Raw genomic sequence first — 288,358 nt, 5'->3', positions numbered from 1 at the left:
GGGAAGTTGAGGGCAACTGGGCCTGCAGAGAAGGGCAGTTGGGGGGGACCCAGGCCTGCAGGGGAGAGCAGTTGTGGGGGACCAGGCCTTCAGGGGAGAGCAGTTGGGGGTGACCAGTCCTGTAGGGGAGGGCAGTTGGGGGTGACCAGGCCTGCAGGGGAGGGCAGTTAGGGGCAATCAGGCTGGCAGGGGAGCAGTTAGGCATTAATCAGGTTGGCAGGGGAGTGGTTAGGGGGTGATCAGGCTGGCAGGCAGAAGCAGTTAGGAGCAATCAGGAAGGCAGGCAGGCGAGCAGTTGGGAGCCAACAGTACTGGATTGTGAGAGGGATGTCCAACTGCCTATTTAGGCCCGATCCTCCCAGTAAGATTGGGCCTAAACGGGCAGTTGGACATCCCTCGAGGGGTCCCAGATTGGAGAGGGTGCAGGCTGGGCTGAGGGACACACACCCCCATGCACAAATTTCGTGCACTGGGCCTCTAGTATATATATATAAGCCCAAGTGACTGTTACAACTGCTCAACCAGTCAGTATGACACACACTGACCACCAATCAGGGGGCAGACGCTCAATGCATGAACTGCACCCTGGTGGTCAGTGCGCTCCCACAGCAGGAGCGCTGCTCAGCCAGAAGCCGGGCTCACAGCTAGAGAGCACAGCTGTGGTGGTGGGAGCCTCTCCCACTGCCACAGCAGAGCTATCAAGCGGTGGTGGCCAGCACAGCAGGCCATCACAGGCTCCTCCTTGGCTGCCTGCTGTTTCACACACTGCTATATCCCTCAGGGAATGTTGGACTAAACAGGCAGTCCAACATCCCCTGAGGGGTTCCTGATTGCAAGAGAGTACAGGCCAGGCTGAGGGACCCCACCAGTGCACAAATCTGTGCAGTGGGCCTCTGGTGCTCGTTATAATTCTTTATTGAGTGCCTGTCATGTAATAGGCTCATGCTCTGCTCACTCCTTTTATCTAATTTACTCTTCACAGAAAAGTTGTGTAACAAGGATGATCATATTCATTTTACAGATGAGGGAACAGAAACTCAACAACACAGTAAAACCTCAACATAATCAGACTAATTCGGGTGATGGGGTGCCCATTAAAGGTGAAAGTCCGTTATATAGTAGTTTTCTGAATTTATATGTTAAAAAACTGCCAAATTAGTTAGTTTAGCTGTTTTTAATTATGTAGACATGTTTGTGTAATTAAAATTAAATATGTATGAAAAGCTTAATTTCACAGAAAAGTTTTCTATGTATATTACAGTAATTTTTAAATTTATACTAAGTCTAATAATTGCATTCATTCACCAGTAACCTCAAGTAAACAAATGCATGTGGGAACATATGCCAATATGCTTGCTGCAGAAGGTCACACCACCGGACAATTGAACCAATCACCAAGTGCAACTACCAAGTGCGATGTGGTGTGATCATGTGCTAATCATTCGCCAAATATTGTTTGAGTGGTGACTCTTGGATTTAAATATGTAGCTATAGTTATAGATATGTAATTTTTTTATTCTTTAAAGTATTACAAATAGTAGTACATATGTCTCCTTTTTTTCCCCCATTGACCTTCTCCTGGCCTCCCCTATCCTCTGGCACATGCCCTCACCCCACCCGCCCAGTGTCTTGCATCCATTGGTTATGCTTATATGCATGCATACAAGTCCTTAGGTTGATCTCTTACCTCCCCAGCCTTCCTGATGTAATTTGACAGTCTGTTCAATGCTTCTCTGTCTCTGTATCTATCTTTTTGTTCATCAGGTTATAATGTTCTTTATTATCTATAAATGAGTGAGATCAAGTGGTATTTTCCTCTCACTAACTGGCTTATTTCACTTAGCATAATGCTCTCCAGTTCCACCCATGCTGCTGCAAATGGTAAGAATTCCTTCTTTTTTATGGCAGCGTAGTATTCCATTGTGTAGATGTACCATAGTTTTCTAATCCACTCATCTGCTGATGGGCATTTAGGCTGTTTCCAAATCTTAGCTATTGTAAATTATGCTGCTATGAACATAGAGGTGCATATATCCTTTCTGATTGGTGTTTCTGTTTTCTTAGGATATATTCCTAGAAGGGGCATTACTAGGTCAAATGGCAGTTCTATTTTTAAATTTTTGAGGAAACGTCATACTGTTTTCCACAGTGGCTGCACCAGTCTGCATTCCCACCAACAGTGAAGGTGGATTCCTTTATCTCCGCATCCTCTCCAGCACTTGTCGTTTGTTGATTTGTTGATGTTAGCCGTTCTGACAGGTGTGAGGTGGTACCTCATTGTTGTTTTGATTTGCATCTCTCAGATGATTAGTGACTTTGAGCATGTTTTCATATGTCTCTGGGCTTTCTGTATGTCATCTTTTGAAAAGTTTCTATTTAGGTCATTGACTAATTTTTTTTTTTCATTGACTAATTTTTGATTGGATTATTTATCTTCCTTTTGTTAAGTTGTGTGAGTTCTCTGTAAATGTTGGAGATTAAACCCTTATCGGAGATAACATTGGCAAATATGTTCTCCCATGCAGTGGGCTTTCTTGTTGTTTTGTTGATGGTTTCTTTTGCTGTGCAGAAGCTTTTTATTGTGATGTAGTCCTATTTGTTTATTTTCTTTTTAGTCTCCATTGCCCTAGGAGCTGTGTCAGTAAAGATATTGCTACAACGTATGTCTGCTATTTTGCTGCCTATGGAGTTTTGTAGGATTTTTTATGGTTTCCTGTCCTTTAGCCATTTTGAGTTTGTTTTTGTGTATGGTGTAAGTTGGTGATCCAGTTTCATTTTTTTGCATGTATCTGACCAAATTTCCCAACACCATTTATTGAAGAGACTGTCTTGACTCCATTGTATGCTCTTGCCTCCTTTGTCAAATATTAATTGAGCATAATGGCTTAGGTCGGAAAATCATAAAAATCTTAGAAGACTTCATAGGCAGCAAAATCTCAGATATCTCTCCTAATAGTATGTTTATGGATACATCTCCTAGGGCAGTGGTCGGCTAACTAGTTAGTCAAAAGAGCCAAATATCAACAGTACAACGATTGAAATTTCTTTTGAGAGCCAAATTTTTTAAACTTAAACTTCTTCTAATGCCACTTCTTCAAAATAGACTCACCCAGGCCGTGGTATTTTGTAGAAGAGCCACACTCAAGGATCCAAAGAGCCGCATGTGGCTCGCGAGCCGCAGTTTGCCGACCACGGTCCTAGGGGAAAGAAAACTAAGGAGAAAATAAACAAATGGGACTACATAAAAATCAAAAGCTTCTGCACAACAAAGAGAAAACATCAACAAAATATCAAGGGCCCTAGCTGGTTTGGCTCAGTGGATGGAGTGCCGGCCTGCAGACTAAAGGGTTCCAGGTTTGATTCTGGTCAAGGACACATGCCTGGGTTGTGCATTCGATCCCCAGTGTGGGGCGTGCAGGAGGCAGAAAATCAATGATTCTCTCTTATCATTGATGTTTCTATCTCTCTACCGTTTTCCCTTCCTCTTTGAAATCAATAAAAATATTAAAAATATATAGGAGCTCACTGCATGGGAGGACATATTTGCCAATGACACATCTGATAAGGGGTTAATCTCCAAAATTTATAGGGAACTCATACAACTTAACAAAAGGAAGATAAACAATCTAATTTAAAAATGGGCAAAGGACCTACATAGACACTTCTCCAAAGTGGACATACAGAAGGCCAAGAGGCATATGAAAAAATGCTCAAAGTCACTCATCATCAGAAATAGGCAAATAAAAATGACAATGAGGCTCCATTAACAAATCAACAAATTACAAGTGCTGGTGAGGATGTGGAGAACAGGGAACCCTCATGCACTGCTGGTGGGAATGCAGACTGGTGCAGCCTCTGTAGAATACAGTATAGAGTTTTTTCAACAAATTCACTCTGGAAAAAAATATTAAAAAAATAAAATGCAAATTTGAAGGTGGTTTCCAGTAATTTTATGAAAAAATTAAAAGTTAAAAGACTTAGAAAAGAACATAGTCTTTAGGAAAAAAAACTGTAATGTAGTATTAAAAACATACTATATCTAAGAAACATATTATATTACTATATACCAAGAATAATTATTCTTCTTGTTATTTTTTTTATTCAAATCATCTCTATAAAAAGTTTTAAAAATTTTTTTACTTCAATTTATAGGGACATGCTACTTTTATTTTTGGAAGCCATTTTAGTTTTGATAGTTTTTACCTTATAATAATAATCCTATATAATAAAAGCCTAATATGCTAAGTGTCAGTCATTCGGTAGGCCGTTCAATCAATCAAAGCTTAATATGCTAGTGATATGCTAAGGTCGCTCAACCGCTCGCTGTGATGTGCACTGACCACCAGGGGGCAGATGCTCTGACCAGTAGGTTAGCTTGCTGCTGGAGTTTGGCCAATTGGAACTGAGCATGATGGGCCAGACATGCCCTGGAGCCCTCCTGCGGTTCCTTCCCAGCTGGCCAACCTCCTGGGTCCCTCCACGGTCCCAATTGTGCACCAGTCGGGTCCCTCGTCCTGGCCTGCACCCTCTTGCAATCCAGGACCTCTCAGGGGGTGTCAGAAAGCTGGTTTTGGCCAAAACTTGTTTGGCTCAGTGGATAGAGCAGCCTGCGGACTGAAGGGTCCCAGGTTCGATTCCGGTCAAGGGCATGTACCTTTGTTGTGGCATATCGCCAGTGGGGGGTGTGCAGGAGGCAGCTGATTGATGTTTCTCCCTCATCGATGTTTCTAACTCTCTATCCCTCTCCCTTCCTCTCTGTAAAAAATCAATAAAATATATATATAAAAAAAAAAGAAAGCTGGTTTTGGCCCAATCCTGCAGGACAAGCTGAGGGACCCCACTGGTGCATGAATTCATGCACCAGGCCTCTAGTAATATAATAAAACTAATTTATCATTTAAAAAAAAGTCCAGTGGGATGGGTGGGGTTACAATTGTTAACATTTGACCAACCACAGCAATGAACAGAGACAAAATATTGCCTTTGCCTGCCAGAGAAGGTCCAAAAAGGAACTTACATCAGCACTCAAGACAGCCTTGTTCAGCCATCTGGAGACAGTCATTTTGGGCCTCTTGTAAAAACCTGCTCAGTACAATGCTTAGGAGCTGAAGGCTTCCATGAAGGGGCTAGGACGGTATTGATGAGAACTCTCTCATTGAGATCATCTGCCCAAGGAACAACCAGGAGCGGCAGGAAATTAACAGAGTCTACAAGGAAATGTACAAGACTGAGATGGAGAAAGGCATTATTTCTTTTTTTTCTTTTTTTTTTTTTTAAATATATTTTATTGATTTTTACAGAGAGGAAGGGAGAGGGATAGAGAGCTAGAAACATCAATGAGAGAGAAACATCGATCAGCTGCCTCCTGCACACCTCCCACTGGGGATGTGCCCGCAACCAAGGTACATGCCCTTGACCGGAATCGAACCCGGGACCCTTCAGTCCGCAGGCCGATGCTCTATCCACTGAGCCAAACCGGTTTCGGCGGCATTATTTCTGACACATCTGGTGACTTCCACAAGCTGATGATTGCCCTCACAATGGGTAGAAGAGCAGAAGATGGCACTGTCATTGATTATGAACTGATTTACCAAGATGCCTGGGATCTCTATGATGCTGGAGTGAAGAGGAAAGTAACTGATGCTCCCAAGTGGATCAGCATCATGACCCAGGAGATCGTGTGCCACCTCCAGAAAGTATTTGACAGGTACAAGTGTTACAGCCCATATGACATTTTACAGATTTCCAAAACGGTGGCACATTAAGTGGAAGCTGCACTGACACTCTCCCAGGACCAAACTGGAATTACAACTAAAATACAGAAAAAACACCCTGAAAAATCAACTGAAGACTAGCTGGAGAGAATCCTGATAACCAAGGAAAGAAAGTGGAGACCACATAGAGACTGATAGAACTCTCACCCTACCCTGTGGTCAGTAGCCTGAGACTAATCAAGTCTGGGGTCAATGGGACTGCAGGCAGAGGCAGGTCTCTGGAGGCTTTGAATGTTTGCCTGACCTAATCCCAGCTTAGGCTAGGAAAAGCAGACGCTAGTGCACATCTTGGTCCTTCCCAAAGGCACCCAGCCCCAGCAGAGGGTGCCACAACCTGTGGATTGCTGATAGCTTCAAGCAGGGTACTCAGCGCCAGTCACAAACAGCATCTAACACTGTCCTGCACTAGAGATTGGGAGGTATGGCAGATCTACCTAATACACAGACACAAACCCAAACAGAAAGCCAAAATGGGGAGACAAAAAACCAAGTCCCAAATGAATGAACAAGAGAATTCTCCATAAGAAGAGCTAAATGAAATGGAAATAAGAAATTTATCAGACATAGAGTTCAGAATAATGATGATAAAGATGCTCAATAGCATGAGAAAAGATATAGTAACTATGAAGAATGACATAGCACTAATAAAGAACACATTGGAAAAAATACACACCAGATTAGTAGAAGCTGAGGATCAAATCAGTGAATTAGAAGACAGGATTGAAAAAAATCACTCTATCAGAGAACCAAAAAAACAAACAAAACACAATTTAAAAACAGGAGGAGAGCTTAAGGGAGCTATGGGACAACATGAAACATAACAGTATTTGCACAATAGGTGTGCCAGAAGGGGAAGAAATTGGGCAATGCATGGAGAACATGTTTGAAGAAATAATGGCAGAAAAATTTCTCTAACCTGTTGAAGGAAAAAGTCACAAAAGTTCAGGATGCACAGAGAGTCTCAAGCATGAAGAACCCAAACAGGCCCATGCCCAGACAACATCATAATAACAATGCCCAAAATTAAAGACAAAGAAAATCTAAAAAGACAGCAAGAGAAAAGCAGTTAGTTACCTACAAGGGGGCTCCCACAAGACTTTCAGCAGATTTCTCATCAGAAACTCTACAGGCCAGAAGGGAATGGCATGAAGTATTCAAGATAGTGAAAAGCAAGATTCTGTAACCAGGATTACTATATCCAGCGAGGCTATCATTCAAAATAGATGGTGAAATAAAGGGCTTCCCAGACCCCCCCCCCAAAAAAAAATGCTAAAGGAGTCTGATAAACACTAAATCAGCACAGCAGGAAATGCTAAAGAGACTGCTATAATGAGAAGAAGAAATAGACAGAAAAAAAATCGTAGACATAAAGAATTAAAATGGCAGTAAGTAAATACCTATCCTGTCTAATAAACAAGTAATATGCAAATTGACCGTACCTCTGCTACACCCACAAGCCATGCCCACCAGCCAATCAGGAGCGAATATGCAAATAAACCCAACCAAGATGGCTACGGCTACAGAGAGCAGGAGGGAAGCTTGGGTTTCCCTGGCAATGGAGGAAGCAAAGCTTTCCACCTGCCCTTGCCGGCCTAGGCCTCCACTCAAGGCTACAAAGTTTCAATGATAGAAGATACATAAATCCAAACCGAAATGGCAGCAGCCTCAGAGCTGGAAAGAGCAGGAGGCAAGGGTTGCCCGCGGCGATGGAGGAAGCCAAGCTTCTGCAGCCCTGGCCGGCTCAGGCCTCTGCTTAAGGCTTCAAAGTTTCAATTATAGAAGATACATAAATCTCAACAGAAATGGCTGCCACCTTGGAGCAAGCAGAAGGCTTGGCTCCGCTCCAGGCTACAAAGTTTCAATTGTAGAAGATAAATAAACCCCAGATACCAGGGCCTCTGCTTGGGTCGCCAGGGGGCGTGGCCGGCCTGCAAACCACCACAGGCCCCTCGCCCAGGCCTCCCCATGCCCCAAGGGAACCCCCAACCTGATCCGGGACACCCTTCAGGGCAAACCAGCTGGCCCCCACCCATGCACCAGGCCTCTATCCTATCTAATAAAAGAGTAATATGCAGATTGACCATCACTCCAACACACAAGATGGCTGCCCCCATGTGGTCAAAGATCCTGCCCCCATGTGGACACAAGATGGCCACCACAAGATGGCCAGCAGGGGAGGGCAGTTGGGCGGGACCAGGCCTGCAAGGGAGGGCAGTTGGGGGCGATCAAGCCTGCAGTGGAGGTCAGTTAGGGGTGACCAAGCCAGCAGAGGAGGGAACTTGGGAGCGACCAGGCCTGCAGGGAAAGGCAGTTGGGAGGGACCCAGGCCTGCAGGGGAGAGCAGTTGGGAGGGACCAGGCCTGCAGGGGAGGGCAGTTAGGGGTGACCAGGCCTGCAGGGGAGGGCAGTTAGGGGTGACCAGGCTGGCAGTGGCAGGGGAGCAGTTAGGCATCGATCAGGCTGGCAGGGGAGTGGTTAGGGGGTGATCAGGCTGTCAGGCAGAAGCAGTTGGGGGCAATCAGGAAGGCAGGCAGGCGAGCAGTTGGGAGCCAGCAGTCCTGGATTGTGATAGGGATGTCCCACTGCCCGTTTAGGGAATCGGGCTTAAACGGGCAGTCAGACATCCCTCGAGGGGTCCCAGATTGGAGAAGGTGCAGGCTGGGCTGAGGGACACCCCCCCTTCCGTGCACGAATTTTGTGCACTGGGCCTCTAGTCAATAATAACCTTAGATGTAAATGGATTAAATGTTCCAATCAAAAGACATAGGATAGCTGAATGGATACAAAATCATGAACCAATTATTGCTGTCTACAAGAGACTCACCTCGCAACAAAAAACTCACACAGAATGAGAGTGAAGAAATGGAAAATAAATTTTCCATGCAATTGAAAAAGAAAAAAAAGATGGGGTAGAAATAGACAAAAAATTAACAAGGAAACAGAGACTCTAAATGACATCATGGATCATATGGATTTAATTGATATTTATAGAACATTTCACCCCAAAGCTGAAGAATATACAATCTTCTCGAGGGTACTTAGGTCATTCTCAAACATAGACCACATGTTAGGACGCAAAACAAGTATCTACAAGTTGAAGAAGATTGAAATCATATCAACCATATTCTCAGATCACAATAGAATGAAATTAGAAATCAACTATAGTAAAATCACTCAAAAACATTAGAATGCATAAAGGATAAATAGGATGTTATTAAACAACTAGAGGCCCATTGCACAAATTTGTGCATGGGTGGGGTCCAGATTGGGGCTGGGCCTGTCAGGAGGAGGAGTTGGTAGAGGTTGGCAGGCTGGCCTACCCCTGATCAGGGCCCAATCAGAGTCGGGCTGACTGGGGTAAGGAACCGCGGGCAATTGGATGGCAGACCCCGGCCCTCATTGGGGTTGGGGAGCTGATTGGGGGCGGAGCTGGCCATGGGGAGGGACTATGGGTGGTGGGCTGGTGGGGCCATGGGTGGTTGGCCAGTCAGCCCTGCCCCTGATTGGGTTGGGGGGGTCAATCTGGGGTGGGGCAGGGGAGAGCAGTTAGGGGATCAGGCCAGTAAGGGGTGTACAGGAGGCGGCTGATTGATGTTTCCCTCTCATCAATGTTTCTAACTCTCTATCCCTCTCCCTTCCTCTCTGTAAAAAAAACAATAAAATATATTTTTTAAAAATAAATAAATATATTGCATAAAAATAAACACACAACAACCCAAAATCTATGGGACACAGCAAAGGCAGTCTTGAGAAGGAAGTTCATAGCACTACAGGCCTCCCTAAAAAACAAACAAACAAACAAAACAAAACAAAAAACAATAAAAATTAATACAATTAATAATAACCTATTTAACACTACAACTTAAAGAATTAGAAAGAGAACAACAAGAAAAGCACAGAGTAAGTAGAAAGAAGGAAATAATAAAGATGAAAGCAGAAATAAATGACAGAGGTTAAAAAAACAATACCAAAAAAATCAATGAAACCAAGAGGTGGTTCTTTGAAAAGATAAACAAGATTGATGAACCATTAGCCAGACTCATCAAGAAACAAAGAGAGAAGACCCAAATAAATAAAATCAGAAATGAAAGTGGTGAAGTAACAACTGATACCACACAAATAACAACTGATACCAAAGGATTGTAGGAAAATACTATATTCCAACTGGTTGAACAACCTGGATGAAGTGGTCAAATTCCTTGTAAAATACAATCCTTCAAAACTGAATCTGGAAGAACCAGAAAACCTGAAAAGGCCAATAACAACTGATGAAATAGAAGCAGTAATCAAAAAATGCCCAGCAAATAAAAGCCTGGGTCTGGATGGCTTCACAGAGGGATTTTACCAGACCTTTAAAGAAGAACTAACACTTCTTTAAAATTCAAGAGGAACAAACACTTCCAAGCTCTTTTTTTTTTATGAAACCAGCATTATCCTAATTCCAAAACCAGATAAAGACACTACAAAGAAAGAGAATTACAGGCCAATATCCCCGATGAACATAGATGCTAAAATCCTCAACAAAATATTAGCAAATGGGATCCAGCAATATATAAAAAGACCATATACCACAACCCAGTAAGATTTATTCCAGGGATGCAAGGCTGGTACAATACTCACAAATCAATATATGTGATACATCATATGAACAAATTGAAAGACAAAAATGACATGATCATATCAATAGATGCAGAAAAAGCATTCAACATAATCCAACACCCAGTTTATAAAAAATATCAGCAAAGGGGGAATAAAGGGATCATATCTCAACATGATAAAGGCCATATGTGACAAACCTACAGCCAACATCATACTCAATGGGCAAAAACTAAAACGATTTCCTCTAAGAACAGGAACAACACTAGGATGTCCACTTTCACTACTCTTATTCAAAACAGTACTGGAAGTCCTAGTTACAGCAATTAGAAAAGAAGAAGAGCCAAAACCGGTTTGGCTCAGTGGATAGAGCGTCAGCCTGCGGACTGCAGGGTCCCGGGTTCGATTCTGGTCAAGGGCACGTAACTTGGTTGCGGGCACATCCCCAGTGGGAGTGTGCAAGAGGCAGCTGATCGATGTTTCTCTCTCATCGATGTTTCTAACTCTCTATCCCTCTTCCTTCCTCTCTGTAAAAAATCAATAAAATATATTTTAAAAAAAAGAAAAAGAAAAGAAAAGAAGAAGAAATAAAAGGCATCTAAATTGGAAAGGAGGTAGTAAAACTCTCATTATTTGCATATGACATGATAGCTATAATAATAAAAGCATAATATGCTAATTAGACTGGACAGCCGAAATACCTTTCAGACGTCATTCCGGATATCCTTCTGGACAAAGCTGGGTGGCGGGGGCCAAGGCAGAGGTGGTTAGGGTTGATCAGGCAGGCAGATGAGCAGTTAGAAGTGATCAGGCAGGCAGAATGATTAGGGGCAAGCAGGTTGGCAGGTAAACAGTTAGAGGTGATCAGGCAGGCAGGGGAGTGGTTAGGGTGATCAGGCAGGCAGGCAGAGGCAGTTAGGGGCAATCAGGCAGGCAGGTAAGCAGTTAGGGGTGATCAGGCAGGCAGGCAGTGGTTAGGGGTAATCAGGCAGGCAGGCGAGCAGTTAGGGGTGATGAGGCAGGCAGGCAAGTAGTTAGGGGTGATGAGGCAGGCAGGCAGGCCAGCAGTTAGAAGCCAGCAGTCCAGATTTCAAGAGGGATGTCTGACTGCCAGTGCAGGATCAGGCCTAAAGTGGCAGTCAGACATCCCCTGAGGGGTCCCATATTGCAAAAGCGTGCAGGCCAGGCTGAGGGACCCACCCCCCCGCCCCATGTACAAATTTCATGCATTGGGCCTCTAGTTGTACATATGAAATACTAAAGACTCCATAAAAAAAAACTACTAGATTTAATAAAGGAATTTGGCAAAGTAGCAGGATACAAAATTAATACCCAGAAATCGATGGCATTTTTATATACCAAAAATGAGTTGTCAGAAAGAGAAACTAAACAAACAATCCCACTTACTATTGCACCAAAAATTTAAAATACTTAGTAATAAATTTAACCAAGGAGGTAAAAGACTTATACTCAGAAAACTACAGGATGTTGAAAAAAGAAATAGAGGAAGCTTTAAACAAGTGGAAGTATATACTGTGTTCATGGATTGGTAGAATTGACATCATTTAAATGTCCATACTACCCAAAGCAATCTACAGATTCAATGCAATCTCTACTAAAATATCAATGGCATAATTCACAGACCTAGAACAAACTCTCAAAAATGTATATGGAACCTAAACAGACTCTAATTAGTCACAGAATTCTTGAGAAAGAAGAACAAAGTTGGAGGGATCACAATACCAGATATAAAGTTATACTAGAAAGCCACTGTAATCAAAACAGCCTGGTACTGGCACAAAAACAGGAATGGAGATTAAGGGAACAGAACAGAGACCTCAGAAATTGACCCAAGCCTTTACGCTCAATTAATATTTGACAAAGGTGGTAAGAGCATACAATGGAGTCAAGACAGTCTCTTCAATAAATGTTGTTGGTAAAATTGGACTAATACATGCAAAAAACCAATGAAACTAGACTACCAACTTATACCATACACAAGAATAAACTCAAAATGGATAAAAGACCTAAATGTAAGTTGAGAAACCATAAAAATCTTAGAAGAAACCAGAGGCAGCAAAATCTCAGACATCTCTCATAGCAATGTTTACAGGTACATATCCTAGAGCTGTGGTCAGCAAACTGAAGCTCATGAGCCACATGAGGCTCTTTGGCCCCTTGAGTGTGGCTCTTCCACAAAATACCAAGGCCTGGGCAAGTCTATTTTGAAGAAGTGGCATTAGAAGAAGTTTAAGTTTAAAAAATTTGGCTCTCAAAAGAAATTTCAATCGTTGTACTGTTGATATTTGGCTCTGTTGACTAATGAGTTTGCTGACCACTGACCTAGAGCAATGGAAACTAAGGAAAAAATAAACAAATGGGACTACATCAAAATAAAAAGCCTCTGCACAGCAAAAGAAACCACCAAAAAAAAAATGAGAAGGGAGCCCACTGTATGGGAGGACATATTTGCCAATGATGCATCTGATAAAGGTTTAATATCCAAAATATATAAGGAACTCATAAAACTTAACAAAAGGAAGACAAACTACCCAATTTAAAAAATGGGTAAAGGACCTAAATAGACACATTTTGAAAGTGGACATACGGAAGGCCAAGAGACATATGAAAACACTAGAGGCTCGGTGCATGAAATTTGTTCACGGGTGCGGGGGGGTGGGGGTCCCTCAGCCTGGCCTGCACCCTCTCCAATCCAGGACTGATGGTTCCTAACCGCTCACCTGCCTGCCGGCCTGATCCCCCAACTGCTCTCCCCTGCCAGCCTGATTGTCTTAACTGCTCTCCCCTACTGGCCTGATCCTCCAACTGCTCTCCCCTGCTGGCCTGATTGCCCTAACCACCTCTGCCTCAGCCCCACCACCATGGCTTTATCCGGAAGGATGTCTAGAAGATGTCCATTCTAATTAGCATATTACCCTTTTATTAGTATAGATGCTCAAAGTCACTAATGATCTGAGAGATTCAAATCAAAACGACAATGAGGTACCATCTCACACCTATCAGAATGGCTATCATCAACAAATTGACAAATGACAAGTGCTGGCAAGGATGTGGAGAAAAAGGAATCTTCTAACACTGCTGGTGGGAATGCAGATTAGTACAACCACTGTGGAGAACAGTATGGCGTTTCCTCAAAAAAAATGGAACTCCCATTTGACTCAGTCATCCCACTTCTAGGAATAGATTCCCAGAAATCAAAAACACTGATCAGAAAGGATATATACACCCCTATGTTCATAGTAGCACAATTTACAATAGCTAACATTTGGATACAGCCTAAGTGCTCTTCAGCAGATGAGTGAATTAAAAAATGGTGGTACATCCACACAATGGAATACTACGCTGCTGTAAAAAAGAAGGAATTCTTACCATTTGCAACAACATGGATGGACCTAAAGAGCATTATGATAAGCAAAATAAGCCAGTCAGAGGAAGATAAATACCACATGATCTCACTCATTTGTGGAATATAATGAACAACCTAAACTGATGAACAAAAATAGAGACAGAAAAAAATTTTTTAGAATATAATAGAAGTAATTCTGTTATATGCAGATTTTTAATATTTCCTACAACTTTTGTGGTATTATACTATGTTAGTACAGTTTTGGTAATATTATTATATTTAAAATCTTTTTTCTTGAAATACTAGAGGCCTTGTGCACTAAATTTGTGCACGGGGGCGGGTGTCCTTTAGCCCAGCCTGCACCCTCTCCAATCTGGGACCCCTCGAGGGATGTCCAACTGCCCGTTTAAGCCCGATCCTGTCGGGATCAGGCCTAAACGGGCAGTCGCACATCCCTCTCACAATCCAGGACTGCTGGCTCCCAACTGCTCGCCTGCCTGCCTTCCTGATTGCCCCTAACCGCTTCTGCCTGCCAGCCTGATCACCCCCTAACCACTCCCCTGCCAGCCTGATTGATGCCTAACTGCTCCCCTGCCAGCCTGATTGCCCCTAACTGCCCTCCCCTGCAGGCCTGGTCTCCCCCAACTGCTCTCCCCTGCAGGCCTGGGTCCCCCCGAACTGCCCTCCCCTGCAGGCCTGGTCACCTCCAACTGCTCTCCCCTGCAGGCTTGATCGCCCCAACTGCCCTCCCTTGCAGGCCTGGTCCCTCCCAACTGCCCTCCCTTGCTGGCCATCTTGTGGTGGCCATCTTGTGTCCACGTGGGGGCAGGATCTTTGACCACATGGGGGCAGCCATCTTGTGTGTTGGAGTGATGGTCAATCTGCATATTACTCTTTTATTAGATAGGATAGAGGCCTGGTGCATGGGTGGGGACCAGCTGGTTTGCCCTGAAGGGTGTCCCGGATCAGGTTGGGGGTTCCCTTGGGGTGTGGGGAGGCCTGGGCGAGGGGCCTGTGGTGGTTTGCAGGCCAGCCATGCCCCCCAGCGACCCAAGCAGAGGCCCTGGTATCTGGGGTTTATTTATCTTCTACAATTGAAACTTTGTAGCCTGGAGCGGAGCCAAGCCTTCTGCTTGCTCTGTGGCGGCAGCCATTTCTGTTGGGATTTATGTATCTTCTATAATTGAAACTTTGTAGCCTTAAGCAGAGGCCTGGGCGGGCCAGGGTGTGTGGAAAGCTTGGCTTCCTCCATCACCGGGGGCAACCCTAGCCTCCTGCTCTTTCCAGCTCCATGGCTGCCGCCATTTCTGTTTGGGTTTATGTATCTTCTATCATTGAAACTTTGTAGCCTTGAGTGGAGGCCTAGGCCGGCAAGGGCAGGTGGAAAGCTTGGCTTCCTCCATTGCCGGGAAACCCAAGCCTCCCTCCTGCTCTCTGTGGCTGTAGCCATCTTGGTTGGGTTTAGTTGCATATTCGCTCCTGATTGGCTGGTGGGCGTGGCTGGTGGGCATGGCTGGTGGGTGTAGCGGAGTGATGGTTAATTTGCATATTACTCTTTTATTAGATAGGATTAATGTTTATTGCATGTAATATTATATTTAAAATTATTTTTCTTGAAATGTTAATATTTATTGCATGTAACATTATTATATTTAAATCATTTTTCTTAAAATATTAATGCTTATTGCATGTAAATGCCTAATTATTTGGTATCTACAATCTGGTAATAGATTTATTTTGTATATTGTAAATAAAAAAATAAATAATAAAATAAAAACGTAGAAACCAATTGATTACTTCACCCAAGGGGGCAGGGGTGGGGATGACAATGAGTTATCACCTCATACCTGTCAACTTTCTACAGCTACACCTGTCAGAATGGCTACGATCAACAAATCAACATATGACAAGTGCTGGGGAGGATGTGGAGAAAAGGGAATCCTACTACACTGCTGGTGGGAATGCAGACTAGTGCCGCCATTACAGAAAACAGTATGGAGTTCCCTCAAAAAATTAAATATGGAACTGCAATTTGACCCAGTGATCCCACTTCGAGGAATATATCCTAAGAAACCCGAAACACCAATCAGAAAGAATGTATTCATCCCTATGTTCATAGGAGCACAATTTACAATAGCTAAGATCTGGAAACAGCCCAAGTGCCCATCAGTAGATGAGCAGATAAAAAGGCTATGGTACATTTACATCATGGAATACTACACAGTAGTAAAAAAGAAGGATCTCTTACCCTTTGAGACAGCGTGGAAGAATCTAGTGAAAAAATAAAGTGATGTACAAAATAGATCCAGAGACACAGAAGGATGGAACAACCTTTGGAATCTCAGAGGGAAGGCGGAGGTGGTTGGGTGGCTGAGAAGAGATTAACCAAAGAACTTGTATGCATAAATGCATAACCCATGGACACAGACAATAGGTTGGTGAACACAGCGGGCAGGAGATGGGGGCAGGCTAGAAGGGGTCAATGGAGGAAAAAAGTGGACATATCTTAAGATTTTCAACAATAAATATTTAATTAAAAAATAAATAAAAAACACATCTTCCTCTTACGTGTGGTGCCAGGTGGGTACTGGAAATATCGAGGGGTATACTTTCTAAACTATATAATTGTCTAACCACTATACTTTATACCTAAAACTAATACAAAATAATATTGAAGGTGAACTTTAATTGTAAAATAAATAAAATAAAATCCACATTCTCCTGATTAAAGCTATGGGGACGACTTGAATTTTATTCAGAATTTCCCCTGTGCTTTTACACAATGCTGAAATGTTTTAAAAACAATTTGTATTTTATTTCTCTTCTTTCATCTTGTGAGTTTATTGACTTCACTGCTCTTCATTCATAAAATAATTCTTACCTGCTTAAGCGATTGATTGATTGATTGATTGATTGATTGATTTAAAAGAGAAATATGATCAGTGGAAAGGCCCCGGTCTGATGTCTGAGGTTCTGGTCTCGGCTCAGCTGCTAATGAACTGTAAAACCATAAGCAAGTTACTCCCTTTGGCCTCAATTTTCTACAGCTATAAAGTGAGAGAGTTAGTAAAAGATATTTATTTGTCTTTCCTAGTTTAGGAATTCTATGTGTCATACTGCATAATTCCTGACTCCTATTAGCTTGGCCTTCACCTCCACATTAGGCTAGCAACTCTGGTGTAGAAGTGACTAGAGACTAAATGCTAGTCTTTAGTTTAATATGTGAATGCATTCATTAGCCAAAGTCAATTTACGGAGCAGAAGTAATTGGATTCTTAATTTTTAATACCTCAGAAAGTTTAATTAAGATCTTAATCTCATTTAGATCTCTTCATTTTACACAGTAATGAATTAGCAGTGAGCTATTTTCATGTGGTGAAATTCAATCAATCTAAATCAGATATTTCATTTTAGGACAACATTTCAAACTCCTTTTCCATGTAAGCATTTTTCAGCAGCCCTAGAAGTATGGACACCCAAGTCCTCTCTTCCCTTTTTCTCCCCAACCTCTTGGTTATGATATAGGAAATGTAGATATTCTCAAAGTCATAAATAAGTTGTCTACCTAAATCACCCATCCCTGGATTATTACCAGCTGACCTGGAGTCTACAGTGACAATTTTCCTGATGCTCATAATGACACTGGAAAAATGACTTCTCTTCTCAGTTGCTGTTTCTTACTTACCAGCCCATTAAAAAACACTTTGTTGTTGTGACTATTGTGACATACGCTCCACTGAGCTCTATGGCTTTAATTTCGTCTCCTTGCCCCCCAATCAGTCCCAAATAGCTCTACTGAATTAGCCCTCAACCAAACTCTTTGATTGCATTGTTATTTCACTCTTTAAACTCTAATGATTTTTCTTTTAAAAATGTTTATTGAATTTATTAGGGTTACATTGACTAATAAAGTTATATAAGTTTCAGGTGTACAATTCTATAATATGTCATCTCTGTATTGCATTGTGTGTTCATCACCCAAAGTCAAGTCTCCTGTCACCATTTATCTCCCCTTTACCAAATCTACTTTCCCCGACGCCCCTTTCCCTCTGGTGATCACCATACTGTTGTCTGTGTCTATGAGGTTTTTTTGTTTTGTTTTGTGTTGTTTTGTTTTTGCTTAATCTCTTGACCTTTTCCACCCAACCTTTCAAGCCCCCTCCCTTGTAAAACTCTAATGATTTTTCATATAAACATTAACTGCCACTCCAAAGTTACTGTGTTTGTGGTCATCTCGTGAGTACATCTCATTGAGCCCAAATGAAGAAATTCCTATGCCATTTACTCCAGATTACCCATATAATTGTTGCTAAAATCTATTCTTGAGGGATACTGGAAAAAAGTAATTGGTTGTGCCTAATGTGCCTGGGCGCCAGGACAGATACCACAAATTCCTTCATTGTTATTGTTATCACGTTAATTGTTAACTGCTAATTATCCTGAACCCATCTAAGTATGTGTCTATCATTTTACTTTTTATCCAATCCCAGAGGTTTCCCTGCTTTGGTTTCTCCCGCCTTCCTAGCCTATCACCAATGGATTTCAAGTAACCCACCTCCGTCTCCTCCTTTGATTGCAATGTGTAAAAATAGATGAGAAACTGCCATTCTGGAGCATTATCCCAATCCATTGAGATACTGCTTCCTGGAAATTGTCGACAGTTGGGCTCAAATAAACTCACAAAAATTCTTTACAGGTTTGAATGTTTTTATGTTAACACAACAGAAAAGGAAATATCACAGTGCTGGGCACAAAGTTAGCACTGTATAAGGTAAGTCATTACTGCTGTTGATGCTGTTATTAATTCCATTGTCCGTCATGGTCCAAAGTTTGAATTACAGTTACTTTTTAGGGTGTCAATTGTCTCTATTTCTGTACTAGAATGTGAGCTCCATGCATTAGGGATTTCTGACTGTTTGGTTAACTGAGAGCTGCAGCTCTGAAACAGTGCCTGGCACAAAGTAAATGCTCAATAAATATCTGTTGAACAAACGAAAAAAACAACAACTTGGTTATGCAATTGCTGATCTAGGGTTTAAATGCTGCCTGCACTGCTTCTCTGCAATCTTGGTTAATGCATTCGATTCCTGTAAATGGGAATAATACCTACCTTAGAGAATGTCCCAAAAGCACACACAAAGCACTCAGCATCCTGTCGGTAGTGGCTATGATGACCCACCATGATGATGACCCTAATTATTTGTAGACCAGCAAGAACAGAACATCCCGAGCTCCTGACCGCAGCCTCCAAACTGCAACCCTTCCAGCTCTCCTGTGCCCTCGGCTAATATCTGCTTTTTCCTGGGGTGGGATTGGGCCCTCTTTTGCGCTTGAGAACAGAGCATTCCTCCTTCAAATGGCTGGAGTATTTTTATTATACACATGACCTGCACTTTATCTTATTTTTAAAATGTATTGTTGTAATAAGATATATAGAACATAAGATTTACCATTTAACTATATTCAGTGTCCAGTTCAGTGGCATTGAGTACATTGACATTGTTGTGCAGCCATCACCACTATTCATCCTCAGATATTTTTCATCTTCCCAAACTGAAGCTCTATGCACATTAAATAATAACTCCCCATCCCCCCTCCCCTCAGCCCCTGGCAGCCACCAGCTTTCTATTTCTATGAATTTCACTATCCCAGGTATATCATATAAGTGGAATCATATAATGTGTCATTTCATGACTGGCTTACTTTACTCATCATATCCTCAAGGTTCATTTATAATGTAGCATGTGTCAGAACTTCCTTCCTTCTTAAGGCTTATTAATATTCCATTGACGTATGTAACACATTTTGTTTATTCATTCATTTGTTGATAGACATTTGGATTGTTTCCACCTTTTGCGTATTGTGACTTGATCATATTTTTACATTCTGCAGCAATTTATACCTTTATTTGCAGACATATTAAGTTTCATCATACTAATATACTGAATACCAGGAAAAGAATTATGAAAGAATTTTTATTTTATTTTTGGCCATTTACTCATTTTTTAGCAGCCACAAAAACTGAGGTTTCTAATTCTGTGCTGTGATAAGTAGACAATGTAAGCCATTTACCTTTTTTCTGTTTCCTTTTCCTAAAGAGAAAAATAGTATTTTTCTAAAATATGATGATGTCAATTTAATCTTTTTTTATAAATGATAAGGAAAGCAGACAAAAGGATAACATAAGAATTGGATACTTAGCTTTAAAAGTATGAGAAAAGGCAATAAATGGTGTGCCTTTTCCCTTCCCAAGTTCTGAACCATTTATGAGACAGACCATTAAAAAGTGTGGCACATAGCCACGAGAATATTATTTTTATTATGAATGAAGCTGATTTTGGAGAATGCAGCTAATCTCTATGTGTGGGCAGATGGCTCTCCTAATTCTGCATCCCAGAATTAGGCAGATCTACCCAGCCATTCACAGACAGTACTGGCCTGAGATAGCTCTTTTGCAGGAAGTTAACAATTTCAGCTGACGTGTCCCAATGAAATAAATGCTGTCTTTTATACCCGCACCCATATCTCTCCCTTGGCACTTGTCACAGTGTATAGCAATGGAATTTTTAGCTTTCTCTTTTCCATGAGCATGTTTTATTCTTCCTGTCTTCTACTCACTCAACTGGTTTTGAGTACCAATTTGTGGCTCAGCAATGAACTATGTCTCAAGCACAGAGGTAATAGAAGCTGAACCCTTACCCCAAAGGAGATCAGGGTAGAGAAATATCATAAAGGAAAGAGAATGCTTTTAGACAATAAGACAGGAGGAACTACTTAACAAATCAGGGACTGAAGGCTTTTCTGGAGAAGTGACATTTAAGATGACATCTCAAGACCAGTGTCTTACCAGGGAATGCCTCCCCAGTGCATTTATACTCTGGTGTCTAGTTGAGACCTAGCACACGGTAGAGCTCAGGAAATGCTTAACAAATTAATGAATGAGTGATAGATGTGAAAACACTTTACATGCTATATTAGTATCAGTTTGTTGCTATGGAAATATCTAGTTTTTTAAAATATATATATTTTTATTGATTTCAGAGAGGAAGGGAGAGGGAGAGAAACACCAGTGATGAGAGAATCATTGATTGGCTGCTTCCTGCACACCCCACACTGGGGATTGAGCCCGCAACCCGGCCATGTGCTCTTGACCAGGAATCGAATTGAGACCTCCTGGTTCACAGGTCAATGCTCAACCACTGAGCCACACCAGCTGGGTGGGAATATCTACTTTTATTCTGTTTCTTTGGGACACCCAAAGAGATAATCAAGGCAGACCGCAGAGCAAAACATTCATTAAGAGCATCTGTTCATTTGGACAGAGTCGGGCTCTTCTCTGTAGGAGTGAGCTTAAGCTGTCAGGCATAGGACAAGCACAGAGCCATCAGAGGGCAAACCTTCCTGTCCCAACATCTCCCTGTCCCCATTTCTCCTGCAAAAGCAAGAGTCTACTACAGAGTGATGAAAATAGTGATGAAATGACTGTTTGGATATAAGAGGATGAGGAAAGTGCATCATAAAAATTAATTATTCTGTTTCAAGGTAATTATAATTAGATCTGAAACTGTAAAAGAAGCCAGCTGTCATTCCCAAATAAATGTTGAGTCATGAAAAAATTTGTGTGTCTTTCCTGACATTGGGGCTGGAAAGGAAACTAACATTATTTTTGCAGAATATAATACATGTCAGCCACTATAATACACATTGTCTCATTCAATTCTAACACCGACCTATACATCCTGTGAGATGGGAATTGTAATTATCATTTACATAGGAGGAAACAGGCTGAGAGATTAACTCGTGTTCTTACAAGCACAGTTCTTAGTGACATGGGGATTTGAATGGAAGTTTCTGATTCCAAAGCAGAGAAGAAGACAGAAGACAGGAGAGAAAAGAATAGGAAGAGCACTGTAGAATAGTCAACAGTTAAGGAGCTGGTAAGGAAAAAAAAGAAAAGAAAAAATCATCACTCTTTGCTTCATTGCCCTCTGAACTGTTCAATAAATAGTAGAGCATGCAAAACTAACAATTTCAGACCGGCTGTTGCGTTCCATTTTAAAAGGAAGACAGAAACGTTACATTTGTCAGAATTAAAATGGGTAAAGGTGAACCACTATTGGATATACAAAAGGCTCCCTCTGAGGGGTACTCTATTTTCTAACATTCTGTACTACATTTAAAAGGAGCACCCATATTCCACTGTTCATAAAGATGCTGAGATCTTGGAAAACATTAGTGCTTCCTTTTTTTTTATATATAGCTAACAGGATTTTTTTCTTTTTCTTTTTTTAACCTCACCCGAGGATATGTTTTTATTGATTTTGAGAGAGAGAGAGAGAGAGAGAGAGAGAGAGAGAGAGAGAGAGAGAGAGACATCGATCAGTTGCCTCCCGTTCACACCCAGAATAGAGACATAGGGTAGGTTTCCTGGCAGGGAACTGAACCCGAAACCACTTGGTGTATGGGACGACACTCCATCCAAGTGAGACACCTGGCCAGGGAAGGATTTCCTTAAGAGGCTCTAAATCACAAGCATATTACAGCTGTGTGCTTTTCCTAGTACTTCTCCCCTCTGCCACCATCACTAATATTCAAGTTCAAGGAGAAGTTAAGAGGCACAGAATATCATTCTGCGTTCAGAAATTGCATAGTCATTGAATTAATATATTTTAGAAAGCAGGTTTTCTTCAGCCCCTTAACTGTTAGCCTATTGGTTCATAGGTTGATACTCAACCACTGAGCCACACCAGCTGGGCTGCATGCATTCTTTTGCAATTTATTTTTCACTCAACCTTTTTTCTGAAATTTATCTATGCTGATATGTATAGTTCTATATTAATCACACATGAATAAACCACAATTTACCAGTTCTCAGGTAATGGGTATTTTCCCCTGATTTTTACTGCTTTGAACATTTTTGTACATGCCTCCCAGAACATAATTGCAAGGGTTTCTTTGGGTATATGTTCTAGGAGCAGAACTGATTGTTCATAAGGTTATGTAATTTATATATATGTGTATATATGTTTATACACATATATGTCATATATACACAATTCTATATGTTTGTATTTATATATAAACATTAAAATATATAATTAAATGTTTCATATAAAATTGTTATATATCCATATATTTATCTCTTTATAAAAATATTATCTACACTAATAAAAGAGAAAGATGCAAATTGACCATACCTCCGTGATGCACACCACCCAATCAGGAATGAGTATGCAAATTAACCCAACAAAGATGGCATGTTAATTTGCATACACAGGCACCAAGTAGTTGGGGTCCTGGGGATGGGCACCAAGCCTGCAGCCTCCCGGGGCCATCACCGCCCCCAGGAGGCGAGGGCGGCTGCCCCAAGCCAAGCCCGTGGCCTCCTGGGACCATTACCAGTCCCAGGAGGTGAGCACAGGCCTCGGCCCAACACAGGCCTGGAGTAAAATGTTGACAGCAAGTCCTTTCAGTATAATTGGGGCATTAGAGGCCCACAGAATGATCATTTTCTTTTCTATGACACACATAACTCTGACACACTACTTACAATTAAATAAGTTCCATATACTTTGACATTTTACAGCCCTGGAAAGTTACATATAATGATCAGCAAAGTGAGAAGATGCAAAGAATTTTTATGCTTTTATTTTTTATTTATTTATTTTTTTAAATTTTTTTCTTTATTGATTTCAGAGAGGAAGGGAGAGAAAGAGAGAGAGAAACATCAATGATGAGAGAGAATCATTGATCAGCTGCCTCCTGTATGCACCAACTGGGGATCAAGCTTGCAACCCGGGCATGTGCCCTTGGCCGGAATCGAACCCGGGACCCTTCAGTCCGCGGGCCGATGCTCTATCCACTGAGCCAAACCAGCTAGGGAAGAATTTTTATGCTTTTAAAGATGTAACTAATTTCTGTCTAGAAGACAAACCCATTCAAAAAGTGATGGTTTTGTTGTCCTATAGGACATTAGCCAGATTGTATCTAATTTAGCAGTTTTACTTCAGGCTTTCATCTTTGGCAATCTCATCTGAACAGCATTATCATCCTGCCAGTCCCTTCACTGGGTTAAACAGAACTTTTGCATCTGCTATTATGTATTTGAATAAGAATTATGTATTTAACACGTGCAAAATTTTGTTTTGACACAATAAAACAGAAGTTCATTTGATTCTTCCCTGGAACACAGAAAAGCACAAACTTGAATCATTGGTGTGGCTTAGGCTAATTTTCCAAATATTGTTAATAAAATTCATGTAGGGATCTTCACAGAGCCAAGAATTCTCTTTCAGGCCTACATATTCAGTATCTCCAAGGAGGAGGCCTGTTATTCTGTGTTTTCTTTTGTTTTGTTTTGTTAATACTCACCAGAGGATATTTTTTTCACTGCTTTTTAGAGAGAGTGGACCGAAGGGAGAGGGAGAGGGAGAGGGAGAGGGCCCACCCTTGCCAGCAGTCCCGGCTCTGCATGTGAGCTGCACAGGAAACACCTTTTCTGACCGCTCATTGGCTAAGCTCCCTGTACACTACCCGCAGTGTTCTTGGTAACTTGGGTAATAAGAATCCAAGTAGGTGATCCAGGGTTTTTCCACCTCATTCCTGGAGGAAAAAATGAAGGTCCGCTGCTGGAGGGGCTAAGAAATGTCATATCCTGCCCTAGCCAGTTTGGCTCAGTGGATAGAGCCTCGGCCTGCTGACCACAGGGTCCAGGTTCAATTCTGGTCAAGGGCATGTACCTAGGTTATAGGTTCCTCCCTGGCCGGGACCCAGGTCAGGGCTCATGCAGGAGGCAACCAATCGAAGTGTCCCTCTCACATTGCTGTTTCTCTCTGTCTTTCCCTCTCTCTTCCATGCTCTCTAAAATATCAATGGAAAAATATCCTCAGGTAAGGATAAAAACAAGAAAGGAAGAAAGAAAGAAAAGAAAGAAAGGAAGAAATGTCATATCCTATGAAAGAGACATCTTGAAAATGCCTAAAGAAAGATGTCATTTTTTCATGGTGAAGGGACTGGAGTCCGTGTTGATGAAAACACCTTGGCGGCTGTGGTGGCCAGCAGTGGCAGCAGCAGCGGGATGATGGGGGCAGTGCCTTCCCCTGATCAGCCAGATTGCCTCCTACAGAGTAAGGCCTACTAACGGCTTAGGACCGCAGGGAGCAAGCCTAAGCCGTCAGTAGGACATCCCCTGAGGGCTCCTGGACTGTGAGAGGGGGCAGGGCGGGCTGAGGAAAGCCCCCCCGCCAGTGCATGAATTTCATGAACCGGGCCTCTAGTAAATCTATAATTATTTAAATACAAAAGTGGTTGACATTTTACATTCCCACCAATATCAATGTATAAGTGATATTGCCTAACTTTTAATTTTTCTCCTATCTAAAGAGTACACAAATGTTACCCAAATATGTTCTTAATTTGCATTTCCCTCCCAGTCTTTTATACACTGAGTGGCCAGATTATTATGATCTCTGAACACATAATAATCTGGCCACTCAGTGTGTATATATATTAGAGGCCTGGTGCATGAATTCATGCATGGGTGGGGTCTGGCCAGCCTGGCCAGGGGGAGGGGACATGGGCGGTTGGCCTGCCTGCCTGCTGGTTGAATTCCTGGTTGAGGGGACAATTTGCAAATTAGCCTTTTATTATATAGGATATACACTGAGTGGCCAGATTATTATGCATTCAGAGATCATAATAATCTGGCCACTCAGTGTATATTCATTAGCCATTTATACTTTTTCTTCTATGAAATGCCTATTTATGTCATTTTCCCATATTATTTTGGATTGTTTATTTCTACTTGGTTTTTAGGAGTTTTTTTGTTTAAATATATTTTTTATTGATTTTTTTACAGAGAGGAAGGGAGAGGGAGAGAGAGTTAGAAACATCGATGAGAGAGAAAGATCAATCAGCTGCCTCCTGCACACCCCCCACTGGGGATGTGCCCGCAACCAAGGTACATGCCCTTGACCGGAATCGAACCTGGGATCCTTGAGTCCGCAGGCCAACGCTCTATCCACTGAGCCAAACCGGTCAGGGTGGTTTTTAGGAGTTTTATATGTATTCTATATATTCATTTTTTAGAGATTATATGGGATGGGAAGCATTTATTTTCTCTATGACGTTTGTCTTTTCACTCTTGATGCTGTCTTTTTTAAAATAAAAGTTCTACTTTTAAAAGTTTTAACATAGTCAAGTTTATTAACCTCTTTCTTAGAGATTGTGCTTTTGCTCTCTTAAATTCTTGTCTACATCAGAGCCATATTCTTCTGTATTTTTATCTGAAATTTTATCTTTCTTATTTAATTTTTAAATCCAACTGAATTGTATTTTTTGTACAGTATGACGCAGACAATCCACTTTTTTCCTTCATATTAATAATCCATTGGGCTAACACTATGCTTTGAATATTTATTCTTTTCTCATTGATTTGCAATGCGAAATTTGTCAGGTTTCCATAAACTAATGTATCTATTTCTATGTTCTCAGTTCTGTTCCATCAGTCTATTTAACTATCCTTGTGTACAAAATCCTGCCATCTAATTATTATTATTATTATTATTATTATTATTATTATTAAATCTTTATTCAGATTATTACAGTTGTTCCTCTTTTTCCCCCATAGCTCCCCTCCTCCCAGTTTCCACTCTACCCCATGCCCTTACCCCCCCCAACCATCCTCATCCATAGGTGTAAGATTTTTGTCCAGTCTCTTCCTACACTCCCACACTCCCTTCCCCCCTGAAAATTGTCAGTCCACTCCCTTTCTATGCCCCTGATCCTATTATATTCACCAGTTTATTCTGTTCTTCAGATTTTTTATTCACTTGATTTTTTTAGATTCACTTGTTGATAGATATGTATTTGTTGTCACTTTGCTGTTCATAATTTTTATCTTTACCTTTTTCTTCTTCTTCCTCTTCTTCTTAAAGAATACCCTTTAGCATTTCATACAATACTGGTTTGGTGGTGATGAACTCCTTTAGCTTTTTCTTATCTGTGAAGCTCTTTCTGACATTCAATTCTAAATGATAGCTTTGCTGGGTAGAGTAATCTTGGTTGTAGGTTCTTGCTATTCATCACTGTGAATATTTCTTGCCACTCCCTTCTGGCCTGCATAGTTTCTGTTGAGAAATCAGCTGACAGTCATATGGGTACTCCCTTGTAGGTAACTAACTGTTTTTCTCTTACTGCTTTTAAGATTCTCTCTTTGTCTTTTGCCCTTGGCTTAGTTATGATGTGTCTTGGTGTGGTCCTCTTTGGATTCCTTTTGTTTGGGGTTCTCTGTGCTTCCTGGACTTCTAAGTCTATTTCTTTCACCAGGTAGGGGAAGTTTTCAGTCATTATTTCTTCAAATAGGTTTTCAATATCTTGCTCTCTCTCTTCTTCTGGCACCCACATAATTCGGATGTTGGTATGCTTGAAGTTGTCCCAGAGGATCCTTACACTATCTTCATATTTTTGGATTAGTTTTTCTTTTTGCTTTTCTGGTTGGGTGTTTTTTGCTTCTTCGTATTTCAAATCTTTATTCTTGGGGTCCTCTAGTCTGCTGTTGCATCTCTGTATATTATTCTTTACTTTAGTCAGTGTATGCTTAATTTCTGATTGGTCCTTTTTCATATCCTTTTCATATCCTTGAGGGTCTCACTAAATTTCTCAGAGGTTTCTAGAAGATTCTTGAGTAACGTTATAACCATGGTTTTGAACTCTATATCCAGTAGTTTGCTTTCCTCCATTTCTTTCATTTGTTACTTGTTTCTTTGTCTTGTATTTTGGCTGCTTCCCTGTGCTGATAGAGTGGCCTTGTGTGCTAGGTGTACTCTAGGGCCCAGTGGCTCAGCATCCCCAATCACCTGAGGTGGACACTCTTGGTGCACCCCTTTGTGAGCTGTGTGCACAGTCTTGGCATATTTAAGCCTTGATTTCTGTTGGTATCACTGGGAGTAATTGATCTCCAGGCCAATTGGCTATGAGGACGAGCTGTGTCTACAATGAGAGAACTGCTGTGCTGGAGACACCCTTATGGGGCAGGACTTGCTTCAGTGGGGCTTTGGTGCTCACTGAGTCTTCCCCTTGAGTGTGTCGCCTATGGATGTGAAGAGTTGTAATCTGGTATGATCTCACACTTACCACTGGGTACACTGGCTCTTGGATCTCCAAGGAGGTGCAAAGTCAGCCACTGCCTGAGACCACCCAGCAGGAGCTACAGAGAGATCTGCAGATTTCTCCTCTTTGTTTGGGGTTTGGAAGTGCCCAGATGAGGCCCAGCTGTGAAACAATGCAAGCTGCTATCCAGCCTTAGGCCGTCTTTTGGAAGCTTTGGAGCTCTCTGACCCAGCTGCAGTTTGTTACGTTTTAGGTTGCAAAAGGACAGGCCATTAATATGCAAAAGCCTCTGCTCACAGCTTGGGTGGGTTGTAAATTGGGTGGGGCGGGGTCTCAGGGAATCACCAGGGCAGAGCAAACAGCAATGGCTGCCAGTCAGCCCTGCCCTGGAGAGGTCCCTGGGTCTCTGTGTCCCACAGCACCGTGCAGGAACAATGATCACTGCAAGCACCTTTGTGAGAAAGCTGCCCCTGCATTCTGGCCCAATGCCAGACAGTCCAGTTTCTCCCCATATAAGTCTGGGTCCCCAGAGTCTCACCTGGAACTGGAGTTGAGCGCAATTGGGAGCTTGTATCTCCCTCCCGATTGGAAAAAACAACAGCGTAAGCAGTTGCCAACCCATTTCGTGCAGGCCTTTGTACCTCTACACTTCTGCACCTCCGCACATCCTACCAGTCTCAATGCACTTTTTTCTTTCCTTCTAGTTGTAGAACTACCACTCAACCAGTTTTCCCGTGGTTCTGGATGATATTTGTTTTTTCTTTTAGTTGGAATTTTGATGTGGTTGTGAGAGGCAGCAAGTACAAGTGTTTACCTATGCTGCCATCTTGGTTGTTCTTCCTGCTGTCTAATTATTATAGCTTTATAATAAGTCTTAATAGTTTACAAGGTAAGGCAACTTCTTTACTTCACCTTGTCTTCTTTTTCAAGAGTATTTTTGGCTCTTCTTGGTTTTTTTCTTGCTTTCCTCTATGATTTTAGTATAAATGTGTGAAGTTCCATGAAAAATCCTGCTCACATTTTTTAATGAAATTGCATTAAAGCTGCAGATAAATTTGGAAATAATATCTTTATGATATTGAATTCTCTTATCCATTGACTTTTTTCCATATTCTTGTTTTATTTATTTTTTTATTATGTTTTTATTGATTTTCAGAGAGGAAGGGAGAGGGGGGAGAGAGAGAGAGAGAGAGAGAGAGAGAGAAATATTGATGTGAGAGAGTAACATCAATCTGCTGCCTCCTTCTGGGGATTGAACCTGCAACCTGGACATGTGACCCAAGTGGGAATCAAAACTTTGACTTCTTGGTGCATTGGACAATGCTTAACTATGACTGAGCCACACTGGTAAGGGCTCTATATTCTTTTTTAAAAAATTATTGAATTTATTAGGGTGACATTGGTTAATACAATTTTACAGATTTCAAGTGTACAATTCTATAATATATCATCTGTATATTATATTGTGTGTTCATCACCCAAGGTCAAGTCTCCTTCCATCACCATTTATACCTCCCCTCATCTTCCTTATCCATGAACTTCTTATTCATCTACTTACTTAAATATTTTTATTATGTTCTATGTTTCATTGAATTTTAAAATGTTTTCTTCATAAAATTCTTACACATCTTATATCAAGATTTTATTCATTTATAGTTTTGATGCTACTATGAATGGTATCCTATAAATTATATTTTATCTCTTTGTTGCCAGTAAATAGAAATGCAATTACAAATGTGATAAATTCTTCTATTAATTTTTGAAATGTATAGATTCTTTTGTTTTCAACATAGACTCTTGAATAATGACAGTTTCTTTCTATATTAGTTATCTATTGGTACAATCAAGGTGTCAGCTAGGCTGCAGTCCTTTTTAGAGCTTAGTGTCCTCTTCCAAGATCACATGGTTGTTAGTAGAAGTCACTTATTTGAGGCAGAACTGGGTTCCTCATTTGTTTCTGTCAGCTGGCGGTTGCTCTGAGTTCCCAGTAGCCCCCACAGTTCCTTGCCATGTGGCCCATTCACAAGCCTTCTCACAACATGGCAGTTTACTTCTTCAAAGCCAGAATACTCATCTACACTTACATAACACAATCTATACTAATAAAAGGGTAATATGCTAATTAGACCAGACATCTTCTGGACATCCTTCTGGACAAAGCCATGGTGGCAGGGGCCAAGGCAGAGGCAGTTAGGGGTGATCAAGCTGACAGGGAAGGGCAGTTAGGGGGTGATCAGGCCAGCAGGGGAGGGCAGTTAGGGGCAATCAGGCTGGCAGGGGAGCAGTTAGGGGCAATCAGGTCAGCAGGGAAGCAGTTAGGAGGTGATCAGGCCGGCAGGCAGAGGCGGTTAGGGGTGATCAGGCAGGCAGGCGAGCGGTTAGGAGCCAGCGGTACCAGATTCTGAGAGGGATGACCAATTGCTGGTTTAGGCCTGATCCCCCAAGGGTCCTGGATTGGAGAGGGTGCAGGCTGGGCTGAGGGACCCTCTAGTATAGTCATAAGACTGAGTAATTCTATCACTTTTGCCCAGAACCAAACCCACTGAGGGAGTGACTACAACCCATCTTTTCCATATTCTATTTGCTAGAATCAAGTCTCAGGCTCTGCCCACATTCAAACAGAGAGTGTGATCCGTTGGAGATTACCTAGAGTAATTTTCAACATCAATAGCTTCTTTACTTATTTTTCTTGCTATACTGCACAGGGTAGACTCACAGTATAATGTTGAAAATAAATAGTCTTATCATTTTAAAGAAAATGGGTTAATAATTCACCATAAATATGTTTGCTGTAGTTTTTTGTAAATGCCATTTATTAGGTTAAATAAGTTCTACTCCAATTTTTCTAGTATTTTTTTAAATTAAAAATGACTTGAATTTTATCATCCTATTTCTGCATCCTTTGAGGTGGTATTTCCCCTCTCTGTTGTTACACTATCCTTACACTCCTGAAATAAACTCAATTATGTATTTTTTTTCTATTTATGGCTGGATTTAGCTTGCTATTTTGTTTTGGGTTTTTCAAATGTGTCCTCCTGATTGAAACTAAGCTTTGTTATTCTAGTTTCTTGAAATTGAGTTGGAGTTTGTTCTCACTTTTTCTATGCTTTGGAAATTCTATATAATTAAAGCCCAGTGACCAAACAGTGGAACAACCAGAACAACTGGTTGGCCAGTCGCTATGATGTGCACTGACCACCAGGGGGAAGATGCTCAAAGCAGGAGCTGCCCCCTGGTGGTCAGTGTGCTACCACAGTGGGAGAGCCGCTTGGCTGACTGGGGTGAGCAGCTGCTCCCACTGTGAACCCCGGGCCAATGGGCAGGAACCCAGGCTGCAATCGTCACCTCCTCGCCCCAGGCTCCTCCTCCTCGTTCCCTCCCTCCTCTTCCAGACGCCCGCAGGCCACGTAGCACTGCCACTGGGCTCGCAGAGCTGACCCCAGAGGCTGGGAGGAGGGTTCGTAGGCGCTGCGCAACTGAGGCCTACTCCACCACCTCTTAGTGCTATTGTCCCTGGACCTGGCCCCGACTGGTTCCCCTGGAGAGGTGAGTGCTCTGGATCCACGGAAGGTGCCAGACCAGGGAGCAGCCGCCCAGAGGGCAGGTCCACAGCTGGTCGGCTGCTGGGATGAGTGGCGCTCCCATAGGGGGCTGATCCCCGGAGGCCACACCCCCGCACCAACGCCTGAATCCTGTGCACCAGGCCTCTAGTATTTCTATAAAATTATAACTATTTGCTTTCTGAATGTTTAGAACTCTTCTGAGAAATGGTCTGGGCTTGTTGCTTTCTTTCTGAGAAGATTCTTAAAATAGAAATTCACTTCAACAACTATTAAATTATTGTCTTTCTTTTTTTCAATGATTTCAATAACATAGTTTTGAATAATTTGCTCATTTCATAAATTTTCAAATTTGTAGGCATGAAGTTTTTCATAATAGCCTCTTTAAAAACATTTTTAGTCTTTGTGCTATCTACACTTATCACCGTCTTTATTACTAAGGTTTTTCCTCCACTTAAAAAAACAACAGAGATTTGAATTTATTAGCCATTTAGAGAACCAGTGTTTAACTTTGTGGATCCTCTGTACTATATTATTTTTATTAATGTAATTAATTTTAGCTTACTTCTTTCTTTGTATTTCCTTAGACTTATTCTCATTCTTTTTCTAATATCTTAAGATAGTTAGCTTACCTAATTAAATATCAACCTTTCTTCTTTTTTAACATGTTATTTTCCTAATTACTACTTTAGTTGTATCGTATGTTTTGGTTCATAGTGTCCAGTTTTGATTTTTTTTATGAGTAGGAAGTATTTCTTATTTCTGAACGTATCAGGTCTTTCTAGTTAGCTTTCAGTTATTAGTCTCTAACTTTATTGCAGTGTAATCAGGAAGCATGTTCTGTTAAAATTTGTTCAGATTTATGCTTCTTGGCCACCTTTGTGATAAATTTTTATAAATGCATATGCTTGGAAAGAATATATTTAAAACTATTTGGGTAAAATGATCTAAAAATATCTTTTTGGAGAACCAAGATGGCAGCATAGGTTAATGCCTGTACTCACCACCTCCCACAACCACATCAAAATTACAAATAAAATACAGAAAAACCATCATTCAGAACCACCTGAAATTAACTGGTGGGAAGGAAATCCTACAACTAGAGAAATGAAGAAGAAAGCACATTGTGACTGATAGGAGGGGAAAAGGAGTGGAATAGGCTGGTCTGACACCCATGTGTGGTGTTTTTTATTTTATTATTATTTTTACTCTTTACTGTTGAGAATATTACAGTTGTCCCTCTTTTTTTCCCCTATTGCCCTCCTCCACCCAGTTTCCACCCTGCCCCAGGCTTTCACCACCCTATTGTTATGTCCATAGGTAATACATATCCTATATAATAAAAGGCTAATATGCAAATTGACTGAACAGAGGAATGACCAGTCGCTATGACATGCACTGACCACCAGGGAGCAGGCGCTCAACACAGGAGCTTCCCCTGGTGGTCAGTGCAGTGGCGGTGGCGGGAGCCTCTCCCAACTCCGCAGCAGTGCTAAGGATGTCCGACTGATGGCTTAGGCGGGAAGCAGGCCTAAGCTGTCAGTTGGACATACCTCGAGGTCTCCCGGACTGTGAAAGGGCGCAGGCCCGGCTGAGGGACCACCCCCCCCAACCCTGAGTGCACAAATTTCATGCACCAGGCCTCTAGTATGCAGACAATAACTTTGTTTAATCTCTCCCCCAACCCTTTCCTCTGAGAATCCTCAGTCTGTTCCATTTCCATGCCTCTGACTATTTTATTCACCAGTTTATTCTGTTCATTAGATTTCTTGTTTATTTATTTTGATTTTTAGATTAAATTGTTGATAGATATGTATTTATTGCCATTTTATTGTTCACATTTTTTATCTTTTTCTTCTTCTTCTTCCTCTTCTTAAAGAATACCCGTCAACATTTCATGTAATACTGGTTTGGTGGTGATGAACTTCTTTAGCTTTTTCTTGTCTGTGAAGCTCTTTATCTGACCTTGAATTCTAAATGATAGCTTTGCTGGGTAGAGTAATCTTGGTTGTAGGTCCTGGCTATTCATCACTTTGAGTATTTCTTGCCACTCCCTTTGGCTGGCATAATTTCTGTTGAGAAACCAGCTGACAGTCGAATGGGTAACTAACTGCTTTTCTCTTGCTGCTTTTAAGATTCTCTCTTTGTCTTTAACCCTTTGCATTTTAATTATGATGTGTCTTGGTTTGGCCTCTTTGGGTTTCGCTTGTTAGGACTCTCTGTGCTTCCTGGACTTGTAAGTCTATTTCTTTCACCAGGTGGGGGAAGTTTTCTGTCATTATTTCTTCAAATAGGTTTTCAATATCTTGCTCTCTCTCTTCTCCTTCTGGCACCCACATAATGCAAATGTTGGTATGTTTGCAATTGTTCCTGAAGCTCCTTACATTATCTTCATATTTTTGAATTCTCTTTCTTATTCTGATTGGGTGTGTTTTTTTGGTGTGTGTGTGGTTTTTTTGCTTCCTCATCTTCCAAATCATTGATTTGATTCTGCATACCACTCTACCAACTCCAGGAGATATAGCAACTCTACCCAAGACATAGAAACAAGCACAGGAAAGTAGCCAAAATGTGGAGACAAAGAAACATTTCACAAATGAAAGAAATGGATGAAAGCAAACTACTGGATACAGAGTTCAAAACCACAGTTATAAGGTTACTCAAGAATCTTCATGGAACTTAGTAAGACCTTCAAGGATCTTAGTGAGAATGACAAACACATGGAAAAGGTCCAGTCAGAAATTAAGCATACACTGACTGACACAAAGAATAATATACAGGGATTCAACAGTAGATTAGAGGATTCCCAGAATCAAATATATAGTTTGAAATATGAAGAAGGAAAAAACACACAATCAGAAGAGCAAAAGAAAAAAAATCCAAAAATTTGAAGATAGTGTAAGGAGCTTCTGGCACAACTTCAAGCATACCAATATTTGCATTAGGAGGGTGCCAGAAGAAGAGAGAGAGCAAGATATTAAAAACCTATCAAACCTTCCGAATGAACTTCTGGAATGACCAGTGGGTGGGGGGCAGGGCTGTGAGGGCCAAGCCCCTTGCATGAATTTTGTGCACTGGGCCTCTAGTATGAAGATAAAGAGCTTCATAGATAAGAAAAAGCTAAAGGGGTTCATCACCACCAAAGCAGTATTACATGAAACATTTAAAGGTATTCTTGAAGAAGATGATTAAGAAGAAAAAGAAAAAGAAAAAGAAAAAGAAAGAAGAGGAAGAAGAAAAAAAGATAAACAATAAAATGGCAATAAATACATATCTATCGATAATTTAATCCTATCTAATAAAAGAGTAATATGCAAATTAACCATCACCCCGCTATACCCACAATCCACGCCCACTAGCCAATCAGGAGCAAGTATGCAAATTAACCCCAACCAAGATGGCTGCCACCACTGAGAGAGCAGGAGGGAGGCTTGGGTTTCCCTGGTGATGGAGGAAGTCAAGCTTTCCGAACACCCTGGCCGGCCCAGGCCTCTGCTTAAGGCTACAAAGTTTCAATTATAGAAGATACATAAACCCCAACAGAAATGGCTGCCTCCACGGAGGGAGCAGAAGGCTTGGCTCTGCTCCAGGCTACAAAGTTTCAATTGTAGAAGATAAATAAACCCCAGATACCAGGGCCTCCGCTTGGGTCGCCAGGGGGCGTGGCCGGCCTGCAAACCACCACAGGCCCCTCGCCCAGGCCGCCCCACGCCCCAAGGGAACCCCCACCCTGATCCGGGACACCCTTCAGGGCAAACCAGCTGCCCCCCACCCATGCACCAGGCCTCTATCCTATCTAATAAAAAAGTAATATGCAGATTGACCATCACTCCAACACACAAGATGGCTGCCCCCATGTGGTCAAAGATCCTGCTCCCATGTGGACACAGATGGCCACCACAAGATGGCCTGCAAGGGAGGGCAGTTGTGGGCGATCAGGCCTGCAAGGGAGGGCAGTTGGGGGTAATCAGGCCAGCAGGGAGGGCAGTTGGGGGTGACCAGGACAGCAGAGGAGGGAAGTTGGGGGCAAACAGGCTGGCAGGGGAGCAGTTAGACATCAATCAGGCTGGCAGGGGAGTGGTTAGGGGTGATCAGGCTGGCAGGCAGAAGCAGTTAGGGGCAATCAGGAAGGCAGGCAGGCGAGCAGTTGGGAGCCAGCAGTCCTGGATTGTGAGAGGGATGTCCGACTTCCCGTTTAGACCCGATTCCAGTGGGATCAGGTCTAAACGGGCAGTTGGACATCCCTCGAGGGGTCCCAGATTGGAGAGGGTGCAGGCTGGGCTGAGGGACACCCCCCTCCCCCGTGCAAGAATTTCGTGCACCGGGCCTCAAGTCTAAAATAAAAATAAATGAACAATAAATCTAATGAACAAAATAAACTGATGAATAAATTAGAATCAGAGGCATGGAAACATGGAACAGACTGATGAATCTCAGAGGGAAGCAGCGAGAGGGGTGTGATAAAAGATTAACCAAAGATCTTATATACATATATAAATTACTTATGAACACAGACAATCGGGTGGTGAAGGCCTGAAGCAGGGGGAGAATTGGGTGGAGGGGGTCAATGGTAGAAAAAGGGGGGATATCTGTAATACTCTCAACAATGAAGATCAAAAGAACAGAAGTAAAATATTAACAATGTCTTTTTATTAGGGCAATTGTTAATTAGGTATGTCAAAGCTTCTGATCTGTTTGCTTAACTCATCAATTATGTTAAAATATCTCACCATAATGGTAAATCTATTTCTTTTTTTTTTTTTTAAAGAACAAGTCAGAGACCAGCTGGCGTGGCTCAATGGTTGAGCATTGACCTATGAACCAGGAGGTCACAGTTCGATTTCCGGTCAGGCAGGTCAGGGCACATGCCCAGGTTGCACGCTTGATACTCAGTAGGGGGTGTACAGGAGGCAGCCAATCAATGATTCTCTCTCATCATTGATGTTTCTATCTCTCTCTCCCTCTCCCTTTCTCTCTGAAATAAATAAAAATATATTTTTTAAAAAATAAAAAGTCAGATCTTTTTATTTTTAACATGTTTTTATTTATTTCAGAGAGGAAGGGAGTGGGAGAGGGAGAGATAGAAACATCAATGATGAGAATCATTGATTGGCTGCCTCCTGAACACCCTGCACTGGGGATGGAGGGCAACATGGGCATGTGCCCTGACAGGAATCAAACTGTGACCACCTGGTTCATAGGTTGATACTCAACCACTAAGCCAAGGCAACCAGGCTGTCTAATTCTTTATATTTATGTCACTTTTTGCCTTATATATTTTGAGTTCAAGTTATTCAATGCATACCAGTTCATATATGTATGTATGTATATATATGCTATATATATGAAATTCTTACCCAAGGATATTTTTCCCATTGATTTTCAGACAGAGTAGAAGGGAAGGAGGAGGGAGAAGGAGTGAGAAAGAGAGGGAGAGAAAAATGAGACACATCAATTAGTTGCTTCCTGCAGGTGCTATAAATGGGGCTGGTGATCCAGCATGACACCCTTTAGTCCGTCAACCACTGAGCCAAACTAGCCAGGGCTATATTCTTTTTTAAAAAATGTTGTTATGCTTTTAGAGAGAACGGGAGAGGGAGAGATAGAAACATCAAAGCATAGATCAGCTGCTCCCTGTATGCCCCTATTAGAGACCGAATCTGCACCTGCCCTCACTGGGATTTGAACCACTGACCTGTTGGTGCATGGGATGACCCTCAATCCACTGAGCCAAACCAGCTGGGCTTGATATATTGACTAGAGGCCTGGTGCACATCAATTAGTTGCTTCCTGCAGGTGGGGTCTGGGCTGATCTGGCTAGGCAGGCCGAGGTTGGGGGGGGGGTGTGTGTGTGGGAGGTTTGCTGGCTGGCCCCGCCCCCAATCGGGGTGTGGGGGGCCAATCACAGGCGGGGCTGGCCAGGGGAGGGGCCCTGGGTGGTTGGCGGGCCAGTTCCTCCCCCAGTCAAACTCCCGGTCAAGGGGACAATTTGCATATTACCCTTTTATTATATAGGATAGTTTTTAAAAAAATCTCTAATGCCTTTCATGCTGTATGTGTGTGATTTCTTTTGATTAACATTTGTCTGATATATTTTTTCCTTTTTATGTTCAACCTTTTGGTATTCTCATTTTAGTTGTGCCTCTGGAAAACTGCATGTCAATTGATATTTTTGAAAAATCCACCCTGACAAGTAGTAGTATTGTCATATATTTTAATTCCATAAAACATTATTTAAAATTAACTTACATACATACCACTTTCTTTGCTATTTCTTCTTGCATTTCAAACCTTAAATATGGGATAATTTCTCTTTTGCCTGAAGTACTTCTTTAGGAGTTCCTTAAGGGTCTACTGATAGCAACTGCTTTTATGTGTTTAGCCCTCATTTTTCAAAGGTATTTTGTATTCTATCTCCTTCTTCCACTATTATGGCATGAGAAAAATTAACCAAAATAAAGACATGAAAGAATAGAAAGAGTACACAAAAAGTGTTAGAAATAAATCCAAATAAAATCAATAACTATCCTATATAATAAAGAGGTAATATGCAAATTAACCCTCATGCCCTCACAAGATGGTTAGTGAGGGATGACCAAACGACTGAACAAGCAGGCTGCGTGGGGTGACCAGGCCAGCGGGGGGGGGGGGGGGGGGAGTGGGCATGAAGGGTGACCAGGCCAGCAGGGGGGGGGCAGTTGGAGGCAACCAAGCCAACAGGGGGGGCAGTTAGGGGTGACCAGGCTGGCGGGGGGGGGCAGTAAGAGGTGACCAGGGAAGCGGGGGGGGGGCAGTTAGGGGCGACCAGGCTGGTGGGAGGGGTGCAGTAGGGGGTGACCAGGCTGGCAGGGGAGGCAGTTGGGGGTGATTAGGCTGGCAGGGAGGCAGCGGGGGGTGACTAGACCACCGGGGGGGGTAGTTGGGGGTGACCAGGCCAGCATGGGGGACAGTAAGAGGTGACCAGGCCAGCAGGGGAGGGCAGTTAGGGGCAATCAGGCCAGCACGCAAAGGCAATGAGGGGCAATCAGGCCGGCAAGGGGGTGTGAAGTTAGAGGCAACCAGACAGGCAGGCAGGTGAGCGATTAGGAGCCAGTGGTCCAGGATTGTGAGAGGGATGTCCTACTGCTGGCTTAGGCCCGATCCCAGGGATCCTAGGGGTCCCCTGAGGGGTCCTGGATTGGAGAGGGTGCAGGCTGGGCTGAGGGGACCCCTGACCTGTGCACAAATTTCATGCACCAGGCCTCTGGTGATAAGTAAAGTATAAATGAACTAAATACCCAAATTACAATAGAAAATTTTAAGTGTTCCAGTGTATCTGGAAAGAATGTATTCTGCTGTTGTTGGGCACAGAACTATAAATGACCAAAAGATCATTGTTTAACTGTGAATTGATGTCTTTCATAAATTGTAAAAGCTTCTCACCTAATAACTGTCCAAAGATAGCCTCTGACCCATTTCTTCTTTTCTCTTGTGGAAATCTGATTACTTGCTTACACTAATTACTACCCCTTTCATATTTCTTTTCTCTTTGCTTCTTTCTGCATGTGGGTAATTTCTTTAGATCTGTCTTCCTGTCTAATCTGTTACATTCCTTCACTAATTTTAATTTAAAAAAAAAAATCCCTGGATAGTCTGCTGCTCTGAATTTTATTCTAAGTGACACATACTTTATACTCTGAGTATGATAAGCTCAACATTTAAAGGCTCCACAAATTTCATTCTGTTGTCTGTTGTTTCTGCGGTGTGCATTCATGGTGCTTTGTTTCATTATGTTTTGTAATTTGAAGCCTAGGTTTCTGCTGGGGTTTTGTTTGCTTGTGCCAGGACCTGAAACATTATTAGCCTGGGGTCACTAAACTGTTATTTTGAGTTATATTTGTTTTTTTAATCTTCAATCTTTCTGTGAATTTGAATCACAATGCCAAGTACTATAATAGAAACGAAATAGTTCTAACTTTGGCATTAAGACCTAAAGTACAAGAAATTAGAATTAAGTCCTTTATTTCTACAAGGTCACTTCTCTACAGTGATGCAGACTTTAGCAAGGATACTTAATTTTGTGTGAAATATATAAGAATACATATATGCAAATATGGAAAATACGTTTATGTAAAAACCTAATATATAAAAGGCCACGGCTGTAACGACCGAACACTACCGAAGGCTGACCAACCTGGAAATCCTTCAGTGCTGGGTTGCTGTGGCGACCCCTGCAGCCTGGCAACCCAGCACAGACTGCCCAGGGGGCTGAGACCCAGAGAGAGAGGCAGGGTCTGATCTGCAGCCTCAGTGGCAGCTGTTGATCAGTACTTGCCTCTCTCTTTCTCTCCCTCTTTCTTTCTGAGCTTCGCCAGCAGCTGGACTATTCTTTCTCTCCCGGCCTCATAGGGGGGCTGCTGTTCAGCCCCGCCACTCTGATCAGGCCCAGAGATAGGCCCGGAAATGCTGACTGGCGTAGGAACCGACCAATCAGAACCAAATGTGGGTGCAGTGAAGAACCAATGGCTGTCTAGGAGGTGGAGCTTTTGATACTGGCATAGGAACTGACCAATCAAAACCAAATGTGGGTGCTGTGGGGAGCCAATGGCTGCCTAGGAAATGGAGCTTTTGACGCCGACTGGCATAGGAACCAACAAATCAGAACCAAATGTGGGTGCTGTGAAGAACCAATGGCTGCCTAGGAGGCGGAACTTCTGATGCTGACTGGCATAGAAACTGACCAATTAGTACCAAATCTGGGTGCTGTGGGGAGCCAATGGCTGCCTAGGATGTGGAGCTTTTGACACTGGCATAGAAACCAACCAATCAGAACCAAAATGGCCAGCAGAGGAGGGCAGTTGGGGGCGAGATCAGGCCTGCAGGGGAAGAGGGCAGTTGGGGGTGAGATCAGGCCTGCAGGTAAGGGCAGTTGGGGGCAACCAGGCCGGGAGGGAAGGGCAGTTAGGGGCGATCAGGCAGACAGGCAGAGACAGTTAGGGGCAACCAGGCCGGCAGGGAAGGGCAGTTAGGGGTGATCAGGCTGGCAGGCAGGTGAGCAGTTAGGAGCCAGCGGTGCCATATTTGAGAGGGATGTCCCCAACTGCCTGTTTAGGCCCTACAGGGATCAGGCCTAAACTGGCAGTTGGACATCCCCCAAGGGGTCCCCAATTAAGAGAGGGTGCAGGCTGGGCTGAGGGAACCCCCCTCTGTGCACGAATGATGACATGAGGGCTATAACAATTGAGATGATTACGGACAGTTTTATATGCATACTTTTGTGCACCAGGCCTCTAGTATGCATATAAAACTGTCCGTAATCATCTCAATTGTTATAGCCCTCATGTCATCATATATATGGCTAATAATTGTATTTCAAAGAAGTCTGATCACTGAATGAAAAGAAAAAGTTAGAGAAAATTGTTTTAAACTTATTACTAATTCTAAACTATTCTTTTTAAAAAAATTTACTAGTTGAATCTATGAATGCTGATATTTCTTTTCATGCAAGAATATTTTTCAGTTACCATTGTATATTTCTAAGTAACTTGACATTTATTCCATTCAAATCAGATGCAATAATTACTACAATATAGATAAACTTCTAGTAAAATTCTTTTATTTAGTTATAATATCAATCTCCAACAGTTTGAAATACAAATTTCCATGGTCTTCAACTGAACTGTATGTCACTTTCTTTTAGAATGTCCTTTTTTTCATTAAAATAATTTTTAAACCACTCAATGTGTTCCACTTTTTGTTTAACACTCAGATATGGATTTTTGGAAAGGCCACAGGTTACTAACTCCATGAAGTGGCGAATTGGTCCTTGCTTTGGAAAATCTTCCAGGTATTTATCCAAAAATATATGTTCATGAAACTCTGAGCCATCATCATCAAAACCTAAAAAATGAGAGATAAAATACATTACATTATAATTTCGAATGTAAAACCTATATCATAAGATTAACATGAATGTAATATAGTATTACATTTAAAGGCATGAACTTTGAAGTCAGAGCTAGGTTTACCCACCAATTTAATAACTGTGACTGGGCAAATTAATTAACTTCTCAGAGCATCAGTTTCCTCAGGCATAAAATGAGGGTTAAAACATTATCTTCTGCCCTAGCCAGGTGGCCCAGTTGATTGGAGCATCATCCAGTACATCAAAAGGTTGCGTCTGACTATTTGTCAGGGCACATACAGGAGGCAAATGATCAATGTTTCTCTCTCACATTGATGTTTCTCTTTCTCTCCCCACCACCCACCCTTCCTTTTCTCTAAAAATCAATAAACATATCATCAGGTGAGCATTAAAAAAAACCCAGAATCTTTGTTAATTATCACCCGAGGATATTTTTTCTCCATTGATTTTTAGAGACAGTGGAGGGAGGGAGGGGGGAGAGAGAGAAAAACATCGATGTGAGAGACAAATCAATTGGCTACCCAACCTGGCTGGCTTTGGGCCTGCAACCCAAGTACATGCCCTTGACCAGGAATTGAATCAGGAACCTTATGTCTATGTGCCGATGATCTAACCACTGAAAAACTGGCCAGGGCTTCATGGATTTTTTTTTTTGTAAATATTAAACAGACACAAAGCTTATAAAGCTCTTTTATAATGCTTAGCATACTATAAATGTCCAAAGTATAGTAGCAATTACTGCTAATAAATATTTAAATATCTAAAATAACTAAGGAAACTATACAAATTATACTTAAAATATACATAAATAAAACATGATGGAATCCTAAAATATGTTCTAGCAGGCCACAGGAAGCCAAGAAAAGACAGGAATGAGAAATAGGGAAAATGAACAGAAAACAAATAATAAAATGGAAGACTTGAGTCCTAACAATCAATAGTTACTTTAAATATAATGATCTAGAAACACCAATGAAAAGACAGAGATTGGCAAAGTAGATATATACTATCTATAAGACACTTCAATAGGTAGGTTGAAAGTAAAAGATTAGAGAAAAACACAGTCAAACCTCAGTTCTCAAATGTCTCCCTTCTCAAACAATTTTGTTCTTGACTAAGTTGTTCATGGAAAAAACTGTCTCTGTTTTAACTTTGGTTCTCCACCTGAGAACCCTTTCACGTTGATACATAAGCATGACACAAAGAATCTTATAGGCCACAAACGAAGGAGAAAATGGGCCAGTATGAGAGAGTTTACAGCTAAACCTTGTGTTGTTAACATCTCAGGAAATTGTGCTGTGAATATACACTGAGTGGCCAGATTATTATGATCTCTGAACGCATAATAATCTGGCCACTCAGAGAGAGAGAGAGAGAGAGAGAGAGAGAGAGAGAGAGAAAGAGAGAGTGTGTGTGTGTGTGTGTGTGTGTGTGTGTGTGTGTATTAGAGGCCCGGAGCATGAATTCATGCATGGGTGGGGTCCGGCCAGACTGGCCAGGGGGAGGGGACATGGGCAGTTGGCCGGACTGCCTGCTGGTCGAACTCCTGGTCGAGGGGACAATTTGCATATTAGCCTTTTATTATATAGGATATACACTGAGTGGCCAGATTATTATGCATTCAGAGATCATAATAATCTGGCCATTCAGTGTATATACATGCGCATACACACACACACACACACACACACACACACACTAGAGGGCCTGGTGCACGAAATTCGTGCACAGGAGGGGGGGGGGCCCTTCAGCCCAGCCTGCAACCTCTCAATCCAGGACCTCTCAGGGGATGTCCAACTGCCAGTTTAGGCCAAATCCCAGGGATCGGGCCTAAACTGACAGTCGGACATCCCTCTCACAATCAGGGACTGCTGCCTCCTAACTGCTCACTTGCCTGCCTGTCTGATTGCCCCTAACTGCTTCCCCTGCCAACCTGATCACCCCTAACTGCCTCTGCGTGCTGGCCTGATCATCCCTAACTGCTGTCCCTGCTGGCCGGGTCACTCCCAACTGCCCCCCCTGCCAGCCTGGTTGCCAACTACCCCCTCCGCTGGCTTGGTCACCCCTAACTGCCGCCCCTGATACCCTGGTCACCCCTAACTGCCCCCCTGCCACCCTGGTTGCACTTACTGCCCCCCTCAGCTGGCCTGGTCATTCCTTACTGCCCCCCCAGCTGGCCTGGTTGCCCCCTACTGGCCCCTTTGCCGACCTGGTCGCCCATAACTGCCCCCCTGCCAGCCTGTTTGCCCCCAACTGCCCCCCCTCCAGCCTGATCACCCCCAACTGCCCTCCTGCAAGCCTGGTCACCCCAACTGCCCCCTGCCAGCCTGGTTGCCCCAACTGCTTCCCTCCCCTGTGGTGTGGTTGCCCCAACTGCCCCACCCCACTGGCCTGGTCACCCCTAACTGCCCCCCGGCCAGCCTGGTTGCCTCTTACTGCCCCCCCCCCCCCCCAGCCAGCCTGGTCGTCCCTTACTGCCCCCCCCAGCCGGCCTGGTCACCCCCAACTGCCCCCTCTGCTAGCCTGGTTGCCCATAACTGCCCCCCTCTGCCGGCCTGGTTGCCCATAACTGCCCCCCTGCCAGCCTGGTCACCCCCAAATGCCCCTCTGCCAGCCTGGTCGCCCCCAACTGCCCCCCTGGTGGCCTGGTCACCCCCAACTGCCCCCTCTGCTAGCCTGGTTGCCCCCTACTGCCCCCCTCTGCCGGCCTGGTTGCCCATAACTGCCCCCTTGCCAGCCTGGTCACCCCCAACTGCCCCCCTGGTGGCCTGGTCACCCCAAACTGCCCTTCCCCCCTTGCTGGCCTGGTCACCCCATGCAGCCTGCTGTTCAGTCATATGGTGTTCCTTCACTAACCCCTCTGATGGCCTGGTTGCCCCATGCAGCCTGCTGTTCAGTCGTTTGGTCGTCCCTCACTAACACCCCTGCCGGCCTTGTCGCCCCACGCAGCCTGCTGTTTGGTCATCCGTCTGGTTGTTTCAGTCTTGACGGCCCCTGGTGTTTTATATATTGCCATGCAAATGGAAACAAACAAACAAAAAAGCTGTGGTAGCAATACTCATATCTAAAAAAATAGACTTCAAAATGAAGGCCATCACAAGAGACAACAACGTAATACTACATCACTGCATAATACTAAAGGGATTGATCCAACAAGAGGATATAACCCTGGTAAACATATGCACCCAATTTTAGAGCACCTAAATAAGTAAAAAAACTTCTAGAGGACTTTAAGGGAGAGATCAACAACAATACAGTCATAGTAGGGGACTTTAACATTCTGCTAACTTCACTGGATAGATCTTCCAGACAAAAAATGGACAAGGAAACACTGACTCTAGGACACATTGGATCAGATGTATTTAATTGACATTTCTAGAACATTTCACCCCAAAGATGCAGAATATACATTCTTCTCAAGTGCATATGGATCATTCACAAAGACAGACCACATGTTAGGACACAAAGCTAGTGTCTACCTGTTCAAGAAGACTGAAATCATATCAAGCATTTTCTCAGAACACAGTGGAATGAAATTAGAAACCAACTACAGTAAAAACACCCCAAAACATTCAAACACATGGAGGCTAAATAGCATGTTATTAAACAAAGAATGGGTCACCAACAAGATCAAGAAAGAAATAAAAAACTTCCTGGAAACAAATGAAATGAACACACAACAACCCCAACTCTATGGGACACAGCAAATGCAGTTCTGAGAGGGAAGTTCATAGCACTACAGACCTACCTCAAAAAACAAGAAAAATTAATAATAAACTATGTAACCCTACAACTTAAAAGTACTAGAAAAAGCACAAGAAAAACCCAGAGTTTAACTAGAAGGAAGGAAATAAAGATTAGAGCATAAATAAACGTTATAGAGACTGAAAAAAAAAAAAAACAACAAAAAAAATCAATGTAACCAAGAGCTGGTTCTTTGAAAGGATAAACAAGATTGAGGAAACATTAGCCAGATTCATTCTAATATATAAAAACCCTGGGTGATAATGACCAGTAACGATCAAGGCTGGTCACCTCCAAATGCCCCCTGCCAGCCTGGTCGCTCCAACTGCCCCCTGCCTGCCTGCCTGCCCAGGAGGCAGTTAGGGGCAATCAGTCCTGCAGTCATCGCTGGGTTGCCGTGGCAATCCAGTGCTGACTGCTTCCACTGCAGGCACGGTGCCCCAGCACTGACTGCTGAGGGGGCTGCGAATCAGGGCCAGAGAGAGGCCTGAAGAGAGAAGCAGGGACTGATCCGTTGCCTCTGTAGCAGCTTTTGATCAGCACTTGCCTCTCTCTTTCTCTCCCAGTCTGGCCAGCAGTCGCACCTCCATTTCTCTTCAGGCCTCCACGGGTGCTGCTGATCAGCCCTGCCTTTCTGATCAAGCCGCGTTGATAGGCCCAGACACACTGACTGGCATAGAAACCGACCAATCAGAACCAAATCTAGGTGAAGTGTGAGGAACCAATGGCTGCCTAGGAGGTGGAGCTTTTGATGCTGACTGGCATAGAAACTGACAAATCAGAAACAAATCTGGGTGAAGTGTGAGGAGCCAATGGCTGCCTAGGAGGCGGAGCTTCTGACACTGACTGGCATAGAAACTGACCAATCAGAACCAAATCTGGGTCAACTGTGAGGAGCCAATGGCTGCCTAGGAGGCAGAGCTTTTGACACTGACTGACATAGAAACTGATCAATCAGAACCAAATTGGTTGTCAGAGGAGGGCAGTTGGGAGCAAGGTCAGGCCTGCAGGGGAAGGCAGTTGGGGGCAAGATCAGGCCGGCAGGGGAGGGCCATTGGGGTGAGATCAGGCCGGCAGGGGAGGGCAGTTGGAAGCGAGATCAGGCCGGCAGGGGAGGGCAGTTGGGGGTGAGATCAGGCTGGCAGGAGAGGGCAGTTGGGGGCAACCAGGCCCGCAGGGGAGGGGAGTTGGGGGCGAGATCAGGCCGGCAGGGGAGGGCAGTTGGGGGCAACCAGGCTGGCAGGGGTGGGCAGTTGGGGGCAACCAGGCTGGCAGGGGAGGGCTGTTGTGGGCGAGATCAGGCCGGCAGGGGAGGGCAGCTGGGGGTGAGATCAGGTCTGCAGAGGAGGGCAGTTAGGGGTGATCAGGCAGGCAGGCAGAGGGGTTAGGAGCAATTAGGCAGGCAGGCAGAGGCAGTTAGGGGCAATCAGGCAGGCAAGCAGGTGAGCAGTTAGGAGCCAGCAGTCCCAGATTGCGAGAGGGGTGTCGGCAGTCGGACATCCTCCAAGGGGTCCCCGATTAGAGAGGGTGCAGGCTGGGCTGAGGCAAACCCCCCTTCCGTGCACAAATTTCATGCACCGGGCCACTAGTCAAGAAATAAAGAGAGAGGACCCAAATAAATCAAATGAGAAACAAAAGGGGAGAAGTAACCACTGACAGACACCACAGAAATACAAAGGATTATAAGGAAATACTATGAACAACTGTATGCCAACAAGCTGGACAACATGGATGGAATGGACAAATTCCTAGAAAAATACAATCTTCCAAAAGTGAATCAGGAAGAATAAAAAAACCTGAATAGGCCGATAACAACTGAAGAAATTGAAGCAGTAATAAAAAAAACTTCCAGCAAACAAAAGCCCTAGTTCGGATTGCTTCACTGGGGAATTGTAACAAACATTCAAAGAAGAACTAACACTGATCCTCTTCAGACTGTTCCAAAAAATTCAAGAGGAAGGAACACTTCCAAGCTCTTCTTATAAAGCCAGCATTACTGTAATCCCAAAACCAGACAAAGACACTTCAAAGAAAGAGAAGTGCAGGCCAATATCCCTGATAAATGTAGATACTAAAATTCTCTACAAAATATTAGCAAATCGCATCCAGCAATACATGAAAAAGATCATACACTATGACCAAATGGGATTTATTTTGGGGATGCAAGGCTGGTACGATATCTGCAAATCAATAAATGTAATAATCACATAATCAAATTGAAAGATAAAACGACATGATCATATCAATTGATGCAGAAAAAGCATTTGACAAAGTCCAACACCCTTTTTTGATAAAAACTCTCAGCAAAGTGGAGATAGAGGGAGCATATCTCAACATGATAAAGGCCATATTTGACAAATCTACAGCAAACATCACACTCAATGGGCAAAAACTAAAACCATTTCCTCTAAGAAGAGGAACAGGACAGGGATGTCTGCTTTCACCACTCTTATTCACAATAGTACTGCAAGTCCTCACCAGAGGGATCAGACAAGAAGAAGAAATCAAAGGCACCTAAATTGGAAAGGACAAAGTAGCACTCTCATTATTCGCAGATGACATAATATTATACATAGAAAACACTGGAGACTCCAGCAAAAAAAACCTATTAGATTTAATAAATGAATTTAGCAATATAGTAGGATACAAAATCAACACCCAAAAATTGATGGCTTTTTTATATACCAATAATGCACTCACAGAAAAAGAAACTAAAAAAAACAAACAATCCCATTTACCCTTGCAACAAAGAAATTAAGATACTTAGGTATAAACTTAACCAAGGAGGTAAAAGATTTGTACTGAAAAATTACAGGATGTTGAAAAAATTACAGGATGGGGGAAAAAAGGGGACATATGTAATACTTTAAACAATAAAGATTAAATAAAAGATTAAAATACGCCAAAAGCGGTTTGGCTCAGTGGATGGAGTGTCGGCCTGCGGACTGAAGGGTCCCAGGTTCGATTCCGGTCAAGGGCACGTAACTTGGTTGCGGGCACATCCCCAGTGGGAGGTGTGCAGGAGGCAGCTGATCGATGTTTCTCTCTCATCGATGTTTCTAACTCTCTATCCCTCTTCCTTCCTCTCTGTAAAAAAAATCAATAAAATATATTAAAAAAAAAAAAGATTAAAATACAAGAATTTGCTAAAGATTAAATAAAAGATTAAAATACAAGAATTTGCTAAAGGATTTGTAACTCTCTAAAGTTTTCTTATAAAAAGTAATACTTTATGAAAATATAAGACTGACTATTCCTGATATTTAAGCTTCCATTCTACTTATTAATCCAAACAAATGAAAGGTTATAAAAAATCAAAATATTACAGTAACAGCAGAAAACTACAAAGTTAAAATATAGACTACATTTTCCCAAGAATTAATGAGGTGTTTGCAACTTTTAGCTAATCTTTTTTTTATTTTTTAAAATATATTTTTATTGATTTCAGAGAGGAAGGGAGAGGGAGAGATAGAAACATCAATGATGAGAGAGAATCAGTGATCAGCTGCCTCCTGCACACTCCCACTGGAGATCAAGCCTACAACCCAGGGATGTACCTTGACCAGGAATTGAACCATGACCTCCTGGTTCATAGATTGACGCTCAATCACTGAGCCATGCTGGCCAGGCTCAATCAGTGAATTTTATAAACTCTGGAGTTAAACTTACCTGCTTCATTGTTAATTGGGAACTCCCACAGTTTCCCCTCTTTTGTCCACTGGATTATCTCTTCAAAACCATTCTGAAAGGATTGTTCATTTACTGCAGCCAACTGCTTAGCAAATTCCACATCCCAAAGTGAAGGTGCTGTTTCTGTATAATAAAAACATTTCAAATAAGCACAAGTCAATGTCAATATCTTTCTTTTTAAAGATGTTATAATCAACTCTGAGTTGGTAATATATTTTCATACCTTGAAGCTCATAATTACACACTATACAGTGAAAGTTCACTCTCTTAGAACTAAAACTGAAACAGAAATGATACATAAAGACTACAAGTACAATAATTGCAAGCCTTAACTTTTACTACAATGTTAGGTAATCAACCACTCAAGTGTCACTGGCCCCTCTACTGGAAAGGAAAAAAGAAATGTATATTTTGTTTAAAGATGTTTTTATAAAGATGAATATTTTAATATAACATGGGACTTTGATCTTTAAAGTCCAGCCTGTTTATCTTTATTTTTAGTCTGTTCAGATAAGTTACCAACATACTACTAATAAACACCAAAGAAAAATTAACAACCTATCTAATAAAAGAGTAATATGCAAATTAACCATCACTCTGCTTCACCCACAAGCCACGCCCACCAGCCAATCAGGAGCGAGTATGCAAATTAACCCAACCAAGATGGTGGCAGCCACGGAGCAAGCAGGAGGCTTGGGTTTCCCCGGCAATGGAGGAAGCCAAACTTTCCACACACCCTGGAGGGCCCAGGCCTCCACTCAAGGCTACAAAGTTTCAATGATAGAAGATAAATAAATCCCAACAAAAATTGTGGCAGCCACGGAGCTGGAGAGAGAAGGAGGCTTGGGTTGCTCTCGGCAATGGAGGAAGCCAAGCTCCCGCAGCCCTGGCCTGCCTTGGCCTCCCCTACAAAGTTTCAATTATAGAAGATAAAAAAATCCCAACAAAAATGGCTGCAGCCAAGAGCAAGCAGGAGGCTTGGCTCCGCTCAAGGCTACAAAGTTTCAATTGTAGAAGATAAATAAATCCCAGATACCAGGGCCTCCGCTTGGGTTGCCGGGGGCCATGGCCGGCCTGCAAACCACGACAGGCCCCTCACCCAGGCTGCCCCACACCCTAAGGGAAACCCCACCCTGATCCGGGACACCCTTCAGGGCAAATCAGCTGGCCACCACCCGTGCACCAGGCCTCTACCCTATCTAATAAAAGAGTAATATGCAAATTGACCATCACTCCAACACACAAGATCTCTGCCCCCATGTGGACACAAGATGGCCGCCACAAGATGGCCAGCAGGGGAGGGCAGTTGGGAGGGACCAAGCCTGCAAGGGAGGGCAGTTCTGCGCGATCAAGCCTGCAGGGGAGGGCAGTTAGGGGGGACCCAGGCCTGCAGGGAAGGGCAGTTAGGGGGGACCAGGCCTGTAGGGGAGGGCAGTTAGGGAAAAACAGGCTGGCAGGGGAGCAGTTAGGCATCAATCAGGCTGGCAGGGGAGTAGTTAGGGGGTGAACAGGCTGGCAGGCAGAAGCGGTTAGGGGCAATCATGAAGGCAGGCAGGTGAGCAGTTGGGAGCCAGCAGTACTGGATTGTGAGAGGGATGTCCGACTGCCCATTTAGGCCCGAACCTACCGGGATCAGGCCTAAACGTGCAGTCAGATATCCCTTGAGGGGTCCCAGATTGGAGAGGGTGCAGGCTGGGCTAAGGGACACACACCCCCGTGCATGAATTTCGTGCACCGGGTCTCTGGTGATTATAATAATAATGACAGTGATACTATTACTAATGGACACTGAGAACTTACTCTTTACTAAATGCTTTTTGTATATTAGTTCATTTAATCCTCACAACCAACTCTTAATGGTAAGGTAGTATAATATTAGCTTATAAATGCCATCATGTAATATTTCAATAACTTGTTTTGAAAATTTAAGGTATCTTTCAAGAATGAGTCATATTCCTAGGAGTCATTCCTGGTGAGAATGTAAAATGGTACAATCACTTTGGAAAATAGTTTTGCAGTTTCTTTAAAAGTTGAGAATACACTTAGCATGCAACCATTTTACTCCTAAATATTTACCCAAAAGAAAACATATGTCCATACAAAGACTTAAACAGTAAAGTTCATGTATGACTATGCCTAATATCTAGCATCTAATGCTGGATATTAAGTATGTTGGCCTAGAACAGCTGATACAGAGAAAATATCATAGTAATCAGGTATATTAACCATATTTACAGAGTAATAATAACAATAAAATAACTTATTATGGTCACACTTTTAAAATTCATTCAGTGGACACTGATCAACCTATGTCTTCTCATGATGATGATCATCATTTTATTTGTTTTTTACAATTAAATTTCTTGGGGTCACATTGGTCAACATGAACATATAGGTTTCAGGTGTGGGTTTCTATGTTATAAGATCTATGTATTTCAGTGTGCCCAGCACCCAAAGTCAAACCTTCTCTTTTCACCATATATTAGGACCGCTTTCTCCCACCATCCCCTTCCCTCTGGCAACCAACACACTATTTGTGTTCATGAGTTTCAGTTTTACATCCCCCATATGAGTAAAATTACATGGTTCTTAGCTTTTTCTGACTTATTTCACTTAGCATGTTCTTAAGGTCTATCCATGTTGTTTCAAATAGTGCTATTTCTTCCTTTCTTATGGCTAAGTAGTATTGCATTTTGTATATGTACCACATCTTCTTTATCCAGTCCTCTATCACAGGACACTTTGGTTGTTTACATGTTTTTGCCACTATGAATAACGCTGCAATGAATATAGGGGTACATATATTTTTGTGAATACATGTTTTTCAGGGTGTTTTTTTTTGTACATACCCGAGAGGGATTGCTGGGTCATATGGTAGCTCTAATCTTACTTTTTTGATCAATCACCAGACTGCTTTCCATAGTGGTTGTACCAGACTACATTCCCACCGGTAGTGAATGAGGGTTCCCTTTTTTTCCACAACTTCTGCAACACTTGCTATTACTTGTCATGTTGATAATAACCATTCTAACAGGTGTGAGGTGGTATCTCATTGTAGTTTTGACTTGCATTTCCCTAATTGGCAGTGAGGTTGAACATCTTTTCATATATTTATTGACTGTTTGTATGTCTTCTTGGGAGAGGTGTGCTTTTAGGACATCAGCCCTCTTTTTTGATTGAGTTGTTTGTTTGGTTTGAGTTGTATGAGTTCTTTATATATTTTGGAAATTAAACTTTTGTTGGAGCAACTGTTTGCAAATATCATCTCCATCTGGTTAACTGCCTCTTTATTTTGTTTTCAGTTTCTTTTGCTGTGCAAAAGCTTTTTAGTTTGATATAGTCCCATTCATTTATTTTTGCCTTTACTTCCCTTGCCTTTGGAGTCAAGTTCATAAAATGTTCTCTACGACCAAGGTCCTTAAGTTTGGTACCTATAGTTTCTTCTATGTAACTTATTGTTTCAGGTCTTATATTTAGGTCTTTGATCAATTTTGAATTAATTTTTATACACGGGGACAAACTATAATCCAGTTTCATTCGTTTGCATGTGGCGTTCTAGTTTTCCCAACACCAATTATTAAAGAGACTATTTTTACTCCATTGTGTGTTTCTGGCTACTTTGTTGAAAATCATAAAAAATGAAGTTGCATATATAGTGTAGTTTTTTTTCCTTTTGCGTGCATATCATCTTCATCTTTCTATGTTAGTTCATACCTTTTATGTTGTCACAAATTATCTGTTTATACTGTAAGTTTTTGGTGATCTTATTCTTAGTGTCATGACCTTATGTTCTTTATTTCAGGTAGAATAACCCCCTTGAGTATTTCCTGCAATGGAGGTTTTCTGGTGTTAAAATCCCTCAGCTTCTGTATGTCTGGGAACATCTTTATTTCTCCTTCATATCTATACTTATAATAGTGTAATATGCAAATTAGTCAGGATGCCGTCACAGTAACAACCAACTGATCAGCAGGCTGCAGGAGAAGAAAGAGGGAGAAGGCGGTGCCTTGGGAGAAGGCAGAAGGGAGAGGTGAGAAGGCCAGCGCCGTGGGAGAAGGCAGAAGGGAGAAGGTGAGAAGGCTGTGCACGAGAAGGCAGAGGGAGAAGGTGAGAAGGCTGGTGCCGCGGGAGAAGGCAGAAGGGATAAGGTAGCAGTTAGATAGTTAGGGGGATCAGGCCAGGAGGGTAGAGCAGTTAGGCAGTTTGGGGGATCAGGCCAGGAGTGGAGAGCAGATAGGCAGTTAGGGTGATCAGGCCAGGAGGGGAGAGCAGATAGGCAGTTAGGGCAATCAGGCCAGGAGGAGAGAGCAGAAAGGCAGTTAGAGGGATCAGGCCAGGTGGGGAGAGCAGTTAGGGGGATCAGGCCGGCAGGGGAGCAGTTAGGGGCATCAGGCAGGTGAGCAGTTAGGAGCCAGTGGTTCTGGATTGCGAGAGGGATCCTGGATTGGAGAGGGTGCAGGACGGGCTGAGCACCACCGCGCCCTCTCCCCCCCCACGCATGCATGAATTTCATGTACCGGGCTTCTAGTATAAAGAATAATTTTGCTGGGTATATTATTTGTGGCTGATAATTTCTCTTTCACATGTTTGAGTATTTGGTTCCACTCTTCTGGCTTGCAGAGTTTCTGCTGAGAAGTTAGATGAAATTCTGATGCGTTTTTCTTTGTAGGTCACTTTCTTTTTTTTTCCCTGACTGCTTTGAGAATTTCTTGTCATCAATTTTTGACAGTTTCAATATCAAGTGCCTTGGAGAGGGCCTCTTTGGATTAAGGTAACTAGGTGTTCTTTTTGTTTCTTGGATTCAAGGGCCAAGTTTTTTCCATAGGTTTGGGAAGTTCTCATCCACTATTTGTTTGAATAGACTATCCATTCCCTATTCCCACTCTTCTTCCTCTGCAATGCATATAATTCTAATATTGCTTTTTCTGATGGAGTCAGATAGTTCTTGTGGAGCTCTTTCATTTCTCTTTATGCTCAGATCTCTCTCTTCTTCCCTCTGCACCATTTTTTAGGTGGCTATTTCAATATCACTAATTCTTCTCTCCATCTTGTTGGCTCTGTTTTCTATGCACAGTTCACTTTTTATCTCCTTAATTGCATACTTCATTTCCAGTATTTGATTGTGTATTTTTTTAACAAATATATTTTTATTGATTTCACAGAGGAATAGAGAGGGATAGAAACATCAATGATGAAAGAGAGTCATTGATCGGCTGCCTTCTGCACGTCCACACTGGGGACTGAGCCTACAACCTGGGCATGTGCCTTGATCAGGAATTGAACCCTGATCTCCTGGTTCATAGGTTGATGCTCAACCACTGACCCATGCTGGCTGGGCATGATTGGCTCTTTTTTAAAGTTTCAATTTCATTGGTAAAGTATTTGTTTTGTTCATTTTCCCCCTCTGGGTGCATTTAATTGCCTGTCTGCATTTTCTCTTATCTTGTTGAGTATTTTCAGAACTGCAATCTTGAAATCTGTCATTTATATCACATATTTTCAAGTGTTCCAGTAGACTTACTGGGGATTTTCCATTTTCTTTCTGATCATCCTCATTACTGTGGCTATTCATGGTATTTGCTGTTTTCCTTCACCTAGGTATTTATATAACAGCTTCCTTTGAAGAGGTCTATTTTCCAGTAGATGGTGCTGCATCACAAGATTTTTTAGATCTGTGATCTCCTAGTCTTGACCTCCATGGCTTTCGTAAGACAGTACAGCCATGCTGTTGAGGGTGGGGTTGGTTTTGCCCTCACTGTATTGGTGACCCCTAACCTCCATGGCGGCCCTGCCCCAAGCACCCCACCTGGGGATCTGTCACAGAGGGAAACCGCAGTTCTACTATAACTGTTCTTGGTTTACAGATAATATGCTCCTCGAATCAACTCCAAAGGCAACTGGAGGCGAGTTTGGGAGTCCAATAAGCGGCAGGGCTCTGTGGTTCTGTTTCTTTGTCTGAAGCACCACAGTTTGCCCCAACTGTGGAGAACTGCATGGAAGAACCCTGTGCTCTATCAGGCGTCTGCTGATTTAGACACTGTTCACGCTGCTGGACTGCCCCCCAATGTTCTCTGTCCCTCCTGGCTGAAGAAAGTGCCTGCCTGCACCAGCTTCCTCCCCTCTCCACACTGAGCCTCAAGCTACCAGCTGCAGGGCTATGTCTGTGGGCTGTCTACATTTTCCTCCCTTCTTATCTCCCTGTTTATTCCTGGTTACCCATCTTTAGATGTTTCAATATAGGAGTTTCTCAAGCATGCCTCTGTATTGAGCAGAGACTTCTTTGTTGAATTATAGCTAGTTAACTTGTTGTAGTTTCAGAAGGAGAGGCTAAAGGGATCTCTCACACTGCCATTTCCGATGTTTCATCATTATTAACTAGAGGCCAGTGCACAAAATTCGTGCATGGGTAGGGTCCTTAGGCCTGGCCAGTGATCATAGCTGATGGGGGCCTTCCAGCTGCTGGCAGGGGCCTTTCTTCCCCGCAGCCAGCTGGGCCTTCCTTTGTTCCATGCTACCCCTGGTGGACAGCGCACGTCATAGTGAGCAATTGAACTCCCGGTCAAACTCCCAAGGGGACACTTTGCATATTAGCCTTTTATTATATAGAAGATAGATGTTAATAGCTGCGACTATTTATTGAATGTGCACTATGCCTGACACTTTAATTATATTATTTTATTTAATCCTTGAGATTAGCCCCATTTTATAGGTGATGGATGTGAAACTCAGAGAGGTTAGTATGGCAGAATCTGAAGTTGAATAATCTAGATACCCAAACCAAATCTCTCCAGGATAAGCAACAGGGTCTAGAACTATATTCTTTGCAGCACTGGTAAGAATTTAGTAGGAAGCAAAATGTGGCAATCACAGAACAGAAGAACGCATTCATTTGTTCAGTAAATAATTACTGAATGCCAACTATGAGTCAGGCATTATTTTAGGTGGTAGGAAAACAACAGTGAATAAATACTAAATTTAGGTTTGCACATTATTGCTATTCTTGTATTTAATTGAGGGAAAATGACATTCAAATGCAATATGGCTTATTAAAACAATACCTTCCTTAGAGTAAACTGACATAAATTAGTGCATTTCTTTCCTTATTAGAGTTTCATTATTTTATAAAATACACTAGAGGCCCAGTGCACGAAATTCATGCACTGGGGGAGGGGGTGTGGTGTCCCTCAGCCCAGCCTGCACAATCTCCAATCTGGGAGCCCTTGGACATCCCTCTCACAATCCAGGACTTCTGGCTCCCAACCATTTGCCTGCCTGCCTGATTGCCCCTAAATGCTTCTGCCTGCCAGCCTGATCACCCCTAACCACTCCCCTGCCGGCCTGATCGATGCCTAACTGCTCCCCTGCAGGCCTGGTTGCCCCCAACTGCCCTCCCCTGCCAGTCTCGTTGCCCCTAACTGCCCTCCCCTGCAGGCCTGGTCCCCCCACTGCCCTCTCCTGCAGGCCTGGTCGCCCCCAACTGCCCTCCCCTGCCAGTCCGGTCACCCCTAACTGCCCTCCCCCGCAGGCCTGGTTGCCCCCAACTGCTCTCCCCTGCCAGCCCGGTCACCCCTAACTGCCCTCCCCGTTGGCCATCTTGGTCCCCTCCAACTGTCCTCCCTCCCCTGCAGACCTGGTCGCCCACAATTCCCCTCCCCTGTTGGCCATCTTGTGGTGGCCATCTTGTGACCACATAGGAGCGGCCATCTGTGCAAGGGTGTGACAGTCAATTTGCATATTACATTTTTATTATATAGGATATAACTTTTATTATCTCCTTGCTAGCTAATTTCATTTTTAGAAATAAGATTTCTGATTTAACAAAAGCAAGTAGACTCTTTCAAGAATCTAAGTGTCTCTTCTGGCTATTCATTAGATGGACAATAGCAATTGCCCTGACAACAAATTCCCTTTCTGAGGCAAGCTTAACAGTTGCCACTTCATTAAGGGAGAGGTGATCCATTCCCCATGCCTGTGCATTTCCTTTTCATCACACAGGACAGAATGCAGTTGGCACAATACAGGATGGGATGTTCTCTTAGCTTTAACTTCATTTAAATGAACAAAAATTCATTGAATTAACTCCTTTCCTTTATGGATATATATTTTTAGCCCAATTTGTTAAAAAAAGGATTTAAGATTTAAGATAACTAATTCCTAGTATCTGTAAGCCACTTGGCTAGGTGCTACTATATAAAGATCACTAAGACCTAACCCCTAATAGCATGAGCTTATTGAACAGTAGGAAAATCAGTAAATGGTAGAAAGTTTAAATGAGTTACTGGAGGGGGGCCTAGGAACTTAAATATTAAATATAAAATTATGTCTACCAAGGTCCAACAAGTTTACAATCTTTAGAATTGGAAGTCACTTGTAAGCTGGAGATCATTTGTATTGAATTTCTTCATTTATTTTATCAGTAAATCAAACTTAATGCCAAGCAAGAAGATACTCTTATTTCTCTTTAATTAGACTTAAAATGGCAAATTTGAAGGATTTGACTTTTTGCCCAAAGAAGAAAGGAGAAAAAAATAGGGAACAGACTGTGTACTAAGAAAAAAAACACAACAAGTCTGCTAAATATATTCCTTGAATGCTCCTCATCCCATCTCCTACGCAATCACTAAATCAGTAAGTTAGGTCTATCAATGCTATCTCCTCTTCTAGACAGTGAAATGCCTTACGGCAGAAACCAGTGTATCTTTCTGCAATAGTACAAAGGTACATTGTAAATGGTGGGAGATCATTATGTTCTACTCCAAATTAGTAGCCAATCTATAGCTCTGGATTCATGTGGCTGGTAGTCAGTCCTTACCTCCCATTGCCTCACAGAATGAAACATTTCAAGAGAAAAATATGACCAAGGCTAGCAATGTTAACAAGTGCATTCATAAGCAGGATCCATGCCAATGACAGGATGGAATATTTAAATACCTGATATTATGCAATCATACATTTAGGAATTTAAAAGATGGAATTTTTCTATACATGAGAAATAGTGTTGTTCTTTTCTTAACAAACCTGTTTCAGGTGCCTCTTCAGTAGCTGCCTTAACATCAAAAATATTAAGTCTCTTTCCCTTAAATATACTTTTCCTAAAATTAAAGAAGAAAACATAATTTACTCAATGAGTACTTTTATACACTGTCAATATTTATGAGAGAAAAATTTTATATAAAGTATTCAATGTAGATATAAAAATAATTCCACTGATGACACCGGACATTTTAACTAAACTGCCATATCTTTAAGACTGGTAACTAAAAATAGGAACAATGAACTTGAATTTTTACAGCATAATACAACAGAACAGTTAAAAGCCTAATTTCCAAAATGCCTAATTGAAAAGATTAACCTAATTTGCCATAATTTTTATTTGCTTCATTTCATATTAATGTTTTAGAAAACTCAATGTTGTGGGAAACTACCAAAATATGCAAAATTAGAAGTTGTTATAAATGAATCTAGAACTTCTGGTCAAAGTAGGTTAACTCTGTGTTCACTTCCTCCAGAGACAATATTAAAATTACAACTAAGAAAAAAATGTACAACTAAGAAACATCAGAAGACTAACAAAACAGAACTCCCATCACTAAGAATAAAAAGGAGTAGCCTCCATGATACTGGTAGGAGCAGAGATTTGAAAGGACTGGTTCCAAACTCACATGTGTTGGTTATGAATCGGGAGGGACAGGTCTGATGTAGAGGTCCTCCCTGAGGGTGAGGAGTCCCAGCCCAATACCGGACACCCAGCCAAGACCATCAGTGGCAGGAATAGTAGTCCCCACAACATCTGGCTGTGAAAATTAGCTTGGATACTGTCTGGGTGAGAGGGAGGTCTGCTGGAGTTCCAGGCTTTCCTCTTAAAGGGCTTATTCACTAAGGGACTCATTGACTTTGAACTTCAGCATTGGGGTAGTAGCTCAAAGCACCAGGGACAAACAGGGAAGAACTGAATTATCTGGCTTCAGGGTGTAGGTTGGAGGAGCAGTTGTCTCCAGTACTAAAAGTGCTGGCAGGTGCCATTGTCCTTTTGCTGAGCCCTCCCCCTATCCAGCCTGCTAGTGCCCTATCTGAGTCTGCATCAAACTTGTTCACCCTGGTAATTCCCTGAGAACCCACCCCACATAACTTGTGCACATGGCAGAACCTTTCAGTGGCTGTTATTCACAAGTGGCTGGCCTCAGCCCTCAATGTAGACTTCCCTAAAATCTCTGAAAGGTTCCAAACAACCCTAAACAAGAAGTGGCCAGCCTCAGTGTGCCCTGTACCTCTTGCTAAGTAGTCCCCAGCCCAGCACTAGTGGCAGCTGGCTTCTGGCATTGGTTTGCAGCCTAGCCTCTCTCAGGCACCTCCAAACTCAGCAGAGGCAGTTACCAAGCACTCACTTTGTAGGTCCTACTACCAAGTGGCTTCAGGGTTGGGCACAGGTAGCAGCTGACTTAGGCCTGTACTGATACCCCCCCACCCCCAAGAGGCCCAGAACCAACACACCAAGAGGCCAGCTTCAGACCACACCAGGGCACCACCCAATTAGTTCCACAAATGACAAACCAGGCACCAGAGCCCTGCTACAGCAAATCCCACTCTGTGGGGTCAGCCCCCAAACAATAGCTCGTCTGTTGTATTCATTGTCAATCCTACAACCAGTCAGTCTGAAGGTCAATCCCACCCACTCACTGATGTGCCAAATGCAATCAAGACTTAACCACAACAAGAAGGTAAACACAACCCACACAAGGAACATTTCTGGAGCACCTGGCTCAGGTGATCAGGAAGACTGTGCCACTGCGCCCCATAGGACACCTATCACGTAAGGCTACCCTGCCAAGACTGGGAGATGGATCAGATCCACCTAATACATAGAAACAAACAGGGAGGCAGCCAAAATGAGGAGGCAAAGAAACATGTCCCAAATGAAAGAACAGAGCAAATCTCCAGACAAAGAACTAAACAAAATGGAGGCAAGCAATCTACCAGATGCAGAGTTCAAAACACTGGTTATAAGGATGCTCAATGAACTTATGGGAAGAGTAGATGAACTCAGTGAGAACTTAAGCAAAAAGATAGAAGTCATAAAAAAGAACTTGTCAGAAATGAAGAATACAAAAATGGAAATGAAGAATACATTAGATGGAATCAACAGCAGATTACATGAAGCAGAGGATCATTATCAGTGGTTTGGAGATAAGGTAGCAGAAAACACCCAATCAGAACAACAAAAAGTATAAAGGAAAAAAAAAAGAGAATAGTTTAAAGGACCTCTGGGACAACATCAAGCATAACAACATTTGCATCACAGATGTACAACAAGAAGAGAAACAGCAAAGGATTGAAAACCTATTTGAAGAAATAACAACCGAAAACTTCCCTATCCTGGCAAAGGAAATAGACATACTAGGTGTACCGGTTAATAATGTGGATTTTTTTCAATAGATGAGTTATACATTCGATTTGATATGAAATTCTGTTGTATTGACAGCAAGCTTCAAAACTTCATATGTCAAATTTGCTGAAGGTGTTAACATCATAGATACTTTTATGCTTAAAAATGTCGAATTTCGTGCCAAATAAAGCAATTTGCGGGAAGTTTTAATTCATTACTTTATTTTGAAGAAAAGTGCTGCTGAAAGTTATTGTATACTTTGGGAAGCTTATGGTGAACATGCTCCATCTCAAGATACTTGTGAATGCTGGTTTAAATGCTTTAAAAGTGATGATTTCGATGTGGAAGACAAAGACATCCAGGTCAACCGGAAAAGTTTGAAGACCAACAATTACAAGCATTTATTGGATGAAGATGCATGTCAACTCAAAAACAGCTTGCAGGAAGACTAAACGTTGGTCAGCAAACAATTTCCAATAGTTTACAAGCAATGGGAAAGATTTTAAAGGAAGGAAAATGGGTGCCACATCAACTGAACGAAAGACAAATGGAAAACCAAAAAGTCGTCAGTAAAATGTTACTTCAATGGCACAAGACTTTTTTGCATTGAATTGTGACTGGCGATGAAAAGTGGATTTTTTTTTGAGAATCCCAAACGCACAAAGTCATGGGTTGATCCAGGTCAACCGTCAATATTGACTGCAAGGCCAAATCGCTTTGGAAAGAAGATAATGCTCTGCGTTTGGTGGGATCAGGAAGGTGTGGTGTATTATGAGCTTCTAAAACCAGGTGAAACTGTGAATACTGATCGCTACCGACAACAAATAACCCACGTGAACCACACTTTGATCGTGAAATGACCAGAATGAGCCAGAAGACACGTCAAAGTAATTTTGCTTCATGATAATGTACCATCACATACTTCAAAATCAGTTAAAGACACGTTAAAAGATCTTGCCTGGGATGTACTAGTATTAACCCACCCTCCGTATTCACCAGACCTTGCTCCTTCAGATTACCACTTGTTCCAACCGATGGCACACACACTTTCTGAGAAGCACTTCAAAACATACGAAGAAGTGGAAAATTGGGTCTCTGAATGGTTTGCCTCAAAACAAGAAAATTTCTATTGGGACGTTATCCACAAATTACCTGAAAAATGGGGAAATGTGTAGCTAGCAATGGACATTACTTTGAATAAAGAAGCACTTTTGATGTTTCTCTTGAAATTATCATGTTTTCTTTGATTACAAAATCTGCTATTATTATCCGGTACACCTAGTACAAGTGTAGGAAGCGAAGAGTCCCAAAGAAAATGAACCCAAAGAGGCCCCCCGCCCCTCCACAAAAATGTTGCTAAAGTCAGCATATGTCTTAAAGGCAGAAAATAGCGCATTTTTTAAAAATATGTATATGTGTTTTTTAAATTGATTTTTAGAGAGAGAGGAAGGGAGAGGGAGAAGAGAAAGAGATAGAAACATCAATGAGAGAGAAACAGATTGGCTGCTTCCTGCATGCCTCCTACTGAGGATTGAGTCCGCAACCTGGGCATGTGCCCTGATTGGGAATTGAACCATGACCTCTTGGCGCATGGATTGATGCTCAACCACTGAGCCACACTGACCAGGCTATATGTTTAATTAGAGATTATAATTATAAATGATTGCACAGATAAATCAAAACATTCCCACTTACAAAGCAATGGTTCTGGCCCGGTCGGGAGGTCATGGTTTGATTACCAGCCAGGGAATATGCCTGGGTTGCGGGCTCAATCCCCAATAGGGAGCATGAAGAAGACAGTCGATCAATGATTCTCTCTCATCACTGATGTTTCTATCTCTCCCTCCCTCTCCCTTCCTCTCTCTGAAATAAATTAAAGTAAATAAATAAATAAAACAAAAACTAAGCAATTGTTCTGTAATTTTAAAATAATAATGAACTTTCTTGACATAACTATTGAAATTAATGTCAGGTAACTTTTCCTTGTATATTTTAATCAGCTGCTGTATCACTCAATTCACATTCATGTTTAAGTACATTTACTGGCAGATTAAAACCAGTTTACAAAGATAGGGTTAGCCTGGTTGGTATAGCTCAGTGGTTGAGCATAGATCCAAGCACTGAGAGGTCACAGGTTCAATTCCCGGTCAAGCACATGCCTCCCTTGTGGGCTCAATCCCCAGTAAGGGATTGAGGCAGCTAATATATGTGTCTCTTTCATCAATGTTTTTATCTCTCTCCCTCTCCCTCTCTCTCTCAAACCAATAAAAACTTATTTTTTTTAAAAGGTAGGGTTAATTTTTAAAATAATTTTGAATTATTTTCTGGATCAAATTACTTTTTTCTACTAAATTCAACTGAAAAATGTAAAGGCCATATTGAAATTAGACAAGGTGATTTCACATCACATATTTTCCTCTAGCAAGTTCCCAAGTATTTGTAAACAAAGGCATCTGTGCTCCAGAACTATCCTCAGTGTCTTGCATTCTTCTCCCTACCCAGCAGTCCCTCAACCTCAAGTCAGGTGAACAGGATGATGGATTAAAGTAACTCACAGTAAAGAGGGAATGATTCAGCAAAGTATGGAATTTTAAAAGCACAATGTACTAAAGAAGAAGGAAAGGAAAGAGACAATTTGCTGTGCAACTACTAAATATGGTTTATACATATTTCTTTCCTACTATTCAAGAAAGACATTAAGCCAGGCTTCATTTTCAGCATTTTATAAATGGGGAAACAGACCGATTTCCCCAGTCACAGAATTAGTCAGTGGCACAGTGCCAAGATTCTGAGGCGGGCTAGTGTGACTCTAAAGCCAGTGCTCTGTGACTCACACCTCTCTGTTTCTAACAGAAAAAAATCAGAACAGCCTGGACTGTCCCAAGTCAGAGCAGGGTGAACACCTTGGTATCCCACCATTGCTTCTCCTTTTCTAGAGTTCTTTTTTTTTTAACACAGTCATTATATGCACATAAATCCCTTTCCAATTTTTTTAGCTTCTCTCTTGCTGCTTCTAATTTTTAATGGTAGCTAATATCATTAAAAATCAAACTATGGTATAGCATTCTGATGTAGTTATGGAATTATCTCAAAGACTGATTCAAAGAAGATTCAATTTAAATATTCTTGAGGAATCTTAAGTGAAACTCTAATACACATCCTACTTTATTCAATAATATATCATAGCTGTAAAATCACTTTAAATTAGTAATTCAAATAATCTTCCAAAGTCACTGTAACCTCTTGAACTTCTTTTGTTAACTGCTGACCATCTTTTCCAATCTTCCTGTACAAATTAGTAATTTACTAGTAACACTTGAAAGGAACTAACTCAAGTTGCAGAGATTGTACTTAAAATCCATAAAATATACATCAAAAACATTCCATTTGTGAGCCCATCTGCTATAAAGTTGAGTTAGTTTTTGTAAGACCATGCTAAATATCTGGTTACACCCCTCCCCAACTATCACTTTATGGGCTTGTGAGAGAAAGAAAACAGAAACTTTATGTAAACACAGCTTGCTGTAACAAAATATGTAAGGCAAGGCTTAGCATCTCTAAGAACTGCAAATTGCTAAATTCAAATTACCACAAGTAATCTACCATTTTAAGGTATTATAGGATCATCCTTTCTTTGATGGTGAGTTAATTCTCTAAGGTATGAAAAAAGATTATTATATAGAGATAAAAGGGGTATATGAACATACATTATTAGACATATATCAGAATGAAAAATAATGTTTCTCTCAAAATGTTCATTTGTTCAGAATATAGTCAGCTCTACTTATTCTAAATCAGGAGACCTCTATTCCCCAGGTGTAAGGCAGGGCCCATTTCAATTTATGGTAAAGAAAAGTTTAGGTATGTTAAACTCAGAAGATTTTTCCCTTGCCCTGGCTGGGTAGCCAAGATTGCGGGTGCAATCCCTCAATTGGGGCACATAGAAGAATCAACCAATGAATGCGTAAACAAATGAAACAACAAATCAATGTTTCTCTCTCTATAAAATCAATCAATGAATAAAAAAAAAAAAGTGGTTTTCTTTTTAACTTTCCCTCTCTAGGAAATGGTACATGGAGTGTAAGGAGACAGACATAAATACATTCATAATGTTCACATACCTATTAGCAATAATATGCACAGCAATAAAGTAAAACTACAGAGAAACAAACAAAACCAGATAGACTGCAAAGTTTCAATACCTTTTGCTAAGATCCATGGTCTTCTCCTGGCCAACATAACTGTCAGATCCTTCATCAAATTGAATCTGATGAACTGGTCTTGTACTAGCTCTAGCTGTGGCAGATTTGACAACTTTCATATCTGATATTATGTTACTGAAACTGAAATAAGAAAAATCAAGTGTATTACAAATTTGATCTCTTGAATAATAGAAAACATGACTCATAGCATTTAATTTTTATTTCACTCCTATGCAGTAATACAACATAATTTACATTTAAATAAAAGATTGTTACATATTAACATTCACAATCCACAGACCACTAAGATTTGTTTCCTTCTGTGTTTTAAAGATGTCAAAGTGGGAGGAAATGGGGACATCTGTAATAATGTAGACAATAAAAAAAAAAGAATAAAAAAAAGATGATACTCTTCAGATGTGTTCATTTAAAATATAAATTAAAAGTGTCACTTATTGCCTGGCTGCCTTGGCTCAGTGGTTGAGCGTCAACCTATGAACCAGGAGGTCACAGTTTGATTCCCAGTCAGGGCACATGCCTGGGTTGCAGGCTCGATCCCTAGTGTGTGGCGTGCAGGAGGCAGCTGATCAATGATTCTCATCATTGATGTTTCTATCTCCCTCTCCCTCTCCCTTCCTCTCTGAAATCAATAAAAATATATTTTAAAAATAAAAAGAATAAAAGTGTCACTCATGTAAAATTATCAAGCATCTAGAGCATTTGATATACAATCAGTATCTCTATACTTATCACATAGATTAAAACAACTAAATTACAGTTAAAATGTAGCCATATTTATTGCCTTGTATTTGTTCAAATACAAATAAATGAGTGATCTGACAGTCCAGTCATCTGTATTTTTTTTAACTTCCTGAGAGAAATCTTACAACATGCTCATTGAGAACTACTGATTTAGATTGCTCTCCAAAACAAAGCAGTGCTACTCCTGACTACATTTCATCAGCAAGTGGTATAACTTGGTATAAAGTAATAAGAGATGAGAGAAGTAGAAAGATGTCAGCTAAACTTAATAAGAGGGAAAAAGAGAACGGGCCTGAAGATGATCATATTGTGCATAACACCAGAAAATTATTTAATGGGAAAAAATTAATCTTCTCAGAGAAACTGTCTTATTCTTTATTTTTAGTAACATCACTGAATTTATCATTTCTTTTTAAGGGACAAGAAATTGTGTAACTTCTGAAAATAAAAGTTTAATCACAATTATTCTTTTAAAAACTAATTTTACTTAAGACATCAGTTGTTTTTTAAAACAACTATTCCATTTATGAGGCATATATTACATATAAATGAATATATTATGTATATTACTCATCAATTATATGAAAATAGCCTATTTTGAGATACCAGTATTACTATTTAACATGCTATTTGATTCACTAACCTAATTTTAGGTCTTTCTCCATTTTTCTGTGCCCTCGAGTCTTCCTCATGCTGCTGGAGCTGCCTGAGCAGCTCTGACTTGGTTGTCTGCTTGTCAAAAGGAAGAGAATCTGCAACAGCAGATGCAGCAGCCACCAACTCAGGACTCAGTAACTCACTTCTGAAAAAGGAAATGAAAAACAAATGAAAAAAAAAAAGAGGCATTATTTATCATGCCACTAGTTTAGTGGAAAGTAAAATGATTTTTTCAGAGAAAATGTTTTTTGTTTTTTGTTGTTCAAAAAAAGAATCATTCAGTCCTAGCCGGTGTGGCTCATCTGTCAAAAGGTTGCTGGTTTAATTCCCAGTCAGGGCACATGCCCAGGTTGAGGTTTGGTCCCTGGTCATGTATGGGAGGCAACTGATCAACGTTTCTCTCTCACATCGATGTCTTGCTCTCTCTCTCCCCCTCTCCCTTCCTCTCTCTAAAATCAATAAAGACATACAAAAGTATCATTCAGTTTCTGACAAAATCAAGAATTCTTAAATATTAGGTATCAGTTTTATATAAACTTAACTGTTTTTATTGAATTTTTAGATAGAGATGAAGAGAGAGGGATAAATAGAAACATCAATGAGAGAGAAACATTGATAGGCTGCCTTGTGCATACCTCTTCTACTGGGAATTGAGCCCAAAACCTGGGCATGTGCCCTGACAGGGAATCAAACCTTCGACCTCTTGGTGCATGGAGCTATGCGCAACAGAGCCACACCAGCTGGGCAGTGATGAGAACTTTTAAAAATATCTTTTAACAATCTATTCTATCCTATAATTCACACTATTTCATGAATACATACTTTTTCACTTTATACCCTTCTGTGCTTCTGAACTTCTTTAAAATGAACTGTGTGACAATTTCAGAAAAGGAACCCTGAGGAAGTGAACAATACTATTTAGTGGACACATAAATTGTCATAACTTTTTACAGGCAATTTGGTGAGATATATGATAAACCTAAAAAATATATAAATGTTTTGACCTGGCAATTCCACTTCTGGGAATATTTATCTACAGAAAACACATATGGGATTTGAGGGATAACTGTACACTCCAAACTCAAGACCTAAGAAATTATATCCGCTGTGCCTGAAAGGCAAACCATTTCTCAGCTATATAATTGGGAGATGTTTCTCATTCTAAGTCCCTCCAGACAGAACAATGCTAAAATTTAGAAATGGCTTCTGAACAGAGATCAAATCCAGGGCAGTGTCAAGAAGACAGGTGTAAAGATGGCCATGGCTATAAACCCTTTGTTAAGATCTTAGAAAGATTTATTTTATTTTTTTTAAATAAATCTTTATTCAGATTATTACAATTATTTCTCCTTTTTCCCCCCATAGCTCCCCTCCACCCAGTTCCCACCCCACCTTCTGCCCTTACCTCCCCCCCACTGTCCTCATCCATAGGTGTATGATTTTTGTCCATTCTCTTCATGAACCTCCCATACCCCTTTCCCCCTGAGAATTATCAGTCCACTCCCTTTCTATGCCCCTGATTCTATTATATTCACCAGATTATTCTGTTCCTCAGGTTTTTAATTCACTTGATTTTTAGGTTCGCTTGTTGATAGATATGTATTTGTTGTTCATAATTTTTCTCTTTACTTTTTTCTTCTTCCTCTTCTTTAATACCTTTCAGCATTTCATATAATACTGGTTTGGTGGTGATGAACTCCTTCAGCTTTTTCTTATCTGTGAAGCTCTTTATCTGCCCTTCAATTCTGAATGATAGCTTTGTTGGGTAGAGTAATCTTGGTTGTAGGTTCTTGCTAGTCATCACATTGAAAATTTCTTGCCACTCCCGTCTGGCCTGCATAGTTTCTGTTGAGAAGTCAGCTGACAGTCGTATGGGTGCTCCCTTGTAGGTAATTAACTGTTTTTCTCTTGCTGCTTTTAATATTCTCTCTTTGTCTTTTGCTCTTGGCATTTTAATTATGATGTGTCTTGGTGTGGTCCTCTTTGGATTCCTTTTGTTTGGGGTTCTGTGGGCTTCCTGGACTTCTAAGTCTATTTCTTTCACCAGGTGGGGGAAGTTTTCGGTCATTATTTCTTCAAATAGGTTTTCAGTATCTTGCTCTCTCTCTTCTTCTGGCACCCCCATAATTCTGATGTTGGTACGCTTGAAGTTGTCCCAGAGTCTTCTTACATTATCTTCAACTTTTTGGATTTTTTTTTTTTTTGCTTTTTGCTTTTTCGGTTGAGTGTTTTTTGCTTCTTTGTATTTCAATTCTTTGACTTGATTCTTGTGTTCCTCTATTCTGTTTTTGGGTCTCTGTATAATATTTTTTATTTCAGTCAGTGTATGTTTAATTTCTAGTTGGTCCTTTTTCATATCTTCGAGGGTCTCGTTATATTTATCGGCCTTTTCTAGGATATTCTTAAAAAGTCTTATAACCGTGGTTTTGAATTCTATATCCAGTCGTTTGTTTTCCTCCATTTCTTTCGTTTGTGATCTGATTCTTTGACCCCGCATTTTCACTGATTCCCTGAGTTGGTAAGGTAGGTATTTGTGCTAGGTTTCCAATATGGCCCAGTGGGTCTGCTTCCCCAGTTAACCTGAGGTGGACACTCTTGGTGCACCCCTTTGTGGACTGTGTGTACAGCCTTGTTGTAATTAAGTCTTTATTGTTGTTGGTATCACTGGGAAGAATTGACCTCCGGGCCAGTTGGCTGTAAGGATCAGCTGTGTCTATGCTGGGAGAAGTTCGGTGCTGGAGACAGCCTTATAGGATTAGACTTGCCAAATTGCAATAGCCTCTGTGCTCAGCTTGGATGGGGTGGAGTCTCAGTCTTGGCTTCCTGTCAGCCTGGCCCTTGCGCGCATGTGTGCTTTCAGTCCTCCGCCTTCCCCAGCTCGAGTCTCCGCCCGAGAGTCCAGACTCCCCCCGTAAGAGCGTGGGTCCCCAGGGGTTCGCCCGGAACTGGGGTTCAGTGCAGTCAGAACTGGGGTTCAGTGCGGTCGGAGGCTTCCTTCCCCCTTCCGCCAGAGAAAATCAGCCAGGCTCTCAGCCGCCCTTCCTCTCTGCGCGCACAAAGCCCCTTTGCCGTACCTCCAATTCTCTGTGAGCTTTTCTGTTTCCTTCTAGTTGTAGAATTTTCACTCAGCCAGCTTTCCTGTGGTTCTGGATGGTGTCCGTTCTGTCTTTTAGTTGTAGTTTTGAAATTGTTGTGCGAGGCAGCAGTTTAGGTGTTTACCTATGCCGCCATCTTGGTTTCTCCAGATCTTAGAAAGATTTAAATTAGTACCTCAAAGAGCCTTTCAAACAAGCAACAGGACTTCTAAGAAACTTAAGGGTGTGGTCCACAGCCTCTCAGGAACTCATGTAGAAGAGGACCTTAGTTCCCAAACTGTGCCCTAAGGCATCCTGGAGCACAACAGGGAAATACAGTGTCTGTCATTGACCTTGTGAATACTAACTCAAGGTAGTACACTCTCTTAACATTACACTACTGCATTCCTTTAGATCAGTGGTTCACAACCTTTCTAATGCCGCGACCCTTTAATACAGTTCCTTTTGTTGTGGTGACCCCCAAACATAAAATTACTTTCGTTGCTACTTCGTAACTGTAATTTTGCTACTGTTAATGAATCGTAATGTAAATATCTGTGTTTTCCGATGGTCTTAGGCTCTACAGCAGTGGTTCTCAACCTGTGGGTCACGACCCACAGGTTGAGAACCACTAGCAGGGTCGCCCAAGACCATCGGAAAACAGATATTTACATTACGATTCATAACAGTAGCAAAATTACAGTTACGAAGTAGCAACGAAAATAATTTTATGTTTGGGGGTCACCACAACATGAGGAACTGTATTAAAGGGTCGCGGCATTAGAAAGGTTGAGAACCACTGCTTTAGATGATATACTATATGTGTGAAGATGGTTTTCTGGCAATTGTGATAAAAAGCAAGTACTCTTAAAAAATCAATGCAGCACAGGAAATGAGAGTGGTGGTATCCAATCTTTTTATTTTTAATTTTTATTTGTTTTAGAGAGAGAGCAAGAGGGGAGACAGAGAAAAATCAATTTATTATTCCATTTATTTATGCATTCATTGGTTGATTTTTATATGTACCCTGACCAGCGATCAAGCCCACAACCGTGGTGTATTGGGATGATGCTCTAACCAACTGAGTTACCCAATCTGATTCTAAGGCTAGGTCATAAAAACAATATAAATTTCTCCTGTCTCCCTGTCTCTTGGGACACGCCATGGGAAGCCAGTTGCCATGCAGTAATAAAGTCTAAGCCACATAGAGAGGCCACATGTAGGTGTTTCCGCTAACAATCCCAGTCAAGGTCTCAGCTGACAGCTAGCATCAACTGCCAGACCTATGAGTGAGCTAATTTCAGATGATTCCAGCCCCTGGACTTCCAAATCTTCCAACTGAGGCCCTAGACATCATGGAACAGAGATTTACCCTTTGCTTTGTTCAAAATGCTGACCCACAGAATCTATAAGCATAAAAAATGTTTTTTATGCCACTAAATTCTTCGGTAATTGTTATACATAGTAACTATGACAATGGTGGTTTAATATATGATACAAATAAAGAAACTTTTAAAAGCAGGCCATGGCCCTAGCCAGTTTGGCTCAGTGGAAAGGGTCCCAGGTTCTGGTCAAGGGCACGTACCTAGGTTGCCCGAGCGGGAGGCAACCAATCGATGTGTCTCTCTCACATCAATGTTTCTCTCTTCTCCTTCCCGCCTCCTCCTTCTTTCCACTCTCTCTAAAAATCAATGGAAAAATATCCTCAGGTGAGGATTAACATAAAAATAAATAAATAAAAACAGGCCATGCATGAAGCGATGATAGTGCATCACGAACTAAAGATGATGATTAACACAATTCTGTGCATATGGAATCCCTTAAGAAAAAGTGGGGAGGGAACAGTAGAAATAATTAAAAAACAGGTTTTTAAAAATTCAAAACAAATGTACCTCATTCACCAATCTTTTGGTGTAAGACAAAGCTTCTTTGAAGATAGGACCACTGATAGCAATTCCAAGATATTTATATCTACACCACACATTATTCTCCACTATTCCCAATTTTGATTTCTTTAAGTAGAAACATTGAGCAAGAAGTTAAAAATGCTTACAAAGCAATCTGAGTGTAGAATTTTTCTAAATTTTTATGCTTCTCTCATTCATATCTAATTGGAAAGCAATTTCAAAAATTACCTTTACTGAATCTTTGCATAGCATTCAACTCATTTTAACCATTTCTATAATAGTTAATTAAATTGTATAACTATAAAAAAGCACAATGGGTCATAAACAGGTCTGGGAGCTAATAAATAACTCACTCTAGATGAATATTTATATATATACTAGAGGCCCAGTGCACGAAATCATGGGGGGGGGGAGCGGGGAGGGACCGCAGGAAGTTGGCCAGCTGTGGGGAGGGACTGTGGGAGGTTGGCCGCCGGCCCCAAGGAGGGAGCTGGCCCTCAGCCCCCCTGGAAAAGGGGCTGTGTCCGCCACCACCCACCCCGGTTCCCTGTCCCAGCCCAGGACCCAAAGGCCCTGGCGGGGTCGGGAGAGGAGGCAATGGTCGCCGGGCTGGGTGCAGAAGGAATGAATGCTGGACACAGACACTGCCATCAGTGCCCCACCACTGCGCGCCCCCCTCCTTCCCTTGCCGTCGCCGTGCCACCACCGTGGTGGGTGGGCGGTCCCTGGGGAAGGCAGAAGACGGGAGCAAAACAAACCCTTGTGTCGAGTGCTGACTTTCAATAGATTGCAGCGAGGGAGCTGCTCTGCTACCTACGAAACCCCAACCCAGAAGGTCTCTATGAATGGTTTAGCACCAGGGGCTGATGGGGGCTGGCCGGCTGGGAGGAGGGGCCATGGGAGGTTGGCTGTGGGAGTGCACTGACCACCAGGGGGCAGCTCCTGCATTGAGCGTCTGCCCCCCTGATGGTCAGTGTGCATCATAGCGACTGGTTGACCGGTCATTCTGGTCATAAAGGTCACTTAGGCTTTTATATATATATATAGAGACTAGAGGCTTGATGTATGAAATTCATGCAAGAGTAGGCCTTCTTTCCCCGGCTGCCAGCACCGGCTTCCCTCCAGCCGCTGGCAGGCACCCAGGATCCAGGCTTCCCTTGCAGCCCTAACTTTGTCCAGAAGGTCCTCTGGAAGGATGTCCGGTCTAATTAGCATATTATGCTTTTATTATTATAGATTTGTACGTGCATTATCTATTTTATATACATATATATATTTATTTTGTTTCTAAGAGGAGGAGGAGGAGGGACCTGTTAGGTCTGATCAAATCATTGAATCGACATCCCTGCCCCTGGGAACTGACCTTTAGACCACTTCACAACAGACATTCCCTTTCACTTAGACCTCATTCCACTGGCTAAGAACATTATCTTTCCCCTCCAGACCTTCCCAGGACCAACCCAGAGAATTCTCCACCCAGAAAAAGCCCACCTAGAGTCCTTTAAAATCTCTGACTCTCCATTCCTGGATGCTAGCACCACTGGGGGCTCAGTTCTCCAAATGACCTAATAAATTTATAATGCCTACCACTTTTGGCCTCGTGTATTCCTTCAGTATCTATTATGGTCACTCACTGAATTAGCTTACTCTCTACCATGCAATTATGCTTTCCAGAGATATTTTTGATATAATGTAGAAAATAAGAGATTACATAAAAGTTCTGAAAATAATGAAAAATTAAAGCATTCTGGGAAATAGTAATCTACCTTACCTGTTTATTCTGCTAAGAGAAATCAGTGATGGAGATCTTAAAGTCACATACCTTATTATGTAAATTAATGTCATTCATGTAAGACATTATCACTACAATAAAATACTGCCATTTAAACTATACCGCAAATGCTAAAATATCACTGCACTTATAATTAGTGAAATATAATACTCTTGACAAGCATTAAGTAATTACAATATTTTGAAGACACCACATAAGCTCAGAGCACTGAAAATTACTAGTCAAAAGAAGTCATATAAAAGTTATAAAAAACATACTAAAATTCCATGCTAGGTGGAATTTTTAAAATGGAAATTTCATATAAACAAGCCCTTCAAGACAAGAAGCTACTTTCAAATCAGGATGTAAATGATTTGTTAAATAACAACTTAAAGACACAATTATATGGCAGTTAATAGAGACATATGTAAGAAAATGTGTGAAATTCTCAGACTACCTCTCCTTTCCTCTGTCTAGATCAGCCGTGGGCCAACTACGGCCTGTGGGCCGGATCTGGCCCGTTCGGCTGTTCTATCCAGCTTGCGGAGCCGAAAGAGTGGAGGGTTCTCTTGCTCTCCCCTCCGCTCCTTTACTTTGAATTTATATTAGTTCACACAAACACTCCATCCATGCTTTTGTTCCGGCCCTCCGGTCCAGTTTAATAACCCATTGTGGCCCTCGAGTCAAAAAGTTTGCCCACCCCTGGTCTAGATTGTATACAGATATTCCCTTCTTATTTAAATATAGAATAATAACAGCATTTCTCAAGTAATTATTAGAGTCTCTGTTTATAAACTGATATTTGGCCTCCATTAATTCACTGCTCCCATCTACTCTAATTTAATTTTTTTAGTTTTTAAATGTAAAAATTCTGCCTGGATGTGAAGAGCTATAATTCAAGTCTGGATCAGAATTATCGTTGACCACTTTCCACTAACCCATCCACTCCCCACCACCTGCACTGTCAAAAGTCTCTAAGAGTCCACAAGTTTGCTGCAAGTCTGTCTAGACTTCGGAAAATTCATCAAAAGAACAAGGGACAAAATCCACATACATAAAACAGATTACTGAAGTGATTACATTATGTAAATTGTATATAATTATATATAATAATGATTGTTTTATTTTAAAAAGCTTCACTTTACAAAAGGCAGATTTCACACACCCAGCTTCTAAATGCACTTAGGATGATCTGTGTGCAGATATTTAGTTTGCAGTTTTTCTAAAACAGTCTGCATGTCTCTATGTCATGGATAAAAAAGTATTTTACATAAATGCAAATCTATGAATCCATTTTGTTCCTTGAAACACTGGTAATAGTAGATCAATAAGCATTATCTATTCCTTTTAGATGCTGTTCTAAATCCTGGAAGAAAAACAATGAGGCACATAGATCCTGCTCTAAAGAGGTATCTGCCCAACAGGGCAGATAAATCAAACAAGTGGAAAATTAAGTAAAAAAGTTATTTAAAAAAAATGTTAGTGACAATAGGAAAAAAAATAGAGAGATCAAAGTTTTAACAGACTAGTATTCAGATGATTCTCAATATATAGAGACTCAGAAAGGAGAAATGGGATCAGAGACAGGAGGGTTGGGAAAGCTTCGCAGAGCCAAGAGTCATTGCTGAGTGTAGAAGGAGACACATGTTGACAGGCAAAAAGAGAATATATATATCAGTCCCAAACAAAAGTATAGAGGAAGAGGTATTTAGGGGATAGGAAGCACTCTAATTTGAAGATGGACTAAAGATTTCTAGAAGAAAAAATGTACTGGAGTTTCAAAAATTACTTTCAAACAACATTCAAACTATAAATCATTTACCTCTTCTTTGGGGCATCTTTTGTAGCTTTTTGAAGTCTGCCAGTTGTAGCCTCCAAACTTTTAAGTGGTCTTCTATTGGGTGGCTTTGTGGTTTGTACATTTACTGTGCTTATTTCAACTTTCATGTCCTTAATGATATTTAACAAGTCTTTTTTCGAATTCTCCTTTACACTGTCTTGGCTCTCTGTCTGCTTGGAAATCTCATGGGTTGGAATGGACCGCCCATCTTCTTTGCTATAGATTACATTGTTAGTGCCAAAATATCTTTGGATATAATTTTTTGTCCTGGAAAGATTAAAGGAAAAAAGAAAAGAAAAATACAATGCAAAATAATCAAGCAAAGACTCAAAAAACTGTTTCCATGTGTTTTTAAATTTTTCAATTCAAGCCCTTCCCTTTTCCTTTTTATTTTTTTATTGAGGTATAATTGACATATAACATCATATTAGTTTCAGGTGTACAACATAATGATTCAATCCTATATAATAAAGATGGAATATGCAAATTGACCATCACGCTGTAATAAAGATGGCTGCCCCCACAGCGGAGGCAGGGATTCTGTAACACAAGATGGCTGCGCCCATAGCGGAGGCCGAGTTCCCGTAAGGAGTTTTAACGAGGCTGGCACTGGGCCGCGCCCCCCCCCCGCCCCGGTGCCAGTCCAGGGGACCTGAGGCCGTGCCCCCCGCCATGCAGGGCTTGATGGGGGACCTCAGGCCACACCCCCCGCCCACAGGGCTTGACGGGGGACCTTCATGGTGCACTCCCCACCCCGACCCAGGCCAGAGGACCTCAGGCCGCACCCCCTGCCTCGGCGCCAGGCCAGGCGACCTGAGGCCGTGCCCACCTTGATGGGGGTGGGGCTGGCCGGGTCTGGGTCTAACCCAATGGGGGTGGGGCCAGCTGGGACTGGGTCTCGCGCGATTTCGAGGTGCATCTGGGTGGGCGGGGACTTGACTCTGGTTCCTGTGGCACACCCCAGACTCTGACAGGAGGAAGATTTTCATAAACATTTTACTAAGTTTCTTTCATCTCTGACACTTCTATTATAGAGAAAGGGCAAACAGAAATATTAAAATATTTCCTCTAATTAATTCCCTTTTAATGTGTATGAATTTCATGCACCGGGTCACTAGTATTTGTATATATTGCAAAATGACCACCATAATTGATCTAGTGTTTTTTATTATTGTTAACAACCATAATGACAGCAAATTTAACATTTATTAAACATATACTATATGCCTAGTCTTACACAACATATTTTTGGTAAATTTTTTCATACCCACATTAACTCCATTAGGCTTTATCCCCATGTTGCAGATAAGCAAACTGGAAATCAGAGAAGCGAAGTAACTTACCCAAGGTCATGAAGCTCAGAGCTCACTAAGGTACAGGCATCCTCAAACTACGGCCTGCGGGCCACATGCGGCCCGCCGAGGACATTTATCCGGCCCACCAGGTGCCGCTACCTGTCCTGCTTAGCAGCCGACTCATTCCGGGCCCGCAGTGCGCATAGGAATTTGTTCATAGTTTTTTTTTAAACTATAGTCCAGCCCTCCAATGGTCTGAGGGACAGTGAACTGGCCCCCTGTTTAAAAAGTTTGAGGACCCCTGGTAAGACATGCTGGTGTGCTGCAAATGGGTTACAGATGTGCTGAGATATTGATCACCTAGGCCTGGGACTGCTGGTGCCTCCTTTCATTCACCTCAGAGTTTGGTAAAAATATCACTTTCTATGTGCTCCAAGACATTTAAAAAAAGGTTGTGAAACACTGATATGGTTAATAAATTTCAATTTATTATTCTTAAACTCAAATCTGACTGACTGCCAAGGCCTTGCTCTTAATATGATATAATAATGCCTCTTTAAAAAGTCATAATTAAACAACATTAAAATAAAGAAATTTCTATCTAAAAAAGGTTACTTTCTATTAAAAAAAAATCTGGGTGTTATCTAAGCTGGTTAACTTTCTCATTAAGCTATGTGCCATTTAACCAATCACTATTTGTAAGCTAAGCTAAAATGGAACAGAAAAAAAGAATATTTTGATATTTGATATGAAAGAACTTTAAAAACTAATGACTGTGTTAGTTTCAGTAAGAGGGTATAGTATATAAAAAGTCATTCATTAAATTGGCAAATATCTACTTTGAACTGAGCACTATAGTAGGCACTGATGATATATTAGTAACTAAGAATTTATTGTCCCTATCTTGAAGCAAACAGGATAGAGCACTGTTTCTCAAATTTTAAAATGTATAGGAATTACCCTAGAACAGTGGTCGGCAAACTCATTAGTCAACAGAGCCAAATATCAACAGTACAACGATAGAAATTTCTTTTCAGAGCCAAATTTTTTAAACTTAAACTTCTTCTAACGCCACTTCTTCAAAATAGACTCGCCCAGGCCGTGGTATTTTGTGGAAGAGACACACTCAAGGGGCCAAAGAGCCGCATGTGGCTCGCGAGCCGCAGTTTGCCAACCGCTGCCCTAGAAGACTTGTTAAAACACAGATTCTTTGGTCCCAGCAAAGAATTTTGATTCAGTAGCTTTGGGGAAGGATTTGAGAGTTTGCTTCCTAACAAGTTCCCAACCAATGCTGATGGTGGCGTCAGAGGACCACATTTGAGTAGCTGGGTTATGTACGTTATTTTAATCCTTAAAATCCAAACAATTTTATTATTCCTGCTTTACAGAAGAAACTGCTGCTTAAAGAGGTTAAGTTAATGATTCTTAACCTTTAACGGTCATATGAATCACCTAGAGAGCTCATTTAAAACTTAAGATTCCTGAGATTCTTAGTTGGTAAATTTGGAATGGGGTCCAAGGACATGCACTTAACCAAGAGCCCAGGTGATTCTGATGCAATTGATGCCAAAGATCCTACATCAGACTCTGGGTTAAATACCATATCAAGTTCTCAAAGCTAGCAAATGGTAGTGCCAGATTAGGGACCCTTTAATGAAAAATAAAATGGCTATTTCTAAAAATGCTGAAACGAACTATTTGAGCGGCTTATAAAAATAAATGTCAGAGGTTAATACATCAGGCACTTAATTAGAATGAAACACCTATTGCATAACTGCCATCCTCATATTACTCAACTTAGGAAAATGCTCTAATTATTATTTCTCACATGAAAGTTAAATTAAATTCAAGGTGTAACAGAAAAGTGGCAATCAGGAGAATGAATCTCACATATAACCTGTATTTCAATGTTTCCCTCCAATGTTTCCATGCTATAGTACCATGGAAAGTATATTTATACCAGGAAAATCTTGTCTAGGAAGTGACTCCATAACACTAAAATAATAAAACTCTAGCTCTAACCTCCCACCTGAGTATGTCTCCACTGAGAGCATCTCATCAGCACTTCAAATGCAACACATCCAGAACCACACTCAAGAACTCCCCTAAGACTGACTTCCATTTTTCACATTTCTGTATTGAATGGGCCTCTTACCATAAATAGATACTTCTGTATTCCAAAACCTATGACATATTTTAAAAGCTTTCTCAAAGCAGCTCCCCATTCTTCTGTTAACATAAGGTACCCTAATCCTTCAAGGCAACCAGCTGAAATCTTTGCTCTGACTATCCTACCCTTATCATGTCACATCCTATCAATCCTACCTATGGAATTTTCCTCCTCCACCCAGCTGCTTCTTCCCACCCCCACTGCTACCAACACGCTTTAGTGCTGTACTTCCCACAGTGGCCCCCAAATCGTACTGCATGGAATATATGCAGTATAATTAAGTTTTCATAATCACGAGTGTTCCCGGAGAATAAATACCAACACCAAGTATGCCACAACTTCCTTTTCTTGTCTGGCTAATTCCAACCTAAGTCCGCCTTCAGATTATTTCAGATTTCTTTTCCAGAAAAGATACTTTGAAATTCTCCTACAATGGTTAGGTGTCCCTATTCGCTCACCCAGCAATTATTTATTACATTAATAGAGCATTCTGTGCCACCTATGCTATCTCAGCTATTACTGTACTTGGATTTCCTCCTTGCTGTAACTGTAAGCTCCGAGTTGGCAGGACTGTCTTATTCGGGCTTAACATTAGTGCTGGCACACTGTAAGCACTTTCAATAATAAAGTAAAGAATTAATATGGCCAGGAATGAGACTATCACAGTCTTGGGAGGCAAAAAATAAAAAATAAAATTTTGCTTCTGGATCCTGAATAAAATGAGCGGGAAAGTGGCAAGAAGGAAGAGGCGCGCTGTGTCACAGAAACCGCACAGGACAGCAGACCAGGAACGCAACTGTAGCTGTTTCCCACGGACACTGTGACCTTGGGCAAGTCGTTTTATCTTTCTGGGATTTCCCTTTCCTCAAATTTAAAGCAAATATAAGATTCCTCACATTTAAAGCAAAGGCTCCTAAGATTCCCGCGGGTTACAGACCTCAGGAAGCGGGAGAAAGACAACTGAACGTACTGGAGTGGGCAGGGGTTTTGCCGGAAGACCTGCGGGGCCAACAGCGCTGAAATAAGGTACCTGACCGGTCCGTGCGGAGCGCCGAGTAGCACAGTCGCAGCCGCCGACGCCTCTGGGCCTCCAGGACACAAAGGGAGGCGGGAAACGGGGCGAAGAGGTAGGATCGCTGTGACTCTTGGAAACATTGCCCAGAAACAAACTGAACCGCGAACCGGAACAGCGCGTCAACTGCCAAACACGTCCGCCGCCTCTCTCTTCCGTTCTTCAGCCTGGCGCGTTCCGCTCCCTCAGCGTTCCGGCGGACCACAGGGTCGGGTAACTGCGTTCCGGGCTCGCCCTTGGCTGCACCCTCCCGACGATTCTAGTCGCAGCGGCGGAGTAGAAGACGGAGTTCACGGAGGTTCCCTAGGACTGAGGCGGGACCCATTCAGGAGAGCCAGGAGAGTGGAGGGAGCGATCTACTGTGCAAACACTACCGGTGGGGCCAGTAAGATGAGGCGGAGAACTGACCCTACTGTGCAGGGTTTAGGGGAGAAGATCCACAGTGTTCATTAAAAGTCTCAAAATGATCCATGGCCACCAAGGAGGTTAAAAAAAATTACCAATAGGGCATGCTGCCCGATAAATTAGTATTTCTTTTCAGTATCTATTCTTGAGGTAGAGTGAAAAGATGAGATATATTTTTATGTTCCAGAACTGGCTTTAGAGATAAAACGATGCAAGAGAAAGATTTTATTCCGTCCCTCAGGAAGGCAGTGACCAGTGGCCCAGAAGTGATGAAGGGTTCTCAAATCTGGAATGCATGAGCATAAACTCTGCCAAAAATGCCGGCTAATGGTTACATGGGAACCTCTAGGTTAGAATGCCATACCAGCGGTTGAATGTTGACATAATTTATCTGCAGTTTCAAATAAGAATCAAGATTGGTAGTACATTTTATGTGATGCTGAAAACTCAGCTTACATTGAGATATTGCTAAGATCCACTAGTCCAGACAGAACCTTTGTGACAATGCTAAACACAGTATACTGAGGGATGCCTTCCCTAACTTACAGCCTAGATTGTATCTTAACTAAGGTACCCTCTATGTCAAAACTGTTTCATTTTCTACAGAGTATCACTATCTGAAATTTTCTCATATATTTATGTGCTTAAACACTTATCCTGTGCTGTTCCACGAAGGATTGGATTTTATCTTATTCACTGCTGTGACCCTGGTTCCTAGAACTGTGCCTGTCATATAATAGATGCTCAAAAATATTTGGTAAATAAATTATTTCTAAGTACAAAATAAAAAACAGGTGCAGACACTTGAAGTAATTTGCCCAAGTTCATACAGAGGTGGAATCCTTCCTCTCTGAAATCAATAAAAATATTTAAAAATAAATAAATAAAAAATAATAAGTATGTTCTTAGAAAAATCATAACTTATGCAATTGTCCATAGTAAATGGCAATACTAGATTAAAACTCAGAACCATCTAACTCTGATATTCTTGTCCACTGGAATACCTGAGGGTTTCTGCCTTTGGTCATGCATAAAGGTCACATGGGGATTGTTGTTCACATATTACTCAGATACTGAGAGTCCAACAAGCACCCAAGGAGATTCCAATGTAGGTGGTCCACAGACAAAACTTTCTGAAACACTGCAATGACCCTATGACTTTTATAGCTATTCATAGCTTTGCATACTCTTAGAATAACATAACGGAAAAGTGAAATAATTGGTGCAGGAACAGAATATTACTTTGGATGAATCTCAAAGGCATTATGTTAAGTGAAAGGAGCCAGATACAAGAGACTATGTGATGCCACTTATATGACAATGTAAAGAAGACAAAGCTATAGGAACAGAAATCAGATCAGTGGTTACCAGGGGTTGGGGATGAAAGGAGGTGACTGAGTATGAAGGAGTATAAGGAAACTCTTGGGGCTTATTGAAATACCCTATATCTTGATTCTGGAGGGGGTATGCCCTTTCATGATTATCAAAACTCTCAGACTTGTACACCTGAAAAGTGTAAATTTTACTGTATATAAATGATATCTCAACAAACCTGACTTTAACTAAAAATATAATCATTAGAGTAATTTGGATTGGTCAGAAATCAAACCATAAAAGAACAATACATTCTAAAAAATAATAAATCTGGCCCCAGTGTGGCTCAGTGGTTGAGCATCAACCTATGAACCAGGAGGTCACAGTTTGATTTTAGGTCACATGCCCAGGCTGTGGGCTTGATCCCCAGCAGGTGACATGAAGGAGGCAGCTGATCAATGATTCTCACCCTTGATGTTACTCGCTCTCTCTCCCTCTCCCTCTCTGAAATCAATAAAAATATTTAAAAATAAATAAATAAAAATAATAAGTCTGTTCTTAGAAAAACCATAACTTATGCAGTTGTCCAAAGCAAGCATTTATGAGAGCAACAAAAATGTAGCCTGAAAGTAGATTTTTTTCCCCTCCTTCTTTTTTCTAGCATTAGTTCACTAGATATTTTCTTCCCAGTGCCCCTTGAAATGTACTTTCTAGGACAATATGTCTTTGTCAAGAGCCAGCAAATTAAATAAAATAGGTCCTGATATATATCATTGACTTTGTCCTAAATGTCTTATAAAATCCTACACTAATTAATTTGATAAGCCTTCCATGAAAATGAAAAAATAAAATTACTCTGTATTTTACTTACCAATTGCTGCGTAACAGACCACTCCAAAAGTTAGTGGCTTAAAACAACAATATATTTGTGTGGTTCTGTGGTTGAATGGGCTCAGCTGGGTGGTTCCTGCTTGGGGTCTCTCATGAGGTTGCAACCAGACAGCAACTAATCTGAACTGGATGCCCAATATGGTTTTTTTACTCACATAGTTGATGGCTCATCTGGAATGCCTGCAAGAAATAGGTTTCTCTCTCTGCCTCCCTCCCTCCCTTCCTTCTTTCCTCCCTCCCTACCTCTCTCCTCCCTCCTTTCCTTTCTCCCTCCCTCCACGTGGCCTCTGAAGGGTAGCATAATATGCTACACCAAAATATGCCACTTTGATATAAGGATAATTTTCAGCTACAGGCATTTGAGATGAAGCAAATATAGGGTGAGGCAAAAGCAGGTTTACAATAGTTTGTATGGAAAATAATACAATAATCTATACTAATAAAAGGGTAATATGCTAATTAGACCAGACATCTTCCAGACGTCCTTCCAGACAAAGCCATGGTGGCAGGGACCGAGGCAGAGGCGGTTAGGGATGATCAGACCGGCAGGGGGGAGCAGTTAGGGGATGGTCAGGTCAGCAGGGGGGGGCAGTTAGGGGGCGATCAGAGTGGTGGGGGGGGCAGTTAGGGGGCGATAAGGCTGGCAGGGGAGGCAGTTAGGGGTGATCAGGCCGGCAGGCAGAGGCAGTTAGGGGCATCAGGTTGGCAGGCAGAGGTGGTTAGGGGTGATCAGGCAGGCAGGCAGGCTAGCCATTAAGAGCCAGTGGTCCCGGATTGCAAGAGGGATATCTGACTACCGGTTTAGGCAGTCAGACATCCCCCGAGGTGTCCTGGATTGGAGAGGGTGCAGGCCGGGCTGAGGGACCCCCCCAAGCACGAATTTCATGCACCGGGCCTCTAGTTAATACATAATAATACAAGAATAAACTGCCTTTTGTGTACTCACAACTGTATATCTACTTTTGCCCCACCCTGTGTAGATAAGAAAAGCTCTTTCTGGACTCTTACTATATGTCTAAAAGTGGGACATCAATTTGTAAAGTGGTTCCTCCTCCCTTCTCTACCAAAAAAACAAAAGTAAATCACTGGAGACAACTTGAGAGCCTTATCATCCTAAAGATGGCACTAAAGGAATCTACATAACAAACTTTACTAAGTAGCCCTTATCTTAATTCCTCCATATATTTTCCTTCCCACAATTTGCTGCCATAGAAATTTAAAATCCTTTACCTTTGTCTTGTCACTTCTCTAAAATTTTATGGTTCTTTTAAGATGCTATATAAGCCCGAGTTCTAACTAGCTCTTTGAGTTACCCATCTCTGAGCACCCCAACAACATACAGGTAGGAGTGTATAATACTTGTGTTAATACACTTTTACTTATTACTAGAGGCCCGGTGCACAAAATTTGTGCACTGGTGGGGGAGGGGTCCCTCAGCCCAGCCTGCACCCTCTCCAATCCAGGACACCTCAGGGGATGTCCAACTGCTGGCATTGGACATTCCTCTCACAATCTGGAACTGCTGGCTCCTAACTGCTTGCCTGCCTGCTTGCCTTATCGCCCCTAACCTCTCTGCCTGCCTGCCTGATCACCCCTAACTGGTCCCCTGCCAATCTGATCATCCCTAATCACCTCTGCCTCGGCCTCTGCCACCATGGCTTTGTCTGGAAGGATGTCTGGAATCACGTCCAGAAGGTTGTTCAGTCTAATTAGCATATTATGCTTTTATTAGTATAGACTCGTGGCCCGGTGCATGAAATTCATGTATATTAAAAGGGGATTAATTAGAGGAAATAATTTAATATTGCTCTTTGCCCTTTCTCTATAATAGAAGTGTCAGAGATGAAAGAAAATTAGTAAAATGTATATGAAAACCTTCCTCCTGTCAGAGTCTGGGGCGTACCATGGGACCCAGAGTCAAGTCCCCACCCACCCACATGCACCTCAAAATCGCGTGAGACCCAGACCCGGCGGGCCCTGCCCCCATTGGGCTAGATCCAGACCTGGCCATTCCCACCCTTGTCAAGCCCTGCCAGGCAGTGGGGGGGGGCACAGCCTGAGGTCCCCCGGCCTGGTGCATGGGTTGGGGGCGCAGCCTGAAGTCCCCTGTCAAGCCCCATCTGGTGGGGGGCGCGACCTGAGTTCCCCCAGCCTGGCACTGGGGCAGGGGGAGCAGCCTGAGGTCCCCTAGCCCAGCACCAGGATGGGAAGCGCACCTTGAGGTCCCCCATCAAGCCCCTCTGGGTGGGGGACACGGCCTGAGGTCCCCTGTCAAGCCCAGCCAGGCAGGGGGGCACAGCCTCAGGTCCCCTGGCCCGGTGCTGGGGTTTGGGGCATGGCCTGAGGTCCGCTGTCAAGCCCCGCCAGGCAGGGGTGCAGTCTGAGGTCCCCCAGCCTGGCACCAGTCCAGGGGGCGAGGCCTGAGGTCCTCCGGCCTGGTGCCAAGGCGGGAGGCGCGGCCTGAGGTCCCCCATCAAGCCCCGCTGAGGGGTGTGGCCTGAGTTCTCACAACCCAGCACTGGGGGTGCACCTTGAGGTCCCCCATCAAGCCCCTCTGGGTGGGGGGCATGGCAGGAGGTCCCCTGTCAAGCCCAGCCAGACAGTGGGGCGCAGCCTCAGGTCCCCTGGCCCAGTGCTGGGGTTTGGGGCACAGCCTGAGGTCCCCTGTTAAGACCCGCTGGGTGGGGGTGCGGTCTGAGGTCCCCTGACTTGGTGCCGGGGTGGGGGACATGTCCTGAGGTCCCCCGGCCTGGCGCTGGGGCAGGGTGAGCAGCCTGAGGTCCCCTAGCCCAGCACCAGGATGGGAAGCGCACCTTGAGGTCCCCTGTCAAGCCCTGCCAGGTGGGGGATGTGGCCTGAGGTCCCCTGTCAAGCCTCACGGGGGCGAGGGAGGGTGTAGCCTCAGGTCCCTGCTGATTGCTCGTTAAGGCTCCTTATGGGAACTTGGCCTCAGCTGTGGGTGCAGCCATCTTTGTGATGGAGTGATGGTCAATTAGCATATTCCCTCTTTATTAGATAGGATTCTCTTGTTAATCTGTCTTTTGGTAGTCAAATTGACAGAGTCCCAGTCAATGAACTTTGGATGGGTAGAGGGAAAAGAGATTTTCTTTCTCTTTTACACTTTTCTTCCTGGCTAGCTTGGGCTTTCTAACAGCATGACACCTTAGTGTGTTTGGATTTCTTACAAAGAAGCTAGTTTGCCTTAGAGCAAGCATCTATAGGTCCAGGATAAAGCTGCCAAGGTTTTCTTTCTTTTTTAAAAAACTTTCTTTATTGATTAAGGTATTACATATGTGTCCTCATCCCCCCATTACCCCCCAACCCCCTCATTCATGCCCTCACCTCCCTGTTGTCTGTGTCCATTGGTTAGGCTTATAAGCATGCATAAAAGTCCTTTGGTTGATCTCTCCCCTTACCCCCACCCTCCCCTACCTTCCCTCTGAGGTTTGACAGTCTGATTGATGCTTCTCTGTCTCTGGATCTGGTTTCGTTCATCAGTTTATGTTGTTCATTATATTCCATAAATGAGTGAGATCATGTGATACTTATCTTACTCTGACTGGCTTATTTCGCTTAGCATAATGCTCTCCAGTTCCTTAATGCTGTGCCACAATGCTGTGGCAAATGGTAAGAATTCCTTCTTTTTTTACTGCAGCATAGTATTCCATTGCGTAGATGTATCACAGTTTTTAATCCACTCATCTGCTGATGGGCACTTAGGCTGTTTCCAAATCTTAGCTATGGTGAGTTGTGCTGCTATGAACATACGGGTGCATATATCCTTTCTGATTAGTGTTTCTAGTTTCTTGGGATATATTCCTACAAGTGGGATCACTGGGTCAAATAGGAGTTCCATTTTTAGTTTTTTGAGGAAACTCCATACTGTTCTCCACAGTCTGCCAAGGTTTTAATGACCCAGCATGGAAAGTCACACAGCATCACTTCTGCAACATCCTATTGGTGAAAAAACAGCCACAGGGCCAGCCCAGGTCCAAAGGAAGGAAATTATATCTCTTCAAATACCAGGAGGAATGGTTTGTTGGGTACCATCTTTGAAGACTTATACATTGTAGTAAACTTTTAAATATCCATTCAGTTTATCTGTCTACACTGCTGCTGTTTTTTTAATTTCCAACTATTTTAATGATCTTTAAAATTTTTCATATTTCAATTTGCATAAAATTTTGCAAAGAACTGTCACATACATTACTCAATTTAATCATCATGATAACTATTGACGTAAGCAGGGCAAGGATTTTTAGCCTCGATTTACTAATGGGAAAATGAGCCTCAGATAAGTTAGGTGAGTAAATCAATTTACATGACCAGTGTCAGCCCACAAGTCTCCCAACTTCTAACCAAGGTTGTTTCCCTGTTTCTCATGCCTGCTAAATGGCATGTTTGTGTTTCATTGGCATTATTCCAGTCTGAATGTTGAAGTTCCACTGACAACAGGCAGGTGCTGGTGTCACCAAAATCATGCTTCTGACATTAGTGTGGTAAGTCAAATTAAGAAAGAGCAAAGTGGGGGGCGGGGGGACCAGAAACAACAACAACAACAAAAAGAGCCAAGGACACTTTAGGGACCTATCTACTAGAGAGATTTTATTTAGAATGTATTTTAAATTGAGGTTGTAGGTGTTGATTGCATTATTTAAAAGAAAGAGCTTATACTATTATACTATTGAAGACTCTCCTGACCCCAACAAGATAGATCATCAGTAGTGGTAGAATTTAAAGTTGTCATAAGTTAGTTTACACCACTAAGTAACTTTTTAAACCTATTACTTGTCTCATCTCCCTTTCCATCTATTCCTTATTAGGATAATGAATAAGTAACAAATGAATTAGTTTGGATTTTACTTCCCCTTCTTGTCCTTGGCTTCCTTTTCCTTGGTTAAAATGAAGTCTGAATAGTTGCTGAAATAGCCTGAAGTCAGAGATGGGAGAAAAGAAGGTGTCAAGGAGACTGTTTAAGGGGGGTGATTGATGCATTGATAATAGTATTGTCCACAACAAGAAAACCTTGTACTGGTAAAATAAACTTACAAGACACTGCATTGTAGCATCCAGTAGCACAGTGATGATTAATCAGATTCTTTAATCAAATAATGCTGTGGCAAGAAAAAAAGCCAGTGTTTTTTCAGGTATTCTATACACATCTTGTCTATACACAAGGACAAATCATGACCTGCTACATATAAAGAGGCCTGTGATCTTTTTGTGATATTCCCATGAAAAAAATAAATAATGAATCATGCAGGTAGTAGGAAGTATTGGTTATTCTGGTTGGACTTGGAAAATGTTTAACTTCTGACATTAATATATGTGAAGAGAATATATCTCCTTTTACTGTTTTCTTCATAACTGACATGTGATTAGAGTGGGGGGATTTCAATGGTTGTTTGACCTAACAGTAATAACTGAAATACTCTTGAAAATGTGGTAACTTTTTAACAACATATTTTAGTCATACACTTAACATAAAACATGGATCATCTGCAGGATTCTGTACTTTCTACCACTGTCCTAAAGAATAAAAATGAATACAAGTGCTTGTTTATTTACCAATGCAGCACTAGTTTGAGCTCTTGATCAGAGAATATCCAAAACAGAAGAAATGTCACTTTTTCCCCACTCTGAGCCTTCTTGGAAACTTGACCAAAATAAATTATTCAAGGTTCCTGCTGAGCAGTGATGTTATTATGTATGTTATTGTCTGAAGAACAAACCAAATAAGAACTACCTAACACTGCAAGAGCATTGCCTTGGGTATACTTGCTAGGAATCAGGAACCTTTAACAGCAATACACTGTTTTCTTATACACCTCCATTTAGCCTGCTTTTTGCAAACTACTATGGCAAATGTGTTTTGGGGGCTATACTTGAGATTTCTCTAGTTGGATAGAAACTCTTCAATAAAAAGTTGGCAGGTTCTGACTTACTGTCTCTGAATGCTCAAAATGCAAGTTTTCCTGTTGGGGAAAGAACATTAAAAGAACATGAAGATCTATTTTATTGGTAATTTAGAATGCAAAGTATCTTGTTTTTAAACTTCTAAACTTTAAAACAAGACAGCCTAGGTTAAATAATAGTTTTCCAAAGCTGAATGTGCTCACTTGGAACTCAATTTTTCTGCTTAAAGCAAAAAACAACTTTCTAAAACTCCTAAGCAGGACACTACTGTTTTGATGATCTGTGATTTAGATGAACTGATCAATCTCAGTTGGTAACATCCTTTTTTCCCCCCATTGGTAAGGGTCTAAGAAATTCTAGAACAGATTCATTTTTGTAGTCCTACACTGATAATTTCATTCCAAATGTCTCCTGAGGGGCGTATACCATATACAGGAATCCATCTTCATCCTTCTCACTTTCATACACTTCCGAAATCGCTGTGGACACACTCACCATGCTGTGCCCATTCACTAACAGGAAGAAGGCTTAATTAGCGTTGAGCTGTGAGCAACTTCTAATTATCTTAATGAGGTCACTCATGTTGACATGATCAGGCACAAGACACTTAGTGTTATCCAGGACAGGAAGCTGCTTCCCAATCTTTTTTCTTTTTTAAATGTATTTTTATTGATTTCAGAGAGGAAGGGAAAGGAAGAGAGAGATAGAAACATCAATGATGAGAGGGAATCATTGATTGGCTGCCTCCTGCACACCCCCCACTGAGGACCAAGCCTGCAACCCAGGCATATGCCCTTAACCGGAATCGAACCCAGGACCCTTGAGTCCGCAGGCCGACGCTCTATTCACTGAGCCAAACCGGCTAGGACTGCTTCCCACTCTTGTATCATTCTATTATCCCTGGGAGTTTGGTTGGATGCTGCTCTCGGATAAGTCAGACATCTTTTACTCTGTTGGAAGGTGCGGGGCTGAAGGCCTTCTCCCACGGCATGGCAAGCGGGGCTGTGTGAGCAGGCGGCAAGGCAGAGGGTCCCAGCAGCTTTAGGTGGCATGGGTCAAAGTGTTTCTAATAATAACTTTAAACAACTCCACTACTTTATTTTTTAAATATGTTTCTATTGATTTTTAGAGAGAGAGGAAAGGAGAAAGAGGGAGAGATAGAAACACTGATGAGAGAGATGGGCTGAATCAAGATTGGAAACTCAGGCATGTGCCCTGAAGGGGAATAAAACCCTGACCTCCTGGTTCATAGGTCAGTGCTCAACCACTGAGCCACACTGGCTGGGCAAACTCTGCTATTTTAAAAAAGTGATTCAAAGATCACTTAAGTCCTCTAACTTTCAAGCTTGATTTTAACTTTGTGAAATAGGAGATAACCCTTTTGGAAAGAGCAGCAATACACTTATTATCATGCACTAATGCCAGAGCTGATCACAAGGTAATCTAAAACAGTACATAGACAAGTCATGAATGCTCAAAGGATTGTGAACAAGAGATTCTGCCTTTTCAGGTCACAAATATTTATTGCTGACATTGTTTAGAGTTGGTGGTTTACAATGCCAAGCAAATTTCAGTCAACAATAACAGAATTCGCCCTAACTGGTTTGGCTCAGCGGACAGAGCGTCGGCCTGCAGACTGAAGGGTCCCAGGTTCGATTCTGGTCAAGGGCATGTACCTTGGTTGCGGGCACTTCCCCAGTGGGGAGTGTGCAGGAGGCAGCTGATCGATGTCTCTCATCGATGTTTCTAACTCTCTATCCCTCTCCCTTCCTCTCTGTAAAAAATCAATAAAATATATTTAAAAAAACAAAACAAAACAAAAAAACCAATAACAGAATTCAACAACAAAAGCATATCTTACTATATGGAGACTGATGGAGACAAGGCCTCATACCATTAGCAGATATTAAAGCTATTGGAAGTGTGCCACGTAGCATAGGCCACTCACAGAATTCCCATAATTAGAGAAAAATAAATTCTAATGTGTTTTTAAAACTATTTAAAATTTTCCCCAAGAAAATAGAAGCAAAAGGAGAATAAAGCAGTTACATTAAAACTCCTTAGCTCCAGTGTTACAGTAGACATAGCGAACTTGGCTCTTCTGTGGCAGGCAGAGCCAAGGACCAGGCTCCACCCCCTTCTGTGGGACTTGGGCAAGTTTTCTTACTCTTTCTGGGTCTCAAGTGCCTTATTTGTGGAAAAGGAAATAATGATATACCTACCTTACAGGGTTGCTGTGAGGATTAAGTGGGTTACAATATGTATCCATATTTATAACAGAGCCTAGCACATAATAAGTACTATATGTTTCTTACTATTATAGTAAAAACTAGAGTCCCAGTGCACAAATTCGTGCATGGGTGCGGTCCGGCCGGCCTGCCCCAGTGGGGGCTGATCAGGCCGTGCCGGTGTGGGGGAGGGGTCGTGGGAAGTTGGCCAGCTGGTCCCGCCCCCGATTGGGTTGGGAGGGGGCGATCGGGAGCGGGGCTGGCCAGGTTGAGGGGGCTGATCGGGGGCTGGCAGGAGGGGCCGTGGGAGGTTTGGGGGGCTGATTGGGGCCCCAATCAGGCCGGTTGGCCACTGCAGTGTGCGTTATAGCAACCAGTTGTTCCAATTGTTCCAGTCGTGACATCGTTCTGGTTGCTTGGGTTTTATATATATACTAGTGGCCCAGTGCATGAAATTAATGCACCGGGGAGGAGGGTGGTGTTCCTCAGCCCGGCCTGCACCCTCTCCAATCTGGGACCCCTCGAAGGATGTCCTACTGCTGGTTTACAGGAATCGGGCCTAAACCAGCAGTCGGACATCCTTCTCACAATCTGGGACTGCTGGCTCCTAACCACTCACCTGCCTGACTGCCTGTCTGATTGCCCCTAACCACTCTGCCTGCCTGCCTGCTCGCCCCCAAATGCCCCCCCGCCAGCCTGATCACACCCAACTGCCCCCTGTGCCAGTGTGCTTACCCCCAACTGCCTCCCCTGCTGGCCTGCTCACCCCCAACTACACCCCTGCTGGCCTGCTCGCCCTCACCTTCCCTCCCCACTGGCCTGCTCACCCCCAACTGCCCCCTGCTGGCCTTCTCACTCCAAACTGCCCCCCCCCCCGCTGTCCTGATCACCTCCAACTGACCCCCACTGACGGCCTGCTTGCCCCCAACTGGCCCCTGTGCTGGTCTGCTTATCCCCAACAGCCCCACCCCCCCACCAGCCTGATCACCCACAACTGCCATCCCCTCTTGGCCTCTAACTGCCTCTACCTCGGCCCCGCCACCATGGCTTTGTCCAGAAGAACGTCTGGAAGGTTTCCTGGAAGGTCTCCTAGTCTAGTTAGCATATTACCCTTTTATTGGTATAGATAGAGGCCTGGTGCACAGGTGGGGACTGGCTGGTTTGCCCTGAAGGGTGTCCCGGATCAGTGTGGGGGTCCTGCTGGGGTGCCTGGCCAGCCTGGGTGAGGGGCTGAGGGCTGTTTTCAGGCTGGCCACACCCCCTTCAGGGTGGGGGTCCCCACTGGGGTGCCTAGCCTTCCTGGGTGAAGGGCTGATGACTGTTTGCAGGCTGGCCACGGCCCCCGGAGACCCAAGCTCCCAGCCCCTCCTTTTTTTTTTTTCTTTTTTTTTCAGCACCTCCTTGAGCGGAGGCCAGGGCTAGCTGGAAGCAGGTATCTGGGATTTACTTACCTTCTATAATTGAAACTTGGTAGCCTTGAGCAGAGGCCAGGGCCTGCCAGGGCCAACCAGGGAAAGCGGGAAGCTTGGCTTCCTCCATCACCGGGGGCAACCCAAGCCTCCTGCTCGCTCCAGCTCCGTGGCCACCGCCATTTTGGTTGGGTTAATTTGCATGCTTGCTCTGATTGGATGATGGGCGTAGCGGAGGTACGGTCAATTTGCATGTTTCTCTTTTATTAGATAGGATATAGACTAGAGGCCCAGTGCACGAAATTTGTGCATGGGGGGGTGTCCCTCAGTGTTGGAGACCAGGTGTAAGCTGACACGATCCTTGCACCTGAAGGGACTAGCAAGGCTGGGTCCCCTACCCACACAGTTTTCCCAGGCTTGTTTGGATGGCAGTTATCAGTAAAATGAGAACAACCTTTCATAGCTTACCAAGAAGTCTGTAACTATTTACTGAGATTTGCTGTACTGAGAATTCGTCCTTCTGCTCTGTCTCTCCCTTAGAGATTAAGAGGAACAAAGAATACATTCCTCTTGACAGACCTCCTATTTAGTGTTTTGTGTATAAAAGGTTTACGCAGTTAATAAACTTGCTGTAGTCTCTCAATGATCTGTAGTCCTCCCGATCCTGCTCTCCTGTCTTTCTTTCTTTTCTCAATTCCCACCTCCCTACCTCAGCCCGGTTCAACCTTTCAGGCTGGCCCTGGCACCTCAGCCCAGCCTGCACCCTCTCCAATCTGGGATCCCTCTCACAATCCAGGACTGCTGGCTCCCAACCGCTCGCCTGCCTGCCTGCCTGATTGCCCCTAACTGCTTCTGCCTGCCAGCCTGATTGATGATGCCTAAAAGCTCCCCTGCCGGCCTGGTTACCCCTAACTGTCCTCCCCTGCTGGCCTGGTCACCCCTAACTGCCCTCCCTTGCCAGCCTGGTCGCCCCTAACTGCCCTCCCCTGTAGGCCTGGTCCCCCCCAACTGCCCTCCCCTGTAGGCCTGGTCCCCCTGCAACTGCCCTCCCCTGCTGGCCATCTTGTGGTGGCCATCTTGTGTCCACATGGGGGCAGCCATCTTTGACCACATGGGGGCAGCCATCTTGTGTGTTGGAGTGATGGTCAATTTGCATATTACCCTTTTATTAGATAGGATTGGAAGGTAGAATGGTAATACCCTTTAAGATTTCTTTAAAATTAAAAAACTGTGCAGGAAACAATTTTGTGTTGTTTTTTAAAAAATAAACTTTTATTATTATTTTTTTAAATATATTTTATTGATTTTTTTACAGAGAGGAAGGAAGAGTGATAGATAGTCAGAAACATCGACCAGCTGCCTCCTGCACACCTCCCACTGGGGATGTGCCCGCAACCAAGTTACATGCCCTTGACCGGAATCGAACCTGGGACCTTTCAGTCCGCAGGCTGACGCTCTATCCACTGAGCCAAACCGGTTTTGGCTAAACTTTTACTTTTGAAATTATTTTTGACATACGGGAAAGCCACAAAGAGTACAATTATTTTCCTTATATTTTTAACCTAGACTACCCAAATGTTAACATTTTACCACATTTATTTTTCTCATTTGCATTCTCTCTCCTATAATTTTTTTCACAAAACACTTGAGAGTTGCAGACATATGCTTTTTACCTCAATAATTTTGGGTATATTTCCTAAAAACAAGGACATTCTTTTACATTAAAACAGTACAATTATAAAATTAGGAAATTAACATTGATATAGTACAATAATTCAATCTACACAGTTTATTCAAATTTCACCAACTGTCATAGTAATGTCCATCATAGCAAAAAAGAAACCCTTTTTCTGGTCCAGCACCCAACCAGAGATCACAAGTTGCATTTATTTATTTATTTATTTATTTATTTAGAAAGTGATTGTTGTTATTATTAGAATATATTTTTTATTGATTTCAGAAAGGAAGGGAGACGGGGAGAGAGGTAAAAACATCAATGATGAGAGAGAATCTTTGATCGGCTGCCTTGTGCATGGCCCTTACTGGGGGTCAAGCTGCAACCGGGCATGTGCCCTGACTAGGAATCAAACCAGCAACCTTCTGGTGTATGGGACCATACTCAACCAACTGATCCATACTGGCTGGGTCCTCTTGAACTTCTTAAAGCAGGATCTTTAACATTTCTTGTAATACTGTTTGGTGGTAACAAACCCTTTTAGTTTTTGTTTGTTTGTTTGTTTTTTTTGTGTCTGGGAAACTCTTTATTTCTTTTTCAACTTCAAATGATAGCTTTGCTCAGGGGTCCTCACACTTTTTAAACAGGGGGCAGTTCACTGTCCCTCAGACCGTTGGAGGGCTGGACTATAGTTAAAAACAAAACAAAACTATGAACAAATTCCTATGCGCACTGCGGGCCCGGGACAAGTCGGCTGCTAAGCAGGACAGGCAGCGGCACCTGGCGGGCCAGATAAATGTCCTTGGCGGGCCGCATGTGGCCCGCGGGCCATAGTTTGAGGACCCCTGGCCTTGCTGGTAAAGTACTCTTGGGTTTAGGTCCTTGCTTTTTATCACTTTGAATATTTCATGCCAATCCCATCTAGCCTGAAATGTTTCTGCTGAGAAATCAACTGTCAGTCTTATGGGAGCTTCCTTGTAAGTAACTATCTATCTTTTTCTTGCTGCTTTTAAGATTCTCTCTTTGTCTTTACCTTTGCGATTTTCATTATGATGCATCTTGGTATAGGCCTCTTTGTATTCATCTTGTTTGGGGCTCTCTGCGCTTCATGGACTTGTGTATCTTTTTTCTTCACCAGTTAGGGAAGTTTTCAGTCATTATTTCTTCAAATGGATTCTCAATCCCTGCTCTCTCTCTTCTCCATCTGGTACTTCTATGATGTGGATGTTGTTACACTTCATGTTGTCTCAAAGGTCCCTTAAACTACCCTCATTCTTTTTCCTTTTTAAAGAGATATAGTTCTTTAAATATGTTTTTAGAGAGAGAGAAAGGGAGAGAGAGAAACATGCTTCCTGCATGCCAGGGATGGAGCCTGCAACCTAGACATGTGCCATGACAGGGAATCCAACCACTGACCTTTCAGTGCATAGGACAATGTTCAACCAATTGAGACACACCAGCCAGGGCTTTATTGTTTTTTTCTTTTTTCTGCTCTGACTGGATGTTTTTTTTCTACCCTGTCTTCCAAATTGCTGATTTAATCCTCTGTTTTATCTAATCTACTGTTATTCCTTCCCTTGCATTCTTGATGTCAGATATTGTATTCTTCATGTCTAAATTGTCCTTTTTTATGGTTTCTATGTCCATTTTCATGCTGTTATAGTTCTCTAAGTTCCTTGAGCATTCTTATAACCATTGCTTTGAACTCTGTATCTGATACATTGTTTGTCTCCATTTTATTTAGCTCTTTTTCTGGAGATTTCTCCTGTTCTTTCCTTTGGGGCCTGCCTCTTTGTATTGTATTGCTATGACTATGTCTTCGAGGTGGCCTTATGTTGTTGGTGTCTTGTGGGACCCAGTGGCACAGTCTCCTTGATCACCTGAGGTAGGTGCTACAGGAATGTCCATTGTGTGGTTTATGTGGGCCCTCCTGTAGTAATTGAGTATTGATTGCTATTGACTTGTTTGTGTGTGTGATCAAGCCTCAGGCTGGCTGACTATGAGGCTCAACCCCAACCATGGCATGTTAGCTGCTGTGCAGGTGCTTACCATACGAAGCAGAATTCACCTCAGCAGGGTTTGGTGCTTGTTGAGATTTTTATTGTGAAGTTTATTGTATCCTGATGTTGTCTGAATCTGGTCACTGGGGAATATTGGGAGGGACTCTGTTGTAGACCAATGTCAGATGCTCTCTGTACCTGGCCCTCGGCAACCTGTTTGAAACTACTAGTGATCCACAGTTTGTTCTGCTAAGCTTGGGTGCATAGGAAGGATCAAGCTGCACAACAACAGCTGGCTTTTACCACCACCTGGCATGGGGGCAGGTCAGCAAAAGACCCAAAACACCCCAAGATCTGCCTCCAGCTGCTTCTGCCTGCCAACTGCCTGTTATGCTCAGAGCCCCTGGCAGTGTCAAGAGGGTGGGGCTAGTAGATCTCCCTTGAGGGGGAGGTGCAGTCATGTTTCAGGGAAGGTAATGGGTGTGGCCTCTGCCACAGAGTTACATGACTCAGTCTGTCCAAGATTTTGCGATGACCTCAGTAGGGCAGAGGCACTAGGAGTCAAGCAGGTGGGGCCTCTGGAGCCCAGAGGGTGGGTCTGCCAGAAGCTGGGAGGATGGTTCTATCAGATCTCCCATGAGGGGGAAGTGCCTGTCAGGTTTACTGGAAAGTGGGGGGAATGGCCTCTGTCCCAAAGCCAAACAACTCAGTCACTGATATCCCTTGAGTCTTCCCAGACCGCTATACCCTGGCCAAGGCAGCTGCCTCCTCAGCAGGGTTTAAGTTTAGCAGGGTGGGGCAAGAGGGAGTCCAGAGGGTGAAGCAATTGCTTTACCCCAAGCTGATGATGCATGGAGGAAGTACTCCACCCAAGAAAGATGTCAACTGTGGTATGAAAAAATGTCTCAGCATAGAGAATCTGGTGGCTGTCCTCCCAGGTCTCTCCCCAGAGCCACAAACCCTGGACTCTACTCATGTGACTCTAGTTCACTACACCCTTCCTCTGCTAGAGCGAAGGGAGAGTGGCTGGCTGTGAACAAGATTTTGTGTGTTGGCCCTTCAAGATGATGTCTGTGTCTCCCGTTGTCTTCCCCTGGCCTACAGAGATCCCATTGATTTTCACAGCCAGATGTTAGGTGGGTGCCTCTTCCTGTCTCTGGTACTCTGGGCTGGGGAGCCTGGCTTGAGTTTAGACCTCATGCTTCTCAGAGGGACCCTCCTCCACAGCTGAGATAACCTTCTGGAACCTCAGCCACTGCCCATGGGAGTGGGGCCAGCCCTTTTCATGTCTCTACCCTTCCTACCAGTTGCAATGTGTCTTTTTCTGTAAATCCTGTTTAAAGACTCCTTTTTTTGCTAGTCTTCAGTTGATTATTCAATATGATTGTTGTTTAATTTAGTTGCAATTCCAGTTTGGTCCTGTGAAGAAGTGAGTGTTGTAACTTCCACCTACTCTGCTGCCATCTTGAAATCCCCCATACCACACTGTTTTGATTATTGTAGCTCTTTAGGATAATTTGAAGTCAGGGAGGGTGCTATCTCCAACTTTGTTTTTTCTTCTCAGGATTGCTTTGGTTATTCAGGATTTCCCTGTAGTTCCATACAAATTTGATAAATTTTTGTTCTATCTCTTTAGAAAATGTCTTTGGGATTTTGATGAGGAGTGCATTGAATCTGTATATTGCTTTAGGTAGCATGGTAATCTTAACGATGCTGATTTTTCCTATCCATGAACATAGAATATCTTTCCATTTCTTTGTATGTACTTGAATTTCTTTCAACAATGTCTTACAGTTTTCAGTATATAGGTTCTTTACTTCCTTTGTTAAGTTTATTCCAGGTATTTTTTGTTGTTGTTGTTGCAACTGTAAGTGGGATTGTTTTCTTTATTTCTTTTCTGATATTTCACTGTTAGTATATAGAAATACAATGGATTTTTGTGCTAGAGAGGCTAAGTCCAGCAGGTCATAATAAATGTGAAAAGTCCTCAAAAGGCTGATGGGCTTTGATATTCAGCAGGGCTGAATATCAGCATTATATTACCCTGCTGCTGGCCAAATGGCTGTAGGCAATTCCCCTAACCTGATAATCCTTTACTGTTTACCAAACTTTACCTTTGATATGTGTGTTTGTTTTGCTAAAGGGCAAAAATGTGTGAATAAAAAGCCGTGGGTCCGGACATTCAGGGAGCCCATTCCACTAGAGAAAGGTTTCCACCTGGATTCCCCCAATGCCTTCCAAATTTATATTTCTTGTCTAGTCTCTATCCATTTATGTCGCAGCCCCTTCTTCATATTTCTGAACCCTTGCTGCGAAAAGACTGCGGCATTTTTGTATACTGATTTTGTATCCTGCAACTTTACTGTAATTTTTTATTATTTCTAATAGTCTTTTGGTGGAGTCTTTGGGGTTTTCCACATATAAAATCATATAATCTACAAATAGTGACAGTTTTACTTCTTTATTTGCAATTTGGATGCTTTTTATTTCTTTCTCTTGCCTGGTTGCTCTGGCTAGGACTTTCAATACTATGTTGAATAATAGTGAAGAGAGTGGGCATCCTTGTCTTGTTCCTGAACTTAGAGGAAAAGCTTTAGGCTTTTCCCTATTGAATATGATTAATTTCTCATATATTTCCTTTATTGTGCACAGACACTTCCCTTGCATACCTGTTATTGAGTGTTTTAATCATAAATGGATGTTGTATCTTGTCAAATGCTTTTTTTGCATCTGTTGATATGATCAGATGATTTTTGCCTTTTTTTCTGTCAATGTGGTGTATCACATTGATAAATTTGCACATGTTGAACTATCCTTGTGTCTCTGGAATGAACCCAACTAGATAATGTTGTATTATCTTTTTAAAAGTATTATTGTATTTGGTTTGCTAGTATTTTGTTTAAGATTTTTGAATCTATGTTCATCAGGAATATCAGCCTGTAAGGTTTTTCGTGTGTGTGTGTGTGTGTGTGTGTGTGTGTGTGTGTGTGTGTGTGTTTTGTTCCTGCCTGGTTTTGGTATCAGGGTAATGTTGGCCTCATAAAATGAGTTAGGAAATATTCCCTCTTCTTTAATTTTTTTTTGGAAGAGCTTGAGAAGGCTAGGTAGTAAGTCTTCTTTGAATGTTTAATACAATTCACCAGTGAAGCCATTTGGTCCTGGACTTTTTTGGGAGGGAGAGCTTTCTGATTACTGTTTCAGTTTCTTTATTGTTGATCAATCTACTTAGGTTTTCCAGTTCCTCATGGTTCAGTCTGGTAAGGTTATATATTTCTAAGAATTTGTTCATTTTTTTTCTAGGTTATAGAATTTTGTGGTGTATAGCTTTTCATAATATTATTGTAGTCCTTATACCTCTGTGGTGTCTGCTGTAATTTCTTTTTTTGTGTGTGATTTTATTTACTTGAGTCTTATCTCTTTTTTCCTTAGTGAGTCTAGCCAAAGAACTGTCAATTTTATTTAACGTTTCAAAGAACAGTTCTTTGTTTCATTAATATTTTCCTGTTGTCTTTTTATTGTGTATTTTGTTTAATTCTTCTCTAATTTTATTATATCCTTTCTTCTATTGCCTTGGTGTTTCATTTGTTCTTCTTTTTCTAGTTCTTTAAGATGAAATGTTAGATTGTTTATTTGAGATTTTTGTTTCTTCAGGTAGGCCTATAATGGTAGAAACTTCTCTTTGTACTACTTTTGCTGCATTCCCCAAATTTTGATATGTTGTATTATCATTTTCATGTGTCTATGTATCTTTTGATATCTTCCTTTATTTTTTCTTTGACCTAGTAGTTGTTCAGTAGATGTTGTTTAAGTTGTACATATTTGTGGTTTTTTTCCAGCTTTCTTCTTCTTTTCTAAAATTTAACTGGAGAGAGGAGTAGAGAGAGAGAGAGAGAGAGAGAGAGAGAGAGAGAGAGAGAGATCAATTTGTTGTTCCTCTTATTTATGCATTCATTGGTTGATTCTTGTATGTGCCCTGATGAGGTTGGAACCCCCAACCCTGGCATAACGGGACAATGCTCTAGCCAACTGAGCTGCCTGACCAGAACCTCCAACTTTCTTTTTCTAGTTAATTTCCAGTTTCATACTGTTATGATTGAAAAATATACTTGGTATGATTTCAGTGTTTGTAAATTTAGTGAGACCAGTTTTGTGCCCCAATATGTGGTCTATCCTGGAAAATGTTCCATGTGCGCTTGAGAAGAATTCTATCGTTTGGGGATGCAAAGCTCTGTTGATATCAATTATGCCCATTTGGTCTAATGTGTCATTTATGGCTGTCATTTCCTTATTGACTTTCTATTTGGGTAACCTATGCATTGCTGTCAGTGGTGTATTTAGGTCCCCCACTATAATTGCATTTTTGTCTATTTCTCCCTTTAGATCTGTTAGTGTTTGTTTTACATATTTTGGTGGTCCCAGGTTGGATATATATCTATACTAATAAAAGCCTAGGTGGCCCTCGCAACCTTGCGCAATGCCCTCACATCATCACAAGATGGCCACCCCCACATCGTCACAAAATGGCCGCCACAAGATGGCTGGCAGGGGAGGGCATTTGGGGGTGACCAGGTCGGCAGGGGAGGCAGTTGGGGGCAATCAGGCCAGCAGGACAGAAGTATGGCTATATCCACTTTTCTCTGGATAACATTTGCTTGGAATATTATCTTTCCCCCTTACTCTGAGTCTATGTTTGTCTTTGTAGCTGTGAAGTGTCTCCTAATATAACAAGATAGAGTTGGAATTTGTTATTTATTTTTTTAATATTTTATATATGTGTGTCTTTTTAAATTGATTTTAGAGAGGAAGTGAGAGGGAGAGATAGAAACATCAATGAAGAGAGAGAATAATTTTTTTAAATCTTTATTGTTGAAAGCATTACATATGTCCTCCTTTTCCCCCCATTAACCTCTTCCAGCCTGCTCCCAGCCTCCTCCCCTTCCTGCCCCAGGCCCTCACCACTCCACTGTCCGTGTCCGCAGGTTATACATATATGCATTCAAGTTCATTGATTGATATCTTCCCATCCATCCTCCCCTGCCTTCCCTCTGAGGTTTTAGAATCATTGATCGGCTGCCTCCCGTACGCCCCACACTGGGGATCGAGCCCACAGCTCGGGCATGTGCTCTGACCAGGGATCAAACAATGACCTCCTGATTCATAGGTAGATATTCAACCACTAAGCCACACTGGCTGTGCAGGAACTTTTTTTGAAATTCATCCTGTTTCTCTGTGCCTTTTAATTAGGAATTCAGTCCATTTGCATTTAGGATGATTATTGATTACTAGAGGCCCAGTGCATGACATTCATGCACTGGGGGGAGAGGGGTCCCTCAACTTAGCCTGCGCCCTCTCACAGTCCGTGACCCCTCGGGAGATGTCTGCCTGCTGCAGAGGCCAGAGAGGCTCCCACCACCGCTGCTGCACTCACCAGCTGTGTGTCTTGCTTCTGGCTGAGCGGTGCTCCTTCTGTGGGAGTGCACTGACCACAAGGGGGCAGCTCCTGCATTGAGCATCTGCCCCCTGGTGATCAGTGCATGTCATAGCGACCGGTCGTTCCATCGTTTGGTTGATTTGCATATTAGCCCTTTTATTATATACTAGAGGCCCGGTGCATGAGTTCGTGCATGAGTAGGGGCCAGCCAAGGGAAGGGAACACGGAAGGTAGGCCAGCCGGCCCCACCCCCGACTGGGGTTGGAGGGGCCAATTGGGGCCAGGGACTGCCAGAGGGAGGGGCTGCAGCTGGCTGGGGGGAGGGCCCATGGGTAGTAGGCCGGCTGGCCCCGCCCCCTGGTCAAACTCCTAGTTGAACTCCTGGACAAGGGGACAATTTGCATATTAGCCTTTTATTATATAGGACTAGAGGCCCAGTGCATGAAATTCATGCACTGGGGTAGGGTCCCTAGCAGCTTCCGGCTGCCAGCTGGGTACTCCCTCCCTTCCCCCAGCAGCCTGCCACCGCCAGGGCCTCCCTCCCCCCCGCCACCTGTTAGTGCCAGTGCCTCCCTCCCTTCCCTCAGCCACCTGCCACTACTGGGGCCTCCCACCCTTCCCCCCGCTGCCTGCCGCCGCTGCTGGCCAGGGCCTCCCTCCCTTCCCCCGGCCAGCCCGCCCCCTGGTCGAACTCCCAGAAGAACTCCGGTCAAGGGGACAATTTATATACTACACTTTCATTATATAGGAGGATGAGGATATCCTATAGTCATTTTATCTTTTGTTTTCTGGTTGCTCTGTTTCTTCATTGTTTCTGTCCCCTTATTTTGTCTACTATTTTAGTTTTTGTGGTATTCTATGATTTCCCCCGCTATTTCTTCTTTTTTTATGTTATGTGTCTCAGTTCTAAATTTTTGTTTTGTGATTACCATTAGATTTATGCAAAAAAAAGTTTCATACATACAATCGTTAGTTTTCTTCTCATTGCATCTTATCTCCATTCAACTGTGCAAGTTCAGTCCTTTTCCCCTCCCCTTTTATTGACACAAATTATCCCTTTTTATGTTGTAAGTTGATTTCCAAATTGCAGTAGCTATTGTCTTCTTTGAAAAAGTGAGTTATCTCCTTTAACCTTTATATTATATTTAAGTGTTTAATATCCTATTCTGAACAAGAGCTGCAATTCCTGCTTCTGTCTGTTATTCATCTTACTCACAATTTTGTATCATTTTGTCTTTTTGTTTCAGGCAGAAGAGCACCTTTTAGCATTTCTTGTAATTCAAGTCTTGTGATGATAAATTCTTTCAGCTTTTGTTTGCCTGGAAAAGCCTTTATTTCTTCTTTATTTCTAAAGGATAACTTTGCTGGATATATTATTCTTTCCTGGTGATTTTTCTTTTTTCATATTTTAATTACACTTTATTCTAGTTGTAGAGTTTCTTCTGACAAATCCAATGATAATTTAATGGGTTTCTTTGATAGGTTACCATCTTATTTTCCCTGGCTGCCTTAATAATTCTTTCTCTATTGTTAATTTTTTTATTGTTAATTTTTGACGGCTTTTATATAATGTGCCTTGGAGAAGGCCTTTTGGATTTGAATAATGAGGTGTTCTATTAGCTTTTTAGATGAGTCAGTCCAGTTCTTTCTATAGGTTTGAGATGTTCTCATCAATTACTTGTTTAAATAAACTATCTGTTCTTTTCTCTCTCATATATCCATTATCCTTATAGTGCTCTTTCTATTAGAGCCATATGATTCTCATGGAGTTCTTTCATTTATTTTTTTCTCTCAATTCTCTCCTCTCTTCCACCTGAGTCATTCCTAGGTTTCTATTTCCAATATTACCAATTCTTTGCTGTTCTGGTCTGTAATATTTCCTAAGCTTGCTAGTTCATTCTTTATCTCATTTAGTGAATTCTTCAGCTCCAGAATTTTTGTTTGGTTCTTTTTTATAATTTTAATCTTATTAGGAAAGTCCTTTTGTTTGTTGATGTTATTTCTAAGGTAATTGAACTGCTTTTCTGAGTTTTCTTGTATCTCATTGAGTTTTTTCAGAACTGAAATCTTGAATGTTTGTCATTTAAATCACAATTTTCATTTTCTTTGTGAACTCCCTTGTCATCTTGGCTACTCATTGTGCTTGATGGATTATTTCTTTGCCTGGGCATTTGCTGTATTGAAATATATATATATATATATATATATATATATATATATATATATATATACAAAATCTATTTATTTATTATTTTAAAAAACATATTTTTATTGATTTCAGAAAGGAAGGGAGAGGGGAGGAGAGAGAGATAGAAACATCAATGATGAGAGAGAATCATTGATTGGCTGCCTCTTGCACACACAACCTCCCCCAACTAGGGATTGAGCATGCAACCCAGACATGTGCCCCAACCGGGAATTGAACGATGACAGCCGGGCCTAAAATTTATGTATTTGTTTTAGAGTGAGAGGAAGAGGAAGAGAAAGAGAGATTTGTTGTTCCACTTATTTATGCATTTATTGGTTGATTTTTGTATGTGTTCTGACAGGGGATGGAACCCACAACCTTGGCATATCCAGATGATGCTCTAACCAGATGAGCTACTCCACCAGGGACTTGAAATCTTAAAAGGACTATTTTGCTTTTAACGATTCAGCAAGTTAAATAGAGGTCTTTCTTTTTTTCCATTAGGTGGTGCTATTGCACAAGTTTTTGTTTTCTCTTATATGGGACTTCTGAGATCTTAGTGGGATCTTAATGTCACCTGGGCTATAGAAAATGCCCCGTATTCTCTGAGGAGGTGGGCTTTCCCATCTATGACCAGGTCACTTTGATCTCAAGGCACCACCCGTGTGGTGGATGTGGTAGGTCATGGGGTTCTGTGCCTGTGAGTTCCTAAGGCTGCCTCCTTATAACCAGAGGCTGCCAGCTGTACTGTACTATCTAAAGTTTCCCAGCTGCCTCTACTGGGTTCCACTGTGAGGGATGAGGGGGTCGGTGAGAGCGGGAGGCAGGGTCCTAGGCCTGTGGCTTTGTTTTTTTCACTGGGTTTAGAGGCAATGTGTAGAGGCCACTCAGGCTGCAAGCTTGCTTCTGCCCCTCTGGCTCTCTTTGGGGGGCCCAGTGAGGGCTACAATCTGACACTTCCACTGCTATTGCTTCAGGTGATGCTCACAGAAGAGCTTGATTGTGCCTGCAGCTGCCATCTCTGTTCTTTCTCCGTCCTATCTCTCCTGCCTATTCTCACATGCCCTTCTTCAGATGTCTTAATGCACAGATCTTTCAGACATGTTTGTACTGAGCAGGGAATTCTTTGTCTGACTTGGAACTTTTAGGGGCAAGACCAAGAGGTTATGTTAATCATATCACTGTGCTATGATTCTGATATCACTTAAACACTGTTTTCTGTAAGGTGTCTTCTGATTTCAAATGTAGCACTTCTGGAGGACAAACAAAGCCAAAATTTTTAGCAATTACTACTGGACCTAGCAGTGAACTTTCATCAGTCTACTCTTAGCAGAAAGCCCAGGAAGAATATATTCTTGTTGTTAAAAATCTATATATATAAAAGCCAAGTGACCAGAATGATGGAACGACTGGAATGACCAGTCGCTATGATGTGCACTGCAGTGGCCAACCAACAGGATCGGGGCCCCAATCAGCCCCCCCCCCCGCAACCTCCCATGGCCCCTCCCCCTAGCCAGCCCAGCCCCCGATCAGCCCCCCACCAACCCTGATTGGGGGCCGGGCTGGCCAGCCAACTGCCTGCGGCCCCTCTTTACCCCCCCACCCCCCACCCCGCCAGCCTGGCCCCGATCGGCCCCCATCAGGGCGGGCCAGCTGGATCCTACCTGTGCACAAATTTGTGCACTGGGCCTCTAGTTTTAATATATTCTTAAATGCAAATGCTGAAGAAAATGAAATGAAAAAAAATGTTAAGAAATAAGGAGAATATTATTTCCAACCAATTCATGGTGCTGCAGAACTCTGGAATTTATGATTCAAAGGCAGAAATCTAAGTAAAAATAATATTACTATTTCTTCAATTGTATTATAAATCAATATGTACACTTAGCCTTGGATGTTAGGAAAAGTTTTCAAATGTTGTGAATTTACAGCACATTCTTGGATGAGGCCAGCCTCAGAGTTTAGGAAGGGTCAGATCCTGAGACATAGATGGGTATTCTTGGTTCTCTTCAGCAGGATAGACAGACAGGAAGTACCAGCATTGAGAATTAGACCTGCCTTTGGTATCACAGAGGTACACATTGGCAAGGGATGGTTGAGCTGCCAGAATGCTGTATTTGAAGCCTATCCTGATAGCTATTTGGCTCCAGTATGATAGTTATATTTATTGCCATGTAACCCTCACACCACCCAAATTATATATATTACAGAATATATATTACTCTGATTCTAAAGCACTCTATGAATAAATGATCATTGAAATTTGTTGGCAATTAAGTGAGAAGTGGGATTTGATGACTAGTGCTTTACTATGCTGAAAACTATGTTATGTATAGTATTAATAATTACATAGGAATATTGAAAACAGGCAAGATTATACAAAGTTACAAAATAGCAAATATATTAATGATGTAAAAATATTTCTCTCTTTTCCACATCCAGCGCGGCTAGAGACCGGGTCCAATTCCTGAGTAGAGGCGGCTGGGGATTGAGAAATAAAAGAAAGAAAGAGACAAGACACAAAATGGAAGGAAAAAGCTGGGAACCGGGTGGACTGCTGTCCTCTTCTGAGGGAGAGACAGTGACCCAGAGCTGATACAGCGCATTTATTTTATACCCCCAAATACCTGGAAGTTTCATCAAAAGGTCAAGACAAAGGAAATCATTTGCATTCTTGAGTAGGACTGAGCATTGCTGGTGCTTGACTGAATTTACATATCAAAACCCACTTCCTGACACCTGGGCAAAGATAACAGTCAGTGCTGAGAACACATCTGCCTTTTTGGCAAGATGTGTAACCAAGACAGGCTTTGCCTGTCGCCTTGGGTTCAGCTGACAATAATCAAAGAATGCCCATGTGCCTTCCCAGGTGCTCTCTACATATTAAAATGTCAGGTTAGTTTAATGGTACAAGCAATTACACTTCATTCATCTTAATGGATTTGCTTCCCATAATATCTAAACTACCCCAGATTCATTTCTTACATTATTTAAATACCATGCTAATTTTAAGAAATACCTTAGATCTAAGTAAATAATACATCTTGGAAGGATCTAAATGAATAAGACACCTAGAAAGAGTAAGGAAAAGTTAGAAATATTCTGCCAACCTGACATTTACTGCCAATCTGTTCAAAGTAGTGGACCACAATAGGGCAAATAGAGAAGCCACTTCTCCACCATGGCAGGATAGTGCAACACAAATGTGAGCTTTACAGGTTCTGTGACTGCTCACTTATGCATTCATCAAAATGTGTGCTGTTCACTGGCGCAGCAGTGTGGAAGGATACAGGGACATATGGGGAGGAACTAAATTGTCTGTCATCAGAGCAAGAACTGAGGGCAGCTTTCTCCCAGACAAAAGTGCTGGCAGAGGTCATTGTTCCTTTGCTGAGACCTCCCTGCCACAGTGCCAACAGGCAGTCACCATATCTGCGTCTTCATCAACCTGGCCCATAGTGCTTTTTGCCCCACCCTGGTGACTCCCTGAAACCCTGGCCCACCCAATTTGCAGCTCCACCCAAGCTGTTTTCATTGTGTTTTCCATATGAATGCCCTGTCCTGGCTTAGGCTTCAGACTTTCCTAAAATCTCTCAAACAAGCATCAGCTGGCATCAGCATGCCTCATACCTCTTGCTACGTGGTCCTAGGCCTGGCACTAGCAGCAGCCTGCCTTGGTTCACAGCTTGGCCTCTCCTGGGCACTTCAAAGCCAAACACAAGTAGCAGCCATCTGCAGGTCACTCTGAACTCATGCTGGGTGGCCCTAGGCATGGCACAGGCAACTGCTGACTTTGCACCTCCCAGGAGGCCCCAGAATCAGTGCATCCAGTGGTCAGCTTCAGACCGCGCCAGATTACAACCCTATCACGAGCAACACACTCAAGGGGAAGACTCAGTGAGCACCAAAGCACAACTGAAGCAAGTCCTGATCCATAGGGGCATCTCCTGCACAGCAGCTCTTCTGCTGTAGTTGCAGTTGGTCTGCATAGCCAATTGGTCTGGAGGTCAATCCCTCCCAGTGATGCTAATAGCAATCAAGTCTCAACTACAACAGGATAGCCCACATAGCCCACACAGGGGTGCACCTTCAATGCCCAACTCAGGTGATTGAGGAGGCTGAGCCACTGGGCCCTTCAGGACACCTACTACATAAGGCCACTCTACCAATACCAGGAGACATATAGCAACTCTACCTAACACATAGAAACAAACACATGGAAGCAGCCAAAATGAGGAGACAAAGAAACATGTCACAAATGAAAGGACATAAGAAATCTCCAGAAAAAGAACTAAATAAAATGGAAGCAAGTAAACTACTAGATACAGAGTTCAAAACAATGGTTATAGGGATGCTCAAGAAATTTAATGAGAACTTCAAAGAACTTAGTGAAAACATCAGCAACATAAAAAAGGACCAGTCAGAAATGAAGGACACACTAACTGAAATGAAAAATAATTTACAGGGAATCAACAGTAGAGAGGAGGATGCCAAGAATCAAATCAGTGACTTGGAATATGAGGAAGCAAAAACACCCAATCAGAAGAGCAAAAAGAAAAAAGAATTCAAGAATATGAAGATAGTTTAAGGAGCCTTAGGGACAACCTCAAGTGCACCAACATTCGCATCATGGGGGTGCTGGGAGAAGAGAGGAAGCAAGAAATTGAATACCTACTTGAAAAAATAATGACAGAAAGCTTCCCTTACCTGGTGAAATAGACATAAAAGTCTAGGAAGCATAGAGAGTCTCAAACAAGTTGAACCCAAAGAGACACATACACAAGACACATCATAATTAAAATGCAAAAGATTAAAGACAAAAAGAGAATCTTAAAAACAGCAAGAGAAAAGCAGTTAGTTACCTCCAAAGGAATTGTTGGAATAGTTTGAGGAGGATAGGTGTTAATTCTTCTTTGAATGTTTTGTAAAATTCCCCTGTGAAGCCATCCAGACCAGGACTTTTGTTTGCTGGGAGCTTCTTTATTGCTACTTTAATTTCATCGGTTATTATTGGCCTATTTGGGTTTTCTGATTCTTCCTAATTCAGTTTCAGGTTCTTGCTGTTTATTACCTTGAATAGTTCATGCCGTTCTCTTCTGGCCTGTAGAGTTTTTGATGAGAAATCAGCTGATAGCCTTATGGGAACTCCTTTGTAAGTAATAAATTGCTTTTCTCTTTCTGCCTTTACAATTCTCTTTGTCTTTAATTTTTGGCATTTTAATTATGATATGTCTGGGCATGGACCTGTTTGGGTTCTTCAGGCATGGGACTCTCTGCCTCCTGAACTTGTGTGACTTTTTCCTTCACTGGGTTAGGGAAGTTTTCTGCCATATTTCTTCAAACAGATTCTCTGTCCCTTGCTCACTTTCTTCAACTTCTGGTACTCCTTGATGTGAATATTGTTGTTTCATGTTGTCCCACAGCTCCTTAAGCTCTCCTCCTGTTTTTTTAATTGTTTTTTTTTTTCCATTTTGATTCTTTGATTGAGTGATGTTTTTCTACCCTGTCTTCTAATTCACTGATCTGATCCTCGACTTCCCCTAATTTGCTGTGTATTCCTTCCAATGTGTTCTTTATTAGTGCCATGTATTCTTCATTCTATATAGTTTCTCATGCTGATCCTTGCAATCATTATTCTGAACTCTATATCTGATAAATTTCTTATGTCCATTTCATTTAGTTCTTCTAAAATTCTCTTTTTCTTTCATTTGGGGCTTATTTTTTTGTCTCCCCATTTTGGCTTCCTGTTGGGTTTGAATCTATGTATTAGGTAGATCTGCTATGATTCCCAGTCTCTGAGGCAGGACAACTTCATATTTTGTTTGTGACTGGCCCTGAGTGCCTTTTGGAGCTATCAGCAATCCACAGCTTGTGACTCCTTCTGCCTGGGCTGGGTGCCTTTGGAAAAGACCAAGATGTGCACCAAGATCTGCTTTTTCTAGCTCTGGGCCCAGAAGGAGATCAGGCAAAGACTCAAACCCTCCAGAGATCTGCCTCTGACTGTAGTCTGGTTATTCTCAGTCTTAAATGGCTTTAGGGTATAGACCACAGCAAGATGGGGTGAGAGGTTTTGCACAGGGTGGGGCAACTGCTTCTGCCCCCCACCACCTGGATGGTAATGGTCTGCCTGAGAATGATATCCTCTGCAGTACATGGGAATGACCCAGCACAGGAAACCAGGGGCAGCTGCCTTTTGAGCTCTAACCCTAGAGCCCCCAACCCTGGATTTTCCTCACACAGCTCTAGTCCACTCTGCCCTCCCTCTGCCAGAGCCCAACGTGAGTGGTTGCACATGAAATTTTGTGCAGTGGCCCTTTAAGAAGGTGCCTGCATTTCCAGCTATCTCTCTATGGCAGACAGGAACCCTGCTGTTTTTTGCAACCAGATGTTATGTGGGCAACTTTCTCAGTTCTGGTGCTCTGTGCTGGGAATTCCAGCTTGAGGTTTAGACCCCAGAGTTCTCAGTGGGAACCCCCCACAGCTGGGATATCTCTCTGGACCTTCAGCTGCTGACTGTGGCCAGGTGCCCGGCCAGCCCTCTCGCACTTCTGCACTTCCTACAAGTCTCTGTGGTTTTTATTTTCTATACTTGGTTATCAGGATTCTCTCCAGCTAGGCTTCAGTTGATTATTCAGGATGGTTTTTCTGTATTTTAGTTGTAATTCCAGTTTGGTCCTGGAGAGTGTCAGTATAGCTTCCACTTATTCCACCATTTTGGAACTCCAAGGAAATTATTTTTAAATTATGGCACAGTAATTCCTCTTATTGAAGACACATTACATTTTAACAATTTATGGGCATTTATCTAATTCTTTGCTATTATAAATTATGTCTTTAAAAATACATATATTGGTGAACACACAGTACAGTGTACAGATGATGTTTTGTGGAATTGGGTACCTGAAACCTGTATAATTTTGTTAACTACTTTCACCCCGATAAATTCAATAAAAAGGAAAAAATCAAATTAAAAAAAAAACATATTTTTACGAACTCAAACCTATGGCTCATGAAATATTCACATTAGCTATTAAAAAGCTGCCAAGGAAAAGTCAAATAGAAGAATGTAGTCAAGCCCTGGCCATTGTGGCTCAGTTGCTTGGAGTACAGTCCTATACACCAAAAGGTGGCGGGTTTGATCACTAGTCAGGGTGTGTGTGGAGGCAACTCACTGATATTTCTCTCACGTTGATTTTTCTCTCTCTCCCTCCTTATTCCCTCTAAAACCAATTAAGAAAATAAAGAAGGCAGTCAAAAAGCACAAACTAAATAAAAACTAGGGATGTAATGTACAATATGATGGCTATAGCTAACATTGCTGTATAAAATACAAGTTGTTAAAGAGTACAAAGAAATCTCATCACAAGGAGAAAACTTTTTCCCCCTTTTTTCTTTTTATTGTATTTATGTGAAAATATGGATGGTAGTGGAACCTACTGTGGTAATCATTTCACAGTATATATAAATCAAACCATCATGCTATATGCCTTAAACTTGATACAGGATGTATGTCAATTATTTCTCAATGAAATTGGCAAACAAACATAAATTGCCACCTTTTAAAATACTGTCCTACCAACTCTTTCATGGGTTACAAATTACTGTACCCCCTTATTCCACATAGATAGAAATCCAAATCTGTATTTATTTCTAATACAAATTTTCCCTGATTAAAAAAAATTGAGGGAGTTTTCAATGAGTTACATCAGCTGCCAAGAATATTTGATGGGAGTTGAAATTGTGTAAACAAAGCATTTTACCTTCTTTTTTAAAAATTAAAAGTACCCTTGAATCAGAGATAATTTATGTTTTTAAATTATTTGTAACTCCAATTAACACTCTGTTAAAACACACCCACATGGTATCAGGGCCAAAATCCTTCAAGTCGTGAAATTATTTCTTCTTTTGGGATCATTAACCAGTGCATTGTGAAATTCTGTTGAAATAGTCAAGATTCTCTCTTCCATGTAGCCACTCTGTCTGTCCCCTTACCACTGACCTACGTCACATCTGCACCTTCATCACAGAGTCACTGTCCTGATGTCCGTGGATTGTGCAATCTCAAGTGCAGCAAACAGCTACCTGGAGCAAAGAGGTCAGTGTATTGATCTGTTTGCTGTTTTTAACCCAGGTTTGAAATAGTATTTGACCTACCTACATTGAGAGGAGTAATTAATCTAAAATTCTGTTCTCAAGAGGACATCAGATTCCTGAGGAAATACCCTTAGGACAAAGTTTGCTTGAACACTTTCACAACTCAATGCCAACCAATCAGTTCTCTGAGCTCCTGTGAGATATAAAGCTTTTTGAGTTCTGCATGTTTCCTTATTCCAAAAACAAAGATAGCAGAAAGAGCCACTGCTGTGAAGAACTTTAAAGTATTTTGGAGGAAGACCTATTCCAACAGAAAGACTAGTTTCTGCAACCTTGTTGCTTTTAAGAGGAAGCCTTCTGGAAGGTATTACTGTATAGTGTAGTGGGCAAGAACATGAACTTGGTTGAACAACTAGAATTGAACAAGAAATAGAATTGGAAAGAACTTTGATGAGTCTCAACTCTTCCCTTAGTACGTGTACAACACTAGGCAAGTGACTTGATTCCTCTAAGCCTGTTACTTCACCAGCATCATTCATGGGACAGCAAGCAAAACAGCAAGCAGAGGATGAGAGTTTGTGCCAAAAAGGCAACCCCTGTAGAACAGGGGTTAAAATTTTGCAGGAAAGTTTCCTGCTTGCTTCTTAGTTTACAGAGTAAATTGAGGCTGATGGCTGTTAAAGAAAGGTGAGGAAGAGAAGAAATGTAGGTTTGGGGGAAGTGATGACAGTTCCCTTTTGAGGAATGAAGAGGAAGGGGCTAAAGGGAGACAAGCAAAGTATGGGCCAAGGGATGAGGGCTCAGCAAGGGTGCCAGCAGTGATCTGCAGTAGAGACAGCACATGGTGAATTAGAGATGCAGTCACATGATGACTAGGGTTTTCAAAGGTTAAATGACTCACTAAAGGTCACATGGATTTTTTAAAATAACCTGGCTCCAAGTACAGACCTCCTTCTAATCTATAACAGGAGATCTGGGTCTGTCCTTCATAAGCTTTCCTTTGGGCCTCATGTTTCTAGTTTGCAAAAGCCATAAGGCCAGGTGATATTGAAAGTCTCTCAGTCCTCTAAGACAGGGGTTGCCAACTGATGGTCCACGGATTGCTGGTGGTCCGTGAGGTCTGAAAGGTTGGCGACGGCTGCTCTAGGATGTTGTAATGGGAGTTATGCTCCTGGATCTGCTTCCTACTTGTTGTGTTATATGTTACTTTGGGCAGTTCATTGGAATTCCCTGACTTGTTTCTGTAATTAAATTTTGTTTCAGAAGCTTGAGTTCTCAAAAGTGAACTGATTCTATGAAGACAGTTTTATGCTATGTTGATGTGAGTCTCCACTTATCAAGAGTTCTGAGTTCTTCATAGCACTTCCTCCCTCAGGGAGGTCTATTCAGTTGTGAAGCGTGTCAAATATTTAAGTCACTGGCTGGCACAAAAAAAATCACTTAATTATGTTGTAGGCAGAGAAAACAGCACCAGGTGTTAGCCTGGTGGGGTCAGACCGGACCTGGATTTAGCAACTTTGGTACTTGAGTTCTGGCTAGGAAAGAATTCAGAGTCAAGACTCAGCTTTAAGAGAAGATTTATTTATAAAATCACAGAGGCAGAAGAAGTAACTTGTAGAAGAAATAGGCTTAAGAAATAGGTTTAAGAAATGGGCTTAGGAAATAAGTTATAGAGGTAAAGGATGGGCTCTTGGAGCTTGGGAGAGAGGAATGAATGGTAAAGCACCTAGGGCATGGGGGAAGGAGGAGGGGAAAGGCACAGGCATGGTCCTGGGAGGTGGAGATTTTAGGGGAGGTTCCAGAGGGAAGGTCTCAGTAGAGTAGTAGCTTTCTAGGTGTGTTCTTTCAGGGTCTAGGTCTCCACTGATTGATTGGTCAGCGCCAGGGCAGGGGTCATTATTCAATGCAGCTGGTCCTGAGGTCAGCTGTGGGGTCACTTGTCTGGTTTTCTGGGCCTGGAGCTGAAATAAAACTGAGGCCTAGATGTGACCTCTAGGGAGAAAAGGCCAGGTGTCCAAACCACATGACCAGGAGGAGTATGCTTGGGGAGGAAAGGTCACCCTCGGACAAGGTCTCACCCTACACTTGTCCAGTGCTAGGGACCCAGGGCTTTCTGTCCTGGTGACCTTCTATACCTGGCCCTTCGCCCTTGTTCTGCTCATGTCTGTCTAACTGCGGACCACAATTACATTGGCAATAGTCCAACACCACACCACACAAACAGGGCAGAAAATTGTAAAAGAAAATGATATCATGTTTTAAGGAAGAAAATGCTATGTAGTAATGAAGCCTGAACTAAAGCACTCTAAGGCCCTGAGTGTCATACATGTTGAGTAGGTCTTAGCTGTGTCTTAGGGCCCTAGAGAAAATTCCTTTACACAACACATGCCTGAGTAGTGCTTTTTAACAAATTGGCAGAGCTATAGAAATAGCCTAAAACCGTGGTCGGCAAACTGCGGCTCGCGAGCCACATGAGGATCTTTGGCCCCTTGTGTGTGTGGCTCTTCCACAAAATAACATGGCCTGGGCGAGTCTATTTTGAAGAAGTGGTGTTAGAAGAAGTTTAAGTTTAAAAAATTTGGCTCTCAAAAGAAATTTCAATCGTTATACTGTTGATATTTGGCTCTGTTGACTAATGAGTTTGCCGACCACTGGCCTAAAAGATCAGAGATGCCTACTTAGAGGTTCAGTTTTCATCAGTGGAAATGGATTTCCTTGGGGAAGGCAGAATGGGAAATGGTTTTTTTTGTCTTTTTTCCCCCGGCAATAACAAGTTTATATTTCATCTTTTCTTTTCCATTACTTTCGTACTCAATTATAATTTATAATTAAGGCCTTGAGCCCCATCCCAGCAAAGTTAACCAGCAGCCTTCCGACCCTTCCTCGCCAGCCCGCCCCCGCCCTGAGGTTTACTGGAGCAGAGCCTCACGGAAGCCCTCCGGGAACCCGGGGAAGGAAAGCAATGAAAGGCCGGGCAGGTGCACGGCAACCCCCAGCGCCTCCGGCTCCCAGTGGCGGTCAGCCCCCCGCCCCCTCCCCGGCCGGTGCGGGAGGAACGCCGCCGCCCCGCGCCCACTTCCGCTTCCCGGCGGCTCAGCCCGCCCCGCCGTTGGGCTCCGCAGCCGCGGGGGCCGGCCGCCGGGGGCCCTAGAGCGGGGCGGGGCGGAAGGCCGGCCGTGGCCCACGTGGGGGTTAAGCGCTGCTCCGCCGCGGAGGGAGAGGACTGCTGGCGCCGGAGCCCGAGCAGGACGCGGCCCGTTGGCGCGGCGGTGAGCGCAACCCCGGCCTGGCGCTCGCGGCTGCAGGGAGCCGGCTGGGAGCGGGGCGGGCGGGCCTCCGCGCCCGGGCGGCGTGACCTTCCAGGGCAGCCGGCGAGGTGGCCAAGGCGCGGCACGCGTGCTCAGGGACCCGCGTGTGGCCCCTCGGCCGCGTGCTGTCCGGGTCTCGGCGGAGACAGGCTGCGCGGCCTCCGCCTGCGCGCTCACCTGCGGGAGGCTCCGCGGTCTGTGCGGAGCGCCTTCTGTGCGGAGCGCTGGGGGACCGGCCGCTTATGAATGGGAGACTCCCGCAGGTTGCCGGGCAGAATCAGAGCCGGGGAAGTTGTAACTGGGCTCCTTAAGGTGCCCCTCGTGCGGGCGAGGATCCCGAGGCCCGGGGAGGAGTGGCTCGTGGGCCGCTTGGTAGTGAGGCTAGTTTGCATCCCAGCGCAGTTCTGCCCCAGCTCCGGGACCTGCTGGCCGGCGGCCGCCTGCTGTCAGGTTTAGCTGCAGCTGGAACCTTCGCGTAGAATGCGGCCTCTAGGATTCTCCCGCTAGAGAAATTAATTTCCCTAGGGATCAGTTAAGATGTATGACCAGCGCTGTTGTCTGTCCTGAAGTCCGACCCTGGTGTCGTTTTAAAAGGCAAAAGGGACGCTGAAAGGGTTCAGTTTTTATATTTCAGGTGGTACTGAAGGCTTATCAATCAGTTTTACTAACGCTGGTCAGTCTTGCAAGCCCTATGTCTCCTTCAAGCCAAAGCTACTCATAATTTGAACCAATTGCTCACACTTTGTTTCTTAATGTTCCCATCACTTTTTACTATCCTAATAATTCTTCAAGTAGTTATTTGTAGGATTTGACGTGTTTAATAAGTTCGGCTTATCTACTAGTAAAGGGGCTGGATCCACAGTGATGGCATCTAATCCGGTGTGCCTTTCTTTTCCTTCTAAGAAAGAAATGTCCATTCCAAAAGGAACGAAGACACTGAGAGGCCACATTGGATGTGCCCTATTTGTGTGACTCCTTTAATTTTTTTTTTTTTTTTTACTCTTGATAGTATTACAGATCTCTCCAATGCCCCCCATCCTTTTCCCTCCCTCCGCCCAGCCCCTATGTGTGACTCCTTGATGCACATTCACAGTTCATCTTCCTCTGGCCTCAATTTTCCATCTGGAAAAAGGGGAGATTAGATTATGATCTTGACATCCTTCTCCAGAAACTGGATGGCCATCACCTTATCAACCATTGGTACTGTCTCTCCAGGCCTGTCGGTTAACGTTACATCGTTGTCATCTGCTTTAAGTACTGTGATTTTGTTGTTGCTGGTTTTAAATTTTTTTGTAAAAAAAAGTTAGATTCTTGCTCTGTGGTTATTGGCAATCTTCTTCAAGTGGTTAAAATTATTTTCTTCTGACCTTTAGGAAATGGTGTTCATCACTGATCCAGCCCATCCCTCAGCCCCCCTCCTGAACGGTGGGTGGCCTGACTGGGATCACACAGGTCTTAAGTGTAATGAGGATAAAAACTGTTCCTTGTTGTTAGAGAAGTCACTTACATAGTTTGAAAATCATGCAGAGTTGGTTGCTAAATTGGTTATTTAATATTCTATGGTAATGAGCCACCATTGCTTTTTGTACTCTATATTAAGTCTGTACCTCAGCAATAGTTGATTTTTGTCTAAAGGTAGGGAGTAGGCTCTGGTTTTTACACAGAATCAAGATTTCCAGGAGAGAGGCCTGTTATTTAAATATTTAAAAGGTGCCCCAGAATGGTTCTTGTCAAACATATTTGGGACACAATGGAGCAGGTGTTACTTCTCAAAGTGTGGTTGGTGGTCAGGCATTATCAGGGCTGGCAGCATTTCTGGTCTCACCTGAGGCCTGTCAATCAAAGTCTGCAGTTCAAAAAGGTCCCCAGGTGATTTGTGGGCACAAATGGTTGAGAAGCACTGGTGGGGACTGTGATTATAATAACTGATGTTCGGTGCTGTGTTTTGCTGGTTCTAAGAATTGATGCATGGTCACAGTTCATTATCTGTCCCAAGTGGCCTTTGTATTATAATAATAATACTTTTATTATTTGCCTTGTATAGATGGGGACCCCCAGCTTTAGGGGTCCAAGGAGCCATCCTGCTGGTGGCAGAACAGGCAGGCATTCAGACTTTGGAATGTGTCACTGGCACAGCTCCTAACCTGTTTGTTTGTTTTTGTTTTTTTCCCCAGCCCAGCTGTTTTGTGACCTTCTCTAAGGGACCCAGCACAGGCTGCTGTCTGAATTTAGAACTGAGCCTAGTGGAGTGATGTTTCAACTTAAGTCTCTACAAAACTAATTTGATGTGGCTTAGGACGCCAGTGGCTAACTCACTTATTTGGCATTTGTTTCTAAGGGTTTCAGAATGGTGAGATTGAAGTGCCCCTCACCAGTGGCTGTAACATTGATACCCAAGGAAGGTTGATCTGTGAGCTTTTTGTGAGGAGATGGTGGGCAGGTAAAAAGGGAGGCCAGTCACTAGGCAGTGCTGACATCTTGAGCCCACTTCCTTTGGAGCTGATTTCCCAGCTCCCAGAAGTTCAGGCCCAGTAACCAGGCAGCAGGTTTAGAGAAAGGGAGGCTGTAGAGGCCTGACTGATGGTGAACTCTTGCCTCCTCCCAGGGATATGAAGTGCCCATTATAAGCCTCAGAGAGTTGCCTTCTACGGAGCCCAGCAGAGGAGTGGGCAAACATGAAGTCCAATCCTGCCATCCAAGCTGCCATCGACCTCACAGCAGGGGCCGCAGGTAATCCCAGAGAGAACTCCATCCTCTCCTCCTCAAGTACTTTCTATAGTGAGATCCAGGGAAAGCATATTTCCTTTGTCACCCCAAAATCAATATGGCTTAACTCAGAACGAATCCATTTAACGGAAGTGTAATATTGAATTCTGAGCACAGCAGAAGGTAGACTAGTTCCCATTATATTAAAACTGTATGAGTCAGGCCCTGACTAGTGTAGGTCAGTGGTTAGAGCGCCGGCCCATGCACCAAAGGGTCACTGGTTCGATTCCCAGTCAAGGGTACGTATCTGGGTTGCAAGTTCCAGTCCCAGTTGAGGTATGTGCCAGAGGCAGCCAATTGATGTATCTCTTACTACATTGATGTTTTTCTCTCTTCCCTCTCTATCCTCTTCTTCCCCTCCTGTCTCTCCCCTTCCTTCCACTCTCTCTAAAAACCAATGGGAAAATATCATTGGGTGAGGATTAACCAAGTATGAGTCAAGGTGCAGGGTGGGAAGGTGTCCAGTTTACAGCTGGAAAACATTGCACCTCAAAGCTAAAGTCCCTGTTCTTTGTACCATGCCTGGATGTGCAGGTTACTTGGGATTCACTCCAAGCCTGGCAGTTTTCAGAGCCCTTGCAATGTAAAAATAACACCAAGCCATGTCCCCAGGGAATCTCAGTTACTGTCCTTACTACGGCCAGGGAAGGAAAGGAGGACACCCTTTAGAAATAGCTTCGGTAAATGAGGCTGACGTTCACTGTACCTTAGAGCCCAGAAAGGTCAGGTGAGGCCCTAGGATTTGCTGGGGAATGGTGGGCTGGGCCCGGGCCCGGGCCCCAGTGCAGACTGTGGCCCCATGGGGTACAAGTAAGTACTCCCTGGCACAGCTTCTAACACACAGGCTATTCTTTACAAAGGTCACCTTTGCTCAGCCTGATGCAAAGGACGGAATGGGAAGTAGATGGCTGGTAACTTGTTCTCCAGATTCCTGTGTTATGTTAGGACTGGGGGAGCACTCTAATGCTCAGACTTCCCAGATGAAAACCTTGGTTTATCCTTGCCTCTTACACCAAAACTTATAATGGGTTGCAGCACCGAAGAATGGAGAGGCTAGAGGTGTGGGTTGCCATTGTCCTCTTATCCAATGGGGCTTTGTGGCTCAACAGATCAAGTGCATTCACATGGTCACCTACTCTCATCCTGTCATTCGCTTCATTGTAAAAAAGAAATTGCATTTCAGAGAAGAACAAAGTGTTTTCCCATGAACCAAAGGTCGGCCAAGGTAAGCTAATGAGGAAGGCTAGAAACAGCCCACTGCAGACACGGATAAGAAGTGCAGGGCAAGGGCTCCAGCTCCCAGGTTAGCGACCACAGGGAGTGACCCAACCCAGGAGCTGGGGAAACTTTGGCCTTCTGTGTGACTTTGGGTCAGCTCCTCATCCTGCTGTGCAGTCCAGCTGCAGCCCCTCAGACCTCGTGCCTTACCCGCCTGCCTGTCCATGCCACATTTGGACACTGATACGGAAACAGTGGAACCATTTGGTCTCTGCAATAGGTGGATATTTAACCGCATGAGAGATTTTCAGCTTTTGGAATTTAACGTCCTTCAGTCACTCTATCAAAGATGTCAGATCTATTGTGATAGAGTTGAAGAGCTTACCTTTTCCAAGAAAGGCATTTGTATGCCACATTTATAATTTACAGTGAATTTTAAAGCTATACATTGCAACCGTATTGTTGGGAATCTGGTGTGTAAAGCATTTGCTGGTGACTGAACATGTAGGGGCTCCTACACATGCTAACATTTACTTTTCCTAAAAACTGAGAGTGAGTGTTTCTTCCTGCCCTGGAAACACAGGGTCACCTTTCTCTGATAGAGCACTGCTCTGGGTCATTTAACTTCGAAGAACAACAGGCTTCTCTTCAGGGGTCTATGTTTTCAATCTGGTGAGGGACTTGTGAGTACTGAGCAGAGGAGGTTCGTGGCAGTGACCTAAGAACTCCCTCTATGTGGAATGCAAAGGGGAAGCAGCCATTCCACATTGGAGGGTCTTGCTCTTCAAGTGATGGTGCTAGAAGGGCCTTTAGAGACCACTGGCTCTAATGCTCATTCTAAACATAGAAAAGGGGCCCAGATGGATTTGTTCAAGCTTGCACAGCTTGATGGTACACAGACAAGGCTAGGACCTTGGCTGCTTGGTTCCTTGTCTAGTTCTGTTGTCCTCTTTGTTTTAATAGTTCGTAACGGGCCAACAGCACTCCTGGAGGTGGGGTTAGTTTGGAGCCTTGACTGCCCTAGCTCTCTGCAGGGGGAAACTGTTGGGCTTTGGGAATTTTATGCTGGCCAGGAGCAGAGGGGCCCGAGTGTTTTGTGGACACAGCCCACCCATGGAAATGATTAGCATGTAAGAACAAGCCAAGGTGATGGTGTAACACACACAGGTTCTTCTGTATCTCTCCTTTTTCTTTTAAGCAAACTTCCACACCAAGCAGATTTTTAGAGCAGCTTATCTAATGGGAAGCTGTCACTGTCTGTCTGCAGCTACTGTAGGAGTCCAGGAGAGGATCGAGAGCCCCGACAGCTAGAATTCGGAAGGATTTGAAGAAGATAACTGGATAATTATTGGAATGAGGCAGCGTGGATCTCAAAAGTGTAATCTCGCTAAGGGGAAACCTGTGGCAGCACTTGAGTAGTTTAAGAACTATAAAATGATGCACCCCTACTCTGCTGCTCTGTTGCAGTATGCTTGTTTAACCAGCATAATTGAAGGATATGGTACTTTAGATCATTGAAGTTTATGCTCTCAAATGACAATATTTTTAAATGGGAATTCTTTGACAATGATACATCTCTCTGTGTTGTTAAACTGAACATTTATTGACTGCCTCCAGAGGAGGTTGAGGTTCTCACCTCTTTGTGGGTGCACCAAATAATTCTGGTTCAAGGTCTGTTTCTCACCTCTGCTGTCCCTGTGAGCTGTCCTTCACCATGACACTGTCCGTGCCTGATAGACTTCCTCAGCACCTTGTCATTTGCTGACTCAACTACATCAAGGACTGAAAATCCGTAACAGCAACCTTGGTAAAGCATAGAGTACATGACAGGTTGAGTGCCTCTTGCAGAATAAAATGCAGGGCCCACTGTGATACCTACGAGAAAATGCAGAGGCTGTTTCCATGTGTTCAAGGAGAATGAGATGCTCAGAGGTCTGCGGTGTAAGCACGTGGAGAAATATTTAATTCCTGTAAATTATTCATAGCTTCATTGACTTGGTAGGTATCTGAGGACCTGCTGGCCCCATTGGTTGGTGCTGGTGTTCAGAATACAGCTAGAACAGCAGTTGCACCCTGGCTGGTGTGGGAACTGCACGTGGGAAGAAATTAACCAAAGATCTTAATATGCATACTAGAGGCCCAGTGCACCGGTAGGGTCCCACATGCAGTTCCCACTCTGGCCAGGGTGCAACTGCTATTCTAGCTGTATTCTGAACACATGCCTTTCCCTCTGATAAGTGGTCACCTACTTGATGGGCACGATGAGTGCCTCGACAGTATCATTTGTGTGTGGTAAATTACCTCGGAATTAGCTTACCTTCATGGATGAAAGGAGAGAATTATAGCTAGCATTTGAAAATTCATTAGCCTCCTACCTTCTTCCTGTTAGAAATGTACCTGTTACAGATATGCAACAAATGCATATTACTAGTATAGTAACCTATGATGTCTGGACCATTTAGGATAATGGTTAGACTATGGAAAACTTCCAGTTAAAATATTAATGCTCTGAATTAAATGCTTTATTCAGTTTATCTGCATCTAAGTCATCTAAATTATGTACCACGTTTAAAAATTCTGACATTTCACCTCTTCTTTTGGAATAATTAAATTATTGTGAGATAATTAGGATCTTATTTTATTATGGCCCATTAGTACCTAGGAGAGGATAACTAATAATAGTGATGTTTTATTAAATTGTATTCAGAATTAGGGATAATTAGATAAGACAAGACAGAAATGTATTACTATTCTAAAAGAAGCAATCAGTAGTGATAGGATCACAAAAATCATATTTGTGAATGCTTAAGAGAAGAGATCAAACAGTTTTCACATTCTTTGGAAATGCCTGTTTATTTCCCAGTAATTAATTGGGAGTTATTCTTAGCACCCCCTCCCCAATCTATACTTTGTACAACTGAGTTGGAATAACTATGCATAATGTTAAAATTATGAAATTGCATTTCTTAAACTAAAAAAAAATGTATTGGGGTGACATTGATTAATAAAATTATATAGGTTTCAGGTGTACAATTATATAAGACATCATCTGTATATTACATTGTGTGCTCACCACCACTACCCTATAGTCTAGTCTCCCTCCGTCACCATATATTTGACCTCCTTTATCCTCTTCATCCTCCCGCCACCCCCTTTCCCTCTGATAAACCTTCATACCATTGTCTGTGTCTCTGAGTTTGTTTCTTAAATAATTTATGCAATCTTTCTCTTCAGTTTTGATTAGGCTTTAATAACCTTATCAGTGGTTATGCTTTCTAACACAAGCAGGAGACATCTGAGATATGGTGGCCTTGCAGGCCCAAGGGAAAGTAGAAACATTAGCCAGTGTCAGTTCCCAAAATGCAGATCCAATACAGGATTTGGGGATATAATAGGGTCATTTTAGGTCTTTCTTTTCCTTACGTTCAGAATTTTTCTTGAAGTGATCTTTGGATTTTCTGTATTTAATACTCTTACCCTATAAAAGCAAATAAATATATGATTTTTGCTAAGCAGAGGCACGTTTTAGTTCATTCCCTATCTGAATACAAATCATGTTTTAATAGAGTCCAAATAGAGACTTTCTTGTAGGCTCAGATACTTAATTCTTCAGGGATTAATTAGCCACTCTTTTCTTTATCTGTTGCCTATTTCTCTGTTATTTCTCTGGTAGTCACCAGCACCAGGCATTAGGCAAAGAAAAGTGATTAACTCTTTCCAGACTTCCCTCCCCTTCCTTTTTTATGGTTACATGCACAGAGCACACACACACACACACACACACACACACACACACACACACACATTCACTCACACACAACAACTGCTTTTTTTTTTTTTTAATTCTCTCCTGAGATGTTTTTTTAAACATCTCTCAATTGATGTTTCTCTTTCCCTCTCTCTCTAAAATCAATTTTAGAGAGAGAGGGAAAGAGAAACATCAATTGTTTGCCTCCCGCATGCATCCTGACCCACAACCCTTTGGTGCACAGGACGACACTTCAACCAATTGAGCCACACCAGCCAGGGTGCAACTGCTATTTATTAACCACTTGTTATGTAACCACCATTATGTTAAGCCTTGTCATCCATTGTTATATTTGATCCTTACACTAACCCTACTAGGAATTGAGGCTGGGAAGTTACATCACTTGTCTCACTTGTCCAGGATCTCACAGCAGAGCCAGGCTTCAAGCCCAAATCCCTCTGACCCCATTGCCAATGCTGCTAACACATGCCACACCTTTGTATCAGTGGCTTTGGACTGTTGAATACACATCAGTGTCTCTACCATGTGAGTTCTTTCAGGGCTGGAGCTGGGGGTCTCCACACATGTTGTTTATTGGACTGGGTGAGAAGGTTTGGGGGAGCAAGAGGTCTAAATGAGCTGAAGCAGGGGTCAGTGCTGGGGTAGGCTGCCTGTCCCTCGTTTCCATGGGTGATCGAGTCTGCACTCTAAAATGTAGCCATAGACTTGTGCTACAGAAGACTTCTGTCCTGTTGCAGGGGGCACAGCATGTGTGCTGACTGGGCAGCCCTTCGACACAATGAAAGTGAAGATGCAGACGTTCCCTGACCTGTACAAGGGCCTCACTGACTGCTGCCTAAAGACCTACTCACAGGTGGGCTTCCGGGGTTTCTACAAGGGGACCAGCCCAGCGCTCATCGCCAACATCGCTGAGAACTCTGTCCTCTTCATGTGCTACGGCTTCTGCCAGCAGGTGGTGCGGAAAGTGGTGGGATTGGACAAGCAGGCAAAGCTGAGGTGATTGAAGACACTGACACTTTTTTGATTTGTAAAAAAGCAACACTGTTGTAGAGTTAAGATTTTATAATACTTTATGGAGAAAATGTTTCCTTTTTAAAAATAACTACTTTCTTTCTGATTATGAATATTCTAGAGGCCCAGTGCATGGATTCGTGCCGGTGGGGTCCCTCGGCCTGGCCTGTGCCCTCTTGCAATTCGGGACCCCTCGGGGGATGTCGGACTTCTGGTTTCGGCCCGGTCCCTGCCTGCCAGGCCGAGGGACCCCACCAGTGCACAAATTCGTGCACTGGGTCTCTAGTATGCATATAAAATCTTTGGTTAATTTCTTCCCACCTGCCTCCCTCCCCCTGCCCGCCCCCTGCCCCTCTCCCCTCTGAGATTCATCAGTCTGTTCCATGTTTCCATGCCTGTGCATTGAGTATCTGCCCCCTGATGGTCAGTGTGTGTCATAGCTACTGGTCGAAAGGTCACTTAGGCTTTTATATATATAGTGATTGTATTGGAATGTACTTTTGCATTACACAATGGGAGAGTTGCCGACTCACCCTTAGGCATTGGTATTCTTCAGGAGAATGCTTTTAAGATGCTGATGGTAGGGCTACTTCTCTTATGGGCAGAGGTGCTAGACTAAAACCATAGGTGCAACTTGTGACCCAAACTTTAGATTCTACTTCATCAGCAAAATGAAGAGTCTTGGAAGAGATTGCCTGAACCAAATAGTTTTGAGGAGATTTTGGAATTTTAGGAAGGGTCATAAGCATCTGAGGAATTACTGGTGAATCTTCTTTGGCCAAGTCTCCCACAAACATCAAACTTTGGCTTATGTCCTGTCATTCTTGGGCATTTATTATACACAGACTAAAAAGAATTTAAAAGCCCCTGGGATGTTTATCCATGCCTCCTTTGAGCATTGCCATGTTTGAAATAACTTAAAACTATTCTATCAGCCTCCTGGTTGCAAAGGGCAGGCTTATTGGTTGTTTTGGTAGGAATTTGAAATCTCATTGCATTTAAGGTCCTACATGACTGAAGTTAGGTTCCGTCTGTACGGAAATGTTCTCTTGGAGGTGTCTAGAGGTCTAAGCATGCTCCCTTTTATATGAAGGAATTCTGTCTTGATGGATGGAACCTGTTTTTTAAAAGCTTGTGGCTGGATGAGCTCACTCATGGAGACAGCATCTATAGAGGGCTGAGCACTGAACCTAGGACCCTCCAGTAGAGAGGGCCAGGAAAAGGAGAGGAAGTGAATAAGCAGGAGACAAACCAGGAGAGTGAGGTTTCCCAGAGTAGAGACTGACAGGAAGAACCTGTTGTGACTGCAGCTCACCCCATTAGAGGAAAAGACTCTGGACTGAGGAGTCTGGAGTGTGGGCCTCCAACATCCTTAGAGAAGATGGGAAACAGCAACCACATGGAATTCTGGAGGAGCCCTGCAAGAAAGACCCCTTCCTATTTTCCTTGACCAGCGCTCTATTATCTTTTGAACTCAGATTCTTTTTCATCTTGCAGAACAGTTTATTGTCACCTGTTGGGGAAATACTGTCTCAGAGTTTACAGAGCTCTGACGTGTATGGTGTGTTTTTTAGCCCTGATGGTCTGTGGGACGAGCAAAGTGGGTATTATGTTTCAAAGAGGAAATGGAGTGCAAGTACTGGCATGTTCAAAAGTCACACAGTAATGGCTGAGAAAGCTAGGGCTCCAGCCCCCTCCAGCATTCTTCATAAGACCACAGTTAGAGTATTTTGTAGGGGTCGGATCTTGATAAAAGATGAATAAGCAGAGCAGTGAAAAGAAGAAACCACTTGAGAGAACCTGTTGTGAATTGCTGCAGTAATGTTGTAAATATTTGTCTGTTCTTGGTTTGAACACTGCCCTGAGTGGTGTCCTCTTTTGACATTTGGCTGGACAAGATCTTACATGGCAGGATTGTTCAGGTACATGTTTGTTAAATGGGTGATAAACAGTCAATTCTTGCAAAATCCCATCCTATGCCTGTCACCATTTCAGTGCCAGCTCTCAACGCTTATAATTTAGGCCCAACCTGGGGCCTATGGACCTCATTTAGTGCCTTAGTAGATGAAAGTATTTATTAGAAAGCCAAAGTCCAGGCAGATCTGATCTGGCCTTGTTGTTGCCTTGTAACGACATGCTAGGTGTTTGTTCAGGTGTCCTAACCATTACTACATCTTAGATTGAATGGGCGGCTCCATTTACTGATGCCACCTTTGTTCCTGAAAACTTGGCAAACTGGTTAATGACCCTGATTGACTGTTGCCTGTCAGCAGGTTGACAGAGAGTCCCCAAGGGAGGCCAAGTATGGATCTGCAGGCTGGCTGAAAGACAGCAGAAACCATTTTAAGCTTTGGTTTTGAGAACCGAGTGCAGTAGGAATGGAGTGGGAAGGAGTGGAGTTGAGTGGCAGGCAATTTCCACACTCTGGAGAGCTGAGTGCCAGCATAGTTGTGTATCTGGCTCTGCTCCGGAATGGTCTGATGTTCAATTCTCTAACATCAAAAGGGAGTTCATACTGTAGGAGTGTCTTCCTCTGGAGAGAAAGCCGCTCGGAGCCATCCTTTTGAGACTTAACACCAGCCGTACATCCTTCTGAGGCACTGAGGCCAGGCTACCAGGAGATAGGATACCAGGGCTGGGATTGGAAGTGGCCCTTGATTTGACACTGCTGTTTGACATCAGTTTATTTAACTATTAGTGTATTGTAACTTTAGGATAACTGAATGTGGTATGTCTGTTAAGCTTTTGCTCACTTTGGAGAAAAATTGTAAGGGGCTCTCTGTACCTGGGGCAGTAAGATGAGGGGATTACTCCCTGGGGGCTTTTGGAAATCTGTGAGTGCTGCTGGTTGTCCATTGGCAGCAGGATGCTGGCATTTAACGGGAGTGAGTGTCAGGGAGCCAGCTGTCCTGCCGTGAGCAGCTCAGTCCTTCCTGCCCAGCGGAGGTTGTTCCACCCCATGTGCCAGTCATGCTCCCTTGATGAAACACTGCCCCACGGATGGAAGGGTCATCTTTTCTGACCCCCATGAACTCTCAGAGAAGCCTTCCTGACAGTTTGTTTTTTAGACTTTCCACCATAGTCTTGAACTCTAGTGGATTTCAGTTTCACAATGCTGCTGGTGACTGGCTGGTGGCACTAAACGGGTATGAGATGAGGAGGTGAAAACTTCGGTATTTGTATTTATTTGCATTCATTCCTCCATTTCTATTTCCAGCTTAGCCATTTTACCTACAGCCATTGAACTTGCTGACTCACGCTGGCTTTGCCCTCCCCTACATACCCTCTGTGTTGCTGAGGTCAGGAGGTTATTAGTTGAACTGGGAAATCTTTTTAGAATGAACAACTTTTGGGTTAATAATTTATCTTGGGGTTTCATCTGTGGCAGTTATAATATGTGTCTGCTCCAGGTTGGGTTTTGGGTGTGTAGGGATAGCCTCAGAACCTAGTTTTATTTAAAGCTTAGTGAGCAAAATACACTGGAATATTAACAGTGCATGTGTTGAGGTGGTAGGACTATGGGTAATTTTTTTCTTCCTCTCCATGTTTTGTTTTTTATGTCACTGTGTGTCTTAGTTCTTGCTGCTATAACTAAATACCATTGACTTGCAGGCTTAAACAACAAACATTTGTTTCTCATAGTTCTTCAGACTGGGAAGTCCAAGGTCAAGGTGCTGGCTGATTCGATGTCTAGTGAGGGCCCTTTTCCTGGCTTGCAGAGGGATGCCTTCTTGTTGTGTTCTGCATGGAAGAGAGAGCGCACGCAAACTAACTCTCTGGTCTCTTCTGATAAGGGTACTAACCTCACCAGAAGATCTCCACCCTCATGATTTCATCTAAACCTAAATTACCTCCCAAAGGAACCCCTTCAAACGCCATCACATTGAGGTTAAGGCGTCCACATAGAGTTTGGGGATGGGAGACAAACATTCAGGCCATAGCATGTGACCAATAAAAAGAGCATGGATTTTACCGTCAGGCAGACCCTGGTTTGAATCCTAGCGCTGCCACGAGGAAGCGGTGTGACTAGGCACGTTACCTTCCCCATGTGGAGACTGGTGTACTGCTGTCAGCCTCACAGGGTTGTGGAATCCTTAGACAAAAGAGCCTGTGCAGATTCCCGGTGGGTACTCAGGAACTGTTTTCTCTCCTGCTCGCTCTCCTCTACCACCGGAGAGTTTCAGCATGGTGAGTGCCGAGTGAATGAAGAACGGGACCGGTAATTGGTCGCCTGTCTTGTGTCCTTCAGTGATCTGCAGAATGCAGCTGCCGGTTCCTTTGCCTCTGCGTTTGCTGCGCTGGTGCTCTGCCCCACTGAGCTCGTGAAGTGCCGGCTACAGACCATGTACGAAATGGAGACATCAGGGAAGATAGCCAAAAGCCAGAAGTAAGCACCCCTGGGCACAAACAATAGGTCTCTGTTGCCTTACTGTATTGTGTACTTTGTAATTTCATATTGTACTAAAATCAAGTAATAGAAAGACAGATTTATCTACCCCAAAATATGGTGTTTCTAGAACCCTTTCCGCTATAGTCAGAGGATAATTTTCTGAATGGAAGGGGTGATGGTTGGACCCATCACCCCATCTGACCTTTATTTAATATTTCAGAAGAGAAGAAGCCATGAGTTATCCCTTTATGGCCTGTTGTGTGTGTAAGGCATGATCTCCAACCAGGAGGGGAGGCACATAGTCAGAGCTTTGGTACTGAGAGCTGAGCCTTCACAAGTGCTCATTTGGAATTGGAGATGAATATTTGATGCCCGTTCCCAGGATTCACATGGGTGTTCAGGCTGATCAGCCCAATCCTAGTGCTAACTTCCTTAACCCCCGCTCCCTAATCCTTTACGTTTACCTACAAAGGGCCCAAAGTCTGAAAACCCAGGGAAGCCCCTGTAAACAGCTTTCTTCAGTGATCAAAGGATCACTCTTCAACTCAGTCTGGAAAACAGAGTCTAGTTATCCTGTGAGTAATCGTTTGCAATATGATATATTTGAGTCGAAAAGTAATTGATTATCCTTATTAACCTCAAAATTTGATTTTTCATTGTAACATCTGGCTGACAGAAGTTCTGGTGGTGGGTATGACTGTGGTTAACTCAAAGCCTGTAAGTCTGCTGGGAAAAACCAGTAGATAACCATTTACAGTCTCTCCCAGTGAGGATGGGGTACGTCACAGAGCCCTGTTTCCTGCAGCCTTGAGATTCATTACAACCAATTTGAACCTATTAGTCATAGCCAGAGGTTCAGAAGTGTAAGTCTTTAAAACTTTTTTTTTAAACATATTTTATTGATATTTTACAGAGAGGAAGGGCGAGGGATAGAGAGCTAGAAACATCGATGAGAGAGAAACATCAATCAGCTGCCTCCTGCACACCCCCCACTGGGGATGTGCCCGCAACCCAGGTACATGCCCTTGACCGGAATCGAACCCGGGACCCCTCAGTCCGCAGGCCGACGCTCTATCCACTGAGCCAAACCAGTTTTGGCTAAAACTTTTTTTTAAAATATATTTTTATTGATTTCAGAGAGGAAGGGAGAGGGAGAGAGAGATAGAAACATCAATGATGAGAGAGGGTCATTGACCGGCTGCCTCCTGCTTGCCCCCCACTAGGGATCAAGCCCACAACCCAGGCATGTGCCCTTGACTGGAATCAAACCTGGAACCCTTCAGTCTGCAGGCTGATGCTCTATCCACTGAGCCAAACCAGCTAGGGCTTTAAAACTTTTTAGTGAAATATGTATACTCAGAAATCATAAGTGTGCGGTTCTATATGTAGTCACAAAATAGTCATGCCTTTGTAACTAGTGGCCAGATTAAAAAATAGAACATGAACAGCACCCATAAAGTTGTCCTCATGTCCTCTAAAAGTAGTTTTAATGCCAGGGTGATATCCAGCATCTAGAAGCGTTCAGGAATCTGGAGAAGGTGCTGTGTGTAAATTAATAAAGAGACTAGAAATATAATATAAATTTGTAATCCATGGGGGAGACAAAGGAAGCTTAGCTGTAGTAGGTAAATTCTCTCTATCTCAGGACCAAGGGTTCTTTTTATTCCCACATTTTGCGCTATAGCAAAGTAGATATACATATCAAAGGTAAGGTTTAGTATACAGTAGGCATTGTCAGTTTTGGGGGAACTGCCTTCGGCTCCTCAGGTGTTTGGCCAGCAGGAGGCAATAACATGTAAATTGAAATGCCCTCAGCTGTCTGGTAACAGGCAATAATAGATGCAGATTTTCAGATTTGGGGAAATGCCTTAGGATGTTCCAGTAAGCAATAACATGTATTCAGCCCTGCTGAATATAGAAGCCCATCAACCTTTTGAGGACTTCTTGCATTTATTATGACACTAGAGGCCCGGTGTATGAAATGCGTGCAGGACGGGGGGTGTCCCTCAGGCCAGCCTGCACCCTTTCCAATCTGGGACCCCTTGAGTGGGTATGACTATGGTTAACTCAAAGCCTGTAAGTCTGCTGGGAAAAACCAGTAGATAACCATTTACAGTCTCCTCCCAGTGAGGATGGGGTATGTCACAGAGCCCAGGGCAGTCGGACAACCCTCTCACAATCCAGGACTGCTGGCTCCCAACCACTTGCCTGCCTCTGCCTGATTGCCCCTAACTGCTTCTGCCTGCCAGCCTGATCACTCCCTAACCACTCCCCTGCCGCCTGATAGATGCCTAACTGCTCCCCAGCTGGCCTGATTGCCCCTAACCGCCCTCCCCTGCCAGCCTGGTCGCCCCCAACTGTCCTCCCCTGCAGGCCTGGTCCCCCCCCCCCAACTGCCCACCCCTGCAGGCCTGGTCTCCCCCAACAGCCCTCCTCTGCTGGCCCAGTCACCCCTAACTGCCCTCCCTGCTGGCCTGATCAGCCAAAACTGCCCTCCCCTGCAGACCTGGTCTCCCCCAACTGCCCTCCCCTGCCAGCCCGGTCACTCCTAACTGCCCTCCCTGCTGGCCTGATTGCCCACAACTGCCCTCCCCTGCAGGCCTGGTCCCTCCAACTGCCCTCCCCTGAAGGACTGGGTCCCCTCAACTATCCTCCACTGCAGGCCTGGTCCCCCCCCAACTGCCCCTCACTGCAGGCCTGGTTCCCCCCAACTGCCCTCCCCTGCTGACCTGGACTCCCCCAACTGCCCTCCTCTGCAGGCCTGGTCCCCCCCCAACTGCCCTCCCTTGCTGGCCTGGTCACCCCTAACTGCCCTCCTCTGCTGGCCTGGTCACCCCTAACTGCCCTCCTCTGCTGACCTGGTCACCCTAACTGCCCTCCTCTGCTTGCCTGGTCACCCCTAACTGCCCCTCACTGTAGGCCTGGTCCCCCCCAACTGCCCCTCACTGCAGGCCTGGTCCCCCCCAACTGCCCTCCCCTGCTGACCTGGACTCCCCCAACTGCCCTCCTTTGCTGGCCTGATCACCCACAACTGCCCTCCCCTGCAGCCCTGGTCCCCCCAACTGCCCTCCCCTGAAGGACTGGGTCCCCTCAACTGTCCTCCCCTGCAGGCCTGGTCCCCCCCCAACTGCCCCTCACTGCAGGCCTGGTCCCCCCCCAACTCCCCTCCCCTGCTGTCCTGGTCTCCCGCAACTGCCCTCCCTGCTGGCCTGATCAGCCAAAACTGCCCTCCCCTGCAGACCTGGTCTCCCCCAACTGCCCTCCCCTGCCAGCCCGGTCACTCCTAACTGCCCTCCCTGCTGGCCTGATCACCCACAACTGCCCTCCCCTGGAGGCCTGGGTCCCCCCAACTGCCCTCCACTGCAGGCCTGCCCCCCCCAACTGCCCTCCCCTGGAGGCCTGGGTCCCCCCAAATGCCCTCCCCTGCTGACCTGGTCTCCCCCAACTGCCCTCCTTTGCTGGCCTGATCACCCACAACTGCCCTCCCCTGCAGGCCTGGTCCCCCCAACTGCCCTCCCCTGAAGGACTGGGTCCCCTCAACTGTCCTCCACTGCAGGCCTGGTCCCCCCGCAACTGCCCCTCACTGCAGGCCTGGTCCCCCCCAACTGCCTTCCCCTGCTGACCTGGACTCCCCCAACTGCCCTCCTCTACAGGCCTGGTACCCCCCCAACTGCCCTCCCTTGCTGGCCTGGTCACCCCTAACTGCCCTCCTCTGCTGGCCTGGTCACCCCTAACTGCCCTCCTCTGCTGACCTGGTCACCCTAACTGCCCTCCTCTGCTTGCCTGGTCACCCCTAACTGCCCCTCACTGCAGGCCTGGTCCCCCCCAACTGCCCCTCACTGCAGGCCTGGTCCCCCCCAACTGCCCTCCCCTGCTGACCTGGACTCCCCCAACTGCCCTCCTCTGCAGGCCTGGTCCCCCCCAACTGCCCTCCCTTGCTGGCCTGGTCACCCCTAACTGCCCTTCTCTGCTGGCCTGGTCACCCCTAACTGCCCTCCTCTGCTGACCTGGTCACCCTAACTGTCCTCCTCTGCTTGCCTGGTCACCCCTAACTGCCCACAACTGCCCTCCCCTGCTGGCCATCTTGTGTCCACATGGGGGCAGCCATCTTTGACCACATGGGGGTGGCCATATTGTGTCTTTGAGTGACGGTCAATTTGCATATTACTCTTTTATTAGATAGGATGCTGGAATTAGCCTCCAGCATAGTTTAAGGTATTTTTAATGAAAGTAATTGTTATGCCTAGGTTGTGGTTCAAATCCCCAGTCGGGGTACTTATGGGAGGCAACTGATTGATGTTTCTCTCTTTTCCTCTCCCTTCCTCTCTCTCTATAAATCAATAAAACAAACAACAACAAAAATACCCATGTCTCTGGGTAAGGATAAAAAAAAATTAAAGTGGATCCATTTAAAAAACAAAACAAAAAACATTGGCCCAAGGAGCTCATTTGGTTGAGCATTGTCCTATGCACTGAAAGGTTGCAGGTTCCATCCCAGTTGGGGCATGTACAGAAGATACCTGATAAATGTTTCTCACATGGATGTTTCTCTCTCTCTCGCCTACCCTCACTTTCTCTCCCCATCCCCTCTTTCTGAGCATGTCTTCTGGAGAGGATTTTTAAAAAAAGCCCTGGCCAGTTGCTCAGTGGTTAGAGCATCAGCCCATGCACTGAAGGGTCGCGGATTCGATTCCTGGTTAAGGGCACATAGATTGCAGGTTCAATCCCCGCCCCATTTGGGGTGCATGTGGGAGGCAACCAATCAATGTGTGTCTCTCACATCTATGTTTCTCTCTCTCTTCCTTCCTGCCCCGCCCTCCCTCTCCTTTCCTCCCTTCCACTCTCTCTGAAAAGCAATGGAAAAAATATTCTTGGGCAAGTATTAAAAAAAAAGAAAGTAATTGTTCGATCCAAAGGACTTTGGCAAACAGACACCTTGCACAAAATAAATATTGGGTGACTATAGTGAGGTATAGCAGTGTCCACAGAGTGGTATGTGATAGTTAAAGGTTGACTTAGACTGGAAGGCAGGCTAATTGTGTGGAATTAGATTACTTTGCCACGTGCATTAAGGATGAGATCTGTGTTGCTAGAAGGACCTAGCTAATGGTAATGCCTGAGAAGCCTTCTGAAGTCCTCAGAGAGAGTTAACCATTAAAAGCAGTGGCCTTTACTACCTCAGGCCTTAATCCTGCATTGGTCCAAGCCAGGTCACCTGATGAGAATAAAGTGAGAAGCTAGAGGAGTGCGTGGTTTTTGGTTTCATGCTGTTTGGCGGGACACAGTCTGCTGTGGCACACACCATTAGGAAGAGGAGCCCAGGTGGAAAGTGCCCTGTGTTCTGGCTGCTGCAGTACTCTGATCTGCTTGCAATAAAAGTTCTTGCATACCTTCCTTTCTAAGAACTAAATTCTTGGTGTGTGCCTTAAAGGAACTGTATAGAATTGCTTTGGTCTTATCTTCAAGTAACATTTACTCCCTAGCTCATTTCTCTGTATTAACACAAAACAAAACAACCCCTAAAACACCTGAACAAATTTCCTCAAAACACCAGATCTAAAGAAAGATTAAGAAAATAGGAATTGAGGGAGGTAAGGGATTGGGCAAGTAGAATACCATTTGTTCTTGCTGAGTTTGGATGCTCCTATTGTAACTTCACTTATTCACTGTTGAAAAAATGGGCATTAGTTCTTTTACATTGTTGATAATAATGACTTCTAGAAATGTATTTCTTTACCATAGAATAGTTTAGGTTAGTGGTCAGCAAACTCATTAGTCAACAGAGCCAAATATCAACAGTACAACGATTGAAATTTCTTTTGAGAGCCAAATTTTTTAAACTTCAACTTCTTCTAACGCCACTTCTTCAAAATAGACTCACCCAGGCCATGGTATTTTGTGGAAGAGCCACACTCAAGGGACCAAAGAGCCGCATGTGGCTCAAGAGCCGCAGTTTGCCGACCACGGGTTTAGGTGATAACACTTGTCATCACATAATTGTATCTGTGCTTCTCTAGATATTTCCTTCCCACAGAAGTCTTTTATTCTCAGAATTCTGGGTCCTCTGTTTATAAAATCAGCTGTTTTCTTCCTAGAGCTTAATCAGGTCTGTTGATTGGGTGCTAATGCCGGAGTTGTGTTTAACTTTCTTCCTCTGTCTCCTTCCAGCACAGTTTGGTCTGTAGTGAAGAGTATCCTTAGAAAGGATGGCCCGTTGGGCTTCTATCATGGACTCTCAAGCACTTTACTTCGAGAAGTACCAGGCTATTTCTTCTTTTTCGGCGGCTATGAACAGAGTCGATCGTTTTTTGCTTCAGGGAGATCAAAAGATGAACTAGGTAAATGTATTCACTTTGGGTTTGACGGTGTCAGCTTTCCAATGGTGTGGTTGCTGCAGATTCCATGCGCTCTGCACCCCTTTGTGGGGGCCCACCTGGCATTGGGATTTCCAGATACTGGGAAGCAGTGTGGCCCTGGCAATTGCAGGTATCTTCCTCTGGTGGCGCTGGCGACTGTTGGCACCTTCCTCTCAGCTTGGTAATTTCCCCAGGACAGGATGAAGCAGTGCAGCCCAAACTTCTCTACTGTTATAACATTTATTAATTTGTTCTGGCTCCATCTTAGATGTGAGGAAATACAGAAATTCCTTTCCCTATGGGAAATCATCAATAAATGGGGAAATCACCTGTAAATTATCTTGCAGTAAGCTTAAAATTTGGTAATGAAACTTGATAGTGTTTGAAAGCAGTGAAATTATAGTTCTTTCTAGCTTCTTCTATTTAACTGCTTGACACAATATATCAGTGTTTGGTCCACTTGAGTGTGATGACTTTTTCCTTAAAACCTCCCTTCAGTGTTTTGGACCTGTTCTAGGGTTAGTCAAGCTCCCAGGCTTAACTGTTCTGTTTAATAGGACAACTTTTATTTTCCACAGTAAAGGAAGAATCAGGGTTGTTGGGCTTTAAAATATTATAGTACTTCAGAATGAGACAGTTGAAAAGAGGCCTCTGTTTCAGTGCTCTCTCATCTCATTCCTCCGAGTAGGGCATTCAGTGCTGCTGGGGACCTGCTGGTTCTGTGTGGACCAGCCCTCTGGAGGGTGGGGCAGGAGGGCCACAGAGCCACAGTGACCAACCTAATACGACCCTCACTAGGGCTACCCTCACTAGGGCTTCCCCTCCTGGTGAAGTCTACCGTGTGGGTAGACTACCACACGGAACCTTTGCTCTTAGAGTTTGACAGTTGCCTCAGAGAATTGTGCTCCACAGCATTAGCATTTTTATTCTCACCTACCTGCAGCCACTACCTTGACCTCTAGAAATGTCACATCAGCTGTTTTTGAGATAAAACACTGTTTGCTAATTTTCTTCTCTAGGCCCTGTCCCTTTGATGTTAAGTGGTGGAGTTGGTGGAATTTGCCTCTGGCTTGCTGTTTACCCAGTGGATTGCATCAAGTCTAGAATTCAAGTTCTTTCCATGTCTGGAAAACAGGCAGGATTTGTTGGAACCTGTATAAGTGTTGTGAAAAATGAAGGTGGGTCTGCTATTGCACAAACAGAGCACGTATGTATGTCATATTTCACTGCTGGTCTTATTGCAATATATCATGTGTATAATTGGTCTCTGCCCCGTCTCATATTCCTTGTCTAGCACTGTATGTTAATCCATGTTTGTGGATTTGTTTCCACTTGCCTTTCTTTAGCTTATTTTTATTATTCTCAAGAATGTTTAAAGTTCTTATTCCTAACTCCTGAGCCAGGTACCTGTTAGGATGCTCTGTTCTAAATAGCCTGGAGGGAATTATTGAAATATGGACTTTTTTTTAAAGGGACAGATGTTTTGAAGTTAGCACCACTTGTTTTATGTCATATATTTTCAGATGATCCTAAGAGAACCACTAAGGGATTTAAAAGAATGTGCACCATGCTTAATCTTTAGTCTCTTGGAAGTAGAAATGCACTAAGCAATTTCTGAAGGTGATTTTTTATCAATTTTTAGTTATGTAGGAAGATGTAGGTTTTCTACTTAATGTTTGTATAAAGCCAGTTTTATGCTACTATAGTGAGTGAAGATCTGTCCTTCCAGCATCCTCTATACATCTTAAAGCTGGGATGTGAACTCCTCTATCATGATTTTAAAAGGGAGAGCACAGTAACAGTATGCAGGAATTGTTTGTATCCCAAGTAGAGTACAGACATCTTGTATATTACTAATAGGTAACCCCTTCTTAAATTTACATAACACTTTATAGTTTTACAAAGTACTTACACCTCCCTTATGTAATTGGATCTTCATAGGGCAATGCTAAAACTAGAAATGCTCTTTCACTTGCCCTATGCCTCGTCTTCGTCCCCCAGGCGAAGCTACAAGACCACTGCAGTCTGTGGCTCTGTGTTCGCCTTTTGTCTGCCCGTGTGAGGCCTCAGTTCTACCAGATCCACCTACCAGGAGTTAACCAGGCATGGGATTGGTGTATGTTACCTGAACATCAACCAGCTTTGCTCGGAGTCCTGACATTGTCCGGTTTCCTGTAGTCTGTTTAGTTCCATTAGTCCAGGGGAAATCTGGAAATAAGTTCTTTCATCATGTGTTGGTTTTTAATGCTGTTGTATGGATTTGTAAGTGTAAAAATATATATGCTATGCAGCTTCATGGAAAATCTCTAAGGAAGGGACTCAGTCTTGGATCACCCTTTTGTCTTCTAGGAATAACAGCATTATATTCTGGACTGAAACCTACTATGATTCGAGCGTTCCCCGCTAATGGGGCACTATTTTTGGCCTATGAATACAGCAGGAAGTTGATGATGAGCCAGCTTGAAGCAGACTGAAGTATTCTAGTGAACCTGGATCCAAGTACAAGTGTTTGAGGACTGTAATTCATCTCAGGGTTTCATGGAGTACAAGACCAGTGTGGAATTATTTTAACTTCAGAGTATTTTGTTGTCTTCCGTTCTTCTACCATAAATCTTAAACTTCATGGAAGGACCTCAATTTTACACATAATCTGATTTCTGCCCAAAATTGTACTGAAATAGAAAAGCTACTGCTGTTGTCCTTGGTAGGACATACAGGGTGAGCTTCTGGCCCTCGGTACCTAATCTGACAATCTAAATATAATCAGGGATTTTGCATAAACTTGTACATGCAGTTTGGATGGTTGTGTGTTGTGAATGAAGCATAATTTTGTTCTGTGTTTAATCAGATCATACTAGAAAAACCCAGAGGTAACCATGTTTCATGAAGATGGTTATGATTACTTAACACAGTGGTCGGTGTTTGCCGCGGTTTGCCGACCACTGACTTAACCCATTCTAGATACATGGTCTCTTAAAATCTGCTTAACACATGCACTATACCAAGTGGCTCAAGTTTTTAAAAAGGATTCCTGTGGTGCTTGAAAACCAATATATCCATAGATCTTAAAGAGGAGAATATAATTGTATACTGATGTGGCTTCCATGTTTCTGATTTAACTTTCAGAGTAGGCATCCTGGATTTTTCCAAGATGCTCTACTGATAAAATAGTGCCATTCGTTTTTTTGATGAGATCATATACTCTCTGAAATATTGTTGGGTGTGGCCTAGAGTATCAAGCCTTTGGAAAGGTGCTTGGCCTTCACTGTGCCAACTTCCATCCTCTCGCAAAGAGCTTCCCTCTGCTGGGCTTTAGGTTGCAGAAGGGCCTGAGGAGAGGGGGTTGTGCTGCTGTCTTTGTGAAGACCTTGTGGCCCACAACAGCCCTTCGCTTTGGTCTCTGGGTCCTGGCCTGGATAGGGTTCCAGAGTATTCTTTGGACCACTCACTTATTGCCTCCACCAACTGGAAACCCATCCTGGGATTAGAGTGCCAAAGCCAAGAGAAGTCCTTGTTCCCTGTCTGGTGATTGACAGTACTCCTGGATGGAGTCCTCTTCTCAGAACTAGACAAAACGTAGTGTTTGCACTCTATAGTGAGAAACGTCAGGGCTGACCCATTCTCAAATTTTTCTTGGGGTCCATAACTCCATCATGCTTTGACAGTGTTGGAGCCCCTTATATTTGCTACTGGCAGTCGTTGAATTTTAATGATGACTGTATGTGGGGTGTGACTTTATAAAGCAATGGAACAAAGTAATTTTTATTAAGCTATGCCATATGTATGCAGTAATAGCAACAAAACACTCATTCATATGATTCCCACAGACTTGGAGATGGAAGCTGTTCTTTGGCCATGTGAGTGGTACTTCATCTGAACAGGCTAGAAATGTAGTACCGGCTTCCAGCAGGAAGCGAATTGCTCAGGGTCCCTGGTCCCCCTGTGTGGTGCCTGTCAGCATGTCAACACTGTTGGCAGTAGACCTCACATGTCCTCCTTAAAAGGTTTAACTAAATATCTTCAATAGAAACAGTCTGAGGCACGTAAGAGTGAGTGGGAGCAAGGAATGGAAAGTCAGAGGAATTGATTTTTCATTCTATTGAATTCATCATGTATAATTTGTACCATTTCAGATCCGTACTCCAGATAAAAATATGGTCACTGTGTTTAGAGAAATTCTAGTGTCCTATGTCATTAAATTATTTGCCTAATATTTGAGTATATGAGTTCTTTATATACACTGCAATTATGAAACTCGTTCACTAGAGTTACTATCTCCCTCCATCAGGCTGTGGATGTGATGTGTCTCATTTGGCAGGTTACCATTCTTTTTCTTTAAATAGTTAAACTTCTTGCTATTAAGTTATGGATACTGTTCCAGGTTATTAAATTATGTTTAAGAAAACCAGTATCAAAAAAAGAAAAGCCCTGGCCGGTTTGGCTCAGTGGATAGAGCGTCGGACTGCGGACTGAAGGGTCCCGAGTTTGATTCCAGTCAAGGGCACATGCCCGGGTTGTGGGCTCGATCCCCAGTGGAGGGTGTGCAGGAGGCAGCCGATCAATGATTCTCTCTCACCGCTGATGTTTCTATCTCTCTTTCCCTTTCCCTTTCTCTCTGAAATCAATAAAAATGTATATTAAAAAAACACACAACAAAAAACAAAAGAAAACCAGTATTATTCTGATATATTCTAAGTAAGTTTCTTGTGTTCAAAGAATTAGTCACACTGGGTTCTAAGACAGCAACCCCCGAGAGACCCTAAACAAGTTCTCTTTCTAGGAGAGGAAGCAGACTTGTGTGGCAACTCATTACCAGAAATTCTGATGGATCTTGGTGGATTAGAGAAGAAAAACTCCAACTGTATCTCCTTATTTCAAAGAGCAAGATTCTTAAAAATTGGGGTCTGCCAGTATTGAAAAAGATAGATCTTACTCCTCCATGAGCCAGCTAAGCACTCCCCCCATTCAATTAAGCCTGCCCCCTGGTGTGCACTGTGGAAACAATACAGCCTGTTCGGCCACAACACGTTTCTGTAACACCATTAACAGGGAATAATGCAGTCATAACTTGGAAGGAACTTGAGAGGGAGTCCTCCAAGATCTCTTCCTTCCGGGGAGCCAGGTTAGGGAGAGTAGGATGATAACTTTTGTCAAAAGCAAAAGGCCTTCAGTTGGCCTGCTGCACTGGTGGCACTGACCCTTTGTGGGCTATTTTGAGAAAAAAGAGAGCACCTGTGCCGTGCTCCTTTGGCACCCTCCAGCCCTTCTGTACTGAAGGTATTGCCCAGTTTCCCCTTTTAAAAAATATCTACTGTGGCAACCTCCAGGCATTCTGAGCTGCCACCTGGGTGGTTAGTGGTTAATGTGCTGGTTACGTTTGTTAGTTGGAATGGTTTGCCCCAAACCTCCAAACCCCCTAAATTCCCAACCCAGTTTCCCCCGAGCAAACCATTTTAGTGTGTGTTTTTTGCAGAGTACAAGGTTTTTCAGGAATGAGTATAGTGTGTTTTAGCAGAGTACTGTTTCTTATTAGTTGCCAGCTTTGTTTCCTGATGAATTTAACTTGGTCTAGATTGTTGAGAGCCTTGCCAACTAAAGGAAAAATCACTCAAGTAAGGATAATTTCAATAGAGCCAAAATAGAACTGTTTTCAAGCACAATCATGGCCTTAAGATACAGTGGCAGTGAAAGTACTTAGAATAGCACTGGGTACCAAAGAGAAAATGATTCCCTCTGGACACAGGACTAGAATGAAAAGGTGACCTTCCTTCACAAAATTCCCCAAGATTCTCTATCCGTCCTGTTGACCAAGATTCTCCCAGCCTCCCCATATCTGTGTGTGACTAAAGGAAGCTCGTCGTGCTCCGTGCGGTGCTTGGAGAGCAAGAGAAAAGCGTGTGTTTGGGGTGAGGGGCTGCTGTTTAAACAAGTCTCTGGGTTTAAAAGTCTCTGCTGTCAATCTGATATTTGTTAGTTTGTAAATAAAATGGAGGAAGAAAATAGAAATTACCTTCTAATCTGAAATTACAAATGTGAAACAAAGGGAATAAATACTTGTCCAAAAATATATAAGTAAATGAAATAAACCCACAGTATTAGGGGGAATCACAATTTTTAAATATTTCAGTTATTTTGATATGAAAGTTTTATTTAAAGTATTTAAAAGTGATAACTAATGTTCCTGTGTATTGTGTTCCAAATTTATCTCAAAACTTTGTTTAAAGTATATTCCTTCAAAAAGGAAAAAAAATCTCCATTGACATTTTCTCTTGTATATATTTAATATATGTTTAATAGTATTCTCAAGAACATATGTACACATATGTAAATATAAGTATACCAGCAAGGAAGAGGGTTTTGAAGATATAAATACATAGCAGGGATTGGGGAGAATATGATTCTATCCTAGAAGGGGAACTACACTTAATCAGATACCAGCTACAACTTAACATCATCAAAATAAATTTCAACTGCAAACTCTGGACGATAAATTTTCCATGCTTTTGGTTTATGGGGATTATCCAATTCATTTCTTGAAAGATAAAGCCTAGAATAGAAAAAAAAAATTACATTTTGTGGCTTACAGAAAAGCCATTTAAGGCACCCTTTTTAAGGCATTAAAAAAAGATTTGCTGGCCATGATTAGTCTCTGCCCACTTTTCTGTATCTTAGCTCTTTATGAGCCAACGCTCCCACTTTCTCTACTGCGATGCAAAATATCTTAATCTTCACTAACAAACACACAGTAACAATATGTCACTGATTCTTTTAACATTGCCTTGTATGGGATGAATAAAAGACATCTGGGTTTAATAAAATAAATTTTTATGTGACAGAAATCAGCCAAAGAGAATAGGTGTGTATTAAAACCAGAAATAAAATACTGAGTGTCTTTTCAATGATTAAGTTGGCATTTTAGCTGATAACAATGTCATAACTAATAAAAACAGCTTTACCAAGTAGTATGGAAATTTCAATGTTGAAGAAATCTTTAGAAACATGTAAAAGTGAGGAGGACAGTGATCTAACTGTGGTTGTCTCTCCAATACGAACATGGTCTTTTAAAGGAAAAAAAAAGTGTTCTTATTTAGCAATTACCACTTCTGAGGAGTCCCACCAAATGAAGTTCCACCCAGATATCTATTTGAGAGACTTTGCCTCTGTTGTGAGTTAAAGTTTATAGTTTGTATACATCCAGGGAAGAAAACTGGTAAAAAAATTTTCAATCTAAAATTCACTCTATCCAAATCCATTAAATGTGTGTACATTATAAGTATGTAGATTAGATGTTCAATTTCCTGTTGCCTTACTGGACTCAAGTACACAGTTCAGATTTGAAGAACAGGCTAGGTTTATGTAATGAGAACTATCAGTTCATGCCAAATACAATCACAACTGCTTCAAAACTCACCTGCATGGTTTTTTTTAAACATTTTTTTCTTTTGTGCATAAATAGGTATTTTGATACCAATTAATGCCAGTGATCTTAATCCAGCATCTAGAAGGCTTCAGAAATCTGGAGAAGGTGCGGTGCATAAATTAAATAAGAGTCCAGAGACGTAACATAATTTTGGAAGGCATTTGGGGGGCCAGAGAAGACTTAGCTAAAGAAACTAAGTTCTCCCTTGTCTCAGGACCCCTTGCTTTTTATTAACACAAATCGTTCTAAGGCAAGGTAGATATACACTTCAAAGGGTAGGGTTAGGTATACAGAATCCATTGTCAGATTGGGGAAAAACTGCCAACGGCTGTTCAGGTGTTTGGCCAGTAGGAGGCAATAACATGTAGATTGAAATGCTCTTAGCTGTCTGGCAGCAAGAAATCATTTTATGCATCCTTTTCAGGTTTGGGGAAATGCCCTCAGCCATTTCCGGATAATTCAGCCCTGCTGACATGCTGGAATTGGCTTCTGGCAACCAATAATCTTAAATTTGTTTCAGCACCATGAAACAAATATTTAAAGTGGAGAATTTCTAGACTCAGGAATGAGTTTCCAGATGTGGTAGAAGTTTCTTTGGAAGAATAATCTTCAAATCAAGTAATATTACCTTTTTAAAAGTGGTTCCCAATTTAATTATTAGAAATCACTTTAAAATGTCAGACTATTAATGATTTAAAAAAATTATAAGGTAAAGTTTATTTAGAAAGTTGCAGAAATAGCAGAAGGGCCCTTGGAGCTTAGAAGAAAAAGGGAGAAAATATTCACTTTGAGGGACAAAAAAGGGAGAAGAGGCTTGGGTGTGTTCCAGAAAAGAGAGAGAGCTCACTATGAATGTTTTTTTTTTTTAGTTGTCTTCACAGACATTATGTCTTATGACTTCTGCCCTAGAAAAAACTGTGCCAATTACCTTTTAAACTAGCTGTAGCCACCCCTCCCTTACTGCCCCACCCCGCCACCACCAGGTGACACCTTACTTTTGCACAGAATTTGGTGGTGGTTGATCATCAATAAATGAACATATACTGAGGATCTGTCCTATTTAAGGTACTGAGCAAACTCAAACTGTCAGATTTATTACCACATTCAAGATCTGATTATAATACATTTGAACTTATAACACAGTCCTATGGCATGGCCTTGAGGATAATGCAAATCTCAAGAATAGCCATATTTTTGAGGCTGGGGGAAGGTCAATGGGGGAAAAAAAGGAGATATATGTACTACTATATGTAATACTTTAAACAATAAAAAATGCTAAAAATAAATAAGTAAATAAGTAAGTAAATAAATAAATAAATAAATAAATAAAAGAATAGCCATATTTTTATAATAACCAGATTAAATGAGTATGTGAATGAGGAATGGTGACTTGAGGATTTTTTGGTTTCTGTAAACTGAGTTTATGGCAATCAGCAAAAGACTTGCCGTTACACCTTTCACAAACATTGAAGATAAAGCTATTTCTACCGGATTATATAATAAACCATACCTGTTATTTTCTATAAAGGATGTGTGGAACCAAAAGAAAAAGGGGCAGTTGTCATAGAATTTAGGAAGATCCTAAAAATACATGGATTAAAAAAAGAAGGTTATTCTTCATAATAAAAGTGATACCAAAAACTAATCACCCAAAAGGGATTAAAATTCCTTCCTTTATTCATTTATATATTTATCAAACAATTGCAGCCATTAAATGTGCAGCGTTAAAAGTCTATTACATGACACCGAGGACACAAGGGAGGAGGCTTTCAGAGATTGCTGTTTCTATCAGAGTTTTCAAGGAAATGTATCTTTTCTTTTTTTTTTCATGTTTTTATTGATTTCAGAGAGGAAGGGAGAGGGAGGGAGAGATAGAAACATCAATGATGAGAGAGAATTATTGAACAGCTGCCTCCTGCACGTCCCCCACTGGAGATTGAGCCCAAAACCCGAGCAAGTGCCCTGACTGGGAATTGAACCATGACCTTCTGGTTAATAGATTGACACTCTATTAATTGAACCACATAGGCCAGGCATGTATCTTTTCTATGATGGTATTTATACATTTTATCTGGTTTAGATAGTGCTAAACAGAATCTATTAAGGACCTAAGCCTATTTATGCACAAATATATCATCCATTCCTACAAGGAGCAGCTATTATATAATTAACTGTCATTATTAATGATGATAGAAATACCTAAATTTTTTGTAAGTGCTTTTACTTCTTGGTCCTTGAAAATCATAAAGGCCAGATAGTACTAGCACCCTCTGGGCCAGTGCTCTTCACCAGTCTTTCTGCTTAGAGGCCAATGATTGAGAGAGAATTCAGACTGGCTCCATTATTCAAGGGGTAACCATTCAATATGGGAACTATCCAGGTCACTTGATTTAACATATTTACCATTTCAATACTTAGTAGATTCTCCCCTAACAGGGAGAAAGCAGTGGCTAAAGAAGGACACAGGAAATATGTTTTAAATCAATAGACACAGCCCTGGCTGGTGCGGCGAGTGGTTAGAGTGTCAGCCAGAGCACTGAAGGGTTGCAGGTTCGATTCCCAATCAGGGCATGTACCTGGGTTGCAGGTTCAATTCCCATTCCCACTTGGGTGTGTGTTGGAGGCAATCATGTATCTCTCTCACATTGATATTTCTCCCTCCCACCCTCTATCCCTCCCTCCCTCCTTTCCTCCCTCCCTCTGTCCTTCCCTTCCACTCTCTCTAAAAGAAAAAAAAAATCAATGGAAAAAATATCCTCAGCTGAGGATTACCCAAAAAAACTTTTTAATTGATGGACATAGTTTCTTATTGGAAGCTTTGGTTGGTTTTACAGGGAAATGAATTGAAACTATTGAGATTAGAAATGTGTTGTATACAGAGTAATACCCAGACATACATTTTATGACTGGTCAATATAAATTATACACTCATGATACAGTAATGACAGCAGAATTCTCATTTTTCATAAAGTAAATATTGGATTTTTTATAAAGTAAACATTGCATTAAAATACTATTATAATGTATTATATAACAATTCAGAAGAAAGTAAAATCTTCACTTTCAAGTATTTAATAAATTATGGGGAGCAATGTGTTTTAAATATATAAAATATAAAACAAAAATTTGACTATTGCTATGCAGTAAAACATACCTTTGTCTTCTTTACATCTTAGTTTTTGTGAAACTTAATACATACATATTGTGAAAATTAATACATACATACATACTTATGTGAAAATTAATACATACATATTGTATAGAAATTAGAAAAACAAATGAGCAAAATTTTAAAATTACATATGTTCTTTAAAAAAGGTGTTATGGATCTGACTTGTTTTTTTCTTCCTCCCTGGTTAGGAGTTGACATCTATCATCTCCCTTGTTGGGATATGTAGCAATGGAAATCCCAAACCAGAATCATTCAAAAGACTAAACAAGAATAACAGCATAGGTTGTTTCTTGATTACTCACTGAAGAAGACAGAAATTGCACTTTTACATCATCATACAGAAGTGGACAGTTGCATAGATGAATTATTACTCTGTCTCTTTCAATATCATGAACTACCTGTGAATGAACACATGGAATTCAGATAATGAGATAGCTGATAATGAGATAGAAAGTATAACAGGGAAGTTCATGTTTACTTATTGAGGCTTCCTATATTTTCCAAGTACTCTTGGTCTCATAACCCTATCACTACATGGATAAATAAATGTTAATCATTATTTCTATAAAGTTGCAATACTTGTTTACCTTTTTAAAAAGCCAGTATGTTTGAGGGTTATGGTGGAGCACTGCTGAAAAGCAAAGTATTCAACTTTCTATTACAGTTTCACCAAGTAAACTTTAATATTGACTGTGTGCCACCTGATTTTCATATGTTGGGAATACAGTAAGAAGCTCAATTTTAAAGCTGGCATTCACATTAAAAAAGCAAGGCATAACTGTCATGCTTTGTTAAAAATGTTATTTGCCAATGGTATCATGGGCCTTGTCCATAGAAGACTGCTAGATGAAGTCACCAAAGACAGGCCAAGTCTCTGGAATGAACAACTTTGAAGCTATAGTATTTCTTTGTTATTGATTCACCCTTGTGCAATAGTGCCACCCACAATAAGAAAGGTCTATGCTAGGCCTTGGAAAAATACAAAAGAAGGTGCAGACTCAGTTGAAAATTCAGGGAGCTATACATATAAGGAATGATAGTAGAATGGCATATAAGTATGTGTTGAGCTGTATGATGAAGACTGAGTGTGCTGTTGCATGCTTGGGGAGGTTAACAGGAGGTATAGGATGAGAAAGCTTCATTGAAGAAGCATAACTTGGGTTGGGAATGGAAGGATTTGTATAAATGAAGAGGAGATCTGAAAAGAGAACCCAGTTCAGACAGGGGTTGGTGGGGGTAGGGGAAGGAGGAAAAAAGACCTGCAGAAACATGAAATAGAAATTAGAATTGTGTTCCAAGGACCAGAGGGGTCCCAGGCTACTTGAAAGGGAATCTGCAGGCCAAGTTACTAATGGAAATGATCTCAAGTATCATAGGGTTATATCTTGAGAGTTCAAGAGCCAGGAAAATAAGAAAGAAGTTATTAAAGAGTATGTAGGGCAATTACTATGTGACAAAGTGGCCTGATAATTATTACAGATAACATTTACTTAGTAATTTATAGTTTACAAAGGAGCTTCACATATGTTAACCAATTCAATCCACACAATACTTGGAATGTAATCTTTATTTTACAGATAAGAATATTGAGACAAAAATGTTAACTGTCTTTGACTATTGGCACACAGTGTGTATTCTGCTCTACCTACAACTTTTCACAATGAGACCAGTATTTCAGGATGCATATTGTAGGACTCTATATATGCAATGTATAAGGAGGAAAAAAAAAAAGGTAAGGGGATGTCTGTAGAAATCTAGGCATGAGCAAATGAGGTCCTGGATTAGGTAGTGGCAATAGGAACAGAAAGAAAGAGAGTGAAGAGAGATTTCAATGGTATAATCAGCAGGATTTAGGGGACCAAGACAAAGAGAGGATCAAAGATAATACCAAATTTGAAGGCCTGAGTGAGAGAATGCTAGTGCCATTTGCAGAAGCAGAAGAAAAACTCATTTGATAAATATACTTTTTTCGTTTTTATTGAATTTATTGGGGTGACACTGGTTAAAAAATTATATAAGTTCCAGGTGCATACTCTGCAACACATTATCGTACACTATTTATTGTGTGTTCACCACCCCAAGTCAAGTCTTTGTCCATCACCATTTATCCTCCCTACAATCTCCTCCACCTGCCCCCAACCATTCCTCCCCCAGGCGATCACCACACTGTTGTCTGTGTCCTTGAGTTTTTCTCTCTCTTTTTTCCTTTTTTACTCAATCCCACCACCCCTCTCCCCTGACAGCTATCAGCCTGCTCTCTATCCATGAGTGTGTCTCTACTTTGTTTATTAGTTCAGTTTGTTCATTAGATTCCACATATGAGTGAAAGCATAGGGTACTTGTCTTTCTCTCATTGGCTTATTCCACCTAGCATGATAATCTCTAGGATCATCCATGCTGTCCCCAAAAGATAAGAATTCCTTCTTTTTTACCGCCAAGTAGCCTTTCATTGTTTAAATGTACCACTACTAATTGGCACTTAGGCTGTTTCCAGATCTTATCTAGTGTAAATAATGCTGCAATAAACATAGGGGTGTGTATATTATTTTGAATTATTAATGTTTTGGGTTTCTTTGGACAAATTTCCAGAAGTGGAATTGCTGGTTCATAAGGCACTTCCACTTTTTTTTTTTAAAATAAATTTTTATTCAGATTATTACAATTGTTTCTCCTTTTTCCCCCCATAGCTCCCCTCCACCCTGTTCCCACCCCACCTTCTGCCCTTACCTCCCCTCCACTGTCCTCATCCATGGGTGTATGATTTTTGTCCAGTCTCTTCCTGAACCCCCCCATACCCCTTTCCCCCTGAGAATGATCAGTCCACTCCCTTTCTATGCCCCTGATTCTATTATATTCACCAGATTATTCTGTTCCTCAGGTTTTTAATTCACTTGATTTTTAGGTTCACTTGTTGATAGATATGTATTTGTTGTTCATAATTTTTCTCTTTACTTTTTTCTTCTTCCTCTTCTTTAAGAATACCTTTCAGCATTTCATATAATACTGGTTTGGTGGTGATGAACTCCTTTAGCTTTTTCTTATCTGTGAAGCTCTTTATCTGCCCTTCAATTCTGAATGATAGCTTTGCTGGGTAGAGTGATCTTGGTTGTAGGTTCTTGCTATTCATCACATTGAAAATTTCTTGCCACTCCCGTCTGGCCTGCATAGTCTCTGTTGAGAAATCAGCTGACAATCGTATGGGTGCTCCCTTGTAGGTAATTAACTGTTTTTCTCTTGCTGCTTTTAATATTCTCTCTTTGTCTTTTGCTCTTGGCATTTTAATTATGATGTGTCTTGGTGTGGTCCTCTTTGGATTCCTTTTGTTTGGGGTTCTGTGCACTTCCTGGACTTGTAAGTCTATTTCTTTCACCAGGTGGGGGAAGTTTTCGGTCATTATTTCTTCAAATAGGTTTTCAGTATCTTGATCTCTCTCTTCTTCTGGCACCTCCATAATTCTGATGTTGGTATGCTTGAAGTTGTCCCAGAGTCTTCTTACACTATCTTCAACTTTTTGGATTTTTTTTTCTTTTTGTTTTTTCGGTTGAGTGTTTTTTGCTTCTTTGTATTTCAATTCTTTGACTTGATTCTTGTGTTCCTCTAGTCTGTTGTTGGGTCTCTGTATAATATTTTTTATTTCAGTCAGTGTATGTTTAATTTCTAGTTGGTCCTTTTTCATATCTTCGAGGGTCTCGTTATATTTATCAGCCTTTTCTAGGATATTCTTGAAGAGCCTTATAACCGTGGTTTTGAATTCTATATCCAGTCGTTTGTTTTCCTCCATTTCTTTCGTTTGTGATCTGTTTCTTTGATGCCGCATTTTCACTGCTTCCCTGAGTTGGTAGGGTAGATTTGTGTGCTAGGTCCCTTTTCTCCACATATGGCCCAGTGGGTCGGCCTCCCCAGTTAACCTGAGGTGGACACTCTTGGTGCACCCCTTTGTGGACTGTGTGTACAGCCTTGTTGTAGTTAAGTCTTGATTGTTGTTGGTATCACTGGGAGGAATTGACCTCCAGGCCAGTTGGCTGTAAGGATCAGCTGTGTCTATGCTGGGAGAAGTTGGGTGCTGGAGACAGCCTTATAGGGTTAGACTTGCCAAATTGCAATAGCCTCTGTGCTCAGCTTGGATGGGGTGGAGTCTCAGGGCGGAGCAGACAGTCTTGGCTTCCAGTCAGCCTTGCCCTTGCGCATGTGTGCGCGCCTGCAGACCTCTGCCTTCCCCGGCTCCTGAGTCTCCGCCCGAGAGTCCAGATTCCCCCCACAAGAGTGTGGGTCCCCAGGGGCTCGCCTGGAACTGGGGCTCACTGCAGTCAGAACTGGGGCTCAGTGCAGTCAGGAGCTTCTGACTCCCTTCCACTAGGGAAAGCCTGTGGCAACCTCCGCAGCCTTTGTGCGCACTGGCACACATGCGCCTGCAGACCTCTGCCTTCCCGGGCTCCTGAGTCTCCGCCCGAGAGTCCAGATTCCCCCCCACAAGAGCGTGGGTCCCCAGGGGCTCGCCTGGAACTGGGGTTCAGTGCAATCAGAATTGGGGTTCAGTGCAGTCAGGAGCTTCGGACTCCCTTCTGCTAGGGAAAGCCTCTGGCAACCTTTGCAGCCTTTGTGCACACTGGCGCGCGCCTCCAGAACCCTGCCTGCCGGGGCTCCCCCGGGTCTCCCCCAGTTCTCCGAGTCTCCGGGTGCCTTTCCCTCTACCTGACAGTCCAGACTCCCCCTGTATGAGCCTGGGTCCACGGGGTTTCGCCCGGGACTGGGGTTCAGTGCAGTCAGAACTGGGGTTCAGTGTGGTCGGAGGCTTCCTTCCCCCTTCCGCCAGAGAAAGTCAGCCAGGCTCTCAGCCGCCCTTCCTCTCTGTGCGCACAAAGCCCCTTTGCCGTACCTCCAATTCTCTGTGAGCTTTTCTCTTTCCTTCTAGTTGTAGAATTTTCACTCAGCCAGCTTTCCTGTGGTTCTGGATGGTGTCTGTTCTGTCTTTTAGTTGTAGTTTTGAAATTGTTGTGCGAGGCAGCAGTTTAGGTGCTTACCTATGCCGCCATCTTGGTTTCTCCTTAAGGCACTTCCACTTTTAATTATTTGAGGAACCTCCATACTGCTTTCCACAGTGGCTGTACCAGTCTGCATCCCCACCAACGTGCACAAGGGGTCCCTTTTCTCCACATCCTTGCCAACACTTGTTGTTTGTGAATTTATTGATGATAGCCATTCTGGCATATATGAGGTGATATCTCATTGTGGTTTTAATTTGCATTTCTCTGATGATTAGTGACATTGACCACCTTTTCATATGTCTATTGGCCATCTGTAAGTCCTCAGGTCTTTTGCCCATTTTTAAATTTGATTGTTTTTTTGTGTTGGGTTTTATAAGTCCTTTATAAAATTTTGGATAGTAACCCCTTATTAGATATATCAGCAAGTATGTTCTCCCACTCACTAGGTTGTCTTTTCATTTTGTTGATGGTTTCCTTTGCTGTGCAAAAACTTTTTAGTTTGTTGTAGTCACTTGTTTATTTTTTCTTTTGTTTCCCTTGCTTGAGGAGATATGATGTGTTTGAATTACAGTAGCAGAGACTGTCCATGTTGTAGCTCCTACATCTACCACACAGTGGATGCTGTGTTGTGTGAATGAAAGAAAAAAATTTATAGTTTAAAGCAGAAAAATGGATGAGCGGAACCAAGAATAGAGTATGTACAGAGGTAAGAACAGAAAGCCGAGGATCAGGCCTGAGTGAGTGCCCTCAGGTGGGAGAGGGGCAAAAAGAAGGGAAAGAAATGGTGTTGGAGAGGTAAGAGGGGAACTAGAGACAAGCCTGAGAGTTTTCAAAGTTTGTATTTCTTAGACCTATGAAGGAGGCTTTCTTGTTGCTTCAGAAAGGTCTGTAGTCTTAGGTATTTTTTCAACATTTAAGAAAATAATTGACCTGACCTGCCACCTGGAAAAAGCTGCTAAGTGCGACGACATAAAAAAAGCAGTGAAGCAGGCATCAGAGGGCCCGCTTAAGGGCATCCTGGGCGACACAGAGGACAACCACTCTTCCACCTTTCATTTTTGCTGGGGCTGGCAATGCCCTCAATGTTCACTTTGTCAAGCTCATTTCCTGTTTTGACAATGGATTTGGCTACAGCAACAGTGTGGTGGGCCTTATGGTCCACATGGCCTCCAAGGTGAGAGCCCCTGGACCACGAGCCCCAGCGGGAGGGAGAGAGGACCTCAGCTGCTGGGGAGTCCTTGCCCCACATCGGTCCCCAACGCACTGAGAGTCTCCTGACCTCCACAGTTTTCATCCCAGACTTTCTGAGGAATGGGAGGGCTTAGGGAACTCCACCTTGTCATGCGCCATCAGTCAGGTTCACTGTACCCAGGAAAAATAAAAATTGACTACCAAGTCCCATTGCTTTGGGTCTTTCGCATTGTCATTTTTTTCTCATAGTGCAGTCTCACAAGACATCTGAATTAGAATCACCTGAGACATTGCTAAATCTAGATTCCTGGTTCTCATTCCAGATTTCCTCAATCATACTTTGGTGTACAACCTAGGAATCTGCATCTTTACAAGCTCTGAGGTGATTGTTATGCACACTAAAATTTCAGAGTCAGCACCACAGAATAAAAATGACCAAGAAAAAAAGATATGGCTAAAAATGACCAGAGATAAGAACAGGTACATGAATTTAAAACTCTGATAGATTCATGGTAACATGCTTGGCATTATGCAAAAATGAAAACCAAGGCAACATTCTGAGCTGAAAATATATTCTGGAACATGCTCTGAAAAATCTATTTTGAACAACGAGTTTAATTTAGCTCTGACTGCATTCAAACCCAGGGGCACCAAGTTGCATAGGAAACAAAAAGCAACATGGCCTCTCCTTGTAGTGATTGAGGGCTGTGGGAGGTCAACATACTGATCTGACATTGCGATTTAAAGCAGTGCTTTCCCAGTTCATGTGCTTTCTCTTACCCTACAGTTTTTGGAAGCAGAACAGAAAAAGACAGTCTTTTGATGCATTATTATTTGCACTTTTAGATCATCACCGCTGCCTTTTCCAACACCTGAATGAAAATAAAAAGTTAGAGTAAAGATCAAAAAGTCTCAACAATTAACATTATGAATTAAAAAGAGAGGAAATCCCAGGTAACAATATATCAATATGAAATAATTTGGGTGCATGAATTTTGTCTCTGAAAGACAAGGCTTCAAGCCAATTCTGTCTCCTAACGCAGACTTTGTAAGTCTGGAGAAAAGACATAGTTCAGCTTCTAAGCTTTGTCTTTCTAGAAAAAAAGAAATTAGGGCAAGTGACTTGCAACCTTTCTTGCTAATGTGTTGCTTTCTTCAAAATTCAAATCATGATGTTTCTTAGTAACAGTCTAAATTCCTCTTTCTTTAGTTCCTAGAGAGCAGTTTCTGTGAAAATATAGGATACACAAAATATAGGATTCCTGTGGTGTTTAGCATACATTTATAAACAAATGGTTTCTTGTCCCTTTATTCTATTCAAATTATCCACTTCCTTTAACATTTCCTCAAAGGGCTAGTTTCTCAAGCCTCCAATCAAGTTTTATTGCTTTTGCTCAACCCTGCATATTTTACTTAAATATGCACAGAACTAAAGGTACAGAAGTAAAACAAATATTCTAATAAAGTCATATCTCGATCATTCTTGACTATTCATCTTATATTATGTTTGCTTTGTTCTCATTTCATTTTGTTTCCACTAACACCATATCATTAACTTGTCATTAGGAATCAGTTTCTTTGCCTCAGTTCCCTCAGTACCATTCTAGCTGCAGAGCTTCCTTCTAATGATGTCTACCAAAAACCAGTGAAATACAGATTTAAACTAAGTCAAATACTTATCATGTGATAAGAAAAGGGCATTGATTTAAAAGTTTAAATTACAACACATTAAAAATTTTTAAATAATTACATGATTTAAAAATTAAAGGTAAAAAGACATGAAGTGAAAAGTCTCTCTCTCACCCATCCCACACCTAGTTAATTCTCCACCCCCAAATGCTTTATGCTTCTATAATTAAGTATAAAAATTAAGTATAAAAATTTATCCTCCCACACGTTTTACCAATACAGACACACACAAATATGAACACATATTTATCTCACTTTTTGTTTTAAAGAAACTGTGTCATACCATAGAATTGTCCTGTACCTTCCATTTTTAAAACACATGTCAAAAATCATTTAACTCATTCATTAATAAGGAAACATTCATTAATAAGTATGATGTTATAGCTAGTTCAAAGTACTGTACACTTATAGCAGATAAGGAAGGATGAAATGAATCTACAAATAGACACAAAATGGGTCAATAATCAGTTGCATTACACCAGGCACAATTAATTTGCATTTCTATGTGTAAAAATGTTGTGCATTAATATGAGGTTTTTACAACTTACACAGTTGTAAAATAGTTTCAAGACCATGGGAGGTGGAGACAACCCAGAAAGTGCACTAGATATTGCCCATGTCAAAGTCTTTCACACTTTTTTCTCCCCATCACCTTTCTGCTGTGATCATAAAAATCTCAAAGGAAGATTATTTTTATTCCAAAAGAGGGCCGAGGTCATTATGTTTGACCTGATTGTTTAACTGGGTGCAGCAAGAATTTTAACTTGCTACATAGGCCTTCCTAAGCTGGCCCTGCAAGCCTAGACCCAACTGTGCTGACCGCGCTGAGGCCACAACATGCTCCCTGGAAGTCCTCATGAGGGATCTCAAACAGGACTTCTAAAATCCGCTGTTGTATGTTAGCCTGAGAGTAGGAAACCAGACCTGTGAAACGCTCCACCAGTTTTCACCTGCAGTACTCATAAATGTGGGTTAGTTCTGCAGTTCTCCAGGTGTGTGCTGTACATTTTACTAAACAATGTCTCCACAGAGTTTAAGTAAACTTCAAAATATTAAGAGAGAAGTGACAGTCTTAAGATATAATACCAGATTAAGGCAACATATGAAATTCTAGACCTTATTAAAAACATTTTGAAGCTTAGAATTTTGAGAAACTATTCCTATTTTTCATATTAAAGAAATGCATTAAAACTCCATTAGACTGAATGCTGATTTGCTTGTTTGGAATACTTTAATACTCACAGAGCTTTGTATAGATACTGTTGCTCCCATGGTTAACAAAGAGGAAGTTGAGGCTGAGTATACATTCAGGCACCATAAGGGTTCTCAGGCCACTAAACTGGTTTTATATTTGGGATTAAATTTCTGAGTGGAAGTAGCTGCTCCAATAGCCAACTGTGCTGCCTTCCTCACTGCAGAATAAAGCAGTCTAGCTCTATTTGCAGGGCGTCACTGAGTGTGGGAAGGAAGATGGAGCAAGGTACTGCTGTCCTCTATCTTCTACCACCTGCTGGACAAGCCTGGCTCTACCTGGGGAGTCTGGCAAGGGCTAGAGTTCCATTCAGCTCCCCTACAACTCTCCCCCACATCCCTTGACCCAGTCACGATGGTCTTTGAAGAGGAATGCCATCTACAACGCCTTTTCACCAACAGTTGCTCATTTATATGCACTGGAGGCATCCTGTCACAACAGGCTGTGTTTCACACGTCTGCGGAGCAATGCTTGTTTGGCAATCTAGACCAAAATGTCCTGCACAGGCAATGCTACTGAGTTGAAGTTGTTTTCAGAAGTCAGAAAACTATGTAATCTGTTTGTGGTAATCTATTAAAATTCCTCACTGCCAACAAGAAGTGGTGGTGATATGTGTGTGTGTGTCGGGGGTGGGGGGGGGGGTGGGGGGGTGGGGCGTGTTATGCACATAAGCTGAAAAAATTATTTTGTATTTTAACAATTTTAATTTATTTTCTGACTATGCAGTTTTATGTATTTTTAAGGATTTTTAAATTTCTGAATAATTGGATGAAATGTTAAAAATATATTTTTTCAGATCTTTATTTTGTGTGACTCCTCAGAAGACTAAACACTAAGCCATCTGGGTGGATGCCAACTCCCTGGCACCACACCATGAGAGAGAGCACTCCACCCTCCTAGAGGGCCACAGTCTGGCTGCTGCTTTAAGGATTTGCCCCCTGATGCACCTCTGCAGGGGAGAATGAGTTGCAGACCTAATGACATCCCTTCCACACCAGCCCTGCTTCCCCAGTTCCTCTGGGGAAGCTGTGCAGGGAAGCGAGGTGGGTGACTGAATTAGAGACATGGGACTTGAGGCCAGTTCATCTCTCCACCTCTTTTCTTTTCTTTCTAAAGTCCCAGAGATGAATGATCTGATAAATTTTCCTGATTATTTGGGTGATGGTGGGTCTAGTCAACTCTTTTGAGGTTTATAAGGATTTTCATTCCTGGTAATAATAATAAATAATTGGTAACAGCTAGGGGGCCGAAAGACACCCCATGGAGCCCAGGTTTTCCCCAACTCTTTCTGTGTTCATGCAGATTCAGGTAACAAAGACCTAAGTGCTGACCTCAGAAAGCTTTGCTTGACCCCCAGGATGGACTGGACCCAGCCTCTGTGTGCCCCCAACACTATGGTCAGCTCTTTATCTATGTACTCATTCCGCTCCTCTGCTACCACCCAGGGACTCGAGATACTAGCATGGATCCTGGTAGTTATTTGTAAAAAGAATTTTTGGCAACAAAATTCTTTTGCAAGCCAGATGTTTAAGACTGAAAGGGGTAGGTGAAAAAAATGATGTAGGGATGCCTCTGCCAAGACAAACATAAACTAGAGGTGAGTGTGAGAAAAAATGGTCTCCAGGACTCATGGGCCTTCCTCTCTTCTGAATGAGAGGTTCCACTGTGAAAAGTCTACCCTGGGCATCAGTGAGAACAGGAAAAAGGGAAGGGGATGGAGCACCCCAAATTGATGATGGGAAAAGTAAAGGTAAGGGTTGGTAGTATGGCCACAGCACTGCTAGGCTGATGGCCATTTCAGGGGGTGAGGTCCATATGTGAGGATGTACAAGATAGCTTGGAGTTGGGATTCTCTGTATATATAAATGTGAGCAAAATCCTCCCAAATAGTAAGAACATTACCCACCTGCCCAATTATCCAATAATATTTAAAGCACTTACCATGAATTGAATAAATAACAATTTTTTTTATCGTAAGTACTTTTCTTGGAGGGAGAGTCAAATTATAAATATTTTTCACATCTGCAAAATATCCAACATATCTATTCTGGAAAAAATACACACAGAAGTCTTAATTTAAGTGGAGATGAAAAGTCTAAAGTCAGCATATCTGATTTTTTTACATAGAACTTAAGTAGAGTAATTAATTAAGGGAACATTTATTGGGTGCCACTATATAACTGCATTTTTATGTATGTTGCCTCATGACTGCATATCTACCTTAAAGAATGCGGTGGAGGAGTAACAAGAAAGGAGCCAGGTGCTGCTGACAGGCTCCTATGATTGAGAGAGCAGCTCACCAGAACCAACTAGACAGCAGCATCACGGCAGGAAACAGTTAAGGAGCCACTATGGATTTTGAGCAGGAAACAAATGAGAACAAATCTGTGTGCGGTCAGAGGCTTAGCTGTGACTACGTTAAAGGAGAGTTTGTGGTTTGGTGGTGAGCAGCCTTCTAGGCATGAGGGAGGGCAGATGTAAAGAGGCAAGAGGAAGAACTCCACAGGCTAATGGTAGATACATATTCTCTTGTCTCTGCCAGCTAGAGTTTCTTCACTTTCCACTTCTGTTTTTGCAAGGAAGCCCTGGGAATTCTCTTAGCCTAGTCCTTCTCCTATGGCAGGCTGCTCACTCTTTTTGAAGAGTTCTGGTACTAATCAACTGGACTAAAACGTTTATTGACTCCGCCCCACCCATTGGGCAGTGCTAATAAAATTAACTGCCATACTTTCCATCGGAAAGGGCCAGTAAAGAGAAGGGCTCGTGCAAGTCCTTAACTCAGGGATGGATGAAATGTAGTCCATATAGAACGGCCAGCAGTGTATGGTCAGAATGTGATGGTATCTGATAATTACCATCCCACGCAGAAGGAACTCTGTCCTGGGGCCTTGCCAGCACAGCTCTCAGCCTGAGTCTGAGGCCCTGCATTGCTAAACCAGTGCGTCAGAAGAGATTCTGTTGTAGCGAGGGTGTGCCAGTTCTGGACTAAAGTTAGAGAAACTGTGCACAACTGCAGAATAAATGAGGGAGGGAAGTACAAGGAGAGTCCTTGAAGGAGTTATATTTAACATGCCCTTAGCTCCTGCCACCAGCTTCTCTACCTTTTGCTTAAAGCTTGTAACCAAGCATGGCCCTCAAGCTGCTTTGCTGTCACTATCTCTTCTCCTACCACCTAAAACTACAGGGGCCTGCAGCAGGAGTTCATGCCAACTCTCTGGCACCACAACAACATATATTTAGTAAGCACTTGCTCTAAACAGAGGAGACACTGTATGAGGTACTTATGGATTCCTAGGGTGGAAAGATGGGCAAGATATGGGCTCTAGGCAAAAGGGGTAGAGAACTTACCAGTGCAAATAGCTAGAAAATAATATAAAGTAAAGTAACCTCTAAAAGAAACACAAAGGGCTGGAAGAACTGAAAGAGGAGGAGACTATCAGGCTGGGAAGGGAAAGGAACTCCAGGAAAAGGGGCCACGTGAGCAATGACATGTGGGTGTAAAGTGCTGACAGGCTGGGAAACAGCATACAGCCCAGATGTGTGAGAGGGTGGGACATGTGAATGCACGCAGTGGAAGAAATGGTTGGAAAATCAAATCATAGATCTTGGGGGCAAGGTTAAAATTTTTATATTTGCTGCCATTGGCAGTCAGAAGCCATTATGGATTTTGAGCATGGAAATGGCATGATTCGAGCTGAACTGGCTTCGGTAAGTTCAAGTGATACTTTTAGTATGGCCTATAGCTATCTTTTTCTTTTTCTTTTTTGCTTGGGTATGGCAGAAAGTTTCACGGGATAAGGCTGAGTTCTTACCCCTGAACTAGCAGTTGCAGTGTTCTGCTACCAAGGCCAAAGGTATCTATTCAGCTCATATCACTTCACCCCAAAAACTTTAATTCACAGCCACATCCATTCTACTTAAGAATTCACAACCAGTTCTCACTTTGGTTTGAGGGACAACAGAGAGAAATTGGGCACAGGATGGGAAATAATAGGCTTCAGAGTCTGACAGATCTGGATTTGCATTCTTGGTTTAAAAAGTTAGTTCCCCTGAACCTCAAGTTCCCAGCTGTAAAATGGAAATCATGATGGTATCTACTCACAGTTATTGGGAATATGAAATGAGATAATGAATGTAAAACCTTTAGCATGGTCCAGTCAAATCTAAAATGTTGTAAACTCTATAGGATAAATGTCCTAGTTTCTGCAAAAAATAAATTACAAGGAATAAAAAGAGGTAGAAAACCTATAAACCACCAGAGACTTAGAGACATAGCAACCAATGAAACATATGGCTCTTATTTGGATCCTGATGGAAACAAACTAAGTTTTAAAAAAGATTTGAAAGTAATTATGGAAATTTAAAGATAAACTAGACCTTTGATACTATTAAAATATTATTATCATATTTTTAGATATGATATATGGTTGTAAGGGTTTTTTAAAGAGTCTTTATGGTAGATGTCATAATAACATACTTTCAGGAGAATAAAATCTGGTGGCTGGTATTTCCTTCAAAATAATCCCAGTTTAGAGAAAGAGTAGAGTGTGTGTGTGTGTGTGTGTGTGTGTGTGTGTGTGTGTGTCTAAGTGGAGATAAGTAGATAAAACATGACTGGCCACATAATCAAGTGATTGTTGAAGTGCTGTGATGCGTATCGGATTTATTATATGATTACCTCAATATTTTATGTTTGAAAATTTCCACAATAAAATACTTTTAAAAGGAAAAAAGGGTAATAGCATATATTTTACATATGTTATCTGAGAATTAAATGAGATGATACAAATAAAAGTGCAATATAATAATGTATAATAGTGTCTGGTATATAATAGGTTTTTGAAAAATGTTAATTTTCCCTTTTCTTTATCATTCAAAATACAGCCCCTACCCCATCTCTCTTTCTGTGTCTCTGTCTCATGCATACCCACCCCCCCACCACACACACACACACTCACATACATGATCTTCTGCAAGGGTTGAACTACCCTAGTGGGGGATTATGAAAGACTCAGTTCCTCTCTATGGGAAATAAATGGCTGCTGACTTTAGTTAATCTTCAGCAGTCTGGGACCTTCCTTCTTTGGGAAGGGAAGCAACTCTTGAACTCTGTAAACAATCCTATCTAATAAAAGAGTAATATGCAAATTGACCATCACTCCAACACACAAGATGGCCACCCCCATGTGGACACAAGATGGCTGCCACAAGATAACCAGCAGGGAGGGCAGTTGAGAGGGACCAAGCCTGCAAGGGAGGGCAGTTGGGGGGGACCCAGGCCTGCAGGGGAGGGCAGTTGAAGGGGACCAGGCCTGCAGGGGAGGGCAGTTGGGGGGAACCCAGGCCTGCAGGGGAGGGCAGTTGGAGGGGACCAGGCCTGCAGGGGAGGACAGTTAGGGGTGACCAGGCCAGCAGGGGAGCAGTTAGGCGTCAATCAGGCTGGCAGGGGAGTAGTTAGGGGGGTGATCAGGCTGGCAGGCAGAAGAGGTTAGGGGCAATCAGGCAGGCAGGCAGGCGAGTGTTACTTTTAGTATGGCCTATAGCTATCTTTTTGAGAGTGATGTCCGACTGCCTGTTTAAGTGGGATCGGGCCTAAACGGGCATTCGGACATCCCTCGAGGGGTCCCAGATTGGAGAGGGTGCAGGCTGGGCTGAGGGACACCCCCCCCCCCATGCATGAATTTTGTGCACCGGGCCTCTAGTAACCAATATAAAATGGGAAGCAATATGCTCTGGGGAGAACGCAAAGCTTGCAAAATTCAGGCAGTGCCTGTGGTACAGCTCTCAGCCTCTGGGAGGGATCAAGGCCTCTCATAGGGCATCCAAGTGCTGCTGCCTGACCACCAAAGGAGAAGTCTAAACTGAGAACAAATAATAGGTATCAATCCCCAGAAGACCCCCTTTTATTTTATTTTATTAAAAAAATTTTTTTGATTTCAGAGAGGAAAGGAGAGGGAGAGAGACAGAAACATTAATGATGAGAGAGAATCATTGATTGGCTGCCTCCTGCATGTCCCACACTGTGGATAGAGCCCACAAACCAGGAATGTGCCCTGACTGGGAATCGAACCGTGACCTCCTGATTCATAGATTGACACTCAACTTCTGAGCCAAGCTGGCTGGGTGAGGACCCCCTTCTTAAAAAGACACTTACCTGAGAAGGAGTTTCTACTCCCTGAAATTTATTGCCAGTGGTTTTATCTGTTCGTCGATCTCCAAAATAATAAAGGCTTTCCTATAGAAATGGGGACAATCAGATCATGGGTCATCTGTACTTTCCTCTCCTGTATGAGGTATTCTTAATGTTTCTAAGGGCACACATCCCCCTAAGTCAGCAGTCTCTGGGCCGAGGCTACCCAAAATAATAAAATTAGCAAAGCCACATCAAGTCCCACTCTCATTCCAAGATTCATAAAGACATAGAATTTTAGAGCTGGGAAGACCTTAGAGGTCATCTGGTCTGTCTTCCTACCTTTCCATTTTACAAATGGAGAAGATTAAGATGGAAAGAAAAGCTGGTGACTGCCATGGTGACGTATGCAGCCAGTTAGCAACACATGGGGCTCTCTGTCTAAGGCTTTGGTCAATGGCTTCCAAAATGTTTTATTTAAAAGCAACAATCTACATTAATAAACCTAGGAGATGCACACACACACACACACATACACACACATACAACTGAAACACAATTTCACAAAACAATATTTACCTTTTGATATTTCCTAATCTATTCCATTTTATTAAAAATATACGAGTCACAACACAATACGTTGATTTTATTATTCACTAATAGATTTTGATGCAAAGTTTAAAAAGCATTGTTCTTGAACAGTGACTCCCAACCTTTTCCATTTCATGGCACATTAACTAATTACCAAAATTCTGCAGCACACCAAAAAATATATATTTTTTGCCAATCTGACAAACTATAGGTATAATTTTGATTCATTCACACTGGACAGCTATTGTTGTGTGGCTACTGTCATTTTATTATATGACAATCTAAGGGAAAAGAGATCTGTGCCCTTTACTAAACACTCAGGTATTGCATGATTTAAAAATTCTTGTGGCACACCGATTGAAAATCACTATTCTAGAACATCCATTTTCATAACCTGCCTCAAATTAGAAAAAAGAAGATGGTGGAATTAGAGTGTTGGGCATGGTGCATAATGCACAGCTTCTCTTAACTCGACTGTGGGCCAAGTGAGGAGCAGAGCTACTGGGAGTGTGTCCTCTAAGTGGTAACTTCTCAGCAAGACCATGGCAGAAAAAAGACTGAGAACCCTGCTTCAAGAAGTGAAACAATCCACCCTGTCTTCTCAGAAATTTCCAGAGGGCTCAGACCCCAGAGCGTGACTATGCAAAAGTAACACTTAGGAGAGACTGTTCTGAGGTAGAAAACACCACCTTTTATCTACCTAGCACTTCTAAGGATCAAGGTCCTTTAGAGAACTTACCCAATCAATCTTGATATTTTTCTTGTGAGAAAGGAGGAAGTCCCATAATTGGTCAGAATAAGTGCAGGACCGGACTAGGAGACCCAGGTGAAGTGTCTAGATTGTTAAGCTTTTTTTGCACTGTGTAATTTGACCTTACTCACCTCACCTTAATCTTGCCCCTATTGGGTCCTGCCTTTATTTAAAATGTTGATACTGCATACGTCATTGATTTTTGGCATTAATTTTCATTTAAAAATATTGCATTAGGATATTATTTATCTTGACTATGAGTATTTTGTCATTCTCTTAAATTTTTCCCATGGCACACTAGTGTCTCACTGACCTCACCCTAGTCCTGGCCCAGAGTAAGAGGTATCCAGGTCAGTTGTAACTACCACAAGTTAAACAAGGAAGTGTTAAAACCAAGCTTTCTAATTACAGCCTCTCCCATTACAATTTCATTATGTACCGTGACTTAAATGATCATCCTATCCTACCAATGACATTTCAGAACTAGCAAATGCAGTGAGCATACGACAACGTTTGCAGTAACATCTTTCATACCTCTGCAGTTGTAAATATTTCACAGGCAATAAGGCAGGCACAAGCCATAGTTCCAGTTCTTCCTAGAAAAGAAAAGAAGTTAGCTCATTATTCATGGCAATATGTGGTTATAAAAATACTCTCAGAAATATCCAGAGGTCATTTTCAATTGATTTTCTTTCGCTCTGAAGGTGCTTGTTCAGAAAACTTCAAGTCAGAAATAGCCAAAGCTGTTTCACTGCTCTGAGGTTCTCCTAGGAATTCTTCCTAACCATGTGCATGAGTGCACATGTACTGTGTGCATTGTTCTTGAATCCAGCTCTGCTTAGGATTCTAACACTACAGAGCTACTCGTCAATTAAGAGTAACATCAATAAAAGAACATGGTTAGAACCCCAAATACCATCTAGCATTTTCAATACCCATTGTTCCTTTCATTTTAGTTAAAGATTTTAAGTGTGTTATAAAATACTAGAGGCCCAGTGCACGAAATTCATGCATGGGGGGGGGGGGCGGGGTGTCCCTCAGCCCAGCCTGCACCCTCTCCAATCTGGGACCCCTTGAGGGATGTCCGACCACCCCTTTAGGCCTGATCCCAATGGTGGTCGGGCATCCCTCTCACAATCCAGGACTGCTGGCTCCCAACCGCTTGCCTGCCTCTGCCTGATTGCCCCTAACTGCTTCTGCCTGTCAGCCTGATCACCCCTAACCACTCCCCTGCCAGCCTGTTTGACACCTAACTGTCCTCCCTGCAGGCCTGGTCCCCCCTCAACTTCCCTCACCTGCAGGCCTGGTCTCCCCCAACTGCCCTCCTCTGCGGGCCTGATTGCCCCCAACTGCCCTCCCCTGCAGGCCTGGTCCCCTCAACTGCCCGCTCCTGCAAGCCTGGGTCCCCCCCAACTGTTCTCCCTTGCAGGCCTGGTCCCCTCAACTGCCCTCCCTGCTTGCCTGATTACCCCCAACTGCCCTCCCCTGCAGGCCTGGTTTCCCCCCCCCCAATTGCCCTCCCCTGCAGGCCTGGTCACCCCCAACTGCCCTCCTCTGCTGGCCTGATCACCCCTAACTGGCCACAACTGCCCTCTCCTGAAGGCCATCTTGTGGTGGCCATCTTGTGTCCACATGGGGGCAGCCATCTTTGATCACATGGAGGCGGCCATCTTGTGTCTTGGAGTGATAGTCAATTTGCATATTACTCTTTTATTAGATAGGATATGAAAACAGAAAACAGTATAATGAACCCCCATATACCCAGTTCACAGATTCTATAATTATCCTAAATAATAAAAGCCTAATATGCTAAGTGTCTGGTCGTCCAGTTGTCTGTTCAACCAATCAAAGTGTAATATGCTAATAATATGCTAAGGCCACTCAATGCTCGCTATGATGTTCAATGACCACCAGGGGGCTCTGACCAGTAGGTTAGCTTGCTGGGATCTGGCTGGTCGGGACTGAGCAAGATGGGCTGGACATACCCTGGAGCCCTCCTGTGGTTCCTCTCCAGCTGGCCAACCTCCTGCATCCCTCCCTGGCCCCAATCGTGCACTGGTGGGGTCCCTCAGCCTGGCCTGTGCCTTCTCGCAATCTGGGACACCTTGGGGGATGTTGGAGAGCCAGTTTTGGCCCGACGGTGGAATGACCAGTCGCTATGATGCATATTGACCACCAGGGGACAGATGCTTAATCCAGGAGCTGCCCCCTAGTGGTCAGTGTGCTCCCATAGGGGCAGCGCCGCTTAGTCAGAAGCCGGGCTCACGGCTGGCGAGTGAAGTGGTGGTGGCGAGAGCCTCTCTTGCCTCTGTGGCAGCACTAAGGATGTCCGACTGATGGTTTATTTCTTTATTTTTTAATTTTTTAAAAATTTTTTATTAAGGTATTATATGTGTACATATTGAATTAATATTTCTTTTTTTAAATAAATCTTTATTCAGATTATTACAATTGTTTCTCCTTTTTCCCCCCATAGCTCCCCTCCACCCTGTTCCCACCCCACCTTCTGCCCTTACCTCCCCCCCATTGTCCTCATCCATGGGTGTATGATTTTTGTCCAGTCTCTTCCTGAACCCCCCCATACCCCTTTCCCCCTGAGAATTATCAGTCCACTCCCTTTCTATGCCCCTGATTCTATTATATTCACCAGATTATTCTGTTCCTCAGGTTTTTAATTCACTTGATTTTTAGGTTCACTTGTTGATAGATATGTATTTGTTGTTCATAATTTTTCTCTTTACTTTTTTCTTCTTCCTCTTCTTTAAGAATACCTTTCAGCATTTCATATAATACTGGTTTGGTGGTGATGAACTCCTTCAGCTTTTTCTTATCTGTGAAGCTCTTTATCTGCCCTTCAATTGGTGATGAACTCCTTCAGCTTTTTCTTATCTGTGAAGCTCTTTATCTGCCCTTCAATTCTGAATGATAGCTTTGCTGAGTAGAGTAATCTCGGTTGTAGGTTCTTGCTATCTATCACTTTGAATACTTCTTGCCACTCCTGTCTGGCCTGCATAGTTTCTGTTGAGAAATCAACTGACAATCGTATGGGTGCTCCCTTGTAGGTAATTAACTGTTTTTCTCTTGCTGCTTTTAATATTCTCTCTTTGTCTTTTGCTCTTGGCATTTTAATTATGATGTGTCTTGGTGTGGTCCTCTTTGGATTCCTTTTGTTTGGGGTTCTGTGCGCTTCCTGGACTTGTAAGTCTATTTCTTTCACCAGGTGGGGGAAGTTTTCGGTCATTATTTCTTCAAATAGGTTTTCAGTATCTTGATCTCTCTCTTCTGGCACCCCCATAATTCTGATGTTGGTATGCTTGAAGTTGTCCCAGAGTCTTCTTACACTATCTACAACTTTTTGGATTTTTTTTTTCTTTTTGCTTTTTCGGTTGAGTGTTTTTTGCTTCTTTGTATTTCAATTCTTTGACTTGATTCTTGTGTTCCTCTAGTCTGTTGTTGGGTCTCTGTATAATATTTTTTATTTCAGTCAGTGTATGTTTAATTTCTAGTTGGTCCTTTTTCATATCTTCAAGGGTCTAGTTATATTTATCGGCCTTTTCTAGGATATTCTTGAAAAGCCTTATAACCGTGGTTTTGAATTCTATATCCAGTCGTTTGTTTTCCTCCATTTCTTTCGTTTGTGATCTGTTTCTTTGACGCCGCATTTTCATTGATTCCCTGAGTTGGTAGGGTAGATTTGTGTGCTAGGTTTCCTATATGGTCCAGTGGGTCAGCCTCCCCAGTTAACCTGAGGTGGACACTCTTGGTGCACCCCTTTGTGGACTGTGTGTACAGCCTTGTTGTAGTTAAGTCTTGATTGTTGTTGGTATCACTGGGAGGAATTGACCTCCAGGCCAGTTGGCTATAAGGATCAGCTGTGTCTACGCTGGGAGAAGTTGGGTGCTGGAGACAGCCTTATAGGATTAGACTTGCCAAATTGCAATAGCCTCTGTGCTCAGCTTGGATGGGGTGGAGTCTCAGGGCGGAGCATACAGTCTTGGCTTCCAGTCAGCCTTGCCCTTGCGCATGTGTGCGCGCCTGCAGACGTCTGCCTTCCCCGGCTCCCGAGTCACCGCCCGAGAGTCCAGATTCCCCCCACAAGAGCGTGGGTCCCCAGGGGCTCGCCTGGAACTGGGGTTCAGTGCAGTCAGAACTGGGGCTCAGTGCAGTCAGGAGCTTCGGACTCCCTTCTGCTAGGGAAAGCCTCTGGCAACCTCTGCAGCCTTTGTGCACACTGGCGCGCGCCTCCAGAACCCTGCCTGCCGGGGCTCCCCCGGGTCTCCCCCAGGTCTCCAAGTCTCCAGGTGCCTTTCTCTCTACCTGACAGTCCAGACTCCCCCTGTATGAGCCTGGGTCCACGGGGTTTCGCCCGGGACTGGGGTTCATGCAGTCAGAACGGGGGTTCAGTGCGGTTGGGGGCTTCCTTCCCCCTTCCGCCAGAGAAAGTCAGCCAGGCTCTCAGCCGCCCTTCCTCTCTGTGCGCACAAAGACCCTTTTCCGTACCTCTAATTCTCTGTGAGCTTTTCTCTTTCCTTCTAGTTGCAGTATTTTCACTCAGCCAGCTTTCCTGTGGTTCTGGATGGTGTCTGTTCTGTCTTTTAGTTGTAGTTTTGAAATTGTTGTGCAAGGCAGCAGTTTAGGTGCTTACCTATGCCGCCATCTTGGTTTCTCCTCCCGACTGATGGTTTAAGCCATCAGTCAGACATTCCCCGAGGGCTCCTGGACTGCGAGAGGGCACAAGCCAGGCTAAGGGATCCCCTCGAGTGCACGAATTTCGTGCACCGGGCCTCTAGTCATATTATATTGTTTACTTGGTTTTTTAAATTTATTTTTAGGGAGAAAGAAATGGAGAAAGAAAAACCATCAATTTTGTTTTTTCACTTACTTATGCATTCATTGGTTGATTCTTACATGTGCCCTGACAGGGAATCAAACCCACAACCTTGGCATATCAGGATGATTCTCTAACCAACTTAGCTACCCAACCAGGGCCTATTGAACTTTAATTTCTCTCTTCCCTTTTTCTCCTGTGTTTCCTCTCTCCTTCCCTCTTTTGCACAGGCACTTCTATAGCATTTAGATGCACATACCCTGCATTTATACAGTATCTAGTGCTTAATACCTGGGTTTAAAACAAACCGTTAATTTCATGTCATTTCATCCTTAAAGTCTCTTATGTTTAATTCCAATACATATTTTTGTTCTGCCAAACAAAATTTGAATTAAAAATGTTGCTTTTTATTTCTATAATGATCTGTAGCTTTTGTCTTACCAGTATATGATGAACTTATTTTATCCAATTCCAAACTTATCCCTTTAACTTGACATGCACTCTATTTTCTATTTTATCCTTTTAAAAGAAACTACTAAACTTATTTTACAACCCATAGTTTGAAAACCACTATTCTAAGCCAAGTACTTCCAAAGAGGACTTTGGACCACCCTATGTTATGATAAATAAAAGCTTTTTATTAACCCAGCTTTCAATTGTGTATGGACTGTTAACATTTCAATTGTGGAGAATATCTCTGGGTCTCTATAACTCTGATATATTTCAGTTGAAAAGCACTTTTGTAGATTTATATCCCTGTGGATAGTACAACTGCATACACAATAAATGCCCTCTCACCCAGTGAAGTCAGGTACAGCAGGGAATCATAAAAATGACATAGCCTATTTTCACTTTAAATGAATGTATATTTATTAACTACACTTCTGATTTTGGACAAAGGTTTTGGAGTTTTTTTCTTGGAAAGGCTAGGCCCATGGCATAAATCATTGCATCATCTATAATTTTTAGTTTCCGATTTTTGAAAGCAATCTAGGTGCAGAACCCCTTTAGATTTTACTACTGGAATTTTTCTCTGAGTGTTTTACTTTAGTCTTACTTGTCTTTAACTCGGCTGCAATTATGGTTGTAACCACTTAACTTTATTGAGTCTTCTTAAAATATTTAACTTAAGTTTCCTAAAACTATAACTTGTTCTGTTCACTCTAACATTTCACAGATCTACGTAACACTTGATTATTTGACATAAGTATAATAACAAATGGAACTGGCAGACGCTGGCAGAAGCAGAAACAGATAGGCATACTTCAGAGAAGCTTTCTAGCTGCAATTTATCAACATGTCAATGGACACCAATAGGTGAGTTCATAGAGGGAATGAGAGCATCATATAAGCCACTAAACTGGTTAGTTGGAAGTCAGTAAGAGAACTTTTGTTATCCTGAAGTTGGCAGAAGCATCTTGCACCTCTAAATGTCATGAAATTCTTGGCTTTCATAATGATAACTAACATTTGTGTTTCATATTTCATATAATCTTTACAACAACTCTGTGAGTAGCATAAGGAAGGAGAAACCGAGGTTCTGCAAGTTTAAGAAACTTTCACATAGTCAAAATAGCAAGCTATCTTAATGCCAGCTTATATGACCTTTTACAACAACCCTTAAGCTTTCGTCTTTTTCAAGCCATGCCCATCACCCCTCCCCACTGTGTAGACTTACATGCTAAATCCTTGAGTCTATAAGCAGATCTATAATCTATGAGGTGATTTTCCAGATACCAAGAGTGGTAGGTGTGATTGTGTGTGTGTGTGTGTGTGTGTGTGTGTGTGTGTGTAAGTTGCATGTATCTCTATCTAATACATATTATTTTTTCTTTGTAAACAATAGACTGTGGTCTCCATGGGAGAAGTGCATTTGTCTGCTTAGTACCTATCACACATCCTTTATCTATACAGTACCTAGTGTTTAATACATGAACGAGTAGACATTTATACTCTTCCAATTTATCATGACATCCAATCCCATGACAACTCCTTTTTCTCGTTTTGATTTCACTTCCTCATTCAACTAGATGCACAATGAACAATTTCACTATTGGCTTTACCAATACCACATAACATTGCCTCTCTTGTTTCTGGGTGCTTTTGTTGTACCCACTCTGTAAAAGCCTAATACTTGGTTAATTTGGGCATCCACTTCCTCCATTCTTACATATAAAAACATCAGATACACATAGACACCAGAAAAGCAGAGAATTGCTTGAGAAAAATCACACAACTTTTCATATTAGTAATTATATAAATTAATGTTCTAACATGTAAACCGGACCTTCAATGCAGCCAAAACACTTCTATATGTTGCTAGTCAGTTCCTTTTCCTAGTTCGTTTAGAATCTGGTTTAAAATTTCCCTACATTCCTCAAATCTCCAACCCAACCACCTTTCCAGTGACTCTCAGTTTGTGTTCATTTCTTTCTTCACAGAGGCAAGACCTCCCTTAACTTGTTGTCTCTCTGAGTTCCCACTACAAGCTTCCCATGATTACATCTATCCTTTTCCCTTTCCTTGAATCTCACTTGTGAGGAGTTTCTCCTCTTAATTCAGCAAAATACTCCACTTGGGTTCTTGATCCCATCCCTTCTCTCAACTCAGTCTTGACTTTATTGGTTTCCACTTTTCAGTACCTTCAAAATCTCTCTCTCTCCCTTCCTCCCTCCCACCCCTTCTTTGACAAATAAACATAGTCAGGTCTCCTCGCTCTGCCTTATAAACAACACTCTCTATGGGCCCCAAATGCCTAAACAACTAATTTCTCTCCATTCTTTCACAGCCAAGCTTCTTGAATCCCTAGTCTACACTTACTATTGCCACTTCCTCCTCAATGATTCTAGTGCTGGATGTCCTTAGACCCCACTTTAATCATTATAATACCTACCATTATTCACTGTTTATTATGTATCAAGTGCTCCACTACACATTTAAATATGCATTAATTCATGTTAGTTTCGTAACAATCCTCTAAGGTAGGTATTACAATTCCCCTTGTTCAGATAGGAAAGCTGAGGCTTAGAATAATTATGTGACTCATCCAAGTGGGTTAGCAATGGTCTTAAGATTCAAATCCAGGACATTTTAATGTCAATTATCCCACTATTATCAATGGCATAACAATATACACACTTTGAAGAACACTGTTCTATAGCATTTGCAAGTTTATCATGGTTTTAAAACTTTATTTCAAAATGTTATCTTACAGTAATTTCATTATCTTTTAAAATAGATATCACAGTAAATATGTATAAATTTATAAAATCAATCAATTGATTTATCTATCTTAGTTTTGAGCTCCTTTATATCTCATTGGTGTGACTGTCTTTTCCAATCACCTGCAATCTTGCTTGACTCCACTGTTCTTCTTCACTGTACCAGGATCACTGTTTTTTATAGTTTTCTTTTTTGGACCTTTTCGCTCCCCCCACTTCATTTCAGGCATTTTTTTTTATTTATCTGGCAAATCTGGCAACGAAGTTTCTCTTTTACCATCTTATAAGCAAAAAATATTTATTCTAGAAAATAATAAATTCTAAAGACTTTACTTTTATAAGCATACTGATAATATTAAATATGAGTACTATCTGCTTGAAAGTTCAGTAAATCTAACAAATATGATTAAATTAAAAAGACTATTTCTAAGTCAAGATGGTGGTGTGAGCACCAATGGTAGATAAAAAAACCTCAACCTCTGTATCAAACATAAAAAGTCTAGGAAAACAGAGAATTAGAAATAGAGAGAGGAATCAGACTGCTAAGTAGCAGCTGAAGCCAAGAAACTAAAAATAAACTACTATAGAGAAAAGGGGGTGAGAGAATGAACAGAATGCAGGAAATAAGATAAAAAAGCACAGAATAATTGTGGTAAATATAAGACATATTTGAATGCCATAAATAAGTCCAAATATGTCAGCAATCACAATAAATACATTGAAAATGGAGATACTGAGATTGCATTTTTAATGATGCAATATAAGCTGTTTTAAGAGCCATACATAAAATAATATTATATAGAAAGATTGAATGTAAAATGATGAAAAATTTATACTATGACTTCTGGTTAAAATGCCACAGTAGGTAAAAGCTGTGCTCACATTCTCCTAAGCCCACATTATGATTACAACTAAATTATAGAATAATCATCCTGAAATAAACCACCTGAGGACTAGCTGAATGGAACCTCTATAACTACGAATATGAAGAAGAAACCACATTGAGACTGATAGCAGGGGTGGAGATGTGAAACAGGCTGGTTCCACACCCATGTGTGGTGTTGAGAATTGGGAGGAATATCTCGGCTAATTTGTCCCAACCCCACATCAGGTTCCCCAGCTTGGAACATCAGTACCACGAAGAGGAGTTCCTATAATATCACAATATCTGGCTGTGAAAATCAGCAGGGATTCCATCCAGATGAGATGAAGGGCTCCTGGGAACCCAGGACTCCTCTTAAAGGGCCTGTGCACAGACTCACTCACCCACAAACACTCACCCTAAGTTCCAGTGAAGGGACAGCAGCTCAAAAAGTGCCAGGGTATGTCCTACTTGTATGTCAAGTAGGCATTAAATCATGTGGCTTCAAGGAGAAGGCTAGAGGGGACTGAAATGATAGCAGCTGCCACTGTTTTTGTGTTGAACCCTCTTTCCAAACAGCTTGCCAAATCTGACTCAGCATTAATCTGGTGAGCACCCTTGCCCCACCTTGCTGACTCCCTGAGACCCCACAACATACTGTCTGAGCCTCTCAGTGAATGACTCTCATGGGGCACTGCTAAAAATTGTCTTGTCCATAGGCCCCAGGCAAGCATGCAGTGCCTCCTGCTGAGTTGCCCCAGGATCAATACTGGTGGCAGCTGGCCTTCGTTCACAGGGTCACCTCTCCCAGGTGCTTTTGGGCTCAGCACAGGCAGCTGTCAACCATGGATCACTTCATAGCTCCTACCAGGTGGCTCTGTGCTGAGCACAAACAGAAGCTGACCTTGGCCAGCACTGGACCCCCTCCCAGGAGACCCCAGAACCAACAAACCTGATAGCAGCATCAACCACACCAAGGCACCATCAGATTAGCTCCAGAAAGGGCACATCCAAAGGGTAGTCTTAGAAAGCACAAGAAGCATCCTGAGGCAAATCCTGCTCCATGGGATCAGCCTCCACATAGCAGCTCATTCATTGTGATTGCAGCAAGTCCTCACAGCCAGTCAGCCTCAGGATCAACCACACACATTGACATGCCAACATCAACCAAGGCTCAACCACAACAGGAGAGCACACACAACCCACACAAGGGACATTTATGGAGCATCTGGCTCAGGTGATAGAGAGGCTGTGCCACTGGAACCAATAGGATACCTATTACATAAGACCACCCTGCCAAGACTGGGAGACATAGCAGATCTACCTAACACATAGAAACAAAGGAAGAGAGGCAGCAAAAATGAGGAGACAAAGAAATAGTCTCAAATGAAAGAGCAGGACAAAACTTGAGAAAGAGAACAAAACAAGCAATCTACCAGATCAGAGCTCAATACACTGGTTATAAGGATGCTCAGTGAAGTTAGGGGAACAGATGAACTCAGTAAAAACTTCAAAAAAGAGATAGAAAAACATAAAAAAGGATGTAGAAACAATAAGAAAAATACAATAACTGAAATGAAGAATATACTAGAAGAAATCACAGCAGGTTAGATGAAGCAGAAGATTGAATCAGATTTGGAAGACAAGGTGAAGGAAAACACCCAATCAAAGAGGAAAAAAAAAAGAATCTATATAGAGCCAGGGTCTATAATGACCAAGGCTCGACTGAACATCGGAAGTCAGTGCTGGGTTGCCATGGTGACCCAGCACTGACTACAGCCAGTGCCAGCACAGCAACCCAGCACTGATTATTGAGGGGGCTGTGGATCAGGCCCAGAGAGAGGTTTGCAGAAAGAGAGAGAGGCAGGGTCTGATCCTCAGCCTCCGTGGCAGCTGTTGATCAGCCGTTGCCTCTCTCTTTCTCTTCCAGCTTCGTCAGCAGCGGTGCCTCTGTTTCTCTCCAGGCTTCCTTGGGGGCTGTTGATCAGCCCCACCTCTTTTATCAGGCCCAGAGATAGGCCCGGAGATGCTGACTGGCATAGAAACCGACCACTCAGAACCAAATCTGGGTGAAGTGCCAGGAGCCAATGGCTGCCTAGGAGGTGGAGCTTTTGACACTGACTGGCATAGAAACCAACCAATCAGAACCTAATCTGGGTGAACTGCGAAGGTAGAACCTAAGGTGGCGGCTGAGGAGGGGTTTTAAGGGCAGCAGCTGTTTGGTATAAGATATAAGAAAGTGGTTCAATTTTTTCATGACCGGTTTGGTAGTATAGTGCATATGGCTGGCTATCAGTCCAGATATAGGTATTATGTGTTTTTGTCTGCCAAGAGCATCCCCTCCTGCTGAAAAAGGCTACCCCCCCATTTAAGCAATCTTATCCTATATAATCTATACTACTAAAAGGGTAATATGCTAATTAGACCAGGTCAACTAGCCATCTTCAGGACGTCTGACTTCCTTCCAGACCAAGCCATGGTGGTAGGGGATGAGGCAGAGGCAGTTGGGGGCAATCAGGCTGGCAGGGGAGGGCAGTTGGGGGTGAGATCAGGCCAGCAGGGGAGGACAGTTGGGGGCAAGATCAGGTCGGCAGGGGAGGGCAGTTAGGGGTGATGAGGCAGGCAGAGGCAGTTAGGGGCGATCAGGCTGGCAAGGGAGGGCAGTTGGGGGCAACCAGGCCAGCAGAGGAAGGCACTGGGGGCGAGATCAGGCTGGCAGGGGAGGACAGTTAGGGGCGATCAGGCAGGCAGGCAGAGGCAGTTAGGAGTGATCAGGCAGGCAGGCAGGTGAGCGGTTAGAAGCCAGCAGGCCCAGATTGCAAGAGGGATGTCTGACTGCCGGTTTAGGCCCCCTGGCGGTTGGACATCCCCTAAGGGGTCCCAGATTAGAGAGGGTGCAGGCTGGGCTGAGGGACCACCCTCCCCCCTGGCCCCGTGCACGAATTTTGTTCACCGGGCCCCTAGTTTAAAATATGAGGGTAATTTTAGAGACCTCTGGGACAACATCAAGCATACCAACATTTGCATCATAGAGGTACCAGAAGGAGAAAAAGAGAGCAAGGGACTGAAAACCTATTTGAAGAAATAATGACTAAGAACTTTCCAATCAGGCAAAGAAAATAGACAAACAAGTCCAGGAAGTGCAGAGAGTCCCAAACAAGATGAATCCAAAATGACCCACAATAAGACATGTCATAATTAAAATGCCAAAGTTTAAAGACAAAGAATTTTTAAAATGGCAAGACAAAAACAATTAGTTACCTACAAGCCAGTTCCCATAAGACTGTCAGCTGATTTCGCAAAGAAACTTTGCAGGCCAGAAAGAATTGGCACAAAATATTTAAAGTGATGAAAAACAAGAACCTATAACCAAGAACAGTCTACCAAGCAAGGCTATCATTTGGAGTTGAAGGAGAGATAAGGAACTTACCATAAAAGAAAAAGCTAAAAGAGTTGATCACCATCAAATCAGTAATACAAGATATGTTAAAGGGACTTCTTTAAGAAGAAGAAGGACAAAAACAGATAAAAATATGAATAATACAATGGCAAGAACTACATACCTATCAATACTTACTTTATATTTTTAATTTCTTTATTGATTAAGGTATTACACATGTGTCCTTATCCCTCCATTATCCCCCAATGCCCCACCCTCCCACTCATGCCCTCACCACCCTGTTGTCTGTGTCCATTGGTTAAGCTTATATGCATGCATACAAGTCCTTTGGTTGATCTCTCCCCGACCCTCCCCTACCTTACCTCTGAGGTTTGACGGTTTGATCAATGCTTCTCTGTCTCTGGATCTGTTTATGTTCATCAGTTTATGTTGTTTATTATATTCTATAAATGAGTGAGATCATGTGATATTTATCTTTCTGTGACTGGCTTATTTCACTTAGCGTAATGCTCTGCAGTTCTATCCATGCTGTTGCAAATGGTAGGAGATCCTTCCTTTTATACAGCAGCGTAGTATTCCATTGTGTAGATGTACCACAGTTTTTTAATCAACTTATCTGCTGATGGGCACTTAGGCTGATTCCAAATCTTAGCTATTGTAAATTGTGCTGCTATGAACATAGGGGTGCATATATCCTTTCTGATTCGTGTTTCTAGTTTCTTGGGATATATTCCTTGAAGTGGGGTCACTGGGTCAAAGGGGAGTTCCATTTTTAGTTTTTTTGAGGAAACTCCATACTGTTCTCCACAGTGGCTGCACCAGTCTGCATTCCCATCAGCAGTGCATGAGGGTTCCCTTTTCTCTGCATCCTCGCCAGCACTTGTGGTTTATTGATTTGTTGCTGATAGCCATTCTGACAGGTGTGAGATGGTACCGCATTGTTGTTTTAATTTGCATCTCTCAGATGATTAGTGACTTTGAGCATGTTTTCATACGTCTCTTGGCCTTCCTTTTGTCTTCTTTCGAAAAGTACCTATTTAGGTCTGTTGCCCATTTTTTGCTTGGGTTATTTATCTTCCTTTTGTTAAGTTGTATGAATTCCCTGTAAATGTTGGAGATTAAACCCTTATCAGAGATAACATTGGCAAATATGTTCTCCCAGGCAGTGGGCTTTCTTGTTGTTTTGTTGATGGTTTCTTTTGCTATGCAAAAGCTTTTTATTTTGATGTAGTCCCATTTGTTTATTTTCTCTTTAGTTTCCATTGCCCTAGAAACAGTATCAGTGAAGAAATTCAATACTTGTAAATGGTTTAAATGTTCCAATCAAAAGACATAGGGTGGCTGAATGAATAAGAAAAAAAAGACTCATACATATTCTGCCTGCAAGAGACCCATTTCAGATCAACAGACACACAGACTGAATGTGAAGAGATGAAAAAAGATATTTTATATAAATGTAAATGAAAATAAGCTGGGGGAGCAATACTTATATCAGACAAAATAGACTTTAAAACAAAGGTTATAACAAGAGATAAAGAAAGTCATTGCATAATGATAGAGTTCAACCCAACAAGAAGATATAACCCTTGCAAAGATTTATACACCCAACCTAAGAGTACCTAAATATATAATATGGATGGACATAAAAGGAGAGATTGACAGTAATACAATAATTTTAGGGGACTTTTACTCCCATTGACATCAATTCATAACTCATCCAGTCAGAAATCAATAAGGAAACAGCATACTTAAATGACATATTATACCAGATATAGTTAATTGATATTTTAAATAATTTACCCTCCAACAGCAGAATATATATTCTTTTCAAGAGCACATAGACTCTATGTCATAGAGCATATTCCTGGATTGATCACATGTTAGGCCACAAAACAAGTCTCAATAAATTTAATAAAATTAAAGTAATATCAAGCATCTTCTCCAATCAAAATGACATAAAACTAGAAATTAATTACAAGAAGAAAACTGAAAAACACACAAACACATAGAGGCTAAATAACATGCTGCTAAACAATAAATGGGTTAACAATAAGATCAAGAGAGAAATCAAAGGATACCTTGAGACAAATAAAAATGAAAACATGACCTAAAATCTATGGAACACAGTGAAAACAGTTCTAAGAAAGAAATTTATAACATACAGGTGTACCTCAAGAAAAATCTCAATCTAACCTTACACCTATAGGAACTAGAAAAAGAAGAACAAGCAAAGCCAAAAGAGCAAAAGGCAGGAAATAATAAAGATCAGAGCAGAAATAATCAAAATAGAGTATTAAAAATTTGAAAAGATCAATAAAACCAAGAGCTGATTCTTCAAAATAATAAACAAAAATGATAAACTTTTAGCCAGATTCATCAAGAAAAAAAGAGAGAGGGCCCAAATAAATAAAATCAGAAATGGAAGAGAAGTGACAACTGACACCAGAGAAATACAAAGGATTATTGAAAATACTATAAACAATTGTATGTCAAAATATTCAACAATGTGGAAGAAATGAATAAATTCCTAGAAACATACAATTTTTTAAGACTGAATCAGGAAGAAACAGAAAATCTGAACAGATATATAACTGCTAATAAAATAGAATCAGTAATCAAAAAACACCCAACAAATAAAAGCCCTGAATGAAATGGTTTCACAGGTGAATTTTACCAACCATTCAAAGAAGAATTAGCACATTCTTTTCTAACTAGTCCAAAAAATTGAAGAGGAGGGAAGGCTCCTGAACTCATTTTATGAGGCTAACTTTACCCTGATACCATAACCAGACAAAACACTACAAAAAATTACAAGTATAGGCCAATATCCCTGATGAACATAAATCAAAACTCCAAAACTAATATTAGCAAACTAAATTCAGCAATACAATAAAAAGTCATACACCATAAAATGGCAGCGGAATAGGTAGACGTGTCCTGAGCCTTGTCCCAGAGCAAATAGAAGGAGCATCTAAATCAAATAACATCAACCCCAAATTGGTGAAGTAGACACAGCTGGTGAGACAAGTCACAGCCAGGAAGGGCAGAGGATTGCCTGGAGAATGGTAAAATCAGGGATCTTGGCTGGAGAGAGGTGCAGGACCTCCAAGCCCAGAGGGTCGGAAGAAAGCTGCATGGCACCAAGGCTGCGTCCCTTGGGACAGGCATAACATCTGATTGTGGAAAGGAAGTCCACAGGGCTTCTGGTGGCAGATGATTTTAGATCTAAGCCCACAGGCATGAGAGGCTTAGCCCAGAAGGGTCAGCCTGAACAACTGCCCGAGCCACACTATGCTGTGGGGAGAGGGGCTCACAGTGGCACAGCTCTTTCCCCTTTGGTCTTTGCTTTTATTAGCTAAACCCAGTTCACAGGACTTTTCAAATACAAACACTCACCCATGTCTGAGGTGCAGGTAGAGGTGCAGACTTGTGGAGTCTGGGGAGAGGCTGGGGAGAGGAAAGGGTGTGGGAGAGGTGGCCAGGGGTCTGGCACTGAGACAAACCTGACACACTGGACCTAAGCAGCCATTTTCTCCTGAAGAGATAGCCCTGCCCTGCAGTCTCCAGGCAACCAATATAGCCACACCCAGACTACACCCTGAGTGTTACAAAGTATACCAAAAAAAATGTGAATAGTCCCTGAGAGCCCTCAGGGACTGGACTGAAGAGAGGCCTTTCAGTCCTGGGAAACCATACGGCAACCTCCCCAACTATAGCCCTGTCAGAAATAGCCGCTTGAGAGATTAAGATTGACAGTGGGCAGACAGGTTAAGTGGGAAGATTGGTCCCACCAGCTGGCAGTCAAGGCTGTGGAGATAGACACAAACAGAGGAGCGGTGGACTGCTTGGAACTTCAACAATCTAACAGGAAACTGAGAAGTGGCAGACAGTACAGAAGAGCAGGATCTTAAACCAGCCCCCATGGGTCATTAAAACTTGGTGGAAACAAACAACACTTCACTTTTTCCTTTTTATTTTATTATTATTTTGTTATCTTTTTTCCTTTATTTTCATTTGTTTCTTTATTTTTTATTTCTTTTCACATTATTTTTCATCATTCTATTTTTATTTATTTTTAATATTTTTATTTTATCTTATTTTTTAATTAATTAAAAAATTATTTTTATTTTTATTTATTTATATTTTCTTCTTTCTCTCTTTCTTCTTATCCACTCATCCACATTCTACTTCCTTTATACTGAACTGAGGTCCTCCCCATATTCATCCAACCCCTTAACCAGGGGTCCTCAAACTACGGCCCGTGGGCCACATGCAGCCCCCCGAGGACATTTATCCGGCCCGCCGGGTGCCGCTGCCTGTCCTGCTTAGCAGCCGACTCGTCCCGGGCCCGCAGTGCGCATAGGAATTTGTTCATAGTTTTTTTTTGTTTTGTTTTGTTTTTAACTATAGTCCAGCCCTCCAACGGTCTGAGGGACAGTGAACTGGCCCCCTGTTCAAAAAGTTTGAGGACCCCTGCCCTTAACCTTACTTTCTGTATATAAGCTCGGTCTCTACAGATTCTGGCCCCACCCTCTTTGCTGGGTGTTTGGCGTTTGCATTTTTTGGTTTATCTGTTTGTTCTGTGGTGTTTTCTCCCCACATATAATTTTCCCCCTTTTTCTTCTTTTTCTTTTCTCTCATCATTTTTTTCTCTCTTAGATACCATTTGTGCTCTCTCTTTTCTTTCTCCTAATTATCTTTTCTCTGGTGGTCACTTATTTTGAGGTTATCAGTGTCGTGAGTACATCCATGCTTTGTTCCCTTTGTGTCGTGTTTTGTAGAGTTGTATTTTGTCCTGTTTGGTCAATGTGGTAGAGAGTGAACCACATAACCAGACACCCAGACAGGAGACTCCATCCACGAACGGGTCAATAACACTCCAGACCCAACTACAGAGGAAGGAAGATGGTGGCAGTGAGGGAGAGACTGTGAGTGAGTGAGGGAGCAAAAGGGAAGTGTGTGGACATGTTGGGTGTGTGTGTGTGAGTGAGGGACAGTTAGATCCCACAGGACCTTCGGGGGCAGGTGGACCAGGCTCGCCTAACTAGGCAGCCTCTGTTACCATTGCAAACAGTCCCAGGGTGGCCAGCCCTACCATAGAGGCCGCGCCTTCTTGGTGGGGAGAGCTGCTGTGACTGGGAGCCCGGCCTCACCTCCAACCAGGGTGCCCTCAGACACCACCTGGGGTCTACAACAACCCCTGCGAGGGACCTGCTGCCTCAGCTGCAGTCCACAGTCACCGAAACTCCAGTCATCCTTGGCATGAGCTCCTGTGAGTTCCAAAGCATGCTTCCCTCTGGCCAGCCCAAGGCTTTAGCCCAAGGCATCGCAACCATGCGAGCAGCAGCATGTGAGCAGCCCACCCTCATCTGAGGAGCAGCAGCCACTCACAACCCGACCCTGTCTAAGGAGCAGCAGCCACACACAGCCCACCTCCATCCAAGGAGCAGCAGCCATGTGAGCAGCCCACCCCCATCCGAGGAACAGCAGCCATGCGCAGCCCACCCCCATCCAAGGAGCAGCAGCCATGCAAGATGCCTGTGCCCTGTCCGAGGAGCAGCAGCTGCAAGAGCAGCCCACCCCTGTCTGAGGAGCAGCAGTCATGTGAGTAGCCCGCCCCCGCCAGCCAGAGGAGCCACCACTGCTATGAGCAGCCATGTGAGCAGCACCTACCAGAGGAGCTGCAACCAATTGAGGAACAGCTGCCATCTGAGGAGCCACTGCCACCTGAAGAGCAGTCCCCGCATGACTCAACACCTAGATCCTTCGGTGAGAGCAAAAAATGGGGAGACAAAAAACCCCCTAGGGAAAGAAAAAGACTCACCAGAAAAGGAGCTAAGTGAAACAGAGGCATGCAATATGTCAGAAAAAGAATTCAGAGTAAGGGTCATACAGTTCATAAACCAGATGGATGAAAAAATCAACAACTTATGTAAGAATTAAGAAGAAATAAAGAGTGATATAGCTGCAATAAAAAAAAAACCACTATGGAAAGTTTCCACAGTAGACTAGGAGAAGCCAAGGACCGAATTAGCTAACTAGAAGACAGGGAAGCAAAACACATCCAAACTGAATTGCAACTGGAGAAAAAAACTAAAAGACAGGAGGAGAGCTTAAGGGATGAAATGAAGCAACATACAAATAATAGGGGTGCCAGAATGATTGGAAGAGGAACAAGGGTTAGAAACCCTATTTGAAGAAATAATGTCAAAAAACTTCCCTGGTGTGGGGAAGAAAAAAGTCACACAAGCACAGAGTCCCAAACAAGATGAACCTGAAAAGACCCACACCAAGACACGTTGTAATTACGATGGCAAATGTTCATGACAGAGAGAGAATCTTAAAGGCTGCAAGAGAGAGACAGAAAGTTACATACAAGGGTTCTCCCATTAGATTATCAAATGATTTCTCAACAGAAACATGTAAGACCAAAAAGGGATGGAAAGAAATTTATAAAGTGATGCAAAACAAGGGACTGAATACAAGAATACTCTATCCAGCAAGGCTATCATTCAAAATTGAATGGGAAATAAGGAGCTTCACAGACAAAAAAAAAAGTTAAGGGAGTTTATCAGCAACAAGCCAGCAATGCAAGAAATGCTAAAGAGACTTGTGTAAAAAGAAGAAATAATTAGGGAAGAAGGAACGCAGGCACAAAAAATAAAAATGGCTACAAACAAATACCTATCAATAATAACTTTAAACATAAATGGACTAAATGCTCCAATCAAAAGTCATGGAGTGGCTGAATAGATAAGAAAACATGACCTATATATATGCTGTCTATAAGAGCCCCACCTCAGAACAAGAGACTCACACAGACTGAAAGTGGAGGGATGGAAAAATATTTTCTAGGCAAATGGAAATGAAAAAAAAAGCTGGGGTAGCAATACTTATATCTGACAAAATAGACTTCAAAATGAAGGCCATAACCAGAGATAAGGAAGGCCACTTCATAATGCTAAAGGAATTGATACAACAACAGGATATAACTCTCGTAAATATATATGCACCCAATGCAGGAGCACCCAAATACATAAAAAAAACTCCTGGAAGATATCAAGGGAGAGATTGACAACAATACAATCACAGTAGGGGACTAAAATACCCCACTGATATCACTGGATAAATCCTCTAGACAAAAAATCAGCAAAGAAATAGCAATCCTAAATGACTCACTAGATCAGATGGACATAATTGACATCCTCAGAATATTTTACCCCAAAGCCACAGAATATAGTGCACATGGGACATTTTCAAAGATAGATCACATATTGGGTCACAGGCAAAGTCTCTCCAAATTCAAGAAGATTGAAATCATATCAAGCAACTTTTCAGACCACAATGGCATAATATTAGAAATGAACTACAATAAAAATAATCCAAAAAATTCAAACACTTGGAAGCTAAATAGCATGCTATTAAACAATGATTTGTGATCAAAGAAGAAATTAAAAACATATTGGAAATGAATGACAATGAAAATACAACAATCCAAAATCTATGGGACACATTGAAAGCAGGTTTAAGAGGGAAGTTTATAGCTCTACAGGCCTAACTCACAAAAAAAAAAAAAAAAAAAGAAAAGAAAAAGAAAAAAATGGTAATAAATCATCTATATCTACAACTTAAAGAATTAGAATGAGAGCAACAAGAGAAGCCCAGAGTGAGCAGAAGGAAGGAGATAATAAAGATCAGAGCAGAAACAAATGACATAAGACAAAAAATAAAAATAAAACAACAACAACGACAAAAAAAAAAACAAAACAGTATAAAGATCAATGAAACCAAGAGCTAGTTCTTTGAAAGGATAAACAAGATTGATGAACCTCTAGCCAGGCTCAACAAGAAACAAAAAGAGAGGATCCAAATAAACAAAATCAGAAAAAAAAGAGGCGAAATAACAACAGACCCCACAGAAATACAAAGGATTGTTACAAAATACTATGAACAACTCTATCCCAACAAACTAGAAAACCTAGAAGAAATGGACATATTCCTAGAAAAATACAACCTCCAAAAACTCAATCAGGAAAAATCTAAAAATCTCAATATGCCAATAACTATGGAGGAAATTGAAGCAGCCTTCAAAAAGCTTCCAGCAAACAAAAGCCCAGGCCAGACAGCCTCACAGGGGAGTTTTACAAAACATTCAAAGAAGAACTAATAGCTATCCTCCTCAGACTATTCAAAAAAATTCAAGAGGAAGGAACACTTTCAAGCTCATTCTATGAAGCCAGCATCACCCTAATACCAAAACCAGATAAAGACAACACAAAGAAAGAGAATTACAGACCAATATCCCTGATGATCATGGATGCTAAAATCCTCAACAAAATTCTAGCAATTTGGATCCAGCATTACATCAGAAAGATCATACACCATGACCAAGTAGGATTTATCCTGGGGATGCAAGGATGGTACAATATCCACAAATCAATAAATGTGATACATCACATAAACAAATTGAGAAATAAAAATCAGCCCTAGCTGTTTTGCTCAGTGGATAGAGCATCAGGCTGCGGACTTAAGAGTCCCAGGTTCAATTCTGATCAAGGGCACATGCCTAGGTTGTGGGGTTGATCCCCAGTAGGGGACGTGCAGGAGGCAGCCAATCAATGATTCTCTCTCATCATTGATGTTTCTATCTCTCTTTCCTTTTCTCTTCCTCTCTGAAATCAATAAAGATTTATAAAAAAACACACCACATAGTCATATCAATTGATGCAGAAAAACACTTGACAAAATCCAACACCCTTTTCTGATAAAAACACTCAGCAAAGTGGGAATAGAGGGATCATATCTCAACATAATAAAAGCCTTATATGACAAACCTACAGCCAACATCATACTCAATGGGCAAAACCTAAAACCTTTTCACATAAGAACAGGAATGAGACAGGGATGCCCACTTTCACCATTCCTGTTCAACATAGTACTGGAAGTGCTAGCCACAGCGATCAGACAACAAGAAGAAATAAAAGGCATCCAAATTAAAAAAGAATAAGTAAAATTGTCATTATTCAGAGATGACATGATACTGTACATAGAAAACCCTAAAGATTCCATCAAAAAATTATTAAACTTAATAAATGAATTCAGCAATGTAGCAGGATACAAAATTTTTTTAAATATATTTTTATTGACTTAGAGAGGAAGGGAGAGAAATAGAAACATCGATGAAAAAATAAATGCAAAATGGTTAAAGGACTTAAATGTAAGACTGGAAACCATAAAAATCTTAGAAGACTCCATAAAAGGCAAAATATCAGACATATGTCATAGCAATATCTTTACCAATACAGCTCCTAGAGCAATGGAAACCGAGGAGAAAATAAACAAATGGGACCACATCAAAATAAAAAGCTTCTGCACAGCAAAAGAAACCATCAAGAAAACAACAAGAAAGCCCACTGCATGGGAGAACATATTTGTCAATGGTATCACAGTAAGGGTTTAATCTCCAAAATTTATAGGGAACTCATACAACTCAACAAAAGGAAGATAAACAATCCAATCAAAAATTGGGCAAAGGATCTAAATAGACACTTTTTAAAAGAGGACAAACAGAAGGCCAGGAGACATATGAAAAGATGCTCAAAGTCACTAATCATCTGAGAGATGCAAATCAAAACGACAATGAGGTAACATCTCACACCTGTCAGAATGGCTATTATCAACAAATCAAGAAACGACAAGTGCTGCAAGAATGCCAGGATACAAAATTAATGCCAAGAAATATATGGCATTTTTATACAACAACAGTGAACTTACAGAAAAAAGAGATTTAAAAAATCCCATTTATCATTGCACCAAAAAAATTAAGATACCTAGGAATAAACTTAACTAAGGAGGTAAAAGACCTATACACAGAAAACTACAGGACACCGAAAAAAGAGATAGAGGAAGACATAAACAGATGGAAGAACATACTGTATTCATGGATTGGTACACTCAACATCATTAAAATGTGCATACTACCCAAAGCAATCTATAGATTAAATGCACTCTCCATTAAAACACCAACGGCATATTTCACAGACCTAGAATGAACTATCCGAAAATTTATCAGGAAATAAAAAAGACCCCAAATAGCTGCAGCAATCCTGAGAAAGAAGAGCAAAGTAGGAGGGATCTCAATACCAGATATCAAGCTGTATTACAAAGCCACCGTTCTCAAAACAGTCTGGTACTGGCAAAAGAACAGACATATAGACCAAAGGAATAGAATAGAGAACCCAGAAATCGACCCAAATCACTAAGCTGAATTAATATTTGACAAAGGAGGCAAGAGCATACAATGGAGTCAAGACAGTCTCTTCAATAAACGGTGTTGGGAAAATTGGTTAGATACATGCAAAAAAATGAAACTAGACCACCAACTTACACCATACACAAAAATAAACTCAAAATGGATAAATGACTTAATCGTAAGACAGGGAAACCATAAAAATCTTAGAGGAATCCACAGGCAGCAAAATCTCAGACATATGCCGAAGCAATATCTTCACTGATACAGCTTCTAGGGCAATGGAAACTAAAGAGAAAATAAACAAATGGGACTACATCAAAATAAAAAGCTTCTGCACAGCAAAAGAAACCATCAACAAAACAACAAGAAAGCCCACTGCCTGGGAGAACATATTTGCCAATGTTATCTCTGATAAGTGTTTAGTCTCCAATATTTATAGGGAACTCATAGAACTTAACAAAAGGAAGATTAATAACCCCATCAAAAAATGGGCAACGGACCTAAATAGATACTTTTCGAAAGAGGACATAAAGAAGGACAAGAGACATATGAAAACATGCTCAAAGTCACTAATCATCGGAGAGAAGCAAATTTAAACAACAATGAGGTACCATCTCACACCTGTCAGAATGGCTATCAGCAACAAATCAGCAAATGACAAGTGCTGGTGAGGATGCAGAGAAAAAGGAACCCTCATGCACTGCTGGTGGGTGCAGCCACTGTGAACAACAGTATGGAGTTTCCTCAAAAAACTAAAAATGGAACTCCCCTTTGACCCAGTGACCCCACTTCAAGAAATATATCCCAAGAAACCAGAAACACGAATCATAAAGGATATATGCACCCCTATGTTCATAGCAGCACAACTCACCATAGCTAAGATTTGGAAACAGCCTAGGTGCCCATCAGCATATGAGTTGATTAAAAAACTGTGATACATCTACACAATGGAATACTACGCTGCTGTATAAAAGGAAGGATCTCTTACCATTTGCAATAGCATGGATGGAGCTGGAGAGCATTATGCTAAGTGAAATTAGGCAGTCACAGAAAGATAAATATCACATGATGTCACTCATTTGTGGATTATAATGAACAACGTAAAGAGATGAATAAAAACAGATCCAGAGACAGAGAAGCATCGATCAGACCATCAAACCTCAGAGGGAAGGTGGGGGAGGGTGGGGATAAGGAGAAGAGATCAACCAAAGGACTTGTATGCATGCATATAAGCCTAATCAATGGACACAGATACCAAGGGGGTGAGAGCATTAGCAGGGGGTAAGGTGGAGGGATAAGGACACATATGTAATACCTTAATCAATAAAGAAAGAAAACAAAAACAAAAACAAAATTCTAGCAAATCAGATCCAGCATTACATTAGAGAGGTCATACACCATGACCATGTGGGATTTATTCTGGGGATGCAAGGATGGTGCAATATCCGCAAATCAATAAATATGATACATCACATATAAAAATTGAGAGACAAATATCACATAATCTTATCAATCAATGCAGAAAAAGCATTTGACAAAAACCAACACCTTTTCTTGATAAAAACTCTCATCAAAGTGTGAATTGAGAGATCATACCTCAACATAATAAAAGCCTTATATGCAAACCTACAACCAACAGCATACTCAATGGGCAAAAACTAAAACCATTTCCCTTAAGAATAGGAACAAGACAGAGATGCCCACTTTCACCACTCCCATTTGACATAGTACTGGAAGTGCTAGCCATAGCAATCAGACAAAAAGAAGAAATAAAAGGCATCCAAATGGGAAAAGAAGTAGAACTGTCATTATTCACAGATGCCATGACATTGTACATAGAAAACCCCAAACACTCCATCAAAAAACTACTAGACTTAATAAATGAATTTGGCAATATAAAAGGATATAAAATTAACACTCAGAAATCTATGGCTTTTTTTTTTAATATATTTTATTGATATTTCACAGAGAGGAAGGGAGAGGGATAGAGAGCTAGAAACATCGATGAGAGAGAAACATCGATCAGCTGCCTCCTGCACACCTCCCACTGGGGATGTGCCCGCAACCAAGGTACATGCCCTTGACCGGAATCGAACCTGGGACCTTTCAGTCCCCAGGCCGACGCTCTATCCACTGAGCCAAACCGGTTTCGGCTCTATGGCTTTTTTATACACCAATAATGAACTTACAGAAAGAGAAACTAAAAAAAAAAAAAAAAAAAAAAAAAAATCCCACTTACCATTGCACCAAAAAAAATATTAAGATACCTAGGAATAAACTTAACCAAGGAGTTAAAAGACCTGTACTCAGAAAACTACAGGATATTGAAAAAAGTGATAGAGGAAGACATAAAAAAATGGAAGAACATACCATGTTCATGGATTGGTAGAATCAACATCATTAAAATGTCCATGCTACCCAAAGCAATTTATACATTTAATGCAATTCCCATTAAAATACCAACGGCATATTTCACGGACCTAGAACAAACTCTCCAAAAATTCATCTCCAATAAAAAAAAAGACCCTGAATAGCCACAATAATCTTGAGAAAAAACAACACAGTTGGAGGGATCACAATACCAGACATCATGCTATATTACCAAGCCACAGTTCTTAAAACAGTCTGGTACTGGCAAAAGAACAGACATATCGACCAGTGGAACAGAACAGAGCACCCAGAAATAAACCCAAGCCATTATGTGCAATTAATATTTAACAAAGGAGGAAAGAACATACAATGGAGTCAAGACAGTCTCTTCAATAAAAGGTCCTGGGAAAACTGGTCAGATACATGCAAAAAAATGAAACTAGATCACCAAGTTATACCATACACAAAAATAAACTCAAAATGGTTAAAGGATTTAGATGTAAGACAGGAAACCATAAAAATCTTAGAAGACTCCATAGGCAGCAAAATATCAGACATATGTCATAGCAATATCTTTACTGATACAGCTCCTAAGGCAATAAAAACTAAAGAGAAAATAAACAAATGAGACTACATCAAAATAAAAAGCTTCTGCACAGCAAAAGAAACCATCAAGAAAACAACAAGAAAGCCCACTGCATGGAAGAACATATTTGCCAATGTTAATCTCCAATATTTACACAGAACTCATACAACTTAACAAAAGGAAGATAAACAATCCAATCAAAAAATGGGCAAAGGAACTGAATAGACACTTTTTAAAAGAGGACAAACAGAAGGCCAGGAGACATATGAAAAGATGCTCAAAGTCACTAATCATCTGAGAGATGCAAATCAAAACAGCAATGAGGTACCATCTCACACCTGTCAGAATGGCTATCATCAACAACTCAACAGACGACAAGTGCTGGTGAGGATGTGGAGAAACAGGAACCCTCGTGCACTGCTGGTGGAATGCAGACTGGTGCAGCCACTGTGAACAACAGTATTGAGTTTCCTCAAAAAACTAAAAATGGAACTCCCATTTGACCCAGTGATCCCACTTATACGACTACATCTCAAGATACCAGAAACACCAATCAGAAAGGATATATGCACCCCTATGTTCATAGCAGCACAATTTACAATAGCTAAGATTTGGAAACAACCTAAGTACCCATCAGCAGATGAGTGGATTAAAAAAACTGTGGTACATCTACACAATGGAATACTATCTATATATATAAAACCCTAATATGCAAATGACCAAATGGTGGAACAACCGAACAACCAGTCACTATGACATGCGCTGACCACCAGGGGGCATGTGCTAAACATGGCGGGTGTCAGCCGCAGGCAGCAAAGCGCATCACATGGTGGGCATTGGCTGCCGGGTGATGGTGGAGCAGGTGAGCAGGGGCGCCAGACCAAGGCGGGGCGCTGGTTGATGTCATCGGGGCGCGCCTCTAGTAGTTACTGAAAATTCTTTGCTCCCATGCACCATGGTCCCACCGTGCGCTTGCACCTGCTTCTGGCACTGGCCCCGCTTTTACCCACTGTCAGTGATGGAGCCGCTGCTTGCACCCGCTGCCAGCACCCGGTGCCGGCCCCAATCACTTGGCACTGGCAGCGGATGTGAGTGGTGGCTCTCGGCCCCGATCGCCCCTCAGGGCTTCTCCACCTCCCCTTGCTCCTGAAGGATGATTGGGGCCAGCAGCCACCTCTTGCACCCGCTACTGGTGACAGCCCCATTCACACCTGCTGCCAATGCCAGAGCCACCGCTCGCACCAACTGCCAGCGCCAGCCCCACTCGCACCTGCAGCCTGTGCTGGAGCTGCCACTTGCACCCACTGCCAGCACCGGGCACCGGTCCCGATCTCTCGGTGCTTTCAGAGGGTGTGAGTGGCTTTTCCCCCTCCCTCTGCTCCTGAGGGGTGATTGGGGCAGCAGCCGCCACTCGCACCCGCTGACAGCGCTGGCCCCATTCGCAGGTGCTGGCCCCAATCACTCTGTGCCATCAGTACATGGGAACAACTGTGACAAGAGTGGGGCTGCTGGCAGACAGGGGACAGGGGCCATGGCAGGAGGTGCCAGGCCGGGGCACAGAAGATGGGCCGAGATCCGCCCCTGTGCCCACAGCCTCGTAGCCCACAGTTCCTTTCAAGGTGCACGAATTCATGCACTGTGCCCCAAGTGCTGCTATAAAAAAGAAGGAACTTTTACCATTTGCAACAGCATGGATGGAACTGAAGAGCATTATGCTAAATGAAATAAGCCAGTAGGAGAAAGATAAATATCACATGATCTCACTCATATGTGGGATGTAATGAAAAACATAAACTGATGAACAAAAAAGATCCAGAGACAAAATAACACTGAACAGACCATTCAACCTCAGATAGAAGGCAGGGGAGGGGGTTAGAGATCAACCAAAGGACTTGTATGCATGCATATTATCATAACCAATAACCAATGGACACAGACACTGGGGCAGTGGGGGCTTGTTCTGGGGGGGTGGAAATGGCCCGGGGTGGTCAATTGGAGAAAAAGGAGACATATGTAATACTTTAAACAATATCATATATATATGTAGTCTAGGAATATATCTAACTAAAAATATACAAGGTTTTCTGTGCAGAAAATGAAAAAAATTATAGAGAGAGATTGAAGAACACCTAACTAAATGAGGGGCTATCTCCCTTCATGGATGAAAGAATCAGTATTGTAAAGATTTCAGTTGTCTTCAATCTGCAGATTCAATGCAATTATAAACAAAATTGAATAAAAATCAAATGTATTTGTGTATGTGTTTGTGTGTGTGTGTGTGTATAATTTGACTAGCTGATTATAAAAGTTATATGTAAATGTAGATGGTCTATTAAGACCCAAACAATTGTGAAGAAGAGCAAGATAGGTGGACTCCCTTGACTGGGAATCAGGAATATTAGAAAGCTATGGTAAGTAAGATAGTCTTGCTACAGGCATACAGATAAAGGAAAGACTAATGAACAGAATAGAAAGTTCAGAAATAGACCATGTCCTGCAGAGCAGTAAAGAAATTAAAGCCTAGCTCCCGCCCAGGAGAGCAGCGAGGTGACAGCCACAGTTGATTATGGAAGATTCCCACAAGAGTAACACTTCAGGGACAGCACTGCAACCTGGTTCAGCAGTTCAGGCAGCTCATATTTCTCATATCACTCAACAGATGACACTAAGAGGATCGGCACCAGTGACAACTGTACCTCTTCCTAGAGAGCAAGTACAGGTTCAGAGGGTCATCCAGACAGCTCAGCCTTCTCTAATTCACCCACCACATGTGCAAGTGGTATCATCTTTATCAGAAAGTGAAGAATCTCAGGACTCAGCTGATAGCATAGGCTCCTCACAGAAAGCCCACAGGATCCTAGCAAGGCACCCATCTTATAGAAAAAAAAAATGGAAAGATCTATATTCTGAAGATACACAGGGCAGAAAAGGAGACAGAGAAAATCCTAGACTTTCTGCTGTCACTTCTATGTCTGCTCCAACTTCCATTTATCAGACTAGCACCAGACAGGGCATTGACATTGCCCTCAATGGAGCCTTACAGCTGGCCAGTCCAGCACAGATGGCATACAGGGACTTCAGACACTAACCATGACAAATTCAGGCAGTACTCAACAAGGTACAACAATTATCCACTATGCACAGCAAATACTTGTGCCCAGCAACCAGGTGGTTGTACAAATTGCATCAGGAGATATGCAGACATATCAGATCTGTACCAGACTTTCAGCAACTTTGCTGCCACAAATTGTGGTGATGACATCTCCTGTGAGTCTTACATCTCTGACAACTAAGACAGATGACCCCCCATTGAAGAGAGAAATAAGGTTGATGAAAAACAGAAGTGTTCTAGAATGTTGTAGAAAGAAGAAAGAATATGTGAAATGCCTGGAAAATTTAGGTGGAGTCCTGGAAAAATCAAAATAAAACTCTAATAGAAGAGTTAAAAACTTTGAAAGATGTTTATTCCCATAAAAGTGTTTGATATTTGAGAAAGAAAATATTTTGTGGCTATGCCTAAAAATTAAATGATTTTTTCTTTTTAGTGGAGTTCCATAAATTAAAAGGTCAAAAATGAAGCTTTTATTTAGGCTTTTGCAACTCACAGTCTTATACAAGAGAACTGGTGATGGAGGATAAAGTGGAGAATGATCTCAAGGGAGAAACTGGCACAATTGGAAACTCTGTAAAAAAACTAAAGAAGCAGGAAGTAAACATTCACTAATCTGAATTTTCTACATAACAGTAGTTGTCAATAATCCAAAAATGGCAGATAAGATGAAATTTGGTAAATTTTCAAAATTAAATCAATTTACCCTATAGGTCTGCATTTCATACTGTTTCCTAAAATTAACTTTTTTCAATTGTGTGCATGTGTATGTATTTTATTTCTGCCAATAATTTCTAAATTACCAAAAGAAAAACTAATGCATAACTAAATGTAAATAATTATGTGTTCTGATTACATATACTTGTTCTATTGTCAAGACTTTTAAATGGGTCTTAAGTTTGTTTATTGGACTTGAGAGCATTTTGAAGAGTGGGAAAAACAAATTTTGAGGCCTTGTTCTAACAGACATCTAAGGTACATGAATGGGGTGTAGTGTTTTTGTAACATTTATTATCAGAATGGAAAGAAAACTATTTAAAAGTTTGACACTTTGAAATAGTTGTTTTTTTGGGTTATTCTGGGAATGGTGGTTTTCTACAAATATATATCAGATTGTTTTTTTATTCTATATTCTGTAAGCAGTTGAGTATACATTACTTATTCTGTTGTGCTTAATAGAATAGAATGTTTATAGGCTCTTAAAGTGATATTAGAGTATTTTTAAAAAAACACTTCTGAAGATGCATACCAAAGTTTTCCAAGAGGATTTTATAATCAATTTAATGTAAGATTTATCAGAATAAAATAATACAGTTATTAAAGCAATTTTATGCTAGAGACTATTCTGTAATGTAGTGAATGGTACATTTATAGAAGTGACTATCAATATATTTTTATAGCTAATCTTTATAAATCCTAAAGTTGAGTTTTTAATGATTATTTTAAATGTTTATATAGTTTGTTTAGTAAAATAAGAATTTGCCTCTCTAAGTATCATTTTTATATTATGAAAGTAAAGTTTCACATTGGCTAATATCTGGATTCTAAGTTTTTATACAGTTTTTCCAAAGTTCACAAATGCTATCAGTATACCAATGTTTAACTTCTTTTTTCCAACTTCTATACACTTTGAAATTGTAATGCAAAACTATTGTACGCTTTTTATACAATATGTATCATATTGTTGTCAATGAAATTAAAGGAAATTTGATAAAATTAAGTTTGCTGAACGTAAAATACATTGCTTGATATATAAATGACAAGCTCCTGATAGCCATTCTATTAATTATACTAAGTATAATGTATTTCTAGTTTTTAAATGGGATCAATTTAGAATTCTAGTTTTCATAATCTATTTTAAAAAGAAAATATGTTGTATGTTTTGATTTATTCAGAACCAATTGCAATCAACTAATGACATTTTTTTGTTCTTAAAAAAAAAATAAAAGAAATGAAAGTCCAATCAGTGTGTTGAAACAATTGTATAGTCATAAGCAAAAAGATGAAGCTTGATTCTTTCATCATATCACACACAAAAATCAATTTCAAATGGAATGAACCTTCTATAAGATAATACAGGAGAATGTCTTTGAAACTCATCAGGACATAAAAACACCTTATAAAGAGAAAGAACAATATAGTACATCAACTATGTTAGAAGTAAGATTTCTGTTAACCAAGTGCTATTCAAAAAGAAAAAGAAAATTACAGTGCAGAAAAAGTTTCTTGCAATACATATAACAAATAGCAGAGTTGAAAATCCAGAAAACATAAAGAACTCCTATAAGTCAATTGGAAAAAAAAAATCCAGGAGAAAAATGGACAGGGAAATTAAACAGAACTTTACAAAGGAAGATATCCAAGTCGCTAATAAACCTAATTGAACACATTCTCAATCTTATTAGTAATCTAATTAGTAATTAGAAATGCAAATGAAAGACATAATGAGATATAACTTTGAATTATACTGTAATTGAAAAACATATGAACACAGAATAATGTAAGTTCCCTCTCAACAAACAACAAATTTTAATTTGAAATGAATGCTTTCCTTCAAACAGAGAGACTTAGCTTTAATTATCAGAAACTGAAATCAATTGCTTACACTATGAGCCATGTGAAATGGTCATTTGGTAAGTAAAAAATGGTAAAAAAAAAAAAACAACAACAACAAAAAAAACCCTGCAATTCCATATGGTTTAACTTCTATGTTCTCTATTTATCTGTGGTACTGTAATTTGCCATTATATATATAAATATTTCAATCTATGGAACTAACAATAGAACTTGCCAACTACAAACGGGCTTGAAAACTAATTTTCATGTAAGGCTAAAACTTGATTCTACTCAATCAATAAGGCAATATTAAAGTATTGTGTTTTCTGGAATTCACTTGTTGGATTTACAAAGAGCTGTTAAAATTTTATATCCACCACCAAAATGCAACTTCTTTGTATCATCTATAATAATAAAAGCATAATATGCTAGTTAGACCGGACATCCTTCTGGACGTCCTTCCGGACGAAGCTGGGGCTGTGAAGGAAGCACAGGTCCTGGGTGCCTGCTGGTTGCTGGAGGGAAGCCTGGGTCCCGGGTGCCAGAGGGAAGCCGGTGCTGGCAGCTGGGGGATGGAAGGTCTACTCTTGCATGAATTTCGTGCATCAGGCCTCTGGTTATACTATAAACATTTCAGATAATTTTTGGTTTATGAAATATCATTGTTTTTGGCTCTTTTAACCTTAAGTGGTTCTTACAAAGTTAAAAAAAATCTTAAAATAAAATTAAAGGGTCTGATGATTTCTAAAGTTAAACACAGCTTTTATTTTGACTGATATTTTGAGAAAATAAAGATGAAAAAACTCAAATAGTCAATAAAGAAGGGAAAATATGCTCAATCTTTCTTAGTTCTTTTATGCCTGTTTTCTTTCCTTCTTTTCTCTCTCCCTACCTCCCTTTTCCTTTACTCTGGAAGTTAATATTTTAAAATGTTAACTATTAATACTGATTAATAGCAGTATGTTTCTTGTACTTTAATATATTTTTCTAATTTTTTTTTAGAAGCAGAGAAATAAAAAAGATAAAATGTTTTTACCTTTGCCTCCCTTACAGTGAATCACTACGATGTTTTTATCATCTTGAGCCATCCAATTCTGTGCTTCTTTGGAAAATTCCACCATCTCACTGATTTTAAATGTAAGATTTTTAGTTGAATTAACAGACTTCCAAAAATCAAGCCCACTGTATTTAGCCCTCTTCTGACAGTCAACTGACATAAACTTACCTCAGAGAGGGGACATTATGATCATCAATCATGATTCGATGGACCCTATAATGGAAGTACTTAGGATCATAAGATCTTTCACCTAAAAAAAAATGATACATAGGTCATAGCTCTATACCTATAAAACATAGTAAATTATCAAGTTATGAATGTTATACTTTTCTCTTAGAAATGATTTATTCACCTTAAAAGGAGCTTTCTGACTGGCTCTTGCTATACTAAAAGACACTTAAGAGTCTCAAAAAAATAAAGACAGTAGAGTGATTTGTCCATCTTTAGTAACCTAAGCCCAACTTATTTTGATTTGTTCAACAGGTCTTACCTTTAATTTTCTAATTGAAAGGCTTAAAGAGAATAAAACAGGGCAGAGAAAACTTATTGAGCTTAGCTGATATCTTGCAGAAAGCTTGTAGCCTTGAGCACCGCATAGCTTAGATAACCAGAAGACACCTGGCATTGGGAGGAACCAACAATGGACCAGACCTTCACATCAGCAGAACAGCTTGCAGCCAGCAATCTGTATATATAAAAGCTTAAGTGACCGTTTGATGGGTAGCTATAATGTGCACTGACCACCAGGAGGCAAACTCTCAATGCAGGAGCTGCCCCCTGGTGGCCAGTGCACTCCCACTGTGGGAGCGCTGCTCAGCTGACTGATGGGCACCAGATGCCGGGCTCACAGCTGGCAAGCACAGCTGCAGTGGCATGAGCCTCTACCGCAGACACTCCCCCTGCGCGCCCCTTCCCCATCTGGGCCAGGACTGGCATCGGGACTGATTGGGCGCAAGCCCATGACCACTTCTCAGTCAAGGGCGTGCTGGCATCGCCCTAGGATGGGTGTGGAGACTGCAGTGGAGCGGCAGCAAGCCTCGCTTTGCGCACTACTACATCCATCGGGGGATGTTGGACGGCCGATTTCGGCCCCATTCCCACCCCCCACAGGGACCCCACCAGTGCATGAATCTGTGCACTGGGCCTCAAGTGATTAATAAAAAACTTTCTTTCCCTTCAGTCTCTGCTGATTCCTTTGTCGGACTCAGCCCACCTGCACCCAGGTGCCTGAAGTAAAAGCTTCTTTTGATACCTTATGTCCTCATGTCATAGGTGCGCCACCCCGGCCCACTCCAAACCTTTCACTAACAGGCTACTCATTACATTATGCTAGCGTAGTTAGACATCAGAGAGCAGAAGCAAATGTGGCCAACAAAAATGCTTGCCTCCTGAAAATGTCTAATATACAGGAAGAGAAAAAAATCAAGAGAAACAAAGTAGTAAACTGGAATATAATTTTTTTTACAGGGTTTTGGTTTTTGTGTAGAGCCCTGCTCTTCTCACTCCACCCTTAGTGGGTTAGAGAACACATCGGTTGAATTGTCTGTCTTCAAAACACAAACTGGCAAGAAAAACAAAAATATTTCCCTAAACCTAATACCATTAGAGTAGACTCTTCCTTACATGGCTCCACCTCCACTTCAGCCTCCTGCCTATCCCACCAACTAGGCCCAGCACAAGATGGAGATTTTTTAACTCACTTCCCACTACCACCAAATACTTCTGATTAAATGAAATATAAAAATTGAATCATCTTCTTATATGTAGTAATCTATTTTCTATCTATAGTAGTAACATATCTAGTCATGTACATACGGCAAAGATTGTAGACTTGATAGTGGTTTCGATGCTTGGTATCCAGGAACCGCACAACTTCCTAAGAAAGATGGACACAAATCTTACATATATCCACATGGCACCAACAAAAACCATTTTCTAGGAATAACCTAAAATGGTTATTACCTTTTATTCATTGGTCTCTCACTTAGCACCTTGTAGGGGAGATTCAGGAAATATGAGGTAATGTACATTCCAAGTCATATCTAACCCACTGATGGTTTTCAAATAACCCACAAAGTTGTGCTTAGCCACTCTGATTGGCCTCTACTATAAATATACATTGCTTAAGCTACCCGAAAAAGAAATTAGATGATAAACTAACTTTAAGTAAATTTGTTCCAAATCATTAATTCACAGTAATATGTGGTTTTTATCTAGATCTAATTCTGAATCTACATATCTTTTAGGTAATGATCTGGTTATTACAATCTACCTAAACACTATTTAAATAAATAAATGCAAAGAAAACATACGGTATGATTTCTTGTATATGCATGATAGAAAAAGATGAACACATTATATCAACTTTTAGGTAAGTGGTGGCAATTTGGAGACTATTTTTGTCTTCTCCGTGTTTTCTTATTTTCTAAAATGAATATACAGTATATGTGCATATGTGTACATGTATATACACACAATGTGCATATATGTATAACTTTTAAAATAAGAAATAAGTAGTGATTTTTTTTTAAATATTTTTTTATTTATTTCAGAGAGGAAGGGAGAAGGAGAGAGAGATTAAAAACATCAATGATGAGAAAGAATCATTGATCAGCTTCCTCCTCCTACTGGGGATTGAGCCCACAACCTGGGCATGTGCCCTGACCAGAATCAAACTGTCACCTCCAGGTTCATAGGCCACCACTGAGCCATGCTGTCTGTGCAGTAGTGATTATTTTTAAAAATATAGTTACTTTACCACACTAATACATTTCAGGAAACTTATCCATCTGAAACTCACACATACAAACATGCATATCTATGTTCAACAAAAATTATTATTAAAAAGTTCAAAAATTGATTAGTATAGTACCCTCAGAACAATGTTTACTGGATTAATATTGAGGAAAATATAATTAATGTATCAAAGTGATGCATTTGTTAATTGGTTAATCCCTGTCAAATAAAAGAGATAAACATTCTGAGTCTGCATAGTACTGGGTTAGGGGGATAAACAGTCTTATTTACATAAAAAATTCATAGGATCCCAGGTAGATCGAGGAATTAAATATAAAACCCCACAAATATCTCTAAGAAATTTAAGTGAACATTAGTCAATTTTTGGATGAGGAAGAACTATGTGTTAAATCAATAAAAAACCAACAGATTTAAGTTTGTCTTCATAAAAATCTGAAATTTCTGTTTTAAAAATGCCGCAATATAACAAACAAAGAACAGGGGAGAAGATTTCTCAGTAAAACTGAGTGACTGGGGATTATGTCTAATATAATCTGTAAATTAGTTATACTAATATAAACTAACTCATTAACAATAATTTAACTTGTAATCCCTCACCCTATAGCTAAATGAGCCAAAGACATAAATTCACAAAAAAAGAAAATTCACTGGCTAAGAACCTACATAAAGAAATATTCACGCTCACCAATAAAGAAGTCAAAGCAAAAATGAAATGCCACTCACCCATGAAATCAGCCTTTTCCTTTTTAATGAGAAAATCCAATGCTGGCAAATATGGCATGAAAATAAAACCTTTGATTTATTGCTGATAAGAGTCCATTGGATTTGGCAATATATCCTATCTAATAAAGAGGGAATATGCTAATTGACCATCACATCCTCACAAAGATGGCGGCGCCCACGGCCAAGAAGGAGGGAATATGCTAATTGACTGCCACGCCCTCAAAAATGGCAGTTCCAACAGCCACAAGATGGTGGTGCCTAGTCCCCTCAGCCCCGCCGGGGTGGCAGGCACACAACACAGCTGGGCCCACCCCCAGGCAGGTCTGGCCACTCTGTGTGCCTGCCTCCAGAGTCCCCAGGTCCCCTCAGTCCCCCAGCTGCCCAGGGCCACCCGAGGCTCAGGTAACCAGGGCCAGCCGAGGCTTGCGCTGCTGGCAGTGGCAGCAGCAGAGGTGTGATGGGGTGTCGCCTTCCCCTGATGGCTGGGTCATCTCCCACCCCTGAGGGCTCCTGGACTGTGAGAGGGGGCAGGACAGGCTGAGGGACCCCCACTCCAGTGCATGAATTTTCATGCACTGGGCCTCTAGTACTATAACATATGTATATACTAAAATATTCATACTCTTTAACCTGATAATTTCACCCCTAGGAATCTATCCTTGTGCCTTTGTGCCTTCCTTGCTTTGTTATTGATAACAGTAACACCTAAATATCCAACATTAGAGGTTAATTATAGTACTAATGAAATATACAGCTACTAGAGGCCCGGTGCACGAAATTCCTGCATGGGAGGGTGTGTCCCTCAGCCCAGCCTGCACCCTCTCCAACCTGGGAACCCTCGGGGGATGTCCAACTGCCCGTTTAGGTCAGATCCTAAACGGGCAGCTGGACATCCTTCTCACCATCCAGGACTGCTGGCTCCCAACTGCTTGCCTGTCTGCCTTCCTGATTGCCCCTAACTGCTTCTGCCTGCCAGCCTGATCACCCCCTAACCACTCCCCTGCCAGCCTGATTGATGCCTAACTGCTCCCCTGCCAGCCCGGTCACCCCAACTTCCCTCCTCTGCTGGCCTGGTCACCCCTAACTGCTCTCCCCTGCAGGCCTGGTCCCTCCCAACTGCCCTTCCCTGCTGGCCTGATCTCCCACAACTGCCCTCCCTTGCAGGCCTGGTCCCTCCCAACTGCCCTCCCCTGCTTGCCATCTTGTGGAGGCCATCTTGTGTCCACATGGGGGCAGCCATCTTGTGTGTTGGAGTGACGGTCAATTTGCATATCACTCTTTTATTAGATAGGACTAGAATACTGTCCTGAAACCTTCATTCTCTCAACAAGTAAATATTTCACAGTGGTTAATTTATGTGCAGCCTTCTTTAGTATACCCACATATAAGGATAGTCAGTATTTACTTTTTAATGGGAAAATTAATGTACCTAGATGTTTAAACTTCAGGGACATTTAAAATCACCTTCATACTGCTCTAAATGTCTAAAAAATAATCTTACTGATTTCATTTTTTCCCATGAGTCCATACTTGTCTCAATATGTAGACAATTTACTGCTGTGTTTTCTGGTCTAAGTAGTTTACCCGAAGACTCCAAATACCTCTAACTCAAATGAGCTGAACAGAGACATACAACACCTGGAGAAAACTTAAACTTTGCCAAGAAACTACATTTTGGGGGTCACAATCTGTCACTAGATGGACAGTTTCTGTCCTTGACCAGAATAAAAAATATTCAATTGTACCACTCATGAAATTCTACCATTTGCTTTGTATTTTGCTATTCAATGTTGTTCAAAATAAAACCCTACAACTTTATTTCCTCTTACGAATAAAGGGGAACCACCTGACTGCTTAGCATTCTCTCAGGAGTCAAGTATGGCCAGATCTGAATCTTGCACCCTGTAGTCAACCTCGACTTAAAACAGATTGTAGATGGCTCTTATCTTAAAAATGGCAAAGGTATTCTCTGTCCAGGATATCCTATATAATAAAGAGGTAATATGCAAATTGACCCTCACGCCCTCACAAGATGGCTGCCTACAATCAGGCGAGTAGTGAGGTAAGTGAGGGATGACCAAACGACTGAACAAGCAGGCTGTGTGGAGTGACCAGGCCGGCGGGGGGGAAGGGGGGGCAGTTGGGGATGATCAGGCCAGCAGGGGGGGCAGTTGGGGGTGACCAGGCCATTGGGGGGTGGCAGTTAGGGGCAACCAGGCCGGCAGAAGGGGGCAGTTGGGGGTGACCAGGCTGGCAGGGGGGGTAGTAAAAGGAGACCAGGCTAGCGGGGGGGGGGGGGGGGCAGTTAGGGGCAACCAGGTCGGCGGGGTGGGGGTGCAGTTGGGGGCGATCAGGCCAGTGGGGGGGGGGCAGATAGAAGCAACCAGGCCGGCAGGGAGGGGGCAGTTGGGGGTGACCTGGCCGGCAGTGGGGGGGCTGTTAGGGGCAACCAGGCCGGCAGGGGAGCAGTTAGGGGTGATCATACCAGCATGCAGAGACAGTGAGGGGCAATCAGGCCGGCAGGGGGGCAGTTAGGGGCGACCAGGCAGGCAGGCAGGCAGTGAGCGATTAGGAGCCAGCGGTCCAGGATTATGAGAGGAATGTCCAACTGCCGGTTTAGGCCTGATCCCTGGCAGTCGGACATCCCCCAAGGGGTCTCAGATTAGAGAGGGTGCAAGCTGGGCTGAGGGGACCTCCCCCTGTGCATGAATTTCGTGCACTGGGCCTCTAGTATTGTTATAATTGAACATGCAACCACTGAAGCAGTTCCATTGCCTAGTACTCAGTCTGCCTAGATAGCTGAACTAATAGCTCAGACTTGAGCCTGCACTTTGGCAAATGATAAGAATAAATATGAGTATGAATAGATATATACCTGTGGGGTGGTTTATGACTTATGGATTTTATGAAAGCAGATGATTATCTCTTCTTCAGAGAGGCTGATTAAAAATGGTAAAGGGATCAACCTAAAGATATAGGGTAAGAAAATGTGACCCATATATATGCTGTCTACAAGAGACCCACTTCAGAACAAAAAATAAACCGAGACTGAAAGTGAAGGTATGGAAAAAAGTATTCCATGAATGGCCAGCCAGTGTGGCTCAGTGGATTGAGTGATGTCTCATGTACCAAGAGATCACTGGTTCGATTTCTGGTCAGGGCACATACCCAGGTTGTGGGCTCAGTCCCCACTAAGGAGCATGCAGGAGGCAGCTGATCTGTGTTTCTCTCTCATCAATGTTTTTTTTCTCTCTCCCTCTCCTTTCCTTTCTCTCTAAAATAAATAAAAACATATTTAAATAGCTCCATGCAAATGGAAACAAAAAGTCCGAGATAGCAATACTTATATCAAACAAAATAGACTGCAAAGCAAAGGACGTATGTACCAAGAGACAGACGGTCACCACATAATACTAAAGCGTTCAATCCAGCAAGAGGATATAATCCTTATAAACATACTAGAGGCCCGGTGCACAAAATTTGTGCATGGGTGGGGGGGTGTCCCTCAGCCCAGCCTACACCCTCTCCAATCTGAGACCCCTCAAGGGATGTCCGACTGCCCGTTTAGGCCTGATCCTGGTGGGATCGGGCCTAAACAGGCAGTCGGACATCCCTCTCACAATCCAGGACTACTGGCTCCAAACTGCTCACTTGCCTGCCTTCCTGATTGCCCCTAACGGCTTCTGCCTGTCAGCCTGATCACCCCCTAACCACTCCCCTGCCAGCCTGATTGATGCCTAACTGCTCCCCTGCCAGCCTGATTGTCCCTAACTGCCCTCCCCTGCTGGCCTGATTGCCCCCAACTGCCCTCCCTTGTAGTCCTGGTCCCTCCCAACTGCCCTCCCCTGCTGGCCTGATCACCCACAACTGCCCTCCCTTGCAGGCTTGGTTCCTCCCAACTACCCTCCCCTGCTGGCCATCTTGTGGTGGCCATCTTGTGTCCACATGGGGGCAGGATCTTTGACCACATGGGGGTAGCCATCTTGTGTGTTGGAGTGATGGTCAATCTGCATATTACTCTTTTATCAGATAGGATAGAGGCCTGCTGCATGGGTGGGGGCCAGCTGGTTTGCCCTGAAGGGTGTCCCGGATCAGGGTGGGGGTTCCCTTGGGGTGTGGGGCGGCCTGGGCGAGGGACCTATGGTGGTTTGCAGGCCGGCCACGCCCCCTGTCGACCCAAGCGGAGGCCCTGGTATCTGGGGTTTATTTATCTTCTACAATTGAAACTTTGTAGCCTGGAGTGGAGCCAAGCCTTCTGCTTGCTCCGTGGCAGAAGCCATTTTTTGGGGGAATTTATGTATCTTCTATAATTGAAACTTTGTAGCCTTAAGTGAGGCCTGGGCCGGCCAGGGTGTGGGGAAAGCTTGGCTTCCTCCATTGCTGTGGGCAACCCTAGCCTCCTGCTCTTTCCAGCTCTTTGGCTGCCGCCATTTCGGTTTGGGTTTATGTATCTTCTATCATTGAAACTTTGTAGCCTTGAGTGGAGGCCTAGGCTGGCAAGGGCAGATGGAAAGCTTGGCTTCCTCCATTGCCGGGGAAACCCAAGCCTCCCTCCTGCTCTCTGTGGCCATAGCCATCTTGGTTGGGTTTATTTGCATATTTGCTCCTGATTGGCTGGTGGGCGTGGCTGGTGGGCATGGCTGGTGGGTGTAGCAGAGTGATGGTTAATTTGCATATTACTCTTTTATTAGATAGGATATGCACCCACCATAGAAGAAAACAAATAGATAAAAAAATCTTGGTGGACATTAAGGAGGAGATAGACAGCAACACAGTCACAGGGAATTTTAACATCCCATTGAAATCAATGGATAGATATTCCAGACAAAAAAATCAACAAGGCAAGAGCAACCTTAAATGATACACTAGATCAGATGGATTTAATTGATACTTACAGAACATCATCCCAAATCACCAGAATATACATTGTTCTCAAGAGCACATGGTACATTCCCAAAGATAGACCACATGTTAGGTCACAAAATAAGTCTTAATACATTTAAGAAGATTGAAATGATATCAAACATCTTCTCTGACCACAATGGTATAAAACTAGAAATCAACTACAATAAAAAACTGAAAAACACTCATACACAGGGAGGCTAAATAACATGAATGGGTTAATAATGAGATCAAGGAACAAATCAAAAGTTACCTGGAGAAATGAAAAATGAAAATGTAAACACAACTCCAAATCTAGAGGACATAGTGAACGCCATCCTGAGAGGAAAGTTTATTGCATTACAGGGATACTTCAAGAAGCAAAAAAAGAGTTCAAATGAACAATATAATCCTACTCTGAAAGGAACTAGAAAAGAACAACAAAGCCAAGAGTAAGTAGAAAAAAAAACAAAAATAAAGATTAGAATGAAAACAAATGACATAGAGACTAAAAAAAAAAAAAAATCAGTGAAAGCAAGAACTAGTTCTTTGAAAAGATTAAAAAAAAAAAGATTGACAAATCTTTAATCAGACTCAGCAAGGAAAAAAAAGAGGGCCAAAATAAATAAAATCGGAAATGAAAGAGGGGAAGTAACAAATGACAATGCAGAAATACAAAGGATTATAAGAAAATACTATGAACAGCAATATGCCAACAAGCTAGACAACCTGGATGAAATAGATAAATTCCTAGAAAGATGCAATCTTCCAAATGTGAATCAGCAAATCTGAATAGATAGATTACAACTAATGAAATTGAAGCAGTCATCAAAAAACGTCCAGCAAATAAAAGTCTTAGACCAGGTGGTTTCACAGGTGAATTTTATCAAACATTGAAAGAACTAACACTATCCTTCTCAAACTGCCCAAAAATTAAAGAGGAGGAAACACTGCCAAAAGCTCTTTTTATGAGGCCAGCATTGTCCTAATTCCAAAACTAGATAAAGATATTACAAAGAAAGAAAATTATAGGCCAATATCTGATGAGTATGGGTGCTAAAATCCTCAACAAAATATTAGCAAACCAGATCCAGCAATACATTAAAAGATCATACACCATGATCAAGTGACATTTATTCCAGAGATTCAAGGTTAGTAAAATATTTGCAAACCAATAAACGTTATACATCACATAAACAAATTGAAGGATAAACCACATGATCATATTGGTAAATACAGAAAAAACACTTGATAAAATTCAGCACCCATTTATGATAAAAACTCTTAGCACAGTGGGAATAGAGAGATTATTTTTCAAAACAGTAAAGGTCATGTATGACAAACGCACAGCCAACATCATACTCAATGGGCAAAAACTAAAACTATTTTCCCTAAGATCAGGAACAAGACAGGGATGTCCACTTTCACCACTCTTATTCAATATAGTACTGGAAGTTCTAGCTACAGCAATCAGACAAAAAGGTAAAAGAAAAGGCATCCAATTGAAAAAGGAGGAAGTAAAATGGTTACACTTCACAGATGACATATCCTATCTAATAAAAGAGTAATATACAAATTGACCATACCTCCGCTACACCCACCAGCCACACCCACCAGCCATGCCCACCAGCCAATCAGGAGGGAATATGCAGATAAACCCAACCAAGATGGCTGCAGCCACAGAGAGCAGGAGGGAGGCTTGGGTTTCCCTAGCAATGGAGGAAGCCAAGCTTTCCACCTGCCCTTGCCGGCCCAGGCCTCCACTCAATGCTACAAAGTTTCAATTATAGAAGATAAATAAAGCCTAACAGAAATGGCGGCAGCCACAGAGCTGGAGAGAGCAGGAGGCTAGGGTTGTCCCCGGTGATGGAGGAAGCCAAGCTTCTGCAGCCCTGGCCTGCTTTGGCATCCGCTTAAGGCTACAAAGTTTCAATGATAGAAGATACATAAATCCCAACAGAAATGGCTGCCACCACAGAGCAAGCAGAAGGCTTGGCTCCGCTCCAGGCTACAAAGTTTCAATTGTAGAAGATAAATAAACTCCAGATACCAGGGCCTCTGCTTGGGTCACCAGGGGGCGTGGCCTGCCTGCAAACCACCACAGGCCCCTCGCACAGGCCGCCCCAAGCCCCAAGGGAACTCCCACCCTGATCCAGGACACCCTTCAGGGCAAACCAGCTGGCCCCCACCCATGCAGCAGGCCTCTATCCTATCTAATAAAAGAGTAATATGCAGATTGACCATCACTCCAACACACAAGGTGGCTGCCCATATGTGGTCAAAGATCCTGCCCCCATGTGGACACAAGATGGCCAGCAGGGGAGGGCAGTTGTGGGCAATCAAGCCTGCTGGGGAGGGCAGTTAGGGGTGATCCAGCTGGCAGAGGAGGGAAGTTGGGCGTGACTGGGTCTGCAGGGGAGGGCAGTTAGAGGTGACCAGGCCTGCAGGGGGAGGCAGTTAGGGGAAAACAGGCTGGCAGGGGAGCAGTTAGGCATCAATCAGGCTGGCAGGGGAGTGGTTAGGGGGTGATCAGGCTGGCAGGCAGAAGCAGTTAGGGGCAATCAGGAAGGCAAGCAGGTGAGCAGTTGGGAGCCAGTAGTCCTGGATTGTGAGAGGGATGTCCGAATGCCCCTTTAGGCCTGATCCCAGTGGGGTCCCAGATTGAGAGGGTGCAGGCCGGGCTGAGGGACACGCCCCCCCATGCACGAATTTCGTACACCAGGCCTCTAGTTATATATAGAAAACCCTAAAGACTCCACCAAAAACCTACTAGTTCTAATAAAAGAATTCAGCAATTAGCAGGACATAAAATTAATATTCATAAATCAGTGGCATTCTTATCTATATTCTTTATATATAAAAGCCTAAGCGACCATTCAACTGGTAGTTATGATGCACACTGACCACCAGGGGGCAGATGCTCAATGCACAGGCATGGAAACATGGAACAGACTGATGAATCTCAGAGGGAAGGGGGAAGAGGGGTGAGAAGAGATTAACCAAAGATCTTACATGCATACTAGAGGCCTGGTGCACAGATTCATGACCAGTGGGGTCCCTCAGCCTGGCCTGTGGGGATCAGGCAGAAACCAGCAGTACGACATCCCCCGAGGGGTACTGGATTGCGAGAGGGTGCAGGCCAGGCCAAGGGGCCCCAATGGTGCACAAATCTATGTACCGGGCCTCTAGTGCACCAATAATGAACTATCAGAAAGAGAAATTAAGAAAATAATCCCATTCATTATTGCGACAAAAAAAATAAGGTACCTAGAAATAAATTAAACCAAGAGGTAAAAGACCTATACTCCAAAAATTATAGAATACTAAAAAAAGAAATTGAGGAATATACAAAAATGTAGAAGCATATACCATGTTCATGGATTGGAAGAACTGACATAATTAAGATGTCCATCCTAGCCAAAGCAATCAATAGACTCAACACAATTCCTGTTAAAATACCAATGGCACATTTCACAGATCTAGAACAAATACTTCAAAAATTTATATGGAACCAAAAAGACCTTGAACCACCACAGCAATCTTAAGAAAGAACAAAGTTGGAGAAATCATGCTACTTGATATCAAACTATACTACAAGGCTATTGTAATAAAAACAGCTTGGTAATAGCATAAGAACAGGCATATAAATCAATGGAATAAAACAGAGAGTTCAGAAATAAACCCACATTTTTATGGTCAATTCATATTTGACAAAGGAGGGAAGAGCACACAATGGAGAAAAGTCAGTCTCCTCACTAACTGGTGTTGAGAAATTTGGACAGGTACATGCAAAAAAGGGCAACTAGACCACCATACACATACATGCAAAATGGATAATAGACTTAAACCTAAGTCATGAAACCATAAAAATCCTAGAATAAAACACAGGCATTAAGACCTCAGACATCTCTCATAGCAATATTTTTGCTGATATATTTCCTTGGACAAGGGAAACAAAGGAAAAAATAAACAAATGAGACTACATTAAACTAAAAGGCTTTTGCAGAACAAAAGAAACCATCAATAAAATGAAAAGAGAGCACACTGAATGGGACAACACATTAACCAATGTTATATCTGATAAGGAGTTAATTTCCAAAATATTTAAAGAACTTATACAACTGAACACCAGGAAGACAAACAAAATGGACAAAGAATACTTATCCAAAGAGGACATAGATATGGCCAATAGACATATGAAAAGATGCTCAATGTCACTAATCATCAGAGAAATGCAAATTTAAACCACAGTGAGAAAGAACAAAGTTGGAGAAAGCGTGCAGATAATGTTTTGTTGAGTTGTCACCTCACACCTGTCAGAATGGCTGCCCTCAATAAATACATAAACAAGTTCTGATGAGGATGTGGGGAAAACGGAACCCTAATGCACTGTTGGTGGGAATGCAGACTGGTGCAGTCACAGTGGAAAACAGTATAGAATTTCCTCAAAACATTAAAATGGAACTGCCTTTTGACCCAGAAATCTCACTTCCTGGAATATATCTTAAGAATCCTGAAATACCAATCAGAAAGAATATATGCACCCCTATGTTCATAGCAATATTATTTACAATAGCCATGATCTGGAAACAGCCCAAGTGCCCATCAGTAAATGAGTGAATAAAAATGCTGTGGTTCAGCCCTAGCTGGTGTGACTTGGTTGGTGAACCAAAAGGTCACTGGTTCAATTCCCCATCAGGACACATGCTCAAGTTGTGGGCTCTATTCCTGGTAGGAGCCGTGTAGGAGGCAGCTGATTGATGTCTTGCTCTCACATCAATGTTTCTCTCTTTCTCTCTCTCTCGCCTCCCCCCTCTCTTAAAATCCATAAAAATCTTTTTTTTTTTTTTTTAAAGCTGTGGCTCATTTATACAATGGAATACTAATCGGCCATAAGAAAGAAGGAAATCTTACATTTTGCAACAGCATGGATGGACCTGGAGATTATTATGCTAAGTGAAATAAGCAGGTCAGAGAAAGACAAATAACATATGATCTCCCTTATATGTGGAAGTTAATGAACAAAATTAACTGATGAACAAAATAGTAACAGATGCATGGATACATGGAATAGACTGACAGCTGTCAGAGGGGTGGGGGTTGGGGGCTGGATAAAAGAAGGTGAAGGTATTATATATATAACACATGAACACAGACAATAGTGTGGTGATAGAGGGAAAAAGGGATGGGGTAGGTTGAGTTGGGCAAAGGGGGATAAATAAGGATGGAAGAGACTTTCCATTGGGCAATGGGTGCGTGATGCAGCATGCAGATAATGTTTTGTTGAGTTGTACACTTGAAACCTTTTGGCTTTGTGAACTAATGTCACTCCAATAAATTTAATAAAAAACAAAGATTGCTGGGCCCAACTGTTGAGTTTCAGATTCAATAGGTCTGCGATGGGATCTTGACTTCGCATTTCTAACAAGTAAAGCTACTGCTATGGTGATTACACTTTGAGAAACACTGGACTATCTAATCATATCTTTTGTAGTAAACAGGCCATTACAATCAGGTTTTAGTCTTTCAACAAATGGTGCTGGAACAACAGATTAGCCACATGAAAAATAAAATAAAATTGACCTTTGAGTCACACTATATACAAATGTACTCAAAATGGATCAAATATCTAATTGGGAGATCTAAAACTATAAAATTCTTAGAGGAAAATATAGGTTAAATTTTCATGACCTCAGATTTGGAAAAGCATTCTTAGGTATGACACCAAAAGCACTAGTGACCAAAGAAAAAATAGATAAATGGAACTTAATCAAAATTAAAAACTTTTGTGTTTCAAACGACCCTATAAAGTATAAAGACAACATATAAAATGAGGGATCATATTTTCAAGTCATATGCCTGTGAAGAAACTTGTATGTGGAATATATAAAGAACCTTTTTAAATATTTATTAATTAAATTGATTGGAGTGACATTGGTCAACATGTACATATAGGTCTTATGTGTGGGTTTCTATGTTACAAGATCTGTATATTGCACCATGTGCTCACCACCCAAAGTCAAATCTTCTGTCACCATATATCAGGACCTCCTTCACCCCCACCTCCTTCCCTCTGGCAATCACCACACTGCTGTTTGTAGTCATGAGTTTCAGTTTTAAATACCACATATGAGTGAAATCATATAGCTTTTAGCTTTTTCTGAATGACTTATTTCACATATGATAATGTTCTCAAGGTCCATCCATGTTGTCGCAAATGGCACTATTTCATCCTTTCTTGTGGCTGAGTAGTATTTCATTGTGTAGATATACTACATCTTCCTTATCCTCTATTGCGGGACACTTTGGTTGTTTCCATGTCTTGGCCACCACGAATAATGCTGCAATGAACATAGGGGTACATACTAGTATATCTTTGCAAATACATGATTTTGAGTTTTTCGGATATATACCCAGGAGAGGGATTGCTGGGTTGTATGGTAGCTCTATTCTTAATTTTTTGAGGAATCATCAGACTGGTTTCCATAGTGGCTATACCAGTCTACATTCCCATCAACAGTGAGGTTTCTCCACAATCTCTCCAACACTTGTTATTGCTTGTCTTGTTGATAATTGCCACTCTAACAGGTGCAAGGTGGTATCTCATAGTAATTTTGATTTGTATTTCCCTGTCAGTGAGGTTGAACATCTTTTCATATATATTGGCTATTCATATGTCTTCTTGGGAGAGGTGTATTTTCAGCTCCTCTGCCCACTTTTTGATTGGGTAGTTTGTTGGTTTGGTGTTGAGTTTTATGAGTTCTTTAAATATTTTGGAAATTAAACTTTTGTCAGAGCACTGTTTGCAAATATCATCTCCCATCTATGGCTGACTCTTTGTTTTGCTATAAGTTTCTTTTGCTGTGCAGAAGCCTTTTAGTTTAATATAATCCCAATGATATATTCTTGCCTTTATTTCCCTTGCCTTTGGGGTCAAGTTCATAAAATGTTCTCTTCAACCAAGGTCCATAAGTTTGGTACCTATATTTTCTTCTATGTAACTTATTGTTTCTGATCTTATATTTAAGTCTTTGATTCATTTTCAATTAATTTTTGTACATGGGGGACAAACTGTAATCCAGTTTCATTCTTTTGCATTTGGCTTTCCAGTTTTCCCATCACCAATTACTGAAGATACTATCTTAACTCCATTGTGTGCTTCTGTCTCCTTTGTTGAAAATTATCTGTCCATATACATATGGTTTTATAGCCAGGCTCTCTAGAAGTGTTTTGATTACTGCTTCAATTTCCTCCATAGTTATCGGCCTATTTAGATTTTAAAATTCTTGCTGATTGAGTTTTGGAAGGTTGTATTTTTCTAGGAATATGTCCATTTCTTCTAGGTTGACCAGTATGTTGGAATAGAGTTGTTCACAGTATTTTTTTTTTTTTTTACCAGCCTTTGTATTTCTGTGGGGTCTGTTGGTATTTCGTCTCTTTTCCAATTTTGTTTATTTGGGTCCTCTCTCTTTGCTTCTTGGTGAGCCTGGCTAGAGGTTCATCAATCTTGTTTATTCTTTAAAAGAATCAGCTCTAGGTTTTATTGATCTTTTGTATTGTTTTGTTTTGTTTGTTTGTTTTTTGGTCTCTATGTCATTTATTTCCACTCTGATCTTTATTATTTTTTCCTTCTGTTCACTCTGGGCTTTTCTTGCTGCTCTCTTTCTAATTCTTTAAGTTGTACAACTAGATAATTTATTACCAGTTTTTCTTGTTTTTTGGGTAGGCCTGTAATGGTATGAACTTCCCTCTCAGGACTGCTTTCACTGTGTCCCATAGATTTTGGATCATTGTGTTTTCATTGTCATTTGTTTCCAGGATGTTTTTTTTATTTCTTCTTTGATCTCTTTGGTAACCCAATCATTGTTTAATAACATGCTATTTAGCCTTCAAGTGTTTGGATTTCTAATATTATGCCATTATAATTTGAGAAGATGCTTGATATGATTTCTATCTTCTTGAATTTGAAGAGACTTTGCTTGTGTCCCAATGTGTGGTCTATCTTTGAAAATGTCTCATGTGCACTTGAGAAGAATGTATATTCTGTAGCTTTGGGGTGAAATGTTCTGAAGATGTCAATTAATTCCATCTGATGTAGTGAGTCATTTAGAATTGCTATTTCTTTGCTGATTTTTTGTCTATTGTATTTATCCAGTGATGTCAATGGGTTATAAAGTCCCCTACTATGATTGTATTGCTGTTGATCTCTCCCTTGATATCTTCCAGAGTTTTTTTTTTTTTTTTTTTTTTTTAATGTATTTGGGTGCTCCTGCATTGGGTGTATCTATGTTTACCAGAGTTATATCCTCTTATTGTATTGATCCCTTTAGTATTATGAAATGGCCTTCCTTATCTCTTGTTATGGCCTTCACTTTGAAGTCTATTTTGTCAGATATAAGTATTGTTATCCCAACTTTTTTTTTTCATTTCCATTTATCTGAAAGATATTTTTCCATCCCATCACTTTCAGTCTGTGTGAGTCTCTTGTTCTGAGATAGGTCTCTTGGAGACAGCATATATATGGGTCATGTTTTCTTATCCATTCAGCTGCTCGATGTCTTTTGATTGAAGAATTTAGACCAAGCATGTCAAACTCGTGGCCTGTGGGCCACATGCGGCCCATAACAAATATTTTTGTGGCCCAGCCAATATAACAGTATGTAAGAAATGTTTTAATAAAAATTTTGTAACGTAATTTTTAAAATATGCTGTAATACAAAATTATTAATAATGAATGACAATGTTCGCTAATGACTAATTACTATATTGTGTTGCATTCATTTCCCTTATGCGCATTATATGCAGGTGCACCATTTCTCTCCACTAATACTAGCAGCGAATATTTTAGCAGCCGATTGCCACATCATTAGTCTTGTACTGACTTGGTTGGTGTGTGCAACAGGAAATACTTTGCTTTCTCAAAATTAAGAAAAATAGGTTTATTTGTGTTATGTTTATTAATTTGTGCAGTTATTCAGTGTCTAGTAAGTTAATGTTCAAGAAAAAATATTAATTTTTATTTGAATGTTCTATTATTTTATGTTAATGATTACTCATTTATTTCAGCCCTTTGTATTCAGCATGTCTCTATCGAAATAACCTACGTTTCTATGAAAATTGAAGCTTTTGTTTTTTTGTGCCCACATAAACTTAAACCTTGTTTATTTGGCCCATGTTAGTCTTTGTGTTTGACATGTTTGATTTAGACCATTTATGTTTAATGTTATTATTGTTAGGTACTTGTTTGTAGCCATTTTTATTCTTTACACCTGTGTTTCTTCTTCCCTTTATATTTCTTCTTTTTACACCAGTCCCTTGCATTGCTGGCTTATGGATAAACTCCTTAGCCTTTTTTTTTTTTTTTTGTCTGGGAAGCTCCTGATTTCCCTTTCAATTTTAAGTGGTAGTCTTGTGGGATAGAGTATTTTTGGATTCATCCCTTACTTTGCATCGCTTTGTGTATTTCATTCCATTCCCTTTTGGCCTGATGTGTTTCTGTTGAGAAATCATTTGATAATCTAATGGGAGATCCCTTGTACGTAACTCTCTGTGTCTCTCTTGCAGCCTTTAAGATTCTCTCTTTGTCATTAACGTTTGCCATTGTAATTACGATGTGTCTTGGTGTGGGTCTTTTTGAGTTCTTCTTGTTTGGGACTTTCTGTGCTGTGTGACTTTTTTCTTCCCCAAATCAGGGAAGTTTTCTGTCAATATTTCTTAAAATAGATTTTCTAATCCTTGCTCCTCTTCTTGTCTTTCTGGCACTGCTATTATACGGATGTTACTTTGTTTCATGTTGCCCCAAAGCTCCCTTAGGCTCTCCTCCTGCTTTCTAATTTTTTCTCTAATTGCTATTCAGATTGGGTGTGTTTTTTCTGCCCTGTCTTAACTAATTTGGTCCTCTGCTTCTTCTAATCTACTATTGAACCCTTCCATTGTGTTCTTTATTATAGCTATGTTATTCTTGATTTCCTCTTTATTCTTACATAAGTTGTTGATTTTCTCATCCAACTGGTTTAGGAACTGTATGACCCTTACTATGAATTCTTTTTCTGACATATTGCATACTTCTTTTCATTTAGTTCCTTTCCTAGCGATTCCTCCTTTTTCTTCCTTTGGGGGTTGTTTCTTTGTTTCCCCATTTTTGCTCTCACTGTAGGGTCCAGGCACTGAGTTCTGCAGGGCATTTGGCTGAAGCAGAGGTCTTGGCAGGAGGGTTGCACACCCAGAGAGTCACCAGAGGGCCCAGGTGCTGAGATTCACAGGGCCCCAGGCTGAAGTGGTGGGCTGGCAGGAGGGTCATGCACCCCAAGTCACCAGAGAGCCCAGGCACCAGGACGTGTGAGGTCTGTGGCCGCAGGGGCAGGCCAGTGAAGTTGAGCATCCTGTGGGACTCACAGGAGCCTGTGGCTGGGAGGCTAGAGTGTCAGTGTCTGTGGGTCTGCAGATGAGGTGCAGGTCTTTGGTAAGAGTGGCTGTAGTGTCCAGTATAGTGTCTGAGGCCAGTTTTGTGGTGGTAAGGCTGGGCTTTTAGTCACAGCAGCTCTCCCCTTCAAGATGGCATGGTTTCTGTGCCAGAGCTGGCCACCCCAGGAGCGCTTGCAGCAGTAGCAAGGGCTCCCCATCTAGGAGAGCCCAGTCTTCTGCCTCCCCCGCCCCAAGACTCCTGCAAGAATCTAACTGCCCCTCACTCACACATGCACACACCACACACATCCACACATTCCCCTTTCGCTCCCTCACTCACTCACACTCTCTCCCTCACTGATGTCCTGCTGGCTGCCATCTTGATTCCCTCCCAGAATTCTTCTGGGGTCTCTATTTTGTTCCATTGATTTGTGTGTCTGTTTCTCAGCCATTACCATGCTGTTTTGATTATCATAGCTCTGTAGTATAATTTGAAGTCAGGTAGTGTGATATTGCCAGCTTTGTTCTTTTTTCTCAGGATAGCTTTGGCTATTCCTGATTTTTGTGGTTCCATACAAATCTGATGATTTCTCATTCTATTTCTTTAAAAAATGTTATTGGGGTTTTTGATGGGAATTGCATTAAATCTGTATATTGATTTGGGTAACATGGACATTTTAACTATGTTGATTCTTCCAATCCATGAACACAAAATACTTTTCCATTTTGTTGTGTCTTTTTCAATCTCTTTTAATAATGCTTTGTAATTTTCAGAATATAGGTCTTTTGAGTTCTTTGTTAAGTTTATTCCTAGGTATTTTATTCTTTTGGTTACAATTCCATTTCTTTTTCTGAAGTGTTGTTAGTATATAGGAAGGCAATGTATTTTGGCACATTGATTTTGTACCTTTGACTTGAATGTATTTGTTTATTGTCTCTAAATTATTTTGGTGGAGTCTTTAGGGTTTTCTGTATACAGAATCATGTCAACTGCAAAAAGTGATAGTTTTACTTCTTCCTTCCCCTTTTGGATGTCTTTTATTTATTTCTTTTGCCTTATTGCTCTGGCTAGAACTTCCAGCACTGTGTTCAATAAGGGTGTTGAGACTGGACATTCTTGTCTAGTTCCTGATCTTAGAGGAAAAGCTTTCAGTTTTTCACCATTGAGTATTATATTAGCTGAGGGTTTATCACAGATGTCCTTTATTATGTTGAGGTACTTTCCTTCTATTCCTATTTTATTGAGTGTTTTAATCATAAGTGGATATTGTATCTTATCAAATGCTTTTCTGCATCTATTGATAAGATCATATGATTTTTATGCTTTCTTTTGTTAATGTGGTTTATTACATTGATTGATTTATGTATGTTGAACCATCCTTGTGCCCCTGGAATGAGCCTGACTTGATCGTAATGTATTATTTTTTTTAATCTACTGTTGTATTCAATTTGCTAGTATTTTGTTTATCTTTGCATCTGTATTCATCAGATATATTGTTCTGTAGATTTCTTTTTTGTGTGTGTTATCCTTGCCTCGTTTTTGAATCAGGGTTATACTGGCATCATAGAATGTGTTAAAAAGTTACTACTATTTCTATTTTTTGGAGAGTTTGAGAAGGACAGGTTTTAAACCTTTGTTGAATGTTTAGTAGAATTCACTGGTAAAGCCATCTAGTTCTGGATTTTCATTTTTTGGTAGCTGTTTCTATTTCCTTACTGCTGATTGTCTATTTAGATTTTCCAATTCCTCATGATTTAGTCTAGGAAGGTTATATATTTCTAGGAACTTATCCATTTCTTGTAGATTATTGAATTTGGTGGCATATAGTCTTTTATTATATTCTAGTATATCTGTGATGTCTATGGTGACTTCTCTCCCATTTCTAATTTTGTTTATATGGATCTTTTCCCTTTTTTCCTTAGTGAGTCTAGCCAGGGGTTTGTCAGTTTTATCAATGTTTTCAAAGAACCAGCTCTTTGTTGTATTGATTTTTCTGTATAGTCTTTTTGTTCTCTATTTCATTAAATTCTCCTCTGATTATTATTATTTCATTTTTTATGATGACTTTGGGTTGCTTTTGTTCTTCTTTTTCTAGTCCTTTAAGATGTGATGTTAGTATTTGCCAATGATATCACTGATAAGGGTTTAATCTCCAACATTTACAGGGAACTCATACAACTTAACAAAAAGAAGATAAACAACCCAATAAAAAAATGGGCAACGGACCTAAATAGATACTTTTCGAAAGAAGACAGAAGGAAGAAGGCCAAGAGATATATGAAAATATGCTCAAAGTCACTAATCATTAGAGAGATGCAAATCAAAACAACAATGCGGTACCATCTCACACCTGTCAGAATGGCTATCATCAACAAATCAACAAATGACAAGTGCTGGCGAGGATGCGGAGAAAAAGGAACCCTCGTGCACTGCTGGTGGGAATGCAGACTGGTGCAGCCACTGTGGAAAACAGTATGGAGTTTCCTAAAAAAACTAAAAATGGAACTCCCATTTGACCCATTGATCCCACTTCTAGGAACATATCCCAAGAAACTAGAAACACGAATCAGAAAGGATATATGCACCCCTATGTTCATAGTAGCACAATTCACCATAGCTAAGATTTGGAAACAGCCTAAGTGCCCATCAGCAGATGAGTGGATTAAAAATCTGTGGTACATCTACACAATGGAATACTACGCTGCGATAAAAAAAGGAGTTCTTACCATTTGCAACAACATGGATGGAGCTGGAGAGTATTATGTTAAGTGAAATAAGCCAGGCAGAGAAAGATAAATATCACATGATCTCACTCATTTATGGAAAATAATGAACAACATAAACTGATGAACAAAAACAGATCCAGAGAAACATCAATCAGAACGTCAAACCTAAGGGAAGGTAGGAGAGGATGGGGGTAAGGGGGAGAGATCAACCAAAGGACTTGTATGCATGCATTTAAGCCTAACCAATTGACACAGACAACAGGGAGGTGAGGGCATGAATGGGGGGGGGGGAGTTGGGGGGATAAAGGGGGCATAAGGACACATGTAATACCTTAATTAATAAAGAAATTAAAAAGAAAAAGATGTGATGTTACGTTGTTTACTTGGGATTTCTCTTGTTTCTTGAGATAGGCCAGTAATGTTATAAACTTCCCTCTTATTACTGCTTTCACTGTATCCCAGAAGTTTTTATGTGTTGTATTGTCATTTTCATTAGTCTCTATATATCTTTTGATTTCATCTTTTATTTCTTCTTTGACCAAATTATTTTTCAGTAGTTTGTTGTTTAATCTTCATGTATTTGTGTGTTTCTTTACTTCCTTTTTTGTGGTTGATTTCTAATTTCATGGCATCATGGTCAGAGAATATGCTAGGTATAATTTCAACCTTCTTGAAGTTGTTGATGTTAGTTTCTGACCCAACATATGCCCTATCCTTGAGATTGTTCCATGTGCACTGGAGAAAAATGTATAAACTTATGTTCTGGGATGAAAGGTTCTATAAGTGTCACTTATGTCCATTTGGTCTCACTCATTTAAGGCTGGCATTTGTTTATTGATTTTCTGTTTGAATGATCTATCTCGAGCTGTCAATGGAGTATTGAGGTCCCCAACTAAGATTGTGTTTTGTTTCTCCCTTTAGTTCTGTGAGTAGTTGCTTTATATTTCAGTGCTTCATGGTTGAGTACATATATGTTAATAAGTGTTATGTTTTCTTGACGTAGTGTTCATTATAAAGTATCCATCTCTGTTTCTTATTATCTTTAAATCTATTTTGTCAGATATAAGTATGGCCACAACTGCTTTTCTGTGGATGTTATTTGCTTGCAGAATCATTTTCCACTCTTTTACTTTGAATCTACCTTTGTCTTTGCAGCTTAGATGTTTCTCTTATAGGCAGCATATGTTTGGGTTTTGTTTTTTTCATCCACTCTGATACTCTGTGCCTCTTTATTGGTGAATTAAATCCATTTACATTTAGGATAATTATTGATGTATGAGGATTTCCTATAGTCATTTTATCTTTTATTTTCTGGTAGCTCTGTATCTCCATCGGTTCTTTTCCTTTATGTTTCTGTCTGTTGTTTTTATTTGATGGTATTCCATATACATCTTTCCTATGTTTCTTCTTTTTTTAAACTATATCCTGGTGTAGGGATTTTTGTATGTAGTTACCATTAGGTGTATAGCAAATGAAGAAGTTGCATATATATTGTAGTTTGTTTTTTTTTCTTTTGAGTGCATCAGATTTTCATCTTCCTTTGCCAGTTTGGATCTTTCATTTCTCCCCCTTTAATTTTTTGTTGTCACAAATTACCCCTGTTTATGCTGTAAGTTTTTGTTGATCTTACTCTTAGTGTTCTGACCTTACATTCTTTGTTTCAGGTATAATAACATCCTTGAGTATTTCCTGCAATTGATGTTTTCTGGTGATAAAATTCCTTAGCTTCTGTATGTCTGGGAAGATCTTTATTTACTTTTCATATTTAAAGGATAATTTTGGAGAGGGAATAATGGCGGCAGAATAGACAGACGTGTTCCGAGCCTTGTCCCAGAGCAGAAAGAAAGAAGAGCTGAGGGTCGCACGAGGAGTGTTTGTTGGCAAGTTGGGAGACAGCTGAACTCCAGAAGAAGGTGGGGGACTGCTAGACGGGTTCCCCTGACCGGGCAGCACCAACTGCGGCTGGGTCCCCTCCCGGAGCTGTGGGCTTGGACACGGAGTCTGGGCCATCTTGAACCGGAAAGTGGAGCTTATCGGAAGCCTAAGAATCCACAACTGCGGCACCCACAGAACAGCTGCGAGCCCCAGAACAACGCTCCCCGATTGGCACAAACACACGGGTTCAGAGGAGCTCTACAATCCACCACAGAAAGGTCAGATTTCGCCTGGGATAAGGTGAGGTCTCTGGTCCCGGCGGGAGAGAGCTGGAGGACTAGGGAAGTCTGTGCCTAGAAAAATCCGTGGCTGTTGGGGCTAGCATGATCTGTGAATGTGGAAAGGGGTCCTCAGAGCTGCTAACAGAAGGGCTCTCTAAAGAGCAACCCATTTTGATCTGAAGTTCAGGGACATCCTAAGAATTTCAGGCTGCCTAGATTTACGCGCAGCCCCGGAGTTCGCACACTTGGGCTTTTTCCTCTTGAAATTCTTGCTTCTGATTACTAAGCCCAATACATAGGATCACCCAGTTGGGGACACCCTGGGAGACTGCAGGGGAAAGTTGTTTTTCTGGAACCTGGGGATCGGAGCGGGGAGTGACCATCAGAGAGCCAGCTCTGAGGCAGCCCACTCCCACAAACCGGTAGTGAGTGCCACAGGGAAAGAAGGCACTAACACTGCCTAGAGAGGCCATAGATAGACCCGGAAGTCAATCCAGAAACACTGCCACCCAGGGGCTGAATCACAAATTGACTCTTGTGTAATCAAAAATAAAGGAATACGAGAAATTATGACACACCACCTGCTTAAAATCAGGACTGGCTTACAACACTGAAGAGCAGTGGAATGAAGGGAACTGCAATACTGTCCGGACTGAGAAACAGGCGTGCCAAACAGAACAACAGAGGAAGTGAATGACCTTCACTACTCCACATTTTCTTTTTATTTATTTTTATTATTTTTATTTTTTTTATTTTCCTTTTTTGCATCTTTTACTCAAGAAATTAACTTTTTTTTCTTTTTTCATCACTTGATTTTACCTTTTTAATTATTACATTTTTATTTTCAATCCGTATTATTACTACTGCTATTTTATCTTTTTTTTTAAAAGTGTCATTTTATTTTCTCTTCATTTTATTTTGGGATTAGTGTTCTACATTCTATTTTTATCTTTCCTTTAGCATCGTTTTACTCTATCTCAACTCTACCTTTATGCCATCACTCTCTTCCTAACCTTCCCCTTTTCGGTGTCCTGTTTATCTTACCCATTTCCTGCTTTAGATTTTCCCTATTCTTTCTGTTTACCACTTATTAAAATTTCACCCTACTTACATATCTAATCTCCAATCCCCTGCTCCAAATCCATACACACCTCTCTCTTCGCTGTCTTAACTATACAAAAAATTGTTTTTCTCTCTGTCCTTTTGTTGTTGTTTGCTTGAATGTAGATTATATCGAATTTTTATGTTTTTTTGTGAGATTGTTTTGCTTATTCTTCTTTTGCTTATTTTTTTTGTTTGTTTTGTGCTTCTGTTTTCCCTTGCCTCACTCAATATTAGTTGGTGTTGTAGTTTGTATTAATCCCCAGGTACTTGTTGCTGGCATTTGCTGGGATTAGTAATTGTTCTATTAGAGATTTATCCCCAATATATATAGTCTGTTCCCCTTTCTCTCTTAGTCTCTTTCTTGTCTCTCTTACTTTTTTTTTCCCTTTTCCCAATTTCATTTTGACACTCTTTTTTTTCTTCTTTCTTTCTTTTTCCTCTTCTTCTTTCTCTCCTATCCCCTAATTTTCCTTTCTCTGGCAGTCACCTTTATTGGAAGTTATTAATATCGTGAATACATTTCTGTTCAGTGCCTTGTGTGTTGTACCTGGTAGTGCTGTATTTTGTGCCTTTAAATCAACGCAGGAGAGAGAGAACTACATAACCAGACACCCAGAGAAGAGAGACCATGGGGAGAAAAAGAAACAGCCAACATATGAAAGAAAAGCAGGCATCACCAGAAAAGGAAGTAAACGAAATGGAGGCAAGCAACCTTCCAGAGAAAGAATTCAGAGAAATGGTCATAAGGTGGCTGAAAAGAATGGAAGACAAATTCGACAATATGAGCAAGAACCAAGAGGAAATGAAGAAGAACCAAGAAGAAATGAAAAATGACATCGCTGCTGTAAAGAACTCAATAGAAAGCATCAAGAGTAGACTAGAAGAAGCAGAGGACCGCATCAGTGAGCTAGAAGACAAGATGGGGAAAAATACCCAAGTAGAGCAATTTCTAGAAAAAAAAATTAAAAGGCAGGAGGAGAGCCTAAGGGAACTTTGGGAGAACACAAAACAAAACAACATCCGAATAATAGGGGTTGCAGAAGGAAAGGAAGCTGAGCAAGGAATAAAAAAATTATTTGAAGAAATAATGACAGAAAATTTCCCTGATATAGGGAAGAAAAAACCTACACAAATCCAAGAAGCTCACAGAGTCCCAAGCAAAATGAACACCAAAAGACCGACGCCAAGGCACATTATAATTAAATTGGCAAACACCAATGACAAAATAAGAATCTTAAAAGCGGCAAGAGAGAGACAGAAAGTTACATACAAAGGAACCCCCATCAGACTAGCAACTGATTTCTCAACAGAAACTCATCAGGCCAGAAGGGAATGTAATGAAATATACAAAGTCATGCAAAGGAAGGGTCTGAATCCAAGAATACTGTACCCAGCAAGGCTGTCAATCAAAATTGAAGGTGAAATCAGGAGCTTCACAGACAAAAAAGGACTAAGGGAATTTATTACCACCAAACCAGCAATGCAAGAAATGTTAAAGGGTCTGCTGTAAAAAAAAAAAAAAAAGAAAGAAATAGGAAGCGAAGAAGGAACACAGGGGTAAAGAATAGGAATGGCGACAAATAAGTACCTAATAATAATAACTTTAAATGTAAATGGATTAAATGCCCCAATCAAAAGACATAGGGTAACGGATTGGATAAGAAAACACAACCCATATATCTGCTGTCTACAAGAAACCCACCTCAGAAAAAAAGACGCACACAGACTGAGGGTGAAGGGATGGAAAAAGGTTTTCCAGGCAAATGGAACTGAAAAAAAAGCTGGGGTAGCAATACTTATATCTGACAAATTAGATCTCAAACTGAAGGACATAACAAGAGATAAGGAAGGCCACTTCATAATACTAAAGAAAGCAATCCAACAAGAAGAAATAACTCTGGTAAACATATATGCACCCAATACAGGAGCACCCAAATACATAAAAAAACTCCTGGAGGATATCAAGGGAGAGATTGATAGCAATACAATCATAGTAGGAGACTTTAATACCCCACTATCACCATTGGACAAATCCTCTAAACAAAAAATCAGCAAAGAAACATCAATCCTAAATGACTCACTAGACCAGATGGAATTCATTGACATCTTCAGAACATTTCACCCCAAAGCCACAGAATATACATTCTTCTCAAGTGCACATGGGTCATTTTCAAAGATAGACCATATGTTGGGACATAGGCAAAGTCTCTTCAAATTCAAGAAGATAGAAATCATATCACGCATCTTCTCAGACCACAGTGGCATAAAACTGGAAATCAACTACAATAAAAACAACCCAAAGAAATCAAACACATGAAGAGTAAACAGCATGCTATTAAACCATGACTGGGTTACCAGAGAGATCAAAGAAGAAATAAAAAACATCATGGCAACAAATGACAATGAAAACACTACAATCCAAAATCTATGGGACACAGCGAAAGCAGTCTTGAGAGGGAAGTTCATAGCTCTACAAGCCTACTGCAAAAAACAAGAAACAGGGGTAATAAATTACCTAACCCAACAATTCAAAGAGTTTCAAAAAGAGCAACAAGAAAAGCCCAGTGTAAGCAGAAGGAAGGAAATAATAAAGATCAGAACAGAGATAAATGACATAGAGACCAAAGAAACAATACAAAAGATCAACAAAACCAAGAGCTGGTTCTTTGAAAGGATAAACAAGATTGATGAACCTCTAGCCAGGCTCACCAAGAAGCAAAGAGAGAGGACCCAAATTAACAATATCAGAAATGAAAGAGGTGAAATAACAACAGATCCCGCCGAAATACCAAGGATTGTTAAAAAATAGTACGAACAGCTCTATTCCAACAAACTGCACAACCTGGAGGAAATGGACATATCCCTAGAAAAATATAACCTTCCAAAACTCAATCAGGAAAAATCTAAACAGCTCAACATGCCAGTAACTATGGAAGAAATTGAAGCAGTCATCAAAGAGCTTCCGGCAAACAAAAGCCCGGGGCCAGACGGCTTCACAGGAGAGTTTTACCAAACATTCAAGGAAGAACTAAAACCTATCCTCCTCAGACTATTCCAAAAAATTAAGAGGAAGGAACACTTCCAAGCTCTTTCTATGAAGCCAGCATCACCCTAATACTGAAACCAGATAAAGAGAACACAATGAAGGAGAATTACAGGCCAATATCCCTCATGAATGTAGATGCCAAAATCCTCAACAAAATTCTAGCAAATCGGATCCAGCAGTACATCAGAAAGATCATACACCATGACCAAGTAGGGTTTATCCCAGGAATGCAAGGATGGTACAATATCCGCAAATCAATAAATGTGATACATCACATAAACAAATTGAGAGATAAAAATCACATAGTCATATCAATTGATGCAGAAAAAGCATTTGACAAAATCCAACACCCTTTCTTGATAAAAACTCTCAACAAGGTGGGAATAGAAGGATCATACCTCAACATCATAAAAGCTATATATGATAAACCCACAGCTAATATCATACTCAATGGGCAAAAACTAAAACCATTTTCCCTAAGAACAGGAACAAGACAGGGATGCCCACTCTCACCACTCCTGTTTGACATAGTACTGGAAGTATTAGCCACTGCAATTAGACAAAAAGAAGAAATAAAAGGCATCCAAATTGGAAAAGAAGACATAAAGCTGTCCTTATTTGCAGATCACATGATATTGTACATAAAAAACCCGAAATACTCCATCAAAAAACTAACAGACTTAATAAATAAATTTGGCAATGTAGCAGGATACAAAATTAACGCCAAGAAATCTATGGCATTTCTATACACCAACAGTGAACTTACAGAAAGAGAGACTAAAAAAGCAATCCCATTTACCATAGCACCAAAAAAATTAAGATACTTAGGAATAAACCTAACCAAGGAGGTAAAAGACCTATATGCGGAAAACTACAGGACACTGAAAAAAGAGATAGAGGAAGATGTAAACAGATGGAAGAACATACCATGTTCATGGATTGGTAGAATCAACATCATTAAAATGTCCATACTACCCAAAGCAATCTATAGATTCAATGCACTCCCCATTAAAATACCAACGGCGTATTTCACAGACCTAGAAAGAACTCTCCAAAAATTCATCTGGAATAAAAAGACCCTGAATAGCCACAGCAATCCTGAGAAAGAAGAATAAAGTAGGAGGGATCTCAATACCAGATTTCAAGCTGTATTACAAAGCCACTGTCCTCAAAACAGCCTGGTACTGGCACAAGAACAGACATATAGATCAATGGAATAGAATAGAGAATCCAGATATCGACCCAAACCAATATGCGCAATTAATAATTGACTAAGGAGGCATGAGCATACAATGGAGTCAAGACAGTCTCTTCAATAAATGGTGTTGGGAAAATTGGACAGATACGTGCAAAAAAATGAAACTAGATCACCAACTTACACCATACACAAAAATAAACTCAAAATGGTTACAGGACTTAAATATTAGATGGGAAACCATAAAAATACTAGAGGAATCCACAGGCAGCAAAATCTCAGACATATGCCAAAAGAACTTTTTCACTGATACTGGCCAAAGAGAAAATAAACAAATGGGACTACATGAAAATAAAAAGCTTTTGCACAGCAAAAGAAACCATCAACAAAACAACAAGTAACCCCACTGTATGGGAGAACATATTTGCAAATGTTATCACTGATAAAGGTTTAATCTCCAACATCTACAGGCAGCTTATACATCTTAATAAAAGGAAGATAAATGATCCAATAAAAAAATGGGCAACGGACCTAAATAGATACTTTTCGAAAGAAGACAGAAGGAAGGCCAAGAGCCACATGAAAACATGCTCAAAGTCACTAATTATCCGAGAGATGCAAATCAAAACGACAATGCGATACCATCTCACACCTGTCAGAATGGCTATCATCAACAAATCAACAAACGACAAGTGTTGGCGAGGATGCGGAGAAAAAGGAACCCTCGTGCACTGCTGGTGGGAATGCAGACTGGTGCAGCCACTGTGGAGAACAGTGTGGAGTTTCCTCAAAAAACTGAAAATGGAACTCCCATTTGACCCAGTAATCCCACTCCTAGGAATATATCCTAAAAAACTAGAAACACCAATCAGAAAGGATGTATGCACCCCTATGTTCATAGCAGCACAATTTACAATAGCTAAGATTTGGAAACAGCCTAAGTGCCCGTCAGCAGATGACTGGATCAGAAAACTATGGTACATCTACACAATGGAATACTATGCTGCCGTAAAAAAGGAATTACTATCATTTGTAGGCACCTGGATGGAATTAGAGAACATTATGCTAAGTGAAATAAGCCAGTCAATGAAAGAAAAATACCACATGATCTCACTCATTTGGGGATAATGAAAAACATTATAAACTGATGAACAAAAAGATAGATACAGAGGCAGTAAAGCATCAAACAGACTGTCAAATTACAGCGGTAAGGTTAGGGAGAGGTGGGGGAAATAAGAGATCAACTGAAGGACTTATATGCATGTATATAAGAGTAACCAACGGATGCAAAACATTGGGGGGTGAGGGCATGTATGGGAGTGGGGTGGGGGGGCAATGGTAAGATATGTACACATATAATACCTTAATAAAAAAAAAAGAAGAGAAAAAAAATAAAGGATAATTTTGCTGCACATATTATTTGTGGCTGGTAATTTTTCTCTTTCAGACATTTGAATATTTGGTTCAACGCTCTTTTGGCTTGTAGAGTTTCTACTGAGAAGTCAGATGAAATTCTGGTGGGTTTTCCTTTGTAGGTCACTACTTTCTTTTCCCTGGCTGCTTTGAGAATTTTTTCATTGTCATTAATTTTTGACAGTTTTAAAACCAAGTGCTTTGAAGAGGGACTCTTTGGATTGAAGTAACTAGTTGTTCTGTTTGTTTCTTGGATTCAAGGATCTAGTTCTTTCCATGGGTTAAGGAAGTTCTCATCAACTTTTTGTTTTAAAAGACTCTCCATTCCCTGCTCCCTCTCTTCCTCCTCCATGATGCCTATAATTCTAATATTGCTTTTTCTGATGGAATCAGATAGGTCTCATAGAGCTCTTTCATTTTGTGTGTGTGTGTGTGTGTGTGTGTGTGTGTGTGTGTGTGCTTAGTTCTCTCTTTTCCTCCCTCTGTGTCATTTATTGATTTCTATCTTTGATATCACTAATTCTTTACTCCATCTGGTTGGCTCTGTTTTCTATGCTCAGTAGTTTATAATTAGTCTCCTTAATTGCATGCTTCATTTCCAGGATTTCTCATTGGTTCTTTTTTAAAGTTTCAGTCTCTCTGGTAAAGTACTCATTTTGTTTATTGATTTGTTTTCTGAGTGCACTGAACTGTCTGTCAGTATTTTCTTGCATCTCGTTGAGCATTTTCAGAACTGCAGTCTTGAAATCTCTATCATTTATATCACATATTTCCATGTGTTCCAGCTTGCTTTCTGGGGATTTTTTGTTTTCTTTCTGGTCATCATGGTTACTGTGGTTCTTCATGGTATTTGCTGTCCTCCTTTGCTTATGCATTTATCTCTAAAGAGATCTTTCTATTATTTTCCAGTAGATGGCACTGAATCACAAGATTTTTTTTTACCTCTGTGATCTCCCATTTTGAACCTCTACGGCTTCCATAAGACAGTACAGGGATGGTGCTTGTTCCTGGGGTTTGTTTTGCCCTCATTGTAATGGAGACCCCTGACCTCTGTGGGGTTCCACCTCAAGCACCCCACCTAGGGACCAGTCACAGAGGGAAACAGTGGTTCTACTGCATTAGCTGTTGGTTTAAGATAATATATTCATAGGCCCGATGCCACTGGCAACAGGAAGCATGTTTTGGATGGGGGGGGGGGGGGTCCAAGGAGAAACAGGGCTGTTGTCTGAAGTACCACCACCTGGCCCGACAGTGGAGAGCCACTTGGCAGAACCCCATGCTCTGTCAGGCGTCTGCTGGCTTGGTCACTGTTTGCTCCGCTCGGCTGGCCCTGCTGGACTGTCTGCCGCACCTCTCTGTTTCTTCCAGTTGAAGGAAGCACTTGCTACCTCCGGCTTTCTCCCCTATTCCTGCCAGCTGAGCCACAAGTTCCCCGCTGCAGGGCTGTGTCTGCAGGCCGTCCGTCTGCGCTTTCCTCCCTTGTCTTCTCCCTGTTTATTTCTGGTTGCCCGCCTTTAGATGTTTCAGTGCGCAGGTCTCTCAGGTGTGCCTCTGTGTTGAGCAGGGATTTCTTTGTTGAATTATAGTTGGTTAACTTATTGAAATTTTGGGGGGCAGGGCGAATGCACTCTCATGCCACCATTCCTCTGATGTCACTTATAAAGAACTCTTAATTCAATAATAAAAAGACCAATAAGCCAATTTGAAAATAAAATATTATCTTAGTAGCCAGCTCTCCAAAGAAGATATACAAATGACCAATAAGCACATGGAAAGATTCTCAATGTCATTAGTCACCAGGGAAATGCAAATCAAATTAACAAGATACCATGTCACACCCACTAGGATGGCTAGAATAAAAAGTCAAGCAATGAAACATGTTGGAGAGGATGATTAGAAACTAGAACTCTTATACACTGCTGGTGGAAATGTAAAATGGTACAACCAGTTGAAGAATCCAGTAGTTTTTTAAATCATTAAATCTAGAATGAAATGTGATATAGCAATTCTACTCCTAATATGCTCATGAAAAAGGAAAACATATGTCCACACAAAATGTGAACACAAATGTCTACAGCAGCATTATTCATAATCCCAAAAAGGTGGAAACAATTCAAATGCCCATTAACTTAAAGATAGATAAACAAAATGTGGTATACCAACACTAAATATTATTTGGTCTCAAAAAAGAAAGAAGTACTGATATAAATGCTACCACATGGATGAACCTTGAGAAAATTATGTTAAGTGAAAGAAGCCAGTCATAAAAGACCACTCATTATATGATTCTTTATATGAAATGCTAAGAATAAGCAAATCTATAAAGACATAAAGTAAATTCGTGGTTTTTTAGGGCTGAGATAAAGGGGGGGACAGTAGCTAAAGAGTTTCTTTTTGAGTTGATAAAAATGTTCTAAAATTGACTGTGATGACGGTTGTACAATTCTGTGAATATAGTAAATACCATTGAATTGTACACTGTAAGTGGGTAAACTATATGGCATGTGAATTATATCTTAATAAATTTCTTTTTTTAAAAAGAAAAAAACCTACCTTTTGACAAATGAAAATGAAAACACAACTTTCCAAAACTTATGGGCGGCAGCAACAACCGTTGTAAGCGGTAAGTTCATATTTATACAGGCCTACCTCAAGAACAAGATAAGTCTCAAATAAACAAACTAATTTTATACCTACGGGAACTAAAAAAAAAAAAAAAAAAAAAAATGAAAAGAACCCCAAATAAATACAAACAAGGAAGTCATAGAGATCAGAGGTGAAATGAACAAAATAGAGATGAAAAAATAGGAAAAACAACAACAATGAAACTAATAGCTGGTCCTTTGAAAAAATAAAGTTGACAAACCTCTAGCCAGACTCAGCAAAAAATAAGAGAGAGCCAACATAAATAAAATCAGCCACTAAAGAGGAGATTACAACCAACATCACAGAATATAAGGGATCATTAAAGAATACTACAAACAATCATATGCCAACAAATTGGACAACCTAGAGGAACTTGATAAATTTCTAGAAACATACAATCTTTTCAAACTGAACTATGTAAAAACAAACAAACAGAACATCTGAACAACTGATTACTAGGAATAAAATGGAACCAGTAATAAACAACCCACAACAAATGAAATCCCAGGACTACACAGCTTCACAGGTGAATTTTACCAAATATTTAAAGAAGAATTAATAGCTATACTCCTCAAATTACTAAAAAAAATGAATAAGAAGGATCACTTCCAAACTCAATCTACCTGGATACCAAAACTAGACAAAGACACTGCAAAAAAGAAAATTATAGGCCAATATCCCTGATGAATATAGATGCAAAAATTCTCAATAAAATACTAGAAAACTGGATTCAGCAATACATTAAAATATTATACATTATGATCAAGTGGGATTTATACCAGGGATACAGGGACAGTTCAATATCCACAGAACAATTAATATAAAACATCACATCAACAAAACCAATATAAAAATAATATGATCATCTCAATAGATGTTAAAAAAAGTATTTGACAGAATTTAATATCCATTTATGATGAAAACTCTCAGCAAAGTGGGTATAGAAGGATGTACCTCAAAATGATAAAGGTGATATATAAAAAGCCCATAGCTAACATCATACTTTGCACAGTGACAGTTAGTAGACTTAATGTGATGATCACATCATAAGATATAAGTATTTGTTAAACCATGATATTGAATACCTGAATCTAAGGTAATATTATATGACAACCAAATTAAAAAATATATTATATGCCAACCATACTTAAATTTAAAAAAAATAATCAATGTATACTATACAGGTATATATGTATAATTTATATATGTAATTATATAATATACTAGTGGCCTGGTGCATGAAATTCGTGCACATTAAAAGGGAATTAATTAGAGGAAATATTTTAATATTGCTATTTGCCCTTTCTCTATAATAGAAGTGTCCAACCGGCCCCACCCCCATCAAGCCTCGCCAGGCAGGGGACGCATCCTCACGTCCCAGCGTTGGAGCAGGAGGCACAGCCTCAGGTCCCCTGGCCCTGGCCCGTGCCACACAGCCTCACCCAGACCCGCCGCACCACGAGACCCCAGACCTGCCGTGCCGCGGGACCCATCAATACACCTCCTGGTGACCGTTCGTTTGGTCATTATGGATGAAAATAAAGTCATGCACTTAAGCATGCGCATTCATTTTCAATGCCTGATTTGTCTATGTTCTCTAAATTGCAAAATAAATAAGATCTTCAGCCAGATAGTATCATAATGCCAAGTTCTCTATATAATGACACATACCATTCTCTCACTCAGTATACTCCATTTGAATGGATTAAAAATATGTGACTCATATGAAAGGCACTGCTGCTTGCTCTTAATAGAGGAAGCATTAGCTCATTAGCTAACACCATAAAGTGGTTTAAATGGCATATATTGACTTGAAGAACAGAAGGAAAAATAAAAAATAAAAAAAACAACATTCAGTGCTGTGGACGGCAGAATCCTCTCCCTTTCCCTTTGTTTTTTTCTGCTTTTCCCATGAACCTAAATTTGCGCTCTGCCTCAAAATCAACACAGAAGACGTAATCTGCATTTTATAGTGCCATTGGAGTACAAAGAGGTGTTTTTCAATTTTTACCTTTTTTTTTTTTTTTTTAAATCAATGCAGCTTAAACTTGCTCCCAACATTCCAGGAGCCAGGCCAACATGGCTGTGCGGACACACCTTTGCTAGGTGCTGTCAGGCTTCAGGCCTGGGGCAGGGAACATGCCAGGTGTTGCTGGAAACGAATCAGCTCTCCTCTCTACATAACAGGAGTCTTTTCATTATAAAATGCAAAGCAGCAGCCATTTTCCATTACCCCCATCCCCAGCCCTCCTCTCCTGAGGGCGTAGGAAGGGGCTGGGAGGATATTTATTCTCGGCTCTTTGATTTCTCTTATTTAACTGAGCCCAGTGACAGCTGCTTCTCTGAGCACAATGCCAGCCAGCTCAGGGCTAGCTGCACCTGGAAGGCAAGCGGCAGAGCTGACCAGGGGCTTTGACCAAGCCCAAGCACGTGGGTCCCAGCAACCTTGGCAGGCAGGCTGCTCCCAAAGACTCTAGGCCCCTCCCAGCTCCACACCTCAACTCCCTGCTCTTCCCCTTTCACCCACAGGTGCCACCGGCATGGTGTGCCCCAAGGCTTGGTGTGCAGATGCCAGGGTTGCAGGTTAAAGATGCTCCGCCTCCTCCTGGTACTTTGAGCCATAAGCATTGGCAGGGATCTTTCCACTCAGTCTTGATCTTTGGTCACTGCTGAGGTTTTCGGACTCTCTAGGCCAGGGACAGCCAGGACCTTTGCCTCTGACCAATGCCCTACCTGCAGCCTGCCTGGGGTACCCCCAGCCCTGGGAAAGTGTGGGGGCATGGCCGGGCTGGGTGAGGGGCTGTGGAGGGGTTGGCTAGCTGCCCCATCCTCAACTGGGGTGGGAGAGGCTGATCAGGGGTGAGGCCGGGGGAGGGGCTTGGCAGGGCAGCCATCTTGTGATGGTGTTACAGCGTGAGGGTCAATTTGCATATTACTTCTGTATTATATAGGATAACAGCAATATGTAACATATTTATAGAATAATATATAGTTATTAGAGGCCTGGTGCACGAAATTTGTACACGGGGGCAGGGGGAGGTGTGTCCTTCAGCCCAGCCTGCACCCTATCCAATCTGGGACCCCTCAGGGATCGGGCCTAAAGGGGCAGTCGGACATCCCTCTCAAAATCCAGGACTGCTGGCTCCCAACTGCTCGCCTGCCTGCCTGCCTGATTGTCCCTAACCACTTCTGCCTGCCAGCCTGATCACCCCGTAACCATTCCCCTGCCAGCTTGATCAATGCCTAACTGGTCCCCTGCTGGCCCGATTGCCCCCAACTGCCTTCCCCTGCAGGCCTGGATGCCCCTAACCACCCTCCCCTGCAGGCCTGGTTGCCCCCAACTGCCCTCCCCTGCCGTCCTGGTCAGCCCTAACTGCCCTCCCCTGCCTGGCCATCTTGTGGTGGCCATCTTGTGACCACATGAGGGCGGCCATCTTGTGCAATGGTGTTATGGTCAATTTGCATATTACCTCTTTATTATATAGGACAAGAGGCCCGGTGCACAAAATTCGTGCACAGGGGGGGTGTCCCTCAGACCAGCCTTCACCCTCTCCAATCTGGGACCCCTCAAGGGATGTCCGAATGCCCCTTTAGGCCTGATCTCGGTAGGATTGGGCCTAAATGGGCAGTCCGACATCCCTCTCACAATCCAGGACTGCTGGCTCCCAACTGCTCGCCTGCCTGCCTTTCTGATTGCCCCTAACCGCTTCTGCCTGCCAGCCTGATCACCCCCTAACCACTCCCCTGCTAGCCTGATTGATGCCTAACTGCTCCCCTGCCAGCCTGATTGCCCCTAACTGCCCTCCCCTGCAGGCCTGGTCACCCCTAACTGCCCTCCTTGCAGGCCTGGTCACCCCTAACTGCCCTTCCCTGCAGGCCCGGTCACCCCCAACTTCCCTCCTTGGCTGGCCTGGTCCCCCCTAACTGTTCTCCCCTGCTGGCCTGATCGCCCACAACTGCCCTCCCTTGTAGGCCTGGTCCCTCCCAATTGTCCTCCCCTGCTGGCCATCTTGTGTCCACATGGGGGCAGCCATCTTGTGTGTTGGAGTGATGGTCAATTTGCATATTACTCTTTTATTAGATACGATAGAGGCCTGGTGCATGGGTGGGAGCCATCTGGTTTGCCCTGAAGGGTGTCCCAGATCAGGGTGGAGGTTCCCTTGGGGCGTGGGGCGGCCTGGGCGAGGGGCCTGTGGTGGTTTGCAGGCCGGCCACACCCCCCGGTGACCCAAGCAGAGGCCCTGGTATCTGGGATTTACTTATCTTCTATAATTGAAACATTGTAACCTTGAGCGGAGGCCAGGGCGGGCAGGAAGCTTGGCTTCCTCCATTGCCAGAACAACCCAAGCCTCCTGCTTGCTCCAGCTCTGTGGCCATCTGCCATCTTGGTTGTGTTAATTTGCACACTCGCTCCTGATTGGCTGGTGGGCATGGCTTGGTGTGGTGGAGTGATGGTTAATTTGCATGTTACTCTTTTATTAGTGTAGATTATATAGGTTGTACTACGTATAATTTATATGTAATTATACATTTGAACCTTGAACAACATTAGGGTTAATGGTGACAACCTCCACACAGTTGAACATCCATGAATAACTTGCTTTTTAATTTTATTTTTTCTATCACCATTTATCCCCTCTATGGCCCTCTTCCACCTCCACTTCCCTCCCTCCTCTCACCCCCCAATTACCACACCATTGTCTATGTCCATGAGTTCTCTTTCTTTTTTTCTTTTTTGCTCATCCCTCCCCAGCTCACCTCCATACACACACAAGAGCTGTCTGTTGCTATCTATAAGTCTGTTTCTATTTTGCTTGGTAGTTCAGTTTGCTCATTAAATTCCACATATGAGTGAAATCATATGGTACTTTTCTTTCTCTCACTGGTTTATTTCACTTAGCATAATACTCTCCAGTTCCATCCATGCTATGGTAATGGGTAAAATTTTCTTTCTTTTTACAGCAGAGTAGCATTCCATTGTGTAAATGTGCCACAGCTTTTTTATCTACTCATCTACTGATGGATGTTTGGGCTGCTTCCAAATCTTGGCTATTGTAAATAATGCTGCAATGAACATAGATGTACATATATTCTTTCAAATTAGTGTTTCAGATTTTTTTTGAATAAATTTCCAGAAGTGGAATTGCTGCATCAGAGGCGACTCTGTTTTTAATTTTTTGAGGTAACTCCATACTGATTTTCACAGGGGCTACACTAATCTGTCTTCCCACCAACAGTGCACAAGGGTTCCCTTTTCTCTACATTCTTGCCAACACTTGTTTTTGTTGATTTATTGATGATAGCCATTCTGACAGGTGTGAGGTGATATCTCATTGTGGTTTTAGTTTGCATTTCTCAGATGATTAGTGACATTGAGCATCTTTTCATTTGTCTATTGTCCATCTCTATGTCCTCTTTGGAGAAGTGTCTATTTAAGGTCTTTTGCCACTTTTAAAATGTTATTGTTTGGGGTTTTTTGGTGTTGAGTTTTGTAAGTTCTTTGTAAATTTTGGATATTAATAACTTATCAGATGTATCATTGGTGAAAATGTTATCCAATTAAGTGGGTTGCCTTTTCATTTTGTTATTGGTTTCCTTTGTTGTGCAAAAACTTTTTAGTTTGATGTAGACCCATTTGTTTATTTTTTTTTTGTTTCCCTTGCCCAAAGAGATATAGTAGAAAAAATATTGCTACAAGAAATGTCCAAGACTTTACTGTGTATGTTTTCTTCTAGGATTTTTATGGTTTTGAGTCTAACATTTAAGTCTTTAATGCATTTAAGTTTATTCTTATGTGCAGTGTAAGAAGGTGGTCTAGTTTCACTCTTTTTTTTTGCCATGTATCTGTCTAATTTTCCCATCACCTTTTATTGAATAGACTACCTTTAGTTCATTGTATGTTTTTGCCTCCTTTGTCAAATATTAATTCACTATAAAGGTATGGAATTATTTATGGGCTATTTTGTTCCATTTATCTATATGTATGTTTTTATACCAATACCATGCTGTTTTGATTACTGTGGCCCTGTAGTATAGTTTGATATCAGACAGGGTGATTCCTCTAACTTTGTCCTTCTTTCTCAGGATCGCTGTTGCTATTAGGGATCTTTTGTGGTTCCATACAAATTTTTGAATCATTTGTTCTAGTTCTGCGAAATACACCATTGGTATCTTGATAGGGATCATGTTGAATCTGTAGATTGCTTTGGGTAGTATGGGCATTTTAATTATGTTAATTATTCCTACCCATGAACACAGTGTATACTTCCACTTATTTGTATCTTCCTCAATTTTTTCTTCAGTGTCATAATTTTCTTTCTCTTCTTTATATCCTTGGTTAAATTTATTCCTAAGTATTTTATTCCTTTTGAAGCAATAGTGAATGAGATTTGTTTTTTAGTTTCCCTTTCTGATAATTCATTATTAGTGTATAAGTTCTTTGTAAATTTTGGATATTAATACCTTATCAGATGTATCATTGGCAGAAATGTTCTCCAATTAAGTGGTTTGTCTTTTCATTTTGTTATTGGATATGCAACTGATCTCTAGATATTCTGTATCCTGCTACTTTGTCAAATTCACTTATCAGTTCTAGTATTTTTTCGGTGGAATCTTTAGGGTTCCCTATATACAACATCACATTATCTGCAAATAATGACAGTTTTATTTCTTCCTTTCCAATTTGGATGCCTTTTATTTATTCTTCTTGTCTGATAGATGTGGCTCCAGCACTACAATGAATAAGAGATGAAAGCAGACATCCCTGTCTTGTTCCTGATCTTAAGAGGAAGATGTAATATTTGCCCATTGAGTATGATGTTGGTTGTGGACTTGTCAAATATGGCCTTTACTACATTGAGGTATGTTCTTTCTATTCCCATTTTGCTGAGAGTTTTTATCATAAACTAGAGGCCCGTTGCATAAAGATTTGTGCAATAGGCCTTCCTTCCCCTGGTTGCCGGCATTGGTTCTCCTCCGGCACCCAGGACCCAAGCCTTCGCTCCAGCCACAGCAGAGAAGCCAAGCCTCGAGGCTAGGCTTTCCTGCTCTGGCCACAGCAAGGCTTGGCTTCTCCGCTCTGGCTGCACAGCGAGGCTAGGCTTCTCCACTCTGGCCGCAGCGGAGAAGCCAAGCCTCTTCAGCCTTCAGTCTTCAGTCTTCAGTCTTGTCTTCAGTCTTCAGTCGTCTTCAGTCTTCAGTCTTCACTCAGGCCGGAGCCTTCAGTCTTCGCTCCTTTCCTGCATATGCAAATTAACCCACCATATTTGTTGGGTTAATTTGCATACTCACTCCTGATTGGCTGGTGGGCATCATGGAAGTATGGTCAATTTGCATATTTCTCTTTTATTAGTGTAGATGGGTGCTGGATTTTATCAAATGTTTTTATGCATCTATTGGTATGATCATGTGGTATTTATCCTTGAATTTGCTTATGTGGTGTATCACATTTATTGCTTTGCAGATATTGCATCCCTGGAAAAAATTCCAGTTGATCATGGTGTATGATCTTTTTAATATATTGTTGGATTTAGTTTGCTAATATTTTGTTGAGTATTTTAGCATCTATGTTTATCAGGGATATTGGCTTAGAATTTTGTTGTGTCTTTATCTAGTTTTGGAATTACTAGTAGGATAATGCTGGCCTCAGAAAATGAGCTTGGGAGTCTTCCCTCCTTTTGAAAAATTTGGAATAGCTTGAGAAAGATGGGAGTTAGTTCTTCTTTAGATGTTTGGTAAAATTCACCTCTAAAGCCATCAGAGCTTTTGTTTGTTGGGGTTTTTTTTTTTTTTATGACTTTGTCAATTTCACTAGTTGTAATCTGTTTATTCAGATTCTCTCATTCTTCCTGATTTACTTTTGGAAGGTGGTAGATTTCTAGGAATTTATCCATTTCTTCCATATTGTCCAAATGATTGGCTTAATATTTTCTTACAATCATTTGTGTTTCTTTGGTGTCAGTTAGCACTTCTCCTTTTTTATTTCTGATTTTATTTATTTGGGCCCTCTTTCTTCCTTCCTTCTTTCTTTTCTTTTCTCTTCTTTTCTTTTCTCTTGTTTTCTTTTCCTTTCCTTTCTTTTCTTTTCATTTCATTTCTTTTCTTTTCTTTTTTTTCTTTTCTTTTTTTTCTTTTCTTTTCTTTTCTTCTCTCTCCTTCCTTCCTTCCTTCCTTCCTCCCTTCCTTCCTTCCTTCCTTCCTTCCTTCCTTCCTTCCTTCCTTCCTTCCTTCCTTCCTTCCTTTTTTCTTTCTAATGAGTCTTGTTAAAGGTTTGCCAATCTTGTTTATCTTTTCAAAGAACCAGCTCTTGGTTTCAATGATCTTTTGTATTTTTTAGACTCTACTTAGCTTATTTATGCTCTGATTATTATTTCCTTCCTTCTACTCACTCTTGGCTGTGTTGCTCTTTTTAAGTTTTTTTAAGTGTAAAATTAGATTGTTTACTTGAGCTTTTTCTTATTTCTTGAGATAGGCCTGTAATGCTATGAATTTCCCACAGATTTGGAGTTATTGTGTTCTCATTTTCATTTGTTTCAAGGTATCTTTTGACTTTTTCCTTGATCTCATTGTTAACCCATTCATTGTTTAGCAACATGTTATTTAGTATCCATGTCATTGTGTGTGTGTGTGGTTGTTTTTTTTTCAGTTTTTTTTTTCCTTGTGATTGATTTCAAGCTTCATAGCATTATGGTCAAAGAAGATGCCTGATATGATTTCAATCTTAAATTTATTGAAACTTGTTTTGTGTCCTAACATGTGGTCTACCCTAGAAAACATCCCATGTGCATTTGAAAAGAATGTGCATTCTGCTGCCTGTGGGTGGAATGATCTGAAGATATCATTTAAATGCAGTTGATTTAGTGTTTCATTTAAAGTTATCATCTCCTTGTTGATTTTCTGTTTGGAAGATCTATCCATTGATGTCAGTGGGGTGTTAAAATCCACTACTATAACTGTATTACTGTTAATCTCTCCCTTTATCTACAAGATTTTCTTTACATATTTAGATGATCCTATGTTGGGAGCAAAGGTTTACAAAGATTATATTCTCTTGTTGGATTGATCCCTTTATCATTATGTAGTATCCTTCTTTGTCTTTTACTATAACCTTGTTTTTAATGTCTATTTTGTCAAATATAAGTATTGCTAACCCAGCCTTTTTCCCTTTCCAGTTGCATGAAATCTCATTTTCCATTCCTTTAATTTTAGTCTGTGTGTATCTTTCATTCTGAGTTGGGTCTCTTGAAGACAGTATATTTATGAGTCTCATTTACTTATCCATTCAGCTACCTTATATCTTTTGATTGGAGCATTTACATTTAAAGTGATTATTGATAGGTACATATTTCTTGGCATTTTATGTTTTTAACTATATTCTTCTGTGTTTTTTTTCTTTTTTCTTTTTTTCCTTCTCCTGGCTCTTAAAGCAAGCACTTTAACATTTATTATATAACTAGAGGCCCGGTGCACAAAATTAGTCCACGAGGAGAAAGTCCCCTCAGCCCAACCTGCACCCTCTCCAATCTGGGACCCCTCGGGGGATGTCCGACTGCCGGTTTAGGACCGATCCCTATGGGGATCCCTCTCACAATCCGGGACCATTGGCTCATAACTGCTCATCTGCCTGCCTGCCTGTCTGATCACCCCTAAATGCCCCCCCGATGGCCTGGTCACCCCTAACTGCCCCCCCCCCCCCGCCAGCCTGGTCACCCCACTTAGCCTGTTCGGTTGTCCCTTCACTTGTTTCAGTTGCGACGGTCGCTTAGGCTTTTATATATATAGATACCAGTTTGGTGGTGACAAACATCTTTAATTTTTTCTTGTCTGAAAAGCTCTCTATTTCTCCTTCAATTTTAAATGTGGCCTCGCTGGGTTAAGTAGCCTTGGCCATAGGTCCTTGTTTTTCATCACTTTGAACATTTCATGCCAGTCCCTTCTGGCTTAAATGTTTCTGTTAAGAAATCAGCTGATGGTCTTATGGAGGTTCATTTGTAGGTAACTGACTGCCTTTCTCTTGCAGCTTTTAAGATTCTCTATCATTAACCTTTGACATTTTAATTGTGATGTGTCTTGGTGTGGACCTCTTAAGCTCCATCTTACTGGGAGTCTCTGTACTTCTTGGACTTGTATGTACTAGTATTTTTCCTTCACCAGGTTAAGAAAGTTTTCAGACATTATTTTTTCAAATAGATTCTTGATCGCTTGCTCTCTCTTTCTTCTCTTCCTTGTACCCATATCACATGGATGTTCTTACACTTCATGTTGTCCCACAGGACCCTTAAACTATCCTCATTTTGCTCAATGAGTGTGGCTCAGTGGTTGAGCATTGACCCATAAATCAGGACATCACAGTTCAACTCCTGGACAGGACACATGCCTGGGTTTTGGGTTTGATCCTTAGTAGGGGGCATGCAGGAAGTGCTGATGGATGATTCACTTTCATCATTGATGTTTCTATCTCTCTCTCCCTTCCCCTTTCCCTTCCTCTCTCTGAAATCAATAAAAACATTTACAAAACAACAAGAAACTATCCTCATTTTTAAATCTTTTTTCTTTTTGCTGCTCTGATTGGATATTTTTTCCTACTTTGTCTTCCAAATCACTGATTTGATCCTCTGCTTCATTGAGCCTGCTATTTATTCCTTCCAGTGTATTCTTTATTTCAGATATGGCATTCTTCATTTCTAACTGGTCCTTTTTTGTGGTTTCGATATCCTTTTTCATGCTCTTGAGCATCCATAAAATCCTTACTCAGAACTCTATATCTGATAAATTGTTTACCTCTACTTCATTTAGCTCTACTTCTGGAGCATTCTCACATTCCTTTATTTGGGGCCTGGTTCTTTGTTTCCCCATTTTGGCTACCTATTTGTGTTTGTTTCTATGTATTAAGTATATCTGCTATGACTCCCCATCTTGATAGGGTGGCATTATGTAATAGGTGACCTGTGGGACCCAGTGGCATAGTCTCCCTGATTGCCAGAACTGGGTGCTCTATGAATGCCCCTTGTGTGCATTGCATGGGCTTTTCTGTTGTAGTTGAGTCTTGATTGCTATTGGCCCATTTATGAATGGGCTCTACCATCAGGCTGGCTGACAGTGAGCCTCAACCCCCAACACAGTATGGAGGCTGCTATCCAGGTGCTGATCACATGAAACAGAATTCACCTCAGCAGGATTTAGTGTCTGCCAATGTTTCCCTGTGGATATGCTGCTTGTGAAGCTTATTGCATTCTGCTCTATTGTTGTCTGAAGCTGGCCACTGGGTGTATTGATTCTGGGCCTCTTCTGAGAGACTCTGGTGCAGGTCAGTGTCTGATACTGTGACTGGCCCTGAGCAACTTGTTTGGAGCTATCAGCAATCCACAGCTTGTGACTCCCTCTTCTGGGCCTGAGTTCATGTGGAAAGAACCAAGCTGCACACCAAGTTCTGCTTTTGCTATTCACCAGCCCAGGAGTATGTTAGGCAAAGATTCAAAGCACCCAGGGATTGCCTTTGCCTCCAGCTGTCTGTTAGTCTCAGTCAGTTAATGAATCTCTGGCTATAGTCCTCAGCAGGGCATAAGCTCCACAAGGTGGGGAGAGAGGGATTCCAATAGATGGGGCTATTGTTTCCCCCAAAGCTAAAGCTACATGGATGGGAAAGGTCTGCTTAAGAAAGATGGTTTCTGCAGTATGGAGGAATGACTCAGCACAGGGACCCAGGCAACTGTCCTCTAAGCTCTCTCCCCAGAGCCACTAACCCATGGTTTCTTCTCACACAGATCTAGTCCACTCTACCCTTTCTCTGTCAGAGTCTAAGGGGAGTGGTTACAAGCAAAATTTTGTCCACTGGCCCTTTAAAAGGGTACCTGCATTTCTAGCCATCTCTCCCTGGTGGACAGAACCCCCTGTGCTTTTCACAGTCAGATGTTTTGTGGGCACCTTTCCCAATTCTTGTGCTCTGGTCTGGGTAGCCAGGCTTGGGGTTTGGACCCTAGACTCCTCAGGGAGATACCCTGTAGAACTTCAGCTGCTGCCAGTGGGAGCCCCATCAACCCTCTCATGCCTCTGCTCATTGTGGCCTCCTTTTCATACCAGTCTCATTGTGGCCTCCTCTTTAAGTCCTTGTTTATAAGGCTTCTTTCCAACTAGTCTTCAGTTGATTATTAAGGATGATTTTTCTATATTTTAGTTGTAATTCCAGTCTGGTGCTGGGAGAAGGTCAGTGTAGCTTTCATTTAATCCATAGCCATGTTGGAATCGTCTCTATGTATAACTTTTGACTCCCTCAAAACTTAACTACTAAGTTTGACTGGAAGACTTGCAATAACACAAACAGGTGATTAACATATATTTTTATGTTATATGTATTATGTACCATATTCATTATATGTACATTAAGAAAATCATAAGGAAGAGAAAATACACTTTCAGTATTTATTGAAAAAAATCTGCATATAAGTGGACCTGCACAGTTCAAACCCATGTTGTTCAAGGGTCAACCATCCTATATAATAAAGATGTAATAAGCAAATGGTCATTACGCCATGAAGCATAATGACCAACCGCGTAACTACTGGATCATGGATCAGCAGGAGGGTGGGGCAGCGAGCTACAAGCAGGCATTGGAGAGCTACAGGAGGGGGCAGGGTAGCAAGCTATGAAGGTGGGCGGGGGGTGGAGGGAGCTACAGGAGTGCAAGGCAGTGGGCGGAGAGCTACAGGAGGTCAGCAGCGAGCTACTGGGTACAAGCAGGTGGTGGAGAGCTACAGGAGGGGGCAGGACAGCAAGCTATGAGGGGAGGCGGGGAGAGCTACAGGAGGGGGCAGGACAGCAAGCTATGAGGGGGAGGCGGGGAGAGCTACAGGAGGGCAGCAGCGAGCTACTGGCGAGCTACTGGTGCACAGATTCGTGCACAGGGCTACTAGTATGATATATAATTATATATTGTGATATATAATTATATATAATATATAATATAATTAAGCATGCTATTTTAACAGGGAAATATGTTATTTTAATACATAGTATATTTTATTTTATAATTATATACTTTATAATTACATATTATTAAATAACTATATTATCTAATATGTTACATGTATTATACCATAGTATACATAATATATATATTTTATTATATTTTATATATTATATATAGTTATATATATATAATTTTAAAGGGAAAATGTTATATTTTTCTGTTTCTTAAGAGTTAAACACAATGGTTACTTTTTTTATTGGTAATGATTGTGTTCATCTCTCTCAAGGCAGTTTCTAACTCTTCTGAGCAATTTAAAATCTTGTCCTTGTGAAACCCTGGAAACAAGTCTGTTTACATATTAGGCTAAACACATTCCAGGACTTGCTCAAATTCAAATTATTTTGTATACTTTTATAGTGCTTGATAAAAAGACTTCATTATTTATGAGAAAATGTGTTTTATCTTGAAAATGGTGTTCAAACATTAGCTAACTATTTTATGGAATGAATGTTTATGAAGCTCACATTACACCATCTCAAGAAACCTGGCAGGTTCATTGACCTTTTGCTTGCTTTTCTGAACATATGTGAATAGCACACATTTCTTTATAATTTATACTAAAGTATGCAAATGTCAATGGTATGAAACACCACTGCAATGGAAAATTTAATATATTACTTTAGTAATGTACTTGAGCTAAATGAGTGAAGGTTTAATGGCACATTAAAGAACATAATATGTATGACATTTTGAAGTAAATTAAATAATTTTGAACACGATTCTTTAACAATCAATATTATACTGTTAATTCTTCAACAGGCAGTATTATCCTATATAATAAAAGGCTAATATGCAAATTTTCCTCTCAATTGGGATTTTGACCTAAAGTTCGACGGGGGGGTGGGGCCGGCCAACCACCAGCGGCCCCTCCCCTCAGCTGGCCACACCTCCAGTTGCCCCCCAACCTGATCGTGGGCGGGGCTTGCCGGCCAACCTCTTGCATCCTCTTCCCCTGGCTGGCCCCGCCCGATCAGCCCCAAATTTGTGCACAGGGCCTCTAATAGTTTTCATATAGACACAGAGCATAATGATTACCCTAAACTCAGTATTTTCAAATTCATGTATGTAAAGTCATGTAAGCTGTACAACTTTCCTGTCAAAATAATTGGTTGCCAGTTTTATACCTGTTTCTTCAGCTATACCTTTTGATAATTCAAATTTAAAATTTTTTGTGAAGTAGATTTTGTAAACTGTAATGTATTTGCTGCCTTTGTGAGGTGCTGTATATTATATGAAATTCAATAAAAAGTAAAACTAATTAAGTTAGAATAGTAATTACTTTTAGTGTGTTGGGATATTGACAGAAAAAGAGCATGAAATGTTTTATATCTAGTTAGAGTTTTTAGTTACATGCATATACATATATAAAATTACATCAAGATATACACTTAAGATCAGTATATCTTACAAGTTTTATTATGCCTCAATAAAGGTATAATTATATATGTATGAATATAGACATACACACAAACACATAATTATATTTTTATAATTGCTCTAATATATACATACCCACACATTATGCAAACTTCTTAAATAATGACTTTTAATTGAAATTTCATAGTACACATAATTTTATCTTTGAAATTAGTTTACTTAATCCACAGAACCTAAAGCAGTGTGCCTCTACTATAATTTTGGATCTCAATCTAAGAACACATGTTTTACTTAAAGAATTCCCACCCTTTCCTCCTATGATAGACTGCAAAAATATGGTCACAATTTGTTACAATTCCTGCCATCAAGAAATGGAGTCTGTTTTTTACTCCTTGAATCTGCACTGGATTTATAATTTGCTTTTTTAATAGAATGAGGTAGAAGCCACATTATACTAGTTTTGAGCCTAGGTCTTTAGGGGCTCTGCAATCTTTTGCTTGCTACTTGTGGGAGTCTTGCCACTGCCACAATGAAAAAGCCCACACTGACTTGTTAGAGAATGAGATATCACATGGAGCTATTTAACCAGTCCTCAGATGCCCAGTAGGTGCCCACAGATAAATGAGTTAACTCAACTGAGATTAATTGAGCCTGTCTGCGATCACCAGAACCACCCAGTTAAGCCCAATGCAAATTCACAAACCACATTATCATGAGCTAAGTCAATAGCTGCTGTTATAAGTCACTAAGTTTTTGGGTGGTATGCAACAGAGCAAATGCTAATTAATATCAATATATTATAATTTTTTACCTGAAAGAGTAAATTTTTAGTAAAATACTTCCATTTTGGGGCCACAGTCTATGGATACTGAGAAATATGAGCATTTGTTAGATCAATACCCTTACCTGAATTGGATTCCTATAGAAAGACTCCTTTCCAGAAGATGGGAATGACATGGCAATAATACGTTCTGGAAGTCAAAATAGTCACTATTATGAATGTCATTATAGATGCCAAACAATATGTGACAACTTAATTTACTAATAACCAGACTCCTTTTTTATAGAAAAAAAACTTTCAGGATTGAAAATTACAGAAAAAGCTAACTAACCCTCAAGATAATCAAGATAATATAGTAAATTATCCAGTACAATGACCATTAAACTCCCCTGTGTTCCCAACTCAGTTGGTTCCAGCCATATGCAATAGATTTGTGTTGACCTCAGACTGGAGCTCCCCCGGTGGTGAGAATTTATTTCTTACTTAAACACCAAAGGAAAATGAGAGATCGGGGCTCCAGGGATGTTGGGAACTGCCAGGATGCTTTCCAGTGATCCTGACTCAGAAACCTGATATCTACAAAGCAATGACCTTATTCTCTGGGGTTCTAGGAAAAGAAGAGGTTTCTTTGGAATCCTTTGGACTTAGAATAACTACTCAATAAATTCTAAACCAAACAAATGGAGTCAACTGAAAATCCATTCAACTTCCTGTTTTGTAACCAAGTAGACCTTATTTGAGATGACAATAAAAACATTGTCAGGATTAAATTACAAATATGTCACACTACCATAGTGGCATATTTCTTCATGGATAAAGAATGCTTTGAAAGAACATGGCTTAGACAAGGCAAGAACAACAACAAAACACCCACATAATTACTTACACACACACAATGTAAGTAAATCAACAGTTAAACTTCACAAACCAGTAATGTAAGTGAGGTCTAAGTCAAATCCATCTTTCATGTATCGTCTTTTGTTTCCTGAAACCTGAGCATTTAAAAAAATCATTAATTTGTAAAACATAAATCAACATAAAAATAAAGATCATTATATAGACACCTATAACCCTTGCCAGTATTTCCTAAAACACATTTTTTGTGAACCATAAACATATTTTTCCCACTTACCATCCTTCTGGTCAACTTCTCAAGTTGTCTTTTTTGGTAAGCCAGGTGAAAAATTCTTATCAGAATGATAAGTCGCAGAGATCGAAGTAGAATTACCAATCTAACAATAAATTAGAAAGATCAAATTTTGCTTTGGAAACAAGATTTTCTCAATGTGAACTAAGTATAGAGCAGTGGTTCTTAACAAGGGATAATTTTGCACCTCTTAACTGAAGCTTCCCACCCAGCCCCCTAGGGGACATTTCACAATGTCTGGAGATATTTTGGGTTGTCACAATTGTGTGTAAGGGGGTGCCATCTAGTGGCAGCCCCCAGAATAAAGAACAATTGGATCCCAAATATCAATAGCAACGAAGCTGAGAAACTCTGGTTTAGAGAAATAGTTGTATGACAGACACTTAGATTTAACTTTTGTGGTTTAAGATGAATATTTTTCAGTCTTTTTCCCATCAATACAAACTCAGGATTTTTGTTTGCTTCTGTTACTTCCATCAGTAACAGAGGTTCTCTACAGTTGCTAACACATCAGCAGGCAGCAGGTTGAGATACTTTGCAATGGGCTAGTAGCTGGTGTCCCACCTACCATCAGAAAGAAACACAGTGGCAGAGAACTGATGGTGGGGACTAGTGCTTCCCTAACTTGAGTGTACATACTGATTGAGTAGGTCTAGAATGGGGCCTGAGGTGTTTTTCTTCTTCCATTTTTAGCAAGCTCTTAGGTGATGCTGAGGTTGTTGGTCAGAGGACCATTCTGGCTCCAGCTATTTTCAAACAACTCTAAAAGCCTATCAAATAATGTCAAATAATGTCAGAATCTGAATTGAAGTTCTGGGAAGCTGGATAGCAGGAAGAAGCAAGCTATTTGATGAATGAATAAGCCTAGTGAGCCACCCAACATTTACATCCCAGTACACATTTGCTCTTCTTTTCCTCATTACCAGAGTAGGAAGAGGAAGAACAAAAAGAAAAATCCATCAGTGTCTCATACACATTTTAGTTTCCTAATCCCTAATAGTTCTAACCTTGCCTCAGCTTTCTTAATTTTAAATACACTATACTGAAAATTCTACCTCTGTGTTGCTACCCATGTTGTCTACTTTTATGTTCCATTTGCTGTTTTTTAGAGAATCATCATTGGAGTCATTAAAATTTTGCATATGCTCAAATCAATATTCTCTGGTAGAAAAAACTAGGAATTTCATGTGTCATTTGTGGTTGAAGCTCAAATTCCAATAGTGGGAATTTAAAAATGTAGAGAAGTTGAAGTTAGTACAGAGGTAAGGTCCCTAGTTTTTTCTTTGGGTGTTTCCATCTTCTTCATTCAACTAAAGATACTTAGTGTGTACACCCTTCACTGGACCTACCAAGCCTTTAGTTTCCATGTATGTGGAAATTTGTCTAAAAATTTCATTTTCAAGCAACTTATCTGGCACAGAATCAGGACATTCAAAGTTAAAAAGATTACACAGAATGAAAGTCACAAAAAATGAAGAAAAAAATCTTTAAAAAGAGAGATGAATCATATGTTTCTTACCTGGGGATATCTTTAAAAATCTCAGAGTCATAAAAAATGTAAGTGAAATCAATTACTAGAGTCACTACAATAATGGCAGCATCCATGGAATTAAGTATATCAGAAAAATATGATAGTATCCTGTAGTATAAAACAAAAAATATGATTATGCCCCCCAAAGAAGAGATAGGGATATTGGTAAGAACACACTCATTCCCATTAATCATTCTACTTTAATAAATTATTTAAAATTCACTTTATAAACTAGACTAAGGGTATAATATTCATTAATATATATGTAAAAAAAGCATCAATTTGGCAATTTAAGCATAGTATGAGATATAACCAAACCATTAAAGAAGAGGCAAGCATTGCCTTTACACAGGTGCAAAAGAAAGGTAGGATGTTTGGCAGTACTACTGGGCAATGGAAGCTGAACATGACACACTTTTAGAGCAACTGGGACTGTGAAGAATGCACAACAGGAGCTTATGAGAGGAAGAAAGGTCCTCAACTTTGGCCTGCAAGCTTATCATCTGGCTTTGCACCTGCAGTGCAATCCCTAACCAGTGTTGAACTTCTATTCACTGAACCTTCCTCCCAGCATTGGCTACTTCAGCCATGCACTGGTGCTCCAGGGAAAGCTTTTCCCAAGTCTGAGTAGCCCTTTCAGCCTCTGAGTGACCTGGGAGTGGGCAGCTGTCCTTAACTCAAAGGCATTAGGATAGTTCATGAGGAAAGGAGACAGGCTGCCTTCTGAAATGATCTGGATGAAGGAAGGCTGGGGAATTTAGTCCCTAACTCCCACAGCAATCCAGCTCCAAGGCGTGGCTCACTCCATGCACCTTCTCAGAAAGCAGAGAAAAACAGCTGCTGCCTCAGTACCAAGCTGAAGGAATAACCATGCCTCAGATCTCCTGTGGACCTTGAAAAAAGTTTTTATTTTAACTGAGGTAGGGGCTGTTCGTGTTCTATTTAGTATTTAACATACTGTCAGCTTTTATTTAGATTCTGTTATTAATGAAATATTAATATTTATACAAATGTTTCACATACATGTCCTCTTAATAATTTGTATGTAGACACATTCCTGTCTGGCTCCATTTTGCAAACCCGAAATGGGTTTACCTGTTGAAGAAACCATCTAGAATACATTGTCAGAGACTAGAGGGCCAGTTGCAACAATAATATTAGAGCCCAATCTAGTATAAATTGGGATTTGGAATGTTGTTTTTCTTGTGGACCGTGCCTTTTAGGAGAGTTTTTTTTTTAATAAAGAGGGACACATTTGGTTGGGTTGACCTGACAATTATTTGGGGATGCTTTTCATAGCAGCACAAAATAGCTTGATGTGCTTGTAGAAAAATTAATCAAACTTACCCTTCTAAAAATACTCGAAGAAGAACATCCATGAAAAAATATAAAGCAATCGATAAAGAAATTGAACGATATTCCACAGGAATATACTTTGTGCGATCAGTAGTAAGTAGGTCTGCAATGACGAGGGACACATCCACAAAGACCAGCAAAATTCCAAATATTCTACAACAAATAAATAAATCAAGAGAATAAAAATAAACTATATTTAGGCCAATAGTCTGATAAGAAAATGTCATTATTTAAAATTAAACCGTGTAGTGGTAGTTGAACTGCATTGCCTTAGAATCTGAAAAAATGTTACTCAGTTTTCATCCAATGGCAGCAGTTGTTAAGGAAACAAAATTCCCACCAAACCACTTCATGTGATAATGTTCTTTCATCATAGACACATCAGATCAATACTCCAAAACAAGAATAGATTAACTGAATTAAAATTACATGCATCCATTTGTAAACTCTTCTTAAAATTTTCAAATTTTATAAGGGCTTCTGTCAATTTCTTATAATAATTAAACTTCATTAACCTCAATAAATATAAAAATTTGGTAAGGAGCCAAAACCGGTTTGGCTCAGTGGATAGAGCGTCAGCCTGTGGACTGAAAGGTCCCAGGTTCGATTCCGGTCAAGGGCACGTAACTTGGTTGCGGGCACATCCCCAGTAGGGGGTGTGCAAGAGGCAGCTGATCGATGTTTCTCTCTCATCGATGTTTCTAACTCTCTATCCCTCTTCCTTCCTCTCTGTAAAAAAAAAATCAATAAAACATATTTAAAAAAAAATTTAGTAAGGAAAAACAAGTGAAATCATGACTAATATAAGCTCTTAAAAGACCACTTTGGCCAATAGAATTTTTTATCAGTGAGATTTTACATATGGATGCTTTTAGAACAAGGCTGGGCACATGAGAAGGAATTCAATTTCATAAATACATACATGATTGTATACTAAAATATCTCCTAAGCTTTTCTTTTATATACATTTTTAATTTTTCTTTTGTTATTTCTGTTTTTGTTCCTTTTATTTATTGAATTTGTGCGGGGGGGGGGGACATTTGCTAATAAAATTATATAGATCTCATGTGTACAATTCTATAACACATCATCTGTCTATTGTATTGTATGTTTACCACCTCAAGTCAAGTCTCCTTCCATCACCATTTATTTCCCTTTTACCCTCTTCTATCTCCCCCCACCTCATTTTCCCTCTGGAAATCACTATACTGTAGTCTGTGTCTATAAGTTGGTTTTTTTCTTAATCCCTTCACCTTTTTGACCCAGTACCCCAATATTCCCCTCTGACAACTCTCAGTCTGTATTCTGCAGCTATGAGTCTGTTTCTATTTTGTTTGTTAATTTTGTTCATTAGATTCCACATAGAAGTGGAATAATATGCTACTTGTCTTTTTCTGATTGGCTTATTTAACTTAGCATAATACTCTCCAGCTCCATCCATGCTGTTGCAAAGAGGTAAGATTTCCTTCTTTTTTACAGCTGAGTAGTATGCCATTGTGTGAATGTATCACAGCTTTTTTATCCACTCATCTATTGATGGGCACTTGGGCTGCTTCCAAATCTTGGCTATTGTAAATTGTGCTGCTATGAACATAGGAGTGTGTATATTCTCTCTGATTGGTGTTTCAGGTTTCTTAGTATATATTCCTAGAAGTGGGATCATTGGGTCAAATGGCAGTTCCATTTTTAATTATTTTTAGGAAACTCCATACTGTTTTCCACAGTGGCTGCACCAATCTGCATTCCCAGTAGCAGTGCACGAGGGTTCCCTTTTCTCCATGTCCTCGCCAACACTTGTTTGTTGATTTACTGATGATAGCCATTCTGACAGGTATGAGGTGATATTGTGGTTTTAATTTGCATTTCTCTGATGATTAGTGATGTTGACCATCTTTTCATATGTCTGCTGGCCATGTGTATGTCCTCTTTGGAGGAGTGTCTATTCAGGTCCTTTGCTTATTTTTTAACTGATAGTTTGCTCTTTGGTGTTGAATTTTATAAGTTCTTTATAAATTTTGGATATTAACATCTTATCAGACACATCATTGGTGAATATGTTCACCCATTCAGTGGATTGTCTTTTCATTTTGTTGATGGTTTCCTTTGCTGTGCAAAAACGTTTTAGTTTGATGTAGTCTCATTTGTTTATTTTTTTCTTTTGTTTCCCTTGCCTGAGGAAATATATCTGAAAAAAATATTGTTCTGAGAAATGTGCAAGATTTTACTGCCCATTTTTCTTCTAGGATTTTTATGGGTTTAGGTCTAACATTTAAGTCTTTAATCCATTTTGAGTTCACTCTTGTGTAAGGTGTAAAACGGTGGTCTAGTTTCATTTTTTTGCATGTATATATCCAATTTTCAGAACACCGTTTATTGAAGAGACTATATTTACCCCATTGTATGTTCTTGCCTATTTTGTCAAATATTAATTGACCATAAAGGCATGGGTTTATTTCTGGGATTTCTATTCTGTTTCGTTGATCTATATGGCTGTTTTTATGCCAGTATCATGCTGTTTTGATTACTATGGTCTGATAGTATAGTTTGATATCAAGCAGCATGATTCCTCCAACTTTGTTCTTCTTTTGCAAGATTGCTGAGGCTACTGTGGGTCTTTTGTGGTTCCATACACATTTTTTGAATGTTTGTTCTAGTTCTGTGAAATATGCCTTTGGAATCTTGATAGGAATTGTGTTGAATATATAGGTTACTTTGGGTAGTATGCACATGTTAATGATGTTAATTCTTCCCTTCCATGAACACAGTTTATGCTTCCAATTATTTATATCTTCTTCAGTTTCTTTTTTAGTGTCTTATAATTTTCCCAGTATAGGTCTTTTAAATCCCTGGTTAAATTTATTCCTTGTACTGTATTTTATTAATTTTGATGCAATTGTAAATGGGATTGTTTTCTTAGTTTCCCTTTCTGATAGTTCATTATTGGTATATAAACATTCAACTAATTTCTGGATATTTATTTTGTATCTTGCTATTTTACTGAATTCTTTTATCAATTCTAGTATATTTTTTGATGGATTCTTTAGGGTTCTAGGTATACAATATTATGTCATCTGCAAATAATGATAGTTTTACTGCTTTCTTTCCAATTTGGATGCCTTTTATTTCTTCTTTTTGTCTGATAACTGTGGCTAGGACTTCCTAGCCACACTATGTTGATTAACAAAGGTGAAAGCAGACATCTTGTTTTCCCCGTAAGGGAAATGCTTGTAGTTTTTGCCCATTGATTATGATGTTGGCTGTAGTTTGTCACATATGGCCTTTATTATGTTGAGGTATGCTCCCTCTACTCCCACTTTGCTAAGAGTTTTTATCGTAAGTGGGTGCTGGATTTTATCAAATGCTTTTTCTGTATCTATTGATATGATCATGTGATTTTTATATTTCATTTTGTTTATGTGATGTATCACATTATTGATTTGCCAACACTGTACCAACCTTGCATCCCCAGAATAAACTGTAATGTATGATCTTTATAAAATTAAAACACAAAGCCTTTTTATTGATTTCAGAAAGGAAGGGAGAAGGAGAGAAAGATAGAAACATCAGTGATGAAAGGGAATCATTGATCAGCTGCCTCCTGCATGCCCCCTACTGGGGATCGACTCCATAATCCAAGCATGTGCCCTGACTGAGAATCGAACTGTGACCTTCTGGTTTATAGATCGACACTCAACTACTGAGTAACACCAGCAAGGCATGTATGATCTTTTTAATGTACTGCTGGTTCTGATTTACTAGTATTTGTTGAATATTTTAGCATCTATGTTCATCAGGGATACTGGCCCATAATTTTACTTCTTTGTAGTGTCTTTATCTGGTTTGGGAATTAGAATGATGCTGGCCTCATAAAATGAGGTTGGGAGTCTTCCATCTCTTAAATGTTTTGGAATAGTTGGAGAAGGATAGGTGTTAGTTCTTCTTTGAATGTTTGGTAAAATTTTCCTGTGAAGCCATCCAGTCTAGGACTTTCGCTTGTTGGGAGGTTTTTTAAAAAAAATTACTTCTTCAATTTCATTCATTGTAATCTGTCCATTCAGATTTTCTGAATCTTTCTGATTCAGTGTTTGAAGATTGTATGTTTCTTTTTAAAAATTAAATTAAAAATTTTCCATCATGTTTATCCCCTCCATGCCCTCTTCTACTTCCACCCCCCCCACCCCGACCCTGCTATCACTACACTATTGTCCATATCCATGAATTATCACCCTCTTTTTTTCTTTTTTGCTCAATCCATACAACACCCCCTAATTCCCCCACCAGAGCTGTCTGACTGCTCTCTATCTATGGGTCTGTATTTATTTTGCTTTGTATCTCAATTTACTCATTAAATTCCACATATGAGTGAAATCATAAGCTACTTGTCTTTCTCTGCCAGGCTTATTTCACTTATTAATGTTTCCCAGCTCCATCCATGCTGTTGCAAAGGATAAAATTTTCTTCCTTTTTACAGTAGAGTAGTATGCCATTGTGTAAATGTATCACAGGTTTTTATCCACTCATCTACTGATGGACACTTGAGCTGCTTCAAAATCTTGACTATCCTATCTAATAAAAGAGTAATATGCAAATTGACCATCACTCCAAGACACAAGATGGCCACCCCCATGTGGTCAAAGATGGCTGCCCCTATGTAGACACAAGATGGTCTGCAGGGGATGGCAATTGTGGGCAGTTAGGGGTGACCTGGCCAGCAGAGGAGGGCAGTTGGGGGAGATCAGGCAAGGAAGGGAGGGCAGTTGGGGGGGGGGGGGGACTCAGTCCTGCAGGGGAGGGCAGTTAGGGGGGACCAGGTCAGCAGGAGGAGGGCAGTTGGGAGACACCAGGACTGCAGGAGAGGGCAGTATGGGGGGACCCAGGCCTGCAGTGGAGGGAAGTTGGGGGGGACCCAGGCCTGCAGTGGAAGACAGTTGGGGGGGACCCAGGCCTGCAGGGGAGGGCAATTGCGGGGGACAAGGCCAGTAGGGAAGGGCACTTAGGGGTGACTGGGACAGCAGAGGAGGGCAGTTGGGGGTGATCAGGCAAGGAAGGGAGGGCAGTTGCGGGGGGACTCAGGCCTGCAGGGGAGGGCAGTTAGGGGGGACCAGGTCAGCAGGGGGAGGGCAGTTGGGGGATACCAGGACTGCAGTGGAGGACAGTTGGGGGGGACCCAGGCCTGCAAGGGAAGGCAGTTGGGGGTGATCAGGCAAGCAGGAAGGGCAGTTAGGGGTGACCAGGTCAGCAAACGAGGGCAGTTGGGGGTGACAAGGCCAGCAGAGGAGGGCAGTTAGGGGAGACCAGGCCAGCAAGGGAGGGCAGTTGGGGGGGACCCAGGCCTGCAGGGGAGGGCAGTTGGGGGGACCAGGCCTGCAGGGGAGGGCAGTCAGGGGGGACCAAGCCTGCAGGGGAGGGCAGTTAGGGGGGACCAGGCCTGCAGGAGAGGGCAGTTGTGGGCAATCAGGCAAGCAGGGAGGGCAGTTAGGGGTGACCGGGCTGGCAGAGGAGGGCAGTTGGGGGAGACCAGGTCAGCAGGGGAGGGCAGTTGGGGGGGACCAGGCCTGCAGTTTAGGGCAGTTGGGGGAGACCAGGCCTGCAGAAGAGGGCAGTTGGGGGGGACCAGGCCTGCAGAAGAGGGCAGTTGGGGGGGACCAGGCCTGCAGAAGAGGGCAGTTGGGAGGGACCAGGCCTGCAGGGAGGACAGTTGAGGGAGACCCAGGACTACAGGGAGGGCAGTTGGGGGGGATCAGGCCTGCAGGGGAGGACAGTAGGGGGGACCCAGGCTGGCAGAGGATGATGGGGGGGGGGGCAGGACAGCAGGGGAGGCAGTTGGGGGGACCAGGCCTGCAGTGGAGGGCAGTTTGGGGGGACCAGGCCTGCCAGGGAGGGCAGTTGGGGGCCATCAGGCCAGCAGGGAGGGCAGTTAGGGGTGACTGGGCCAGCAGAGGAGGGCAGTTGGCGGAGACCAGGCCAACAGGGGAGGGCAGTTGTGGGGGAACCAGGCCTGCAGGTGAGGGCAGTTGGGGGAGGGGCAGGCCTGCAGGGGAGGGCAGTTAGGGGTGACCAGGCCAGAAGGGGAGGGCAGTTAGGGGTGACCGGGCCAGCAGGGGAGGGCAGTTGGAGGCGACCAGGCCTGCAGGAGAGGACAGTTAGTGGTGACCAGACTGGCAGGGGAGGGCAGTTAGGGGTGACCAGGCCTGCAGGGGAGGGCAGTTAGGGTAATTGGGCCTGCCGGGGAGCGGTTAGGCATCAATCAGGCTGGCAGGGGAGTGGTTAGGGGATGATCAGGCTGGCAGGCAGAAGCAGTTAGTGGCAATCAGGCAGAGGCAGGTGAGCAGTTGGGAGCCAGCAGTCCTGGATTATGAGAGGGATGTCCGACCACCCGTTTAGGCCTGATCCCACCAGTCGGACATCCCTCAAGGGGTTCCAGATTGGAGAGGGTGCATGCTGGGCTGAGGGACAACCCCCCCCACCCCACCCCGTGCATAAATTTCATGCACTGGGCCTCTAGTTGTAAATAATGCTGCACTGAACATAGGGGTACATATATTCTTTTGAATTGGTGTTTTGGGGTGTTGTTTTTTAAAATAAATTCCAAGAAGGGGAATCACTGAGTCATAGGCCATTGACTCCATACTGCTTTCCACAGTGGCTCCATCAATCTGCATTCCCACTAACACAAGGGTTTCCTTTTCTCTACATCTTTGCTAACACTCTTTGTTTGTTGATTTATTGATGATAGCCATTCTGGCAGGTGTGAGGTGACATTTCATTGAGGTTTTAATTTGCATTTCTCTGATGATTAGTGACATTGACCATCTTTTCATATGCCTTTTGGCCATCTCTATGTCCTCTTTGGAGAAGTGTCTATTCAAAAAAACATTTTGACCATTTTTAAATGGGATTGTTTGGGTATTGTAGTGTTGATGAAGATTGTATGTTTCTAGGAATTTGTCCATTTCATCCAGATTGTCCAATTTGTTGGCATATAGTTGTTCATAATATTTTCTTAGAATACTTTGTATTTCTGTGGTGTCTGTCATTACTTCTTATCTTTCATTTTTTATTTCATTTATTTGGGACCTCTTTATTTTGCTTGATGAGTCTGGTTAAAGACCTATCTTATTTATCTTTTCAAAGAACCAGCTCTTCATTTTATTGATCTTTGGTGATTTTTTTAGACTTTATTTAGCTTATTTTTGCTCTGATCTTTATTTTTTATTTTCTTCTACTTACTTTGGAATTTATTTGTTGTGCTTTTACTAGCTCCTTTAAGTGTAAAATTAAACTGTTTATTTGAGATTTTTTTTGTTTTTTGAGGTCGGCCTGTAATGCTTTCACTGTGTCCCATCAACTTTAAGTCGTTGTATTCTCATTTTCATTTGTTTTCAGGTATCTTTTAATTCCTTCTTTGATCTCATTGTTAACCCATTCACTGTTTAGTAATATGTAATTAAACCTCCATCTCTGTGTGTTTTCAGCTTTTTTTCTGTGATTGAGTTCTAGTTTCATACCATTATGATCACAGAAGATGCTTGATATTATTTCAATCTTCTTAAATTTATTGAGACTGGTTTTATGTTCTAATATGTGATCTATCCTAGAAAACATGAGTATCTGAGACAAATGTACATTTTGCTCCTTTGGGATGAAATACTCTGAAGATATCAATTGGTTCCATATGATCTAGTGTTTAAGGCCACTGTTTCCTTAGTGACTTTTTTGTCTAGAATACCTATGAATTGATGTCAATAGGGTGTTAAAATCCCCTAGTATAACTGTCTTCTGTCAATACCTCCCTTCATGTCCATCAAGATTTGCTTTTTTAAAAAAATAAATTTTTATTGTTGAAAGTATTACATATGTCTCTTTTTTCCCCCATTGACCACCTCCAGACAACCCCCACCCCACCCCACCCCAGGCCTTCACCACCCTATTGTCTGTGTCCATGAGTTATGTATATATGCATACAAGGTCATTGGTTGATTATCTCCCACCCACCTTCCCTTCGAGATTCTGCACTCTGCTCCATGCTTCCATATCTCTGGATCCACTCCGTTCATCATTTTATTTTGTTACTTAGATTCCACATATGAGTGAGATCATGTGATATTTGTCTTTCTCTGACTAACTTATTTCATTTAGCATGATACTCTCCAAGTCCCTCCAAGTTGTCTCAAAGGTAAGAGATTCCTTTTTTTTTTTTTTTTACTGCTGCATAGTATTCCATGGTATAAATGTACCACAGCTTTTTTATCCACTCATCTACTGATGGGCACTTGGGCTGTTTCCAGATCTTAGGTATTGTAAATTGTGCTGCTGTGAACATAGGGGTGCATACATTCTTTCTTATTTCTTAGGATATATTCCTAGAAGTGGGATCACTAGGTCAAATGGGAGTTCCATTTTTAATTTTTTGAGGAAACTCCATACTGTTCTCCATAGTGGCTGCACCAGTCTGCATTCCCTCCAGCAGTGTACTAGGGTTCCCTTTTCTGCACGTCCTTGCCAGCACTTGTCCTTTGTTGATTTGTTGATGGTAGCCATTCTGACAGGTGTGAGGTGATACCTCATTGTCATTTTAATTTGCATCTCTCTGATGATCAGTGACTGAGCATATTTTATATGTCCCTTGGCCATCTGTATGTCCACTTTGGAGAAGTGTCTATTTTGGTCCTTTGCCCATTTTTTAATCAGATTGTAGGTTTTCCTTTTGTTAAGTTGTATGAGTTCCTTACATATTTTGGGTATTAACCCTTTATCAGATGTATCATTGGCAAATATGTTCTCCCATACAGTGGGCTTTCTTTTCGTTTTGTTGATGATATCTTTTGCTGTGCAAAAGCTTTTTATTTTGATATAGTCCCATTTGCTTATTTTCTCCTTAGTTTCCTTTGCCCTAGGAGATATATCAGCAAACATATTGCTGCAAGGAATGCCTGAGATTTTGCTGCCTATGGATTCTTCTATGACATTTGTGGTTTCATTACTTACATTTAAGTCTTTTATCCATTTTGAGTTTATTCTTGTTTATGGCATAAGTTGGTGGTCTAGTTTCATTTTTGTATGTATCTGTCCAATTTTCCCAACACCATTTATTGAAGAGACTCTCTTGACTCCATTGTATGCTCTTGCCTCCTTTGTCAAATATTAATTGAGTGTAATGACTTGGTCAATTTCTGGGTTCTCGGTTCTGTTCCATTGGTCTATATGGCTGTTCTTTTGCCAGTACCAGGCTGTTTTGATTATGGTGGCTTTGTAGTATAACTTGAAATCTGGTATTGTGATTCCTCCAACTTTGTTATTCTTTCTCAAGATTCCTGCAGCTATTCAGGGTCTTTTTTGGTTCCATATAATATTTTGGAGAATTTTTTCTAGATCTGTGAAATATGCTGTTGGTATTTTAATAACGATTGCATTGAATCTGTAGATTGCCTTGGATAGTATGGACATTTTAATGATGTTGATTCTACCAATCTCTGGACACAGTATATTCTTCCACTTGTTTATATATTCTTCTATATCTCTTTTCAACATCCTGGAGTTTTCATCCTTGGTTAAGTTTATTCCTAAGTATCTCAATTTTTTGTTGCAACAATAATTGGGGTTGTTTGTTTAGTTTCTCTTTCTCAGAATTCATTATTGGTGTATAAAAAACCATCAATTTGGGGGCATTGATTTTATATCCTGCTACATGGCCAAATTCATTTATTAAATCTAGTAGTTTTTTGGTGAAGTCTTTAGAGTTTTTTATGTACAATATAATGTCATCTGTGAATAATGAGAGTTTTACTTCCTCCTTTCCAATTTGGATGCCTTTTATTTCTTCTTGTCTGATCACTGTGGCTAAGACTTCTAGTACTATGTTGAGTAAGAGTGGTAAAGGTAGACATCCCTATCTTGTTCCTGTTCTTAGATGAAATGGTTTTAGTCTTTGCCTATTGAGTATGATGTTCGCTGTAGGTTTGTCAAATATGGTCTTTATCATGTTGAGATATGCTCCCTCTATTCCCACTTTGCTCAGAGTTTTTATCAAAAATGGGTGTTGATGTTGTCGAATGCTTTTTCTGTGTCTATTGATATGATCAGGTGATTTTGGTCTTTCAACTTGTTTATGTGATGTATCATGTTTATTGATTTGTGAATATTTTACCAGTCTTACATCCCTGGAATAAATCCCACTTGGTCATGGTATATGATCTTTTTATTTTTATTTTTAAATAAATCTTTATTGTTCAGATTATTACAGTTGCTCCTCTTTTTTCCCCACATAGCTCCCCTCCACCCAGTTCCCACCCCACCCCATGCCCTTATACCCCCCCCCACTGTCCTTGTCCATAGGTGTAAGATTTTTGTTCAATCTCTTCCCACACCCCCCCCCACATCCCCTTTCCACTGAGAATTGTCAGTCCACTCCCTTTCTATGCCCCTGATTCTATTATATTCACCAATTTATTCTGTTCATCAGATTTTGTATTCATTTGTTTTTTAGATTCATTTATTGATAAATATGTATTTGTTGTCACTTTGTTGTTCATAATTTTTATCTTTACCTTTTTCTTCTTCCTCCTCTTCTTAAAGAATACCTTCAGCATTTCATATAATACTGGTTTGTTTTGGTGATGAACTCCTTTAGCTTGTTCTTATCTGTGAAGCTCTTTATCTGACCTTTAATTCTAAATGATAGCTTTGCTGGGTAGAGTAATCTTGGTTATAGGTTCTTGCTATTCATCACTTTGAATATTTCTTGCCACTCCCTTCTGGCCTGCATAGTTTCTGTTGAGAAATCAGCTGACAATCTTATGGGTGCTCCCTTGTAGGTAATTAACTGTTTTTCTCTTACTGCTTTTAAGATTCTCTCTTTGTCTTTTGCCCTTGGCATTTTAATTATGATGTGTCTTGGTGTGGTCCTCTTTGGATTCCTTTTGTTTGGGGTTCTGTGTGCTTCCTGGACTTGTAAGTCTATTTCTTTCACCAGGTAAGGGAAGTTTTCTGTCATTATTCCTTCAAATATGTTTTCAGTATCTTGCTCTCTCTCTTCTTCTGGCACCCCCTTAATTTGGATGTTGGTGCTTGAAGTTGTCCCAGAGTCTTATTACACTATCTTCATATTTTTGGATTCTTTTTTCTTTTTACTTTTCTGGTTGGGTGTTTTTTGCTTCTTCGTATTTCAAATCTTTGACCTGATTCTTGGGATCCTCTAGTCTGCTGTTGGATCTCTGTATATTACTCTTTATTTCAGTCAGTGTATGCTTAATTTTTAGTTGGTCCTTTTTCATATCCTTGAGGGTCTCACTAAATTTCTCGGAAGTTTCTAGAAGATTCTTGAGTAACCTTATAATCGTGGTTTTGAACTCTATATCCGGTAGTTTGATTTCCTCCATTTCTTTCATTTGTGACATGTTTCTTTGTCTCCGCATTTTGGTTGCTTCCCTGTGTTGATAGAGTGGCCTTGTGTGCTAGGTGTCCTATAGGGCCCAGTGGCTCAGCCTCCCCAATCACCTGAGGTGAACACTCTTGGTACACCCCTTTGTGGGCTCTGTGCACAGTCTTGTTGTAGTTAAGCCTTGATTCTTGTTGGTATCACTGGGAGGAATTGACCTCCAGGCCAAATGGCTGTGAGGACCAGCTGTGTCTACAATGGGAGAACTGCTGTGCTGGAGACACCCTTATTGAGCAGGACTTGCTTCAGTGGGGCTTTGGTGCTCACTGAGTCTGCCCCTTGAGTGTGTCACTTATGGATGTGAAGAGTTGTAATCTGGTATGGTCTCACACTGACCCACTGGGTACACTGGCTCTTGTATCTCCAAGGAGGTGCAGTCAGCCACTGCCTGAGGCCACCCAGCAGGAGCTACAAAGAGATCTGAAGATTCCTCCTCTCTGTTTGGGGTTTGGAGGTGCCCAGATGAGGCCCAGCTGTGAAGCAATGCAGGCTGCTGCTGCAGAGCCTTAGGCCTTCTTTTGGAAGCTTTGGAGCTCTCTGAACCAGCTGCAGTTTGTTAGGTTTTAGGTTGCAAAAGGACAGGCCATTCATATGCAAAAGTCACTGCACACAGTTTGGGTAGGGTTGTAAATTGGGTGGGGCGGGTCTCAGGGAATCACCAGGGTGGAGCAAACAGCAATGGCTGCCAGTCAGCCCTGCCCCGGAGAGGTCCCCGGATCTCTGTCCTGTGGCCCCGTGCAGGAACAATGATGGCTGCGAGCACCTCTGAGAGAAAGCCGCCCATGTGTTCTGGCCCAATGCCAGACAGTCCAGTTTCTCCCTGTATGAGTCTGTGTCCCCAGAGTCTAGTCTGGAACTGGAGTTGAGAGCAATCGGGATCTTGTATCTCCCTTCCAATTGAAAAAAACAACAGTGCACCCAGTTGCCAGCCTATTTCCCATGCGCCTCCGTACCTCTGCACTTTCTCCCCTCCGCACCTCCTGCCAGTCTCCATGCACTGTTTTCTTTCCTTCTAGTTGTAGAACTTCCACTCAACCAGCTTTCCCGTGGTTCTGGGTGATATTTGTTTTGTCTTTTAGTTGGAGTTTTCATGTGGTTGTGAGAGGCAGCAAGTACAGGTATTTACCTATGCCACCATCTTAGTTGTTCCTGATCTTTTTAGCATAGTGCTGAATTTGATTTGTTAATATTTTGTTGAGGATTTTATTATCTATGTTCATCAGGGATATTGGCCCATAATTCTCTTTCTTTTTAGTGTCTTTATCTGGTTTTGGAATTAGGATAATACTGGCCTCATAAAAAGAACTTGGAAGTGTTCCTTCCTCTTGGAATTTTTTGAAATAGTTTGAGAAGGATAGGTGTTAGTTCTTTTTTAAATGTTAGATAAAACTCCCCTGTGAAGCCATCTGGACCTGGGCTTTTGTTTGCTGGGAGTTTTTTTGTTACTGTTTTTGTTACATCTGTTGTTATTGGCCTATTCAGGTTTTCTGATTCTTCCTGATTCAGTTTTGGGTGATTGTATTTTTCTAGGAATTTGTCCATTTCATCCAAATTGTCCAGCCTGTTGGCATATAGTTGTTCATAGTATTTCCTTACAATCCTTTGTATTTCTGTGGTGTCAGTGGTTATTTCTCCACTTTCATTTCTCATTTTATTTACTTGGGTCCTCTTTCTTTGATTCTTGATGAGTCTGGCTAATGGTTCACCAATTTTATTTATCCGTTCAAAGAACCAGCTCTTGGTTTCATTAATTTTTTTTTTTTTGTCTCTATGTTATTTACTTCTGCTCTGCTCTTTATTATTTCCTTCCTTCTACTTACTCTGGGCTTTTCTTGTTGTTCTCTTTCTAGTTCTTTAAGTTGTAGGGTTAAATAGTTTATTGTTGATTTTTTTTGTTTTTCTTGTTTTTTAGGTATGCCTATAGTGCTATGAACTTCCCTCTCAGGATTGCTTTTGCTGTGTCCTAGAGATTTTGGGTTGTTGTGTGTTCATTTTCATTTGTTTCCAGGAAGTTTTTTTTTTTTTTTTAATTTCTTGATCTCATTGGAAACCCATTCTTTGTTTAATAACATGCTATTTAGCCTCCATGTGTTTGAATGTTTTTGGGTGTTTTTACTGTAGTTAGTTTCTAATTTCATTCCACTGTGTTTTGAGAAAATGCTTGATATGATTTCAATTTTCTTGAATTTGTAGAGACATGTTTTGTGTCCTAAAATGTGGTCTATCTTTGTGAATGATCTATGTGCACTTGAGAAGAATATATATTTTGCATCTTTGGAGTGAAATGTTCTATAAATGTCCATTAAATCCATCTGATCCAGTGTGTCCTTTAGAGCAGGGGTCCTCAAACTTTTTAAACAGGGGGCCAGTTCACTGTCCCTCAGACAATTGGAGGGCCGGACTATAGTTTAAAAAAAAAAAACTATGAACAAATTCCTATGCGCACTGCGGGTCTGGGACAAGTCAGCTGCTAAGCAGGACAGGCAGCGGCACCTGGCGGGCCGGATAAATGTCCTCGGCACTGCATGTAGCCCGTGGGCCGTGGTTTGAGGATCCCTGCTTTAGAGTCACTGTTTCCTTGTTAAGTTTTCGTCTGGAAGATCTATCCAGTGAAGTCAGCAAGGTGTTGAAGTACCCTACTAAGATTGTATTGTTGTGAATCTCTCCCTTAAAGTCCTTTAGAAATTTTTTATATATTTAGGTGCTCCTATATTGGGTGTATATATTTTGACCAGGTATATATATTCTCTTGTTGGATGATCCTTTTGGTGTTATGTAGTGGCCTTTGTTGTCTCTTGTGATGGCCTTCATTTTGAAATCTATTTTGTCAGATATGAATATTGCAACCTCAGCTTTTTTCTTATTTTCATTTTCATAGAAAAATTTTTTCCATCCTTTCACTCTCATCCTGTGTGGATCTTTTGTCCTGAGGTGGGTCTCTTGTAGACAGCATATAGTGGGGTCATGTTTTCTTATCTATTCAGCTACTCTATGCCTTTTGATTAGAGCACTTAATCCATTTACATGTAAATTTATTATTGATAGGTACTTATTTATTGCCATTTTAATTCTGTATTCCCAGATTTCTCTCTCTTTTTCTTTTTCTCATTACAGCAGTCCTTTTATAATTTCTTGTAATGCTGGCTTGGTGGTGATGAACTCCTTTAGCTTTTTTTTTCTGCTAAGTTCTTTATTTCACAGTCTATTTTGAATGATAGCTTTGATGAATATAGTAATCTTGGTTTCAGATCCTTGCTTTCCATTACCTTGAGTACTTCATGCCATTCCATTCTGGCTTGTAGATTTTCTGATTACAATTCCTGTGACAGCCTTATGGGAGCTCCTTTGTAGGTAATAGTTTGTTTTTCTCTTGCTGCCTTTAAGATTCTCTCTTTGTCTTTAATTTTTGGCATTTTAATTATGATGTGTCTGGGCATGGGCCTATTTGGGTTCTTCTTGCTTGGGACTCTCTGCACTTCCTGGAATTGTGTGTCTTTTTCCTTCACTAAGATCCCAACCCTGGCTTTTTCTCACAAAGCTACAGTCCACTCTGCCCTCTCTCTTCTGGAGCAATAGGTGAGTGGCTGCACAGGGAATTTTGTGCATTGGCACTTTAAAACGGTGCCTGCATTTCTAGCTGTCTCTCCCTGGCATACAGCAACCTTGCTGCTTTTCACAGCCAGATGTTATGTGGGTACCCTTCTCAGTTCTGGTGCTCTGCTGGGGGGCCCAGCTTGGGGATTAGACCCCAGATTTCTCAGTGACAACACTGCAACAGCAACTCCAGAACCTCAGTTGCTGTTGGTGGGAGCCCGGCCTGTCCTTTCACACCTCTGCTCCTCATACCAGTCTCTATGCGGTCTCCACTTTCTGTCTTAGGTTATCAGGGTTCTCTCCAGAGAGCCTTCAGTTGATTTTTCAGGAAGATTTTCCTGTATTTTAGTTGCAATCCCAGTTTGGTCCTTGGAGTGTGTCTATTCAGCATCCACTTACTCTGTCACCATTTTTAATCTCCATGAGGAATAGGCAGCATGTCTATCTCCCCATGATATACGGAGACTGCCACAGTGAAGCGATCATCTCAGCAGCCGGTCCCATCAAGATTTGCTTTACATATTTAGGTACTCCTATGTTGGGTGCACAAATGTTTATAAGCATTCTATCCTCTTGCTGGATTTCTCCTGTTATCATTATACTTTGTCTCTTACTATAGCTTTGTGGGTTTTTTGTTGTTGTTGTTTTTGTTAATCATCACCTGAGGATATTTTTTCCACTGATTTTTAAAAAGAGAGGAAGAAATGGAGAGAGAGAGAAACATTGATATGAGAGAGAGACACATTGATTTGTTGCCTCCCACATACACCCTGACTGGGGCCAGGTACATGCCTTTGACCAGGAATCAGACTTATGACCCTCTGGTGCAAAGGCCAACAGAAACACCAGCCAGGTATAGTTTGGGTTTTAAAATCTATTTTTTCAAGTATAAGTTTTACTACCCCAGCATTGTTTTCATTTCCATTTGTATGAAATATCTTTTAATATTTCTTTACTTTTAGTCTGTGTATATATTTTATTCTGATGTGGGTCTCTTGTAAGCAGCATATTTATGGGTCTTTTTTTCTTATCCATTCAGCTACCCTATGTATTTTTGTTGGAGTATTTAAACCATTGCCATTTAAAGTGATTATTGATAAGTACATATTTATCACCATTTTATTTTTTAAACTATGTTCCTCTTTTCTTCTTCAAGAAGACCCTTTAACATTTCTTGTAATACTGGTTTGGTGGTAACAAACTCCTTTAGCTTTTTCCTGTCTGGGAAGCTGTTTATTTCTCCTTCAATTTTAAATGATAGTCTTGCTGGGTAAAGTAGTTTGGGTTGTAGGTACTTGCTTTTTCATCACTTTGAATATTTCATGACAATCACTTCTGGCCTGAATGTTTCTGTTGATAAACCAGCTTTAAATTTTATGGGAACATCATTGTAGGTAACTATCTTTCTCTTGCTGCTTTTAAGATTCTTTTTTTTTTTAACCTTTGCCATTTTAATTATGATGTGTCTTGCTAAGAGCCTCTTTGGGCCCATCTTGTTTGTGACTCTTTGCACTTCCTGGAATTATGTCTTTTTCCTTCACTAGTTAGAAAAGTTTTCAGTCATTATTTCTTCAAATAGATTCTCAATCTCTTGTTCTCTCTCTTCTCTTTCTGATACCCCATTGATGCGAATATTGTTACACTTCATGTTTTCCCAAATGTCACTTAAACCATTCTCATTTTTTAAAATTCTTTTTTTGTTTTTTGCTGAGCTTTCTGCTACCTTGTCTTTTAAATTGCTGACTCAATCCCCTTTTTACCCAATCTACTGTTTATTCCTTCTAGAGTATTCTTCATTTTATACTGGTTCTTTTTCATGGTTTCAATATTCTTTTTCATGTTGATGTACTTCTAAGTTCCTTGAGCATCCTTCTAATCATTTCTTTGAACTGTATATCTGATAAATTGCTTGCCTCCATTTCATATAGCTCTTTTTCTGGAGATTTCTCTTGTTCTTTCACTTGGGACATGCTTCTTTGTCTCCCTATTTTGGCTTTCTCTTTGTGTTTGTTTTTATGTATTTGGTAGATTTGCTATGATTTCCAGTTTTGGTCAGGTGGCTTTATGTAATAGGTGTACTGTAAGTCCCAGTGATGCAGTCTCCTTTATTACCTGAGTTGGGTGCCCCAGGAATGTCCCTTAGGTAGATTATGTTTGTCCTCTTGTTGTAATTGAGTTTTGACTGCTATTGGCCTATTCATGCTTGGGGTCAATCCTCAGGCTGGCTGACTATGAAGATTAACCTGGACCACAGTGTACATGCTGCTGTGCAGGTGCTGACCTCACAACACATAATTCACCTCAGCAGGGTCTGCTGCCTGCTGATATTTTTATTTGAATATGATATTAGTGAAGCTAATAATTAGATCCTGCTCTAATGTTGTCTGAAACTGGCCACTGAGTGTTTTGTTTCTGGGGTCTCTTGTAAGGACTCTGGTGCAGGCCAATGTCTGTCTGTAACTGGCTCTGTGTAACCTGTTTGGTACTGCAAAGCAATCCACAGTTTGTGCTGGGCTTGGGTGTGTGTGGGAAGGACCAAGCTTGCCCTGGGGGAAGGTCAGTAAAAGTCCTTAGGCACCCTGAGGTCTACCAGCCACCACCTGCTTGTTAGGCTCAGTCACTGAAAGAGCTCCTGGGGGCAAATGGTGTTCACCAGATTGATACAGGTTCTGAAACCATTCAGCTAATGTCCCAGAGTATACCAAGAATAGCTGCTACCTTCTGGGTGCTCACAGACCTTTGTAGTGAGGTGGGTCACAGGGAGTCAGCAAAGTTTATCAGGCCCAAATAGACCAAGATTTGGCTGTGTGAAGGGAGGGCTCTGCCCTGGTTGGCATGAAAAGTATAAATGTCCCCCCAACCTAGAGCCACACAACTCTGTCTGTTCCAGTTTCTACCTGGAGCTTGATTTCAGTAGAATAGGGCCACCAGGAGTTGGGGTGATGGGGCTAGAGAGAGGTGGGGGAAGTGGCCACCGCCCTAGAGCCACACAACTCAGTCTGTCCCAGATTCTGCTCAGACCTGGGTAGGGTGGAGTCATGAAGAGTCAAGAGAACGGGGCCACTGGAGCCTGGAGACTGGGGATAGTGGATCTCCAATGAGAGGGAGACACCAGTCAGGTTTATAGGAAAGTGGGGGAAATGGCCCCACCCCAAAGCTACAAAACTCAGTCATTGATACCCCCTGAGTCTGTCCAGACCCCTCTACACTCCAGCCCAGGCAACTGACTCCTCACTAGGGTGCAAGCTCCACACGATGGGGCAGCTAGGAGTTCAGAGAGTGGGGCTTTTGGGGAGGTTGTAAACAAGCATTCTCAAGACACTTGGACCTTTATCAGCTGTCAAATTTGATGTAAATATAAATTTTGAAATGAGTCTCATATATTTTAAACACATTTGCCACAAATTGATTATACAATTTGTATAATCTATGAAGGTAAATGTCTTCCAATTACTTTTTTTTAAAAATTGTAACACAAATTAAAATATTACAAATTCTAAAGGAAGCAAGTATATTGTGTGAATCTGTATTATAGTATGAAATCTTACTATCATGTTGAGAAGAAGCTAACATAAAATGCTTCCATAAATTCTAGACAAGTAAATATTTAATAAAACACATAATTATAGAATTTTTACATGCATGTTTCAATATTTTTACTTTCACATATAGGAGAAACATATTACTATAATAATATTAGACTTAGTCAAATGCCATTTGTTTTAATGTTCAGCTTAAACAAAAATTCCAAGATAAATTATATTATATTAAATGTGGCACAAGGACTATTTAGCAACATACTGACAGTGAAAACATGTTTTTTTTTTCTACCATATCCTTTCTCATTAAAAATATCAATATTAAGTACTATACATTTTTAATTACCTCCTTTTCTAGGGTCTCACATACCTCAATATAAAGGATGACACAATTACGTGCATAATTCTCTTAATCTTGCTGCTGCAAAAAGAATTAAAAATCAAATTTTAGAGTTCTCAAGTTTATCACAGATTTCTTCTAACATATAATATGAATTTAACTGATAAACAAAAGCTTTTATAAATGTAATTCTTTAAAAAATTCTTCAGAAATTTCATAACAAAATGCTTTTTACTAATAACTAAAATTTTTACCTTTCTGCTTCATGATTTTTTCTTTCCAATGTGGAATATATATGAGTAAAACACTAAACTTTAGATGTTTAGTAGTAACATTTCTCTTGCCTGTAAAGCACCAATCCCAACTTTATGGTAATATTAAACTTGGAGTCATCAACTAAAGCAATATAACATGGAGACAGAAGGGAGTGGTAGAAGAGATCTGTGTTCCAGCTCTGCCATTAACAAGCTGTGTGATCCTGTGCAAGTCATCACACTTTCAGTACTGTTTCCACAGCAATATAATAAGGGACTTCAGGGATGGGTAGGGAGTAAATGGCACTCTTCTCTTGTAATACTCATCTCGTAAACAAAACGCCCTCATTAATATAACAGCTAATTAGAGTCACATTTGGGGTTGCAAGTGCATTCTGGAGGTAAGGAATTTTAGTAAGCTATACTTCAAAGGAGAAATACTCTAGCAACTGGGATCCTTCCATTAAAGGAGGAGGAGCCTGTTTGATGGAGACTCCAGTTATGCCTCATTTTACCCTATGGCTGGAGACAAGGCAGCCATTGTGAAGCAATTTCTTGCCCTGCTGAAGCCTCTAGCAGGGGACCCAAATTCCACTCCACATGGTACTGATCCTAAGGCAGTGCTCATAGCTTGCTCCCAAGACTGGAGAATGGAGTGGGTAGATGTTGAACAGAACTGTGACATTGCCAAAATTGGCCATGGATTAATATTATCAGGCTAACTCCTCCCTCCCAATCTCTCTCTCCTACACTTTCACTGAGGCTGATGTGAATTCTCCCCTAAGGTTGCCATTCTCTTAATACAGGTCCCTCCTGATCTCACAAAGACTACCAGTTATCTGGGTAGCAGAGAAATGTTATAATAAATCTGACTTTGCCTGACAAAGTGAACATACAAAACCATGTCTGGAAGAATCACTGGGGCACAAAGGCATGGTTTGGGGAGCTTTAGCCCCTCCTATCTTTTTCAGTGTCTCCCAAAACTAACCCAAGTAAATATACAATTGATTTTTTTAAGTGTGTGTGTAAATACAGCTCCAAACAATGTGTGCAGAGTTTGCAGGGAAAGGACTGTGATTTAATTCTACATCCAGAAAAAGCACTGTTTATATTTAGGAACAACAGACAGATATTCTCCAACATGCCAAAACTCAAAGCACAGCATCCTTGTACCTTTTCTAAAAGCAGTTACTCCAGATGTGCTCATCACAAAACCATAAAAATCCTAGGAGAACACATATATAGCAAAATCTCAGACATCTCTCATAGCAATATTTTTGCAAATATATCTCCTTAGGTAAGGGAAACAAAGGAAAAAAATAAACAAATGGGACTACATCAAACTAAAAAGCTTCTGAACAGCAAAAGAAACCATCAACAAAATGAAAAGGCAACCAACTATATGAGAGAACAAAGGATACATTTGATAAGGGGTTAATATCCAAAATACATAAAGAACTTATAAAACAACACCAAGAAGACAAACAATCTAATTATAAAATGGGCAAAGGACCTGAATAGCCACTTCTCCAAAGAGAACATACAGATGGCTAATAGACATATGAAAAGATGCTCAACATCCCTAATTATCAGAGAGATGCAAAGTAAAATGACATGAGGTATCACCTCACACCGGCCAGAATAGCTACCATTAATAAATCAAAAAACGACAAGTGCTGGAGAGGATGCGGAGAAAAGGGAACTTGGCTGCAACGTTGGTGGGGTGCAGTCACTGTGGAGTTTCCTAAAAAAAAAAATTAAAAATGGAACTTCCATTTGACCCAGAAATCCCACTTCTGGGAATATATCCTAAGCATCCCAAAACACCAATAGAAAGAATATATGCACCCTTATGTTCTTAGCAGCATTGTTTACAATAGCCAAGATCTGGAAACAGCCCAAGTGCCTATAAGTAGATGAGTGGATAAAAAAGTTGTGATACATTTACACAATGAAATACTACATGGCTGTAAAAAAGAAGGACCTCTTAACCTTTGCCACAGCATGGATGGACGTGAGATTATTATGCTAAGCAAAATAAGACAGTTAAAGAAAGACCAATACAATATGATCTCACTTATATGTGGAATTTAATGAACAAAATAAACTGACAAACAAAATAGAACCAGACAAATGGATACATGGTACAGACTGGCAGATGTCAGAGGGGAGGTGGGTGGGGGGCCGGGATGAAAGAAGGTGAAGAGAATAGCCAAAGAACATATATGCATTGTCCATGGACATAGACAACAATATGGTGAGGGCCAGAGGAAGGGAGGGTGGGGTCTGGATTGGGAGGGGAGGAGAAATGGAGGGCACCTGTAATAATGTCAACAATAAAAATAAAATATAATTTTTAAAAAGTTCTGCCCCCATAAAAGAAAGAAAGAAAGAAAGAAAGAAAGAAAGAAAGAAAGAAAGAAAGAAAGAAAGAAAGAAAGAAATGCTCAAGTCAGCTGAGTAATGAATCAAAATGAAGAACCAGGAACAAGGAAGACACCTTATAGAGAAAATGTGTTAAATAAAATAATCAAAATGCGGAACTAAGTCTAAACAATCATTGTTAATGCAGCATGTGACCATGTAAACAAACAATTCTATAAGCAAAAATAAAATAAAATTCTTGTAACAGTATGGATTTAAATGTGTGAGTTTTCTTACACAATCTAGGATTTAATATTTGTAAATTGGTAGAAGTAAAAGCATGTTGCATTTTTTATCTTTCCCAGGTACAAGCCCAGTTTTAATCTGGATATTAATTGAGAAATAAAGGTGCAATTGTTTTCTAAAAATAGGTTTATAACCTTTGTTTTGTTAAAAAATTGAAAGGATAAAAGCAAATCACTTAATAGCAAAAGACAGAAAAATTTAAAGAAAAAATAAAAAGAAAGTGTGTAATACAGAAAACAGAGTACAATGATAGCAACTAAAGCCTAATAGACCAGAAATAATGACAAACACAAGCACATAATCTCATATTAATATTGACAAATGCTCTCAGATAAGTTTAAAAGTTAAATGTACTATATTCTGTATATAAAAGGCAAAAGTAAATAACGTGACAGTTTGAAAATAGAGATGGACAAATACATAAGGTGCACGTTAAATCTCAGTACATTAAAAGTTGTAATATGAATATCAAAATTGAATTCAAAGCAAAAATATTAACTATGACCAAGACTTATTTTATATTGATAATAGGCAGACCCTGTTGGACACAACAAGGCCATGTTGAACATGGGTGGGATCCGTATTAAGGGCAGGTCCTGTCTTTCCCAATGGACACTTAATTTTCTGTACAAACTCTGGGGGAGACATGTGGCTCCTCAAAGCAATAAGGGCATTGGGATGATTCTTTGGTCTTTCTGCTCTCACCCTAGGGCTCTGGCTCTTCTCCCTAAACCATCCACACCACATAGGCTACATATATTCCTACATTCTAGGTCAGGGGTGGTCAAACTTTTTGACTCGAGGGCCACAATGGGTTCTTAAACTGGACCGGAGGGCTGGAACAAAAGCATGGATGGAGTGTTTGTGTGAACTAATATAAATTCAAAGTAAACATCATTACATAAAAGGGTATGTTTTTTTTTTATTTCAATAGTTTTATTCATTTCAAACATTTTAACAAGAAGAATGTAAACACTAATTATTATAATTTGAAACTTCAAAAAATGGAGGAATCATAGCACAATGACATACTTTATACTGAAGATGGCAAAGGCAAAATAAAATTGCCTAACAAAGGAAAGGTACAAAAGCCCTTCAAATTAAACTTAAATATAATAAAATAATTTAAAACTAAAACAAACAGAAAAGAACAAAATGTGTAAACAGTAAATTAAACATTTTCTTTAGTGCAACTTCCAAATTATGCCCGGGACATAGATGTAGATGGCAATGTAGACTGGGTTGAAAGATTTTTGGTCTTTAAAACATCAGCTTCAGTGGGAACAGTGTTGTTGGTCTCCTTTTTTAGCTAATGCATCAACATCTGGAGTTAGTTTTGTTGTGGCTGTTCTCAGGATAGATCTGAGGTGTTCGTCACTTAAGCTGGATCTGTGAGGGGCTTTGTTGATGTTCATGACGCTAAATGTCTGCTCACAAACATAGGTTGACCCAAACAGCACCAGTATCTTCTGTGCCATCCTCCGGATGTTTGGAAAAGTGGCTTCATTAAGTGAAGCATAAAAGTCTCTTAGTTCAAGAGAGCTGAATTTCTCCTTTAGGACAAAGTCAGACTGAAGATCGATGAGTTCCAGTTGCACCTCTTCTGGTGCTGTTTCAGGGTTTTGTGACAAAGGACAGGCCACCAGTTGAAGTGACTGGTCAATTTTTTTAACATCAGAAAACCGACGACAGAATTCTGCATGCAGGTCATCCAGTGATTTGCTGTATTTCTTCACGTTTTGGATGGTCTCCTTCTGTGTGGCTAGTGGGGCAAAATGAGTGAAGACTTTGTCTGAAATTTGTCTGGAAAAGAAAATCAGCTTCGATTTAAAGGCTTTCACATTAGTGTACATGTCATGTACATACTGATCTTTTCCCTGTAGCTTCACATTTAGCTCATTCAAATGTGAAAATATATCTACAGCAAATGCAAAGTCACACAGCCAATTCTTATCACTCAGCTCAGTAAATTCGTCAGACTTCCCCTTTAATTTCAAAAATGCACCAATCTCTTCTTTGAGCTCCCACACTCGTTGGAAAACTTTGCCCAAACTCAACCAGCGGACACGAGAGTGGTAAAGTAAGTCGTGGTGATCCGCATCAGTTTCCTCCAGAAACTTAATAAACTGATGGTGCTGAAGTCCCTTTGCTCGAATGAAATTAACAAGCTTTACGACTGGATTAACAACATGATTAAGTTGTAATATAGACTTGCACAATGATTCCTGGTGAATAATACAGTGAAGAAAAATAACATCTTGGTTAGGGTTCTCCTCTTTCACTTTATCCTGAATTCTTTTTAGCAGTCCAACATTTTTTCCAGTTAAATTTGGAGATCCATCTGTCGTGACATTAGCAAGTTTACTCCATGGTAGCTTCATTTTCTCGATGACAGTAGACACCCGGTCATACAAGTCCTCTCCCCGTGTTTTTCCTTTCAGTGGCTCCATGGCTAAAAACTCCTCCGTAATTTCAAAATTGTCACTAATCCCTCGGATAAAAATTAAGAGCTGAGCAGTGTCCTTTACGTCATTACTTTCATCCAATGCTAGTGAATAAAACTTAAAGAACTCTGCCTTACTATTTAACTTGCTAGCCAAGTCTTCATCAATCAGTTCCACTCGACGAGTCACTGTCCTTCGCGATAAGCTGAGTTTTTCAAACTTGCCTTTGCTCTCTAGACACAAGAGACCTGCTATCTCTATCATACATTCTTTCAAAAACTCGCCTTCAGAGAGAGGTTTGCTAGCTTTTGCTAATTTGAATGATAGCATAAAACTTGCTTTGGTAGTTGTCTCTTGAATTGCAGTTTTTCTGTGAAAGACATTTTGCTGAGCCTGTAATTTAGCCATCAACCTCTGTGCAGTAGCCTCCCGTTCTTGAGGTGACTGCTTGCTAGCATAGTTGCCATGCTTTGTGGCAAAGTGACGGCTGAGATTGTACTCTTTGAAGACTGCAAGTGTTTCCTGGCATATCAGACATACCGGCATTGATCGGACTTCGGTGAAAAAATATTTTGTTGTCCACTCCCTCTTAAACACTCGGCATTCACTGTCCACTTTCCTTTTCTTTGGTCCACTCATGTTTAATATTGGGCTAAAACCAACAGTACCGTTCTCTTATTAAATTCTTTACTAAAATAAGACAGTAAAGTATAAAAACAAGTGATTAAATTTGCTCTACTATAACATTTTTGGTCTTCTGAAAAATATATATATATAACAAAATCATCTGAAAAGTTCAGACATGGGACAGAGGCACACCCTGACCATAGAGAACAACCCCTTTCCTCCATAGGAAACCTGTGTATCTTTCACACAGGCCCTTTGTTTATGGTAACACACATAGCTGCACATTGCTGTGTCTTCCAGACACACTTGTATGGGAGGTGCTAGGGCAGTGCAAAACATGGGTAACCAGTAGTTACCACTAGCACTTCCGTTACTGGCAAAAAAACAGCCGCAGTGCACATAGTGTGAAAGAGCCCATTATCAATGTCAGATGCATCCACTGGACTCTATAAAAACAACCAAGTGCCACTTTTAAATGCCCATTGCAACAGTTTTTCTTATTAAAAGCTGGAAATGGCAGGATATTTATATATATATACCCCTACTGTGACAGCCTGGCAGAGCATTACAAAGGAGAAAACCCAGCATCTGGTGATGTCCATAAGTACAAGACTTCAGGCTGTCATTACCAGGAAAGGGTTTCATCCAAGTATTAGATATGAACATTTGATTTTCAGTTTTTCATTTGTCCAATTACTTCTGAAACCCTGAAATTAAGCGATTTTGTAATAAAATCTTTAGTTCATCACATTTCTATACAATCTTTTTGTTCAACCCACTGAATTAGGGTTCGTTCACACTAGCCGTGCTGCCGTTGCAGTGTGGTGCAGTACTGCAATGCAGCGCAGCTAGGGTTAATGCAGGGTACACAGGTTTCCATCATGTTTGCGTTGATGCTAATGTGCAGTGGTGCATGTTAACACAAATGCCCTGTAGCACGCACTTTTACAGGCGCAAGGGGGAGAAGCAAACGCAGCGCAAAATGCATTTGTTTTGCCGCTAACACATGCGGTTAGTGGCCACGGTAGCGTTACTGATACCGCATCCGTATCAGCAAAAAAATGCAGCCACAGCATGGCTAGTGTGACATGTCCTCTGTGTGTCTTTTTCCCTGCTGCGCGCGTCCGCAGTGGGAAAAAAACCTGCAGTGGATACAAGCCCTAAAAGCTGAAAGTCTTTGCTGTTTTATTAACAAGTCATTGTGATGTACAGAATGTGGGAACAGGAAAAAATTGTGTTTGAGTAGAGCTCTTAATCTTACCTCAGAAAGGCTCTGATACTGTGCTCTCCAGGGGCGTGTCTCCCTACATCACCATGATAACGTGTCTACGCATTCCCAGGGTGATGTCGGGAGACGCGTCCACGGGCATTACAAGGAGCCTCTGGAAGATTGAGAGGTTGTTCCTTCTACTGAATGGGCGGATATAAATCCACCCACTCAGAAGAAGGAGCTGCGGCCGTGTTTCCCGACGTTGCCATGTTAACACTGCTGCTGGTGAAGGAGCGGAGGGGAGAGCAAGATAACCCTCCGTTCTTTTGGCTCCGCGGGCTGGATAGAACAGCCGAACGGGCCGGATCCGGCCCGCGGGCCGTAGTTTGCCCACGGCTGTTCTAGCCTCTTCTAATTTCCTGATTATGAAGACCCTTCACAGCATCCTTACTCTGCATGTATCTTGCATGTCCTTTCTGTTCCTCAGTCGGGTTCAAATAACCGCAAGACTGAGCCCAGGACCCCCGCCAAGACGATGGTGATTCTGCATTTGTGACACCAGGTTTAGGTGGTAACAGCTCTGGAGGGTGAGGGACAGAGCCAAGGTCTCTTAGCTCCAGTCTTTCCTTTTGAGAGCTCCACTGCTCCCTGTCTATTGCTACTTCCTCCTTACTACACGTAGATTCTCCCTCTCCTGGCCCCTCTAGTAGAGTCTCACACAGACATTCGGAGAGTTTCTAAGAGGCTACTACCTACTAAAGGTCACAAACAGCCTGTGAGTAAGAAGTTTCCCTCTTAGGACCTGCTCTTCTCTTTTCCACATAGACCCAAAAAGAAAGTTACCCACAGAAGCTTACAGTCTCTTATGGAAACCTCTAATTGCCATGGGTGATCCAAATACCTTTCACCACAAAAATCACACAACTCACCCCTTGTTGTCATTGTTGTCAAAGGGCCCTAAAGAGACATCCATAACTTTGCTAAAGGGTAAAAAACATACAAAAAGTAGTCAGACATTTTGGAAGGCAATCAAGTTATTTTTCCTCATGGAATTTCAGGTCATGAAAAGTAAAATCATGAGGAAATATGACAGAAACTAACAAACCAGTTTCAGTGTATATAGCAATGAGACCTCTGCAACAGCCTCTGAGCTGTGTGTGTGTGTGTGTGTTTGTGTGTGTGTGTGTGCACGCGCGCGCACGTGCACGCGCAGACACACACCTAAGCACACACACACATCCTCTGGAAAGAAGGAAGGGAGGAGTAGCAGTCATGATTAAACCTATTTTCTTCTTCCCCATTTTGTCAACTGTTCCACACACTCTGAAATCTATTTGGGAAACATGAAAGAGATCTGAGAATGTAGGGATGGGGGAGGTGAATCCATGTGCTAATAAAGGGATACAGAAAAAGAAAAGAAAATGCCAGAACAATGAATATTGATTGCAATGTCAAGGGCTAGTCCCTGGTCACCATTTGTTAGAGAAGAAACAAGGAGGGAGGTCAAGAATGACCTAAATTAATTTTAAAAGGCATTTCTAGCTCCAGCCAGTGTTGCTCAGTTGGTTGGAGCATCATCCCGTGCCTAAAGGTCATGGGTTTGATTCCCAGGCAGGGCACATACCCAGGTTGAGGGTTCAATTCCTGTCCAATCGATGTTTCTCTCACATTGATGTTTCTCTCTCTCTAAAAATCAATAAAAAGATACTTTTAAAAAATATTTTTCTGAACTGAAAGTAAAGCATGTATTCAGAATGGTTTCTTTTTCTTTGAATTTATTTCAAAAAAGATACCTGGTTATATCATCCAAAATCAAGACTTTCCACCACCAAACCACTGGATTGGGTAATTTAATCTCTCTACAACTTAATTTCCTCATATATAAAATAAGACACATGAAAATGCACTTTACATCTGTCAGCTTTATAAAGTCATGCTGAATATTCACTTACAAATATTATTTTTTTTTAGGCAGCCTGCACTCTTCACCCAATGTTATGAGGAAAAAATTAGTATCTGACAACATAAACTGACACATACTTAAATTTCAAAAATGCATAAAGATTCTCACCAAAGTGATACACTATCATAATTTCCTGGTAAATCTAACCCGTGGACAGACTGTGGAAAGGTTTGCCAGGGGCTCAGTGGGAAGGAAAATTTTAAATTCTGTTCTTGCTTTTCTCCTGAGTTTCTTAGAGACAATCACTACCTTTCTCAGTAGAAACCAGTAGCAACTGGATGTAGTTATGATAAAATTAGGGAAGCATTATGTTAGCTGATAAAAACAGGAGAGGACTGAAGAGCAATCCTTGGGACTTCACTCCTCTACCCACCAGTTTCCTAAACCCCAGGTGATAGCCTAGGGAGACGGCCTCCTCCAGTGCTGCTCTGCACTGGAGCTTAGAAGTGACGTACCATGACTAGAAGAGTTGCGTAGTCACAGTGCTTTGTGATTCCTGAGACTTTATTGTCCCCAAGCTCAACACCTCCTCTTCTTATAAACTTACTGAGAAAAACACACTTTACATCCTACCTTTTAATGAGGATGGCTTATATAATACCTCACCCAAGCCAGAACATTTTTTAAAGTGAACGGATGCACTATTAGTAACTATGCTGAGACAACAAACATAATTTTAGCCCTTTCCTTAATACAAGTTACCAGACAGACTGGCTAAAAGTCACAAGGAAAGTGAACTCACAAGTCAAATAATTAGATACTTGAGGAGTACACTTACTGGAAAAGGAAAAATACTGAACAACATAAACCATCTGAAGCAGAACTATTGGGACATACCAACCAAGGTTTTTAAATAAGCTTGAGAAATAAAGTTATAGAGAAACTCTCACAAAAAATACTAGAAAAGAATAAAGAGAGAGAAGGTACAAAAGAAAAGCCAGTTGACATGAAGGATAAAGAGAGACATCTAACACCTGGATTATAGACATCTAAGAATAAATGGAAAAAAATAAAATGGGAAAGAGGAAATGTTTTAAAAATAATAAGGATAAATTTTTCCAGAATTATAGAAAGAATATCATAGAAGTGATAGCTCATTTAACAAACATTTAAATAGTATTTACTAAGTGCCAGATATTAACAAATATACCTCAATTGGTCATCATTACAACCTTTAAGATAGTTATTATTATTAACTAGAGCAGTGGTCAGCAAACTCATTAGTCAACAGAGCCAAATATCAACAGTACAACAATTGAAATTTCTCTTGAGAGCCAAATTTTTTAAACTTCAACTTCTTCTAACGCCACTTCTTCAAAATAGACTTGCCCAGGCCATGGTATTTTGTGGAAGAGCCACACTCAAGGGGCCAAAGAGCTGCATGTGGCTCGCGAGCCACGGTTTGCCGACCACTGAACTAGAGGCCTGGTGCATGAAATTCATGCATAGAGGGGGCCCCCTCAGCCCGGCCTGCACCCTCTCCAATCCAGTGCCCCTCAGGGGATGTCCGACTGCCAGTTTAGGCTTGCACCCTTTCACAATCCAGGACTGCTGGCTTCTAAATGCTCACCTGCCTGCCTGTCTGGTTGCCCCTAACTGTGCCCCCGCCAGCCTGGTTGTCCCTAACTACCCCCCCCCCCCCCACTGACCTGGTCACCCCTCACTGCCCCCCTGCTGGCCTGGTTGCCCCATGCAGCCTGCTGTTCAGTCGTTTGGTCGTCCCTCACTAACCCCCCTGCCGGCCTTGTCGCCCCACACAGCCTGCTGTTTGGTTGTCCGTCTGGTTGTTTTGGTCGTGACAGCCCCTGGCTTTTTATATATTAGGATTATTTTATGTAAATCACAGATCTTGAATATTCAAATATTTCTAACAACCATCATGCTGATTTGTAAGCCACTAATCTCACTAATAAAAATCCATTTGTGACCTTCACTGGGTAATTAACAATGCTTCAGATGTTGATAAAAATGGGACAACTGAAGCCCTTGTAGTGGTCATCTCTAGAAAATTGTCACCACTGCTGAACAAAGTATTCTCCATTGGGGCAACCCTAGAGAAGTTTAAAGTGACCATGACTGGCACATGCATATTATTACTGGCACACTGTCTAAGCTGTAGTTTTTTTAAAGAAATTACAGGTTTACACATCTTTAAATTGTGAGTTGGTCAAAATAACTTACATATAATTTACATTTATTATGAAAGTACACAAATATTCCCTATTCTATTAAACAAAGCTGAGAATTATGCTTAAAATGCAGTAAATTTGAATCTTGCCACTTACCTGTTAATATTTTGAGGCATGAAACAGTGATATAAAAGGTTCTTCTTTAACCTTTGCATGATAGTATCTATAATTAATTCTAAGAGAAGGAAAAACACATAAGAATTTTATAATCAAAGTTTTTAAAACTCATGATATCCTCCCAATTAAAAAGTCACATGTTGAACTTATTAGGTATGGATCAGCATTTCCAAAGTCTTGGATAACAAACATAAAAATTTACAATACTGTGCAATTTTATCAATTTCATGAAACATATTCTATATTTGCTCTTAGTATTTTAGTTCAAAAAATAGAGGAAAATGCTTTCTGAATGTTCAAAATTTAAGTTTAGCTCAAGTACAGAACATTTCAAAGATTGCCCATTTGCTATACAGGATCCAGAAAGTGACATAAAATCTATTTCAAACCAATTTTACATAATCATAGTGATTGATGACATTTCCATCCTGAAATATTCTGTAGAATAAATCAAAGGAGTGGGAAAGCAAAGACACGTACCCTCCCCAACATTTCACAGAGCAGATTATGTCATCAAGAAAACTGGAAGTCATTGGAGAATAAAAAGACATTGCCAAGCTAACAAGTAGTAACTTCATGTCTGCACTGAGGCAGCCAGAGATGTGCCACAAGCCCCTAAATTCTGGAAAGGAGAGAAAAATGAAAACAAATAGGAAAATACTTTTTTTCAAAAACAGACTAATTTGGACATAAATTTTTGAGTTTGGGGCATGGGACCCAGCCATCTGTGAATTCTGTACCTTTAAGGGTTACCAGTTTATACACAGTTGAAGTACAAATCCCAAACCTCTGAGGCTACCACAGTTTGTTCTAGAAAGGTGGCCCTAAGAACCAAGGGAAATGGATGGAGAACCGAATTTCTGGGGTTCTTCCACCATGGAAGCCCCGGACCCCCTGACCTGCAAGCAGAGCTGCTTTCACTGAGGCACTGTGGCTTGAAAGGGGCTGGGGCCTGGAGGGGTGGGGGATGCAGAAGGACTCAAATCCTGTGATCTTGGTACTTTTCTTATGTGGGAGTGAATGTTACTGGAAATCCTGGTAGCAGTTTTCTCTCCTGCTGCCTTTCTGGATAATGCCTTTTCATTAAAAACAATTATTTTTTAATTTACATAAACCAAGCCTGTTCAGTCAAATCTTGGCCCAATTCCTGGCAAGCAACAAGGTTACTGCTATCTGGTCCTATACTGGCCTAGTGCTTCCCCTCCCCTTCTCAAAGAGTGCCTGGGAGAGGAGAGAACAGTTAATTAGTGGTGTCTATAGCTGAGCACTTGGCAAACCGTCCTGTCTATGCCCCCAAAGACCCCCATTCTGTCCATTCTCCCCACCCTTCTTCTCCCCTCACCCTCCATTGTACTCTAAAACATTATACTTTTCCCACGCTCTGTGAGGGTGAGAGGGGAGAGCACAACATTAGACAACATAGAGGGCAGAGGTTGGGATGGGACATTCTTGTCTAGAAACACCTCCCTCCCCTAGGTCTTTACCTGTGCTGGTAACAAGCCAGTACTGGAATAAGAACCCCTGTGTCCATGGTGACCCCAAACAAAAGATTCCAATGGTTCTGAGATTATTGTTGAGTGAGGAATAGGATAGGCTGCAGGGACTTAAAAACAGACACTGTTCTCCTTAAAGATGAGGGGTGGAGGGATTCCAAGATCCAAAATCTGAGGATAATTTTAGAACAGACTGTGTCACCTGCTACTTTTTCTTTTGCATTTAATGGAGTGAGTGCTTCTTATATATTCTTATTCTGAAGAAGGTTACAATGAGCTCTTTGCTTCCCTTATAGGTTGGAGAGAATAATCAGAGGCTTAATGTTTTTAGGATAATGTTAACTGTGAGCTTAAAATAGTAAACCATGTTGTAAACAGATGTGCTGTTATCCAGGCTTTTTCCATTTATAGACCACAGGCAGAGTAGGTTTAGAATAATTCTTAAGGTCCCTAGGATTTTAAATATATATATATTATTGTTAGTAGTATTACAGATGTCTTGTATTCCCCACTCTTTTTTTTTTTTTCAAATTTTTATTAAGGTATTATATGTGTACATATCTTACCATTGCCCCCCACCCCCACCCCACTCCCATACATGCCCTCACCCCCCAATGTTTTGCATCCGTTGGTTACTCTTATATACATGCATATAAGTCCTTCAGTTGATCTCTTATTTCCCCCACCTCTCCCTAACCTTACCACTGTAATTTGACAGTCTGTTTGATGCTTTACTGCCTCTGTAACTATCTTTTTGTTCATCAGTTTATAATGTTTTTCATTATCCCCAAATGAGTGGGATCATGTGGTATTTTTCTTTCATTGACTGGCTTATTTCACTTAGCATAATGTTCTCTAATTCCATCCAAGTGCCTACAAATGGTAGTAATTCCTTCTTTTTTACGGCAGCATAGTATTCCATTGTGTAGATGTACCATAGTTTTCTGATCCAGTCATCTGCTGATGGGCACCTAGGCTGTTTCCAAATCTTAGCTATTGTAAATTGTGCTGCTATGAACATAGGGGTGCATATATCCTTTCTGATTGGTGTTTCTGGTTTCTTAGGATATATTCCTAGGAGTGGGATTACTGGGTCAAATGGGAGTTCCATTTTCAGTTTTTTGAGGAAACTCCATACTGTTCTCCACAGTGGCTGCACCAGTCTGCATTCCCACCAGCAGTGCACGAGGGTTCCTTTTTCTCCGCATCCTCGCCAACACTTGTCGTTTGTTGATTTGTTGATGATAGCCATTCTGACAGGTGTGAGATGGTATCGCATTGTTGTTTTGATTTGCATCTCTCGGATAATTAGTGACTTTGAGCATGTTTTCATGTGTCTCTTGGCCTTCCTTCTGTCTTCTTTCGAAAAGCTTCTATTTAGGTCCGTTGCCCATTTTTTTATTGGATCATTTATCTTCCTTTTATTAAGTTGTATAAGCTGCCTGTAGATGTTGGAAATTAAACCTTTATCAGTGATACCATTTGCAAATATGTTCTCCCATACAGTGGGGTTTCTTGTTGTTTTGTTGATGGTTTCTTTTGCTGTGCAAAAGCTTTTTATTTTGATGTAGTCCCATTTGTTTATTTTCTGTTTGGCTTCCATTGCCCTAGGGGCAGTATCACTGAAAAAGTTATTTTGGCATATGTCTGAGATTTTGCTGCCTGTGGATTCCTCTAGTATTTTTATGGTTTCCCGTCTTATATTTAAGTCCTGTACCCATTTTGAATTTATTTTTGTGTATGGTGTAAGTTGGTGATCTAGTTTCATTTTTTTGCATGTATCTGTCCAATTTTCCCAACACCATTTATTAAAGAGACTGTCTTGACTCCATTGTATGCTCATGCCTCCTTTGTCAAATATTAAATGCGCATATTGGTTTGGGTCGATATCTGGATTCTCTATTCTGTTCCATTGATCTATATGTCTGTTCTTGTGCCAGTACCAGGCTGTTTTGAGGACAGTGGCTTTGTAATACAGCTTGAAATCTGGTATTGAGATCCCTCCTACTTTATTCTTCTTTCTCAGGATTGCTGTGGCTATTCGGGGTCTTTTTTTATTCCAGATGAATTTTTGGAGAGTTCTTTCTAGGTCTGTGAAATACGCCGTTGGTATTTTAATGGGGAGTGCATTGAATCTATAGATTGCTTTGGGTAGTATGGACATTTTAATGATGTTGATTCTACCAATCCATGAACATGGTATGTTCTTCCATCTGTTTACATCTTCCTCTATCTCTTTTTTCAGTGTCCTGTAGTTTTCCGCATATAGGTCTTTTACCTCCTTGGTTAGGTTTATTCCTAAGTATCTTAATTTTTTTGGTGCGATGGAAAATGGGATTGCTTTTTTAGTCTCTCTTTCTGTAAGTTCATTGTTGGTGTATAGAAATGCCATAGATTTCTTGGTGTTAATTTTGTATCCTGCTACATTGCCGAATTCATTTATTAAGTCTGTTAGTTTTTTGATGGAGTCTTTCGGGTTTTTTATGTACAATATCATGTCATCTGCAAATAAGGACAGCTTTACTTCTTCTTTTCCAATTTGGATGCCTTTTATTTCTTCTTCTTGTCTAATTGCAGTGGCTAATACTTCCAGTACTATGTCAAACAGGAGTGGTGAGAGTGGGCATCCCTGTCTTGTTCCTGTTCTTAGGGGAAATGGTTTTAGTTTTTGCCCATTGAGTATGATGTTAGCTGTGGGTTTATCATATATAGCTTTTATGATGTTGAGGTATGATCCTTCTATTCCCACCTTGTTGAGAGTTTTTATCAAGAAAGGGTGTTGGATTTTGTCAAATGCTTTTTCTGCATCAATTGATATGACTATGTGATTTTTATCTCTCAATTTGTTTATGTGATGTATCACATTTATTGATTTGCGGATATTGAACCATCCTTGCATTCCTGGGATAAACCCTACTTGGTCATGGTGTATGATCTTTCTGATGTACTTCTGGATCCGATTTGCTAGAATTTTGTTGAGGATTTTGGCATCTACATTCATGAGGGATATTGGCCTGTAATTCTCTTTCATTGTGTTGTCTTTATCGGGTTTCAGTATTAGGGTGATGCTGGCTTCATAGAAGGAGCTTGGAAGTGTTCCTTCCTCTTGAATTTTTTGGAATAGTCTGAGGAGGATAGGTTTTAGTTCTTCCTTGAATGTTTGGTAGAACTCTCCTGTGAAGCCGTCTGGCCCCGGGCTTTTGTTTGCCGGAAGCTCTTTGATGACTGCTTCAATTTCTTCCATAGTTACTGGCATGTTGAGCTATTTAGATTCTTCCTGATTGAGTTTTGGAAGGTTATATTTTTCTAGGAATATGTCCATTTCCTCCAGGTTGTCCAGTTTGTTGGAATAGAGTTGTTCGTACTATTTTTTAACAATCCTTGGTATTTCGGCGGGATCTGTTGTTATTTCACCTCTTTCATTTCTGATCTTGTTTATTTGGGTCCTCTCCCTTTGCTTCTTGGTGAGCCTGGCTAGAGGTTCATCAATCTTGTTTATCCTTTCAAAGAACCAGCTCTTGGTTTTGTTGATCTTTTGTATTGTTTCTTTGGTCTCTATGTCGTTTATCTGTGCTCTGATCTTTATTATTTCCTTCCTTCTGCTTACACTGGGCTTTTCTTGTTGCTCTTTTTCTAACTCTTTGAGTTGTTGGGTTAGGTAATTTATTACCCCTGTTTCTTGTTTTTTGCAGTAGGCTTGTAGAGCTATGAACTTCCCTCTCAAGACTGCTTTCGCTGTGTCCCATAGATTTTGGATTGTAGTGTTTTCATTGTCATTTGTTGTCATGATGTTTTTTATTTCTTCTTTGATCTCTCTGGTAACCCAGTCATGGTTTAATAGCATGCTGTTTAGTCTCCATGTGTTTGATTTCTTTGGGTTGTTTTTATTGTAGTTGATTTCCAGTTTTATGCCACTGTGGTCTGAGAAGATGCTTGATATGATTTCTATCTTCTTGAATTTGAAGAGACTTTGCCTATGTCCCAACATATGGTCTATCTTTGAAAATGACCCATGTGCGCTTGAGAAGAATGTATATTCTGTGGCTTTGGGGTGAAATGTTCTGAAGATGTCAATTAATTCCATCTGGTCTAGTGAGTCATTTAGGATTGATGTTTCTTTGCTGATGTTTTGTTTAGAGGATTTGTCCAATGGTGATAGTGGGGTATTAAAGTCTCCTACTATGATTGTATTGCTGTCAATGTCTCCCTTGATATCCTCCAGGAGTTTTTTTATGTATTTGGGTGCTCCTGTATTGGGTGCATATATGTTTACCAGAGTTATTTCTTCTTGTTGGATTGCTCCCTTTAGTATTATGAAATGGCCTTCCTTATCTCTTGTTATGTCCTTCAGTTTGAGATCTAATTTGTCAGAAATAAGTATTGCTACCCCAGCTTTTTTTTCAGTTCCATTTGCCTGGAAAACCTTTTTCCATCCCTTCACCCTCAGTCTGTGTGCGTCTTTTTTTCTGAGGTGGGTTTCTTGTAGACAGCAGATATATGGGTCGTGTTTTCTTATCCAATCTGTTACCCTATGTCTTTTGATTGGGGCATTTAATCCATTTACATTTAAAGTTATTATTGATAGGTACTTATTTGTCGCCATTCCTATTCTTTACCCCTGTGTTACTTCTTCACTTCCTGTTTCTTTCTTTCTTTCTTTCTTTCTTTTTTTTTTTTTACAGTAGACCCTTTAGCATTTCTTGCATTGCTGGTTTGGTGGTAATAAATTCCCTTAGTCCTTTTTTGTCTGTGAAGCTCCTGATTTCACCTTCAATTTTGATTGACAGCCTTGCTGGGTACAGTATTCTTGGATTCAGCCCCTTCCTTTGCATGACTTTGTATATTTCATTCCATTCCCTTCTGGCCTGATGAGTTTCTGTTGAGAAATCAGTTGCTAGTCTGATGGGGGTTCCTTTGTATGTAACTTTCTGTCTCTCTCTTGCTGCTTTTAAGATTCTTACTTTGTCGTTGGTGTTTGCCAATTTAATTATAATGTGCCTTGGCGTCGGTCTTTTGGGGTTCATTTTGCTTGGGACTCTGTGAGCTTCTTGGATTTGTGTGGGTTTTTTCTTCCCTATATCTGGGAAATTTTCTGTCATTATTTCTTCAAAGAGGTTTTCTATTCCTTGCTCAGCTTCCTTTCCTTCTGGAACCCCTATTATGCGGATGTTGTTTTGTTTCGTGTTGTCCCAAAGTTCCCTTAGACTCTCCTCCTGCCTTTTAATTTTTTTTTCTAGAAGTTGCTTTTCTTGGGTATTTTTTTCCATCTTGTCTTCTAGCTCACTGATGCGGTCCTCTGCTTCTTCTAGTCTACTCTTGATGCTTTCTATTGAGTTCTTTACAGCAGCGATGTCATTTTTCATTTCTTCTTGGTTCTTCTTCATTTCCTCTTGGTTCTTGCTCATATTGTCGAATTTGTCTTCCATTCTTTTCAGCCACCTTATGACCATTTCTCTGAATTCTTTTTCTGGAAGGTTGCTTGCCTCCATTTCGTTTACTTCCTTTTCTGGTGATGCCTGCTTTTCTTTCATATGCGGGCTGCTTCTTTGTCTCCCCATGGTCTCTCTTCTCTGGGTGTCTGGTTATGTAGTTCTCTCTCTCCTGGGTTGATTTAAAGGCACAAAATACAGCACTACCAGGTACAACTCACAAGGCACTGAACAGGAATGTATTCACGATATTAATAACCTCCAATAAAGGTGACCACCAGAGAAAGGCAAATTAGGTGATAGGAGAGAAAGAAGAAGAGGAAAAAAGAAAGAAAGAAAGAAAGAAAGAAAGAAAGAAAGAAAAAAGGAGTGTGAAAATGAAATTGGGAAAAGGGAAAGTAAAGAGAAAAAAAAAAGTAAGAGAGACATGAAATTGACTAAGAGAGAAAGGGGAACAGACTATATATATTGGAGATAAAACTCCAATAGAACAATCACTAATCCCAGCAAATGTCAGCAACAAGTGCCTGGGGATTAGTACAAACTACAACACCAACTAATATGGAGTGAGGCAAGGGAAAGCTGAAGCACAAAACAAACAAAAAAATAAACAAAAGAAGAATAAGCAAAACAATCTCACAAAAAAAGCATAAAAATTGGATATAATCTACATTCAAGCAAACAACAACAAAAGGACAGAGATAAGGACAAGTTTATGGATAACTCAGACAGCGAAGGGAGAGGTGTATGTGGACTTGGAGCAGGGGATTGGAGATTAGATATGTAAGTAGGGTGAAATTTTAACAAGGGGTAAACAGAAAGAATAGGGAAAATCTAAAGCAATAAAAGGGTAAGACAAACAGGACACTGAAAAGGGGGAGGTTAGGAAGAGAGTGATGGCCTAAAGGTAGAGTTGAGATAGAGTAAAACGATGCTAAAGGAAAGATAAAAAATAGAATGTAGAACCCTAATCCCAAAATAAAATGAAGAGAAAATAAAATGACACTTTAAAAAAAAAAAAAAAAGATAAAATAGCAGTAGTAATAATACGGATTGAAAATAAAAATGTAATCATTAAAAAGGTAAAATCAAGTGATGAAAAAAGAAAAAAAAGTTTCTTGATTAAAAGATGCAAAAAATGAAAATTAAAAAAAAATAAAAAAATAAAAAAAATAAAAGGTAAAAATAAAATGTGGAGTAGTGAAGGTCATTCACTTCCTCTGTTTTTCTGTTTGGCACGCCTGTTTCTCAGTCCAGACAGTATTGCAGTTCCCTGCGATCCACTGCTCTTCGGTGTTGTAAGCCAGTCCTGATTTTAAGCAGGCGGTGTGTCTTAATTTCTCGTATTCCTTTATTTTTGATTACACAAGAGTCAATTTGTGATTCAGCCCCTGGGTGGCAGTGTTTCTGGATTGACTTCCGGGTCTATCTATGGCCTCTCTAGGCAGTGTTAGAGCCTTCTTTCCCTGTGGCACTCGCCACGGGCCTGTGGGAGTGGTCTGCCTCAGAGCTGACTCTCTGATGGTCACTCCCCGCTCCGATCCCCAGGTTCCAGAAAAACAACCTTCCCCTGCAGTCTCCCAGGGTGTCCCCAACTGGGTGATCCTATGTATTGGGCTTAGTAATCAGAAGCAAGGATTTGAAGAGGAAAAAGCCCAAGTGTGCGAACTCCGGGACTGCGAGTAAGCCCAGGCACCCAGGGAGCGCACAGGCTGCGCGTAAGTCTGGACTGCCTGAAATTCTTAGGGTGTTCCTGCACTTCAGATCAAAATGGGTTGCTTTTTAGAGTGCCCTTCTCTTAGCAGCTCTGAGGACCCCTTTCCACAGTCACAGATCACGCCAGCCCCTACAGCCACGGATTTTTCTAGGCACAGACTTCCCTGGTCCTCCAGCTCCCGCAAAACGCGCGTTCCTCTCTCCCGCCGGGACCAGAGACCTCACCTTATCCCAGGCGAAATCTGACCTTTCCGTGGTGGAGTGTAGAGCTTCTCTGAACCCGTGTGCTTGCGCCAGTTGGGGAGCGTTGTTCTGGGGCTCGCAGCTGTTCCTGGGGTGCCGCAGTTGTGGATTCTCAGGCTTCAGATAAGCTCCACTTTCCGGATCAAGATGGCGCAGACTCCGCGTCCAAGCCCGCAGCTCCGGGAGGGGACCCAGCCGCAGTTCGTGCTGCCAGGTCAGGGGAACCCCGTTCAGCAGTCCCCCACCTCCTTCTGGAATTCAGCTGTCTCCCAACCAGCCAACAAACACTCCTTGCGCGACCCTCAGCTGTTCTTTCTTTCTGCTCCGGGACAAGGCTCGGAACACGTCTGTCTATTCCGCCGCCATTATTCCCTCCTGTATTCCCCACTCTTTACTCCCCTCCTCCCAGCCCCTACCCACCCCCCAGGTCTTCACCATCCTATTGCCCGTGTCCATGGGCTATGCATATAAGTATATAAGTTTCTTTGGTTTATCTCTTCTTGTCCCCACAACCGCACAAGGTATGTCAGTCTGTTCCATGCCTCCATGCTTCAGATCTTATTTTGTTGAGCAATTCATTTTGTTCATTAGATTACACAAATAAGTGAGATCATGTGATATTTGTCTTTCTCAGTTTGGCTTATTTCACTTAGCATAATAGTATCCAGGTCCATCCATGCTGTCTCAAAGGGTAAGAGATCCCTCTTTTTTACAGCTGCATAGTATTCCATTGTGTAAATGTCCCACAGCTTTTTTATCCATTAATCTATTGATGGGCACTTAAGCTGTTTCCAAATCTTAGCTATTGTAAATAATGCTGCTATGAATATAGAGGCACATATATTCTTCCTGATTGGTGTTTTGGGGTTTTGGGGACATATCCCAGAAGTGGAATCACTAGGTCAAGCTGAAGTTCCATTTTTAATTTTTTGAGGAAACTCCATATTGTTTTCCATAGTGGCTGCTCCAATCTGCATTCCCACCAGCAGTGAACGAGTATTCCCTTTTCTCCACATCCTCACCAGCACTTGTTTGTTGACTTTTTGATGATAGCCATTCTGACAGGTGTGAGGTGATATCTCGTTGTGGTTTTAATTTGCACTTCTCTGATGATTTGTGGCTTTGATCATTTTTTTCATGTGTCTCTTGGCCTTTCGTGTGTCCTCTTTGGAGAAATGTCTATTCAGGACTTTTGCCCATTTTTTATTGGATTGTTTGTCTGCCTTTTGTTGAGTTGTATGTGTATTTTTTATATCTTGGATATTAGCCCCCTTATCAGATGTATCATTGGCAAATACATTCTCCCATACAGTGGGTTCCCTTTTCATTTTGAAGGTGATTTCTTTTGCTGTGCGGAAGCTTTTTATTTTGATGTGGTCCCATTTATTTATTTTCTCCTTTATTTCCTTTGCCCTAGGAGATGTATTGGCAAAAATTCTGCTACATAAGGTATCTGAGATTTTACGGCGTATGTTTTCTTCTAAGATTTTTATGTGTGTTTTTTTTTTTGTTTTGTTTTTTACTTTACATTTAAGTCTTTTATCCATTTTGAGTTTATTCTTGTGTATGGTGTAAGTTGGTGGTCTAGTTTAATTTTCTGGCATGTGTCTGTCCAGTTTTTCCAACACCATTTGTTAAAGAAGCTGTCTTTACTCCATTGTATGTCCTTGCCTCCTTTGTCAAATATTAATTGACTGTAATGGTGTGGGTCCATTTCTGAAGTCTCTGTTCTGAACCACTGGTCTAAATGCCTGTTTTTGTACCAGTGCCAGGCTGTTTTGATTATAATGGCGTTGTAATATAGTTTGATATTCAGTATTGTGATCCCTCCAACTTCATTATTCTTTCTCAAGATTTCTGTAGCTATTCAGGGTCTTTTATGGTTCCATATAAATTTTTGGAATATTTGCTCTAGTTCTATGAAGTATGCCATTGGTATTTAATAGGGATTGTGTTGAATCTACAGATTGCTTTGGGTAGTATAGACATTTTAATGATATTAATTCTTCCAATCCATGAGCATGGTATGCGTTTCCATTTTTTTGTGTTTTCCTCTATTTATTTTTTCACTGTCCTATTGTTTTCCCTGTACAGGTCCTTTACCTCCTTGGTTAAGTTTATTCCTAGGTATCTTATTTTTTGTTGTTACAATGGTAAAGGGGATTATTTTTTTAGTTTCTCTTTCTGAGAGTTCATTATTAGTGTATAAAAATGCCATCGAATTCTGGATGTTGATTTTGTATACTGCTACCTTGACAAATTTATTTATTAAGTCTAGTAAGATCCTGATGGAGTCTTTAGGGTTTTCTATGTACAATATCATGTCATCTGTGAATAATGACAGTTTTACTTCCTTCTTCCCAATTTAGATACCTTTTATCTCTTGTTGTCTGATTGCTGTGGCTAGCATTTCCAGTACTATGTTGAATAAAAGTGGTGAAAGTGGATATTCTTGTCTTGTACCTTTTCATAAAGGAAATGCTTTTAGTTTTTGCCAATTGAGAATTATGTTGGCTGTAGGTTTGTCATATATGGACTTTATTAGGTTGAGGTATGATCCCTCTATGCCCACTTTACTGAGAATTTTTATCACAAAAGGAGTGCTGTATTTTGTCAAATGCTTTTTCTGCATCTATTGATATGATCATGTGGTTTTTATCTTTCAATTTGTTTATGTGATGTATCACATTTATTGAATTACAAATATTGTTCCAGTCTTGCATCCCTAGAATAAATCCCACTTGATCAAGGTGTATGGTATTTAAAATATTGCTGGATCTGATTTGCTAATATTTTGTTGAGGATTTTCACATCTGTGTTCCTCAGGGATGTTGACCTGTAATTTTCTTTCTTTGCAGTGTCTTTATCTGGTTTTAGAATTAGGATCATGCTGGCTTTGTAAAAAGAGCTTTGAAGTGTTCCTCTTGATTTTTTTTTGAAATAGTTTGAGGAGTATAGGTGTTAGTTCTTCTTTAAAAGTTTGGTAAAATTCTATTGTAAATCCATCCGGTCCAGGACTTTGGTTTGCTCGGAGTTTTTAAATTACAGCTTTAATTTCGTCAGTTGTTATTGGCCTACTCAGGTTTTCTGATTCTTCTTGATTGAGTTTAGAAGACTGTATGTTTCTAGGAATTTGTCCATTTCACCCAGATTGTCCAATTTGTTGCCATATATTTGTTTATAGCATTTACTTACAATCCTTTGTATTTCTGTGGTGTCCATTGTTTTTTTTTAATTTATTTTTTTAAATAAATCTTTATTCAGATTATTACAATTGTTTCTCCTTTCCCCCCCCATAGGTCCCCTCCACCCGGTTCCCACCCCACCTTCTGCCCTTACCTCCCCCCTCACTGTCCTCATCCATAGGTGTATGATTTTTGTCCAGTCTCTTCCTGAACCCCCCCATACCCCTTTCCCCCTGAGAATTATCAGTCCACTCCCTTTCTATGCCCCTGATTCTATTATATTCACCAGATTATTCTGTTCCTCAGGTTTTTAATTCACTTGATTTTTAGGTTCACTTGTTGATAGATATGTATTTGTTGTTCATAATTTTTATCTTTACTTTTTTCTTCTTCCTCTTCTTTAAGAATACCTTTCAGCATTTCATATAATACTGGTTTGGTGGTGATGAACTCCTTTAGCTTTTTATTATCTGTGAAGCTCTTTATCTGACCTTCAATTCTGAATGATAGCTTTGCTGGGTAGAGTAATCTTGTTTGTAGGTTCTTGCTATTCATTACTTTGAAAATTTCTTGCCACTCCCTTCTGGCCTGCATGGTTTCTGTTGAGAAATCAGCTGACAGTCTTATGGGCACTCCCTTATAGGTAATTAACTGTTTTTCTCTTGCCGCTTTTAATATTCTCTCTTTGTCCTTTGCTCTTGGCATTTTAATTATGATGTGTCTTGGTGTGGTCCTCTTTGGATTCCTTTTGTTTGGGGTTCTGTGAGCTTCCTGGACTTGTAAGTCTATTTCTTTCACCAGGTGGGGGGAGTTTTCGGTCATTATTTCTTCAAATAGGTTTTCAGTATCTTGCTCTCTCTCTTCTTCTGGCACCCCCATAATTCTGATGTTGGTACGCTTGAAGTTGTCCCAGAGGCTTCTTACACTATCTTCAACTTTTTGGATTTCTTTTTCTTTTTGCTTTTTCGGTTG

General features: G+C 41.4%; 4 protein-coding genes across 8 annotated transcripts; 2 read left to right on the top strand and 2 right to left on the bottom strand.

Annotated features, from left to right (window-relative positions):
- Positions 1 to 40,921: 40,921 nt before the first annotated feature.
- Positions 40,922 to 79,067, bottom strand: MRPS31 (mitochondrial ribosomal protein S31). 3 transcript variants are annotated; one of them, XM_080659340.1, is made up of 7 exons: positions 78,836 to 79,067; positions 74,323 to 74,607; positions 65,735 to 65,893; positions 64,330 to 64,470; positions 57,763 to 57,836; positions 48,724 to 48,867; positions 40,922 to 41,285 (listed from the first exon to the last, which is right to left on the bottom strand). In XM_080659340.1, exons 1-7 carry the CDS (start codon positions 78,958 to 78,960, stop codon positions 41,056 to 41,058), a joined length of 1,158 nt encoding a protein of 385 aa, XP_080515466.1. In that variant the 5' UTR covers positions 78,961 to 79,067; the 3' UTR covers positions 40,922 to 41,055. The 3 variants fall into 3 exon arrangements, with proteins under 3 accessions (XP_080515466.1, XP_080515464.1, XP_080515465.1); XM_080659338.1 differs by having other exon boundaries at positions 78,743 to 79,025; XM_080659339.1 differs by having other exon boundaries at positions 78,776 to 79,025.
- A 34,390-nt stretch (positions 79,068 to 113,457) lies between these two features.
- SLC25A15 (solute carrier family 25 member 15) lies at positions 113,458 to 140,201 on the top strand. 3 transcript variants are annotated; one of them, XM_080661746.1, is made up of 7 exons: positions 113,458 to 113,697; positions 116,342 to 116,466; positions 122,227 to 122,485; positions 126,750 to 126,887; positions 133,059 to 133,228; positions 134,266 to 134,424; positions 135,596 to 140,201. In XM_080661746.1, exons 2-7 carry the CDS (start codon positions 116,412 to 116,414, stop codon positions 135,718 to 135,720), a joined length of 906 nt encoding a protein of 301 aa, XP_080517872.1. In that variant the 5' UTR covers positions 113,458 to 113,697; positions 116,342 to 116,411; the 3' UTR covers positions 135,721 to 140,201. The 3 variants fall into 3 exon arrangements, with proteins under 3 accessions (XP_080517872.1, XP_080517873.1, XP_080517874.1); XM_080661747.1 differs by having other exon boundaries at positions 134,266 to 134,453; XM_080661748.1 differs by lacking the exon at positions 126,750 to 126,887.
- LOC308244098 (phosphatidylinositol 3,4,5-trisphosphate 3-phosphatase TPTE2-like) lies at positions 139,685 to 276,851 on the bottom strand (the record flags this gene model as incomplete). The annotated part of the gene is made up of 16 exons (XM_080660133.1): positions 139,685 to 139,793; positions 142,177 to 142,247; positions 144,141 to 144,236; positions 150,795 to 150,886; positions 154,897 to 155,002; positions 159,110 to 159,190; positions 160,962 to 161,023; positions 192,648 to 192,736; positions 192,837 to 192,918; positions 194,484 to 194,544; positions 241,028 to 241,092; positions 241,831 to 241,894; positions 242,035 to 242,134; positions 244,928 to 245,089; positions 271,981 to 272,031; positions 276,805 to 276,851. The coding sequence occupies 16 exons, from the start codon at positions 276,849 to 276,851 to the stop codon at positions 139,685 to 139,687; spliced, it is 1,338 nt and encodes a 445-aa protein (XP_080516259.1).
- On the top strand, positions 189,037 to 189,372 carry LOC308245063 (cyclic AMP-dependent transcription factor ATF-1-like; the record flags this gene model as incomplete). The annotated part of the gene is made up of 1 exon (XM_080661750.1): positions 189,037 to 189,372. The coding sequence occupies one exon, from the start codon at positions 189,037 to 189,039 to the stop codon at positions 189,370 to 189,372; it is 336 nt and encodes a 111-aa protein (XP_080517876.1).
- Positions 276,852 to 288,358: the final 11,507 nt, after the last annotated feature.

Source organism: Plecotus auritus (assembly GCF_963455305.1).
Source record: "Plecotus auritus genome assembly, chromosome: 3".
In the NCBI taxonomy this organism is placed as follows: domain Eukaryota; kingdom Metazoa; phylum Chordata; class Mammalia; order Chiroptera; family Vespertilionidae; genus Plecotus; species Plecotus auritus.
Note: the sequence above shows the minus strand (reverse complement) of the source record. Positions and strands in the feature narration are given on the sequence as shown.

Bases quoted from the DNA above. Each gene is read 5' to 3' on its own strand.
- MRPS31 (XM_080659338.1), bottom strand. From the start codon at position 78,960: ATGTTTCCAAGAGTCACAGCGATCCTACCTCTTCGCCCCGTTTCCCGC. The intron at 74,608-78,742 runs GTCTGTAACCCG...TAATCTTTCCAG, and splicing joins TCTTTCTCCCGCTTCCTGAG to GACAAAAAATTATATCCAAA. The intron at 64,471-65,734 runs GTTAGTGAATCA...TTCTTATTTCAG, and splicing joins GGAGAAAGACCTAAAATTAG to TTTCAGTAACATAATATCAG.
- SLC25A15 (XM_080661746.1), top strand. From the start codon at position 116,412: ATGAAGTCCAATCCTGCCATCCAAGCTGCCATCGACCTCACAGCAGGG. The intron at 122,486-126,749 runs GTGATTGAAGAC...TGTGTCCTTCAG, and splicing joins GACAAGCAGGCAAAGCTGAG to TGATCTGCAGAATGCAGCTG. The intron at 133,229-134,265 runs GTAAATGTATTC...TTTCTTCTCTAG, and splicing joins GAGATCAAAAGATGAACTAG to GCCCTGTCCCTTTGATGTTA.